Raw genomic sequence first — 288,358 nt, forward strand, 5'->3', positions numbered from 1 at the left:
CCTTTGGGATCACCTTTTGCTGCCGCACAGCCCACCACCCCGGCAGCTGTAGCTTTTATTTTTCCTTTCCTGGCTCATTAGGGCTAACCGAGCACCATCCCATCAACCTCAATCTTTCCTCAGCCTTCTTACTTCTTACCGTACTTCTTACAACCACTCCAGGGGATGACACTGCCTGTCAGCTTCCTCCTCCTCCTCCTCAGTCTCTTGATTTCCCTTGCAGAACTCAACAGGCAGCTGAATTATATATGCGTTGGGAAAACATGTGCGAAGTAGTCCTGGGCATCTAAGGCCCATTTTATTTTGCTGCTTTTGCTAGAGGGGCTTCGTGGATTTCCCACTTTTAGAGTGCAAGTTAAAGAAACTTCATCCAATGTGATAGCGTCTGTTTTCCAGGCAGAGCTGAACTCAGGTATGAGGACCACCCTCACTCCCATTTTCACCTTAGCGGTTCTCCATGAAACAAAGAAATATGTGGCATTTGACCCCGGTAGTCACGATCACCTGCCGGATTTGTGCGCCCCTCCGGGCAAGGAACGGCTCGCTTCGCAACGCGCGTAGGCGCCGAAGAGCACGTGGGCACAAGCCCCTCCTCTGGAGAGGGGGAGACGGAGTCAGATTGAGAAAACCCGCACCGGGAGAAGTGGTGGATCCGGCTGGGGCAGGTGTGATCTCAGCAGCTCCTTCTCTTTTCTTGCCCAGGGCAACTTCTCCGCTCGCCACAGGTTGGGGCGAGGCCATCCCGGTCGACTTCGAGTCGCTGCCGAAGGGAGAAGAGCCAAGAGCGCGCAGAGGCCGTCCCCATAATTGGTTAGTCTTTAAGGTGCTCTTGCCAAACGAGACTCCTTGGAGTTTTCGCTGCAACAGGCTGGCAGGACTGCGCTACCCCTCTTGGAACAGGGAGCGAGCGAAGATCGGCGGCGGCGCGGACGAAACGATCCCACCCCACAGCCTCCCCTCTCCGGCAGCCGCGTCCTCTTCGAGTCGCTTCTCCCGGGGATGCGCTGATCTCTGCTGAGCCTCGGCAGGAAGGAGCACATGGAGCGACCGGAGCCGCTCTGGGTGAACAGTAGCTGCGCCAACGGTGAGTGAGAGCGCTCGCTTGGCCGCCCCATGCGGGTTATGAGGGGGGGAGAGGGATGGAGAAGAGGCTGCTTGGCTGCTCTCCTCCTCCTCCTCCTCTTCTTCTTTACCTGCTTCCATTTCCCAGGGTTAGGGAGACCTTTCCATGTCCATCAGGCGAGTTCCTGGCTCCCGGTCCAAAAAACTGATCAGGAAGCCTCAGTCCTTCCCACGCTGGCAGACAAGCCCATTACTAAAATAATCGCTTTGCCCCCTTTTTCTGGAATACATTTATATAATTTCAAGAGGGAGATCAGAAGATTTATAAGGTCTTCAGAACCTCTTGCCCCACGTCGCCTTTGAGGTCTGTGTAGTGGCCTGCTTTGCGTAACCGTGGGGTTTGGGGAAGGTGGCGTTTTCTTCTCCTTCGGTTCTCCAGGCGATTGCAGCAGCTACCTATGTTTCCTTCCCTCCGGGTGCCTGTAGGTCGCCAAGCAAGCCAAGCGATTTCACCTGCCTGAAGAGACAGGTGCAGAGATAAAAAATAAAGGAGAAGCTCGTTTGGCAAGGGGGCTGGTTCTCACGATCAGCCCGGCCAGTCTCCTCCTTTGCAGATGAAACTCACACCTAAAGAGCAGGATTTCCCGAGAGTGATTTACTTAAACTGGTGAGGTGGTCGTGAGATCGAGTTAGAAGTAATTGTCTATTTCCTTATTCTACCGTTTATGGAACAGGCAGCTCTTGTGAGCGCTCATGGGAACATGGAAAGCTGCATTATATCAGGTCAGACCCTTGGCCAGTGAGTCTAGTCCAGTATTATTTACACTGACTCCCAGTGGCTCTCCAGAGTTTCAGGCAGGGAATTTTCCCCAGCTCAACTTGGAGATGCCAGGGGTTGAATTTGGGACCTGCATGCAAAGCAGACTTTCTATGACTGAGCTGTCAGTTCACCCCTAGAGGAAATAAACAAGAACTCTGGTGGCAGATGGGCTACAGTGCCCTGATGTATCAATGAGGTTGGACTCCTATCAGCCCCAACCAGTATAGCCAATGGGAGATGTAGCCTGACAACCTCTGGAGGGTCAAATGTTCCTTCATCCCACAGGTAAAAGGGCAAAGGAAAGATTAAAGCATGGGAGGTTGGGAACATTAAGGCCCTCAGGGCAGTTACTCCAGTATTATCATGTACACAAGTTCATAAAGGTAAAGGGACCCCTGACCATTAGGTCCAGTCGTGACCGACTCTGGGGTTGCGCGCTCATCTCGCATTATTGGCCGAGGGAGCCGGCGTATAGCTTCCAGGTCATGTGGCCAGCATGACAAAGCCGCTTCTGGTGAACCAGAGCAGCACATGGAAACACTGTTTACCTTCCCGCTGTAGCGGTTCCTATTTATCTACTTGCATTTTGACGTGCTTTCGAACTGCTAGGTTGGCAGGAGCTGGGACCAAGCAATGGGAGCTCACCCCGTCACAGGGATTCGAACCGCCGACCTTCTGATCAGCAAAGCCCTAGGCTCAGTGGTTTAACCCACAGCGCCACCTGGGTCCCACAAGTTCATAAGAAAGTGGAAAAAGCCCTGGAGACTTCCCTCATGCTCAACCATAATACCTGCCTTGTCTTAAACTGTCCTGGCTTGATTGGGAATTATGGCTGGGTCCCTGCTCCTGCCAACCTAGCAGTTCGAAAGCATGTCAAAGTGCAAGTAGATAAATAGGTATCGCTCTGGCGGGAAGGTAAATGGCGTTTCCATGCGCTGCTCTGGTTCGCCAGAAAGTGGCTTAGTCATGCTGACCACATGCCCCGGAAGCTGACCTCGGCCAGTAAAGCGAGATGAGCGCCGCAACCCCAGAGTCGTCCACAACTGAACCAAACAGTAAGGGGTACCTTTACCTTTATTCCAGGATAGGGTTATGGGAGCAGTGGAAGGGTTAGGGTGCTAATTGGGTGGTGGAAATGGTGAAAAGCAGTGTTGACTTGTGAATCCTACAGAACAATGTGGTGCTACTCAGATTAGGGTTCCCTGTTCACGTTCCAAAAGGGTATAATGAGGTAGGCCCTACCCATCCATTCACAAGCAAAAGTAATAGAGATGGCTTCTTTTTCTGCCTTTCCGCTACTGCTTAATCTGCTAAGTATATTTTGAAACAGGATCAAAAGCCACACCTGCTTTCATGAGTCTGTTTTGTCATAGGCTTCTTGTGAAATAGGCTGTAAAAGATAATAGAAGCATATGACCCATAAGCCTTCAAGATTGCCTTCTGTTACCGTAGCTTCTACTGATGAGCATGGCTGCTCCCCTGATTAATGTGGCTTGTGACTCTTTTAATACTTATATTTTATTCAGGTTACAATAGTGAGTTAAAGTAAAGAAGTTTGCACTGCAGATTAGGCCAGAATGGATGGCATACTTTTTCTAAGCTTTTGTTTTATTTGTATTCAGGAAAAAAACAGAGCAAAGGAAGAAAGATGTAAGGCAGATTTTGATGAGTTTACAACTCTTTCATTCTCTCCTTTAACAGATAATCCTGAATACTTTCATGGCAGTTGGTTTACCTGCTTGTGATTTTATGAATATCTGGCTTGGTGGGGGTGGCAGGCTATGGAGTGGGCATCATAATTAAAGGCTTTGACCTTTGTTGAAATTCCATCAATCTATAGCGCAAATACATCACTTTCTCCTTGAAGATTAGAAACTATGTTTTCAAGACCAGAATTCACTAAAAACATACTTGACTGGGAATTGCTCCAGATGTCTGCTGCTGTGTGTGACACTGCCATTGAAGTATAGAGATGCCGCATGGCAAAGGTGTAAAGAGACAAGTGATTTGAGTATGAATTGCTCACTGGGCAACATATTGCATTCTGTAGCCTGAGAAGGTCAGTTGCCTGTGGTCTCATCCTTTGGGTGCCTTTTTTCTTTTGGCTGAAATGCTTCCAATAAAAAACAGCCAATATCTGCAAACAAACTTTTTTTTTTTTAAAGCTACTGCAGCAAGGAGAAAAATGGTATCTCAGCCCATTTTCTTCTGTGCTGGTTTTCTGACTGTACTGGTCTCCCCCCCAAAAAAGTTGATTTCCTCCTCCCCACAGTCTGAAATTGTACAGTCCATTCTGCTCCCTCAGGAGTCTTCCACCTTATCATCATCACCTTGGCTAGACAGAAGACATGTCCCAGATCCCATTTCGTTTCTATTGCAAAGGGTTGAAATTTGGTGCTGCTCTTTGAATTTCCCCTCGCAGAATGAAGCAGAATCTGAGCAAATAAATTGGTGTAACTGGCCTCAATCCTCCCCCTTCTCCTTTCTTTTTTGCTTGGGCTTTTGAGGATGTTTGTATTCTTGCCAATCCCCCAGGAAGGAAAATGCTACATGACATTAGGGCATTGTGAGTATGTTGGAGATAAGAATTCACTGTTTGTTTTCAGGCTCACAAAGACTGGTCTGTATCAGGCAAATTGCCAGTGTCAAAACACCACGCCACATTTGCATTACTGTATTTGTAGCATAGCTACAATCCTGCCCTGTTTTATCAGACCATAGGTATATATGATCTCTCCCTCTCATTTAAAGAGCTCTTGTAAATGGGTACGCACCATTTCCTTCAACCTTTCCTTTAAGGGTCTGGGTTGCCAACAATTTTTTTTGTCAGATTGCCTGTGCTTTTAAAAAATGTTGTATATATTTATTTAACACATATACAGCTCCGCAGCAAAGTGGATATGTACAAAACAAACAGCAATAGCAAGGAACAAAACACAAAGCATCTCAGGGTTCTTATAAAAAAACTGATTAAATAACCAATTTAGTTCAAAAATATTTTTATCGCCTATATCCTGAAAACCAATGGGCGGCGTACCGAGTAAACATCCCATGTTCACTAGTTTCACATATCCTCCAGCATTTCTCTGATGAAAATAGGGATGTCCCATTCTGTAATGATACTTTTACTATTTGTACCCCACACATCTTACTGCCCCAGCCACTCTGGACAGCCTCCAACATATACAGGGTGAGTCCTTTAAAAGAGGCCCCGTGGATACAGAGTACACATATTCCACAGAGCATCTTTTAAAAGACTTACCCTGTATAAAAACATTAAAAAACATTTTTTAAAAAACCTTCCCTATACAGGATTGCCTTCAGATGCCTCAGGGGCCAGATAGCTTCATACCCTCCAACATTTCTCCAATGAAAATAAGGACAGCCTAAGGAATTGCCACCTCATGAGAAGAGAAGACTCCCTGGAAAAAACCCTGATGTTGGGAAAGATGGAGGGCACAAGGAGAAGGGGACAACAGAGGACGAGATGTTGGACAGTGTTCTCAAAGCTATGAACACGAGTCTGAGCAAACTTTGGGAGGGAGTGGAAGACAGGAGTGCCTGGCGTGCTCTGGTCCATGGGGTCATGAAGAGTCAGACACAACTAAATTACTAAACAACAACAACAAAGGAATTGCAGGACATTCCAGGATCAAACCAGAAACCGGGATGGCTTCTCTGAATCAGGGATGTCCCTGGAAAATAGGGACACTTGGAGGGTCTGGTTTCATAGCAGAGGTGCAACAAGCATGAGGCTTTTTCTGTATTGTAGCCACCCACTTTTTCAGATGGGGGCAGCCATTAGCAGGTTATAGTGTTTATCTCAGAGCCATTAAAAGGGTCATCTGCTGATATCTGCTATCATACTGTTGTTAAAGGCACAAGCCCAGGGGAAACATCATTTTTTAATCAGTTGGTAACATTATAGAATGTTCCACCTCCCTCTTTGCTTCTGATAGTTCAAATATCAGACTGCCCTAACCCAGGTCCTCCACAAAGCATTGGAGTCCTTAGGTGTCACTCACTTTGCATAGTTCAACCAAAAGGTCTGGACAAGTTTTGACAGCGCCTGCTTCTTCTCCTTTCTCTCCTGCTCCGGAGGGCAAAGTAGAACCTACACATGGAGATCAGGTGCTGTCAAGTCCTTTGGCCACAGTTTACCTTTAGAAATCTTCGCCCAAGCTATCCTTATTTGAGTTGTAAGGTTTGTACTCTGCACCTCAACCATCCATAATCCGTTTAGTCACGGAAAAGGTGGATATTTATAGTAATGAGTGGCTTTGTAGAGATGGAAGAGGTGTAATCGTTTCCACCTGTCTTGTATTATGGTGTAAATGAATTGGTGCCTTGGGTGTGTCTTGAGTCTGGGAATCACAGAGGCTCATAAATCCCCACCCACACCAGCTGACACACCTTAGATTTGGTTGCTGATAAACATTTTAACTGATGAAACTTGATTTGTATCTCTGTTTGTTCCTATTAAAACTACGTTGCATGCTTTATTTGCGGAGCAGTCTATGCGTATGCACGTGCTGAGAGAAAGTGCGTGTTTCAATTCAATGCCCCAAAATGTCTCCTTTCTCCCTTTCCCTTTCCCCCCTGGTTTTATACCCAGCCTGGGGAACCTTCTTCAGCCCAAGGCTCAAATTCTTCATGGAGCCACATGTCCGTGGTACTGGGTGGGACCAGAGGCAACTATGGGTGGAGAAGGTTTCTACGTATGTACCCATCCACTTCTGTCTGTCATCCAGCCAGCCAGTAGGCTGGGAATAAGGGATGCAGCATGGGAAGGATCCCAAAGCCAGACAGAGAGGCCTGAAAGTCTACGTTCAGCTTCTAGGCCTGAAGTTCTTCACCACTGATCTAGCATGCTGACTGCATTGGGAATATTTTATTCTCTCCTATGTGAAGATGATAGTGTTACCAGTACCAAGTCCAAAACGCTGTCCCACCCAGGCCAAGAAAGAGACAGTGGGTGGAAAGGTAAAAGTTTATTCTCAGTTGCTGCACAGAGACTCGGCAGGATATCTCCAGACGTCCCCAAAATCGAGCACACGGAATACAAAGCATTTATGCCACTGTAGCAAGCACACAAGCACATGATTTCTTGCATCACTATTGGCTTGGATCACCTGTGAACAAAACATGTCTAATAGGGTGATGACTTTTTCATTTCCCCCCCCCTCAAAAATTATTTCCTGTAGCACAAATGGATGGACTTTTGCCTATTAATGACTAAAATGAGGTATATTCCATTGAAATATTTAAAAAGGTTACGCACAAACCGTTTTTAATGTTTTTGTATGCCATTTTACCATTTCATAAAATTGTATTAACAATTCTATATATATTTCCTATCAAATTTGGACACAACACCACATTCCACAATGGGGAGTATTCTTAGCAACATAGGGTATACAAATGTCACACCTGTGCAAGGTAAAAGCCCCTTTTTGGGACCTCAAAACTCAGACAGCAGACCCTGCCGGACATGCTGGGAAAAGAACCTATAGGAGAGGTAGCAAAACATCGTCCTCTAGCGTCGTCTATACTGTTACTGCTGCTAAAAAAAGCTTCCTTGTGTGTTTGATGACCCTATATAATGTTGTATATATATATGACTCTAAAGCTTGGGTTCAATTTTATATCTGCTTACGGTGACTTCAAAAATGGTCAGAACACCGATAAATAAAAAATTTAAAATCATTTTGTGCGTGAGGATTTTTTTAAATCAAATCTCTTTGAAAGTAAGATTTTATCTAATCTTTAATGAAAGCTCATCAAATTATGATACAGGGAAATGAGGCTGTAAAAAAGTCACCGCCCTATTGCCTAAGTCAGGTGTTCTATTTGGCTACAGAACAGTTACTCACTGATCCTTCTTCATCTCGAGCTCAGGCCATGCCAGGCGTGACTGGCCTTGTAGTTGCAACTGGGGTAACATCTTGCAGTTGCGACTGTGTTTATGCAGACTCAACAGGCTGTGGTTAACTAGCTATGTCAGACATCCCCAGACTACGGCCCGAAGGCCTCTTTTATCCAGCCCGCGATGACCCCCGCCACCCGCTGCCGCCATGCACCCTTAGCAGCGCGGCGCGGCTGCCCACTTCCGGGTCGGAGGAGGCCCGTGCGCATGCGCACATGCTATTTCCGGTGCTCCTCTGACCCAGAAGTGTGCCGGAAGTAGCGTGTACGCATGCATATGGGCGCATACTCCCGTGTGCTCCCCCGCCCTCCAGCCTGCTGCGTGATCTATGTGACATGCAAACTTCAGAGTTATGACACCCAGGTATCAGTAGTGTTTAGTTTGACTTTGACTTTTATTTACTGTAGTTAACTTATTTCAGTTTTTGCCGAGGTAGCATGTGTGTGTGTGTGTGTGTGTATGTGTGTTTATTTAATTTTCAGAGGTTTTGGGCCTTTCTCAGTGTTGTTGCTTTAACAAGGATAGCTCATTCGTTGGCACAATTTGAACAATCCTGTCTTGGCTTAGTAAGCTGATATTTCAACAATCCTTCCTCCTGTCCATGCATCCCTTTCACTCCTTCCTTTGTGGCAGGAGCAATCAAACCAGGAAGCCTCTAATTAGCCCCACTTCCCCGTTTAGTCTGAACGAAGGAACTATGATTGCTAGCTTTGGAACAAGATGGGATATTAAAGTTCAGTTTGAAGTTAGTTTAATAACCTGGCTTGTTCCAAAGCCAGTAACTTGGTTGAGATGGAACAGGAAACTATGGTTCATTATAAACTCCATGAAGGGGGGAGTGAAGGGGCTGCCAGGGTGGACAAAAGGTATGTTCATATCTCAGTTTATTAAGATGAGATTTGATTGTCTGAATGCAACCAGTTATATAGCCCCATATAAATCTGTAAATCATGATTTATTTGTATTTGCAAAAAAGGGGGGGTTCTTATCCTCAGTCGCAGCTCAGTCAAGTTTTTCCGGTTTTATATTTTTTGATAAATGATTTGTTAGTGATGAAATTTTACTGATTCAGCACAAGTGTATGAAAGAGATTTTGAGAAATGCTCTCTTTATGTGATGCAATACATTGTAAGACAGACTGCAAGACATACAGCATTATGTCAGCTGTACAGATCGTTCTTTTGACAACATCTATGGCTCTTCATAGGAGGGAATTCTGATGAACAGGTAACATTCCCTTACTTCCATCATCCATACAGTAACTACCTCTATTAGTTCATGGATCTGTTAGAAATCTAATAAGTGCAAAAGTTAATCGTGTTCTAGTGCATGTTCTAGAACAATTCTGTTCTGGTGATCTAGTAGGACATTTCTTATCTTCTTTGAAAGAAGCAAAGGACCTAAATAATGGCATGTTTTGAGCATGGCACGTAAAATAAAGGCAGCAAATGTATTACTTTGCTTAAAGTCTTAATTTCTGCCCTCTCCCCCATTTTCTTGTCTTCGCAGGTTCATTATTAGCTCTGACATGCCTTTCTGGGCAGACATTCTGTCAGATTGTTGGGAATGTCAGCTCAACAGGCTTACCCCAGAATAATATCACCTTAAACACAAACTGGATGGTACAGATAGAAGACAAATATGGCTTCTACATTGGCTTGGCCTTGGCCATCTTCTCCAGCTTCTTGATTGGCAGCAGCGTCATCCTTAAGAAAAAAGGACTGCGTCGGCTTGTGGAGACAGGAGGCACCAGGGCAGGTATGATTTCAATGGCTCAGGAGGTGGGTGAGGAATTGTTTTCTGAATGAGCTCTGATTATATCTGAGACACGGCTGGCCAATATGATGCCCTTCAGATGTTTTGGACCACAACTCCCATCAGTCCTGACCACTGGCTGACAGGAGTCACCATCCACATCTTGAGGGTATCATGTTGGCTATTGCTGAGAGATCTGACTTTGAGCCTCAAAATGTTTTGGATTCTGGGGGCCTTTGCCTACACATTACACAGAGGCAAATCCTTGCCTGAACAGGCAACTACAGCCAATCACAGTTCATTAGGGAGTGTGCCTGTATGACACGGTTCTCCATCTAACCCAGGCATCCCCAAACTTCGGCCCTCCAGATGGTTTGGACTACAATCCCCATCATCCCTGACCACTGGTCCTATTAGCTAGGGATCATGGGAGTTGTAGGCCAAAACATCTGGAGGGCCGCAGTTTGGGGGTGCCTGATCCAACCCATTGAACTTCAATTGGTAGATGAAGTTCACCAGAGGTAGGCAGGGGTAGTTGGTCAAAAACTTGCCTCAACCCTGACCTTTGGTCATGCTGGGTGGGGGCTGATGAGAGTTACTGTCCAACATCCAGAGAGCACCACATTGGTAACCTATCTCTGCACTACTTTGTTACAGCTTGACCTAAGGTGAGTCTCAACAGCAACACCAACACCATGCAGATATGATAAAAATAAAGAATCAGGTCCCCAAGTGCATTTAACTAAATCTATTTGTTGGTTGGTTGGTTGGTTCATTCATGATCTATTTTATATCTCAACTCAATAACGTTCCTAGGGTGGTTTACCAAAATAATTTTAAAAATGGAGAAAGTAGAATAATGCGAAATCCACAAAATTATAAAAGCCGCAAAAAAAGTCACCAAGATTAAAATGGCATCTAATAAATTTGGGAACAGTTTCTGACACTGAAGGGACAATAAAGTAATCACCAGCCAAACCTCTTCAGCATTCCACCCCTGGGATGCCAACCCTGAGAAGACACTCTTTCTAGAAGTAACTCGTCTCACCTCACCTTAGATCAGGCATCCCCAAACTGCGACCCTCCAGATGTTTTGGCCTACAACTCTCATGATCCCTAGCTAACAGGACCAGTGGCCGGGGAAGATGGGAACTGTAGTCCAAAACATTTGGAGGGCCGAAGTTTGGGGTGCCTGCCTTAGATGGTGGTGGTAGTGGGAGGCCCTTGCAAGGGAGGCCCTTAAAGGTGTCTTCCTGTTTTGCAAAGCTTGAAGGCAACAGACTAGCTCTTTCTCTTAGAAAAAATATCAGCAGTCCCTGCTAAAAGGAAATAAACTCGAAGAGCACACATACCGTGTTTCTCCTAAAATAAGACACGCCTATAAAATAAGCCATGGCAGGGTTTTCATGCCTTGAAAAAATATAAGACATCCCCCGAAAATAAGCCGTAGTGCAGTTCCAAAGGGCACCAAGGAAGAGGAAGAGGCCTGTCGGGTTGGGGCCCGGAACTGCTCCAGCCCTGCCAAAACATCCAGCAGCGCGCGCCGCGTGGAGCCCGAGCCAGCGGGACCCAGCAACGTCGCGCTGCTCTGGGGCCGGCGGCGCTCCCTCACTGGACTTCGCTTCGTGCAGGCGCAGCTGCCGGACTGCTGGGCTGGCTCCCCCGCCTGGGTTCCTTGGCGAGCCCCTTGCCCGATCTCCGTTTCGCGCTCTCCGTCGCTCCCTCCCGGGAACCGGCAGAACCTTTGAATTGCGCTCTTCTTTCTCGGTGGGAAGCTCCCTGACAGCTAGACGCACGCGGTCAGGGGGCTTGTGCTGTGTCTGCGGGGCTGACAACTTCCCGGCACCCGGGAGGGAGCGACGGAGAGCGCGAAACGGAGATCGGACTGCCGGGCTGGCTCCCCCGCCTGGGTTCCTTGGCGAGCCCCTTGACCGATCTCCGTTTCGCGCTCTCCGTCGCTCCCTCCCGGGCGCCGGCAGAACCTTTGAATCGCGCTCTTCTTTCTCGGTGGGAAGCTCCCTGACAGCTAGACGCACGCAGTCAGGGGGCCTGTGCTGTGTCTGCGGGGCTGACAACTTCCCGGCACCTTCCGGGTCACTTGGCCAGCCCAGTACGGAGCTCTGCAGCAACTGAGGCTCCCCTCCCACATCGTGCTCTTGCAGTGGAGCTGGCTTGGGGCTCCATGCGGTGCGTGCTGCGGGCCCCGCTGAAGCGCCGACAAAGCGCCTAGCAGCGCCATGCGGAGCGCCCCGAGCCGCAGGAGGAGGAGGAGGATTCAAAGCGGTGCGTGCTGCGGGCCCCGCTGAAGCGCCGACAAAGTGCCCAGCAGCGCCATGCGGAGCGCCCCGAGCCAGTGGGACCCAGCAGTGCTCTGTAGCACTTTGAATCCCTCTCCTGCTGCTGCGGCTCGGGGCGCTCTGTGCGGCGATGCTGGGCGCTTTGTCGGCGCTTCAGCGGGTCCCGCTGGCTCGGGGCTTCACTCGGCGCACGCTGCTGGGCTCTTTGTCGGCGCTTCAGCAGCAGTAGCAACTTACAGGTAATTAAAATAAAATAAAATAAGACACCCCCCGAAAATAAGCCACCGTGGGGGTTTTTGAGAGAGAAAAAAATATAAGACGTGTCTTATTTTAGGAGAAACACGGTAGGTTCTATAGCACTTACAGGACCATGGATTTTCTAGACTTGGCTGTTCTATTCTCTTCCCCTGTATCTGCCCATCTAATCTTATGCCCATCTAGGCATTCAGGCCATATTTGTTTTCATGGTATCTAGGTACTTCCCTCTTTCTTGCATTTTAACATTCCTGAAAGTCTGACAGCTATTGATAGCTGGTGCTTCCTGTTTTGCTAGTACATATTTTCAGTCTTCAGATGGTTTGGTTTCCAATAAAATACTGTAATCAGGATTCTTGTGTGTAGCAGCTGATAATCTCACTCTGTTTCTCCAACAAAGGCCCCTCCCCGTTTTCCAGTGTCGTGTCTTGTTCTAGAACTAGGATATCATTATTATGAATAGCAATAAGCCAATGTTCAGTTAGCTATGGTAGGAGTCACTATACTGATATGCATTGACAAATAGCTATAGATCAGGGCCTCAAATTTGCAGGGAGCTTCCACAGGTAGAGCTGGTTCTCAACTGCAGGCACTTAGCTGCAAAGCATGTAGGGCAAGGGGGCAGGATCCTAATGGAGGTACCAGGATCTTTTAAGTGCATCCTTGATGTCATCCCCTCCCCCAGTCTCATGCAGTGGAAAACATGTGAGGGGAAATACTTGATTAGGGTAGCATCACAATCACATATTTAAAAATATACGAAGAGTCTTGCTGGATCAGACCAATGGCCCATCTTACACTGACCAGGCTTTCTGGAAGCCTGAAAACAGGATTTGTCAATATAGATTTGGGGAAATAATGATCTGACCTGCCAGCCAGAGTAGATTCTCCACCCCAGAGTAGATTGTCCATCGTTTAGTGTTGAGTGCAAAAAGCCCTGGGCCAAAAGCATTACAATATGCCAAATCACCATCGTATTCTTTTAGACACCTGGGGAAAATTTTCTGTTTTGGTGGGCCTATTCAGACACATGATTTGTTACAAGTTTTGTTGTGTTTCATTGTTTGAAATGTTTTTAACAATTTTGAAATGTTAGCTATGTTTTGTTTTATTTTTGATTGCATATTTATTATCTATGTGTTTGCCACTCTGGGCTTCTTTGGGAGAAAGGGCAGGGTATAAGATGGATGGGTGGATGGCTAAAATTCATATGTGACAAAAATGTGCTCTATAATTATCTTAAACATGAAATGCTTTCTTTTCATTTCGGGAAGGAAGTTAAAAATGCACCCAGAACCCACTCAGCCCTGAGGCTGTTACTGCTTAAAGAGAGTTATTGTGGTTTTTTTTGTTTGTTTTGGTTTACTTGTTCACATGTGTTTTACCTTGTATTTTATTCTGTGAATCACCCTGAGATCTTTAGAAGAAGGGCAGTATATAAAATTTAAAACTAAATAAACTGAAACTATTATTTCCCCCAAACCAGGCTTTCACTGAGGGAGGGTTTTTTGTTTTGCTTCATATTTCTAATCTTGCTTCATCTGGACAAACAGTCCAGTTACCTACTATCTCTTTTTGTTTCTATTTAATTTTACCTAGTAGTGTATGTGGTTCTTATTTCCTTTTGAAGTCTCTAAGCATGCGTGCCTTTTGCTTTCCCAGGGGATGGAGGCCATGGCTACCTTAGGGACTGGCTGTGGTGGGCTGGCTTGCTCACCAGTAAGTATGGTTATTCTCACTAGCCTGGATTTGTTCCTATCAAATGTTTAATGATTTGTTCCTATCAAACCTTTATCAGTTTCCCTCTTTTTCATTCGCTACCACTACCATGTGGAGGCCATTTCCATATGGTAGTGCCCCACATGCTAGCAGTGATATTTGAGAGCCTTTCCCCACAATGGCATGGGAAGTGTCTAGGTGATCAAACTGAACTATATGGAGATGGCCTTTCAGTCTTTACCACCACTGCGTGAAGCATGCACCCAGCTTTCTTCAGCTTCCCTGTGGGGACTGGAATGTATAGAGCTCGTCGCCAAGGCTGGGATACAGGGAATGATCATCAGCAGGGCCAGCCCAAAACGTTTTGGTACGTGAGGCAAACCACAAAATGGTGCCCTCCCCCTGGAAGATGGGTTAAGATCTACATAGGGGAATCAAATCAACCTTACCTGATGGCTCAAGTGGGAATCAAAGACTGTCATTGGGACTAAAGGGTCCCACTCTGAATTCTGTCCAGGAGACCCAATAGGGCAGCCCCCACCATTTCCTACCTAGGGGTGGGAGACCAGCAGTGCATGCTATTCACCAAGAGGCTGCTGTAGAGGTGGCAGATCCAGCCTCCAAGGAGTGTGACACAGCTGTTGCTGCCACCACAGCAGTAGCAGTGGGGCGATACGTTCCTTGGAAGCCAGATCTGCTGCCCCTGCGGATCCTGCCACCTGAGGTGATCGCCTCACCTTGTCTCATGGGTGGGCCGGCCCTGCTCATCACAGTATAAATGATTCACTCCTCAGTAGAGATGTTTGCTGGCCAAAAACAACAAATAGCCTCAAGGTACCTTAAAGGCTAACACTTGTATTATGGAATAAGCCAGCAGTAAGCAACCTGGTGCCTTTCATACGTTCTGAATTGCAACTCACATCCGCCCCAGTTGGGCCACAGGTCAGGGGTGGTGGGAGATGTAGGAGGCTGCCTTGTTTCTGCCCCTGGCATCAGCTTTCATGGGCTAGAGTCCACTTCAGAAGGACTTTGAAGCAGATTCTAGTCCATGAAAGCTTATGACACTCTTAAAGGTGCTCCAAGACTCTAGAAGCTACTGACCCAAGGCGTTGATCAGTCATTTTAGCATTGTCTGGTTTGCTAGGATTGGGTCCATTTTCTAAAATTGGCTGGGCACATCTGCCACCATATTGGATTCTGATCCATTCCTCAGGAGATATTTGGTCAATACTTTTCGCACGGAGTTCCTTGAATCTACAACATGACTCTTAAGATGCCGTTGCTTGTTTAAAAAACGAAAACACTACAGTGATTGCTGTAAAACCATATTTCTCCTGGTTTTTAACTCCAGTGCTCTTTTTCATTGGGCCAAACTATGCACTGAATGCAAACAAGATTAGCACAAACACTTGAGCAGGAATAGCACTCATTGTAATTTACCTGTTCTCTGTTTATCCTTTGGCTGTTTGCTCAGTGGGTGGAGGAGAAGCTGCCAACTTTGCCGCCTATGCCTTTGCTCCTGCAACAATTGTTACTCCGCTCGGAGCCCTGAGCGTGCTCATAAGGTGATTTCCTCTCATTTCTATTCTGTCCTCCCATATTTATTCAAGGTCTGTAAATGTCAGTGGTAGTAACATGACTGGCCATGCAAACAGAAAAATAGCCTGATAACTTTCTCCCAGTACACAGAGGCCAAACATTTGCTTCAGCCTGGCTGCTTCCCACCCCCCCACCCCCACCCCCGCCAAAGCAGATCTTGCATGTTACTTTTTGACACAGGGGTGACTTTAATGTAACACTCATTTAAAACAGCAGTCAGCAACCTGATGCCCTCCAGATGTTTTGGACTGAAATTCCAGTCATTCTCAACCATTGGCCATTCTAACTGGAGCTGATGGGAGTTGTGGAGACACCAAAGTAGTGATCCCAAAGGATGCACTCCCTTTGGGGGCAAAGTGGTGGTGGCAGCCTGCCGCATTGCAGCAGCATCCCTTAAATATTAATCTCAGGGCTGGAAGTCAGTCAATAAGTCACAGTGAGTGTTTTCCTCTTCCCAGCTCTGATAAGACTTATGAACCTCAAGGGCGTTAGGGCTGCTAGGAAGGGATGCGTGGGTGGAGTCGCTCCCCTCTTCCATCTCTGTGCATCAACTGATACACAAAGCAGCTAGCATATGATTGGAGGAGCAAACCGGTTGCATGAGAGTGCCCAGAGCTCATCAATATATCAGCTTATTAAGCTAAGATATGAGCATCTGAACATGCCCATTGTCAGTTAGGTGATTGATTCTGATTTGAAGTGTCCAAATATCACACATGCCTCTGTTTGTCACTGAAAGAAGTTTCTAAAGTTCCGTAAAAGGCTGTTATTAATGGGACTGCCATGTATTCTGACTTCTTGTTAGTTTTCTGCATGTTGATTACCCCAAAGCAATTTTATTGATTTTCCCTCCCTATTACCTAGTGCCATTTTGTCATCCTACCTGCTTGGAGAACGGCTCAATCTCCTGGGCAAACTCGGTTGCATGCTGAGCATTGTGGGTAGTACAGTTCTTGTGATTCATGCTCCAGAAGAAGAGGAGGTCACCACTCTGGACGAAATGGCCTATAAACTGAAAGAGCCAGGTAACCACAAGGCAGGGCAGCAGAAGGTTAAAGGTATCACCAACCGGCTATAAATGTAACTTGTTATCTGAATCCCTAGTTCAAGTGGAATGGCAGTGGCATGGCCCTTCAGCTTTGAATCCCCAGTGTGGCTGCCATCCTATTTGGGAGCATTCAGTGCCACCCCCTGAAATGACTTTGGACTGCTACTGCTGTTTCCTGGAGACATTGCCCCCTTCACAGATCTCTCATGCCCCATTGCCAAATTGGACACGCAAGGGTGAAATGTGGAGAGCATAAAGTGTATCTTCTCAAGTTTGCAGAGGCTTCTAAGCAAAGTCAAGTGAATACGCTTTGAAACCCTCTTCAGACTCTTTGCACTAAAACACACAATGGTCTAAAGAGGAGCCTGTGTGCCCAGTGATGTTGGGGGCCTGATGCCCTTCCATGATTTTAGGTTGAGGGTGGTTAACCTGTGGCCCTCTAGGTGTTGTTGGACTCATGGCTCCCACCTGCCTCATCCAGCAGTGGCAGTGGTCAGGGATGGTGGGAGCCACATCTGGAGGGCCGCATTAAGGGTGAGCCACCTCCATTCTAAGACCTTGTTCAGGAAGATGTCCAAATTGGCCTTCTGAGTACATATGCAGCTGCATGCATTAGAGCTTGCGCACATATCTTTTCCTGGATCCAGCCCTTATGTGTGCTTATTTTCTGCATTTTGTGCCAGTCCTTCTGGCAGACTCACCTCACCTAGTACCATTTGTTTAGATGGAATGGTGCTCATTTCTTACAGCTAGGATTCTAGTGGTTGATCAATTGAACTCCTTACACCTGTTAGTGGTGCATTACTGCCTCGCCACAACCAACAATACTAACAAACAGCACACCTGCGGAGTGCACTCTGCTCTTCATAAAACTGCCGCAACCTGATGATGAATCCCCCCCTTTTCTTCTTCCAGGTTTCCTTGCTTATGCCAGCATTCTCTTGGCTGTCTGCCTGGTTCTGATTTTCTTCCTCGCCCCACGTTACGGCCAGACCAACATTCTCGTCTACCTCACCATCTGTTCTGTGATTGGGGCATTCTCAGTATCTTCAGTCAAAGGACTAGGCATCGCCATTAAGGGCTTTTTTGCTCACTGGCCTGTTCTTAAGGACCCACTCACCTGGATTCTTGTCCTCACTTTGGTGGCCTCTATCACCACCCAAATCAACTACCTCAACAAAGCTCTAGATATTTTCAACACCTCTATGGTTTTCCCCATCTACTACGTGCTGTTTACAACCATTGTCATCACCACTTCAGTCATCCTCTTTAAGGAGTGGGTCACCATGTCTGTGGTGGACATCATTGGGACGGTCTGTGGGTTCCTCACCATTATTTTAGGGGTCTTTTTACTCCACGCCTTCAAAGATATGGACATCAGTTTGAGGAACCTGCCACAAACCCTTCACAATGCTAATGAGGCCCCAGCCGTCAAGGACGACAAGAACATCCTGATAGAGCTGGGTAATCCAGAAATCAAGGCTGACAACAAACCCAAAGTATTCATGATCTACAGCTGAAACCTATTCATGATCTACAGCTGAAACTTGGATCGAACTGTATGAAGGTAATACAGGCACGTGCTATATTTTGCATTAACGGGTACACATATTCTGAGAAATAGCAACCAGGTTGAATACCATGAACTAGCTCTCTCACGTTTTGTCTCAGTAACCCTTTCCCCCCATCCTTTGGAATATCACTGCACATCCCACACTCTGGAATTGCCTTGACTGCTTTGTGCCTCCCTCAGACAAGCAGGTTTTCACTAATCATTTTGGGGTGGGGGGAATTGGTTCCATCTGTGGTTGAAGTTGCTTCTTGGCCCCTTTTCATGACGTTGTCTCTTCCAAGGTGATCTTCCCCTGAGAGGCTATACTGAGGTGCTGTGAGGCCACGACGAGCATTCAGATTTGAAGTCTATGACCTGCGAAACTTCAGGGAAAGTTCTTGTGGCCTTTTTCAACCCTGAGTACTCAGTCCTCTACTGAAAGCGTTAACAGAAAATAACTTAGTCATTCTTCTGATGAGCCAGTTAGATCAGATATCAAGCTCTGCTAGGACTCTTTTCCCAGACACACTAGCTTTCTGTTGTTGCCTGATGAAGGGATGGTTGCGCCATCGTGCGATTGCCTCATCTGTACGCTAAAGAGGGAAAAATTTCACTGGGACGATATCACGTGTCTTTCTGCCTATGCAAACTACCCTTTAGTGCCTTTTTGGTCTTCCACTGTTATTAAGTTGTTCTGCTTCAAAGTGGATGGAGTTAACCCATTAACCTATTACCCTGATAGTGCGCCAACTATCTTACAGCGCCAATGTGTATCAAGAGGACAAAATTCTGATAGTGGTCCCATTTCTTGTACTATAGTGCCTATGTAATAATGTATTATGGAAAGGCATAACAGCCAATGCAAAATTGTGAAATACGCTTCATCCCTAGTAAACTTCTGGTGAGACAAAATGCTATTTGTATTTCTGTTAGCTTCTGCCATTATACCAAAGGGTCAGCCATCTAACCAAGGGTGTTTGAGAACCTTTTACTTTACTGTGTACATACAACCATAAGGAGAATTAGTCAACTGCAGTATTCATTCCTGTGGTGGTAAGAATCTTGCCCATGTGCCCAGTTTTTGGTTGCAGGAAGATGATGCAGTTCTCACCACCACAAGCAGCATACTTCTCATGCAACATGCTTGGTTGCACATTGTGTGCACTTGGGCTCAGTACCCATGTTACTCTGGTGCCTTGACAGCTGCCAGGGAAACATGAAATGCCCTGGCCCACACCAATGTTAAAAAGCTTGGGCTTTTAACATGATAGATACATGAGACTGGTGTTGTGAGTAAAGTGATGTAAATATTATTGGCCAATAGCCCTCCATGTTCAAAAGTGCTTTAAGTACCAGAATGATGGTGGTATCTCATGAGTTCTGTTTGGGGTACTGTGTTACGCCATCATTAAAGGAAGGGCAGCATGCTAGTTATGTTCTTAATAAGATTTGTAAGTGGCTATAACCATTAGTGTTTATTTTCAATGTTAAGTTCTGTAAGTATGTAGTAGACCCCCCCCCAAAAAATAAACTTTTCTGTACAGCTCAAATCCCCAGTTGTGATCATGCCAGGATAAACTGGGGTCAAGTCTGCAGGATTTATGAGGTGATGAAAGTTGACGGTGGTTTGGGTCCCGTGACTGTCACTATTTCCCCAAATGCTTGTAAGATTTCCTTTGGTCAATGAAAGTCTTTTTGCTTAGCCTTGATGACCAAGAAATTGTAAAATGTACTGTAACCGGCACATGCCCTTTTTTGTGGAAAACCAAGTGAGAGAGAAATTAGGCAGGATTAGGGGACAGACAACAAAATCCTGAGAATGATGAATCAAACAAGAGATATATAGTTTCAATTTTATATCTTCTCCCCCTATCACTATTCCTCTGATATATCTTCATCTTCTCTAATGCTCTTCAATAAAATTTCCAGTCCAATTATATAGAGCAATGGCAACAGGGGACATCCCTGTCTTGTTCCCCTTGTTATATTTATTTTCCCCCGAAAATTTACTATTTATTATTAATTTTGTGTTCTGATTAGCATAGATAACCCCGATCACCCTTTTGAATTTTTCTCCTAAATTTAATTTTTTAAATACCTTTGTCATGAATGCCCAGGACACACTATCAAAAGCATTTTCGGCATCTATGGACATTACTGCCGCCTTTTTCCCTCTCTCGTATTCTAAACACTCGAAGATATTTATTGTATTCCTTATGTTATCTTTTGCCTCTCTTCCTAAGGAAGAGAGAAATTAGGCATGGTTAGGGGACAGACATAAAAATCATGAGAATGATGAATCAAACATGAGGTGTATGGTTTCTTCTAATTTTTTTGTTTTTGTTTTAACATTTTCTAGTTCCTAAGCTTTTAAGAAAGAGAAGTTGAGCCTATTTTTCAAGCTCCCAACTCTGCCCCACTCAAATTTCTCTAAATCAACTCTCCCAAACTAGTGCCTTCCATAAGCTTTTTGCAACAGCTCCCACCAACCCTGTGTCCATGACTGGCTATGTGTATAGCAGGCCAAAACATTTAGAGAGTGCAAGGCTGGAGAAGGCTGCTCTAAATGAAGGGGGCTCAGGGGCAAATGATGAGCATTGGATGCCATAAAATTCACATCCTGATCCTGTGTTCTGCTCCTGTGAAACAGCAAATCATAGTGCCTAGTACACTTCATGGAGAAATGTATTTGCTTGCTATGGGGAGGGACAACTTCTCAGTCTCCACAGCAGCAGCAAGAGCTGTGCATTTTTTTTAAAAGCAGCATCCTAAGATTTATACGGATAGCACAGGCATTAACCCAGAGCTGGCAAAAACAGTAAAGGAAATTTTAGGATGCAAAAACTTGACTTTTGCATGCCAGTAATACTTCAGTTGTTGAAGTACAAACAGAAGCTCTGCCTATATTTATATAGTTTCCTTTTTTGTCATTTATTTTAAATCATTGGTTCTTCATTCCAGAAGGAAGAACTCCAGTAACATTGTTACTCTTCTAAGGTTCACTTTCATTCTGCTCTGCTTCATTTTCCAGTACAAAATGACAAACTGGAGATTACTGGCATCTAATAGACATGGTGGCATGTATGTTTGATGCTAGGTATAAAAAGTTGACGAGCTTCTAGTTTCTTTTAAATTTGAGGTCCTTTGTTCACTTCTGGAATGGAAAAAATGAGATGTTTGAAGCCTCCAGGATGTTGAGCTCTAATGGCATAATGAAATCTTACAAAAAGATTTGATGGGGAGGTTGGAGGGTGGAGCTCCATTGAGACTGAAGTGCATCCAAGTTCATCTCACCATCACAGTACAGAGTTCCAATATCAACCAGAAATTTTGGCTTTGGCACTGATGCTGACAAATAACATTCATCCGGAAAAGGGAGGAGATGGATCAGAGATCAATGAAAAGTCACCAACTCAGTTGAAAGGTCATATTCCAAAACTCTGTAGTAGCCCACAACTGTGGACTAAAAGTCTGTGTTCCTTGTTGTCTACAAAGGTCTTTTAAAACTCCTGGGATCTTCGTTCCTAACGAATGTATTTTGCAGTTAAATAAGATCAATGTAACTTTGTGAATAGTTATGATGGACAACTTGGATTTGCCCCTCCCTCCACTACCAATTTTGAACATATGGCATTTCAATTTGTACTTGGAGAGGGGGAGAATAAAGATCTTTTTGTACAAACTCTTAAAAGGTGGAAATCTCAATTGTTTTAAGTTTTGTTTGCTTCCTTGTATTGCTTCCTGCAAGGTTTGCTCTGTGACTAACCAGGAAGGCAAGAGCTGCTAATTAGATACTGGGACTGCAGCGCCCTCTGCTGGTAATAGGAAATAATTTTTGATTTATTCTACTTCAGACGTTCTGGGAAATACATTTGCAATACTGTACAGCCATTATACAGTTCTCCACATGCGAAGGCCATCTGGCTAACCCAGTAGCACAGGCAACATCTGGAAGAGGTGCAAGCCCTCCCCTCCCTGACTTCTCAAGCCAGCCCTTGGTTCAATTATTTGGTAACTGTTCGGTACATATCGACCACAAAATTTATTAAATATAACTAGGCAAAAGGCACAACAAACTGCATTATTCAAGTATTTGCATAGATGCACAGAGATCATATTGTAAACCTGCGAGACATAAAATGGTGACACATGATGCAGAGGCTCTACCATAATAATAATAATAATAATAATAATAATAATAATAATAATAATAATAAACACTGAGTGCAGCCCTGTGTGTGTTTACTTGGAAGTAGGTCCCACTGAATTCACAAGGCCTTATTCCTTGGTAAGTAAGCATAGGACTGCAGCCACAATGTTCTTCTCCCAATTTATCCTTTCAACATATACGCGAAAGTACAAAACTATTTCTGATGCACTCATCAACCTTGTTTGAAGCAGGGGTGCCAGTTCCCAAAGCTGAACAGTGTCTATTTAAAAACTCCTTGTAAGGAAGAAGTTCAGCAAAACTGGGCTATTTCCATGGGGTAGCCTCTGCATACCATCATCTCTCTACCCTGCCATCTCTTGTAGTACCCAAGGAAACTTTACCTTCACACTACAGCAGGTGAGGCTGGAGGGCCTACAGCCACATTTCGGCAGCATTAGGGAGGGGAAAGCAGAGTGCTGATCTCTTTTCCTGTGGAGCTTTTAAAAGTAAGCCCTGATTGACATTTGGCAATGCCTTGACGAAGATAACCTTCCAGCTCTGAATAATTTCCCCCCCTTGAAATGATAGCGAGTTGTTCTTCGAAGTATTCTGAGATAGCATAAGCCAAGACCTAGCAAAGCCAATGGCATTGCTCGGTGTTGACTTCAGGAGGTACTAAGTTAGCAGAACAAATCTGTTTCGTCTTCAACTGTGACAGTTCTGAATGGAAGATTACTGATCCCATTATGCTAAGAGTGCCTGAGACTTAACCTGAAAAGACAGAGAACGGGATGGATGCTGTTACGTTTTCTGAGATGCTCACCTTCTGGCTTGAAATAAATGGCTGCCGGCATGTGTTTAAAACACACTCGTGCGTATACAACCATTCATTTGGGGTATTTGAAACTAGGCTAAAAATGTTTTGGAGCGTTAATCGTATTTCCAGTGACAGTTCTTTGTGGCACCAGTTCTGTGCTAGAACTGGAAGAACGTAATGAGCACAACCTGAGGATTTGGGGAAGAATGCAGTGCTCAAAACCACTTGTGCATTGTTATTGATAACGCAGCAGACAGCATAAACCGCTTATTCTGTAACATGAGAGCAATGTAGGTACATGCATAGTTAAGATACCACTCGATTCACTGGTGCACAACTTGGGGAAATTTCTAGGAAACCTTGTTTTGCGTACTCAAGCTGAGTTTTGGGGCTATAATTGTTATGGCTCATCTAGAAAGATGACAAACAAGCCTAAAGGGCCTTTAAAAAAAGAGAAAGAAACAAAACCAAAAACACCAGTTTGTACTGCAGCCAAACACCCAGAAACTCTCTGCATAAACAGCACCTAGATCCATTTCTAAGACTGGCTATGGCAGTTTTGATTCAAGTTTCCTATCCATTCATAGTAATAGACAAAACAGTTCCTCGTTTTTAGCACCAGCATATTTGCAAAGCAAATTGAAAAATATCACCGGGCAACAAAAGCACCAAAAACACCTAAAACCTGAGAAAACATTCATAAAGCTTCAGACTGGTAACAATGTTGCAGCTGCATATTTGGAAGTTGAGGTTATTTATGCACTATAGTGTCCAGTTACAGTATTAAAATAGGTGGGGTTTAATCAGTTGCCCAATGGTAAAAGCACCATGAGTTAATTTTTTCTATTTAGCCAGCTGAACTGTGTTAAGACACCCAAATAGGTGCCTACAGGTGAATTGGAATACAGAGGATAGAAAGAAGGCACACAGCCTATGATTTTTTGTTGAATCAAGTGAGATGCAGCAAACCACTGTAGTAATAGGAAAACAGTATTAGGATTATGGCACCTGTAGTACCTTGTCCGAGGGCTTGATCACATTGTAAATTTGCCATAGTTAATCCATTTTACACCAGCCCCAAATGGGAATTCCAATTACACCGAGATTTAACCAAGGGTTATTTCCAAATTACTCAATGTTGGTTTCGATCAGCCTTCTCAAACCTGGTGCACCCAGGATGTTTTGGACCTTAACTCCCAAACAACCCTAGTTAGGGGTTGATAGGAGTTGTAGTCCGAAACATCAGGGGGGCCCAGGTTGGGGAAGGCTGGCTTGTATTAATTTAGGACTATGGTACTCAACCCTGCCCACCAGCTATAGGCCAAAGCCTTAGCTTGATAGTGTTGAGTGTAAGCTCTCAATCAAGATAATCACATCAGGATAGGATAACTATCCTCAGGTAAATTAGTGGTGCCTATTTCCTGAGTGAGCAAGCCCAATCCAAATGAAACATAAATAGACAAAAACTAAGCGGAGTGTACTTGATTATATCAACAAGATATAGCATGCAAAAACAGATAACTAACTGCAATTAATTGTAGGAAACCCTTAAAATGCCTTGCTAATATTTGGTTGATTGGTAGAGTACATTTCTTTTAGGTTGTCATGGGAACAGTGTGCCGCCACACAAAACCCGCCTTGCATTCTGTGCTGCTGGGCAGAACCTATAATTAAGATGCCACATGCAAACAGGATGGAGTAGACTTTAAAGGTTGATGGCGGTTGATTCAAACCTTGAACCTATTGACCAGAAAAACTTTGGGCTAAGAAGGTGACAGTGTAAGAGGGCAAAGGTAAAGCACTGAACCCTGGGAGATTCCTTAAACGAGGGAATAAATATAGTCAGTATGTGGCAAAATTCCACAAGATCAGACTACGTCTCCATACAGTACTTTGGAGGAGATGAGGTCATAACAGGGGCATCCCAACATTCTCTTCCCCAAAGGATTGTCTGTGGTTGTAACAAAGCTGGAAACGCTGAGAAGGATGCAGTGGCTCGGTGTTGACTAAAATACATTTGTCTTCTACAGAGGCTTCTCCCACTTCCGTTCCAGCACATTGCATATTGCACTATAACACACCAGTGCTATTTTAAACAAGTAACTCCTGTAATGAACAACTATCCAAAAGGCAAAGCAGGTCACATTAACCTTGGCATGCATGGATAGAATCCCCACTGACGTCCAAGGGTGTGGCATCGACCTGTGCCAAGGTTGCTAAAACCAGAGCTGAAATTGGTCTCGGCTAGTCATATGAGGCTGGTGGGTGGGGAGGAAGTTGAGATTTGCACATGCCCAGCATGTCGTCTTCCCCACAGAAACAAAGCCCGTGGGAATCCCAGGTCAAAGCAGGAGGAACCGGTGTGGAGTTCAGAGTTGCAAGATGACCTTCAATGTCTAAATTTCAGGGTATTCACAGCTTCAGGATTTTTCATGAATGAATTCTAGGAAAGGGGAAATGATTGTATTTGTTCAATGGATGTTAATTTAGGTAAGAGATGCAAGAGAGTTTAAGTGGGCACAATACCTCTTAAATGGAAATAGTTCAGTATCTTTTAACTGTTCTCTCTTCACAGTTATAGACCGACCCTGTAAGGCCCACTGAATGACTTGCTCCTAACTATAGGATCTCAGCTTTAATTATATATAGTTTTATGAGTTCTGTGTTACAAGCTGGGGGCTGTAGAAGGAGAGGATGGAGGATGTCTACTCACATTGGATTCTTCTTTTTTAGCACCCACCCAGGGCCGTCTCGAGCAGGTTGGTCGCCCTGGCGCTGATGCGCGGAGATCGCGTCGGCACCCCCGCCCTCACAGCGCGCAGCGCGGCTTTGTCGCGCAGCGCCCCCGCCTGCCGGCCCGGCACACTGGCGCCCCGTGCCACCGGGAGTGCACCTAGAGCTGGGCCTGCACCCACCCAAAAAACCTGTTTGTAAATGCCTTCGTATATGACAGAAGCAGTCAAATGTAGCTGCTCCCTGCCCCTCAAAGAAAAATGGAGCTGGCCCAGATAGATAACCCCCAACATCTGGAACTAAAAACACCATGGCTGTGAAGGTGGATTTTAGTCAGCTGACAACGAGGTGGAGTTCTGGTTTGAAGTACCATATTTTCCCGGGTATAAGACCAGGGTTTTTTCAAAAAAATAATGTCAAAAATTAGAGGGTGTCTTAAACCTGAGTCCCCCCAAAAAGGGGGCGTCTTATACATGGTTGCGTCTTATAGACGGAAAATACAGTATATTGCTACATAGCCCATGGGCAATAATAGCATCTGCTATCCTTTATATGCCTCACCTCCTGGTGTACTCCTGTATTCCTTACAGCACTGTAGGCGGGTGGTACTGCTGCATTCATCCTGGGCAACCCAGCTCTGTTGCTGGCAGGAACTGGATTAGCAGGAAGAGCTTTCTGAGGTGGTCGTGGTCTGGAAGAATCCTGGGACAAGAAAGTAAGATCTAGAAGGGTTCTTCTTTTAAAAAACAACAACCTTCCAACTATCCAGTTGCCTGGGTGGGCAAAACTCTAAGTTATCTCTATTCCCTGCTTTATGATCTACAGAAATGTTAGGCACCAAGAAAATAGAGCAGTGCATTTCTATTCTTCAAAAATGCATGTAATAAGGCAAAAGTCTGGATTTCCTTTTCAGAAAAGAAAAATATGTCCTTAATTCATTTGCATGTGAAAACACATGCAAAAGTTTGGGGCTGAGCTCATATGAAGCACAGCCGACTGGCAATAGGATGTATGCCAATATAGCTATACTTGGGGTTTTCCAGTGTTGATATACACAGTTGGTGGGGAGGGGCAATACCTTTCCTGCTTCTACCAAATGCATTTTTCCACGGTGAAGCAGAATTAACTATACTAAAGTTTTATTAGTTCACATTTACTAATATGTACCAATAGTAATGCCAAAATCAGCTCTTAGGCACCATTAACTCACATATTCACTCTATTTTTAGCAAGCGGTGGGAACAAGTTATTACCACGGATGTAAAGATATCAATCCATATAAAAATACTCACCTGAGAAACAATGACTTTTGGTGCTGGTGGTGCTGGCCTGCTTGGAGGAGTTCGCTTGGGGAAATTATTTGCCTCACTCTGATACCCAAGAAAGGGAAGTTTCTTTGTGTTAGCTGGGAGAGCAGGAGGAGGAGGAGGTGGTGGTGGTGGTTGCGCATGAATTTTGAGCTCTGGAGGTGGTTCACAGTAGAGCACTTCAGGCTTTGCAGGGATATTCTGTATGCCAATAGCCTGCATGCAATCACAGAAAGAGCAGGTGATCTTTCTAAAACCGCTCCTGCATTTACATTGTTTAGGTTTACTCCTGCTGAGACACTTCAAATGACCCAATATGAGTAGATTTATTAGCCAACCACCAAATCTCAGTGCTGCTTACAAACACCATGCATTTAAAGCATCCCCCAAGAATCCTCAAAACTATAGTATGTTAAGGGTGCTGGGAATTGTAGCCCTGTGACATGGGTAAACTGCAGTGCCCAGGAATCTTTAGTGTGCATATGTGTTCTTTAAAAGTACACAAAGTCCTGGTCCCATATACATTTTGTTCCCTGAGCACTCCTTGTGCTTATTTATGAATTTTTGCAATTTCTCTCCCACTGCTTGGCTCCATTAAAGCCCTTAGGGTGAGCTACATCTAATATAAACAATACAAATTAATTCTTTAAAACATTGACATTCATGCTGGATCAAATGCTTGCAGGAAATCATTTACTGTGAGAAAAGGTGCTCGCAAGAGCCCAAAGAGCTTCCCTAAACAATCACTTTCATCTTGTGTCTCTAGGATGTAGCAAGAGAAGCAGCTTTGCTGTTCCAGCACATTGATTGATTGGCTCATGTGTTTTATAATGCTAGCGAATTATCAGCATGGATCAGTACTGGGTTAGCAATACAGTGGTACCTTGGTTCTCGAACTTTATCCGTTCTGGGAGTCTGTTTGATCCCAAAACTGTTCAAAAACCAAGGTGCGGCTTCCGATTGGCTGTAGGAGCTTCCTGCACTCAAGCATAAGCCACGTTTGGCTTCCGAAAAACGTTTGCAAACCGGAACACTTACTTCCGGGTTTGTGGCGTTCGGGAGCCAATTTGTTTGTCAACTAAGCTGTTCGAGAACCAAGGTTCTACTGTATAGAGAAGATCAGGTGTTATTCAACATGGCAGGTGTCAGCTTTCAGGTACCTTTCTCTGTTCCTGGGGGGTTTTCAGCTTGAAGGCTGGGTTGGCATGCCCAGTCACACCACTCTGAATGGGAGGAGAGGTACTGCTTGGGGGGGAAAACAGGAAACAAGTATTACAAGGAAGCTGCCTCTCATGGTATATATTTAACCATTTCATGTCAGAATCGTGTTTCAAAAACAACAAACCCAAATAATCTAATTTAGGATAGAATGGGAGCCAGACTGAGATGTCTGGCTCCCATTCTATCCTAATTTAGATTATTGGAACAATGTTTTTTGCAAGAGGCCAATATATATTGTAAGTTGATTTGAGTTTATTTTTTTGTAAGTTAAAAAAGGAGACTAATAAGTGCATATAATTATAAATAATAATTATAATAATCTGGCCAACTCAACTGCAATAATCCAGGCTCATTTAAGGGCAGTGAGTACTGTTGATAAATCTAAACTAAATTTTGCAGCAGAAAGTCTCTGCATGACGAACACTCAAAAGGCTAAATGTCTGACGGGGGAAGTAATTGGAATTTCATAAAATAATAAAGGAACTAGTTTAAGCATCTTCCCTTTTCAGTATCTATATATTTGTTGTTGCATATGCAAAAAATAGATTTGTTTATCAATATATCTTTCTCCAAGGTGCATGGTGCGCAAGGCAACTTGCACATGCAATCCCAGACTTCTTTATCCCAGCATCAGAAATGGAAGCACATTTGTTACTGTCATACTATAAATATTCACCTGAACTGCTGCATTTTCTTTGGAGGAATGAAAGCCTGCTTTAGTGGCACAAGCCTGGCTCTCCATTTATAGCAGCAAAAAGCAACTCCAATTGCCATCAAAAGCAAGATGGAAAGGACTCCTATTATAATTGGGAAAGGACCTGACAGGGGAAAAAAATAGACATATCAATATTGTTATAAGTCCTCCTTTCACATCGTTCCCCCCACCCCCCAATACCATGGTGACCAATGAGTGGAAGAGGGAATTTCAGTAAGTTCTACTTATCTCATAATGTTGCCCAGGAACTTGCCATGCCCAGATGCCAGATGCCACAAGTCAAGGTAGGTTAGGAGTTACAGGACCACAGACAACTCCAAGGTTGAGCGCAGACCAGCAAGGTTGAGCGCAGACCCAGGATTAAAACCTCTACTCCAGGCATCCCCAAACTGTGGCCCTCCAGATGTTTTGGCCTACAACTCCCATGATCCCTAGCTAACAGGACCAGTGGTCAGGGGTGATGGGAATTGTAGTCCAAAACATCTGGAGGGCCGAAGTTTGGGGATGCCTGCTCTACTCCCATACCACCCCTTCCAGGCTCTACCCCCTTGTGGGTTATTAAAGGGCCAACCCTTTGGCCTGAAGGTGAGCACTCCTCCCCATTCCATAGCCTCATGTCAGGTGTGTGCTCCCTGCACTGCTGGATGGGTAAGGTACTGTAGGATGCATTTGGTTCCTACAGATTCAGGGAAAGGTGCCTGTGAGGGTCTTAGCTCTGGCCCTACAAGCCCTGGTGACTTGAGAGCTTGTTCTATTGGCTCCTGTCTGTCAGCCTTAGACTCAACAGTGTCCCAATCTCCAGCACCTGGTCAAGCTCCTTAGTGGGAGTCCCTGGGCCATAGCTGAGGGGTACAGCACATGCCTTGCAAACAGAAGGTTCCAGGTTCAATCCCTGGCATCTCCAGGTAGATCTGGGACAGACTTCTTCCTCACATCCTGGATAGCTGCTGCTGGTCTGTGTAGCGGACCAGCAGCAACTATCCAGGATGTGAGGCCCTAGATGCTGTTGGACTACAATTCCCATCATCCATAGCTAGCAAGGATGATGGTAATTGTAGTTCAAGAACATATGGGGACCCAAGGTTGAGAAAGGCTGGTGTAGACAATACTGTGCTAGATGAACCAATGTTCTGACTCATTATAAGGCAGTTTTCTATTGCTGCTGGAATCTGGAGTTATGACAAAAACCCTACCTGCCAAATTCCATCGCCCATTCAGCTATATAGGTACAGGTTCCCTTGCCCTCTATTGTATCTAGTTTTCTTACTTACTTCCCTCCCACCCCCTTCAGATTTCCTTAATTTCCCCAAATAACATGAGTCACACCCACTTTTTTGAGGCATGGGCCCACTGTCCAGGCTTCCTCCATTCCCAGGTTTATTGCAAAACGGAGGTGCCCATCCACTGAAACAATGGCAGTTCTGGTTGTTGTTGCAAATCTGTAGAGAGAACAATGAGGAAATTCGACATTAACCTTTCCTTGTTAGCAGGAACATCAAACACTATGGTCATTCCAATCCAAAAGCACAGCAGGGTGGATTTCTAAGGAGTGCTTGAACCTTCTGTTGACAACTGTTAGGGCTAAACAACACTACATCTATATGAAGAATATCTCGTCTCCCCCATCCCCACCCCCCAAAGTCATGTCTAATACCACCCAGCCTTCCTAAGAATTGCAGTGGAAATTCCTATCATTTCTACCAACCAAATTCCAATGGATAGGTTTTCACCCTTCCAAAGTATGCACATTCCCAAAATGGGACCAAACTGACTTTCCACTATTTTTAACCTCCCAGCAAATGTTTCCTGTAACACTGTCTGGCCATGATGGGTGTGGATAGCTTCTTCTCAAAAACTGCAACACGGCTTAAGAACAGCTAGCACATCCAACACATGGTATCCAAGGTCTACATAACGCTCAACAATCCTATGCCAAACAAATCCATGAAGACCTCAGTTTGACATCTATGTTTGAAAGCCCATCCATAAATGTGTGCAGTTGTATAGGAAGCCATTCTAGCAGGCCACAGGGCAGGGTAGCTAACATAGTGCCCTCCAGATGTTCTGGAATAACACTAGCTATGGAGGAGGAATCAGTTTTCAGTGGATTTATAAACAAATTTTAATTTTAATGAGGCGGGCCGGGGTCTGAACCAGTTGAGCTTTGCTCACAACAGTTTGTCTATTTTTGCAGGGATTATGTTCCGAGGCACTGCATGCATCACTGAAATCACATATATTTCCTCCTACAGATAAAAATAAAAATCACTAGTTGAATTGGCAAGTAGCACAAAGTGTCGCATCAAGAAGGCAGAAACCAAGATACCTACTCCATGGCCATTGCACTTCTTCCCACAGTCTCCAGTGTCAAAGAAGGAGGTGTTTCTACAGCGCCCCTCAAAGCAAATCTGTAGGAGGAAGACAGGCATTCAGGATAAAACTGTAGCAGTACTATGAAATGTATTCCTAGGCTGGGAGATAATCAAAGCTACATGCCACTCCTTAGACTATGGCTGAGAAGCCCCAGCATCCATTGCTTCACCCCACAGATAATACTGCTGCTCTTGGTAGCTGCTGGAGTGGTGGAACAAACAGAAGTCAAAAGGTGGTGGAAGAATGGCAAAGGCCAATTATTATTGTTCTGTGTTCCCCTACACAGCTTGCTTATCTGCTGGCACAGGGTTGAACAAGAATTATTTTGCTTTCACAGATCTGTGGTGCTCCACCCAACATTTGATGTGGTGGAGCTGGTGAAACGCAACCAGCCTCAAGCCTCACAGCATTTCCTTGTATTGAGTACAGTTCTCAGAAGGATACAAGGGATCAAATTTGGGGGTTGGGAACATTCCCTCCCACATGCAGCTGCTCTCCAACAAGCACATGGCAATGAGCACACTCATTGTCATGGACTGGTTGGATGGCAGGAGGCACAAGCTGGGGAACCCCCAAGGGAAGAAGACTCAGAGCCGGGAGGGGGCGGACGACAATGGGTGGTCCGAGGGAGAAGGAGGAGTAGATTGGGAGGAGGAAGTGTCAGAAGCTGAAGAGGCAACAGGATTTAGTGAGCAGGACGAGCATGGGGCAGAGAGCAGTCCAGAATCTGAGGAAGAAGAGGAATTGGGGGGGGGAGCATGGGACAGAGATTAAGTAGGCTGCTGAAGAAGCCAGAGAGTCCCCCACTCCTACTAGGACCAGCTCCCTGTCCTTCCTGGTCTCCCAGAACATGCAGAGAAATTAAGAGGACAGAGCAATGAGAGACAAGACAACAGAGCCTTAGGCTGCTGGGGGAAAGAAGTGGAAAAGGAACCTTACAGAGTGGTGGGAAGGTGGAGACCTTCAGTCCTCACAACTGCCTCACTGGGGTAAGACATACTGGGAAGAGTTGCTGTGATCACTAGGCCTGTGCTGTTTTGGTTTCTTTGGTGTTTTTTTATTGCTGACCTACTCCTGGCTCTGGTTCCCGACACTCATTTCTGAAGAGAGTTCCGCTTGTTTTTTTCTTTTCTTTTTCAAAGCTGTATCAAACCTCTGAAAAAGTGGCACCACTCAGGTGCTTTGAAAACAAAACAAACTGAGCTCTCTTCCTAGCGCATGGTTGGAAAAGGTGCCAGAGCATTGTAGGCAACCTGCACTTACATGACTGTCACCACACTTTGTTCCTGCCATCACAAGGCCCGGGTCTAACATGTCACCTTCATCTTCATTTCGGTATACATGAGTCCCACGACAGAATATGTTCCTTCCATCTAATGTGATAGTCGTGTCAATTGCAACAGCATTGGACTCCAAAGGCTTGGAAGCTGAACTTTGGCACTGTATCTTGCCACACTTAGCATCTCTGGAAAGTGAAAATAGTGCATGAGAACCTGAGCATTCTGGCTAAATTGTCAGCTTTTCTTCACATTCAAGAAACTATCATTTCCATCCTACAAAATGAGCAAATTTGAGACTCATAACTGACATTCCTTAGCCACAACTAATGGTGTGTTTGCATCAACTTTTCCCTGGATATATCTTGGGATCGCCCTCAAAGGAGTAAATGCTTAGAGTTAGGCTTGGTTGTGAGAAATAATGTTTCTCATTAGAGTTTCTCATGAGGGATCGCCCAAGCCTCCTCCTTAAAAGATTGGTGGCAACCCATCAATAAGCAGTACCTCAGATAGCGGATTTGTTCACAAATGAGCACCTCATACAGTTCATTTCACACAGGAGGTGGGGGGCTTACTCACAAGTCATGCTGCTTTTCTTTTCAGATGCAAACCACACACTCAGAAAAGCCAGCAGAAGGATATTTTGAAAAAGTGTGACCCGAAAGAACGGTTTAAGTTCACATGGCATGAGCATTCACTAAAATATTCAATATAATCAACTGAATATTGCTAACAAAATTCGTAAGAAACCAGAAGTCATCTTCAGCCAGTTACAATAGAAAACTGATTGTTTTTAAGCTTTTAAACTGTAAGGACACCAATCCCACCCAGAATAGTTGAATCTGCTTTCTACCTTAAGTTGCACTTCCTGTATCGGCCATTGGTATCCTTCCCACAGTTCCCATAGGAATCGCCAGCAGCATTAACCCTCTCAAAGCAGATGTCAGGTGCTGGCCTTGCTCCTGCATGGAAGAGATTCATGAAACTGATTTCTGCTGAAGATAGTAGCTTACCCAAATCTGCCAACCACCGACTTTCTACCATGGCAATAGATGTGAGCTCTCTACTATTGTTTTCAGGTGAAAAGAGAAAAACAAACAAACAACAGCAACACTAAGAGACCAAGGCATATGAGATAACAATATCACTCCCCCTGTGGCATAGGCTAGCATAGCATTTCTCAAACTTGGGTCTCCAGCTGTTGTGGAACTACAACTCCCATCATCCCTGACCACTGGTCCTGCTAGCTAGGGATGATAGGAGTTATAGTCCAACAACAGCTGAGGACCCAAGTTTGAGAAACACTGGTGTGACAGCGGATTGCTACAAACAGTGGAAATGTAAGATATGTGTAATGTGCCCCACATGTAGCTTACAAAGCAACATCTCTTGGTATGTGGAATCATGAGAAGTCCATACTCCTTTTAAAGAAAGGTTGTTGTTTTTATTCCGCATGGTTGTGAAGAAAGTTCAAAAAGTTATTTCCCACCATTCAAAATATCATAGGCAAGAAATAGGAAAGTGGGGACCCAGATTATATTGTTTGCTAAAACCATATTTATTTAAAAGGCAATGTCTTCCATAATTTTCAGAGACCAGGAGATTCAATATTTGACAATCTGGATAGAAAATTACTGGTAGAGTAAAAGGAATGGTTTTCCTCATTCCATTTGGTTGGACTGCTACCAGCCACAATAAAGGCATGGACCCAATAGGTTGATCATATTCAACCGGGGACAGGGCTGTGTAGCAGAAGGGATTTTAGCATATGCAATTTCCCTTGAACCTACTGCACTGTGATAGGAGAAGCTGCTCCTGCTAAAATTCATTCTACTCAACTATTAGGAGCACACAAGTCACAGTTGCATCTGGTCACAGTATCTGGTAGCAGACTCAATGGATGTAAAGTCCATTCCTCAATCTATCATTTCCCCTGCTCCCCTGTCCTAATACAGCTCCATCCCTCAAGCTCAGGATATCCACAGGGGAACAATTTGCTCCTTCCCTTCCCTGGACCCCATGCTGCTTGAAAAGCCCCCACCCCACCCCATTTAGTCACATGCCCTTCCTTACCATATCCCCAGAGCTGCAAGCACTGCTGTTCATATGTGAGGCACATTCCGCTGTAGCAATACGCCCTGCCACTCGCACAAGGAGTGCCATCCAGTTGGTAGAAGTTTGCAGGGCAGAACGGGGATTTGCCTGTGCAGTATTCTGGCAGGTCACAAGGTCTGGCTTGTTCCCGGCAAGGAGTCCCCGGTGACATCAACTAAAGAAAGAGGAAAGAATTAAGAGAGTTGCTCCAGGGTAAAACTCAGGTAAGCACACCTGGTGACTTAAGTGAACAGGTTCATCTTTCGGCCTGTTGGTTTCTCACATCTTCTAAAATAAAAAAAATTATTCCTTCAGTAGCACCTTAAAGACCAACTAAGTTTTTATTTTGGTATGAGCTTTCGTGTGCATGCACACTTCTTCAGATACCTTCTAAAATGTTCATGGTTTTATAGAATACCAGTTGGAACAGGTGTGCATTGGTGTACCTATTCCATCAATCCAGCAGTCCCTCAACCTTGTTGGCACACTGTATTGGTCAGCAGCAGCAGTGGCAGGAGGGTGGCTTCTGGGCATTGCCCCACCGTGCTCAGATTCTACACCCTTGTTTGTCCTTAATGACATAGGTTTGATCCCCAACATCTCCATTTTTTAAAAGATCTCACTCAGACAGTAGTGCTGGTAAAGACCACTGAGGAACTTCTGTTACTAGCCAGAGTAGACAGCACCAGGTTAGATGCGAAGGGCAGAGAGCAGCCTATGTCTGTATTCTACACAGTGCCTGGAATATACTGCTGGCACAACATAAAGTTTAAACGCAATGACAGGGTGGAAGAGAAGTATCTGTGCTCACACAAAACACAATGAATTTTGTGTGCAGAACTCTGAAGGACTAACAGCTGCTCCTCACCATCACCAGCGCCACGGCGACAGCTTTAAAGTGCCGTGATTGTCAGCCTTGTTCCGGCTGTAGGCAGCTGACACCATGTAGAGCAGGTGTAGGGAACCTTTGGCATTCCAGATGCTGCTGGATTCCAACTCCCATCATCCTGGCCATTGGCCAATGCTGGCTGTGGCTGATGGGAGTTGTAGTTCAGCAACACCCGGAAGACAAAAGATTCCCTGAAACTGATGGGGAGGATTAAAATGTTGCAGTTGTCTGCAAAAAGATGGAACTTGCTTGGAGAATGACTGGACCTGATAAATTGGCCACAAACAGAGCCAACATGTGCAGTGGTGATGATGATGATGATGATGATGATGAGCCGCCCATCTGACTGGGTTGCACCAGGCACCTGATTCTAATGAAAGTCAGCATTTGGAGAGGAGCATGGAAGCAGTTAACATACCAAGACTATTTTAACTACACTTGCCTAGGAAAGCTGAGACGTAAATTGAGACACAGGCATCTGCACCCCACCCGACCCTACCGCTACAGTTTTATCAGTCAGTTGGCTGGCAAAGGAATTCAGCTTTGGGTAGCGTAAAGCAGAACAGAAAGCTATTAAGCGAGATACAAAGCAGTTTAATCCCCCTGGAAAACAGCCTCTGTGTGCCTAAGTACATGTTTTGTCTCCCTAGCATTGAGGCGCCCACGGCACAGAAAAAGAAATATCAATAACTGGTAATAGAATCGAGCAGGGAGGCCCCACACCAGCCAGTTGCCTCCTTTGAAAGACAAGCCATCCACTAGCAGTTGCTAACTCCCATAATCACAAGGCGGCACCAGTATAAGCCAAAACAGCTGGCGGGCTGGGGGCTGGGGCTGAGGAGTAGGGTTTCCCACAAGACGAGAAAATAGGTGGCTCTTTCACAGTCTCGCCTAGGCACACAAACACCTGTAGATTTCTGTCCAGCAGTAACAGAAGGCATTTCAATAAAAATCCAGCCCGACGCTAGCAAAATACACATGAGGCATTCTCAAAAGTGAGCTGTTTGTGCATGTTTAAATGACCAGGTCTCCCTGCAGTGACTGCAGAAGGTGGGGCTTGATCACTTGATTTGCCGTTTCTGTGTTTACTATAAGGAAAGCCACATTCTTCAACCCCTGTGCCCAGTTCACTGTTGAAAGTGCTATGGGTGTGTTCTGCCACTTAAAGTGGAGTACTTTTTATACCTGGGTTTCCTAAAAGAACTGTGAATCTAACATGCAAACCAGCCCCAGACAGAACAAGGTCACAGTCTCCCTCCCTCTCCTTCTCAGTTATTGTCCTTTAAACAGAAAAGCAAACCTTTATTTGTTGTGCTGTACAGAGAGGAAACCAGTAACCCCACCTTGCAGAGGTGACAGCAAGCTCCATGGGCACACTCAGCACCAGGCTTCAGAGAGCAATTAGAGGCATTGCAACAAGGATTATTACATTCCTGAGGGAGAAGGGGAAGAAACAAGACACATGCTGTGTTTACAGGGCAGACAAAAAACCACCAGGGAGCATTGAGCTGCTTTCCAGGGCAGGTTGTAAGGTTGTAACTGCATGTGCAAATGGTCTTTAAACCACACACATAACAAATAATCTGGCGCGAGCTCCAAGCACATTTTCTAACTGTATCACTACCTCCATGATGTGCTTGGGAGCTGCCAGAATTATCGAACTGCAGCAATTCTCACATAAATTTGGATCAAAATGCTATCCTTATTCTCATTGTCATTCATTTATTTCATTGCCGAATCGCTTCCCATGAGATTGTGCATCTAGTCTAGTTTTGTGCTTTTGTCACAAGAAAAATTGTCTTCCAGATGCCACAAGACTCTTGGTTCTTTAGCTGCAAAGGGGATTTGGAATTACAAACAGCGCAGTAATCATTCTATAAGGGTGGGAGGGGGAGAGACGCAGAACTATTCCAGGTTTACAGAGAGGACACAAGGCATAATGTGTTTGTGTTGCTGATATGTCACTGTAACATAATTCAATTTTCTCTACTTATGTTGCAGCCTATGTTTCACTTTTTTAAAGTTGTTGTAACATGGATAAGAGAAAGTCGTGCCAGTGACCCCTTTGATCATGAAATAAGTCCAACGAGAGTTACCTCTTCTTCTCCACAATCACACTCTTCCCCTTCCTCCAGGTAGCCATTTCCGCATCTCTGTCCTCCGTATAAGGTCTTGGTATCTGGCATATTGTAAAGACACATCCCTCCACCAGACTGCAGGTACCTGTCCAGCTCCTTCATATTGCATCTGTTGAATACCCTGGGGAATGGGTGCCTGCAAGCAAGGAGGGCACATTGTTTTGAATGGATTGTGAAGTAATGCATTACAGTGACAGAAGAAAAAAAAATTGTTACTAGAAACCACCAGAGAACAATGCTTCCTTTCCCTATTGGTATATCATTACTGTGTCAAGAGAAAGGCAGGCACAACAGAATTGCCCTTTTTGCATTTAAGCAGGAATTTGATACAGGAATCCTGTACCAAATACTTGGTGGGGGTGGGGGAGTGCTGTTTCGTATTATCACTGCACTTTAAGTGCTAGAACTTTCCTGACCTTTGAGAGAGTGAAAAACATGGTGGGTATATTGATATTTGAGCTCGTCCACTGTTCCACCTGTCTTGTTGCTTTCCCCCAGAAAAACTGGCTCTTTACCGCTGAATCAGAGCAAACGCCAAACAGGTTTTCCGTGGATTGATGTTTGTTCTGATTGAGCGGGAAAGTGGTCAGTCGGTCGTAAATATACTGTAGTTAATGCAACCCAGCTCGTAGCATGTTTTTTAGCAAACAATGAAGAGAGCCACCTCACCCTGTCGCAGCAGCCATGATGCAACCTCCATCTCTAGCGCTGGCCGTACAGCAGCCAGCCGAATCGTGGCTCATGCCAAAGTTATGCCCCATCTCATGGGCCATGGTGGCAGCAACTCCTATGGCATTTTCAGAGTGATCCTGCCCAGGCAAGGAATCAAAGGTGAGAGTCAGTATACCATGCAGCACGTGAACAGAAATATGTATTATCTGGCTCAGGAGATGGGCCTGTCCATCAGAACGCCCAATGGGTGCAAGATGCTCTCCTCTTCCTCAGCTGCGCAACATTCCCGGGAAGAACTACCCTCAGACTCAAGCCAGGGATCAGGAACCTGTGCACCTCCAGTTGCTGTTGGGACTCCCAACTCCCATCACCTCAGCATATCCTAGACAGGGATGACAGGAGTTGGCAGGGCAACATCCTTGGGAAGGGGGCAAACTGGCGTGACCACCCCAGGCTCCACACTCTGATAGGTATTAGGTACCCACAACCCTGCTGCCTCCCAGCCACCCAGCGAGACTCTTCGCCGCCTTCATTCCTATAGCCAGGCAGGGTGGGAGCAGAGGGCCTCGGTGGCACTAAAGTGGCAGAAAAAGCAGGGGAATGTAAGCCCAGGGGACAGAGGGGCAGCAGCTGCTGCAGCAGAAGAAGAAGACAAAACAAGAAGTGAGGTGGGGAAAGGGGTGCTGCTGCAATCACAATTAAGAGGATGGGCAGCAGAAGTAGGGAGAAGATGAAGGAATTGTGGGTGGGGGTAGGGTGCAGACAATGTCATTTGCCACAAGCCCTCTTAGGGATGCCCTGAGAACTGGAGTCCAACAGCACATGGAAGATAAAATGTTCCCCATTTAAGCTAAGATCCCATGCATTTCTACTCAGAAATAAATTTCACCATGCTCAAAGGTACTCCCAGGTAAGTGTACATAAAACTGCAATTCTAGTTTATTGGGACAACGATCACAGGAATCTGGGATAGGGTCGCATGTCATCTCAAGGAGTGCTCTTGGGGCAAGGGGAAGTCTCCTGAATTACCACCAAGCAATGTTGACTTGTGACCTTGCATTCTCTGGGTGGTGGTTTCATCAGGCACAAAACAATACGGGAGGTATCCAGTGGAAGCATGGGATGCTGTGCTGCAACCCAGTTTGCCGGATCTTGTGCACAGCAACTACCTGGAGGGTTATGCTCTTTGACAAGTTTATGAAGCTTACCATATTCACTCCTCCAGACTGGTAGACAGAACACATGGCCATCAAGGGGGCCAAGCCAATTGTAGTACCGTGGAAGGACATCCCACTGAAACAGATTTGGAGAGACGTTGCAGAGAAGAGCTGCTTGTCAAATTGCCCAGCATTCCATAGCAGTCTGTGCTGCCCTCTCTCCACCGCCATCACTGCAAACAAACCTGGACAGGGCTGGGTGGCAGCGAGGTTGGGGTTGTGCAGTGCTCTGGTACGGTCACCACACAGGTGTTCCCACTCTGCCCTGATCTCACTACCACCCTGCTATACCCCAGCACTGTTCCACAAAACATCAATGATCCCAGTGATTCATTAAACACTGCAAACATCAAAGGATTCACACAAACCACAGCCTTTTGAATTGGTTTATGCATGCAGTTACATTTTAGAGGCTAATCTGGAAATTAAGCCTAAATTTGCAGCTTGCATTGCTTTCTCCAAAAGTTACAAGTCAATACGAACCTACGCAAATCTTCTACAGAAGTGGTTGGGCAAGACATGAAAGTTGTTGCAGGTATTTTTGAAACAGGATTTGCATTTGGTCCTTTATACCAGGGAGGGGGGCACACATCCAAGGTGTGACTGGTATCAACACATTTACATAGAACAGTACAACTTCACATTTAGTAACTAGAGAACTTGGAGCAGGGGTCATATTATTCGTATAAAAACAACTTACGTGATTAGCTGGGCATTGTCGTGCTTTTTGTACATAAGCAGCTTACGCCTCCAAGCAAGAAAGGACCACAGGGTCGAATGTGGGTTCTCAGAGATGTCACACTTATTGTGGTCATTCCAAACCTCAAGCCCAACCAGAGCAACCCGTATGTTCAGAGATTTGTAAAACTAAGAGGTTGGAGAAAAGAAGAGCTGGAGTTAATCACATGCCTCTGTTTCTACCACATTATAGCTCCATTATATTATAGCTCTTATAGATGAACTACATCTTCCTAGAACACACCACCTTCTTCCTTACCTAGCTCTCCTTGGGAAATAAATGTACATAAAACATGCAGCAAAAGTTGGAACTGAATTATCTGTGGTTCTTAGAGCTGTACAAACATTATGTGCAAATGCTCAGAATTTGCCACTGAATGCTTAAATATTTGAAAAAGCAGCTGGGAGGGGAGGGGATGTAAAGAAAAAAACAGCATAGGGTTAGGTTCTTAATCTTTTTACATGCCAATCCTTTTTCTCCTTCAAATGTCCCCTGCAGTGGCTTTCCCCCATACAACAAATTTGTCCTCTGAAATGCACATTTGTTTATTATTATTATTAATTATTATTATTATTATTTATTATTTATTATTCATACACCAAAAAAGGAAAAAACAAAATAAGAACACAAACAAAACAGTAATAAAGACAATATTGATTACAAATCAATAAGCAAAAAGTGGTCCTTAGACTATAGTCCCGACCTCCCATCCATTCCTTTTTTCATTTATATATTATTTGTTGCCAATATACACGTTTATTTTAAATTAACTAAATATTGATTTATCTTAAGTTTCATATCTTTCTTAAAGCTACTACTAAAATTATTCAAATATACATTTGGAACTTCACAGGAGAACAGCAACCTTGGGATGAAAGTTGGAATCATGGGAGGTATGAAAGTTAAGCACTTCCCCCTGCCATTTTTTTTTTACAACAAATTAAACTCCCCAAACTCCTTCCTCATTTTTTAAAAAGTGAATATTCACATATAAGCATATAGTTAAGTCCTTAGCATTTGGCATCTTTCTTTTTTTAAAAAAGCATTTTTCTCATAAAACATAGCTATTTGGTCTCACCTTATCTACATAATTGGCAGCCTCCAGTAACTTATTTTTGGTTGCTTGAAGATCATAATTATGCTTCTGAAACTAGGGAGGGAAAAGCATTTCAGAATTATTCCATAAAATATTGCTGCCATTTCTAACTCCATGAAATTTATTCCTTTGAGATTCTGGCCTGACTCCCTTGGGAGCTGCCTCTTTTTACTGCCCAACTACCGGGGATTTGAAACTTGTATTTTATTTTATCCCATGAACATTTACAAGCTTTAATAATTTCCTCGTACTCTGCGCTTCCAAAAACCACTTAAATAATTTTTTTGAATTCTTTAGATAAAAAGTTCAGCATAGTCTTTATACGGTCAAGTTTCTGGAGCACATTTCAGGCACCTTTGTGCATTTCAGACACCTCTGTAATAATCTCTAATTTTAGAAATAGAAAGGTTGAACAGCCCTTATGATGTGGCTTACACAGCAACATCAGAATGGCACTGAAATCAAAACCAGCTCTTAGCACAGCAGAGTCTAGAAACCCTTCTAGTCACCCTGCCTGTCCTAGCAGAATTAGTGTCACCACTCACCCCTGACAAATTAGTGGGGCTCATGAAAGTACAGTCCAGATGGCATAGATGCTAATGGTTTCTTGCTGCAGCTGACTGCCCACTAACCAGTGCTGATTATTCCTCTGTATCAGGCTATCTGTAATTATTAAAAGTGCACAATCTCTCTGTCCTACATGACCGAACACAGTTGTAACATTATCCTGAAATGCCGCCTCGAAGTTTTTGGCAGGATTAGTTGTATTCGCCTCATATGCACAGCATGCTATCTAGTAATCAGTGTTCTAATCCCTGTCCCTCAGGCTCTGCTGGTTGCATCACCCACACTAGCCTCAGGGCAACTTTATCCCATCCAGATGTTTGCATAGCAACCTCCATAAATTGCCGTGCTGGTTTTTGCAGACACTGCAGAGCAGATGTAGCTTCTGCTCTGCGGTGTCTGCAAAAAAAACTACCAAAAAAATGGGTGTTATGTGCGTGTCCCTAAAAATATTGTCAGTTAACTGAACATAGGTTGCTTGATCCAAGCAACTACTATTTGTGGGTCTGTTTTGTGAAGTGGATTTTCCCCCTTTTAGGGCGTGATTGGGGAAAATGTTGCCTATTTCTCTTTCTGATGTCTCCTTATGTATTTCTGTATTCACTTTGTCTAGAAAAAGGATGGTGAGCAAACAACTAGAAAACCCAGAATGCTATTTTTCTCACACCACCTGCTCAGCTTCTCAGTGGCTACCTGTCAATCACCTGACATTACAATATCACCAGGTGAAATGTTCTCCGTTGTCTGCACAATTTGAAATCAAATAGCATAGGCAGGGAGTTTTGCAGTTGCCAATGGCCAGCTGATTAATAGTGCCTCTACCGGTAGACCAGGCATAGGCAACCTTGGCTCTCCAGATGTTTTGGAACTACAACTCCCATGATCCCTAGCTAACAGGGCCAGTGGTCAGCGACGATGGGAGTTGTAGTTCCAAAACATCTGGAGAGCCAGGGTTGCTTATGCCTGCTCTAGACCAGAGTTTCTCGAACTTAGGTCACCAGCTGTGGATGGACTACAACTCCCATCATCCTTGACCACTGGTCCTGCTAGCTAGGGATGATGTGATTTGTAGTCCAACCACAGCTGAGGACTCAAGCCTCTAAACCCTGCTTTTGACAGGTAGCCACATCCTTTCCTGCCTCACACTTGGCACCATATATGTAGGGCAGGGGGCCATGACTTGAGCAAGTGAACAGGTCTACAAGTTAGATCAGTGGGCCAGAGGTACCCCACCACTGTCTGAGGGTGAGAAGAATGCAATGGTTTGTCTACTCTACTTGGAACAATTTGCAGCCAGTGGCCCTAGTGGGATTGCAGTTTTGGTTGTAAAATCCAAATGGCACTAGTTGTGATTAACTAAACACAATTGTTATGCATGATATTTATGCACAGAGAATTCAGAGACACAAACTGTAGCATAATGGAAGCCTTGTGTGTATGTGCATGTGTGCAGACACACACATATGTCACAACAGTGGGAATGTGTCCTTTACACCAATTGTAAAATTACAAGTGGGAAAACAACAGTTATGAAGAGATCCAGTTATGCAGAGAGGATCAAGTTACCCCGACATAAATTATATGAGCAGCGATCAAATCTTAGGAGAAGAGTGTGCCAGGAAAAAAAGCCATTAAAATAAAAGATGTGTGAATGACCTAATGCTCTTGGGGATGGTTAACAAGACAAAGACCCAACTAGCTCCAGGTCACTGATTAGAAACAGATTCCAGGCACATGCAGACAGGATGTTTTTACATTTCTGTCAGTTGCTAACATACACAGTATGAAATATATGAGTGCTCTCAATACAGTTTGATCCTTTGCTACATGTTTCAGCAGAAGGGTCTGTAGCTAAAAGAACAGGAGCAGAGAAGTACAGTGGTACCTCGGTTTAAGTACACAATTGGTTCCGGAAGTCTGTACTTAACCTGAAGCGTACTTAACCTGAAGCGAACTTTCCCATGGAAAGTAATGGAAAGTGGATTAATCCGTTCCAGATGGTCCACAGAGTACTTAAACTGAAAGTACTCAAACCAAAGCGTACTTAAACCGAGGTATGACTGTATACAGATCTGGGATAAGGAGCATTGTTAAATCAGCACATAAATTATACTCATTTTATTTCTATACCGCTTTGTATTTCTAAGAAAAAATATCAAAGTATTTTAAAACGCATTAAAACATCAAATAAAACAACCCAAGACAAAACATTCCTCTTTTGCTATTTTTCGTAGCTCACCAGGGCCATTTAACATATCACACAGGATATTTTGATTTTGTGTCATAATTTTCTTTATTTTTACTTTAAAGCAGCCTTGAAAGTTACTATTAGCACCGAAGGGGTGGGGATATGAATGCAGGACCCCCCCCCCCTACAGCTCCTTTTAAGTAAAAAACAAATCACCAGAAGGTCCAATCATTGATCTCACGTGTAATAAGTAGTTTGGCCCTGAACTGTCTATCCTGGGTTTGATTCTGGATCTGGTATAAATCCATGTCCCTCTTACCTCTGCATAATCAGCCACTAGAAGGAGCTCCACATATTTCATAGACTGTTGATCGTCCCTCTTTACCTATGGTGACAAAAGTACACGTCCCGAACAGTTTCATAAAGCTCTTTAAAATTCAAAATGCACTTTTATTAAAATGTACTTGTTTTGTCAGGTTCAAAAATGTCACATATACTGAAATAATTAGAAACTGTAGTCCTCATAATTTCAAGAGAAATCCCCACCTCTCCAGCACAGATTTGATGGCAGTATAGATGGCATGTGGGCAAAGAAGAGGGTAAAGAAGTTATGGATTCTCAGATCAGACTTCATTTTCCTGGGGGGAGGGGACTTAAGGCAAATCACTGTTTTTTAGCCTCAGTCCTTCATCTGTAATCTAGGAATAATGATGCAGCCTTTTTTATACTGCTGTTCTCACGATTATTGAGATAATACAGGTGAAGTACTTTAAACACTTAAGCGTGAATCATCGTTTTCCTTAAAGCTTTCAAAACAGATGTCTTCTAGGATGCAACGGAATAATTCAGAAGTACTAACCCTGCGATAACTGTACCCGGCTGGGCTTGTCAACTCTCCAAGCCAATCCATAGCCTTTGATCCTGAATGCTGGTTTCCACAGGTACCCCTGGCAACCTTGAGATGTTCAGACCTGTAGATCAAGTGTTGCTCTTGGCTATGAGGCAGTGGTTCCAAGATATAACTAAGGTTGTTGCTCAGTACTATAAGGCCACTGGAAGACAAAATCAATAAAGCAGAAGTTGTGGAAGGCAAGTATTTACACTTCCATTATTCCTCTGGGATTGCTCAGTTGCTGGAGCATCTTAATCTTAATCTCAGGGTCATGGGTTCGAGCCTCACGTTGGGCAAAAGATTCATGCATTTGCAGGAAGTTGTACTAGGTGTCCTTCATGGTCTCTTCCAACTCAATGATTCTATGAATACAAACCAATAATCAGCTAGCTTGGTGTATATTGTGCAGAATAAATCTTTACTGAATTTGTATAAAAGAAAGTTTCAGCACATTTTGCTAAGGCCTAAGATCACGGAAGGGTAAGAGAACACATGGTGCCATATTCTGCGCTAGCAGAAGCCAGCACTAGGATACCTTATTATTAATACTCCGGGTGCTTATTTTCAGTAAAGGGGCTTTAGTTGCAATCACTCCAACTACAAATTACAGAAAGGCCTGTTTTAATCTAATCTAGTATTGTTTCATGAGAATTAGCCTATATAAAATTGGGTGTTTTTTGCTCTCCCAGTTATTATTTATGCAGAATGACTGGGAACAATTTCTCAAATGAGATTGTTTTGAGTGCATTGTACCAAGGAAGAAGTATTTGGCCTTAGAGAAAGTCACACCCTTCCCCACCTGCTCACTTCCCCCCTTGAGAAGTACAAACATGTGCAAGTGTTTAGCTTCTGTATTCCTCCAGTAATTCTGAAAGGACTTAGAACAACATGAAGGATACTGGCCAGCACATGGACCAACTCTACTGCAAATGAAAAATGAGATTTTGGATGGTCATTTTGCAGCCAGGGATAAAGTACCGGAAAATGTGGTGGTGGTGGTGGTGGGAGAAAGTAGGCCAGCATGCACCTGTGATGCTTCCTATTTTGTGTGGGCTCTGTGTATTATGTCAGCCATAAATGGCCAGGATTTGCTTTGTTTATACTACTGGACAGTTTGTTTATATTAAAGTGACTTGAGGTCATTGAGGGATTTGGAGGGGGGAAATAAAAATTGGCCAAAACTGTTTCCTGGCTGGATGGCAGCCCAGCTTTCAAATGGCTTTGAATAAAGGTGACCAAAAGGAAACCACGTCCTGTTTATAAAAACAATCTCTTTAACTTGTCGTTTCAGGAGGTCAAATCATCTCAGGTGGAATAAATATGTGCGTATCTGTACAACAGACTTGTGGCTAACCTGGAATGTTATAGAATTCTGTTCTTGCGAGGGGTAAATAGAAGAGAACAGCTTTTCAGAAGAAACATGTGTGTCAAGATTGCTATAAAATGCTGACACTGAAAGGAAGAAATTCAGAATAATCTGTTGAGATAAAGAGATAAGATTCTAAGAAGGCAGGAAAGCAAGAATGCGGTGGAAACTGAAGATACTGAAATGATTATGAGATTTTATGTAAGATAGAATTCAGAGGAATAGATTCTTGAGTACCTAATGAATATTTCTTCCTATGGTGCTTGGAGATGAAAATCTTAATGCAGATAACCTCCTTTTGAATGTACATATCTGGGGATCCCTCAATGATGTCAATTGTCATTTCAGTATAGTTCAGTTGGGAAAACATGAGACTCTTAAATATCAGGGTCGTAGGTTTGAGCCCCATGTTGAGCAGAAGATTCCTGCATTGCAGGGGGTTAGACTAGATGACTCATGTGGTCCCTTCCAACCCTACAATTATGTGATTCTGATTCTAAGTCTGAGCTGGGGCAACATAAGAACTGTTCTTGTGGCTTAGATCAGGGCATGGTCTTGCTGAAGCTATACAGGTCTGGTCAGTGTCTGGATGGGAGACCACTTCGGAACCACATGTCTGCTGTACAGGGTTCCATTGTAGAAAAAAAGGCAGAATATAAGTGCAATAAATAAACAAATCAAATCTACCACTCTATTACCAACAATGTAGCTCAGTAGTCCAAGTCCAGTTCAAGTCGTTTCATTGGTCATGTTGTTCAGATGCCTGATTATCGTCTTCCAAAGCAACTACTCTATTCTGAACTTATAATTGGAAGCGTAATGCTGGTGGTCGGCAAAAGAGCTTGAAAGACTCTCTCAAGGCAAATCTTAAAAAAATGTAGTATAAACACCGACAACTGGGAAACACTGGCCTGAGAGCACTCCAGTTGGAGAACAGCATTTACCAAAGCTGTCATGGGCTTCGAAGAAACATGAACTCATGATGAAAGGGAGAAATATGTTAAGAGGAAGGCACACTTGGCAAAGCCTCACCGTGATCAACTCCTGCCCGGAAACCTATGTCACCACTGTGGGAGGACACATGGATCCAGAATTGGCCTCCACAGTCACTTACAGACTCACTGTTAAGACTGTGTTCATGGAAGACAATCCTACTCAGCTACGGGCAATCGCCAAAGAAGAGCTCAGTGGTAGAGCATTTGTTTTGCAAGCAGAAGGTCTTAGGTTCAATCACTGGCCTCTGCAGGTAGGGCTGGAAGAGAATTCTGTCTAATATTCTGGAGAGCCACTGCCTGTCAGTGTAAACAATACTGAGCTAGATGGAACAAGGGTCAGACTTAGTACAGGGCAGCTTTCTGTGAACCTGGGTTCCAGAAGGATGCTTCTGGAACTTCACAAGCTGGAACAGGAAGGTGATGGGTAACAGCTGCCATAGTTAATACCCATTAACATCTGTCACTATTCCTCCATGTATGGCTTAAAAATAACTAATGAATGGCTTAAAAACATGTCATTGTCATATCATCTGTTAGGGAATTACAAGACAATAAGAATGTCCCCGTGATCCCAGAGAACTAATCTAACTTGAGATTCTGTATGGATGAACTTGACCTTACCGTAGACCATTGCATATGCTGAGTGCCACACTTGAGTCTTCTACCTCTCTCACAGTACCATGATAAAAGCAATGATCCTGGAAGGACAGAACAGAGACTGTCAAGGCATTATTCTGTAAATTTAGTCTTCCTCCTCAACTCCCCTTGATGGTTGATGTGAGAAGAGGATAGCAAAATGTATGGATTCCTCTCTACCCGCCCCCCCAAATATTTTGCATATGAGAAGTCAATGGTCATAGTCCATAGTTCATATGCTTTTTTCCTTTATTGTCAATGAAACCTAAGGTGCTTTGAAACCCCAAGAAGGGTAGATGTGGCTAAAGCACATGGCTTGAGTATAAACACCTTGTCATTTCCATGTACTATTTTGGGGGGAAACAATTATACATTCAAGTCTCCTTTTCTTTAGGTATATTCCACCACTGATAAGCAGCTTGTCTGGTGTAACAGTTAAAATGCTGGGACTAGGACTCAGAAGGCCCAATTTCAAATCTCTGCACTGAGTGACCTTGGGCTTGTCACTATCTCTACGGTTTGCTGTGAGGAAAGAATGGAGGCAAGTACCTTGTATGTTGCCTTTAGCCTCTTCCGAAGAAAGGTGGAATATAAATGTAACAGATAAATGAAATGTTCCTATTCTATAATCTCAGAGAGAAAAATTCAGGTGTGAATAAAGTACAGATCAGTTACTCATAACCTCTCATTTTGGCATAATACTATTGAGTCTTGCAGTATTATTGAACGTAATTCCTTTGAAAGCCTGCTTAAAGGCCAGATCCAAAGCACACTGAAATCAATATGAACTTTACCACACACTCCAAATGGTTCCCGGAACATTGTTACTTTTCAGATCTTTAAAACACCCACATGGCATGAAGTGATAAAGCCCTATTGTAGCAAGTCCCTGTCATTACAAATGGCAAGCAAAATGTGCTTTACAACCCAATTGCCAATAAAATTCCACCACAGTAATCTTTCTTATGAAACTTTAAGCCTAGAGGAAGGGAAGAGGATGCAGCATCGAGAAGGATGAGATCATAGACATTAGCTTTTTCATTTTTAAATCATCTAATTAGCAACATGAATTTTTGCACTGTTTCGGTGAAGTGCCAGCCAGTCAAAGCATTTCCACTCAGTTAATTCATGAAGAAGGTCCTGCTGGATATGAGCCAGCTGGCAAGGGCTAGCTTTGCAGTGAACTGAGAATATAATCAACGTTCAGATCCCTCTTAGCAGAGGACAAGAGTAGAGTGGCCAGCTCATGGATCTCCAGATTTAGATTCAATAGGGCTTCTTGAGAAGAACTGTGACCTGCCATGGTGGAACAAGAGCCAACAAGAGCCAATCCAGTTTGTATTATATGGCCCAGTTAACACATAATAACAAACCATAGTTAATTGCTTGCCGTGAATGCACTGATCTGGGCTGCCTTGGTTCTTCCACCTATTGCACAGGAGAAACCAACTACAACCTACAGTTGTCGTCTCCATTCATTATTCCCTCTAGTCAGCTAGGCTCCCTGGGGCGGGGACTCTGCGGCTGGACACACAATACTTACCGTGTTGTTCAAAGTCACAGTGCGGGGAGTTCCGCTCTTAGTATAATGCGTTTCAGTATAGCCTGGTGCAAAGAGGTGCCTGCCAGCAACAAAGGAGAGACAGAACAGAGGGGGAAAGAATTATATTTTGCATGTCATTACCTAAACTGTCCACCTCTGTGAAATCTTATTATCATACAACATTAAAGGCTTACACCAGTATCTTACAAAAGCTTTTTTTATAAATAAAAAACACACAACAACAACATGTGGCATTTGGGCCTGCCAAAATTGTATGTAGAAAATAGAAATTTTTATAATAAATAAAAATATCTTCTTTTTAAGAAGATCAAACCTATCCATTCTTAAGGAAATCAGCCCTGAGTGCTCACTGGAAGGACAGATCCTGAAGCTGAGGCTCCAATGTTTTGGCCACCTCATGAGAAGAGAAGACTTGCTGGAAAAGACCCTGAGGTTGGGAAAGATGGAGGGCACAAGGAGAAGGCAACGACAGAGGACAAACAAGATGGTTGGACAGTGTTCTCGAAGCTACTAACATGAGGCAGTGGAAGTCAGGAGTGCCTGACGTGCTCTGGTTCATGGGGTCACGAAGCGTCGGACACGGCTGTAAGGACTAAAAAACAACAAATCTTCTTTTGGGTCTGCGCACTATATTTTTGGAGATGCAACTGTCGTGGAGTGGAGGTGGCATTGCTCACCTTGCTTCCCAGTGTGGAGGTTGCTGCTGGTAACCAAGAGGGAGAGGTGAGGCGGTGTAGAGGTTGGTGCTGTGCAAGCACAGCAGCAGAGCCAATCCAGCGCATTTGCAGTGCACTGACCTCCCCACTGACTCGCCCTTTTCTTTCTTGGTTATTGGTAGTGAGCTCTGTGCTGGGAAGCCAAGTGGGCAGTGCTGTCCTGTTCCGCTGGAGACCACAGCGTTGCTAAAATAACCTGCAATATGTACCATCAAGCTGAGTAAAATACACAAATGCAATTAGGGGAAAGATAGGCTTTTTGAGGCTATGCAGGAAGTCTGGTATTCACTGACAAATGGCCCCTGGCACTTCACCATGTTCCGTGAATCATCAGGAGAGATAAAGGAAAATGCATCTCTTTTCTTCACCCCCTTCATAAGGGTCATCATTTAAACCCCTGCATCATTTAAGTTAACTTCAAAAGTTGTATTGCTCACTGTCTGGCCTAGGGTAAGCTGTTAGCTCTTAGTTGCATGCCTTTCACAGAAGGTTACGATATTAAAAGTACCTCTGTATACTGAATGTGCTCTAGAGATAAATAAAGCCAACTAATGCCAATATGGCAACATTTTATCGTTACTGTACTCCAGCAAAATTAATTTTGCTTCCCTGGCCTTCTTTGCTGATACAGAACACTAAGCCTTGTGACTGCAGACTACAGATAACCACAATAAAACAAAAACCCTAAACAAAAAATACTGCAAAGTAAGCTCCCTATTATCTCCTATGTTGTCATGGTCTGGGAAAACAAGAAACAATTATTTTCCCACCCAAACTGTATTAGCTTCCAGGAAACTGACATAAATGGGCTCAGAGCAAGCAATGGCCTTAGGAGAGGCTGTGCCAAACTTGCTTCAGGTGTGGTAAACCCAGATGAGATTTAATAGTAGTAGTAGTAGTAGTAGTAGTAGTAGTAGTAGTAGTGACTCCTGGAAGCACTTCACAGATTTGCAAAGGGTTTGACCAGTGTAAGCTCTTCCAAGTTGACAGTTCAATTGCACACGTGAAACTATAACTAAAAACATCCAAGTCACATGGAATTTTAGAATTTGGAGTAGTATTTTTTTGTTTGCTAATCAGTTTCATCACAGGACCTATCATTCTTATATTATGAGAGGAGACAGAATCCCATTTACCCACTTTCCCCATGCTATTTATAAATTTTGTGAACATTTTTCATATCCCATTTAGTCTCTCTCTCTCTCTCTCTCTCTCTCTCTCTCTCTCTCTCTCTCTCTCTCTCACACACACACACACACACACACACACACACACACACACACGTATATACCCTGGTTCTTAAGTCTGGGCTGAGACCAAGAAATTGAAAGTATATTTGAGAAATATATCTGTAATACAGACTGAAACAAAATGATCATTCCCTCTGACAGGGGAACCTGGTAATTGTAGTTCTGTGAGGATGAGGGTGGGGGAGAGGGATCTCTAAACAGAATTTTCAGCCTTACCAAACAACAATATCCAAGATAACAAACTGGTATAAAACACAAATGTTTGTAATGTAAAGTATATCCAAAGTCGAAGATAAGAGCATGTGATAACTGACACACCAAGGCCAGCTGACATCAGCTGAGAGCTTGAGTATGACATTTTGTCCTAATAAGCAATGAATTGTCAGGGGAGCTATAAAATCATTGCTTTTTCATGAACTAGCATATGCAGATCACCATTCATCCAAATCACAACTACCAGCGCCTCCAAGTTACCTAAGTCACCCATACATATAACACTGTACCCCTATGCCTGTTCATTGGGACTTCATTTTACTTGAAAATCTTTCATCTCCTCCCATCTTTGGACATCTGATTAAAAGAGGATAGATTCAAAGCCACTGAGTTATGACTTGCACCTTGGCATATGTACGACGGCACTAAGGGCACTATAAGCTCAATGGATATTGTTTATACATTCCCTGAATTGTGTGTCTCTCACTCCATTTCCCCTTATTGTTTCCCAACCTATGATGCCATTCTTTAGACTACAAAAGAAACAGGAAATTTTGGGGTTATTTACACCGAGCAAACAAAACCCAACAACCTGAGTTTTGCCCTACTAACGCAAACTTAATATTATTGTGGACAAGGCTAACTCTGGAGGGTGGGTATTTTTACCAGGGCCCCAAGATCAACTGAGATCCCATCACTCTAAAAATGCTGCCATTTCCACTTTGCACGGCATATTCCAAGAAGATCAGGTGCATCTTAATAGAACTGTTATGTCCCACCGGGGGATTGGGGTGCAGCCACAGTGGTGGAGGAGCAGGACATGTTGAGCACCTGGCAGCGGCGAGTGCTGGGAAGTGAGTGCCCAGCCACAGGAAGTGGCAGGTGCCCAGTGGCAAGGTGGGGGCCGGGCGCAGGGAAGGCAGTGGTTTTGCCTCAAGCAGCAAAACAACCCAGCCTGGCCCTGAATGTGAATCTTATTCTAGAGAAGTCAAAATACAAGCAATCCTGTGGTATTTTTATTTTTTAAAAGTCAGGATAAAAATATTCAAAATGAAAATTTTCAGTTACAGTAACTTGCTGGCTTCCATTTTTTTTGTCAGCCTACCACACAAATGTCAGTAAACGCTAAATGTGTCATGCTGTGGTTAACGAGTGTGGGCAAGATGTGAAGGACCTACGGTAAGTAAGAATGTGGCCAGCATGTGACAAATTGTCCTGAAACAAGGCAAGTCACAGATTCTAATTTTTCCTATGGCTAGAGGCTATGGGCCATCCAACACGACAAGTCTTATATCAGGAAATTAAGAGGAGGTAAAGCACATGGTGTAGTCCCCACCTCAAGAGGCCATCCTACTGTCTGGAACATATGTTGTTTTGAGATCATTTGCAATCCCTATATTTTTAAACAAAAACAAAAACAGACTTCTCTAATTCTTATGTTCTTATTGCCAAACCCATGGACCCAAAATAAGCAGGGTTAAGCTAACGTAATGGTTATGAGCCACACCATTTCATGCTTATGAATAAAAAAATAAAACATCCTTAATTGGACACTAAACAAATGCCTGACAGGGATTTACAGTTAAATCCAACATAAAATAAAACCAAACATTTAAATTACAATCTAACACATGAGCAGCAATATAATTCTGAGGTCATTTGGCCAACTTTCTGCATGTGTATTTATTTGAAAGCAGAAGGTCTGGTTTCTGCAATGCTGACCAATGTGTTCATATCCCAAACAGCTGCGGTAAACATTTTTCTTTGTGCGCTACAAGTTACACACACACAAGATTGTGACATGGTTCAGACGTTGGCACTAAGCCAAATCATGGCTTAGCCTGAATGAGCACCAGTAAAAATTGCAGGCACATTAGTGCTGTTCTCGTGAGACCCAACACTATTCCATAGGTTTGCATTGCATTACATGTGAACCTGGGTTCATGGTTTATCTCACTCCGAACTATTAGTTCTAACTTTTGCTGGTTGAATAGTTGTTGGTTTATTATTTCTCAGATGTTACTGTTTCGGTCTTTAAACAAATATATAGTTGAGATTTGGACTGACTTTTATGTACAACAGGTCTCTCAGGTCCATGTTTTTGGATGAAGGTGCAGTTCTGAAAATGTCTAAATAAATAAATAAATGTCTATCTGTCACCCCTAGTAAAACAGGAGTGGGAAACTGCCAACCCCTGGACTGGATGCATGTCCCAGTGCCTTTCTGCCATGACCTCTCCTCTTTAGTCCTGCTCCATCCTCTTCCTTACCATCCCCTTGCCCAGTGATGACTTCCCATCCTGCTGGGTTTTCATGCTGGTCAGGAAGAAGGAGAAGCTTCTTTTCTTTCCACCCACCAAAGAACCAAAGCAAGAGGAGAGCACAGAGAACAAAAGAGAGAAAAAGAGATGGGGAGGGAGAGGTGGGTGCCTCTGCCCACTTTTGGCTTTGGTCCCACCTGCCACCAGGTGGCTACACCACCAATATGAATCCCCCAAGAAATCACTCCCAAGCAACTCACAACATACAAAAAGCTTCCTCACTACCTCTGCTATTAAAACTCACACACATGCATTTACTGCAGAGCTTAGGCACTTCTAGTATAGTGTACACAAATGGCTCTAGGTTTCTCTTGCGATGAAGTAATATGAGCCACCTGGTTCAGATTCTCCCCCCCCCCCAAAAAAAAATACTTTTTGTTTCTTTTCTGCCAAGGGGATGAAAATCACTAAGTGGTTCTGCTGACTGATATGGCGCTTACTATTTTTCCAGCAATGGCCCTAAAGAAGAATACAAGTTAACTATGACAGTGAATGTCGTGAAAAATCAGCCAAATCCAGACTACCGTAGCAGGAAAGCAGTGTCAGCACCATAGATCAGGTTCTATTCTCAAACAAAGACTGATCAGCCAGTGATTTCAAAAAGCAGTTTGTGCATCAGCCCAACCCTGTTGTAAGGGGCTGATAGCATTTTGCCAGCTGTTGGTTTCAATCTCATATTCTATCTGCAGTGCTTCAGAAAGGAAGCTGCTTCTGCTGATAAGATTAACAACAAAACTAGAACTGTTTTTCAAAGCTGATGTGATTTCAGAAATGGCTGGAGCATACACATGTGAGGATCCCACCTCCTCACTGCTTTAACATCAGAGGCTCTCCCTGTGCTTCTCTACAAACAGGAGAAGAAAACCTCGAGTGTCCAAATTGGACTTGTCTCCAGAGTACCTCAGGCGCTGCGTTCGAAACCTATGGCCACCAGTGGGGTGTCCCTCCCATCATAGCTGCCAAGTTTTCCCTTTTCTCGCGAGGAAGCCTATTCAGCATAAGGGGAAATCCCTTTAAAAAAGGGATAACTTGGCAGCTATGCCTCCCATGGACCCCTACTGCTACAGTGTGCCTCTCCCTTAGGCAACTATGTGGCTCCTTCAGCTTCACTAACCAGCCCTTTGTATGACAGGAGAAAAAGCAAACAGTTTCCTCTTCCCCAGGAAAGCTTTGTTCTCCCCTCTTTGTCACACCTCTGAAGGTACTGAGACACTGCCGAGTCAGTGACCGTTCAAGCACATTTAACTTTATTATTTAACTTATAAACATGAATTTCTTTGGTTCTTAAAAGCACATATCTTCCTTTTATTTAACACAGACTTGTTACTACAGCTCCTGCATCCCTCTCTGACACTCTACTCTCCAACTCCCAACTGCCAACTGCCAACCACCTAACTGACCAAACCGCTCCTCTCTCCTTTTAAACTGGGAACCGTCCCGCCCCCATCAGAATGCTATGTCAGTCAGGCTGGAGGTGGATTAACTCTTTTCCAGCCAGGTAGGAATAAATATTTCAAAACTGTGTCAATCCGTTACAACACACACAACCCGTTTTATATTGATGGATAGGGTTGCCAGCCTCAATAGAGGACAAGACTTCTGTGCCTTTAATTGCCCTGCTCTCTTTTGAGTCTGGAAACCTTAAAGAGAAACCAGTAGACCCTTTGTTTAATTTCCAAGCAAAGGGTCTGCTGGTTTCTCTTTAAGGTTTTCAGACTCAAAAGAGAGCAGGGCAATGAAAGGCACAGAAGTCCTGTCCTCTATTGAGTCTGGCAACCCTATTGATGGAGGGTTGCAGCCTTAACCCAGAAGAAGAAAATAACTCTGGCCTAGATCTAGGCAAGTGAAAGCTGACCTTGATACACCCACATAGCATGCACTCGGTGTTTGCTTTGAAAGAATAACTTCTGTGGGTGCAGGCTGCTTGCTGCTGCCTGCAGTTTTGAATGTCCTCCTGCTGTAGCATAGATGAGGCTGTATGTGGACAGCTGTCGCCAGTTTTCATTGAGCTGCAAACCTCAGGAGCCGGGTCAGATCCAAGGAGTGAGCAAGGGCCTGGCCCACAGCCACAATGTACAGATGTCTTAAAGACTCGTTTCCAGCCCCATTCAGAGCCCTCTTGGCTCCACTCCGCTCTGTCAATGATACCATTGTTCCAAACAAAGCCTCCATCTTAACACCATGGGGCAGATCAGCGAAAGTGCCTGCAGTGAAGAGGCTTCTATTTTGTGGTATAGGGTGGGGAGTGTCAAATATTTTATGGATGAGGCAGATGGAAATTAGGTTAGAAAAGAGCATTGTGTCATCCGAATGGCAACAAGGGAACAGAGGCACACACATCGCAGCTCCCTTGTCGCGTGGCTCTTCTGGAGATTTCATCAGCCCCCTACACGACTGAAGCCTCCACCAGAATGGAGAGATGAATCCATACTTTCCAACATGCCTCCATGGCATCATGGAACCATAGTTGGAAGGGACCATGAAGATCATCTGGTCCAATCCCCTCCAGTGCAGGAGTCTTCCACCCAAGGTGGAGCTCAAACCCACAGCCCTGAGATTAAGAGTCCTATGCTCCACCGACTGAGCTATCCCTCATGGTCAGAGGGATGCAAGGACTGAGGAAGGGAAATGCACATTCCCTCAGCACCATCCCAGAATGTTTTTATGCCTAAAGAACAACTCAAATGGTGTCCCCTCTGCATGGGCTTCCTTGGTATCTGCACCATTCATACACCAATCCTTGACTTCATCATTTTGCTCTCATTGTAGAAAGTTGTTTCACCCCGCCAAAAGAGCTATCCTACCTCTGGTTCTAAGAGACGAACAAAAAGTACATAATAACATAACCATAGTTCAGAGGTAGAGCATCCTTTGTGCTCTACCACCCCAGAGAGAGCCAAATTCAATCCCCAGGATCTCCAGGCAGGACTGGGAATGTTCTTGGCCTGAAACCTTGGAGAGCTGTTACCAATCAGTTTGGATAATATTAAGCTAGATGGACCAAAGATCTGGCTTGGTATAAGGTAAGCTCCTATTTTCCTATGTGTTCAAAGTCCAAAGAGAGAAATAAAAGATAAAATTCCAATGAACGGAAACTAGTAGATACAAAATACTGCATGTCTTGCTTTCATTCGCACTAGATGATGTCAGTCAGCACAGGCTAGGTCTTCAACCTAAGACAGAAGCATAGCTATAATTTAAAGAAATCCAACAATACAGATTAATGACTAAATGGGGACAATTTCAAATCAGGAAAGAGAGAATACAGCTCAAGAGAGAAAAACTGATAAGAAGTCACAACATCAACCTCACTGAAAAACTATGAGCAGCTTCCAGGGAGGGGACGAGAAAGTAGAAGGAAGCAGGTGAGAACTGAAATATACAAAAGCACAAACAAACATATAAATAAATGGTTTTGAGTTTTCAGAATTCAAGGGTCTGGATTAATTTGAGAAATTTAGCATTACCTTCAATCTAATGTAAAACCCACAAAAATACTTTTGAAACAATAGGGGCTGTTGCTGCAAACAATGCTGTATATTCATAGTTTCCACAGCAACAGAAATAAAGGATTATAAGAGTATGTGAAAGGGTAATTGATGACTTGGCTTGTTAGCCCAGTGGATAAATGGAATAAGCAAGTGAATGGAACAGATCAGGAGCTTCCTCCACTTCAGTAATTCCTGACAACGGATATTTATTATTATGACATCATCAAACTGGGAATGTGTCCATGTCCTTTGCGCTTACAAACGTCTATATATGTATATTGGGAGAGCACCTGGGAACCCTATATATGTAGTGTTGAGTCCCATGATGAAAGAAAGATGGATTGCCCCTTTCTGATTAGTGGTTGCAGAAAAAGTTATGGAGCATAAGAGACAACACAGAGGGGTCAAATCTAAGACATCATTCTCTATTATTTGGTTTCCATTTGTCAAATTTGTTTTGCAGGGAGGGTGCATTGCAGTAATCCAGCCTTGAGGTTACCAATGCATGGTCTACAGTGGTCAGGCTATCTGTATTATGTGTAAGATTTCAGTGATGATAGAATTTTGTACCAGTGGATCAGCATCCTTCTGGATAAAGGGATAAAATGTAAATAAAAAATCCTGACAACAAACTGCGTGAAAAGGACAATAGTGACTTTGAAAAGAATGGGAACCCTTTACAATATGTTTGCAGAAACAACAGAAAGAAATGGTCTCGCTGGCATTTCTTGTAAACTTGTAAATAAACATTTACAAGTTTATTTACAGAGAACAAGAAGTACAACAATGTGATAACACAGTATTGTAAATAAACAGCAGAATGTATCATCTGATGTAATAAACCAGAAATGGTAGTTGAAGGAAGTCAACAGGGAGGGTGGAAATTGGAAAAAATCCAATGATATTGGATATTTGTATTGAGAAAAGAAAATTAATTTAAATTTTTTAAAAAAAATGTAACTAAAAAATCCTGGACTCTTCAGTTTAGCGATCTGAACAAGTTGGAGCAGCATTTTTTAAAAAAATTATGTATTTGTCTTAAGTTGACCATATCAATAGACAGCTGCCATTTAAAATAAAATAAATAAATAAATAATACAAGTATGACAGTCAAAATCCAATATCAATTCACTGATTTTGACAGGGGGGTGTCAAAATGAGGTCAAAATCACATGTGCCAAGGCCCACGGACAGAAAATTTCCCAATATGAAACAATAAACCTGCCCAAATGGCTTGCCAAGAACACTTGGAAGTAGAGGAAGGATTTATTTCTCGGTGATGCTTTATATACTGTTGGATTAGGACCCAAATCCCAGTTCCTACACTGCTGTGATTCCTCTTGGCTGCAGTACAAATGCCTTCAAGTGAGTGATAATTTGACTTTGCTCTGCCGCATTACTCCAATAACATGAAAACACCATTTGTTATGAAAAACAAAACCATCCCACCCATGCAGTATATGCCAGTAATGAAGTGCTTTTTAAATTCCACAATCACATAGGATTGGAAATGTTCGAATTCTGTAACATAATTAAAGCTTGAGATTTTCAGTTGGCTTATGAACTTTGGGAGTTATATATCACACTTTCTTCATACGTTCTCTTGGGACTCAAGTCAGGAATCTGATGCAAGCCAGCAGCCCTTGGATGAATTGTTCAGGATTTTCTTGTTAGTGTCATTTGCAAGCACTTATGTCTTTCCTCGGGTCAACCATGTTTCAACCAAGCTGTCTCTAAGTGTCAGAACTGCTGGGCAGAGTTAACGCTGATGGGCAATGAGATGTGCCCCAAAGCATGCAAAGCACAAAAGTCAAAGGGGAGCAAACAGAAGGGGCAATTTGTTCTTCTCACAAGCTTTTGTTTGTGGCATGTATAGATCTACAAGTTTTTAAAATAAGAAGGCATTTTCAAGTGGGGCTTAATGGGGTTCATGGTCCTGCTGATGCCAAAGGTTTGGGTTCTGCTTATATCTTCTCTTTGGGAAAGTATTTCCTTCCTGGAGCGTCTGGTGCAGAGCTAAGCAGGTCTCCCCTCTTATAACCCCAAAGATCAAAGAACTGTAAAGCTGCAGAGTCAAACTGCCTGTACATCTTCCTATAAGATAAGCAAAATGAGGACAGGAGAGAAGGAAGCTTTCTTCCTGCCTGGGAAATTGTGCAATGTTTAGAGTCAATGAAGAGATAACCTAGCTTCCTTGCCTAGCCCTCTGACAATGAAATCATCTTTCCAGGAGGAAGATGAGCCGGAATCCCTCCCAGAGCAAGACCTGGCTTTCCGACCATTCAGAAACTCTTCGTGAGGCCTGCAGAAGAGGTCAAAGCCTTCTGTCATTTGTTCCCATTCATATCCTACGTGTGTAGGAAGTTACCAGCAAATCACAGTGTGTGTAGCGCCTATGCAGAATCCCACAGCAATCCTTCCTACGTAAAGCTGAATTAGGCAACAGCCACTTTTGTTTCCAGTTTTCTGTTTCCTTAAACAAGCACTGGAAAGGAAACCAGATAAGGCAGTAAATTATATTGGAAGTGATCCATGTATCCAGCAGCTCAGAATCTCAGGCGGTGGTGGTGGGGGTGGAGTCTTGTTAGCCCTGACACATGGAAACAGTACAGTGGATTTGTCAGTTTTGTTTTCCAAGGTACAGTAATTCTAGAATTAGATCTCTGAGCTGGGCTGAGAGCCAGAGCATTTTCTGTGTCAACTAGCCAATGACTGCATGTCTTGGCTACCATCACAAGGAATTCTTCCCAGCCTGAATTATAAATGCCCTTTCTAAAGAAACCTTTGCCAAGGCTCATTGCCTCCATTAAATGCCATGTCTTCCGTGTCGAGCAAAATGGAGCAAACCACACAGGTAACACAAGAAAGTCTTTAGATTACCAGTAACAAACTTCCATTCTAAAACAAGACCCTCACCAGCGGTAGAATATTTTCTTCTTCTTCAGTACAGCTTCTCTTCTAAAAATTACCCTCTTCATCCAAAGGGACAAGTTCTTAGGCATAGTCTTTTGTCATTCATTACTTATATGTTCGTCACATTTTCAACTTTGCTATCTTCAGGCAAAGAGGAATTCTGTCTTTCTTTCAAAAATGCACACGAAGTTTAAAACAAATCTGTTTACATGTGAGGTTCTTCCTGAACCATGGTCAATGTTATTCTTAGAACCTCTCTCCATCTATTTTGTGATCCATCTGCCTTGGATTTTCTGCTTTGCAGCTGCAGAGCTTAAGCATCTCAACAGATCACTTAATAATCAATTGCGCTGCACCAGGTGTCTGGGAACCTATTCAGAGATAATAGCTAATAGAGTAACTTCCTGTAGAATTAAATAGAGCTTGAACCTCCTCAATCCCAGCAATAACCACCACCCAAACATAAATTGTTAGTTTCTAGCATACTCAAAGTATCCTCAGATGTACTGAAACTAAGCTCAAGTATGTGCTGAACTTACTTCAAAACACTAACAGTGCAATACTACACAAACCTACTTGGAAATAAGCCCCATAATAAAATTAAGAACAACAACAAACCAATAACCCCCCTCCCACAACACATTTAAAAGGGCATTGATTAAAAACAAATAACCAGAACAGAAAAGAAAAATATACTAGTATAAAAATACTGGCAAAGAACTAGCATTCTGTGTTTGGAGCACTTGATGAAAGTCCGTACCAGTACCCAAGCGAGGAGTTGTACTTATTACACATCACAGACAACTATGAGCCCTGTACATTTTCTCCTGCAGCCCCTTGCAAAGTTGAATGGCTGTGCGGGTGTGTGTTTAGAGGAATGAGGGGCCCAACTCAGGAAGTAAACACAATATATGTGTTCCGTTTTGCTAGCCTGTTGAGAGCAAGCCTCAGATGAAAATAGCACAGCATGGTTCCCAGGAGACACCTGGAAGTTATGTCATCATGCTCAGAGTTAATCTACTGCTAATGTTTTGCTCAAGAGACTCTGCTTCTGCCAATTCTCTTCCACCACTCATAGCTTTCCCTTCACAATTCCGCACAATCCCAAAACAACAGAAATATAAAAGCAACTGGACAAAAGTCCTGTTTATGTTAGGCTGCAGACCCAAACCAATTCTTCGGAGCAGACAACAGACTTTTCTCAATAAAAGGGCATGCTGTGCAGCTACAACCTGACTTCATAATAGGGCGGTAACATTTAACGGTACTCTAATCATTTCCCAAAAGCCAATGCAAGCATGCGGTTTCATGGTTTGTATTAGAAGCTGTGCTGAACAGAAATCTAGCATGTGTTTAGCAACGTAAGATGTGTCAATTTCTCTTCCCCTATCTCGCCCTTAGCTGTTGGAACATGTTTAGCAGGTAGCATTTCAGGGCAGGCTGACTGCTCTCAGAAGGTTCCAGTCTGGCCTATTAAGACAATATATTTTCTGGAGGGGTTGGGAAGGTCTGCAAACTTTTTAACAAAGGCCTGCGTCTGACTATTTGTAGGACTCAAGCGCTGCCTTCTTCACAGGACCAACATAACTGCAAAGGATTGAGAGCATTTTAGACCATTTCCTTGTGATTCTGTGTATCCATCAGCCTTGTGAACCCGGAAGTGCTGTAACTGATTAAAGTCACTCAATCAAATAAAAGTAGCAATAGTCTTTCTTTCCAAGGAATGGAATTAGATAAATTTAGCAATAGTCTTTCTTTCCAAGGAATGGAATTAGATAAAATTAGATAAAACAGAAACAGAAAAACAGTTTCTCCAATAGTGGCATAAGCCACTATGGCCTACATTGGCATACCCTCCAACATTTATCCAATGAAAATAGAGACATCCTACTCCATAATGATCATTTTACTATTTATCTATTTACTATTTGCAAATTTGATGAGCATCCCCTATATTACAGTTACTTATAAATAAAACTATTTCTAATGTCTTTCATTCTAGAGAGTACCAAAGCAGTTTACAACAATAAATCATAAAACATACCCCCTCCCTAAAAAAAACCCTATAAAATATTAATGTTAGTTACCGTAATCAGGGTGCTAAAAACTGGGATAGAAACAGTCTAGAAACGTCCGAGCAAATAGCTAAGTTGTTGGGGGTTTTGCCAATTTTTAAAATAATGGATGTTTGTTAAGTACACTGGAAGCACCCAACAGTTGGTGCCTGGGCTCATCTCCAAGGGGAAGTCATCCCATAGAGTACGTGGCCCCACAGAGAAAGTTATATTCCATACAATCATAACATCTGCAGCTAATGCAATTAACATGGCTTTATCTATAAATGATCTAGAACTATAGTTCCCAACAAGTGGTCCATGGAGCTAAGGGAGTCCACAAAACCCACCCCGGGGGGTCCATGGCACCATTCACCTAACGAAAACAACCACAGAGATATTCAAATTTTCAAAAGTAGGTGGTCCATGGCTTGGCTTTTGAAAAATAGGGGGTCCGCCATACTTAGCTAATTGGGATCCACTGGCCTAGAATGCAAATGATAACAAAAACTTGTAAATGTCTTATACTTAAGTCTCTCGGTAGTTGCCAACACCACTAGAGCCCTCTGTTTTATTTGGCTGGGTGGCAGCAACTAGGCCTCTCTTGCATAGGGCAGAGTCTTCTCTTTTGCAGAGTGCCTTTCTCCTGATCTATGGATGTATGTCACGGGTGGTGAACCTTTCTCAGCCGGAGGGTGGCATTCCTTTGTGAATAAGCTTCCGGCGGGGGGTGGGGGTGGGCACATATCAATGGTGGACACAGCTCGAGACAAAAGTGGGCAAAGCAATAATGTGACCCTTACCTTCATAGCATTAGCTACATTCGAACTATGCAAAAGCTAGAAGTTTCTGCACCCACGCTTCTTCATCTTGCATCTAGTCAAGCAAGTGGCCTTTTAAAATGTAGGGATTTGGGGGGGGGTACTTATTGGGTTGTTGTTTTTATTTTGACTCTGTATTTTGTGGTTTTATATTTTGATTTTATTCTGTGAACCGCCCTGAGACTTCCAGATATAGGGCAGTATATAAATTGAAATCAATCAATCAATAAAATAATTACAGTTCAAGGACACATAACCAGCCAGACAAAAGCAGTTGAGGAAGGCTCCGAGGATGGCTAAGGGCATGGCATGGCATAGGGAGAGTCCCACAGACCAGATAGAGATATCTGTAAGGACTTAACCCCTGGGCCTGATGTTACCTCTGAGTTACGTAATCCCATTTCTAGTGTAGGAACAGGAACAAGCTAGAGTTTCTGTGGTTTGTTTGTGTACGAGTTTCACAAGGCTATTTTGCAGGGTTGCTCAACATCTTCTTCCTTTGCATTTTGACAGCTATACAACACCATAGGAGAAGATGTTCCACTAACAGAACTTTTATTAAAGGAACAGGAGTGCCCTGTTTGGAGTTCAAAATGGCAGAAAACCTCTGCTTTGTTCACACAATAGATTAACAGGAGTGTATATTTAAATGTACCCTGCCTTTTCATACAAGGTTACTTACTCATTCTTCTCAACATCCAAGATGAAGTTTCTTCCTTCAGCTGTTATTTCTACTTCCGCTCTGGGTGGGTGCTGTGTACAACACAGAAATAAAAGGTTTACACACACTCTGCATTTCTGGCTTACGACAGAATCAAGATATTAAGCAAAAGCTGAAAAAAGAATAGCAAATAGTTTATTTCACCGATTCTAAAACAGCAGACTGCAAATCACTTACAACCCAATTGTTATGACTGTTTACTTAGAAGTAAATCCAGTGGAGTTCAATAGGACCAACTCCCAGGTTGCATCTGGATTGCAGGCATATTGGTCCACAGTGGTATACCAGACCATAACACAAAGAGAGAAGAACACTGGCAAACCATTTCTGGAGCAAACCATGATGAACGCCGAATTAAAATTCCCTTCCGGGGCTCCAGTGCAGCTGTACTGAATGGACTGGCTTGAATGTAAAGGAAAAGCAGGGCTAGGGGGTGGATAAGAAGAACATCAGAAGCATCTACTGGATCAGGCCAATGGCCTGTCTAGTCCAGCATCCTGTTCTCACAGTGGCCAACCTAAGAGAAGTCCCAAAGCAGGACGTGAGCGCAACAGCACTCTCCCCACTTGTGATTCCCACCAATGGGCACATGTGTACTGCCTGCTGCAGCTGTGGAGACAGAACACAGCCATTGTGCGGTAGACAGGAACTTGTAGATGCATGGTGCATGCCAGTGCGATGTTGGTTGGTCAAGACATTGCTATTCAAGACTGATTCAAAGAACAAGCAAAACACAATACAAGGAAGTTTAGGAAATCATTGGCTGATTGGGAATGATGCAAACCCTAACAATGCCTATATAACACCCACCCACCCTCCTTCACGCAACTTTGGGTGTCCCTCTGTCAGGGGTTCTTTAGCAGCAATTCCTGCATTGTAGGGGGTTGGATGAGATGCCGCTTGGGTTCCCTTCCAACCCTACTATGGATATTACAGTATGTTCTCTCAGAAGCGGAACTTGGCTAATGATTCTTTGTGGTGGCTTACGAGGGCTGCAAGGTAGAAATTGGCAAATATTAGCTGATGTGTCAAAGGCAGAGCAGACGGACAAGGCAGGAAGTCGCTATCACCTTCCCTCATGCACCCTCATAAAAAAAAACACAACTGCCTGTTAATAAGAAGGAAAGTGAGTAATGTTGGTTGTTCCAAGTAATCAAAATTGCACCATTGTTAAACATGTTCCCATCCTAAGTGTGGTCTATGAAGGAACTGAGCAGGAAATTGTTCAACCAAAATAGCCTCCAGCTTCTGCATTTCTAGTGCTTCCACACACACCCCAGTGGTTGCTACAACTTCCATGGAGAACACCATCCTCTTTTCCTATTCATATATCGACATGGTCCTTGACTATTCATAGTGGCAACAGATGCCCCTCCCTTCTCATGCCTAATTTTTAATGATTTTTCCAATTTCATTTTAGAGCATTCAGGAACATTTTTGAGAGCTTGCATGAGCAGGAGGAGGGAGAGAGTGCTTTGTGGCTAACGTGCAGGGTAGAGACTCAGGAGATGTGGGATCAGTTCCCAGCTTGAGAGTTGCCTGTGCAATCTCTTTGTTGAGCAACTTGTTCTGAACAAGAGAGAAGGACAAAAAAGAAATAACAATGCCCTCTTGCCCTTATTGACACATGAGGCCTACCACATCCTTCTTCCTCAACTCTGCAAGGGATCTGATAGCAAACGGGCCACAGAGCTGGCCCTTCCCTTTGATCAGAAGCACATTTGCATGGCCACACACATAGCAGTAGAGGAAAACTGATGCTTGCTTTGATTAAAGCTCTGCTTCACATCTGTCTGGTGCTTCCACACAGCCAAAACAGAGACGGCCAACAACAACTAGCTGAACTCCTCAGATAATTCTGCTGCACATCTGTGACATTTTTGTAGGAGTTAAGTGGGGAAGGGCTGTTGCTCAATGGCAGAGCATCTGCTTTGCACACAGAAGGTCCCCGCTTCAATCTCCTGCATCTCCAAGCAGGACCGGAAGTGTTCCTTGCCTAAAACCCTGGACAGCCACTGCCTGTCAGTGTGGACAGTCTTGAGTGAGAGGGACCCATGGTCTGTCTCGGTACAAGACAGCTTCCTATGATCTTAACTGGATTGCAGTTGGAGAAACTCCCAATGTTGGCTTGGAGCAGGTGGAAGACGAACCGCACTATTGACTATATCCAATGCCAAGCATACAGAATCAGATTCCTGTACATAGAACAAGGAACCACATGGTACCACAACCAAGGGGGGAAAGGGGAAGCAGTGAGAATTAGGCTGTACACAGAAAAAGTTGGCAGGCATTTTTGCAGCCACAGCTTCAGCTTTTCCAGCTGCTGCAGTCTCGAGAACTGTTGCCTCCTTGTGTAGGCTAGTTCACAGCATGGTATCCTTATGTGACTAGAGGGGCTACAGATGCTCTAGTGTGTGGGGGGCTTATGAGCTGCTTCCAAGCCTTTTGAGAACCAGACAGATCTACCCAGTGGTTTGAAATTGTCTTCCGCAAATCACACAGTCTATGTCTTGCTTGCTCATCTTTACAAGATGAGTGGCCTATTTAGCAGGATGGGTGAACAGAACTGATGCACTATTAACTAATATAAACACTGATAAGGCTATCACACACTTTTCCCCAGGCCACATACCAAAAAGCCCTTTATCACCAGTGGTGATAAAGGATCTAAGGGTAGCAGCGAGAGGCACTAAGAAAACATAGTCACAAAAAGGCACGTGCAATACATAAAAGGCCACTCATTCTAATAATAATAATAATAATTCTTCATTAGCATGAATAGTACTTAAGGCCAGGTGCACCTCTGCCAGAACCATATTGTTGTTGTTTAGTCGTTTAGTCGTGTCCGACTCTTCGTGACCCCATGGACCAAAGCACGCCAGGCACTCCTGTCTTGCACTGCCTCCCACAGTTTGGTCAAACTCATGTTCGTAGCTTCGAGAACACTGTCCAACCATCTCGTCCTCTGCCGTCCCCTTCTCCTAGTGCCCTCCATCTTTCCCAACATCAGGGTCTTTTCCAAGGATTCTTCTCTTCTCATGAGGTGGCCAAAGAACCATATTAAAAAGCATTTTGCTGGTACTACCAGCAGATACAATTCCCTCTGCAACATACCCTAGTAAAATGTAATAATAAATTCTATAATTTCTAAATTCTGAGGGTGGTATTCAAGGAAATTTGACTCAGAGTAGATGAATTTTAATTAAAGAACATGACTAAGTTAGGTTTGTTAATTCCAATAGTCATTTAGCTCTTGCCAGATGATTCAAAAGGGCACAGAACATCTTCACACATACACCCACATAGCTGCCAAGTTCTCCCTTTTTTTAAGGGAAATTCCCTTATGCTGAATAGGCTTCCTCGTGAGAAAAGGGAAAACTTGGCAGCTATGTACACCCATATGTGAGGGGGAAGGGTCAAAGTTCAGTGGCAGAGCATCTGCTTTGCCTGCAGAAGGTTCCAGATTCAATCCCTGGCACCTCCAGGTAGGGCTGGCAAAGACCACCGAAATCTGCAATCCTAGAGAGCCACTGCCAGTCAGCATAGACAATATTGACTGAGCTAGATAGACCAAAGGTATGACTTAGTATAAGACAGCTTCCTTCATTCCTCTAATGGGTATATGAGTTTATATGACCATCACTCTACCCAGCTTAGGCAAATTTTACAATGCACTTCACAGGCAGACTGTCACTGCTATATAATTCCCACCAATGATCATATCAGGAGGATAATGGTTATTTGAAAGGGATGAGAAAGCACAGCTTGTTTCCTGTTGTTGTGGCGAAGCAACCTACCTTATCATTGCCAGAGCTTCCATCTGATCGCCACTGAGGTATTATGATTTCATGGTGCACCTGGGAGTGGACTGCATTCCATGTCCCTGAGGAAACAAAAATAACTGTTCAAAGCCCCAGTATGAACTCTGAAAGATCAGAGGAGAAAAGCAGCACATGGGGTGGGGAAGGAGGAAACCCCACTAAATTCCTACCTATCCAAATAGCCATCAGTGTCTTTTACAGACCCAGACATGTCTTTTGGCCAGTCAAAATCAGCCTTTGTTCTTGAGAGCAGATTCATCAACCACTTTTCTCACCAATTCCATTCTCTGTTTCACAAGTATAACCATAATGAAAACCCTTGTCAGTGAGGGAGCGTTCAGCTATCATTTGCCACAATAAACAAGCACATCTAAATGACAAGTATGAGATAGTGTGTGTGTGTGTGTGTGTGTGTGTGTGTGTGTGTATACACCTCAGAGAAAAATGAAGACTGATTTGTAGTAAGAAGTAGGGAGGAACCAAGGAACAGCGTATCGGTTATCCACAGACCAGATTGTAATTCAAATAATCAAAAGACTAAGGTCTTATTTAGGTTCAGTTAAGCTGACAATTGCCAGCTTCTTGGCATGGGGAGACTAGATTTAGAAAGATTTTTGTGGATAACACACACACACACACAAACACACACACACACCAAAAGCATTTGAGGCATCATTTCACGTGGATTCATTGCTCTCATTGTAGCTGATTTGGCACATTTGTGGTTTTTTTAATGGTTTCTTCTTTCCCTGGCTATATGGTCAAGCCAATTAGGGGTCATAGAGCTAGTACAAGTGCATCAAAGCATCACACAGCCAATCAGATTAATTTTTCCTTGAACCACATTCCCTCCTCCAACATTAACTCACAGAGAGCTTTATAGCTGTGTTAAGGCAAATTTTGCTGAGGGCAGATAGTAGCTGGCCACAGGGGTAAGGTAAAAGGTAAAGGACCCTTGGATGGTTAAATCCAGTCAAAGGTGACTATGGGGTGTGGCACTCATCTCGCTTCAGGCCAGCTCAGCGTTTGCCCACAGACAGCTTTCCAGGTCATGTGTCCAGCATGACCAAACCGCTTCTGGCGCAACGGAACACTATGACAGAAGCCAGAGCGCATGGAAATGCCATTTTCCTTCCTGCCATAGTGGTCCCTATTAATCTCCTTGCACGGGCATGCTTTCAAACTGCTAGGTTGGCAGAAGCTGGAATACAGTAACAGGAGCTCATCCCGTTGCGCAGATTCACACTGCCGACCTTCCCATGAGTAAGCCCAAAAGGTTCAGTGGTCTAGACCACAGCACGACCCACTCCCATATCGGTGTGTGTGTGTGTGTGTGTGTGTGTGTGTAAGAAGGTGTTTTACCACAAGGTTATTCGGGCTGACATTTACATCCTTCTATAAAGATACCGTACTGCATTATATTGACTAAATTTGCCTCTAGACTGTCACTATTTTGTGGGAAGGATTCAACTGGATATTGGAAATTTAAGATTACGCAATTCATAGGATTAAAGGGCTCAACAAATCCATTTCCCCCACCCACCCCTTAAAAAAAAAAAACTTCTTGCAGTTAGGAAAATGTACTAAAAAGTGTGGGGTAACATGTGATTGACAGGAAGATGTATAACCTCCCTGCAAACAAATCTGGATGAATGCTCAATAAAGAGTAAACTTTGTACAGTGGTACCTTGGGTTATGAACTTAATTCGTTCTGGAGGTCTGTTCTTAACCTGAAACTGTTCTTAACCTGAGGTACCACTTTAGCTAATGGGGCCTCCTGCTGTCACCGTGCTGCTGGAGCACAATTTCTGTTCTCATCCTGAAGCAAAGTTCTTAACCCGAGATACTATTTCTGGGTTAGTGGAGTCTGTAACATGAAGCGTCTGTAACTTGAAGCGTCTGTAACCCGAGGTACCACTGTACAGTATAACCTCCATGCAAACTTTGCTCAATAAATGCATCATCTGGAGGAACCTTGGGCCATATTCAACTACCGTAGCTGGTCCTGCTAAGTGGAAGCCAGAACCAGGATGTATAGAGTTGCATCCCTCCCCCAGAATCCAATTGCCTTTTCCTGTTCATTCTTCCCCACATGCTTCCAGACGGATGTCCACTCTCCCTTCCCCCTATCCTGGATAAATAATTGGTTCAGCCAATTAATGTTGCGCACCCCTCTGGTCTGAAGAGGGGATGGTCAGAGCATAATATTATCACAAGGACTGACCAATCAATGATCTCCAAATCCAAAAGAACAGATTCAACCTAATCCACTCTGGATGAGAAAGCAATATGCAGAAACTAGGCAGATTTGAGGGATTAGAAATCTGAGGGATTAGAAATTTGGGTGTCTGTACATTTATCTGCCAGTTTTTGCCTTGCATTTTGGTCCCGCATCTCCTACATTTCGAAGAGCAGATGCATTTTTCATTATTGAGTATTCATGAAAGTTCACTGTAGTTCAAAACATTCATTTAATTGCACAAAGCAATAACTTGGCAAATATGATTAATGTCACAAGCTCTTAATTAATCTGCCACTGTTCTGTAAGCAATATAGACATTCCCGAAGGTTAAAAAGGTTTCAAATTATTTCCTTCTGAATTTTAAAGGAACAATTAACAAAAGGTTCATATAGCAGAAAACCTCTGACACATGAAATTAGTTTTCCCCCACTCCTTTCAACTCAGATTGTATGGCCTCCTAGATCAAATGGTGTTTGTTTGTGTGTGTGTGTGTGTGTGTGTGTTGCAATCCTTAAGCAATTCAAGGAATTAAATAAGCGAGCGTTTCAGGGTTAGAAGGATTCATCAAACATATTAGAAACTTGCTGTGTAACACACTACCATCAGGATTCCATGCTGCTTTGTTATCATGAGGACTAGAAACTTACTTTACAGCTGAAATGTTAATGAAGCCTATGCATTGCAAGTAAGCAGCTCTCTTATGCATTATGACTGACAGAATGTTTTTGACCCCTGTGACAAGTCTACAATTAAAGACTTCTGCATTTAGTTCAACTGTGGGGCTACACAGCTGCCATTCAATAACCCTTCTGGTCCTTCTAAACTAAGACTGTGGTAAGAGGAAATGGAAAATCTGCAGCTCTATTTCTATAACCACTCCCATGGGCATACCTGTTGAACATCCTTTCTTAAATGAATTTGTTGCTTCTGAAGTAGAGCTTCTTGGCTTGAAGGGAGGAGGCAACACCTTCTACACCTATGGTTTATGTTCACAGCAATCTCGTGCATTTAGCATTTTCTTATCAAAAGTGCCGAAACCTTCTTTCCTGTTCAGGTGTGCTCCCAGCTGAGCCTCCATCCTTTCACGCGAGTATTGCATATATACCAAGAGGTAAATACCCTGTTTAAAATGAAGGTTCGCAAGATTTCCACTCATATCTGGGTTACTGTCGTTATTGGTGGATTACGCATTACAGCACAATCTCATGTATACTCAGAAGTAAGTACTATTAAATTCAGTGGAATTTACTCCTAGGTAAGTGGGGTGAAGATTGCAGCCTGAATCAGAGCGTTGTCTCTCCCCCCCCCCGGTAAAACTGTTCCCACTTTTTATCCTGCCCTCCTCCACAGTGACCCAAACCCTTACCTGCCCAGTCTGACTCCTCAGCCGGCAACTGCCTCAGCCAAAGAAAGATGATGGAAATAGAATAAATCAAGTCTCCTTTTGCAGCACCGCACATGATCCCTCCCATGGTCTGCAGAGAAGGCACGTTTCATAGAGATGGAGATGTCATAGCTGTTGGTGGTCTTGATGCTGCTGCATTTGGCTTGGTACAGAAGCCTCCGCTTTTGCAATGCCTTCACATGAATTTAGTGGCTTTTAAAAAAAGACCAGCTTTCAAATCCCGCCCATCACGGAAGCCATCATTCCTACCCTTCCAAGACAGATGTTGGCCGGTGACGTAGCAGCAGCAGCAAAACGCAGGATCCGTCCAACCATTATTATCTGACGAGGAGCCTTTAAGAAAGTATAGCGGGAGGTGGTGAGAAAGGCAATCTGTCTTTCCTTGCAGCCCGCCTTTAAACATAGCGAGAGCTCGTTCCTGTTACTCCTTTGTCTGCGAACCTACCGGCGGTGTGTGCAGTAAATTTCAGCGCTAGTTGTATTTATTTCAGGAGCTCCTTCGGATTCTGAAATGTATGGCTTAAAAGCTTGAGGGGTCGTTTATCAATCAGTTATAAGCTCACAGGCATTAATTTGATAAGCAGTAAAGAGATCGGGGTGCACGCACCGCCAGCCTTGGAAGAAAGCGCACCCTGTGCGCATCTCCAGACGCAAAACAGGGTCGGGGTATTTCTAAACGAACAGTTACCTTCCTTCCCACGAGGCATCTGTATTAAAGATGCATCTCGATTTAGATCTGTTCATCCGCCCTCTAGTGGCAAAATCAAGAGCTGGAGCAGCCCAAACGGACGCGGTTGTGTGGCTTCAGAGTCCACACAGATTCAAATCTTACACTCTCCATTCATTCCTTGTGTCAGCTCTGGTGCCTGCTGTATTTAAGCCAGGTGCATTTAAGCAACCAAATACATTTAAAACGGTTTCTCCAGTATGGAAACTGGACCAGTATGCAGTGAAGACGAAGGGAATATAGTCTGCCTTCTTTGCTTGTTTGCAGGGGGGCAGGGGTTTGCTCTCCTTTCCCCTCTCAAGGCAGTTGTTATCCATAAAACAACACAGAAAAGTTATATTTAAAAGGCAACAATGCATTCAGACTGCAGCCCTATGTGCTCTTACCTTGGAGTACCTCTACTTGAACTCAGTAGGACTTACTTGTTTAGGGAAGTTTTTAATGACTGATGTTTTAATGTATTTTGAATCTTTTGTTGGAAGCCACCCAGAGTAGCTGGGGAAACCCATCCAGATGGGCGGGGTATAAATAATTTGTTAGTAGTAGTAGTAGTAGTATTACTTCTGAGTAAGTAGACACTGAAAAACCTCACTTTGCAGTATCACACCCACACCCACAGAAAGGTTGTACTGATTTATCCCAGCAACACCATTCTGTGATATTATAAGGGATGGAAAGTGTCCATACAACAAGCCTATGCAGTTTACAGAGAAGTAAGTCCCACTATGTTCATGGAGTCCCAAGTAAGTGTACCTCCTTTGAACATCAGTAACTATGGACAAAGTGACAGTAATCCAAACAGCAGAAAGAGGAAGGATAGGCAAGAGTTACTAAGTCACTCTCCATAGTGACCAGTAAGGGAAAAGGCACATGAGGTCACCCACCTTGCTGAAACTAAGCAACTCTGGGTCTGGTCAGTGCCTTCCTTGGAGGTTTTTAAGCAGAGGTTGGATGGCCATCTGTCTTGGATACTTTAGTTGAGATTCCTGCATTGCAGCAGGTTGGAGTGGATGACCCTTGTGGTCCGTTCCAACTCTATGATTCTGCGTACAGTTGCTCCATGATGGAAGGAAGGTGAGATATAAATACAAGGAAATAAATAAATCCCAGTCCATTTGGGACTCGAAACCATTAGTTGAAAGGGGGCGACATGAAAGGAAGAAGACCACAATCCTAAGCATGGAATTTGTTGGGACATTCCATTCCACCTTAAGGCTCAGACGTGTGAGATTGTTACATGTCACATGTCTGTTTAGGTTCCAGCACAGTCTGCTGGGAACTTCTGTTGTGTACAGCTTTTGAGACTCTCTCTGATGAGATGAAGGAGAGACGACATGTTTTCTTTGTCCTGATTTATGCTTAATAAATCTGCTTGTAATTATGCTTTCACAAGCCTCTCCATGCCGCTTCTGTTCGTGCAGCACGCTGCTAATTTAGTGTGCTCAGACTTCTGAAGTCTGAGTCGCTGGCTACGTTGCTTCAGAGATTGGGGGATCATCCAGAATGTTGGCTGGAAGGGCGTGATCTGGGGGCTAACCAGCTGACTTCTCAATCCCCTCTGGATGGTGACAGAATTAAGCTCCACTGAAATAAATGGGGTTTACTTTCATGTATTTTTTTTAAAAAGAAAAAGATCAGAGGAGGAAGGATCTATTTAGCTGATTGCTTTATCAATGCTTTTATAGAAATCTCAAGAGATGGGTGGGGGAGGAACCCTCCTAATTTGCTGCTCAGCCTCTTAAGAATAGTATTGATCTTTCCTTCTATAAAGACTTCTGCATTTGTATATGTGTAGTTAAAGTGGCACTGTATATATATGAAAGCAATGAGGTACAAGATTCAAAGAGCAGCAGTTTGCAGGTGGTATCTATTGATCTTTTGACCATATACCAATAAATCAGCCAGGTGGGAAAATAAGGAATTTATTTAAAAGAAAAATACACTGTCTGGAAATAATGATTTTCTGCTTTGTTCTAAGCTTCAGATTCTCTCAGTGTTTTGAGATTGTTATTCAGGCCCTACCATTAGTAGGGTGGCCTCCTTTTAAGGCAGATGGATGCTGAGGGACCAGGAAGAAGTGGCAAAGCGCTGGGGGACAGAGCTTAGTGTATGCCATGTGGTCTGTTCAACACCCCTAAGCTAACCAGTACTCTTAGGTATGGTAAATGATGCTGCTTTGCTGCTAGTGCTGAAGTAAGATTCAGCTGCAAGTCCATTAGATTTTTCTACATGGAGTGGGGGTTGGAGGTAGGCACTATTTTGTCTTTCATCTCAGGTAACAAATTTACTTTTGTTTCAAATGAACACTGTGTTTATCTTGTACACTGTGTACATAGTTTGTTGTACACATGTATGCTTTTCAGGGATCACCTACCTTTTGGGGTCTGTCAGCACATTTCCAAATGTGTAACATGAGCACACACACACACACACACACACACACACACACACACACTGCAGCCTATTCCATTGGCTGCAATAGAAAGTGTCTTTCAGTAGAGGAAAGAAACCCTACAGGTGCCTGACAAGGTCTCTAGATTAGATAGATAGATAGATACGGTAGGTAGATAGATAGATAGATAGATAGATAGATAGATAGATAGATAGATAGATAGATAGATAGAGATCAGGCATCCCCAAACTCGGCCCTCCAGATGTTTTGGGACTACAACTCCCATCATCCCTAACTAACAGGACCAGTGGTCAGGGATGATGGGAATTGTAGTCCCAAAACATCTGGAGGGCCGAGTTTGGGGATGCCTGATATAGATGATAGATAGATAGCCTATGAAGCTGAAAAAGTGGGTTCTGGTCTGGTGCTCGGTAACTTTTGCCATAGGAAATGTGTTAGTTTTTTGGTGCCACAAGACTATTGTTATGGGGGGAAATAATATTCTTCTGGCAGCTTATGAAGTTGCTGCTTTTTTTAAAAAAAAATGGAAATAATCATCTGGAGAGTAGTGGTTTAGCTTTTGCGTCTCCAGTCGTATTGTTGTAAATACCCTGTTTCTCATATTTTAAGACATACCCATAAAATAAGCCATAGCAGGATTTTTAAGCATTCAAGGAATATAAGCCATACCCCGAAAATAAGACATAGTGATAGGCGCAGCAGCAATGCCGGCCGCGGCAGGAGGAGGAGGAAAAAAATAAGACATCCCTTGAAAATAAGCCATAGTGTGTTTTTTTGAGGAAAAAATAAATATAAGACATGTCTTATAATATGAGAAACACGGTACATTCCATGATTATGGAGCTTTTCTCACTCTCTAGGCTTTTGCCTAGGCTGGAACTCCACGCTGGCCAAGGTGGTCCTGATTATTTGTGTTTGATGACCAGCAGCAAGCCAAGCCACTAGAATGTGCCACATCTGTCATTGGGATGGCTGAGAGAAACAATTTTGCAGTCAGACTGAATGTGGAAAGGAGAGAGAAAGAAAAAAAATCGGTGCTAGTTTTGAACTTGTTGGGAAAGTTTCCTAATTTGCTGCTGAGCAGAAACTGCTGCATAGGATACTACATGGTAGACTGTTTCCGTTTTAAAGCTATTATTACCTGGGTACATGCTTGCTTCCTGTCTGCTCAACCTCTAAATTTATACACAACCAACTTTCAGTAGTGTTGTCTTGTAATGAAACTTGTAATATAAGAATAGTCCTGGAACCTGCTACATACTGTATCAGAGAAGTGTGTGGCACTGCAGCATATAACACAATTATTTCTCAGAAGTTGCAAGAAGAGTGTAAACCAAGTCAGTTCATTCACTGTTACCGTACCACAAAAATGTGACACAGTTCAAATAATGACATTGAAGATGCATCTGATTAAAATGGTGGATTCTAGTTAATGAATGCTTGTGTCATAACCATTTTTTAGCATTCAAGGTGCTGCAAAATTATTTTAAAGTCAAAGCAGACTGCAATAATCACCTGTGGCTGATTTGAATTCAAGGCTTTTGTCAGACACATCTTCACCATGATATTCCTTATAACCCACTCATTCTTAAATTGCTGAAAAGGGAGGCTCTCGTGATATGTGCCGAGTGTCAGGCTTGAAATTAGGCTTGAAAATGAGATTGTTGAATTTGGTGTGTATACACTCATATCTCTCACTTCTGGTTAATTGGCTGTGCAAGGCTCTGTATTGCTTCAAAACCCTATTTCACCAGAAGCGCAAGCTTCCTGGGAGATCTTCAAGACAAAAAGGTAAGATAGAAATTCCTAAATAAGTTTTTTAAAAAAAATTGAGAGAGATAAAACAAAAATGTCTGTACACAATTGGAACTAAAGCCTCTTCCAAGCCTCTCTCAGCTCTCTTGAAATGGCTGTTTCCAGCCTTAAAGAACTTTCTCCTTGATAAACATGAAGCATATGACACACCAAAATCCAGCGCATCATGACTGAGGATACGGTTGCTGGAGACTGTGGTCTGTGTTAACAAAGGAAAGCCTGTTCTACCCAGGATTTTTTTCCACGTAATTCTATGCTGTGCAAGTACTGTAGGAGGGGGCTTTCCCAGAGTGACAACATATTTAGAAATGCACACTATTATGCATCATCTATGCAGAATTCTATGCAGAATTCATATGGGCTGGAAATCAGCCCAGAGTGCTCACTGGAAGGACAGATCGTGAAGCTGAGGCTCCAATACTTTGGCCACCTCATGAGAAGAGAAGACTCCCTGGAAAAGACCCTGATGTTGGGAAAGATTGAGGGCACAAGGAGAAGGGGACGACAGAGGACGAGATGGTTGGACAGTGTTCTCAAAGCTATGAACATGAGTCTGACCAAACTGCGGGAGGCAGTGGAAGACAGGAGTGCCTGGCGTGCTCTGGTCCATGGGGTCACGAGGAGTTGGACACGACTAAACGACTAAACAACAATGCAGAATTAGAACCCGATAGATGATAGACCTACTTTTCTAGTTGCCCACATAGAATTATGTTTACAATATATGAAACAGGAATTGGTGATGAGGCTGTGTTGGTGCACTGACTACAGAATAGTATTTCTTCCTCTTGTTCTTCAGTTATACAAGATACTGGGCACATAACAGTCACCCTGCCTTTCAAATAAAGTTTCAATCATGTAAAAAGAAAAGAAGTAACCTGGGTATTTAGCTAGTTTTGCTTGATTTACTTTTTGGACAGTTGCAAGAAAAACAATGGGCAAGGCTGTACCCCCTCTTCCCTTAGACATTTTAACAGCTGTGTATCTTTAGTGTATAGTCAGACTTTGTTCTGAGGTCTATCCTGAAATAGGAAAAAAAAAACTCTTGGGATCCACCCTAGAGACTTTTATTTCCCTGTGGCTGCCGCACCCATGCTACAGATATTTTTTGTTTCAAGAGTTACCAATCCTGCTCTTCAATTGCCAAGATTTTTCATTTTACCAGATCATCACATTCAAAGATGCATAGAACTTAAAAACAACAAAAACCCTGTTAAGTTGTACAAATAGAAAGCATGTTGTAATGACACATGCCATATGGTAGTATTTTTATCACTGGCTTGTGGTCACTTGAGCTTTGCTTTCTCTCTCTCTCCTTCTGTCTGTCTCTCTCCCTCTTCCCACCCTGCCTATGTTCCAGGAAACCCCCTGCACACAAATATGAGCGGTTCACTGTCCAGTTGTGCATAGATTATTCTATATATAAAATATCCTTTGAAGGGTTCAGACAATTTCACAGAGAGAGGCCAAGAAGATCTTAGCTCAGTGAGGTTCTGAATAGACTATGCTGTGAATGTCATTCATTCTACATCAAGCAGAAATATTCCACTAGCGGCCTTTTTCACTTTATAAATACCATTGATATTTCTGATTCAGGCAACCCTTAGCTAAGCTATCTGAAAGGAACCAGTCATGAAGCAGAGTGAAGAAGCTGGAGCAGTGATGATGGCAGGAACTGAGGCGTCATCAGTATTCTATAACTATGTGAAAGTCTTGGCCTCATGTCTCACAATGGATGGGGATCTCATTTTAAGTGGGGATCTGATCTATTAGGCTTGGGATGTCAAAGATGGTGGAATGTGGTTTGTTATTATGTATTTATTACGGTACACTTGTATCCCACCTTTCTTCCAAGGAATTCAAAGTGACTTACATTAGTCTTGCCCCACCTCTGCCCATAGTGTCTTCACAACAACTCTCAGAGGAAGTGACTGAGCTCAAGGTTACTGAGCTTCAAAGAGGTGGATTGAGTTAAACCTGGGTTTCACTTTTCCTACTGCTGCACTCTACCCACTAAGCCACATTTACCGGTACTTTATGGTTACCCTTCCAAAGTTTGTGTATTTATTGTGCCATCTTTGTGCACAAAGAACAGATATGGCAGGTCTGTACGCCAAGGGTTTCTGGAAGAAGGGAAATAGGAATAGTGAAAGGAGGGTGGGACTCAGTTTCTACCACCGTCCCTCAGTTGCCATACACACATACGTAAACATCTGCATGCTGTTTTCTGCTCTTCAGCAGAATCCTGGACAAAGAGGTATTTTTCTCCATCAGGTTTCCAGTTCAGAGGTCATTCCACTGAGGCAGCCATCACTTCATCCCTTGGAGTGATAGCCGAGTGATAGTGTAACTGCTCTGCATGGAGAACGCCCTGGGTTCAATCCCTGGTGTCTCCATGGAGAGCTGTTGCCAGTCAGTGTCAACAGTACAGAGTGAGATGAACCAATTGTTTGACTTGGTATAAAGGCAGTGAAATATACTCGGAGTCGAGAGTGAATTTCATGCTCTTTATTCAGCTCGTAGTCATCAAGGAGAAGAAGAGAAGAAGAATGCCCTTTCCCCAAAACCATCTGCTTATATAAATTATTTACACAATGGGCTTTGCGTGATTGGCTACTTCAGGGCTACACCTGTGGGCCAATCAGTTTGTGGATTGACTTCTGTCAGCAGCCTGATTGGCTGCTCCTGCAGGCCAATCAGGTTGCGGATTCACTTCCACCTGGAGTTGGATTGGGTGGCTCCTGCGGACCAATCAGACTGCTGATTCTGGGTCCTATTGTTCTATGATTCAGCTCAGTACATAACAGGCAGCTTCCTATGTTCCTTTATCTGCTGTAATCTCAATGGACCAAGTGACATTGGTTTTCTTGACCGTTTCTGGTTTCTCCCTTTGCCTGTATGTTCTGTCCTTGCATCTCCACCTTTGTTGAGCCCTGGGCTGGGCAGTGGCAACAACCCAGCTGGGTTAGACAGGCACAGCTGCACAGTATAAATGTCTTTTTCTGGCACTGTGAAGCTTCTGGCTTGCTGTGCTAATGCAACGCATTGTGTGAGGCCTAAGTACTGTTGTATCCTGCTCATGTGGCACTCAGCAGAGGACGAGACTGCGCAGAAGCATTGCATTCTTAGCTAACACAGACAGGGGGTTTGTATTTGCAAACTTTATTTGAGAATAGCAAAAAAAAAAGGAAAGCTACATCCATTGTGGTTTAATAAAAAGACAGGCTGAAAACCAAGAAGGATGGCTGCTAAAGTAATAAAGTGGTTCAGAGAACAGCTTGGATGAATATCATACTAAATCTCCAGGATTCATTTGAGGAAAGATGGTTGAACAAATCATCGTTTTAAAAAAAAACCTAATACACACTGGAAAACAGATAGATATAAAAGATAATGCTTGCCTGTGTTATTCTCTGTGCCTGGAAAGAGCACAAAAGGTAGTCATCGTCCCCTGTAATTGGTGTGTGGAGAGGGATGGTTTTTGCTAAGATCACAGCTGTGGAGGGAAGGCTTATACCTCACCTCCCTGTACACTGACTACAGTGCTGATAATGAGTATTGTGTGTACCTGCCCTATGACCATGACCACCACCAATATGCCTGGTATTTTCTTTTTAAAAACTCATGGTGGGGTTGCTAATCACATTGTTAACATGGTATGCAGCTGAGGGGAAAAGTAAAAAGGCAGTGAAAGAAAGAGCATGGAAAGGAGAACCAGGGGCAGTGAATCTTGGCCAGGCCTCAACAAGCACAACCCAGATGGTGTGGAATTGTTTTTAAATGTGTGCATGTATGTGTGTTTGAATTGTTTTCAATAGTTTTATATATGGAACGTCTTATACTTTCTTGTTTTACAGATGTAACTTTTCTGTTTGCTTTACCATGGTATATTTTATTGTTGTAACCCCAATTTTATTAGGGAGTAACTCCACTAAATACAGTGGGACTTACTTCTGGGAAAACATGTATAGGGTTACATTGTTAATTGTGAATAAGAGGCTTGCAGACTTCAATTTGAGTGTATAAATACGAACGATAAGCACTAATGGTAACAAATTGTAGTTTATTTTTTTCCTAATTGCTCAGGTTTGGGGAATCTGTGGTCTTTCAAATGTTTCTGGGCTAGAACTCCCATAATCCCTTACAACTGACTGGAGGGGTGATGATATTGTGGAGTCCAACAATATCTGGAGGGCCAATGGCTCCTCATTCCTCTGCTGCACAGTTAAGACACTTTTTATAACATTTCATTTTCTTCTTCATTTTTCAGATCTCCATAGTGAAATCATATGCTCTGTGCTTCTAGTCTTTCTAAAATACACCACACATACTAGGGTTGCCATGTTTCAAAAAGTAAATAATTTTTTTAGGAAACCCCCAAAATGGTTGAACTTTTTTTTCTTTTTACTTGCCTAAGATCCAGGACAAAGCACCACATGTCCAGGAAAATCCAGATATATGGCAGCCCTACATTAGGCCTGAGCCATGACGCTAAAAATAGGTTCTATTACTAACTTGTGGTGGTCCCTGGCCCAATTTAAACTCTGAAATAATTAGCTCCTTTGTTTTTGAGAGTTTGGATTTAAGGTCACAACTGTGAACAACCAGGAACAATTTTTTTCGGAGGGGGGGGGCATTTTCAAAGCTTTGTTGCTTAAATCTTTTGCCAATGGGTGTGTTTGCATTCCCCTAAAAAGTGATGGATTCAGGAACTTGTGAAGTGATATTCATAAATTTGAATGGGCAAATTAATTCCAAATTTGAGTAACTGGAGTTCATCTTTGTCTGGAACATATGTTAATGCCCTCCCACATGGAAGGTTAAAGAAAACAGTTGATGTTTCTCAGTGAAAAAACAGTGACATCTGCACATGTTTAAATGTACTTTTTCCTTTGTAAGGACTGTAAGGGAAGGGACTTAAAAATTGCCGCTGCACAAACCCAAAAGTCAACAGCTGCCCCTGATTTAAACATTTTTGCTGGCCCTGTTCCTCTGCCTGCAGCTGCAATCTGACACACACAAATCTAGCAGGTAAACATTTCCCCACCGCTTCAAGCCAGGAAATAGTCGTCTGTGAACTAAAGCAATTGTTTATCAGGCATCTGCTAAAAGCATAGGTGCAGGAGCAGTCAAAACCATCCTACCTATAATGTTAAAACTCTCTACTGCTGATTTTAAAAAGTAGTTTAGAGTTACATGGATGCCCCTAATCTCTAAAAACTTCCTTAGGCTGAGAGGAGTTGTTGTTTAGCAACATCTGAAGGGCCAAAGATTCCCTACAACTGTTTTAGGATGGTCAGGATTGGGGATGTCACTTGCCCATTCTTATTACAGTGCCACACAAATTATTTTTTGGGTTATACCTTCCATTTAGAGGTGGCAAATACATTTGCTAGACTACTCTGGAGATGACAGATTCTAGAGGCATATTGTGGCATCAGTTTTCATAGCCACGCCAGGTGAAGCTGTTGTTCTGCAATTGATAATGTTGACTCTGAGTCTCTGGCCTACAGAAGCTTATGCCATGCAATTTGTTAGTCTTGAAGATACCAAAATACTCCTACCTGAGGTAATAAGCAAAAGGTTCAACTCCTGGACCAATATAAACTGTGTATTGGGGGGGGGGGGGAATCTGTAAAAGTTTAGCCATTCTTTCAAATGAAATTTGCATATGTAAGGTAAAAGGTAAAGGATCCCTGGACAGTTAAGTCCAGTCAAAGACGACTATGGGGTGCAGCGCTCATCTCACTTTCAGGCCAAGGGAGCTGGCATTTATCCACAGACAGCTTTCTGGTCATGTGGCCAACATGACTAAATCACTTCTGGCACAACGGACACTGTGATGGAAGCTGGAGCACACAGAAACACCGTTTACCTTCCTGCCACAGCGGTACCTATTTATCTACTCGCACTGGTAAGCTTTCAAACTGCTAAGTTGGCAGGAGTTGGGACACAACAATGGGAGCTCACCCTGTCTACGGATTCGAACCACTGACCTTCTGATCAGCAAGCCCAAGAGGCTCAGTGGGTTAGACCACGGTGCCACGCACTTCCTGGATTTGCATATGAATACTACAATGAGTAAAAGTATTGACCTCCCCCCAAACCAGACCTTGGCTTTAAAAATGCATGGCAGAGCTTTTGTGTGATCGAGCTTCACTGTTTGTCATAATGGAGAAGGCTGCTCAATACAGTACATGCATTAATATGGTTGCTAAGGGGTTTGTTGTTGTTTTACTGGTTGTGTGCCTTAAAAGTCAATGGACACAGATATTTAGCTGGTAAAACTTTCCCCATCACTTTGGCTGAAGACAGATGATAGTAATTTCAGAGCTGAAAGTGGGTGGGGAAAAGCACTATTGGTTTTCTTAACCATGGTGTGTCCATTCCTAACATTGCTGTCTGTGGTAAACAGATTTGGCTGGGTTTTGTAGTGCTCGGGGAACCTGCAAAACCCATTAGACCAGGAGCAATATAAGGCAAAAGAAGCAAATGTTTGCACCTCACCTTACACAGAGGAGACCGGACTATTGGGGAAAATGGGGCACTTCCCCACCAACCCCAGTTCACCCTCAGCCAACCCCCAAACTACAAACCAGTCCTGTGGGTGGGACAGGCTGTCAACTCCCTCCTTCCAGTAGCACCTTAGAGACCAACTAAGTTTGTCATTGGTATGAGCTTCCGTGTGCATGCACACTCATACCAATAACAAACTTAGTTGGTCTCTAAGGTGCTACTGGAAGGATTTTTTTTTGCTTCGACTACGGCAGACCAACATCTACCTACAACTCTCTCCTTCTTAGTCTATGTTACCTTGTACAATTCAGCAGGGGCGGGGCAGCAAAACTAGTAGTTGGCTCTGCCTGCCACTGGTTCTAGCTCCACCTACTGCTGGCCTCCCTACCTTCGGCCCCATGAGTTCCAATGGGCACCAGCCACCACTGCCTACATGCATGTGTCATACTGCTTTCATGCAAAATATTCCAGGCTCCATCCTTGGCAAGCCCAGATTCAGCTAGGAACGATTGCTGCATTAAACTCTTAAAAACTAACAGGAGCAAGGAAATATTTCATGGAAATGAGATCTGAATCCTTAAAAGAGTCAAATGTGATCTCAAAATGCTGTAAAAACAAGGAAAGGGCAGTGACTTTTTCACAGTTCAGAGTTTCTTTCCTCCATCTCCCTTCCCTGTATGTGATTTCCTCCTATCTTTCTTGGTTTGAGTCAAAGCATAGTCCTACCAGCACACTTATGGTTTGCACTTGCTCCAAAGTGGAAAGCAGGGTGGATTGTGGCTTCCAGTCTTGGTCTGCATAGCAGAAACCATGCTTTGCTAGCTCAAGTGAAATGGCAAGCTACAGTTTGCCTCAAACCAGGAAATATGGGAAGGAATGGAAACATGCAAAGGGAGGAGGGGGGTCGTGTGAGCCCAACGGTCCAGCCAGGCTTGTTCACATAGCACCTAAGCATAGTTTGGCACTATGTCTGAAACATCAGTCTGGATTTAATAAAACTGCAGTCAACCAATATATGGTTCCAGCTAGCCAATTCTGCAATTTGTTTTAAAAAGAAAAAAAGATTGGGGCAGGACAGATGGAAAAAAGCAGATGGAGTGAACAATCCGGCAGCTGTTTTATACTTTGGAGCCATAGTTATGTGGGAAATAGCACATTTGCCCACAAGAATTCTTGAAGGTCATCTTTCACCCAGTAGTCTGTTTCGGAGCTAGGGCATGCTTTTGGCTATTAATAAGACTTTCCCTTAAAAGCACCAGACATAGCATGCACAATGGAAGCTAAAGGGTCTGGTTGCAGCATTCATGATTGATAAGCCTGGTCCTGAACTACCTTAACTGTATTCTGCACAATTGGAACAATGTACTGGAAATGCTAGGTCCAAAGTATAGAGAAAATCATAAACCATAAAGATATTGAAAGGACAAACTGTACACAATTTTGATGAGACACTGCCAACGATCGTCAGTGAAAATTACCAGTGAAGTATATAAACTTCTTTGTTCCTTTTAGTTTTTTCTGTTTCAGTTATGACTGCTACCTTGAAATATATTATCATAAGGTTGTGTACTGTCCGCACTGCTAGCATTCTAAAAATGAATTTTTAAAATTTATAATAAAATCACCCATACAGGTATAGACTGTATAAACTTTTGAAGCAGCCCATCTTTTCTTTTATAACAAATATCCCTGAAGAGGCATTAAAGTAGCTACTGTGTTTTCACTTATTATTACATGGACACAATAGGATCATGACATTCTTAATTCATAGTTCATCACAATATATAGAGCTAACAACATACAGTTCATGTGATTTTATTTTAATGTAACAAAAATGGAACAAATGTACTATCAACCCCACCCCCAAAACAAAGAAAAATATCAAAATAGAATTAAATGTAGTTTTCTAACATGAACATTTAGCAACATTACCTTCGGTTACATCTATTTTTCAAAAGATACATTTAAAATGTATGCCTGAGATATTACTGTTAATTATACTTTGGTATAGAATCATAGCCCACTTGTATACAACACACAGCTAGATTCACCATTTGTTCTTGGAAACATTCAGCAGTCCCATTTATGTGGGCTTTAAATATGAAATCCTCTTATGGAGGAGGAAGTTAAAGCCATAAGAGGGGCTGTAGAATTCCAGATTACTATGTAACAATTTTCAGCATATATATATCTATATATGGATTAAATCTGAAACAAGTGCTTTAAAAAGATAGCAATTTTAAAATCCTGAAAATAAACAGAATTTCACTTGCTCCATAAATTTGTAGATTAGAATGAAAATCCCACTATGTCATCTAGGAACAAAAATAACAAAAGTTTTGAGTTAGGAAAGGAAAGTCTGCCCCTCATAAGCGAGTGATCCCATTACCATGTAGGATTAGACGGGCAAGTCTAGAAAAGCCTGGTGAATGTATCTGCTGCTTCTGGCATTGCATCGACATAAAACAGATGGCATTATGTCCTGACTCCATGAATGAGTCACACCTCTTCTTTGCATGCATGTAAAACTGAATGCATGGTGCAGGCAGATAACTGCTGGGTCAGTGCAGTATCAATAAAGTGCATCAGTCAGGTTCTGGAAGTGCTACCCACTGTTTGACAGAAAGGTGGTGCACAAACATATAATACAAACAGCTCAGTCTTAAGACCTGCCCTGACAAGGTAAAGCATATGAAATCAGGTGTATTAAGGTACAACTCCTGCGATAGTACAGTGCCCTGAAAAACCTCCAATGTATCATAACAATTTTAAAACTTGGATCAATTATGTCTTCTTGACCACACTCACTAAAATAGTGTTATATGACCAACATGTTTTATTTCATGTTTTAAAAAATTATGCTGGATACTATCATTTGGGTTTTTAAAATTACAAATCTCTTAACACCTTTCCTTCTTCCTCATCATCACTATCAGTCACATTGACTTGCTGTACACTAGAGGGTGTGGATGGGGTTGCAGTAAAAACATTCTCAAGGGCCCCAATGTCCAGCTGTGGCATAGGGTTTAAGTATTCTTCTTCAGTCTGACTGTGGCTGCTGTAATAGGATGTCCCTTCCAAGCTCTCGCAGCTACGGGAGTCTTCGCTATGCGTATGCTCATCAGGATACTCTCTAAAAGGATAGTCTCTGTTCAGAGCAGAAAACATTGCCTCGTGTTTTTGATACTGGTCTTCATAAAAGCCAAGACATTCAGGCATGGAGCTGGGGAAGTTTCCGTAGCCAAACGGTGGGCGACTGTATGGACATGTGCTGCAGCAAGACAAAGATGAGTTACGTCAAGGCTTTTACCATAAAACTGAATGATATATTATAGCTTGTTTGTATTCAAATCTGGAAACCAGTTACCCTAATAAAGGGATTCCCTCAGTCATGGGACACAATTGCAAATAGAATACAATAATGTGGCCATGTTTCATAAAGCCAAGATGTCTGCCCATGGTACATTATACAGAATAACTGATTTAGAAGAGACAACGAGAACAGGGTGGGGAACTTGTACCCCTCTAGCTATTTTTGGACTCCAATTCCCATCAGTCTGAACCAACATGGCCAGTGGTTACACATGATGGGAGTTGGAGCCCAACAGAACCTGGAAGACCATATGTTCCCCTTTTCTGGTCCAGAAGGTCATCTGGTCCAGTTCACCAACCAGGGGCAGGACCATGTAGCCACATACATCCCATAACTCTTAATGCATACCTGTTTGGTTGTTTGGTTGTTGTTTTTTGTAAGGAATGATTCCAACTTTTGACCTATACCACACTCCATAACATAAAATAGCAAACAAACCATTGGTATAAAAGTGAAGTAAAACTGAAGACTACATTGAAATAAACATCTCTGCAAAATACTCAGTTTAACTAGAAGCATTTTGAAACAAACAAACAAACAAACAAACAAACAAACAAACAAGAGATATACTAGCAAGCAGCAGGATTGATAAACCACCTCAATAAGACCATTACAAAATAAAAAAATTCCTTCAGTAGCACCTTAAAGACCAACTAAGTTTATATTTTGGTATGAGCTTTCGTGTGCATGCACACTTCTTCAGATACGAAGAAGTGTGCATGCACACGAAAGCTCATACCAAAATATAAACTTAGTTGGTCTTTAAGGTGCTACTGAAGGATTTTTTTTATTTTGCTTCGACTCAGACCAACACGGCTACCTACCTGTAACTAAGACCATTACAGATATCCATGCCACCACTAAAAAAGCCCCCTTCTTCATAACAATCAGCTTAGCTTTTAGACTGTGGCTCATTGAGCAAGGTCTTCTAAGCTGATAAAAACATGGGTGAATACCAACTGTTGCAGAACATGATGGCCTTTTGTGATAAGGAAAGTGACGTGAAAAGGGACTGGAGCTTCTGCGATAACACTTGTTTGATGCAACATTGTCTAATTTCCCCACAAACATATCAGGCTGAATGCTCTTTAAACAGGTCATCTGGAGATGACGAGTCAAGAGAACCAGAATGAGAGGTTCTCCTTTCAAAGGAGGAAAGTGACTGGGGAGAAAAGTTTAAACCACCATGTCAAGGTCACAGATCAAATTTAAAAAGCAAGAACGAAAAAGAAATCCTTATCAAGAAGCCCTTTGGTCACTGCAAAGTATGATGAGAAATGTTTCAGTGGAATGAAATGAATAGGATAAATGTGTGAAGAAAGAGGGAAAGGGTGGACAGAAAGGAAGATTATACAGTCATATCTTGGAAATCGGCTTAGTTCTCGAACTTTTTGGCTCCTGAACGTCGCAAACCCGGAAGTGACTGTTCCAGTTTGCAAACTACTTTGGGAAGCTGAACGTCCGATGGGGCTTCCCTGGCTTCCTGCAGCCAATCAGAAGCTCCTGCAGCCAATCAGAAGCCGCACTTTGGTTTCTGAACATTTTGGAAGTTGAATGGACTTCTGGAATGGATTCTGTTTGACTTCCAAGGTATGACTGTACATGGAAATTCACACAGGCTCTTGTCAATCTTTTCCTTGTAGAAGACTGCAAATCCTTCCGTGATTGTCTGACTACATATGCATCTTTACTTCAGAACACAAATAAATAGCTGCATTACCTTGATGGGAAATAATGGGGCCCAGGTAAAAAGTAAGGATGATGAAATGAAAATCGAGGAGGAGCTCCGAACAGGGTGGCTGGATGACCGATGGGAGGAGGTTGATAAACGTGTGGATGGGGGATGGGAGGAGCTTGAGGAATGGGTCCATTTCTAGAACAAGAAGAAACACCTGAGTACTCCTTAGGGGGTTGACTATTTGAGACACTGTATCTGGAATGTGTGGTGCTTGTATTATTTGGGTTCCTGCTTGCACTTTCGATAGAAATCTGGGTTGGTCTCTTTATAGAGCAATTTGTTCCTGATGATACACGGTGAGCTTCTGTTGGTGAAGGTGCAGCAAAACGCTGAGATTGAAGCACTGGACGAATCGGCAGATTTGCCGATGAGGCAGCCAGTGGCGCTGTGCTTCCTACATTTGGCTGGAACAGCGTAATAGGGCCTGGATGCTGAGCAGAAGGACCTGGCAGCTGGATAGTAGAAGGGGCTTCACCTTTGGAGAAGAGAAAGTATCAGCCGTAAGTGAGAAGGTCCCATTAACACTATGTTATAAATATTGTACTATGTGATTGTAGAATGATCCATGTAATACCGTAGCACTGGATCATCCCTCATCTTTTTTTAAACTTTTCTTTAATATAGCATAACGTAGGGTTGCCATATGTCCGAATCTTCACTTTTTTAAATATGGCAACTCTAGCATAACCTACTGCAGTTTCATACCCAAAGACATCTAAGGATGCAATTTCATGAATCAGCAACATTAAAAAAGACATTCAATATTTAGATTGTTAATCTTTTTTAAATGTCTTTTCTTTATAAATCTCCTACAAGTTTCCCTCACGATGATGCCCAGTATGCAGTGTGCTATCATTCAACATGTAAGGCAAAGACTTTCCAGGCACTTTTTGGCAAGTCTCTCAATTCCCTATCAGCATAAAACCAAATATTTTATATAAAATCAAGTCCCCAACATTTTCTCCCCTAACAGTGTCTCATGGGACCGAGGAAAAGACCTCCAAACAGGGCTGTGCAGACAGGGATTAGCTTGGTTTTTAATAGTTCCCGTGGAGTTCTAAAAAACAACAACAAAAGAAACAGTTGCAATATGTGATACAGCTGAAAGGGAGAAAAATCTGGTTCTCATTCCAGACACTGGCATAACTGAGCATAGGGAATGGGATTCATGTTCTTTTGCAGGTTAACCTTTTCTCTACAGGTTCACTGGCGCTACTACGTCAAGGCCGCTGTTGAAGGGTTGGAAAGGAATTTTCCTGCATTGGCAGGTTTCGCCTTTCCCGTAGCAATACATCACAACTTTGGCGGTGTCAGACCTTGGGCGGAATTCTTTGGCGATTTTCCTAGAAGGAGGGGCGTGAGGCGGAGACCTCACCCCCTTTGCCGCAACAAGAGTGGGGTATTGTGGGGGAGCCTTGACCATGCCAGTAGGCGTCATCACTTCCCCCTTCCAGCGGCGGTGAACAGGGAGCGGGCTCTCTCTGCTTGAACATATGTTCTCCAGAGCCAGTCCAAAGCCTCCCAGAGCCCCGGCTGGGGACTGGGAAGGATAACGCCCAATGCCTGAGCCATCTGAATCTTAATAAAGTTGTGACCAATTTGAATCCCGTAGCACGTTGTTATGCGACTTTATTCCGCTCAGCGGGTCGCCGGGGGGGTTGGGGGACTCCGCCTGTCCACGCAATGGGATAGAATCCTTCTTCTTTCCCTCCTGAAGTCAACTTCAGAGTGTTGGGGAGGGGCAATATATTTCTAAGGCAGCCTTTGAAAACTAGGACGTGGGCTCAGGAGGGAAGGAGAAACAGAACCTGAAAGCCCTTCAGTGTGATAGTGGTGATGAAGGTTCCTTATCCCTTCCTCGAGACTTTCAAGCCAGGTTCATTTTGGGGGAACCTGGGACAGGACTAGATTTAGAAAAGTGAGCCTGTCTTACTCTTCATTAAGTCAATGATATATGAGACGGTGGAGAGTAGTGAGGCAGAAGAGAACTGAAATGCTTTTGCTTCTCTCATCAGACGTAACATACGTTTTGCTAGTAAGAATAACGACCCAACTTTGCTTTGAGAATGATAAAAACAAATAAACAAACAAACATATAAACAAAACATTCTGTACTTCACTAATCTAATTTGGAAATGAATGAATAAGGCTACAACATCTTATCATCAAATATTCCTACATAATCCTTCATAATCATACTCTCAACAAGAATACAGACATTGGATTTTTGTAGTTCCTATCATATAATGAACTCACATAAACTATTGGAATGAACTCACAGACTGGGTGTCCAATGCTGTTCTGTACGCTGGGTATGACCACAGAGTAGGTGGGAGATCGGAAAGGGTAAATGGTAGTTGGATTTGTAGTAATAATATTCTGAGATGTCCCAGTAAAGACAGTGGAGGCTGTCATTGGGCTGGTAGCAATGATATTCTGAGTAGTGCCAGAGAATACTGTGGAGACTGTCAAGGGGAACCGCTTCCTTTTGCCAGGTCGTGGTTGGTAAACCCAACCTGTGGGAATATAAAAGAGTAGGCTCACTGAAATATAATGGGTTATTTTATTTCAAAACTGATTAATATAATTAAGGAAGCAATGGTGAAAGCTATTTTGGTACTGTATATTCCTGCGTATAAGACTACTTTTTAACCAAGGAAAATCTTCTCAAAAGTCGGGGGTTGTCTTATACGCCAGGTCGTCTTATTAATACGGCAAGTATATCCCAAACTCTATATTTTAACTGGAAAAGTTGGGGGTCGTCTTATACGCCCAGTCGTCTTATACGCTGGAATATACAGATTTGGAAAGCTAGGATAAAGGTGTATAAATATGAAGACTCTGTCACAATATAAAAAGTCTCTAAGAAAAGAGGGTGTTTAGGATGGCTTGTAGGCCCTCAGAAAACATAAGACATGTAGCACCCTTCTTTTTTCTCCATGGATACTAGCCCCATCAGTGTCCCAGCCCCTATTCCTCCTTCCCACTCTTCTTGCATAAATTTTCATTCAGGAAAAGTAGCCAACTGTGCTGTGTCTAAGAAGTTATTACTACCCTGATACTGAAAAATATTGGTGCCTAATTAAATTCTCATTTTATTACATCAAATAATTTCTGCATTATTGAAGCTGCAATCCAATACTCACTGACATGGATGAAGCACCAATGAACACACTGAGATTTACTTTGGAGTATACCTGTATACTCTTCTTTGGGTCCAAGTTACATACTATATTTTGCCTTTGCTTTTTTATTTGTATCTTTTCATTTATGTAAAATTAGATCTTTGGGCATTGTGTATATTTTATTTTCCCCATACTTACTCTGTTAATGAATTTCAGAGAACATCAGATGGGCAAAATGCCCACATTCAAGACTTATTGCTGCAATCCTGAATATATCCTACCTGCCATCATAAAAAAGCCTTTTACTACTCAATGCTAGTGGCATATGGTGCACCAATATATATGACCATGTTATGATTGAAATGTCTTTGGATGTCACATATAAGTAAGCTATCCTTTGTCCCAGCCAGTTTTATGCTATGCAACCCTGCTGTATCACATGATGGTGTTGACTAGAGTACTGTTGATGTTTCATTCTGGCCTATCAATATTAGATATCAATCCTTAGATATTAACTCTTATGCCAGTATTCATTTTGCAGAATTTTCTCTGGTGAAGCTAGATGCTCAAAACGTGCTGGGTCTTAATTTTTATTTTATTATATTCATTTCCCAAGATTTATATAGGACTTGACTATAATAAAACATCAAAGTGGTTTACAACAAAGAATAAAAAAAATCTGTTAAAAGCCGTTTAAAACATTCATACAAAACATCCAAAAATTATTAAAATCAATAATAAGTTAATAATCAGATTGAAACATGTCAACATTCTACATGCCTGGATAGGCTTACCTAACAAAAATGTTTTCAAAGGGCACCAAAAAGAGTACAGTGAAAGCACCTGCCTGGTGTTAATAAGCAGAGAGTTCCAGTGTCTCGATCAAAAGATCAATTTCTTATAACTGCAGAACAAGTATTATGTGGCACCTGTAACAGTGCCAGTTCCGCTGATGGAAGCTGTCAATTGAGCATATGTGATCTTGCAGGTAAACTGGTCCCATGCTGTTAAGGGCTTTATATACTAATGGCAACACCTTGAACTTGGCCCAGTAGCATTTGCTATAATAAATCTGCTATTGTGCTCACTTTTAAATACTTAAATAATGTCAATGGCAGATGCTGTAAAAATGCACATGTGCAGCATCCATGCATCCATGAACTTATAGAGTACAACTCCTTTAAGCAGCTCCCTCTTCTGAACTGGTTTTTAAACTGTCAGAGCCTGAAAAGAAATCACTGGACTATGGGAATAGAAGGGGTGGTGGTGACAAAAGCTTTAAAGAAGACTGCCTTGTGGTTCCTGCGTGGTGGTTTTTTAATCTGTATTTCCTTCCAACTATCGTCCTTGAACCCTACCTTTCCCCAGTCGTACCTATTTCTGGATAACACAAAGCACTGCATCAAGACCATCAGATGTTGAGAAACATGTAAAGAAAACAAAACTGTTCTATACCAGGGAATTCTTCTCTGTGCTTTTCCTTAATCTTCTGAGCTTCATCATAATAAGGTTTCTTTTGCTCTTCTGTGAGTTTGTTCCACTCCAATCCAAGCTGAACGCTTATCTCCGCATTATTTGCAGCGGGGTTAGCTTTGGCTAAGGCTGGCCGGTGAATTCTTGCCCACACCATAAATGCATTCATAGGACGCTTGACATGGCCATCTCTGTCTTTGCTAAATGGAGTGTCTGGTATCCCTACAGGAAAGAAACATGGATGGATAGGCAGTATAAGTACCATACAAAGTTTGTAGTTAAAAATAATGAGTTTGCTAATGATTCTGGGCTCATTACTTTAGTGCAGACTATAGAAATAAAGGCCAAGCTCCAAATAACCATGAAACCATTGTCCTAAGCTCATATGAGCTTTTGGCTTATTTTCCTTAAATTTTTATAAGACACCTTTCTGGATCATGTCCTCTCAAGGGGACCAACAGAAATATACCAAAAGAAATACAATAATAGAGAATGGCAGTGCATATGCTATATTTTGAATGTGATACTGTAATATAATGGAACTTTTTTTAAGCCTCCATAAAAATAGAATTCAACTGCTATAAACACATTTCCAAAATCACAGCAGTAAAGGAGTAACAGCAACTCTCTCAAACCACATGACAAACTGTGCTTGAAAGTGAGGGGAGCTTCACAAGTGATTTGTGATATGGCACCAAGACAGCAGTTCAAAAAAATATGTTAAGAACTCCACTAGGCTAGCATGACCTTCTTTGAGCCTAACTATAAAAGGTCCTGGAGATCCTTGATCTGAGCTCCAGACTATTTAAACTGGAGTGGGCAACTTTCTTCAGACAGAGCCACATTCCCTTCCAAGGGCCATGTGAGTGGTAAAAGGTAAAGGTAAAGGTACCCCTGACCATTAGGTCCAGTCGCGGACGACTCTGGGATTGCACACTCATCTCGCTCTATAGGCCGAGGAAGCCAGCGTTTGTCCGAAGACAGCTTCCGGGTCATGTGGCCAGCATGACCAAGCCGCTTCTGGCAAACCAGAGCAGTGCACAGAAATGCTGTTTACTTTCCCGCCGGAGCGGTCCCTATTTATCTACTTGCACTTTGACGTGCTTTCGAACTGCTACGTGGGCAGGAGCTGGGACCGAACAACAGGAGCTCACCCCGTCACAGGGATTTGAACAGCCAACTTTCTGATTGGCAAGCCCTAGGCTCTGTGGCTTAGACCACAGCGCCACCTGCGTCCGATGTGTCAGTGGTAGGTAGCGCCAAAGACAAAAGTGGGTGGAACAATGAATGTAAATTTTATCTTTGTCCGCTAGGCTAGTTTTACACACTCTCACTCACCCCTTCCATCAACTAGACAAACTAGAGGCATTATCAGATTTCAAGGACACATTTCAGCCAGTTCAAGAAAAGTGTAAAGTAGAGCTGGAGAAAATTAGGCTTGGAGAAGAGTCCTCAGGACCAGGCAGGGCTATGATTTTATTTGCTTACTTTAAAAACAAATATTTATTGATTTATTAACAAAATCCCCTTCATTTTTGAGTGTAGGAAGGTATTGCATACTGTCAAGAACACTAACACTAGAAATAGTGTCTTTGTGCTCCATACATATATATATATATATATATATATATATATATATATATATATATATATATATATAATCTGCCGAAACAGCCACTGCATTTGTTGTGATTTTGCAGAGAGGGAGCAGTAGACTGTATGTCTGAGTCCCTCCAAATTCCTGGATCCAACAAGCCAGACACGTTTCTTGATAATGGCCCCGCAAGTATGGGTCATTAAGGTAACAAAGGAAGTGGCTCTGTGCCAGGACAGAAATGAGTGGGCCTCCCTCCCTCCCTCAGCTGTCTGGTAGTTAGAAAGACAAAATCAAGGGAGGTGTGTAAGTGCTAGGCTGAGACACACACAGCCATGTCTGATTTGTGCTGGAATCCAAGGTTTTGGCTATGGGAGAAGATGCTGTGAGCACCTCCATCGCAGGCTCAGGTTGTATATATGTGAATAAACCATATATCCTAAAGACACCATGGTCTCCACTTGTCCCTCATTCTGAGGAAAACAAACCCTGGGTAAGTGCCTGGAACCCCTCAATCTCACACCACTCAGAGATTGGGGTGGTGTTCAGTGGTATATAAAACATGCTTAGGGAAGAGTGGGGGGAACACAGGGGAACAGGAAAAACCTCATTGTCTGTGGCAATACCCAGCAATCAGAGACTGCCATCTGACACACAGGGAGTCAATGAATGGGACATCCATCTAGCAGACACCCCCACCACCACCACACACAAGATGACACTACAGTGCCCCCAGTCCATCAACCCCAGTGGCACAGTCAGTAATGACCTTGCTACTGCCTGTCCACAAGCATTCTTCTAGGAAGTAGTTCAAATCCCTTTATGCTCACACCACTCATTTATGAGCACATCACACGTTGAGTAGGGGGTGGGGTTATTGGGTTGTTGTTTTTGATTTTTTTAAAAAAAAATATGCCACCTTTATGCTACATAAATAAATAATAAAATAAATAGGAAGGAGAAGACATACAAGACGGCACCCACACAATTTCATCAGCAGAATACCTGCAAAGAGCACATGCACATACACACAGACCCATACTGGGACAGGGATTCAACAACCAGGGGGGAGAGACTAGGGCACATACTATCAGCAGCAGCAGCAGCAGCAGCAACAACAACAATGTCTCACTCTGTAGGGCAGACTTTGCCAATATGGTGTGTTCCATATATTTTGGACTACCAGTTCCCATCATCTCTTCCATTAGCCAGGTGCATGGGCATAGCCAAGTGGGGGGGGCAGCTGCCCCCCAATCAAGTAAAACAATATAAATACTCAACTAACTGATGAATCACGTTGGTTCTTGCCCCCTCCCCCCAAATCTTGACTATGTGTTGTAGTCCAAAATGTCTGAAAGGCATCAAGTTGGGAAAGGGTGCTGTAAAGCATGGAGTTGGGAAGCAGGAGAAAAAGTTTTGAGCATCACCAGGCAGAAGGGGGCAAAATGTCCTGGCTCAACCCTATACTGAGCAGTTCCCTAATAGTTCTGCTGCCACTGCAGCAGACATCAATCAGACACATTGTGTGGAATTTGTTTTCTCCCTGCTCCAGTCTCAATACAGGCATTGACACCAGCAGCACAGAGCTGGAAGGAAAAGCCCTAGCTAGATTAAACAGTTTATGATTACATGCTTGAAGTGTTTGATTTGAATCTAGGGTACATCCCACTAGGAAAGGGGTGTGTGTGTCCATCCAGGCATACATCAACCATTCAGGAGGAGCACCACTTCAACCAATAGCTGTTCCTGAGTCATTTTATCTGTGCTTAAACAGATATGTACTAAAAGCAGAATATTTTTCTTAGGCACTAAGGTACTAAACTTTACTCATACATCTGACTCTAAGCTTCCTGAATTATTTCAAAGTACAAATATTAAGGATTGGAATGCATATCAATAACTTCTATTAATCTATGAAAAAATTACATATCCACTACATATGTTTCTGTGGTCAGAACTCAAGGGATACAGCTTAGAAATGGTGAGACCTAAATTAAAGTTGTCTGGTGCTGCAATCCTATGCACCCTTATACTTGGGGGAGTAAATCTCACCCAAACGTAATGCAGACATGCACAAGATCACACAGCAAGCTTTTTTGTGAGATCTAAACTTGGCAAGCCTGAAATTGCTCAACCTTTGTGTCTGTTTGGAAAGTCACTCAAGTGCTTATTCTGAACCCTAGTATTTCAAAAGTATTCCCATTACCTATAATTTCACTAAGGTTGGTAATTTCACCAGACTGGAATATTGTCATGCATTCTATGTGGGGCAGCCCTTGAGGCTGATGAGAAAACTTTATTCTTGAAGGGCAGTATTGAAATTTATTAAATAAAAATTTACTTTGAGCATGTTTGCCTCCTACTCACTGGCACTAAGCAGAAACAAACAATGAAATCTGGCTTAGAGTAACACCCAAGCCAGCTATCAAGGTTTGTTTTGCTACAATTCATAATTGGTAATCTTGGCTACAAATCACAGTTTTTTAGGAGCAATGCCTCCAAGTTCTACATTGCTCACTGTCCCTTCATTGAGTTGGCACAAGGCTTGTTACTTCCATCCTCCTTGAAAAGAACATAGAGCTGAAGGAAGAAGTTTAAAGGATGGCACTCTTTCCCACTTCTTCTTTCTTCTCTGTCTGAATTTCAGGGCTCTGAAAAATGAAAGAAGTAAGGAAGGCATTGCTCTTTCAGCTTGATGTGCTTTTCAAGACTCAGATCAGCTCCTGAACTGCTAACAGAATGTGAAGGGAAGAAAGTAAATAGCATAGGAGGGAAAGTGGAGTTATCTGGGAGACTGAAGAAAATGGATCAACCAGGGGAAACAGGTGCCATGGTAATCAGGAGAGAGTTGCACACATGTGCCTGTACACCTTGCGAGCCAGTAAATCAGATCCCCTTGGAATTGCAGAATTTTTCACAGGTGTTTCCCAGAACCAGTATCCCATCATATATCACGTCAATTGACTGAACCATGGATCTGGTACTTTCCAGAGCTGCCATGACACAAAGACACTGATCTTAGGCACAGATCATAATAAATAAAACCATAATAAAATCATAGTCACCTGTGTCTGCAGACATATTCTGTAATTTATTGGGGGTGTTTTTTTAGTCTGTGTAAAGATCAAGAGTAGCCATGCCTTTGATCAATGTTTTTGATACCTGAAAGCATCAGATCTGTTTTTCTTTTTTGTACTGTGTTGTGTAGCACGATAAGGTGGGGTTGTTGTTTTTGGTGGTTTTTTTGTGTGGAACCCCACATAAAATCATGCAAATTCAAGTGGATCCATTTTAATTCAACTGGATTTGACTTTTACCAAACCTTTTGAAAAACCAAACAATCTGTGTGTGCTTTCTTTCTGACTACGGGGAGGAGGGGAGGAAGCAACTACTGTAGAGGTGTTGGTGCCCAGAATACTCCTTAAAAATACCTAATGTGCCCAAAGGCTCAATAATGCTTTATGGGTAAGTTTCACCCAAGCCTACTTCAGTATTGTAGTGAAGATAAAGGTGGATGTTTATACAGTGCCCTGGGCTCCTTGGAAGAGGGTCAGAACAAGGTCTAACAGATTTATTGTGGCATAAACTGGCGATGAAGTGGATACTGGTCTATGAATGCTGATGGCACAAAAAATGTTACATCTTTAATGTGCTACACATGAAAGCAGCACTTTGTTGTTTCCTCTGAGGGTCACAGTTACTCTCTGTGCCCTGGTTACAATGTATTAAAGAGAGCAGTAGTACACTTCTGCAATAGAAAGCTCCTGCAAATATTAAAAAGTTGTAGATGGGACTTTGCATAATTGACCATCCTCATAATCTTTGGTGGTTGCGACAGCCAGTAAAGTATACAGGGAGCTGTTAACTGCATGAACTTGAGGGAAGCCCTATCTTCTTTCTGGCCCTTTATATTTTTAAAAAAAGTTTGGAATAATAGTGGTGCAGATTAATGTGTATGAACAGTTCTATCCCAGTGTTTACTTGTACATAAATAGCAACTAAAGGGCAACTTGGCAAATTCTATTATACCTATCTACTACCTGCATCTGAGGGTAGCACTGTGAGAGGCACATCTTTTGTTTCTATTTTCACTGAAGGCTCCAGCAAGGACTGCATTTTAAGGGGTACTTGTGCCACTGGCACTTTAGTCACTCTTATGAGCTCAGATGAAGGTGGCCCCTGAAACTGGATTCTAGCCCCAGGAGGGACAGTATGGAGCGTGACAGGAATCTTCAGTTCTTGAGGATGCTGAGTCCCCAGAGGCTGAGACAAGTCAGCATCTTTGTTGACATGGGCTGGGCCGTTGGAGGAGGGGCGAGGCTTGGATGCCACCTCTTCCCTCCCCTTGCAAGCTTCCTCGCGAGGCTCCACCAGTTCCGTTTTGATGGCCCCTTCTTTTCCAGACTCCAAGGCTTTGGCATCACAATTCTCTTCCACCTTCACCTCTTTCTTGATCTCCTCCGGCTCTTCTCCTTTCCCCACTTTGACTTCCCCCCCTCCTTTCGCGCCGCAGCTTCCCTCCTCCTTCCCTCCTCGACGGCTGGCAGCCGCCCTGTGCTCCCCTCTCTTTTTCTTGTTGCTGCCGCCAGTCGGAAGCAGTTGGTTCTCTTGCTCCCGCTCTTCCGCTTTCACTTGCAGCACCTTCTGCTGACCATTTCCCTCCGCCACCGCCTCTTCCAGCTTCTCGCAAACCCCAGGTTCCAACCCAAGGCCAGGCTGGGATAGCTGCCTGGGAAGGCAAGGCTGGTCTTCCAACAGGTGCTGCTGCTGCTGCTCTTTATAGGCAAGCCCTTCCCCAGGCAGTGGAGGTCTCTGCTCCCTGCGCAAGGCATTTAGCTTGGAGGGCGGCAGGGGGTGCAGCAGGGGGTGCTGCGAAACCTGTTTGGGGGAGAAGAGCAGGAGGTGCGGGTCCCTGGCCCCCTGCCCCGAAAGAGGGTGCAGGAGAAGGTGGTCCATCCGGGGAGCGCCCTGCCAAGGCGCGGGGTGCAGGAGGCGGTGCTGCTCTCGGGGGGTTTCCCCCTGCGCCCCTTCTTCCATGCCGCAGCCCGCCCCGGGGAGAGGGATTGTTGCGGGATTGTGAGCTCAGCCTCCGCCCTCTGTGACCGCCCGTTTGTTTCCTGCGGTTGGTTCGCAAACGTTCTCGGCTCCCCCTCCCGCGAGGGGCACGCGCGCCGCGCTCGGACCCCGCCCTCCGGCTCGCAGGAGCCTCGCGCCGCCTCGGGCCAGCGGCGGAAAATGGCAACAGCCACGGGGCTGGCTCCACGTGCCTCCCACACTTTCCCCTCCCTGGTGTCGCCAGGGCGACCCTGGGGGCCGCGTAACAATGAGGTCGCCATGGAGACCCCGGGACGAACGCACGCGCCTTTCCCGCTTTTTTGAAAGGGCTTCGTTTGGCGGAGGCGGCGCCGCGCGCGCCCTTCGCCGGCTCCCTCGCCCCCAACGTTCCCTTTCGCCAACAGCTGCCGCGCGAGGCACGCTTCCCTCAGCCCGTGCACTCTCAGCGCGTCGCCTCCTTCCTTTACAAGCACCAGCTCATTTCCCCCCTACAGGCTTCCTTCTTTTCAAACCCAGCGTCGGGGTTGGGACGGGAGGATGGAGACGACCACGGCTAGGATAAAACTTAAAAGAAGTGCGACGCCTGTTGCACCTGACGTGGGAAGGGAGGATGTGCGTTCAACCGGCACTGCGCAGAGGGAACTGGATTAATAGAGACCCGAAACAACACTGTCAAAATCGCCGCCCACCTTTCTTCAACCCGGCGTCGCGGGACTGCAACTCCTATCAGCCCCGGCAGGCTTGGCCAGTGGCCAGGGATGATGGGAATTGTAGTCCCGCGACACCGGGTTGAGAAAAGGCAGGCGCGCGTGCGCACATAACACACACGGCGCGAGGGCCTCTTTTCCTCCCCCGCCCCCATTAAATGACCTACAGCAGCCTACGCACATCCAGGATGGGCGGCATCGAGACTGGAGGGCGTGGCTTTCAGCCTCGGTTCGCTCTGCATTTATCCCGTCGCCTCTGCTGCGAGGCTTTTTGCGCCCGACACTGAGAGGCGACTAATGCGGTTAGGGAGCTGCAATCCCGAAAGACCTTGCGGCGTCATAGAGACTGGCAGCTAGAGCGGAGGCCGGGGGAATGTTTGTGTGTGCGCGCGCCAGTCTTCCGGGATCGCGCAACGCAGCTTCCGCTGATGCTGGCGCTAGCGCTGCCTAGGTTTGGTGGCGTTCTTCCTGCTGCTGCCGCCGCCTCCGTCGGTCTGCGCGCGCGGCTGAGCTGCGGCCGCGTCAGCATGGCGAAGAGCAAGTTCGAATACGTGCGGGGTTTTGAAGAGGAGGCCACGTGCTTGCCCAACTGCTGGGTCGTGGTCCGGTTGGACGGCCGCGGCTTCCACCGGTAAGACCCGCTTCAGCTATTGGCGGCAGCTTGGTTGCCGCTGGCGACGGCTCAGCCAATGGTGGCGGGAGGAGGGAGGGGTGGAGAGGTTATGACCATAGTTCAAGGATAGGGAACCTGTGGTCGGGATTTCAGGGTAGCAGCTGCCCATGGGTATGGGGAGGGCTCCACCCAGAGGCGGATTGCGGGCGGGGCAGCATCCTTGGGACACGGCTCCCTAGTCAAGACGGCCACGCCATTATCTGAAGACCACCGTGGGAAGCTTTTGTTTGGGAGGATTTCTCCGTTGGGAGTGTGCGCATCTATTTATTTCATAAAAATTCTGGATCCACACGTCCTTCCACAGGGAGGACGTAAGTTTCCCTGCGGGAGTTGATCACGTTGAGGGTTTGCCAAACATGCCTTCCTCTTAAGCACGTTTTTTTACTCTCTACAATCAAGTGGTGGATAAATTTTTTGAAGTATACACCACTTGATTGTAGGGGAAAACCATCAGAGCACTTTACAAAAAAAGCACTAAAAGGAAGCACTAAAAAGTTTACAACCATAATTTAAAACACTAATAATAATAATTATTATTATTTATACCCCACCCATATTGGTGAGGAAGTTAAAACTGCATTAGAATAGGCTAAGACAAAATTCATGCAATCTTCCTAAACATCTAGGTAGGCTCCTCTGAAAAAGAATGTGTTCAGCAGGTGCTGGAAAGAATACAATATGCAGGGAGTTCCATAGGCCACCCCTCCCTTACTGCATCCACCTGTCTGTTTCACATCCTGTAACTCACAAAACTCTCACTTAACATATTGAGCCATTATGATTACTTCCAGCGTCCTCATATGCCTCGATGCCGGAATTGGAGGCTTCCATTATTCTAAGCCCAATACGCAATCAAGAGTCACAGCATTTGTCAAATTCTGACCCGCTAGCAGTATTGACGCAAGATACAGCTGTTGACCTGTTACCTTTGCAATCTATACGGGTCATTCCAGCCATCCCCTATTGGTAGACCAGATAACAATCAGTATTGTCATAATATTTGAAAAGCTGTAATTGTCCTGCTCCTTCTGAATAAAGAAAGGAGGAATGGGAGGTTTTCATCCTGCTTAAAAAGACACTGAGCTATATGAGTTACAGCTAGGAATCTTAGTAGTGCCTCTGTGGAAGTAGTTTTACCTTGCATTTGGCACAAATGTGAAGAAGTTACAAAAATCTGCTGTTTTTAATAAATTATAAATTAGTATTGCAACACTAAAACACAATAACATGCATATGGGATCCAGTCCAAAAATAAAAAATAAAAACATACTGATAACCACTTTAATAACTTTGACAAATTTAGTTTCTTTGTATTTTTCCCTTTCTGAAGTTTTGCCGAGCAACATGGTTTTAAGAAGCCTAATGATGATCGCGCTCTTCACTTGATGAACAAGTCTGCACAGACAGTAATGCAAGAATTAGAGGATATTGTCATTGCCTATGGACAAAGTGATGAATATAGCTTTGTTTTCAAAAAGAAAAGCAACTGGTTTAAGAGAAGAGCAAGGTAACTGGTTTTAGAACTTCTTTCTCCTCCCATCCCAACCCAATATTTGCATATCTATTCTTCATATAACATGTTTTAAATATAACCAGTTTGTTTACATTTTATCATATAGTTAGAATATTATATTGATTAAAGTATTAGTAACTTTGCTCTTTTAAGCCCTACTATGCTCAGTTCTTGTGTCTGGCTATGCAGACAATAACTCATAACAATTCTGATTTGGTAGAATTTGGCAGCTTTTTAATGGGTGCTGTGTAAAGGCAAGGGGTGTACTATTTCTTTTGCTTAAAATTCATTTTCGTCTGAAATAATATAAAAAATTGACAACTGTTGTATGCATGCAACATGTGTTGCTTTTCATAGATTTGGTAATGGCCTCCTTTCATGTTCATGTAGTAATAATTGCAGAAAACAAAGAAATGCAACCAAATTGGGAGGTGGAAGGGGTTTTGGTGGGGAATTCAGTTCACAAGGTAGGAAAGCAAGTAACAAGGAATGTATACAGATAAGCTTCAATTTGCACATTTTCATTGGTATAGTATTTCCATTTGGCTGAGTAGGTGGTCATTAGCTGCTGTTATTAGCATATGAAATGCTTTAAGAATGACAGTATACTGCGGCTTTCATTGTATGTAGCTGCGTAGCTAGCCGCCTGGCCACCCGGGGCGGCAAACCCAAAGGCACCCGCCGGGGGGGGGGGGGGTGTCCGTCGCGTGTCATGACACATGCGTCATGATGCACAACACACGCATCACGGCGCATGTGCGCACAGGAGGCATGCGACGCGGCAAACCCGGTGAACAAGCCCACTTGCATTGGGGCTTCTCCTCGATGGCGGCGATGCAAGTGAGACTGCCTCACTCCGCGGCTTGCTCGCTGGATTTGCCACGGCGCCACGCCGTATGCCTCCTGTCCAGCCCGCTGTCCCCCGCCCAGCCTGCTGCCCAGGGCGGCACGCCCCCACCCTCCCATTACCATAGCTGCCAAGTTTTCCCTTTTCTCGCGAGGAAGCCTATTCAGCATAAGGGAAAATCCCTGTAAAAAAGGGATAACTTGGCAGCTATGCATTACTACGCCACTGATTGTATGTAGTGATCTCATTGACGCAATCAGCCATCCAGTCCTGAGAGTTGACTGAACTATATGAGCACTATTTTGTATGATAGTTCAGCCTGCAAATGACCAAATTCATAGAATCTTCATTTTCTGTTAGCCAGTTTTCATATGCATGTGATGCTCTCAACCTCCTGGACTTGGAAATGTAGGAGTGAATCATACAGATCTGGGAAACTGAAACATTCAGCCATTAATGGTTTACTGTAAATGTGCCTTTTTAGTCTGTTTCACTCTTCCTGCTAGTGCTGGGAGGAATCAAACCACGATTTCTGTGTTTTAGGTTTTGTATCTGAACCAGGGATAAAGATTTCTTTTATTCCCAAGCAAACTGAAGTACAGTATAGCCAAGATTTATTCTTGGCTTACCGGTTATGGTTTGTCAGAAGAGAAGAAGCCGTGATCCATGGGTTGGGTGTAATGCTTAGCCAAGGATTGTGATTTGTTTCCTTTGTGCACAAGCAGGGAAGAAAGAAGGTGCCCTCTTGGGCATGATCATGGAAAGGTATTGGCCATGGCTTTTGATGATGCATGAACAGGGCCATTGAGTCAGATGCATTTTTGCATTACAGAGTACTCAAGTGTCTATTTGTCAGTGTTGTAGTACTGCTGTTATTAACTTTCACTTCCTTTTTATTTTCTGTTTACAAGTAAGTTCATGACTCATGTGGTCTCCCAGTTTGCCTCCAGCTACGTTTTCTATTGGAAAGATTACTTTAAGGACCAGCCTCTTTTGTATCCACCAGGATTTGATGGCCGTGTTGTGTTGTATCCTAGTGACCAGAATTTAAAGGACTATCTTAGTTGGCGACAAGCTGATTGTAAGCATCTCTTACACACATGAGAAACCTCAACCACCAGGTTTTTGTGTTTGTTTGTTTGCATGGGCTTATGATTGTTGGTCAGTATTGCCTGTAGTTACAGAGAGTTATCCTTCAGCTGGGATATTCCAAGACTTTAGTTCTTACACATATGGAAAAAGTTAAAACCTTGCAGAGGATCCAATTTTAGGCCATGATGGGAGAGGCATTGCTTTCATGCCTTTCCCCCCTGCATCCCAACTACGACACCATGAGAAATGCAAACCGTATTATATTCAATTGTGTAGTAAGACGTGAACCCTGCTGCTACCTTCAGTAGTCTAGTCAATGAATGTAAAAGGTACAACAAATAAGATGGACAATCACAGCAACCCATATTGTTGTTGTTCTCCCTTCACTGAACAAAGCAATTTACTTGCATGTTTTCTTCCACCCCGCCTACCCCCACCAATTATCTGGCTACCTGACTGAGTAGTGTTTCCATGAAATGGATAGCACTAGTTTTAGATTGGCTGGATGCTCTACAGAAACCCTCATGTTTGATGTGACAAAAAAAACCTGCATAGCAGGAAAGTTTATCTATTTTAAAAACATGTCACAGAAACTGTTGGTAGGATAATGATATATAAAACACTGATAAATACTGAACCAAAATACTGGACTTAGATAAAAAGACATACAGTACTGCTATTTTTACTGTACCATATTCATATAATAGTATACAAGTCCTTCAGTAACTACTGCTGTGGAGGTAAGCGTGTTCAATGTGCTTCCCAATGTAGTCTGATGTTTGTTATTTCATTCCTGCAGGCCACATAAATAATCTCTACAATACAGTATTTTGGACTCTTGTGCAGAGAGGTGGCTTGACACCTGTACAAGCCCAAAAGCGACTACTGGTATGAAAGTCTTCTTTCAAGATTATGCTAAGTTGTATGTTCACTCATGCTTGAGGTTTTAATGAGAATTGGATGCCAACTGGGGTTTGTAAGTGACACAGTTATCATAGTGCAAGGGTGTGTGTGTGTGTGTGTGTGTGTGTGGGTGGGTGGGAGAGAGAGAGAGAGAGAGAGAGAGAGAGAATAAGTTAGATTTTTAAAAACTATATCCAATAGCTTTATCTTATCTCCATATTAGTATGAATATAACACTTGTCAAAGTTTTAAAGCCAGGTAGAACAAATAAGGATTAACTGTTTGTCTAAATGCAAGCAGAAAAGGGGACTGGTGGGTTGTGTGTACTCCATCCTGTCTCCAAATACAGTACTCAGATCTAGATGGAGAGGAGACCCCATTGCTGCATGTGAAATGTGAAATTGTCAGTGTTTTCTTTTGCCTGTGTGGTGGTGTTTTTATAAGAAAAAATATTTTCTCTTTAACCTTAGGGAACAGTTGCAAGTGACAAGAATGAGATTTTATTTTCTCAATTCAGCATTAACTACAATAATGAATCATTGTTGTATAGAAAAGGAACTGTTCTACTGTGGCAAAAGGTAATATATTTTGACACTTACCTATTTGTGTGTAATGCATTTTACAAACTATTATACAAAATAATTAACGGGAGGTAAGTGGTTTTTGACAGTCATTGTGTGCTGTTTTTCCAGGTGTGTCTGCTTTTATAACATTACCACTGTTTAAGACTTAAGCCTAGAAATGTTCTGGTCTTTCAGTGAAAAGGATAATTCCTCTGGTAACTTCACTCCTCAAATTTTAAGTAGTGGAGGTTCAGTGGGAGCACATCTGCCACTGAAAGACCAGAACTTTACTAGTGATGATTCTAATTTGGGAGTTGTCTCATATTATAGTTAAAAGAGAAATGAAACTGGAATTATCTTCTAGCCTACTTCAATTCTGAGATTCTACATTAATCTGTCACCTGTTTTTATAGGTAAATCAAGCCATTAAAAAGAAAATTAAAATTCCAGAGGAAACGGAAGAGAAGGAAGTTGAAGTGACCCGGCCAAGGACTACAGTAGTTGCTTTGCACTGTGATATCATTGGGGATCAGTTTTGGGACCAGTATCCTGAAATCCTAGCTGATGATAGCTGACCTTTGCCATCTGGATGTTGGTGTGAAATACTCTGTACAGTTTACTCCTGCAAGGACCGTGGGAGACGGATAGGTGACTGGCCCAGAATGGATATTTCAGTAAACTTGTGTGGTGCACTTAAGAAGCCATGAAATGCTTGTATTCATTTTCATAGCTTCATAGATGTGTATGTTTTCCCATCAAAATTATGAGGTGCCTTACAATAATATCATTGTCAGGTTGACAAACTTTTTATTTGAAAAGGAATGCCTTTAATTTAGGCTATTGCCCTCAAAGGCACTCTACTGGTACAAGTCCCATGAGATTTTGAGCTGCCCATTTAAAACTGAAAACATTTAAACTCCTGCTTCAAATTAAGTTCTATCATCAGGGAGCCAAGTTACAAATTATCCTAGTTGCTAATGTCTCTGGATTATATGAGTGATAAATAAAATACCCTAGCAAATGGCTGAAACTAATTAGGAAGTCTTCTCTCAAGTGTAAACTAGTTATGGCTTTTTTGAAAGCTATGGAAACATAATTTCCCTCCGTAATCATACATTTATTGTTTGGACTCTCTGCTTGCTGCTTTACTGATTATTAGAGAAGGTCTCGGGTGACCAAACTAGAATAATAAACTTATTGAATAGGGGGGGGGGGCATCACAACAGGATATGTTTGTAGGTCATGCTCTCAATTTTCTTCTGCCTGGGAAACTATCCAATTCCTGCTGTTGAGGATTGTGGCAATCAACTTACTGAAAGTTCTTTACTCTTCAAAAAAGTTTGTGTTGTGCTTCTGCATTCTTTGTGCCGGACCAGTGAAGTAATAAGACCTGTTCCAGGGTGGGGCGATGGGGTGTATGTGATACTTTCTCTGACTATGCAGAGACTGGAATGATACATGCTGGGAAATAATGACAAAAGGGTTCTATGTGGAATATTTTGTTAATGTCATTCCATTCCTCACTCTCTGCCTTTCCTGCACTATCTTTCTTTTAAAGAAGACAAGGTCCCTTAAAGCCTCTTTGAAAAAGAAATAACAATAACCAACCAATTTATCTAAAATGGTGGACATCTTCATTGCTATAGTTAGGTTAAACATTAAGAAAAACAACCTTCCAAGCAATATGTGTTTAAATTATTGCTGTAATGTTCATAATAAATTTTTGCATTGATTTATGGAATAACTAGTGGAATTCAGCCCGTTTAAAAACGGGCGCTAGAACGCTGCTCTGTGCAGTGCCGGCATGGGACGGAGCTTCGGAGGTCTCCGAAGCCCCGTCTCATGCCGGCGCTGCGTGCCGAGGCGGCGGGGGGGAGGAGCGCTTCTCCCTCCCTGCCGCCTCGCCGCGCACCTCCCGCATGAGATGGGGCTTCAGAGAAGGTCTCCGAAGCCCTGTCCCATGTCGGCGCTGCGTGCCGAGGCGGCGGGGGGGAGGAGCGCTTCTCCCCCCGCCGCCGCCTTGCCGCGCACCTCCCGCATGAGACGGGGCTTCGGAGAAGGTCTCCGAAGCCCCGTCCCATGTCGGCGCTGCGTGCCGAGGCGGCGGGGGGGAGGAGCGCTTCTCCCCCCCCCGCCGCCTCGCCTCGCCGCGCACGCCAAGCCAGTCCCCGAGCCGAAGTGCGGCGCGGCGGGTGCTTTTCGCCGTTTAAGGCAAACAGCGAAAAGCCCCCGCCGCGCCGCACTTCGGCTCGGGGACTGGCTTAGTGGCGGCGGGAAAAAGGGGAGGAATTCCTCCCCTTCTTCCCGCCGCCGCCAAGCCAAAGCCGGCTTCCCTTGGCGCCCGCTGCCGCTTAGGCTTCCTCGGGGAAGGCAAGCAGGCGGGCTGTCTGCCTGCTTGTGTTCGCCGAGGAAGTGCAGTCCCATGCCGGCGGTGCACGGCAAGGCTGCTGGGGGGAGCACTTCTTTCCCCCGCCGCCTCACCGCGCACCTCCAGCATGAGACTGGGCTTCGGAGCGGCGGTTGGCGGAGCGGCGGTTGGCGGAGCGGCGGTTGGCGGAGCGGCGGTTGGCCTTTGTCCCTCCGTCCAATCCCTGTGTCTCTGGGGGACATGCACAATGACCCAGGGACACACGGGACAGCTTGGACGCAGGGACAACTTGGACTTTATTATATAGGATTCTCTTGTATAGTTCAGGAATCAAGTAAGTCAATTCTCTATCACTGGTGCACTCTGCTACCTAGCATACATACATATTTCCTCGCAAACATGCAAATAGATCTTTGACTTCAAGGCCACCATGTTCTACTTTCTCTCAATCATGGGTGGGCAGAGTACTAGCAGAATTCTGGGTGGTTTGATCAAGGAAGTTCAACTCCCAATTAATGTATACAACAAAATAGCCTTCCCCTAATTAGCAAATGTAGAAAGTTGAAATGGAGAGAGCTTGAGGTACTCGGGAACAGATTTGTGTGAAGGAGCTGAAGCTCAGCTGAGTTCTGATACTCCTACCCTACTCAGTAGCTATGCAGAGGCAACCTGTCCTTTAATTCTAATGTATATATTTTGTACTGTACTCCATTTGGTTGATTGTAGGGTACTAGTAAAACACAAAGTAGCTTCCACAATCCTGTAGTATGCTCTCCTCTGCTCCAAATCAATCAACAGATGTCTGGCTGTCACAAAGCACACCCGTCAGTAAATCACAGTTCAACACTGGAATTAACTCTCTACTAGATAAATAAGATCTTCATTTACCTGGCTGGGTTTCAGGCCTAATGAGCACAGCAGCTCATGCCCTGAATCAGTTGCTGAGACAAAATCCTCATCTTTCCACAGCCGTCTGTTGTCTCCTCCTTGGGGCTTCTTGCAAGCAATCAGAGACTGTGTCCCTCCTGCTGCAGCAAGCTCCACCCACCCTTAATACCACAACCAGGAGAGGGATAAAATGGGTGGAGCAAAGATAGTCTGTACGCAGACACAGTCTCTGATTGCTTGCAAGAAGCCCCAGAGAAGAGGAGACAGACGGCTGTGAAGAGATGGGGATTTTGTCTCAGCAACTGATTCAGGGCATGAGCTGCTGTGCTCATTAGGCCTGAAACCCGGCCAGGTATATGAAGATCTTATTTATCTAGTAAAGAGTTAATTCCAGTGTTGAACTGTGATTTACTGACGGGTGTGCTTTGTGACAGCCAGTGAAGACACCTGTGACTCTTCACTAGCCTGACTCACCTCTGCCTCTTGACCTTCCTCCTCCCACTTGCCAGGTTCAGCTTCTGCCTCTGATTCTCGACTTCTCTCTGCCACAGACTCTCCCAGCTCACTGAGCTCTGTTACCCCATCAGCTTCTGACTCATCTTCCTAGACTCTCCTCCTCAGTGACTACTTACCATCCCACCACCACTGCCTAGGTTCTGACCCTTCCTCCCTTGGTGGTTATCCAGCTGGTTCCTCCCTCCATTCAACTTGTGTCCAACCAATCATCATCATCATTTTATTTGAATGCTGCATTTCCAGTTAAAACAATGCTCAAGGCAGCTTACAATATGGAAAGATTTACCGGTACATAATTACAAATGTTCCATTCTGAAGGAAATCAGCCAAGAGTGCTCACTGGAAGGACAGATCGTGAAGCTGAGGCTCCAATACTTTGGCCACCTCATGAGAAGAGAAGACTCCCTGGAAAAGACCCTGATGTTGGGAAAGATTGAGGGCACTAGGAGAAGGCGACGACAGGACGAGATGGCTGGACAGTGTTCTCGAAGCTACGAACATGAGTTTGACCAAACTGCGGGAGGCAGTGCAAGACAGGAGTGCCTGGCGTGCTCTGGTCCATGGGGTCACGAAGAGTCGGACACGACTAAACAACAACAATTACAAATGTAGCAAAGTTGTTATAAAAGTAAATGAAATACTGGCTGAGGTTTCAGTGTGGTATTGGGGCTCATGACCTGCTGTTCAACTGGATCCATCACCAGTGCAAGTATTTAATTTCATTTTCTTAGTTTTATATGCCACCTTTCTTACATCACAGAACTCAGGGTGGTGTACATTTGATTCCCTGAGGGTCTGCTTAGCTTCAACAAGGTGGTGCCCCCCCCCCTGTGCCTCCTTCAATATATGAATCGACCCTTTTTTATTTAAAAAATGAAATGAAATAATGATTTAAAAATAGAAAACGTAGGTGTTAAATACCCGCTATTCTTAACATACCATATACACTTTTAAATGCCAGACGTGGGTGTGCCAGATGGCTCCCTGGATTTTGTCAATCTCTTGACTAAATTATATAAAATAGGTCTCATTGTTTTCCACCTCTGCATTTAGAATGGTTGCTATAAGCGACAAAAGAATATGCTGTAGCACCTCGTATTTATGATTATTTCATATGAATTTGGTTAGGCGCCACCCTGAAATCCCGCTACTCTTGGGCTGCAACGCCGCGTTCGAAGTGCGACTTCCCGCTTCTGGGCACTTCATATTGGCTCACTGCGGATTCTAAGAAAAGTTAGCGCAATTTTCTTTCGCACGACGTAAGCCTTTCTTGCCACATATTGCATAGGCATTAAACTCTGCTGAGCAAAATCTGCAGAGAGAACCGTACAAATCCAGCCAGCAAATCCATGGGAATCATGGACACGGCAGGAGGTATTAAACGCGCGATGGGGTGTCGGGCGTTATTTCTCATTAACTAACGCCGAGTAAGGAGGGAGAAGCGAGGGAATAATGTTTCCTGTGTCGGCCAGCGCGGTGGGGGACAAGCGGCAACCGGCTGCAGCTACGACTTCCTAGGGCAGCCGATGGGTGAAAAGCCAAAAGACGGTCGCCGGGAGGAGGACCAGCCCCAGCGCAGGTGGTGGGAACCTCGCTCCAGGCCGTCTTCCGAGAGCGCCAAGCAGCGCTAAGAAAGGCTGGAAGACGCCTGCGGTGCTGGGGCGGCCCTTAGCGGCGAGAGCGAGGAGCTGCGGGCAGATACTTTCCCAGCAGGGCCAGGGAGCCATGGAGGAGGCAGAGGAGGCCGGCGCAGGGCCCAGGCGCCGCCGCCGCCGCTCGGGCGGCCGCAGCAGCTCGGAGCGCTCGCCGAGCCCCGGGCGCCTGGACGTGAGTTCGCCGCGCTTCGACCCTCTGCTGGCGCTCTACTCGGAGCGCACGACGCTGCCTTACCCGACCGCGCCGCACTTCAACAACCTGGCCGAGTACGAGAGCTTCCAGCGCGGCCTGCTCCGCGCTCCGGGACGCCAGCGAGGGGCTGTCGGCCGCGGCAGCCGCCCTGCGGGGACCCGCGCCCGGAGTCGAGGCGGACGGGCCCCCGCCGACCCCGAGCGCATCCAGCGTCTCCGCAGCCTCATGGTGGCCAAGGAGCCCGAGCAAGAAGAGGCCGAGAGGGCCAGGCAGCAGCGGGGCAGGAGGGCGCCTCGCAACGTGCTCACTAGGATGCCCGGTAAGGGAAGCTGAGCTGGCTTGTTTCTGAAGAGGAGTATATGCTGTGAACTTCTATAAGTCGGCAAGGGAGGGAAATGCACTCTGCGTATGCTCAGAGGCAGCCCTTTGTTATGACTGCAAAAGGCATTCTGGGGATGGATTCCTCAGTGGAGCCTCCACGTTGAAAATGGGCCACTCGCTGGTAGCATTTCACAGTTTTATGGATGTGACAAGTACACACGCCTGTGGCCCATGTGCACTGTGATGCACCATGGCCCCCATGTGTTGGCTTGGCTTAGACCCATGTGTGTACGTGTCGCATGGTCTTGGCACACGGCACTGTGTACATACAGGCAAAACCGCAGAAATAAAAATCTGCATAGCACGCTGATTTCTTTATGTGTTAGTTGGCACTAGCCTGTGCTGCTATTGCAGTGTTTAAAAAGACACCATTTGGTGTTATGAAACATACGTTTTAAAACACATGTGCATTCTGGAGTTCTGGCTGGGTATTTGTTGTTATTGTGATTATTTTCTTATTAAATTCATTGGTTGCTTTTTTAGGCAGAGTAACTCAAAACGACCTGCAATATATGAAAGAATGCCTGCATTGAAACTGGCAAAAAAGGGGGGGGGAGTCTAAAAGATATTGCTATTTTCAAAAGACACGATTAAAACTCCATCTGTGTGAGACCATAGATAATTAAGAGCGAAAAGCATGCCCCCTCCCAAAGGTTTGTAGCTTCATTTTGGGAAGAATGTGTTTTCTTGATTTGGGTGTGTGTAGGCTGTAGAGAGAGGGGCTGAAGTGTTTGGAGTGACAAAAATATGTATATTTTGAGGCAAGAGATCATGGGTGTGGGCAAGAGGGAGAACTGAATAAAGAGGGAATAAATTGGTATGTAGTTCTGGAGAAGCTCTGCAGTGTGTGGGAAGGTAGGTGCTTTGATAAGAGATTAAGGTGTAAAAACACGGTAAGATTATTGGTGTAAGGAAATATGTATGACCTCTTGGTCTGATGTGGAATTTACTTGCTCATTTACTACATTTATATCCTGCCTTTCCTCTGAGGATGACAAGATGGTGCATGTGGCTGTATTCCCTATTTTATTCTTGAAACAACCCTGAGAGATAGTGACTAACTGGGCCAAGGTCATGCAGGGAGCCTCATGGCTGAAGGGGAATATGAACCTGGATCCCCTGAAACAGTGTAACCACCACACCATGCTGGCTTAAATTGACATTCGGCTGATTGAAAATGGGTCATAACATTGTTCATAACTGGACATTTAGTTCAATATATTCCCTCATGGTTGAGTAACAACGTGGAAGGAACATGTCTGCATAACCACATTGTTGAGTAACAAGAGTGATAGAACTTTCCATGGCCTTGGGGAACACTCTGGCAAGAACAATTGCTAAGGGCATTGCGATGCATGAAATGTTGAGGTGTATTGCCTTAGGGATGTTGTCCATGGTGGATATTAGGTCTGGTACTGGTCAGAGCAGGGATGGAAAGCTCAGGTCCAGGGGCCTATACAGCCCTCTCCTTTCTGCCTGGCCCTCTGGGCTTTCCCCAGATACACCCCTCAATAGCTTTGTTTCACATCCTCCTTGGATGTTTTTCATTGGTTTGGCTGTGTCGTTGAACTTGTATAATGCCTTCTGTTTCCCTGCCTTCTGTTTCCCTGGGTGTAGCACAAAGGTAATATTTTGATTCCTTGCTCCACCCACTTTTGGTTCTGGCCCCACCTACTGCTGGCATGTGGCCCCCAGAAGCTTGCCTACTGAACAGCTTGATTTAGACATCAAAGGTCAGGTACTCTGTTAAGTTGCAAAGCAAGAGTGACTGCATCCAAAGGGCCTCAGCTCAGAGACAGCATGAAGTGTAGACACAAGTCTCCTGCCGGGAGATGTAACCAGTCAGGTACTTTCTGCAGCTTGCTTTGCCCCCCCCCCCATCAAACACATGTTTTTTTCTGCACTCTGTGGCTTGACATGTATAATACAAAGCAGGAGCCCTGCATTTGGTGGCAGACAGGGGGTCTGTTGAGGTCACTTTTATCCCTCACTCCTCTTGCTTATTTTCTACTTACAGTATCGATTCAAGGAGAGGCTAGCCTTTGAGAAAAGGCTGTTTTGCTTCTGAAAAATGCCACTGTCCTAGATAAAACAACAATATGTCCCGCTAGTTATAACAACGGTATGTCCTGTACATTGTTATAATCTAAGTTCTTAACTATCCATCCTAGGGTTATAAATATAGTGCAGTGACTTGTGATAACATGATGATAGGCAAGTGAATCACAGCTTGAAGTAAGTGTGATGATGATTATTCTGAGATTATGCACGAAATCCTTTTGCAAAACTCCCACTTATTTCAGTGGGATCGTGATTTCCATTATGGTTTGGAATACCTGTACTGAGAGCCAGAAGACTGTCAGAAATAAAGTTTACATGCACCTTAATACAGTAATTAGATCTCAAGTCTTAATTGAACACGTACAGTGTTGTTTGTTATTCATGTGATGAGTTTCCATTTTTCAGGCTAAAGAGTTGAAAAGGCTGGCTAGTAAATTTCACTTACCAGTAACTAGCGAATAGATGGTGATTCCTAACCAAATGTAAAGTGATAACTATGTTCACAGCTTTGAGAAACTTAGGGCCAAAAAGCAGTATATAGGGTTGTATGCAGTTGTGTTCCTCCACACACAGAAGGCTTGTTGTTCCAGCAGAGAGACTTTGTAAACAAAAAGAGGAGAGAGGAGTTTTTTTTTCCAAGTTCTTATTTTATCTTGTCTCAGGCATACAACCTACCCCCCCCCAAAAAAGACACTTTACAACAGTCTAATGTAGTTTGGCCTTAAATTACAAATTGCCATTGTCTTTAAGGTTCTCTTACATGCTGACTTGGTATATGGCCCAGATGTTGTTTTACCATAAAACCTCTAATCTTCTTTCCTAACTGACTTTGGATTGCTAGCCACTTGCTTTTAAAGTAGATGGTTTTAGGAACAAATATGTGTTTTGTTTCCATATAAATAATAAACTGAGCATATATAACAATGGGCAGCAGCATTGACCACATGCTGTCTACATTGGCGTTATCCTGACAAAATATTGACCTTCTATAGCCATTTTAGTGGAGCATTTGCCCAAGCTTTTCAACGTACAAGATAGGTTTACCTGTAGTGTTCAAGCCAGTTTATGTTACAGCAATCTACTCCTGGGTCACTGAATTGCTATCCATGCAGAGCTTATTTTATGCAGACTTAACTCATTGATGCCCATGGATCTAGCCATGCTATTTAAAGGACGTGTTACTTCATTCTTTTGCTCTTGTTTTCTCCAGTATGATTGGCGATAGATACATATAGGTTGCTTGGTACAGGCAATCCTTCCTAGCCAGAAAATACATGTGCCCCTTTCCTGAAAATCATATTTAATTTGGTTGATTACTGATAAAAAAAGTAATCAGTTGATTACTAATAAAAACCAAGAAAGTACCAAGATAAGTTGTATCTTCTTAAACTCGAACTATAGAATATCACAGAGTTCTTTCTGATTCTTTGTTAAGCTGCAGAAAGTCTGATTTGGATTCATTGATTCTGTAGCTGGAAGCATTACAGAGTTAATAAACCTTAATAAAACTCTAAAACTTCACAGGCTCCAAGACTGATAAAGCTGCATAATCTGCATGGGAAGAGATCTTAAATTCCTTTCTTGTTTTTAAGCCTTGAATAACAATTATTTTCTCTGCTTTTGTGAAAGACCAAAGAATGATTGAAGTACCCAGATAATAGTGTGGTCTCTCTCATGCATAAAAATCTAGCTGTTTAGCTATTAAGATAGAGAAGAGATTATGTTGATTCTTCAGCTCCCCAAAAGCCTTTACAGCACATGGATAGAGCTGGAGAACCAGAAAGTGATAGTGCCAGAAAGGGTCTTCCTATGGTGAGATTCTTCCCTGGCACATAATGTTTAGAAGCCATTGTTGCTTGGGGCTCAGTCGTCATGCTCTGCGTAGTGGGTCTCTACACTGGAGATATAGCTCCATGCTGTAAACTGATCCTAACGTTAGAGCCTGGATGGGGATTGCTGGAGCAGGGAAACTGATGCTGCTTATATCCCAAAAGGACTGTAATATTTGTAAAGATCCTAAATCCAGGAGTAGCCAACATGGTTCCCGCCAGATGTTTAAGGCTACAGCTCCCATTAGCTCCAGCCTTGTTCAGTTGTCAGGAATGATGGAAATTGTAGCCCAAAGCATATGGAGAGAGCACCCTGTTGGCTACCCCTGCCTCAAATCTGGCCGTCTTTCAGGGTCACTCTCTTGATCAATTTCACTTACTAATGGAAACATTAGTTTTGAGTTGATATCTAGTCTGAATGCCAGTTTGCAACATGCTATAATCAGAGGTGTCAGCGTCATCATTTTTTTTATAGGTCAGGGTTTTTTGCCTTGCTTATGAGCATAAATAAGGCATTAGTACTGTCTTACTCTGTTGGATGTCTGGCATTGATAACGTTTACATACTGTAGTTTGCTTATCCAGAAGATTTGGTGTGCAAGACGAAGAATGCTAGATAAGCTACATTGCTACTACACTGGCTTGGATCCAGAGTGCAGAAAGCTTGTTCCACTCATGGGAGGGCTGTTCTTGACAAAGCAGAAGAGTGTTGCACAATAAAAAATATCCACAGGGCCGTCTTAAGCATGCCCGGCGCCCTGGCGCTGTGGTGTGACGGATCCCTCCGGCGCCCCGCCCCATTTCCCAGTGCGACGGGCGAGCGCAGCTGCACTGCGCCACCCAGCCTGCGCGCAGCAGAGGTGGCCCCAGGCCCGCACGCCTCCGGAGAGTGGCCTGAAGCCGCTGAACAGCGGAGGCGCGCCTCTCAGGGGGCGGGCCTAGAGCCAGCCCTCATTATCCACAATCTAGAAGAGCTATTGTGTTTGTGTGAACTCTTACAACTTTTATATGGCTTTTTGGTGTTTATATATTACAGCCTGTGTCCTCCCTATGTTTCTTGAGCTGTAATTTAACACCCTCATCCATGTAGGTGCCACAGTGTGTGCAAACTCCTGTTGTTTGCGCAAGAGTTCATGGAATACATTCGTACCTTGGTTCTCGAATGGAATCTGTCTGGAAGTCCATTCAACTTCTGAAAATGTTCAAAAACCAAGGCGTGGCTTCCTGCATTCAATCAGAAGCCACGGAAGCCCCGTCAGACTTTCGGCTTCCAAAAATAGTTCACAGTCCGGAACAGTCACTTCCGAGTTTGTGGTGTTCAAGAGCCAAAATGTTCGAGAACTAAGCAGTTCAAAAACCAAGGTACGACTCTAGTACTAACATGTTTTTTTGCTTTCTACTTAGGATTATTTGAATCCAAGTGTGAGTGTTTACCTAGAAGGCCTTTTTCATACCTTACTGCCACTTACAAAAACTTCTGTTTCAGTGTATCTGAAGAAGTGTGCATGCACACGAAAGCTCATACCAACGACAAACTTAGACAAACTCTAAAGTGCTACTGGAAGGATTTTTTTTATTTTGTTTAGGCATTTAAAAGAGTCTCAGGCATTGTTAAAACAGTGGAAAGCAGGATGAACTTGACCTGATGCTTTTGTAGTCTTTACTTACTATAAGTAAGCATATTGATCTAGCGGGGGTGACCAAAATTTGTGTATTACCACTGAAAAGACCTTTCCTCTTGTAGCCAGTCACTTATCCTCCAAAAGCAGATGTCCATGGAGAAGGGCCTTTGAGACTGATATTGTTGTTGTTTAGTCGTTTAGTCGTGTCCGACTCTTTGTGACCCCATGGACCATAGCACGCCAGGCACTCCTGTCTTGCACTGCCTCCTGCAGTTTGGTCTGATATTAAAGAAAATTATTCAGATAGCCAGGTCTCAGGCTGCCAGACTGTTTAGGGCTTTAAAGTTAAAAGTCAACATTTTAAACAGAATCCAGAAATAGACCAGTAGCCAATGCAGCTCTTGTAAACATGTTATGATTCGTTTTTGTTGTCACTCTTGTAGTCCCATTCAGGCAAGTGACTATGTGTGCTTATAAATTAAGCACAGGAACCATGCTGATGATTGGCACTTTGTTACAGAGGCAGTGATTATCTACTAAAAATATTTATGTTGTATGGTGACAACCCCCAGTAGCCTTTTAATTATCCATTAGAATTGGGGTATTAAACACATGCTTTACATTTGGGGGGGAAATCCATTTTGAACTATTGGGGATGTAATTATGGCCTCCTAGGCTGCACAAATGATTGACAATGCATCTGCATTGCTTTTAAGTCACAGAAAAATAATAGCTACATGCAGAGCATAATAGTTTTTGATGTTCAGAGAATGGTTATGTGCTGCAGAGACGAATCTAACACAGGGTGTTTCCTCCTCTGGAGAAATCACCATCAGAGTGTAGAAGCATCTCTTTGGTGTTTGATAGGGTTAGGGAACTGTGCCAGCTGGATATGATTGATAAGAGGGTGAATAGGCCATTCAGTGCCATTAGGACGGGATCAGAGTGCTTTATTAGCAAAATATTCCACAGATAAGCATTCCTGAAAACACAAAGGACTAAAGAACAAACTGATATGTGGAAGAGTTGTGAAGCCTTGATAATTTTCTGCAAGTCTTCCGCTTTGAGCCCATGGAGCTCAGTGTTCAGAGTAAGACAAGACTTGACCTTACAGACACTGGTTCTGATTTAAATAAGCCCGAGTTCCACTTTATATTACTTACTGGGGTTTTGTGGGATGTAAATCTTAATAGCTAGATGAGGATGACCAATTTTGCTTATACAGTATGTTGTTACTATGACAATTGCTACATACATAAGAAAACTGAAGTCTTCAGTAGTGTTATAAAGTGTAGCTAAATTTGTAATTCCTTAACTGCATTGGGGCATGACACTTTAAAGATTAACTTGTTTTATCATAGCAAAAGTGAAAAGAAGTTAAAAAGCAAGTTGTAGAGCATGTAGAGATCCAGGGGCCGGATCTGGCCCAATTGCCTTCTAAATCCGGCCTGCGGATGGTCTGAGAATCAGCATGTTTTTACATGTGTAGAATGTGTCCTTTTATTTAAAATGCATCTCTGGGTTATTTGGGGGGCCTGCCTGGTGTTTTTTACATGAGTAGAATGTGTGCTTTTATTCAAAACGCATCTGTGGGTTATTTGTGGGACATAGGAATTTGTTCAAACCCCCCCCCCCAAAAAATATATAGTCCGGCACCCCACAAGGTCTGAGGGACAGTGGACCAGCCCCCTGCTGAAAAAGTTTGCTGACCCCTGTTGTAGAGTAAGGATGGGGAACCTATGACCCTTCAGATGTAGTTGGACTCTCCAATTCCATCAGACTCAGCCAAGATGGCTAATGGCGGAGGATAATGGGAGGGCTAAAGCTTTCCTATTCCTGCTGTACAGGAATCTAGTTAAGAGCTCTGAGTATGAGTGTATAAATTTGTCACATTTTCCCTAAGCAGAGTTCATTGCAATGCTTTGAGTTAAAACAGTGAATGGTATTGTTTTATTCTCCGTGGCATTTGTTTCAGTAAAAAGTAATGGCAGTTTACATTTCTTCTAGTTCACGAAGGCAGTCCGCTTGGGGAGCTTCACCGATGCGTCCGTGATGGTGTAAAAGTCAACGTGCACGTCCGAACTTTCAAAGGACTTCGTGGAGTCTGCAGTGGGTTCTTGGTTGCATTTGACAAGTTCTGGAATATGGTAAGGATTGTCACCGCCTTTCTATGATTTTACAGCTAATTACCAATTGGCAAAGGGTTACTTCAGCCAGATGGCTTGTTCAGCAAAGGGGTAAGGACAATCCTCTAGTTTTCAGGTAGAAGTGAGTTTTGGCTCTTATCTGGTCAGTTCAAGGCAAGGCTTCATCAGTGGAACAGTCTTGCACTCTGTGGACCAGAGAGTGTTTCTTCAGAGTCTTGTCTTCGGTTAACACAAGCTGAGCTAATTGTGTTAGATTGTTCTCACTTACCATCCTCTTTCTCTTGTTTTATGCCCCCCCATTTGCCCCCCTGCAAGATCTTTCCCATCGCCTTTGCCTTTTTGTTACATGTTATGGTTGCTAAATGAAAGGCACGCATAAAAATGTCCTTGAAAATGTATGGGTGAAAGCAGAAATCTCCCTGAAATAGGCAATAAAAGCCCTAGTGGTCATCTGTTTTACTGGAACTCCCAAGTCATCTGGCATTAAGGGTCTCCCCTGCCATTCTCTTGGCCTCTCTCCCACATACACAGCACTTTGTTGTCTTTTTTATTTTTTTAAAAGTAATCTTTATTTTGATATCACAGAATAAAACATTATTTCATACAATAAATTGATTTAAGAATAAACTATACAAAAAAAAAGAAAAAAGGAAAAGGAAAAAAAGATCAAAAGTAACAATGTTACCGCATAGCTATACCAAAACGAAGAAACAAAAAACAACAATAAAAGATTCTTTATATGCTTCCACCAGGTTCTACACAGAAGTATTGTGTTTCATTATTCCGCTGGTCTGTCTTTTGATAATAAATTGTCATTTTTCCTTTATATACAATAATTTTTCGCCTTACATTTTTCCTCCTATTCTCATATCCTGCTGGGTTAGTCTAAACATAACCACGTGTTATTTCCCATACCTGATTTTCTTAAATACTCATTTAAACATTCCCACTGCATCCTAGTCTTATCTTTCGAATTTCGTCTTAATCAAATCTGTTAGTTTGGCTAATTGCAGATATTCACATAATTTGTCTATCCATTCCCCTTTCATTGGTACGGTGGATTCTTTCCAGACTTTAGCAATTACTACTCGAGCTGCTGTTGATGCATACAAGTAAATATTTATTTTGTCCTGTGGAATATCACTATCTAATATTCCTAATAGGTAGGACTCCGCGTTCTTTGAAAAGGGTGTTTTTTATTAGTTTTTGAATTTCTTCATGGATCATTTCCCAAAACCTTTTAATTTTTGGGCAGGTCCACCACACTTTGTTGTCTTTTTGTTAAGTTTCCTTCCATGTTATGCTAACTCTGCAAGGGCTTTTCAGTTTAGTTCAAACTGGATGCTGACGAGTCAGAATTAAGACATGAGCTGAATGTGCCACCCGTCTAGAGTGTTAGCTGCAAGCTAACCTTCAGAAGAATAGGGAAGGGCAATAGGCAAGTGGCTGTGCCCTCTAACACAGCCCCCCCCCCTCAAACCTGTCATGTTTGGCAGAAGTTCAAAAGGAGAAGCCCCAATGCACAGGGCTTTCATTCATATGGAGAGGTCTATGTGCACAGACTCCCCTTGTACTGAACCCGGGAACTTGGAAGCGTGGAGCCCCTGGGGATGTTAGGGGTGAGGCAGGCAGGCAGGCATGCAAAGCACTTCTGAAAAAGGCTAAGGAGAAGATGAAAAGAAATGCGCAAACATTTTGTAATTTTAATTTTGCAGGTATCCTGTTTAAATTTGTGCTTTCTTCTGATTTTCTTTTAAAAATAAATAATTGTAAGCAGTGTTTTTATAAAAAAAAAACCCGGAAAGGATTAAATTATTGGTGTAATTAATGTGTAAGCTGGATAATGCTAATTCCTAATTCTCTGCACCCAGGCCCCAAAAGTTACATTACAAAAATGCCATGTACGTCCACAGCCTGCCTTGAGATTTTCTTTCTGCTTCCCTTGCCCTAGGCCCTGACAGACGTAGATGAGACATATCGAAAACCTGTGCTGGGTCAAGCTTTCTATGTAGAGCCACAGTTGACTCTCACCAGAGTAAGTAGCCGTTCTCCCGCTTGTCTGTTGTTCTGGGCCAGCCCTGCCATTAGGCAGAGTGACAGCAAAGATCCCCTGTGTTGCAAACAGAAAAATCTGGCAACCTAAAAGCAACATGACAGGCTAATAATTTGATTACAACACTTCATATAGCCACAAAATTGTATCTTCATTCAGAGTCACTAATTAGTAGTGAAAGCTGAACCATTGTAACCTATGTACCCTCTCGGACCTCTTATTTGCTGAGGAAGAAAGTTTGAAACAGTCGGTTATCCAGGAAGGACTATCCTGCTACTGCCTCAGGAGCACCAACTTCTTTCAGCATGTTCACTGCTAAATAAGGTGAAACTCTGAAAATTAGAATATCGTCGAAAAGTGCATTTATTTCAGTAATGCAACTTATTATTTTAAATTTTTCTTTTAATTTTTACAAATGCTTTCTTTTGGAAATTCCACAGTAATAAAACAAATTGTTACAATAATACAAAAATAAACATCGCTATTACATTTAATTAATTACATTCCATTTATAATTGACCCGCCTAACGACAAATAATTACAACAAATAAAGGCTTGACCTATCTTGCTTTGCATGTCATGCATCTATCTCATATATTGGTTTTGCCTTTTAAGTTGCATTACTGAAATAAATGCACTTTTCGACAATATTCTAATTTCCCGAGTTTCACCTATGAGTTGTGGATATAACCAGGCGCATCCATGCTGTGGTGGGGACTTTATACTTATTTTGGAAGGCATGTTGCCTCAAGCTTGAATCGTTCTCTGATACATCATTGAAAAAATCCCCTACTTCGGGAAATTCTCTGAAGTCACATTAGTTGGTGTTACCTTGTATGTATTGTATGCCACTTGACTCTGAATGAAGATACAATTTCGTAGCTATATAAAGTGTTGTAATCAAATTATTGGCCTGTCGTGTTGCTTTTAGGTTGTCAGAGTAGGCAGAGTGAGGCAGCAGATATGGAGAAGAGAACGGTGGCAAGGTGTTGGAAGGGAGAGCTGTATGTGCCACACCATGGCCTACCCAAGCTAGCCTGCTAATTTCCATTCCAGCTGGATTCGGTACATGCAATGGGGGTGGGGGCACCATCTTGTTCTTTGCCTCAGACAGCAAAATGTCTTGGGCCAGCCTTGTAGTTGGCTGGTGCAAGTGCACTAAATTTAAGCCTATAAGCTCAATTTCCCACGTACTAAGGGTGTATTTTATTTCAAAACAGACTTAAGGTTAAGGCTGTAGCGCTAGCTCATTTCTTAATGTTAGGTAAATGGATAGAGCAGCAAAAGTGGGCCCTGTTCCCACTTTCCAGTCCTTACCTTGTAAAGAGCTTATAAAGTTGCTGTCCAAAGGTAGAGATTTCTTTTTCCAAAACCTTTATCTTTTGGCGCACTTGGCAACATTAATCCACTCTTTCGTAAAATGTTAACAAGATGGCTTACAACATATGGAACGCAATAAAAGCAAACTATAAATATCTACAAAACATAATTAAAAACATTTGATACTGGATGTGTTTTTACTTGCAACTGGTATACACATGCTTGATAGCTTGCAACCTGCTTCCTTGGGAAACACTGTTAAAGAGAGAGGAAACTTCTGTCTGTGGTTATGCCCTTGATAGGCTTTTCACATGGGCATCTTCCTAAAATGATGAGCATGCATGTGTGAGTTCTCCATTAGCCATTGCTCTTCATGTCCAGTGGTCAGCAGATTTATCCAGCAAAATGTATCCACTCGTACCACTTACTCTTTAACATTTATTCAATGCCATCAATGAACTAGGCTCTATTCACACAACAGACTGAAATGATGCAGTCCTTGTCCCAGAGGGGTTACAGCTCAAATCAGATTGATCTATTGCTTTAGCCCCAGGATTTAACATAGCAGTACAAAGTCATGGCAGTGGCATTTGTCACAAAGCCAAATCTGCTATGTGTACATGCGTGAGGTGCGTTAGTCATGCACACAGAAAACGTGGAAGTTGGATAACTCCATAACTGCCAAATAAGTAATCTCCTTTGCATTAGAGTGCTTACGATTTGTTTTATCCTGCCAACAGCAAGTACATGAAAAGCATTGCTATGTATTTTTCCTCTTGCAAAAAACACCCACTCTCTAGCTTGGCCCTCCGTGGTGGGCCATATGCTTTCAGATTACAGAATGAGATGACAGCTTTCTTAACATATTTGTTTCCTCCCACCCCCTGTAGCTGTTCGACAGACTCAAGCTGCAAGAGTCCCTGGTTACAAAAGACGTTTCAAAGATGGCTGCAGATCTGCCAGCTCTTCCTTGTGATCCTAGGACACTTAGGTGGAAGTCCGAGTCAGGTCGGAGGAGGTCAGAAGAACGAGGGGTGAAGAAGCGCTCAAGCAAAGAGAGGACACGGAGCTCTAGCCTGCCTCGAACTTATGGGAAAGAGATTGAACTGTCTGGCAGAATCTCCCAAACGGAGGGGACGAGTGCAGGTGGCACAAGAGGTCGATCACGGAAAAAGCGGAGGCCCAAAGTGGATTACCAGCAAGTTTTCACACGGCACATAAACCAGATTTTTATTCGGGGGGAGAATGTCTTGCTTGTTCATCTAGCCCATTGATCTGATTGCCATTACTCAGCCAGCGGCATGAACAGTGGCGGCGACTGCATGCTACTTTGTGAATTGTTTTGTAACTGCTTCTCTTCCTCTGACTAAAAGGGAGGAAGGCAAGAGAATCTTGGATCTCAGAGGCAAGAGCATCTTGAGCCAACTACCAGCTTGTTTGGACTAGAATTTGGCCAAGGAAGCTGCTGCCTTTACAAAGAGACAGGTCTCCTAAGTCCTTCATAAACTGCGGAACTTCCAGAATATGTGATGCTGTGGGCAAGTATCGCTGTATATTTAAAACCCATGTGGGTCTGAAACAAGTAGCTCTGTTTTTGCAGAAGAAGCAGAGTATGCCATTGACCTTGGTACTTCATTGTGGAATGCTTGTAATTTGAAATCATGGGAAAGCATGTTTATAAAAAATGGCGATGGAATTCAGAGCTTGTGAAAAGGAGGAATGGCTTTAGGTATGGACTTGTTTGGATCTCATCTCTCCTAATAGCATGCATGGGCGGGGAGGTATTCCAGAGTTGAACCATAGTGCCCTCTGGTGTCCAAGCTTGTGTCATGAACAAAAAGGGAATGGAAACCGAATCAAGTGGTTATTTGCTGATGGGATGCCTTTTCTCTCCAACTCATTTGTGATCAAAGGCAGTATTTAGCCTTTTCTTCATTATTTACACAGCCTATGCTCTTAAAACCATCTTCCCCTGCTTCCCCCCACCCCACCCCTTGCCACCAGCAAACAGTGAATGTAGCTAACTATGTAGCTTCTCTACCTGGAGCTTGTCTAAATGTATGTATTGTAAAATGGGTTGGAACAACCTAGAAATTTCAATCCAGGTTTTTTTTAATTGTTCATGTCATCCATTTGTGTGTTGCAGCGGTAAAGACTTAAGGCAATGTACATAAGTCGCTTAAAATAGAGAAGATGGTGTTTTATCCTTACGCACAGTTATACATTATAGAAGTGGCTTTTGAGATGCTGATTTCCCCGATAATGATTAAAGAGAATAATTTGCTTGCGATATCTGCAAGCGTAGTCCTGATTGCTTCTAGGTTCTGAATGACATGCTTCTAATGCTAGTTTGATTGTTCCTGAGAAGCATGTTTTAAGACTACTGAAAAGTATGCATGGTGATTATTTAGAAAATCAGTATTATTAACTGTTTCCCCCTTATCATTCAGTAATCATCAGAAGAAGCTGTGCAACATGTTGTAACAATAGATATATATAAATATATAAAGTGTCTGCCAAGAGAGATTTTATGGTGCTGTATAATAGTGCCCTCTGTTTACAGTGAATATGTGTAAGTAGCACTCCAATAGCTGGACTTTGCTGCCATGGAATGCAATGACTTTTGTATTGGGAGGCATTTTAAAAGTCTCTGTAGAATTATTAAGCTCAAAAACACAGATTTCTAACTCAAAACATATAGGTTACATTTTGTAAATCACTTCTGATTTTCTAGAATAACCTGGCAATATTCTAATGATTGGAGTGTTCCACCATCAATAGTAACCCTTAGACAATTGCATGTAGTTTGTGATTATTATTTTTTCAGGCTTTAAAAAAATATTCATGGGTGGAGCTCAGTTTCTTTCCTCTTATTTCTCCAGCCGAGTTGCGGACTGCAAAATGGGCTGGGTAAGCTCTCCTAATTTTCAAGGTGGGGAGGGCAGATGATTGTTCCAACTTTTGTGTTTGGAGGCAACCATTTTTTCTCTATTCAGCGCATTGAAACTTTGCAGAGTCATGGCATCATGTGGGATTCACAGGAGCTTTTTGTAAAAAATAAAAAATAAAAATAAATAAGCTTCTGCTGCTAATAATGAGCCCTCTCCCCAATCCTCTGGAAAATTATTCCCCTTCAGAAAATATTTGGTGAAATGGCCCCAATTTGGAGGAGGTCTGAATGTCATGCTCACCCCCGAAAACTGAGACTACAGTTTGAAAAGGAAGGCCAATGTGGAGAAGAGGGGCTTCTTAACCCTTTTTGTTCATGTTGTTTTCCTGGGGAGTCCCAAAGCTTTCCTCAGTGGAGAGTAAAGCAATCTTCAGTGGAGAAGACAGCATGAGGAGAAAGGGTTGTGCCCCCCCATCCCGCCTGCTTCAAATTATGTGAAAAAGAAGCATGGAATGATCCACTGTGTGAAATTCTGCCCTGAGTACTATTTGTGAGGTTCAAGGAATTAGCCATTTTATTGTCAACCTAGTACAACTCAAGACGACAGACTGAAAGGGGACAGGACAAGAGCTAGGAAAGGAAAAGGAGCAGAACTTGGAGTTCATGTTTAGCATAACCTCTTGACCTGATGTGTAGCTTCCCCATTGAGTGGGAATGGGATATGCAAAGTGTATTGGATGGTGTTATTTTTTTCCTCGGGTTATTCTTTGCCATGCTGCAAATTAAAATGCATGTCACAAATGTGTTTTTCACTCTTTCGCCCTCCTTGCTTCAAAAAGAAACATAGAGACATGAAATATTAGTTTCTGAATTCCCTTAGCAGCCTGCCTTTTGCCCTTTCCAGTTTGACTTTTCCCAGTCACCGTTTGCTGCAAAGGCTATCACAAAAATGATCCTAAGAGATTCTGTGGATGGATTTAACGAGTTTTGTATCTGTTCTTGATTCTTCCTCTGTGGCTCTTTTCTCCTCAAAGTACAGTTTCTTGACTCTGTGCTCCAGAGAGTTTTCTTTCAACTTAAAAAGTTCACCTATACATCTCTCCCTTTAAATATATATATATATATCCCACATTTTCTATTTTGGGGGTGGGTAGGCCTCATGTGTCTGTTCTTGAGATGCCTGCCCTTTCACATTCTACTTCGCTAAGGCTATGCCCCCAAATATAAATTTAAGTGGACCATCAAATTTCGTTTTTTTGTTTTTCCTGAATGATTTTTTCCCTTCACTGGTCTTTATCCATATTCTTTGGAAGGCCAAATGCTTTCATAAGCCTGCCTCTGTAAGTTTACTACCTTATGCTTCAGTGTTTAAATTGCTACTGCTTTTGTCGTCCAGAATCATTTTCATTATCGAGCCTGGTAAACAACTTTGTCTGTGGTCCCATATCCACTGTCAACATCACAAGACTCTATTTTGAATTCTTAAAAATATCTTCTGAATCTTACTGACTTGCATGTCTTCTATTGTTACTTGAAGCCTCTAGATCAAAGGTGCTAAACTTAATTTTCAAGCTGTTGTTTTGGTATTGCAATTAGCATTGTATAAGTAGTACTTATGGAAGCATACCTGCCTGTCTTACTATTCTTCCCACACTTCACAAATTAACTCAGGACTTTTTTTTTACTTTTTTCTTTGGCAAGAAATTTAGTTTCTCACTAGAATTCCTATCCTGTCTTGCCACTTGGTTTCTAAAGCTGCAAAGTGTAGGTGTCAAACATAAAGTGCCCCCTCCCTCCAAAGATAGTAACTTCATAAATTTTAGACAGAAGCCACTATATAGACCTGATGAGTAAGGCACGAATGTCTGGAAAGGGGGGCGTTTTCATATTCTTCATCAGCTTTCCTCTTCCAGATTTTTCTGTTAGTTGATTGATATGAAACACACAACTCTCCAATTCAATCCAACAATTAAAAAGAAGAAAACAGCTAGTTATGGAGAATCAATACCAAAAAGGTCTGTGTGGCCACATTTTACTTAGCAAGTATGGCATTTGAAAACTCTGTACCCATGTGTGAGTCACCCAGGTGTTTGTAGCATTTCCATACCAGTGATGTGACAAATGTTCACCTGTAGAACACTACCACAAATATGCAAAGTGGTGGGTTTTTTTAGACCTCCATATAGAGGTTTCGGTATTTAAACTCTCGGTTACTGTGCGGCAGGTGGTGTTTGTTCCATCACTGCGGCAAGAGAATGACACATACTGAGCCTTTCCCTTGCTTTAGTTTACAACTTTTGTGAAGAGTTGGCAACCCTGCAAATGCAGTTATGTGTGACTCTGAAGGTGGCAACTGTGTTATTGGCAGGCTGAATGGAGGTCTTGAAGCCGAACTTTTTCCTGCTGCAGACTTGCTGCCATTGGGGGAATATTTTTGTGTAAAGAGAGAAAATACCCAGAGAGAGAAAATAATCCCTATATTGCTTTGACAATTTTGTCTCAATATGAGTTCAATAGTGCCTATTTACACTTCCATCAGTAAGAATCTGCTATGTGTCAAAACTCATTACTCATTCCACGCAGCTCAAAGCGTACTCTGGGAGTGGTTGAAACATATTTTAATTCTGTTTTCCCAGTTTGCAACAGAATTCCTGTTGGGGATGAAGATGCAGAGAATTACATTTCTATTCAGCACTAGGAATACACCAGTGCCTTGTTGAAGCTCTTCCTCAAAATGGATGTCAGAGGCCTACTTTAGTGGAGGAGTAACGTGAATAACTTGTCTCTTGATGTATACAAGCCCTTTTTAGATGTCTCTGAAAAGAGCTATTGCTCTTGGCTGTCAGAGGTGAAAGCCTGTCATGAAAGAGAAAAAGGCTTATGTTGTTCCTGGATACCTGCTTTATTAGCTTCACAACTAGGAATAGGATTAGCACACCTGAGACTCTGTCAGACTTGTATTCGTTTAGAGTGAAAAGTAGTTTGATCAGGTTGTGTACAAACATAGCTAGTCTGTTTCTTCCCTTTTCTCTCAGAAGATTGAAGCTTTCCCTCAGGAGAAAGGGGGGGGGGACCCTGAAAGCTGCTCCAGGCTCCTTTAGCAATTATGTTTGATTTTCACTACTTCAGAGCAAAGTGCAGCTGTATCCTAGTATCATCTCCTTGATAAGATCAGTTTTATAGGCTGAGAAACAAACAACCAGGAATACTTGTCCAACCTCTATTGGCACTGTTAGGAATTTCTTCAGCTGACTGCTGTACTGATACATTCCCGGTTTAATGATAAAGGTTGGGCTTCAGCGGTTAAAACAGGGGTCAGCACCTTTTTTCAGTCGTGGGCCGGTCCACCATCCCTCAGACCATGTGGTGGGCCGGACTACATTTTTTTTGTGGGGGGGGGGGGGGTGAACGAATTCCTATGCCCCACAAATAACCCAGAGATGTGTTTTAAATAAAAGGACACATTCTACTCATGTAAAAACACGCTGATTCCCAGACCGTCTACGGGCCGGTTTGAGAAGGCAATTGAGCCGCATCCAGCCCCCGGGCCTTAGGTTGCCTACTCCTGGTTTAAAGGTTAGATAAGGGAACCTGAACTACATTACAAATTCTCCCCACTGAACCTTGGGAACTGTAGTTTGGTGACTTCGTAGTTCAAAGTGAACTTCAGTTCACAAGGTTCCTTTGCTTTAAAACCATAGCAGGCTCAAAATTGATTTAAAATTGTCGTGCAGGTATACTTTTAGCCTCAATCACTGGGTTTGATTCTTCTATGCCTTTGCTTTTTGTGTCTATTTTCCCTCAGACTGTTCCCATTTGTAAATAAAGGGGTAACGTTTGCATATTTTGTATAATGTAAAATGTAAACAATAATACAGTAAAAATATCTATTACACACCCTTTTTGTCGGGCATTAGCTCTCTAGCTTTCCAACTCAACAGATCAGAACGGATAGATATATGACATATAATACACACACAAATACTCTGAACTAAACCCTGGTTTAGTTGCAAGTGTATGCTCTACCCGCCAGAGTACTTGGGACTGGAAAGAACATGCAAGCTGTTTAATCTGTCTTCCTGTTTTATTTCTGAGAAGAAATTGCTGCTACGAACCTAAAAAATGAATGTACAGTTTATTTATTTTTGCTTGATGGATTTAGATTTCTGTATACAAAAGAGTTCAACCTCTAAGGCAATAAATATATTGATGTAACATAAGACTGCTTCAGAGTTATTTCTTGCAGACTAACTATTAGGACAATTTATATATGGGACAATTTATATACTGACAATTTTGATGCCAGGAATATTTACACACTTGGTTTATTACGTTGTAGGTTATTGCAGAAAAACAATCCAAAATAAGCTGCTGAGAAGCTGATAAGAACAGCAGTTGCCTTAAAACCATCCACCATCTCCCCACAGCACGAGAATACAATCACCTTGAGGCCAAAGGCCGGACTTTTTCTTATTTCTATTTTTTTTAAGGGGAGGAGGAATCTTAGCAGAATAGACTCCACAGCTGTTAGCTATTCGTTTATGGTTGCGAGTTGTTTAATCATCTGCAGAATTGGGAAGGGTGTGCTTCAGAGGTGCATATTTGTGAGATCCTCTTCTGATCTGAGGTGAAAGTTTTCATTTTTTGGGGGGGGTGTATAAATGGATTTATTCATAGTTTAATGTAGAAGATTAACTGTGAACTGTCATGAGTTTATGCTGGGAGATGCCATGTACTGTATCTGCAGGGAGGCTGAGCAACAGTTATTGCAATGTGTCCAACCGGGGGATATGTCCCACATACTTGAGCCAAGGCATCAGAATCTGATCAATTTCAGTTGGTTGACTATAGGCCAATAAGGCTGCAGAATTCCACCCAAATTGAAATTATTGGCTGGGGAATAGGGGGCCTTCTGAGAGAATAAAAGGCTGGGATCTGGTCAAGAAGGGACTGGGGAAAGTGTGTGTGGTGGTTGTTCATGTGCTGGCAGTTGAGTCACACAGTGGACACCTGGGGACTTAAGGAGAGTCTCGGAGTGGCTTATGAAGCCTGAGAGCTGAAATCACTGGCTAGAGCTGTGGGAGAAGAATGGCGGGGAAGAGAGGCAGCATTCAGGAGAGTTCTGCCCCCAAGAATCAGCAGCATTATGGAGAAACTGTGAGGTATCAACAGTTTCTGGGCGGGGGGGCGGGAGGGAGGCTGCAGAAGTCCTGAAAGAAGCTTGAGAGACTCAACAGGGAAGTGTTCATGGACTTGACAGAAGATTGTAAGTGTGCTCAGTTGATGAGCGTTAACTGAGGAAGACTGCCATAGGGGAAATTAGCTTTGGGTTTGAATACAGGTAGGACCAAGCTCACACAATTACTGAAAGGAATCCTGTGTTGTGTTTGCTATTTCATTTAACGTGACAGCAACCATACAGTGTAAACATTCTTATTTAAAGCAATTCTAATGGTTAAGAAACCAGGCATACATGCAAATATTATATTTTACTAATACAATTGACTTGTTGTTTTTTAACCTCATTGTTGGATCTCTGTGCTGTTTTGTCCTACTCCTAACCATGGCCACTGGTTTTTAAACTCAGTTAGAAAATAGATGGCATTCAGATACATGGTGGCAGCAGTCATAAAGGGTTAGGAAATGAAGGAATGTGACGTAGCTAAGGGGAAAAGCTAATGTGTGAGAGACACACACACCCCATAATAATAAAAGGGACAGTGAAAGGATGCTCATAGCTTGTGAGGAACTAGAATATCTCTGCATCCTGCTGAAGTTACGTAGCTGCGATAGGAGATGGTGGAAAGTGGCGTCAGACCCAGTCATGTTCCAAGCAATGCAGCAGGAGGAGGTGGGCTGCCTTTTCTGCTTGGGACTTTTGTGCTTGTGTATAGAAAACCTATAAATAAAGTAACCCAAGTTAGATTTGGAATAGTTCCTTCCTTTGTCACCTCACTTTGTCAAGTCCAAAAGACCAAGCAGGCGGAAACAAACACCTTTGCTTTTTTCCCTTGAAGCCTTGTTTTTAAAGCCGTTATCTCTTTTCCTAAGCTTAAATCCCTTTATCTTCTGTGTTTTTCACAAGAGCACTTTTATGTTCTTTGCTGGACCCTCTGAAATATTTTTCCTGTTGCCCATTAGCAAGCAGCACAATCTATTAACAATGTGGTTTTTGTTTGTTTTTAACATTTTACTTTATCAGTAAACTTATGCTGATTTGGGGGATTTTTAAAAAAATATCTGCGTACTCTTGTATATAAAAGTGTCTGAGAAATATGTATACAAATATTATGGGTTGTATTCAAGGTAGCACTAAGGAGAACATTCCATCAGCACAAAGATTTCTCCTTACTTAATGACATGTTACGGCAAAAGGGTTCTATTCTAGCCCTACCTAGTTTTCTATGTACAGGAATGAATTGGGTTTTTTTGTTTTATGCGTAAGGGAGATGCAAGTGGCATAGCCACACAAATAGTATAGCCCTGTCGCAACTTTACCATTTCAGTGGGATTGAGGTGTTTGTAACTCAGTGGATGGGACTGTGCCTGACTGCATTTCCTAGAAGAAGCAGGTTGTTCAGTTCTGTCTCATTATATTACTTGAAACAAATGTCTTTGATTATTCTGTTAAGCAAAAGGTGGGGAGCACCAAACCTCAGGAAAAGCAAAAGAAGAAAAAGAGCCTCAGGATGATGCTAAAAGTCCATCTTTATCAAATACAATTCTTGTAAAATATCTGGAAGCCCAGCGTATTTTGATCGAAAATGACTATCTTCATACCCGGTAGATACTTACTGGAAACAAGCTTCTCCTATCCAAAATAAGGATTTTCTATGGTTGACTTGATAAATGCCTCTTCTTTTGCTTCCCTTGATCGCGCCAACCAGATTTGTAACATCAGACTCAATATAATGTGTCCTATGCCGAAGACAGTGTAGTAATCCTGCTAGCCTGTTTGTTCTCAGTCTTTGTTAGTAGGATAAAGCCTTACTGTTGGATAAAAGGAATCACAATATAAAATGCTGGCATTGTCAGCTCTTATTTTATATACATCAGAACCCAAAACCCATCTCTGCAAACATTCTTTAAGGAACAGAAAAGGCTTTAACTTTTTTTGCTAGTCCATCCAAAATTATTCCTGATGTACTCATTACTACTGTCCACTAGATGGCAATAGTTTAAAGAGAAATGACATTAGCCTCTTTCACTACAGTCTATAGAAGGTTGGCAAAGCACAGGGAAGAGCATTAGATGCATATGTTTGTTTCAGCCAAGAGCCCAATTTAAAGTAGAAAGAGAATCTTGGAGGAGTTTTGGATGAAAGAGCTGCTTTTGCTGCTTGATTTGATACAGGTAATTTTAAAATAAAGTAATATAGTTTAATTAGCTTTGAACACACACACACCAATGACATCCTTTAGTTTTATATCTTAAGAAGCAAATGTTTCCATCAGAGGCTCTTTGAACAGAGCCCAGGCGGGTGCATATCAGCTCTAAGTCATTATGCAAATTGCTAAGTAGAATAGCCTTTTGCAAACATTTCAGCCAAAACCTTGGATTTTTCAAGTTAAGGGGGGCAGTTTGGATACCCTATTCCATTCCCACTCATTGCATCAGATTTATTTATTTATTTATTTATTTATTTATTTATTTATTTATTTATTTATTTTATATACCTTGAGGGGCACATGAGCAGTTCCTTGAAATGTTTCACCAGAATCATGCAGAACCGGCCTCCGTCTTGCTTCTGTGGTGCAATGTATTTTATGGCATATATGTATGGCGCACATCTGCCACAAATAGGAATGTCACTCTGATGCACCTTGCAGTACTACCTACAGAACTATCTGTGCCTTGGAATGGTTTGTTGAGGGCAAAACCAGATGCAATGTGAGGGACATGTGATCAGATATCCTGACATGTTTTAATTTGCTTAGACGTCGCTTTGCAGGTACAGAGGCAGCTGGTTTGGATGGGGTCCATTACACTTTGGGGAAAGGGGGTAACGCTTTCCTTCCACACACAAAAATATCCCCCTTCCTCAAGCTGCAGAGGGTTAGAAGCTGAGAACAATATAGGATATTTGGATAGGACCTGTATGTGTGGTTGCAACACAGAATTGTGTGTATTCCTTTCCCTAATTTTCCTGTGGTTTTCTATCCTCTCCACTGCAGCCCAAATGCAACATGATGTGTTAGATGCATATTTCTCTCGCAACATATTTTTATTCAATGCGGCTGCAAAATTGGGGGTATGTTCTCCTGATACCACCACAAATTCCAATCCAATGAGGACCAGTTAGACATCACAGAAACTTCCCCTTTGGCTGTCAGTAAAATGCAGCGTGCACACATAGTTGCCTTGAAACCAGCTGGTGCTACTGCAAGCCCATCTCTTGGAAATGAATTTCCCTAGTTTTGAAAAAGACAGAGGCTGTGAATACTGTCCAGGCAATCCAATACAGTCATACCTCGGTTTAAGTACGCTTCGGTTTGAGTACTTTCAGTTTAAGCACTCCGCGGACCCATCTGGAACGGATTAATCCACTTTCCATTACTTTCAATGGGAAAGTTCGCTTCATTTTAAGTACGCTTCAGGTTAAGTACAGACTTCCGGAACCAATTGTGTACTTAAACCGAGGTACCACTGTAGTGTTATGGAAGTGGCAGTGAGTTCAATGGGACTTACTCCAAGGTAAGTGAATATAGGATTGCTGCCTGAGTTATATGGAAACTGACAGCTTTGAATACTAATTTTGCCTGATATTATGAGCTCTTAGTCAATTCATGTGTGTGGATTTTTGTCTGAACTTCTTACCCAATGACTTCCTTGTGCAATGAAACTGTGGGAATTAATTTGTTTCAAAAACTGCATAGAGCTTGTCAGCCTTCATTGGAGTGAAGATGCTCAGAGTTTGCCTCTTCCATTAGACCGCTATTTAATTAAAATTTCAACTCCTTAAAACAGGTCTTCAAGTGCCTCATTGCATTGAATTGTAGTGGGTAGCAGAGTGTGAATCATTCTCTATGAACCAGTTTAACTCTCAGCTCTGCCTTTATCACCCACCATCAGCGAACAAACAAAGCTCCAGTTTTTGTTACAAAAGCTGGTGTATGGGTTTTCAGTCAGCAGTTTCTCAAAGAGAGAGAGAATTCAACAGGTTGCCGCTCTTGGCCTCAATAAAGACTTCAAAAGAACGTGCATCTATTGAGAAAACGAAACAAAACCAACATCCCATAGTGGGTTGATAATATAATTGCATGCAAATGTCAATAAAATATTAAGGCAATCTTCTGCTGAGTTGGGGGAAATGGCATCTTTGTTTCGCACAGAGCTCTGCTGGATGATACCGAGATTGGTTCTTCAATCAGTATAATTTATTTTATTTATTATTGAACAAAATGATTATAATAAAACCTCTAAGCAGCTTACAAGAAATATTAAAATCATTGGTGAAAACATTTTAAAATAATTCAAAACGTTTTTAAAATAATTAATTTTAACAGTAAAAACTCATCAACATCTATGTGTCTGGATAGGCTTGCCTATCATACTGGCTAACAAAAACAACTTTACTGCTAAAGTATAGAAGAGGCGTTTATACATCTCAATGAGACAACCTAGAGTTGCGCTGCTTCACTCTGACATTACAGAGAAATGTATTAAGCCTCCTCAGGTATTTTGGACAACAGCACCCATCAGCCCTGACCATTGACTATTTTGTTAGCTGACATTAACTCATTAAGGAAAGGAACAACAACAACAACAACAACAACAACAACAACAACAACATCCCACCCATCTTTCCTCAGCCACTAGGCGTCTTCCAACACATATAAAAACATAAAACATTACACATTAAAAACTTTCCCATATAAGGTTGCCTGCCTTCAGATGTCTTCTAAAAGTTGTATAGTTGTTTATTTCCTTCACATCTGATGGAAGGGCATTCCACACGGTGGGTGCCACTACTGAGAAGGCCCTCTGGCTGGTTCCCTGTAATTTCACTTCTTGCAGTGAGGGAACCGCCACAAGGCCCTTAGAACTAGATCTAATTTCCTAAATGCTTTAGTAAATACAGTAAATAAGTCATGGTTACTGGTGGAGCCGACATGCTAACTTTGCGTAGATTGCTGTTTTCCATTGTCTTCTTTGTAAATAAAAGTTAAGGTTGATATTCCAATTTAAGTGAAAAGCGGGTAGTATAATATTCTGGAGTATGTATCTTGTGATGTAGAAGGAGCTGGCAGGAAACAATGGCCGCTGGAAGTCAGCCTCTTAACTCGGGGATTTCGTAAGCTGTAATTGTGTTAAGGGCAATAAGAGCTCCAGCTGAATACAGTGACATGAAAAGAAGTAGCCAGCAAACAGCACTGATTGCACTTCACCCACTGTAAGCTTTAGAATGTCGTCTCGGGAAATCCAACCACACATCCTAAGCGAAGAAAGTTAAGTCAGGTTTCAACTGGCCCTGCTCAAAGCAGAAATGGAACCCCCCCTCCCCCTTGCTATTAGCTGTGGTGGTGAAGAATATCACTGTCAAGACTGCTCAGAGAACAATAGGCAATCCTGCAGTAGCTAGAGCTGTTTCATTCAGGCACAGAAAAGAAGCTAAAGTTCATTTGCCCCTGAAAAGCTCCCCCCATCTCAGGCTATGTGTTGAAACCAGAAATTAGTATACACCCAGACACACGAGGTTTTTGGTAACCCACCCTGCCATCACCAACATTTTGTAGAAAAGACTAATTGCCAAGTACCATATGCATGTGGGACCATTAGTAATTCTGTAGCTATGCAAATTAAAACAGTGATGTATGATTTATAGCTTTAATAATGTTCTGAAGGCTCTTAAATTTTAATCACTTGCAACATCCTTTTTAATATTCAATTACTTTATTAACTAATTAGGTCACTTGCTGAAAAAGCACATAAGGTTGGTGCTATTTTAATATCAGCTGAGCCTCACAAAATACCTTTGAAATGGCGTCAATGGTTTATTTATTTTAAACAGATCATTAAGATGCTATCATTAATAAACCATTTATAGGCAGGAAAGCCCCCCAAAAAACCACAACCCCAAATTGCAACTGCTGTGTCCAGAGGCTTCACCACTGGATAAGAATAGTCACTCAGGTGCGAGACTCGGAGGCTCCTGGATGAAGAGGAAGATTGGCTCAAGTCATAAGAGTAATCTAGGGTTCCTGGTAAATGGAACCGTAGGGCTAGTGATCAGTTTGCAAATATTCTTGGAAAGCACACACAGTGCTAGTGACCAGAAGCGCTGCCATCTCTGCCTTCCTTCCTCTTGGGAGAACATGGACTTGGGAACTGTCATTCATGCCATGGTGACCTCTAGGATTGATTACTGCAATGTGCTGCATGTGGGATTGCTCAAGATGGTTGGGAGGCTATATGATGTGAAATGCCTGGGTGGTAGGTAGGCCACCAGGACCATACATGAATCTGTGGTTGGTTTGTTTTTTACAAGAACTATTTGAGCCACGCTGCCTTTGCTGCTGTTTTATCTTTGACTACTTTGCTGATTCTAGCATTTTACTGGGTTTTACCATTTTGAATATTGTCATTAGTTGCTGTTGCTTATTCATTTTACTGCTGCTTATTTCTGGTTTTTAAATGTATTGTGTTGTGATGTTAGGGGAAGCTGCCTTGGAAGGATTCTAACCCTAAAATATTGGCTTGTAAATATTTAAAACAGAAAGCCAATGGGAGCCAGGTGCAAGAAAGATTCGATTAGCATGAAAGAGCAGGGTACCACTGGGCATATTCTGAGACTAGGAGTTGGTTTTCCCATACCAGAAGTGAACTGAGCTCACCGTCCCTTTTAAGCACAAGTCTTTCTTCATTTCATCAGCCTAATTTTGGCAGGAAAAGTCATTTTGTTGCTACTGTTGGTGAATTATTGAGAGTGAGAAGCCCTTTATAATCTATTGCAAAATAGCCAGAGGTCTGCCAGTAGTTTCTAATATCCCCTCATGCCTTATTGGTTCAAATGAAAGTTTTGTCTAGCTCGGCATCCTGCTTCCAACAGCAGCCAGCCAGCAGTCAAAGAAGAGCCTATGAGCAGACATGAGAACAACTATAATTTCAGTTCAGAGATATACTTCCTCTAAACATGGAGGTTCCATTTGGCTACCATGGCTAAAAGCTGCAGTTTCCCTGTAACCAGCTGTGTGGCTTGGGGACATCAATTCTTAAAGGGCACCTTTCTCCATAATAATTTCTTTTCATCTATGGAAACTGATTTGCTCAGGGTTCCACCTGTCTATGAAGTACTGAAATTTGCTAGGGTATGTAGAGTGAGGTTGCCTGACACATCAGACACCCCCCCCCCCTTAAAAAAAAAACACCCTCAAATCTTTTTATTCTTCTTCTGAAGGCAACAAAGTCTACACAGAGAATTTCATTGCAGCAGACTCCACCCTCTGTCCTCAAATGAACTAATTGTTGGTTCTCATCCAGATAATCCTTGATCAGAGTTAGAAAAATCACAGTTTATTCATTACTTCTCCAACATGTATGGCTTCCTTATGCTAGAAAGAAAGTTTTAACCACAAGTAGTTTCAAATGCTGCATATACCAATAACGTCTTAGGAAAGGGGATTCATTTTCCTAAGTATTACTTAATCTTCAACATTTCCTGGTAAGCCGACCTTAATAAACTAAGCGTAGAACACAATCTTAAACTTATGCAGAACACATTGGGACCATACCTTTTTCCAACACTTAATCTTCCTTTTTAGAAAATGTACATATTTTCAAACTAAAGTAAGCACTATTATTTTCTGTGCATATAATAGGTTTTCTGCTGCATAATTTTGTTTTTCTCTCACTTTTCTTCAACGCGTCTGATGCTGGAATCTTAGACATGGCCTTTGAACAAAGCTACTTTGGGGAAATACGAGACTTTTTAAAAACACAGAAATGAAGCCAGTGTCTTGTTCTCTGTGTTATTCATGTATGGTAGCATTCCGTTAGGGCTGACATACGTCCGGATTTTCCGGGACACTACTGGGATTTCAAAGGCAGAATTGATGTCCAAGAAGAATTCCCAAAAGGCGACACTTTGTCCTGGATCTTAGGCAATTCAGACCTCAGGTCTGAATGCCATCTGTCCCATAATACATTCATTACATGGCCTTGGGGGGCACCTTGCTCAATTCCCCCATCACCACCAAGAGGAAATGGACTTCAACAGACCAATATTCAGATGCCATTACATCTGAACCAGCAAACCATGGTTTACAATTCCGATTAGGAGGACGAAAGCAAACCACAGGTTGCCCATTTGAATGTAACAGCAGATAGTGTGTTGTGAGGGAGCTGGGATGGCAGTGAACAGAAACTCTTTATCCAAGCCTCAACTGCCCTACTTTCATCCATATGAGGATAATACAGTGGTACCTCGGGTTACAGACGCTTCAGGTTACAGACACTTCAGGTTGCAGACTCCGCTTACCCAGAAATAGTACCTCGGGTTAAGAACTTTGCTTCAGGATGAGAACAGAAATAGTGCTCTGGCGGCGCAGTGGCAGCAGGAGGCCCCATTAGCTAAAGTGGCACCTCAGTTTAAGAACAGTTTCAGGTTAAGAACGGACCTCTGAAACGAATTAAGTTCTTAACCTGAGGTACCACTGTATTGGGTTGTATCTAATGGTGTCACTCAGCTGATGGTAAGACTTCCATCAGCAGAACAAGATGTAAGCCATTTTTAGCAATCTTCCCATCACCCAAATCTGCTCTGGAGGGTTCCTCAACTGAAAGAAACCTGACCACCAGCTGAACGACAGCATTGGACACAGCCCACTGTTACAGCTTGCCTGACGGTTGCAAGGATTGCAACATCATGTGAAGCACTTTGAGCATTTCACAGCATTGTATATAAATTATATAACACTTGTTTTTTATCCTTCTTTAATTGTGTACTACAGTTCCATCTAACTTCAGCTGATTGATTAAATGGGATCTGAACTTATAATCAGAATGTTGCCCTCGTCCATTTCTGATGACATTGGGTTGTATTCAATGTTAGTGATACTCATAATAAATCTACTGAAATTACTGGCATGACTAACTTAAGTCTCTAAACTCCAAGGAGTCTATTTTGACTAGGACTAACATACAAACAACCCATTGGTTTGCCAATTACAGAGACTAAAGGTTGTTATGTTTGCTGTGTCCAAAAGTTAATTCAAATAAGATGAATTCTGTGGCAACTGCAAATACAGCATATTGCTATTGTGGGGTTTCAAAGATTTTAGTCCATTTGTTTGGAAAAACCGGGCAAATTCTTTTCAAGTTATAATAAGCAATTCAAATTGGGGGGGGGTTAAAGCTTAACAAATTTCAAGAAACACTGCCAAAAGCACAGCTTTTCTTTGATTAAACATAACATATTTACTTATGTATGATAATAGCTTTGCGACCCTGTGCGGATTTCAGCAAAAATCAGAAACAAGCAGGAACACATGCAGCCTCAGGGCTTGTACAAGTCCTACATAATACCTGCAGTTTTGAAACCAGGGGGCATTGTACCCCCCAGAGTTAGGCTGACTTAGAGGCATCCATCCTTTTCACATCACTAGTACATTATTTCAATTCCTTGTCCAATTCTTTCACCTAAGGCTTGGGGCACATTAAAATATCATATTGGTTTACTACTTGTCAAATGGGATTTCTTAACCACATTTCAGGACATAAACCTCCCAAGACAATTCACAAGCATTTTTCATTAAAAAATAATAATCAGGTGCTATTATTTGTATTAAATACAAATTGCTGAAGTTCAATACAATTCCCTAGACATCATACAACAAACCTCATATAATGAAAAATACAATCTGTGGCACAAAGGGCCAGTGTGTCTGGTTGTTAACCAGAAGGCTGGTGGTTCGAGCCCACTCAGGGACGGCTGTGGGCAGGATTCCTGCATCACAAAGGGTTGGACTAGATGACCATTGAAGTCACTTCAAAATCTGCGATCCTATGATTCTAATAATTAAAAAGATTAATAAAAGCAACATAAAATGTCCCCTAAGAAGCAGAACAAAACGAAGTACAACTTAGCCTATACTACAAGAGCATAAGGTTTATTTAGAACCACAATAAAACAATGAGATCCTAGGCTTTGTTTTATAGCACAATTTTTAAAGGTGTGGGTGCACAAAATGGTCTTCATCTGCACTGAAAAGACCTTTCCCTCTTCCCTCCCTGACCATTTTTCCTTGTGTGCCATATTTCTTTAGATTGTAAGCCTACAGGCAGGGGACTGTCTTAATTAATTGTATGTAAGTCACTCTGGAGCCTTTTTGTCTGAAGGGAGGGATACAAATGCCCTAAACCAGGCACCCCCAAACTTCAGCCCTCCAGATGTTTTGGACTACACTTCCCATCATCCCTGACCACTGCTCCTGTTATCTAGGGATCATGGGAGTTGCAGGCCAAAACATCTGGAGGGCCGCAGTTTGGGGATGCCTGCCCTAAACAAACAAATAAAGTGGCAGGAAACTGTTCGGCAACTACTGGGGTGCTACCACAGAGAAAGCCCTTTTTTCTAGTAGCCACCTGCCTCGCTTCACCTCGCCTCACCTCATTTGGTGGTGGCTCATAGAGTGAAGCCTTTGAAGAGGATCTTAAGGTTTGGGTAAGTATATGCAAGGAGGCAATTTTTCAGTAAAATTACAGCAAGCTCCTGATTTATAGGCAGCAAGAAGAAAAGTTCAAAGAACAGCACTATGCGGATTGAAATAGGAAAGTTTTCAAGGATCTCTTAAAAGCCATTAAAGATGGGCCCATGCATATCTCCTTGGGAACATTACAAGAGGCAAACAGCAAAAATTTGGCAACTAAGCTAAACCAAGCTTTTTAAAGAAGCAGAAGCGGCTTTGTATCACTTGGGCCTGGTGCAAATTTGTATCCGGCCAAATATATTTATTCACCTCTTTTATTACAACCTTCTCTAAGTCCAATGAAGCAACAGGAGAGTTTCTCCAGCCAACCAACCCATCTCCATAACCCTCCCCCTACATTGCCCCCCCCCCCGGCATAATTCCAAATCTGTGTTTATAATGGAAGGGAATAAAAAAGGGCTAAGGAAGGGGCTAATGTTCTGAAACAGGGATGGGGAAGCACATCATAGAATCATTGAATTTTAGAGTTTGAAGAGACCCTGAGGGTCATCTACTCCAAGTCTCCATGGCAGACGGACATCCAACCTCTGCTTAAAAATATCCAAGGCAAAGGACTGTACTACCTATCTCCATGGAAAACTATCTGGGGCTGCATTCCACAGTCGGTGACACACAATCACCAAACACTTGACACAGACACAAAGCTATTTCCCCATTAAAACACATGCACACATTTAATTCTTAGTAACTCCTGTCAAGTTTCACCTACTATTTCCCCAAAATGCTTTGGGAGGGGAATGTAAAGAAAGATATGAACACTTTTGATCTGTTCTGTATTTGCAAAAAAGTTTTTTAAAAAATCATTAAAAATTATGGAAAACAGATGCAAATAACATCAGGTCGCAGCTGAACTGCAAGCCTTGCCTTACCTAGACCCTTAGACCATCTTTGTGAGACCTCAAGATCCCCTCTTTGAGGGACGCTGGTGTCAAGGGTGAGAGCCTTTTTCATTGTGGCTTCCCATCTGGGGAATGTTCTCCCACCTAGCATCTTCTTTAGCACATTCACACAAAAAAACCTGATTCTCCACTGCTCATTGTCTTCAGTTCAGCATCCAAAGCAAGATGGGGGTGGGGGTGGGTGGGTGTTGCTGTCGCTAAACAATTTGTTAAACCATTCTAAATATGAAAGCCCAGCCAATCTACTGCTAACCACCAGCAGATCCTAGTTTTATCTTTTGACCACCCCAATACATAGCACTGCTTTTTGAAAACAGTAGTGCAGTCTCCCCTAGCCTGGTGGCCCTCCAGATATTGTTGGGACTACAACTCCCATAATTCCTGACTAGTGGTAATGCTGAATGGCTCTGATGGGAGCTATAGTCCAAGAACATATGCAGGGACACAGATGGAGAAAGCTGTAGTACTGGATAACAGGTTCCATCTGAACTCTTACTGGCTTGGAACCTGGAAAGGAAGCAGAAATATATGTATTGCATCCAGCACACTCTTATCATAGTAGATTAATATGCCTTATGCTGGCATCAGAAATCAGACTTTGCTGTGCAACTATTGAATCGAATTGTTTTATACCACAATAGGAATTAAATGTATTTCTTTGCCCCTGTGAACATTTCCAGGAAGGGCTTTAAATGATAAATCTGTTCTCTTTCACATCAGCATGTTTTATTGCAACCACTATCTGCCTACCCATTTATTTGTGTGGTGGAACACTAGGCTCTTTTTAGTTAATTTGCATTGTTAAAATAAGCCGGTTTTGTAGAATGTAGAGAGCACTGTTTTAGTGGTGTAAAGGAACAGGGAGATGCCAACTTGAAAGGATACTGGCGCCCAGCATGCAGCTGGGCACCAGAAAACGAAAAGGGAACAAAACGAAACAAATACTCTTGCCAGCGCTGCCCATGCTTCACAATGGAAGGAAAATCGGAGTTCTGTTTGCAGAGACAAAGGCACGGGTACCAAACAGTTGACTGTTAACCTCACCAGCCCAATTCAATGTGACAGTGACACTTCACAGCACATTGCATCCAATCTCTTTTGAAGCTGACGAAGATTGTTTCTGTTTTATATCTATTGGTTTATTAATGGACCACAGCCTCTTAAACAGATGCATATTCATTAGGTAGCCAGCTGTTCGGAGGTTCCCAGATGTCGAATGTAGCTTTGTCTTAGAATGTGTGTGTGCTTTTCTTTCTTTTCTTTTTTTAAAAGCCCCTTATCATGAAACAAAGTAATTCAGGCCTATTAAAACAGCTAGTTAATTACTAAACTGGTACCTTATGGCACCCAGTCATTCTTTTGCCCCTTTTTATGATTTGAGTCATAAAAACCCTGGGGACTTATTTAAGAAAGCCATCCAATACTTTAAAATGAAACACTACAGAATTTTAGACTCCTTTGTGTAATTGTATCTACTAGAAAAACTCACCTAAATTGGCAGTTGAGTTATACATTATGGGCCGAGGTCAGAGATAGCACAGATTCTCAAAACTATGGGGTGGAAGCCTTACCCACAATAGCCTAGAGAAACAGAAGTAGGCAATTTGCATTCAATCTCTGCTGTTGCCATTGAATATTGGACTTGAAGATTGGGGGGAAATGCAAAGAGAAATTCTAGCATGCCTATGGGAGGTTATGGTACATGCAGGAGCAATATACATGGTACAGGTCTGTGCCGTAACTGGGCGAGAGGTATTCATGGCTCCTTTGTAATGATTTGTTTCATACAGTGAATTTCCCACACATTTGAGCAGTGCTAAGTCCCTTTTCAACATCAACCGAACCCTTCAACTTGAATGGGGAAGTAGAAATCCAAGAACTTTACAGATATAATACCGTAGCTGCCATTAGAGGAATTGCTTCCTGCAGCTACAGCTCTGCCCTGCCCCATTCATGGTTTTTATTTCCCCCACCCAAGCAGGCAAAAAAACCACTGGTTTGGAGCAGAGATGGCTCAGTAGGATACAAGAGCTCTAAAGGATAGAAGAGCCCTAATACCTAGTGGCTATAAAATCATGGGACTACAATGCATGAACATTGTTACGTAGCTGGATTCTGTTGCATAAGTAAAACCTTATCACACAGATATGCAACCAATCATGAGAGTCTCTTTTTAAGAATTTCTTGTAATCATAATTTCTTACCTTATGTGACTGTTTTGCTCCAGCTTTACACAAACACTGGCTAAGGGCAGCTTTAATTGGGAATTTTCATTTTTCAGAGCCATTTTTTCTGCATTGGTGTTTCAAGACATAGCACTCCATTCCATGCATTATCGTCACATACAGCCTTGTCAGAACTTGTCAGAAAGTGACACAGAAAATGACCATGTTTGATAGACACCAGTGTTTGCCCAGTACAGGACAGGCTGATCTTCCTTTGTTGGTTTTCTTGCTGGAATAGCAGTTCATGGCTCTTGTTCCTTTGGCCAATGGGTGGGGTCAGAAGGATTGCAAAATTGGTTGTGAATGGGAGTAATGAGGGAGGAGTTTCTTCCTGGCAGCTGCCCTCCTCTTCCGTGGAAGGTCCCTCCCACCCACTGGATAAAAAAATAATAATATTCCTGATGCTCATCGATCAGAGTTTAGTTAGTGAAAAAGTAAAGGAAACATATTTGAACGCTTTTTGCATTTGCCCTTCTTTTCCTAAGTGTCAAGAGTATCATATTCTTACCAATTTGACAGCTGAAAATTTATAGCCCAGTTGAATGCCAATTGAGCCCTAAGTCAGTCATCTAAGTGGGTTTAGTGGAACTTATTCCCAGGCAAACAGGCACAAGATTGCAACCATAATAACTATTGGAATACAAATTAAATTGAGAGAATAAAAATTGCCTTCCAAAGTAATTTGTAACTAAAAAGCGGCAATTTGAGCACATTTCAAATCAAAGCTTTTATTACATTTCATGTTCTACCTACACACACACACACACACCTCAATCTGTCTCAATCAATCTCAAAGTAGCTGTCTTACTACAAAAGAATTTCAGAAATAGACTGGAAAGAGAAGTTGCTGAATTACAACTTATCACCAAGCTCAAAACCATGGAGGGACCTGGTTTGAACAGAGATATCGGATTCTTATCTCATTATACATGATAAGCGATCTTCAGCCATCTCAACCCTTGCTTTTTCATGCAAAACCATTTGCAGTCATTTTCGGTCATCAACAGCTATCAGTCAGTCAATCACCCACTTCCACCACCCTTCTGAGTGATCCCCCCTCCCCTCCCCATCCCCACCCCTTCTCTACATAAGTGCTTGGGGACTTCTATTTCACTGTATCTGAAGAAGTGTGCATGCACACGAAAGCTCATACCAAAATAAAAACTTAGTTGGTCTTTAAGGTGCTACTGAAGGAATTTTTTTATTTTACTATTTTCCTTGCACCTTCCTCTGGTCCCTATTCAAGCAGTCAGCATTTTGTGCCAAATGAACAGGTTAAATCCTCATCAAGCAATTTTCTTTGTTCCCCAACCCCCCCTTTTAATTTTTTTTTAAACAAACAAAAAAATCTACTTCTGCAACCATTGAGACTCTTCCGAGCCTGCTCATGTTTGGATGTTGCTGTTTGGGCTACATAAGGATCTAGAATCAGAGTATGATCCACTATAGCAGTGGTTTTCAACCAGTGTGCCGTGACCCCCTGGGATGTCTTGAATGATGGTCAGGGCTGCAGTGGGCAACACTGGCCTCTGTCCCTCTTTTCTTCCCTCCCTCCTCTGATGCCCTCTTGTGTATCTGCCTCCCAAAGGCTTGCACAGCTGTTTATAGCTGCAGCCCTGGCTAGAAGCTCTGCAGTCAAATGGTGCCTCTGGGAGGCACCTCTCTTTGGGTGGGGGCAGCTCAGAGACCAGGGACAGCAGCAGCTACCCAGAGGACTCTCAAGGAGAGGAGAAGAGACTGAGGGAACACTCCAAGGGAGGGTGTTCAAAAAGGGTGAGAGGCTGCCAGCTCTGCAGGCAAGGGGTGACATAACTGGGCTCCTGAGCCCCTCAGCGTGCTTGCAGAAAGAAGGTAGTTGGTCAAAGGAGCCATGGACTCAAAAAGATTGAAAACCTCTGCATTATAGGATGACAGTTGCTGCACTGAATACCTAGGTAAGATAAAGTGTCCTGGAATACACATCTCTGGAAACCCGAGACCTGGGAGAATATAAATGGTTTTAAGCGCTGGTTACATTTATTGTTGATATCACCTTGAGTGCAGGATGCCTGCTTACATTATGCAAAAACTTCATTGATAAATCCCTCCTGCCCTCCTCCTCTCCACCAGAAGTGTCAAGCTCCTCTTTGCTGATGGATCGAGATGAAACAGATGCTGCCATAAATACTCTTGTTTAGTGGTTTCAGATGCAGTTTCTGTTTTGTAGAACACACTGAGTGCTCAGGTTATCAGCAAGCGTGCACCTGTGCCGTTTATGCCTTTGCTAGGTCTTAGTGTTCTGCGATGGCATAGTAAATGCATTCCGAAAGACAGCCTTACAAAAAGACCCAAGCATACTGCTTAAGTTGCATACAACATGATCATCTATTTTGGGTGGAAATTCTATATCTGACACATACCAAGTACCTGATGAATGTGGGCCTTGTTGCCTTCTTTGTACAATCTTTTCTTATTTTTTACCTGCAAGTCCCATGACATCCCAATGTGAGCCTATAAGGCCTTATTATATTGCCAAGCCTCTGAAGGTTGCTTTGCAACTATCTGCTCTTTCTTTTTCCTCTGAGCATTTGTTTATATTTGGGGAATTTGTGAGATCTGCACGCCAAGGTGGATATTCTTGATACCACCATCCATGGTGGTTGGTTGAACTTAACACGATTAAAGTAGAGAAGCAAGCTTCGGGAGTATACACTTTTATGGCTGTCCCTTTTCTTGAAAGTTTGACAATACATTTTTCACAAGCAAACACAAGTTACCGTATGCCCTAGCACCTCGTGGCCAGGTTTAAGAGGCACTGGTTTTCAATGTTTTTTATGCCTGCTTTGAATGTGTCACTGTTACTGTCTGGACCCCTTTGGAAAGCAATAGGATTCAATCCCAACGCAGAACAACTACCAAAATACTTGAAGAGTTTCACAACATTTCCCAAAGAAGTAAATCTAGTCCAGTTTCAACAGTACTTGGTTCCAACTTGCTTTTTGAAGCATTCTTTTAAAGCCTGAAGAGGCACATCCCAGCCTTTCATTGTATTGTATTGAGAATTGTATGGAGAATGCATTATTGGAGTTTGGTGCCTTGACACTGTAACAGTAGAACGAGGTTTTTAAAAACAGGTTGGACAACTCCTCTGTTCCCCCTGAAAACTGGTTTGCTCCCACCTCCTGCAGTTTTGTAGGTTCATTTTTATTTTACTTTTTTTTTTTGCTTTTGCTTCTCAACATCTGTCACAAGACAAAGTTATGAAGACAATTCCCACAAAAAGTTCAAGGGTTTCAAAACTGGAACTGAAGAGAAGGCGATCTGTCCTGCACAGCCAGTAAAGCTTGTCTTGATTACTTTGATGTAACAACACTTGAAAGCTCCTATTCTTTGAAACTAATTTAAACACATTGAATTGTTGAAAGATTAAAAACCGCAGTCAGCTAATTACACTCACTCTCATCTCTTATTCAGCAAATGAATCACTTTTCATTACCACTTAGCTGAAGTACATGAATTTCTGCCTAATTAGAAATGTTGTAGATGGAGCATTAGCAAGGCTGGAGTGGGTCAAGATATCTGCGCTGCTTCATTTTTAATTCCTAACAGTAGAGTCAGATAGGGAAGGCGGGAGATAAAAAGTCATTAAACAATTTTAAATTATTTATAAAAATTACTTTGCCCAAATTATAATTATTTCTCCCCCCCCCAACTGCTCTCATGAAATGTCAAATGGAATGAAAGGAGAAGCAGCCCCAACACTGTTTTTAATGAACACTTTAATGTTATGTATAACAGAACATTATGAATACAATGGAAATAAAGTTTTATCAATTTAATAATAATAAAAAATATCCAACATAAGAAAGGGGAGCCAATAAAGTTTTATACCTAGAATATAGTACTCATTCTTAGTAGCAGCCCTGGCTCTGTGAATATAAACTGAACCTCTGCATCCCAGACTAAAAATCATGATCTGTGTTTGAACCTAAATACAGAATGATAGCAGGAAAAGAAAAAGCCTTTTATTCATTCATTCATTTCCTTTATTTTCATCAACTCATAAAATCTGACTGCTACAGGTTTCCTTTAATAATAATAATAATCTATATATTTATTTATTCATTTATATATATTTATTTAATCCCTTTCTATTGAATTCCGCAATTGCTAAGGCCATATTTACATAAAACAAATGAAGTCACCAAATGTATAAAATTTAGAATCCAATGCTGTTGGATTAACAAAAAGTTTAGAGGTGTTCTTTATTAATTTAAAGATGCTGTTTCTCTTGTTTGTGTTGCAAGAAAAAAATTCTTGCATTTTGACTGTCAAGTGATGTAAACAGTGACCCCAGAGACCCCAAGGGAGGCTGCCACTTTTCACTGGAGTATGGCTGCAGAAAAACCACCCCAACCAAAACCCAACCATATATATATATATTCTCTAGAGTTCTCTGAAAGGAAACCATACAGCAGTCTGAATGAAGTTTCTACCAGTTCTGCATTGCGTATTAAAGCAGAAAGAGGTAGGAAAACCCCACCGCTCCCACCTTATTCATCAGCAAATCGCTTAAAGAGGTCTATAATAAAAATTTGGATAGCATAGCAGTGTTGCTGGAAGAGTAGCAAAAGTATATATACATTCCAGGTCCCTTTGAATTAGCCATAATCACATATGTAAGCCATTTTTTTGGACAAAAATATATATATATATATATATTCTTATAAAAAATTGATCAGCATACTTTGACTTCAAATTTGACTCAGTGGTAGGAAAAGGAACGGATCCAATTATGATAAATAGATTCCAGGAGGGGAAAAAAGAAATCAAGTATAAAATTAGATTCACACAGATATACCCAGCCCCCAAATTCCAGAGTTTCCACAAGTTTCAAAGTTAAAACTGGTTCTGCCATCTAAGAAAGGCTTTTAATTCTCTTGTTAAAAAAAGTGATTGCAATGTCAACCATATCACTTGATGGAGGACGTCACCAAAACTTGAACAAAAGTAGGTTGGGAGTTTACAAAATGACCTTTGGGTTCTTTATGTGGGCTCCTTTAAAGTAAGCAATAAAAGAAAAAGAGAAAGCATTTGATCAGCATTTTCAACCCTTACCCCAGCTTTATTTGTGCAGCTAAAATCCTTCATTCAATCTGATTGGTTTACAATCTTTATTTGCTAAAATTTGCAAAATTTGCAAAGGCATCTTGCTTAGGTTGCACAGTTCCGGGACTCATGGAGGATGCCACAGCTATATTAGTAATGCCCATGCCTGACAAACCCATTCCAGAAGTTGGCATTGCCATGTTCACATTCATTCCCAACATGCCCTGATTCATCATAGGTGTGCCTCCCATGGAAGCCATCCCGATCGTGCCAGTCATCACAGTGGGCATTCCCACAGGAACAGGCCCGCCCATCAATGGGTTTGCAGGAGGTCGAGCAGGCATCATGCTGGGTGGTGAGTTGAGGCTCATGGTTGCAAAATTCTGAGACATCACATTCATCGGTTGTTGCATATCTATGGGGTGGAAAAGAAGTTTTAAATGTTAAGGTGATTTTTAAATGATATTTCTATCATTCAAAGAAAATGCAAGTATATTCCCACCCAACATATTGGCTGCATATTTTTTAAAAAAGCTTATAGTAATTCTAAGCTGATCCTTAAAGGCACCATCTAACATATTTCTATATGCCTGACAACTGAAGTCCAGCACAAATCCTAGTTGTCATAGTTCCCCTTCCTCTCAATTCTCTTCTTCTTTCTCCACAGCCTAACCATGCTTTGTCTAGATACCCACTTATTTATTATGCTCAGGGATCCACAAATACAGTGTATTCCTTCTACATTAGATCTTTTTAAGTACAACTTTACTAGCACCTGGTTTAGAAACTGAGGGAAAGGCAGAGGGAAATGAAAATTCTGTAGAACAAGAATCCTCTTTCACTGCTTGGGGGCTGACAGTTCAAGAATTTGGGAGGAGTCACCACAAAAAGTTTTTAAAGGCTGCACCATATCATTAGATCAGGGTGAGGAAAATTCAAAGCACAAGCAGGCTGATATAGTTTGTGATCCATCAAGCTGAATCCAATGAATGGCTGGTCAATCAAAAGTTGTGCACACTCAAGCAAGAGAGTTTTTAAATAGTAGAAGGCTACAAAGCTGCATATAATATACTCTGGTCATGAAAAAGAGACAATTTATAGGTGCTGAGGAAGTCTAGTGTTTTGGGTGTTTTTTTAAAACACCCACCCACACTTTGATCAAGAATATATTGTGAAGAGTGAACTCATTGAAATACATGCACCGCAAGAATTGTATTACTTACTTTGTTGCTGAATCATTGTGTTGAGTGATGGTTGCTGGGGCTTGGAAGGCTGCATACCAGGAACTAAATTGTCCAAACTGATATTTACACTAGGGTCTGACCAAGTGGATGGCAGGGTTTTGCCTACATTTTTGGGGACCATCTCTGTGCCCATATCATAAAGTGGATTAGGCTTCTGTATCATTGGGTTAACACCGTGCAAAGGCTAAAAGCATTAAAGAAAGAAAGAAATAGATCTTTAGAGTTATGCTACGAATTGCCAAGAGTATTTTACAGCTATAATTTATCAGAGAGAGGAGTTCATCCAGTCTTCATAAAGAGAAACAGATGGACATTTATGTTCTCCTAAGAGAACTGAAGAAAGTTGAAGTTCATGCTCATAAAATTCTCAAGAGCATCTCTTTAAGTACTTTACCTATCATCTGGTAGTCTTCTGGAACTGTGCCAAGAGTGGTAATTCAGAAGTGCCTTGCTCCCCCCTTACCTAAAAATACTTTCTCTGAACCATCCTTCTATTTTAGATGCTTTGGAAAATTAGTTTTCTTCTTCTTACATTTACAGTATATCCCTCCTTTCTTCCACCATGGAACCCACACAAGTAATTCCCATGAGGTCTTCTTGCACTGACCAGACCCTGACTTGATTAATTTCAGTAGGTTAGTGGCCTCATGCGACTTCAGACCATACCTGATCAACTAGTTGCTAAGTTTTCCTAGTCAAAAGACTTGTTTTCAACATCCAACTACTCTTAAACTGGGTAAAACTATATGTGAGCCAGTTTGCCAGAAACAGGTGGCACTGCCCACGCTCACCCCCCTTGCTAAAATCAAAGTGCCACAAGTTTGAAGTCTACCTTATGTTCTACAACTCTTAGATTACTTTAGGTGCTTCCTCTCACAATTTACTTGAATCTTGAAGAAAAAAGAGGGGCCAGTGAAGCAAAAAGGCAAGAAAACACTTTCAGAGCTACACAAAAGATGCTTTAAGTTAAGCGTGTGTCAAAACTATCCGTTGAGTAAACAGTAGTCAAGGGACAGCAGAACAGCACTATACCTGTGACCTTGACATAGGCAGATTAATGCTGACAGTGCTGGAACCCATCATAGATAAATTCATGCTTTGGGAAGAGGTCATGGTGGCTTGGGATGTACCCATCAAATCAAAGAGGTCAGAAGGATTTGAAGCAGCTGGAGGCTGGCCAAGGCTCTGCTGAGCAGAGCCACCAAAGAGCTCAACAGCTGGCTGAGCAGAGCCACCAAAGAGCTCTCCAGCTGAAGCAGCAGGGCTTGGAGAGGTTTGGTTGAAGGCACTCCAGTCGCCAAACTCTCCATTCCCACTTGCAGTTGTACCTGGGGAGGGAAAAGAAAGGTAAGAGTCTTTATGAAAAGCACAGAGCAAATGCCACATTCCATGAAGTGAAACAAATGAGAGCCGATGTATGTCCATCCAGATTAACATCTGCAGGTAGGATCTCCATCTGGACATTACTCTCCCTCATGAATATTCCAACAATTTTAACAGGATAGCAAATGGGGGGGGGCACACACATGAGAATGAAACAGCCACACCAGTGCTAAAAAGTATGGCTGGTTATGTGCCACCTGTGGAGTCCACATGAGTGGGACATAAATTTCCTAACAGGAAAATCTGCAGGATCCACTTTCAACACATAAGAATGTGGCAGGCACAAGAGACACCTGAAGCACAGCAGAAGTTCAGTATCTAAATTGCCAGTAGCTCAAAATTGGGAGCCTTAAGCAAAGCTATGAACATTAACTCATTGATGTTTTGAATCAATCACTGTGAACAAGGCTGGTCTCACAGTCGTAAGAAGTCATAAAAACAGCAATTTGTTCAAACTCATCTGATTACATATACATTACTTGCTGTATAGAGTTATTAAACCGGTACAGCTAAGTGGGATACCAATAAAATAATGGGTTTTCAAATTCAGTTGCCTCAGGGTGTTTATCTCACCTCTGTTGTGCTTGTTAACAGCATTGTGTCGTATTTATTTAGCGCTCTATGGGAGCTTTGATAAATATGCATTCAAAGCTCACACATGCTCTCAAATCTTTGTACAGCATGTGCTTAGAGAACTGCAAGACATTTAGTTCTTTTAATAAAAGTCTGCCTGTCTTTACATATTTTAAAAATACACATTTTACTTGAATAAACTTGTGAGTGAAGCTCCAAGGTGTAAAGATAATGAGAAAATAGATGTCTGGTTTTTAAAGTGAATGAGCTTTTGGTATGATCATCAATTGCTAGCCACTGGTGAAGTGCAACAGTTTTGTAGATCTTACTATTGTAGCCTGATGCACAGACAAAGGCACGTAGGGGCATACATGCCAGCACTGGTTTTCACACAGTTGAACAACTTGCAATTTACATTTAACTGTTAGGCCTCATCAGTGCAGACGGAAAAGAAAGCATTCAAAATTTTAAATCAATGTTCACCTGACAGGTTTAGGTCTGAGAGATAAGAGACCCTGCTGATTTCAGAATAATCTGGCCTGTACAGCCAGCTAGGAATTAGTGAACTACAAACCTGCCTATTACTTAGAATCTAACTCACCTAATCTTAAAAAGGTTGCAATAATTTACATTTCATGTCAATACTTCGTAATAGTACCTGTTCGCCTGGGTATAAAACCCTTGTTTTAATTAATTTCTCCTCCACAGGTGGATTAAAATTTAAGTAAGGAAGGGCAGGGAGGGAAAAGTACATCCATCGCTTATCTGTGCACTACAATCCACTTTAACGCAAGTACTGGGCTAGAATTCATTAGCTTGGGGCCACAGTGAAACATTTTGCTTTGATCTCCCTTACAAAAGGGCCTTTATTGGGAATATTTCAATTAGTACTGCCTATTAAAAATTTAAGCACACTTAAAGTATTCCTGATGGATAAGTAAATGCTGATTCTCCAGTTACGGGATGCTCATATCCAAACACAAATAAAGGAAAGGGGGAGAGGACAGAGGCATTTGATGCCACTCTTCGGGGAACTTTACCAAAGATGATTAATCAGCAAAAGATTTCGGGGGGGGGGGGGCTTTATTGTTCAAGAATGATTAATCATTGCTGGCTGCTTGCATAAAGGTGATTGGTGGAGATTAATCATATTAACACTGATGAAGGAGTATTATCAAGCTTAGACTGCATTATTAGCATAATAGGATTTGAGCACCACAAACCTAAATTTTCAATAACCTGTAAAATCAAGGCAGAACATTATTAAAGCTTCAAGTATTTAAGGGCACAGTTCTCAAGTCAAATCCTATCCCTCAATACAATGCATTTTATTACTGATGGCTGCAAGAAACACCACACTTTCTTCTATGCAATATGCTTTGTGGTAGAACAATTGTTTCAGCTACTGCTAGGTTCAAAACTCTTTGAACAATCCCAGCTCTGTTGACCAGCTATCCTTCCTCAGTAGAAAAACATTCATTCATTGTCTTTTAAAAAGTAATTTGGGTAACAGCAATTATTATAGCAGTGTGGCAAGAATACAACGAAAGAGTAATTTAGGGCCAATCATAACATTTGTATAAGTTTCCTCACCCCTACAAGGAGCTCTTGCTGTGAAGTTTTTTGGTTTTTTCTCCCCAGTGGACAATTTTTAGTTTGTGTGGAACTTAAATAAATCAGTACATACAAATTAACAGGCCCCCGTCCCCACCCTCTTCCTAGACATGTAACAATCCTGCCTTATGCACAGCATCTATTGTCAAATTCTAAATGTTTCCTGGGTGAATTCTAGCCTTCTTCCAAGAGAGTACTTTAATATAAAATGTGGACTTGTAACATACAATTCTTAAGAGGCTTATTGCAGATTACATAAAATGTTACCATTACAGGTGAAATGGGATGGAGTACACAACATACTTATACTATAGCAATATCTACAACTCAGCATTAATTGGAATTCATTGTTGGTACCTGTGAAAATCATTCCAGCCCAGTGTTTCAGTTAGCTTCAATTAATGTTAAAGGTGTTTGTGAGGGGAGACAAAGTAATGATCATTACTGCTGCATTAATTCATTTAAATTCATTTTGGTGCTTGTAAAAATCATCCCAGAGCAATTATTTCGTGTGTGTGTCCTCTTTGCTGGGTGTGTGCATATGTATGCTGCTCGTCCCCATCCTTCACCTGGGTGGATTTTGCAAGTGTGTGTGTCCAAGTGCACACAATACTGTATATGCAATCCTCAAAGGTGTAGAAAACGCTTGAGGTGGCCCTTGAGCTGGAAAAGGTAAGCCACCCCCGGGCGAAGGGGCAAAGGAAAAGCTCATTCCTCAAGTTACAGGTAGGTAGCCGTGTTGGTCTGATGCAGTCAAAACAATTTTTTTTTTAAAAAAACCCTTCCAGTAGCACCTTTGTTGTTGTTTAGTCGTTTAGTCGTGTCCGACTCTTCGTGACCCCATGGACCATAGCACGCCAGGCACTCCTGTCTTCCACTGCCTCCCGCAGTTTGGTCAGACTCATGTTCGTAGCTTCGAGAACACTGTCCAACCAGTAGCACCTTAGAGACCAACTAAGTTTGTCATAGGTATGAGCTTTCTTTTTTTGGTATCTGAAGAAGTGTGCATGCACACGAAAGCTCATACCTATGACAAACTTAGTTGGTCTCTAAGGTGCTACTGGAATGATTGTTTTATCTCATTCCCCAAATAATTAACCCCTCTACCCCGAAAACGGAGCTGATTTTATAATGAAACTGCATCACAATACAAAGCAGCAGAATCTAGCACCTTTAAAATGAGAACTCGACATAGAATTTAATCTATTTTGGAAGAGAAGACACTTTCAAGTAGCAAGAGACCAAAATTTGAGAGGTCGTTTTTCTGTTCCACTCCCTTGGCACTGTACCTTGTGATGGAGGGCAGCCAGTGGAGGCAGAGGCGGCGGCAGCAGAGCTAAAGTCCGCAAACCCTCCGAAGGGGTCAGTGGCTCCACCTACAACCAATCAAAGGACTTGTTGTAAATTAGTGAACACAGCCCCACTCCAGTAGCAGTTCACATCAAATATTAAATTTTATATTTAAATATCTTGTACGTGGTGTCAAGATATACAGTTCTGGGAAACGGTGCAATCCATCAAGCGTATTGAAACTCAGTTCTCAGGGCACAGTTCTCAAGTCAGATTATATCCCTCAATATACGATATTTTATCACTGATGGCTGCTGTACAAGGATGGTTGTCATGGTACAAAAACTGAAATATGTGGAAATCCTGCAAACTGGGCTGCAGGAACAAAACCTGGGTGTGCATGCAATTGTACTCTTGTGCTTTCCTTTAACTAGTTTGTGGGGAGTTTCCACCCTCAACTTTTTCACTATTCTGGCATGCACAAGCATGGAAGTGAGCACCATAAACGATCATGCATTAAATGAAGATTGATTCAGAAGGGTGATAGTCCAATCAAAACAAAATGTCACAAGGCATATACATGGCTGAAGTCTTTCTTTCTTTATTTTTTGTACACAAACAAACCTGTCAAATCGAATTATGCCTGCTTTTATGGTTCAGTTATATCCCACCACTTGTACATCAATGAAAGTGGTCTATATTCAACTTCGTAATTTAAGTAATAATTTACCAAGGTTGCATGGAACGCAAAACTGGTGAAGAACCAGTGTAGGCTTGGAAGAAATATCACACAGTAAAGATTAATGCAATTCTAATTCAGGTACTAGATATAAGAAACAGAATAAGTTTTTTATTGGAGAAATGCCTTTATTTGCTTATTATGTTGCATAGAATGAAAAATTTAAAAAGGCCTCCTTACATGTTAAATCTTGTGAGACTGAAAGCAGGAATGAATTGCACAGGATTTCAGATTCAAGGTTTTAATGCATAAAACTTGCACTGGTATTCATTTTTTAATAAGTTTGCTTCCTTTTCAGAATAAGAACATTAAAAGTCCCAGTTGTAGATACTAATGATTTATTTACTAAAAAATACAGTATCTTTACTATTCTTTCCTACACAATTTTTATCAAAATAGTAAAGATTCACAGCCTCTGCACTGGTCATTGTTCTGTACATCTCCGTGCGTCAAGTTTAAGGAGCAAGCAAATAGGATGATTGTCGCAGGTGGGGATGTCTGAGCAGGAATGGGAATGCTATACACAAGGAGCGCTTCATTTAATCAGAAATGCTACAGTTCCAACAAAAACCACCCCTCCCAAGCTATTAGCCCTAAAAGGGAAGCCCCCATTCAATTTTTTAAAATAATTGTGGACATTAATTGGCCCTCTGAGAGAAATACATACAAAAAATAGGCACTTTCTGTACATATTTTTTTTCTGTGAAGGAAAATGTCTGGGTGAAGCAACTCTCCACCACCATCTCTTTAATAAAGGGCTTTAGGCTTCTATTTGGCAGTTTTCCCCTCTGAAAGTACCAAAAAAGTGATGCAGTTTGTCCTTAAAAGATTTCACCTCTGAACAGTCACACCCTTCCAAGGAGTACCAGCCGCTCAATTATTCTGCTTTTAGTGTTTGCGTACATTATATGGGTTACATCACAGCTGCTTAGCCTGCAGTGCTTAGAAACTAGCCAGGTGGGACTGTAACATCTGTGTTGCACTCAAACACCACCAGGGACAGCTTCCAACATCTGGTGCCATTTCTGAATTGTCTTATCGCTGCAAGACATTCTGCTCCATCTGCTGCTCTCAACTCGGTTAATTAAACTAGAACCATCGCCTTTTTAATAAATGGCTGGCAGTAATAAAAGGAACAATTCCCTTTCTAATACATGTGTACTTGTATTTCTTTTTAATGCCATTTTACTTTAGTCAATTATTAGGAAGTCATACTTCATTTTCAGACAGGAACGTCTCCCTTCAGAATGTACACGGATATGTTATCGAATAGGAGATATTAACAACTGCGGTAACAAGACCCTCTTAAAGTCTTATAATAGGTGAATTATGTTGTAGAGCATATCCAAAAGACAGACAGATTGGGCATTTACCAGTATAGATCTTAAATCATTATGGGAAGCTGTGATGGAGTTTTATGCAAAGATAAGCATCATTTTTATCTAAGCACTTGAGGATGCTTCTGGATTTGCGCTATCCAGAAGATAGAAACAAACAGTATTTACATAGCATTGCATGGCATATGCAACCACGTGCACATGTCATGTCCGTAAACACTAGCATACTTAAATGATTACAAATTTCAAGGTGATGGTTACTTGAACAAGCAGTGCTAGTTTAGACAATATAGGTAAATGATACCAAATAATCAATTTAAAAGTAACAATAGTATGACAAATGCTTAAGCCAGTTAAAAATCGGGTGAAGTCATTTGGGATTAATCTGCTTCTGCACATATTTTGGGGGGCCCATGCTCCATCTAGTTGCTTCCTCAGAAAACACAGAACTTTTCTTCAGAGCTAACAGCAAGTCTATGAAGATGGGTTTCTTAGGATGCAGTGCCAGCACAGTCACCTGGTGCTGTTAGTCGTGCAACAGGGTGAGCTAACAGCTACCATTTCCATATGAGGCACTGCACAAAGCTGTTTCATTTTCTTTTTCTATCCTCTATTAAATGATGGAGATTTGTATTAGGCATTTATCCCCCTTCTTGGGGAAGAAATGCTTCCCACTGTCTTGGTGTGGACTAGTTGCTTGGCAAGCACCTCCACAAAAACATGAGATTTCCATGCCACTGTCTTTACAAAAGAGACCAATGCCTATTGTGGCCTCTTTGCTATTTTGTGTGTGGCACAAGCTAATGGAGCCAAGCTCTTTACAGCAAGTAACACACTGGTTGGGGAAAGTGACCTCCTTAGGAAGGACAGTGCTAATCTTCACAACATCATTAGCTAGCCTCAAAGACTCCCAAGTGAGAGCTGTCGTTATAAATTAACTCCTTCCATCTGTCTCCTTAGGGCAGTAGAAGATGCTATTTGTGGTGGCCAGCTGGTAATGTGTCTCATCTCTAGGACATCTTCTAAATGCTGATGTGGAAAGAGCGGGTAAGCTTAACTTCCACTAAAGAAGTGAAAGCAGAATAATTGGCATTAGTCAAATGGCAAATCCAGAAAAGATTTCTCAAAAGAAAGATGAGCATGCTCTGTTCTCACAGCAACAGTCTATGTGATCAGGGTTTTTCCAGATCGGGATTTAAATTAATAGTTGAGCACTCCTTCAAATTATGGGATACCAGCTGTGGCTGAGATCCAAAGAGCTTCATACACAACTGGAAAACTGCTTTGCGGTTGGGGGCATATTCAAGTCAAATCCTATCCCATAAATCCTCTGACTTTCAGGAGATACTTTTTAGGAAGTTGTAAGGGAGTGCAATAAAAACAGGAGCTTGAAAACTCGAACCTATTTGCCTCTTGGGATTCTCAATCTGTTTAAGTTGTTGCATCAATTTTAGATTTGTGGAGAACAAGGGGAATATCAACATTATTTATAATAGATGATCTACCTGTAGATAACTGGAATGAAAATAGAACATTTTATTATATCCAGACATGTTTCAAGTGTTGTAAGAAATGCTCCTCTCTCTGTATTTATTTGTAAGACCAAATATATATGCACATATGCTATTGTCAATATTATAAGGAGGATTGAGCAATCTGCCCATTAACACCCCATTTACATATGAGGCAGTGGGAAAGGCAGGTAATACAGCATCAATGCAAGGAAGATCAAATACAAGGCTAACCTATTTGAACAAAGGTGCCCTTTAGATGAACTTGTAGCCACCTAAGTGTCATTTCAATGCAGCCTGAGCTGCATAGGAGCCACTCAGAGTAAAGTGTTTCCCACACAGCTGCAGATGTGTCTAGAACTCTAACCCTAACCCATCGTGTGTGGTCTAGAACCCTAACCCTAATCCATCCTTTTCTTTATCCACAGGGATGGCTCCATAGCTGCCAAGTTCTCCCTTTTTTTACGGGAAATTCCCTTATGCTGAATAGGCTTCCTCGCGAGAAAAGGGAAAACTTGGCAGCTATGGATGGCTCTCTGCCTATAAGATTATCAGGACTTTAGTGAGTGCTTCAAATCAGTGGGAGCCCAGTTTTCTCAAACAAAGTCCATGGTAGTAGAGAGGTATGGGTCATGTATGCAATGGCTCTCGCTACAAAGCTTAACAGAAACACACAGTTTCAGTGAACCATACATGAAAAATATTGTATTCCAAATATTCTATCACTGTAGAATACTCCATATGCCAAAAATGAAGCAATGTCTGTCTACAATGTGTTATGATCAGGTTTTAAAGGGAACTATGAAACCAGATGGTAGAGAAAAACACAATTAAACCTAAAAGTACAGTAGAATGTTTCTAAGAAGACTGAGATGAAGAACTTAAAGATGTTGAATTCCTGCATTAAAACACAACTTTAGGAAAGTGGAAGGGTTGAGCACTGTTCATGTATGTTAAAAACCCAGTAAAAAAATTACGGTAGACAAACTGAAGAGATATTTGCTGGGGAAAGAATCTCAATGCCCAGTAACAAAGACTCCGCAAAGAGACTCCTTAAGTGTCTATACAATCACAACAAACTTTTATTGCCCTAGCCTAAGACCATGGCCTCATCCAAAAAACAGTCTAGATATACGTATTTCTTAATATCGACAGCTTCCAGTCACATTTGCTGCCATACACCTACAAGAATTCAGAATCCAAAAGCATACTAAGTACAAGGATATAATGCCGACTCTCATTCTCTAGTATACTCAGAGGAGGAGAATTCTTGTGCCTCTGCAAAGTTTTCAAAGCTGCTGCTTGCATTTTCTAAGGAACCCTTCAAAAGCAGGGACTGGCAGGGGGCAAAAGGATAAAGCTTAACAGCTGTGGCCTAAAGTCCTGCTTATGAGGAGATAATTTCATGTTGTTATCACTATGTAATTGGTATACACAGGGAAAAATAATAATAAAATAACAGTAATCCCGGGGGGCAAAAAAATGGTTGTAACTGTTTGAAATGTTGCTTGGGTTTAATACATAGAAGTTCTAGATTTAGCCAATCATTAGCCAATCATGTATATACTTGCTGCACCCAGAGAAGAATTCACACTAAGATGTTTGTGCAAGGCTTACCAAATGTCCCCGAAATGCCAGCTGTTTATGGGTCATGGGACCTGTTTGCACAAGGTGCTTCAATTTCATTTAATCCCCCCTTTATTATCCCACACTGTTCCAGAGCATCCCCTGCCCCACTGGAGCATCTTTTTAGCTGCTGTTGGAAGAAGATGGCAGGAAAGTCTCCTTGCGGGAGCACTTCTATGGAACCAGCCCCATGTTGAAAATTTGTACAAGAGTAACAAATTCTGGCAGAATCATGACAGTTCACATAGCCCAAAAGTTACAACCAAACCACACCTTTTCAGAAGCTGATTGTATTATAAATGGGGTGTGTGTGTGAAAAGGAGCGGAAAATAATCTCTCCACTAACAACGTTAATGCTGTGTGCTGAATCTGTTGAGAAATTCTTCCTTCAAGAGAAAGCACTGTTTCAGTTACACAGCTCTTAATCCTCTTCTTAGCTCACAGGTAATGTGGATTATAAAACTGCAGCAGCTATCAACATTCAGCCACCTAATATAAGATTGATGATTCTACGATCATGCCAGCAGAGCAGTGAAGATATGTAAATAGATCCATCTTAATATTTCATGCCAGCCACAGACAATCTTCCTTACTTTGTCCTCATATGGCTATTCATTGTTTTTTTAAAAATATACCAAACATGCACTCCATTATAGAAAGTAACATTTACTTTACTGAAGCCTCAGTTTCACTAGTTGCCTACAATGGAGTGAATGAATTGAACAGTTTTGAAGGGACCAAGAAACATAGTTATTTCTGAGGTCACCCAGGAGTCAATGGACAGGAAACAAAAATAAGAAGTAATAAGGTCACTTTTGTTGTACACATTAGATGTGACTTGTAAGTCAGCTACTCTCACCACTGCCTCTCTCTCCATATGTAACACGAGAAGTGTTGAAATCTGACTGGATTACATGCTTTTAAAATTAATTATGAATAACATTGCATTTCAGCCACCAGAGTTCCTGACAAACTGACTTAGCCGTGAATCTTTCTAAGGTGCTATGGTTATTATTAATCTATACAATATGGTAATTTGCATGTGGTTCTATGAATAAATACACAGCTCTACATTTAACTGACTGGTACCATTTTCCTTCGTTCCTAATGCACATTTTTTTTATTTCAGAAGTAATAAAATGTACTAGGCTCAAAGCTACAGCTACTGCTCAAACAGAACACAGAAATACATTTTACCTGTTGAGACTGATTGATCAGTGCCATCAAACAAAAGATCGACCAGGTCACCGGATGACTTGCTGCCGGGAACCTAAGGACAAGCACAAATGAACTGTTTTAAGAAATATGGTTATGAATATGCAAAGGTGTGTGTGTGTTTAAATTTTTTAAAATTGATTTTATAATAAGACAGCATAACAAATCAAAACATAATACAACAAAATAAACACTAACAATAAACAATACAACAATGACAATACTTAAATTTCTTAATTATCCATCTCTTTTCTTAACATTGTAGGGTGACTTCCTCAGATCCCCCCTTTCTGCGCTTCACTCTAAAACATCTTTAGCAATTTCTAAATCATAATTTTTACTCCATTGTGTATCTTATTTTTACATCATTTCTTACTTCATCTATTTAATTCATTTATATAACTTTTTCTTATTCACTAACCACTACTCTACCCCTACAGCCTATGGTGTGTGTGTGTTTTAGGCGGGCATCTGAATGAGGACTGTTTGTGGCAAGGAATTGGAAAACTGGAGAGAAATACAGATGTATAGCATTTATGGTAGCCTGCATCAAACATTGGTTGTTACTGGAAATCAACTTATATTAAGAGTATTACAAAACTGAAGAATATAAAGGAAGTTTTATTATTGTGCAGTTTGATAACAAGGATTCTTAGCTGTTACCTCCCATCAGACAATGTGTGTGGAAAGGTGCAAAAACATTTTTTAGAAAACACACCCATTCCACATAACTATTAAACATAGCAGAGGCTGAACCATTTCTTAAAATATTCCCCACCTTTATAGTTTTGCTAACATGCAAAAAAATTCATTTTGAGACATTCAAAATACTAGAAACATCATTTGGTCAATTGTAAGCTGCCTAGAGTTTTAAAGCTTGATATCTTTCTGCTTATAACTAAATTTGTATAGCCTTTTTTGTGCTTTACAATAGTTTTTAATCCTCTGGTTATTACTGCCTTACCTCTGGGATTATTCCAATTAAAATGAAAGGCTGATATTAGGAGTGTGATGTCTAAAGGCACCAAAGAAATTCAAAGTTGACTTTGAGATTTGAACTCAGCATCCCAAGCATGAATATATTTAATTGGAAGTAACTTCTTCATTTCCTGAAGTAATTACTTCTAAGCAACTATGGTTAAAACTGCATCCCACCCCAAGTAGGCCCTTCTTCTTTTCTTGGGAAATTGGAATAAAGTGACTGTTATACCAAAGGTGGAAGGGATATTTTAGGTTCTGCTTCTTTGATAAAATTAGCAAAATGCTAGATTCCCGAATACTAAAAGCATAATTTAAGAAATTTCTGTCACAAAGTAGAGGTAGTATGATTTCTTCTTCTGCTACAAGGAAGGAAATGTATTTACCAACACAATCCATGCATTAAAAATCACAATATTATCTTGTTGCATGGGTGCACTTTATCATTGATGACTAAATCCTAGATTTTTGTACACGTTCATAAAGGACGGCAATGGATGAAAAGTTGCTTTTCCTGGAGCACCATGCCATTTTAATAGACCATAAACCTTGGCACAAAGACAAGTACATCTATGGTAAACTCTATGCACCTGGGGGGTTTCTAGAAAACTTGCTCATTACAACATTAGCGATTATGCAGACACAGGGCTCACTTTAATTTTCTTTTTAAGAAGTTCCCTCCAGTACACTTGTTGAAGACTCTGACTCTTGGGTGGATGGGGAAAATACTTGGAAGCAAAAAAATTTTTCCAGGATAACAAGAGGGGAAGGATGCAATATCAAACTTAAGGTTGCAATCCAATACACACCTGCCTAGGAGTGAACCATTGAAAATAGCAAGACTTCCTCCTCAGCCAACATGTAATGGACTGTACTGTAAGTGCACCTGTGGATTTAATGAAGTTTGGGAGCTCACTGGAGAACAAAATTTGTCCCATCTAAGCAGCAAGCATGTGCAGTAGATTCTGAACTTGGGGCGCAACTTGGAGAAGTAGAACTTACCTATGCCGCAGTGCACCAACATCTCTTTGATCCTGGGCCCCCAGCCACTACACATGCAATAACTCACACAGGCACAATGTCTGCCCAGGGTAAAGACATGAGGCATAGAAACAGTGCACAAACAGGGAAACCTTTCCAGTTTAAAGCACAACCTCTAGACATGTGCAAACCCACATGGTTAAGTTCTTCTTCCTTGCCCTATGCCAAATATACTAAATTGGTAGCAAAGTACATGTCTGGGTATGGCCTTAAAGGACAGGGCAGACCCAGAATTAATCATTTCAGGATATAGTAATACAGTGGCCCTGCCATGTATGCAAGGGTTCAGTTCTGGAGGTCCTCCCACAAAGGCAAAATCGCATAAAGTTAGGAACCCCCAGAGCCCCAACCCCCGCAATCACTCCCACCTCTCCAAAACAGACCTTGCTTACTGGGCTCTGACAAGGTCATTAAAGGGCCCCGACATGCTCCTCATGCCTCCTTTCCAAAGTCTGATAAGCAAAGCAGAGGGCTTAAAAAACTTATTAATTAAAAGAAATTGTACCCCCACAGTTGCTTCCAACAGAACAAAATACAAATAAAAAAAAATCAACTACACAAATTAATTAGAACTTTCATTTCTAGATCACATATTTTCATGCCTTTTTGTTTGAATCAGAGTTTAAGCTTTCTCTCTTCTTAAAGTGACATTCTTATACAAAGATCCTTGCCTTTTCTGAGGGCATCTTCAAAATAAGTTATTGAACAAAGAACACTAGATGCACACGTTAACTGCAGACAATTTAGATGTAAAGGATCTGCTTGCTGGTGGATCAGTGCACTACCATATGGTCTTTAATTTAGGGAATACTTAAAATTTGTGTACCATCTGATTATAACCTCACTAAGTTTAACCATCAGAGCCGTCAAACTGCTGTTTCTACAACTGGGCTAATTCAAATAGTCAAATAGTTACAGTGGAAAGGGAACACTATAGCTTTTCTTCATTGTTTCCTGACTTCCTTCCTAAGTAGCATCACTTTCAGAGACTCAGCAGTGCCAGAAAAGTAATATGCATCCTCTTTCCCTCCATCTATGTGGGCAAGGAAAAAAAAACCCCACTGCATTACGGCAGAAGTAAAACATGCTTTCACATTATGGTCTTAGTGTACTTACCTATGTAATATAGATACAATCTCTAGTATTCTAGCTTCCCTGAGGCTGACATGGGAGTTTTTAAAACTGCCCATCTGTTCACTTCATGTCTTCAATCTCCCTGCAATTATGAGCTTGACAGATTCCATCAAACAATGACTTCTGATTCCCCTGGTCTTCAGACATTAAGTGATCCTTCCACTTCTGGAGAATGCTTGCAAAGGTGTGGCAACAGATTTTATCTCTTTTCTCTACTTTATAACAAATACTGTAAAAACTTCCAACTGAACTGAAGAGGTGGAATGCTCAACCTGGATTACATTCAACATACATTATACTTATGTTGTGTTTGATAACAACCTGGATTACAATACAAAATGGAAGTAACCCTAACATAGGCGTCCACAATTTTAGCCTGGCTAGGTTCCAGCCCCAGGCAAGCTTGGTAATACTTGGTGGAGGTTTTGAGAGTGCCTTAGTCCAGCAGCAGCCAAGGAAGCCTCCACTTCTCTTTCCTGCTATGCAGGAGGAAAGGATGAGAGCAGGAAAGGATGACAAGAGGCTAAGCTACTCTTCCGCAAAGTTGGGAAGAAGGATGCTCACAGTACATAAAGCAAGCGAAAAATGCCAAATCCTGGACTGGTAGGTAATCACAGTGCTCCATAGTAGGTGGGTCCTTCCTGTGACAGATGATTCAGTAGTTTCCCTGTCTGCTGAAGTTAGAAACCTAATGGAACGCCTAGGTCCCTCCGCCTTTACTCCTTGATAAGTAAGTGCCAGAAGCAAGGTGATTCTTCTGCTTCTGGAGAGGAGACATCTAGTCATGCTGATCATGCTTTTGCAACTTCCAGGATCAACTACAGGCAGCAACTATTTTAGGCACATCTGATATGTGTGTGTGACCACATGCACATCGCACTGAACCCAGAAGTGAACCAAAAACATCCCCAAAGGGGGCGGGGCAGAGGGGCCATCTGCAGGCTTTTTCAATGGCGTTTCAAATATATTTGATTTCAATTAAACGTGTGGTGCCTTGGAATGTAACCCCAACATAAATTGGGAGTTGCCTGTACAGGTAAACAAGTTCTACATGGAGCTTCCCTTGAGACTAAGAAGTTCCAACTAGTGCTGAATGCTTATGTCTCTGTGTTGAGAGGCCAAACATACTTAAACCTATTCTACAGCAACCTGCCCTAGTTACCAGATAGTTTCTTACCTTTGAAGCCCTTCACAGCTTGGGATTCAAACACCCTGGAGACTGTCAAAACCTGTATCAACCTAGGTGCTGCGTCATTCTTTGGTCTGAGCTTGTTCTATATGCCTAAATCATATGAGATGAGGAGCGACTGCTTAACCCAAATGCAGTCCCAGTGCTTTCAGTGAATTACTCCCTGTGGCACACTTGAAGACTCCAGATTTATTACCTTTAATGAAAACAGTACTTGATTAGGGAAAATGCAAATTCAAATGTACAGTTGTGCCTCCTACCTTTGCTGTCGATTGCTGAGTGTAAGCATTCTGGTCTGGACTTCCTTTGTCCCCTGTGTAATGTGCAGCTGCTCCCAGGTCAATGGTTTTGGAAGGATTTGCTGTGCGCTTGTGTCTGGTGGTGGTGGTCTCTGTGGCTTGTGTAATATGGATGTGTTTTGTGGTCACTGTCTCCTCCTCATCTTTGAATTCTCCTTTAGGCGATTTACCTTTTCTAGATCTCTTTTCCTCATCGCTATCACTGTGAAGGGAAAAAACAACAAAAACCACATTATAGACCAAAAGGCGAACAAAAGAACTTGAAAAGGTAGATAGCAAAGGTATCTTGTCATCAACATCTTTTTGATGACATCTATTTACAATATTCATAAAGTTTGTGCAGACCTCACAGTGTCTGCCTCCATATATCTAGTTACAGGTAGGATAGCTGTGTTGGTCTGCCGTAGTCGGAACAAAATAAAAAAAAATCCTTCCAGTAGCATCTTAAAGACCAACTAAGTTTGTTATTGGTATGAGCTTTCTTGTGCATGCACACTTCTTCAGATACATTGAAACAGAAGTCACTAGACCCTTATATATAGTGAGAGGGTGGGGAGGGGTATTACTCAGAAGGGTGGTGGGAATGGGTGATTGGCTGATAGGTTGACGACTGTTAACGACTGCAATTGGTCTTACAGGAAAAAGCAAGGGGTGAGATGGCTAAAAATAGCTTTATCAAGTGTAATGAGATAATAATCCAATGTCTCTATTCAGACCAGGTCTCTCCATCATTTTAAGTTTGGTAATAAGTTGCAATTCAGCAACTTCTCTTTCCAGTCTATTTCTGAAATTCTTTTGTAATATGACAGCTACTTTGAGATCTTGTATATAATGTCCTGGGAGATTGAAGTGTTCTCCTACTGGTTTCTCTGTCTTGTGATTCCTGATGTCAGATTTATGTCCGTTTATCCTTTGGCATAGGGTTTGGCCTGTTTGTCCAATATAGAGAGCTGAAGAGCACTGTTGGCATTTGATGACATACACAATGTTAGAAGATGAGCAAACAAATAGTCCTGAGATGGTGTGTTTGATGTTGTTGGGGCCAGTAATGGTGTTGTCCGGGTGTATGTGGCAGCAAAGTTGGCATCTGGGTTTATTGTAGGCTCTGGTACCAGTGTCCATGTTAAGTCTGGTGGTTGTATTATTGTGGGTGAGGAGTTGTTTAAGATTGGGTGGCCTTCTGTAGGCAATGAAAGGTCTTCCTTCCAGAGCTTGAGAAAGAACTGTCATTGTTTAGGAGAGGTTGTAGATCTCTGATGAGGCGTTGAACTGTTTTAACTTGGGAACTGTATGCAATTACTAGTGGTGTTCTGTTATTTTCTTTTTTGGGTCTGTCTTGCAGCAAGTTCTCTCTGGGTATCAGTCTGGCTCTGTTGATCTGTTGTTTAACTTCATTGGGTGGATATTTTAGTTCTAAAAAGGTTTGCTGTAGATCTCTTAGATGAGAGTCTCTGTCTGTAGAGTTGGAACAGATGTGGCTGTAACGTAGGGCCTGGCTATATACAATGGATTGTTTGGTATTCTTGGGATGGTAGCTAGACACATGTAGATATGTTTGTCAGTTGGTTTACGGTATAAGGTGGTGTCTATATGCCCATCCTGTCTTTTTATAGCTACCATCTTCTAGCTACCATCCCAAACATACAGTTGACGCAAATAGCAGCTTCTTGCAAAACCATGGCCTGCAAACTGAAGAACAGGCTTTATCTTCTACCTTCCAGTGCAATTCCTTTCCTTTCTGTCATCAGCCTTAATCATGATTTAGCAATACATTTATACCAACAGTAACTAGTTTTAAGGCTAATGCCAGCTTAAGCAGTGTTTGCAAATGCACTTGAAACCATGATTAGGATAGGAAGGAACCCAGGCTGGTACAGTGGTACCTCGGGTTACCAACAGTTCTGCTTACAAACACTTTGGGTTACGAACTCCACAAACCCATTAGCAGGTGCCCAGGATACAAACGAAATCTGCTTCCGGGGCCACGGGAGGCCTATGTAGGGAATGTGCATCTCGGGTCAAGAATGCTTCAGGTTAAGAATGGACTTCCGGAACGAATTCAGTTCGTAACCCGAGGTACCACTGTATTGGCACAGATACTATGCTATACTATTGCTGAGGCCAACAAAGAAATGGAATTTGGAAATTCATACCGGAGGCAGATTTCTGATTTGGATATCATAGTTTGCAACTTTATAAATTGTTTTGAAGAGTCATTACTTGACCAGTGTTTTCGGCGAGGGGCAGGTTAAGTCTCCAGCAAAATTATGTTAGCCAGAGCTGTACTTTTATTTGGAAGGTAATCAATTTTTACATTGTATGTTGTTTTTCATTATTAAGGTATGCAATTGGTACAGGGCAAGATGCACTGAATAACACATGCAAATGTAACTTGAAATATAACTTTGAAAGGTTTCTCTGTTTCAATAAGCAATAGAGCACTGAGTCACCTAATTTCAGAAAGGCTGTCTTGTTGTCAGCATGGAGGTAACACAAACTGCAGTATGCTCTGTGGGGTAGCCTTTGTTCTCCACTAACAATGGTTCAGGCTTTGCCTATTATTATTATTACTTAGTTATGCCTCCCACTGCATCTCAGCATATTATCTGCTTGCCAGCAAAGGTCATTTAATTCATTAAGATCAGTGAACATAAATACCCAGCATTTCATTTTCTATTCCAACAGAGATTACAGATGCAAAGTAATAAGGGGGCCTAACAGCCCCAACCAAGTGTAGAGGGAATAAATTTGCCAAGCACTGTTGCAGAGCACACTCTCTTCCTTTCAAGAGGGTTTGCGCACAAACGCAAACCCCAATGCGGTGAAGAAATAACGGAGCAAGTGTTTCTGGGTTTGCTGCCCCCACACAAAGTAAGGCTCTGCCAGATTCCATGTAATGATTTTACTTATTCATTCCTGTCCCATCTGTAAATTCAGAAATCTCATGACATAATCAAATCATTACGAAATATAACAAATACAATGCTGATACAAAAAGAGAAGAAAATTAAAAGCAGATAGCCCCCAAACCCCTAAAATTGGCATTCATTAAAATATCATGCTAATAAAAGTATTGACCTTCACCTATATCAACAGTGAGCAACTGAGGATATTTCAGTGTTAGGATGCCATCACTGAAAAGGCCCTGCCTCTAGTCATCAATACCCCAACTTCCAAAGGCAGAGCTGGGACCACTGAGAGATGGGTTACAAGGGGTACTGATGTACCAGTCCCAGAGCCAGCTCTGAGTTGTCATTAAAAAAAGAAAATCTCTGGAAATAAAATTGTGAAGGGAAATGTACAAGGATGCTTCTAAGTTATTTCTGTGAGAAGAGCCAGCATGGCTGCTCCCACCTTTCAATGTTTTTAGCCAATGAATGAAGTCAGAGCTATGACTGATGAGTTGTTTGAACACCAAGCAGTAATAATCCTTGGAATTTTGAAGAGCTGCTGTTGTTCCCTCCTCTTTAGTGCACTTCTACAGCTTCTGTCTCATTTTCCAGTCCTTAGAATCTCTCTAGTTTGCCTTCTGTTTTTTCCTAGCAAACTGAGTGGTAGGTTGTTAGCCTAAGATTAGGTACTCCCTAGAAGTTCTTTCCTACAAATACTGCTAAAGAGTAAGTTTATACACTCATATTTTTCTTCATCCTTAAATTCTTTAGAAAGACGTATTTTGTGCTCTTTCAACACTTGATTTTTTAAAAATAATTTCTGTTCTTTTTTTAAAAAAAAGAAGCATAATGTTACAAAACATTGTTAGTTTTTTCTCAGATTATGTTGAATAAATGTTCAAATGAAGTTCAATTTTTCTGTGGGTGGGGAGGGGGGGAGTGAAGACAAGAGTTATTTTCACTCCTGCACTTTGTACTATACCCTGCTATAGTAAGCAAAAGCTAAAAAATATCCATCATGTGAGAGTATATTCCTCAAATTTCCATGTAAAATGAAAATATGCTGTCTTATATTTTGTTAGAGAAACAAAAATATAGCCATGGAAACAGGAAAAAGGGCCCAAATAATTGTGTGTGTTGCCATTTAAAAATCTCCACACATCATATAAAGATTCAGAACGGAGTGGGATATATTGTAGATTTAGTCTGATTTGATACATCTGGTTTAACATTTAATACACTGCTAAATTCCCCTCTCAAGATCAATTCACCTTTCAAAAGAAAAAGAAAAAACCCACTGGAAAGAAGTACAACTTTAGCACCTTAATGAATTTTTTTCCAACATGCTGTTGTGAAAAATATTAAATATATGAGAGCTCCTACTGCTTTAATCTCATCCAGATGAGATTTGTGTAAAGGCTTCCACAGCAATATCAGAAACTATTAAGTATCAGTTTGATCTACTGACGATAAAGTTCAATCCACTTGTTGAACAGATCAACTATTGGAGTTTGCACAGCAGGCAAAACCTCCAAAATGTTTTCCTTTTAATGTAGAGTGCATTTAATGATCTCATAAACAAGTGTCCACTGTACTTTATGAAAAGGTTAGCTGAAAAGTAAGCAGCCATTTCTTTAAGCTAAGAGAAAGTAGCAAAATGTTCTATCTTTCTACTTTTATGACTTGGACACATTCAAAACAAAAAAGGTAAGCTCTTTTCCTCCGTACACTCTTAATAATCTAAAAAACCCAAGATACCCCTTCACTCCATTTTCCTGCTAAAGAAAAAATTAGGCCCCTACTACAGCAGTTCGAAAGCACGTCAAAGTGCAAGTAGATAAATAGGTACCGCTACAGCGGGAAGGTTAACGGTGTTTCCATGTGTTGCTCTGGTTTGCCAGAAGCGGCTTTGTCATGCTGGCCACATGACCTGGAAGCTGTACGCCAGCTCCCTCAGCCAATAACGCGAGATGAGTGCCGCAACGCAGAGTCGTCACAACTGGACCTAATGGTCAGGGTTCCCTTTACCTTTTACAGTTGAGACAAATGAAAGCTTTTTTCTGGGTTAGAACATACAGCTTCTCTACGGAAAACTTCCCCAGAGTTTTTGCCATTTTTTAAAATGCAACAATCTGAAAGTGATTTCTTTATTTTTAAATGAAAGCCAAGATGATTGGAATTTTAATAAGCTATTCAACAGGGTCCTGATTAGCCTTACAAGTGTAGGCTAGCAAACTCCAGAAGGCAATTAAAATTGTTGTGGGCTACATAGATTTGGGATGTCTCATGTAATGTGTTGTCCACTTCAAGTTGTTCTATATTGCCTGCTTTGTGTTGTGCCCGCCTGCAAGGAATGGTCACACCCCTTATTACTGAAATAACGGTGCCAACTGTAGAGGTATGCACATGTAAAAGAGGTAGAAGAACAACAGAATCCAAACTAAATCCTATCTCTTGTGATTTATAGGGTCTCTTGGACATCTTAAAAACTTGGATTACCAGGGAGGCTGCAGATCTTCTAGCTGACTCAGATGAGAGCCAGATTTTCATTGAGTTCATTGCAATTTCTTCTTGGTACTTTGGCCACTGAAAGACTAGATTTTCCAACAAATTACCTACAAGAAGGAAATCTTAAATTCTGTGCTACAAAATCTACAAGGCTATGACCAGAAAAATTCACAAAAAAAATACAACCATGTGCTTAACTATTATTCTCATTGGCTAAAAGAAGTGTCCTAGGACACAAAGGGGTGGGATCTAAAAAAATCCATATGCAGAATTGTATTCATGGAATGCTCACACTGACGGAAGGAGGGAAGATTATTTTTGCTGATTTCCCTCTTACTCCTCCTAATGCATAGCAGGTGGTTGGGGGACTACATGGGAGGAGGTGCAGGGACTTGTAGGGATAAACAGGCAAATCTTTTATTGCTGAATTCCCTTGTAAGTCTCCACTAGGTCAAAGGCTCTTCCGTGGGCAGAAGGAACCCTTTCGTTTAGATAACGGTCTACAAATTTCCAAGCTATGAGTGTGCTTAAATTTAATTTATAAAACAGCATGGGGCCCTGAAGAAGAGATGGCACAATGCTAAGTGAAGAAATCACAATGGTACCCATTCCTTTTTTTAGATGCTTAAACCACATGGGGAAGCCAGCCCATATGTTTTCAGCTTATTCTTCCATAGCTATAAGGACTCTAATGCTTAAAAGATGAAAACCAACATTTTCAGGATTTCATACTTATCCCACAATTACAGGAAAGAAACTGGGAAAAGCTAAAAAGAGGTTATGAAAAGGACAATCAGTGCAGCAACAATGTAAAAATAAGTAAGTACCTGCATCTTTCTGGAGAATCCTCTCTGTCTTTCCTCCGGAACTTGCTGATGGTGTCATCAATTGTGCTCCCAATTTTATCACTCAGCTCACCTAACTTATCACTGAATGGAAATCCGCCTTTGTTTTTATCCCATTCTTCATCCCACTTGGACTTTGGCTCAGTATCGTATCTTTCATCTAAATAATATAGGTAGATAGTAAATATTAAAGGGGGGGGAGATTTAACCAAAAATGCCGCTAATTCTTGTCAACAGACCTTTAACAGTTTTCAAAGCAAACAGAAACTTTCATGATGCTGCAGCAATATTATTACCAAGAGAAAGCATGTTATGCCAACAGTTAATTGGCCCAAAATGTATTCAAAAAATGTTGATGAATTGTAAGGCAAGGTATTGAAGTTCAGAATAAGACCAGACATTGTAGGAGCAGGCTAAAAGGCTTCCCTCGCCGAAAGAAATGAACCCTGGCTTTATGAGCAACTTGTGAGAAATGAACCTGATTTGTTTTCTAGCCAGGCTGCCGTAGAAAACTGGAAACCTTTCAGAGATATGTTTCAAAACCTCATGAATACAGAAGGTTGTACCAAACCCTGCAAGACAAGTGTGAAAACAGCTGGCAATATGTCTAGCCTCAATTGCCAATTTTAAAGGCTCTTTAAATCTATTAAGGAAAATGCAGCATCTTATCCCCTTATGGGTTACTAGGGACACATTGATTTCTCAACATTGTATCGACACCAAAAATTTGCCACCTAAACGAAATTTGCTTCACAATGCCGAGAACAGAGTACTCCCAACTAGCTGCTAAGTAAGAGTATGAGACGGCAGCATTGCTCAATTGTCTTTTAAACAGTGTCTCAATTGGTGCAGCAATAAAACTGCTAGCACATTTGCAAAGCTTAGCAGGATTCCTGCACCAGAGAGAGCTGGACTAGATGACCCTTGGGATCCCTTCCAACTCTAAAATTCTATGATTCAATGAATCCCATAAGGAATTTTAATCATCAATTTATCTTCTGTGTGCACTTCTTATTAAAAAGTACCTTAAGAGCTAATATATTGAAGCTTTAAAACTATTTCATTACAAATCCTCCTGCATTAATCAAATTCCTAAATAAAACAAAGGCTTAGCTTACCAAATATTCTAAAGAAATATTACAGATGTGTAAATACAGATGGGGCATCTTGGTGAGATAGCTCAGTTGGTAGAGCATGAGACTCAACCTGAGGGCTGTGTGTTCGAACCCCACACTGAACAAAAAGATTCCTGCATTGCAGGGGGTTGGGCTAGATGACTCGTCCTTTCCAACGCCATGATTCTATGTTTCGCCTTCTGTGTTAATGCTCCCATTATCTGAGCCATGGTGATTCATGACATCCACCTACCTAACTTCTCAGAGGGACTATCCTGCACACAGTGACCCACTCAAATCAGGAGTATCCTACTCCTAACCGTGATGGTGCATATAGTGAGTTCACCCTGATAACACATATGCAAACCCCACTCTAGTTTATACATAAGCAACCCAGCTGATTCAAAGCACATTAGGAATCCCAGGTGCAAGGCTACACCATTCACATAAGTGGGAAACCTCTTTATGGATGGTAGAATATAAGAAGTTCCTGGAGCAGGCCATTGGCCCATCTAGTCTGTCATCCTCTTCTCACAGTGGCCAACAAGATGCCCAAGGAAAGCCCAACAGCAGGACATCCCCAAGCTATGCTCCCTTTATAGAAGGAGGATATTATGCAGGTTGCTTCTGGGGTGGCACGTCAAGTCTCAGTTCCCCTCTGAGGAAGGTACGCCTGACATTGTATTCTTTATAGTTCCAGTTTAAGACGTTTATTTGCCCAGCTATGTGAAATTATTGTATTTTCAACTAGCTGATCAGCCTTACTCCGCTAAATTTTATCGTTTTGGGTTTCCTGTGTTTTTTTAAAAACATTCCATTGTAGATTTTAAATTTCTATGCATTTTCAAAATTTCTATGCATTTACATTTCTATGCATTTTCTATTAATAACACCCCCACTGTACCATGGCATCAGAGTCCTATAGAGAAATGGGTTGCAATGAGGGTTGTATAACCCAGAATATGTATAAGCAAGCTTCTATGGTTCAGCTACCTTGAAAGGACCGAGTTTTTCTGTAAGAGATGGAGTTCACTGCAGGGAGTAGATCCCCACAACTTATGGCTAGCAGACAGACACCTGTAACTCAAATACTCTACAACACATTGGGCAACCCCCCCCCCTTCTGACCTCCTATTCAAATATCCTATATTGGGGTTTTACAAGATAAGGAAGGATTCCAATGGGTTCTTCTTCCCACAGCCAAAGGCCAAAGACTTTCAACATAATCTGTCACTCTTGTTCATTGTGGTTGGAACACGAGCTTTTTGGGGATGGGACTGGCCCACACAGAAGCAGCTCCCATGATGCAATGGTAAATATAAGAATCAGGCCTCAGGGGAAACTAGTTCAAAAGTGTTGCCTTATAATGTTAGACAAACATTATCTGCAGTTTCGAGATCAATATTGTTCCACACACAACGCTGAATAATTCCAGACATTTTTACACTCCCCCCACACACTTAGCCCTGAAAAAAGTATTCCCCCTGGTGCAACCCCATGTGCTACAAAGTATGTGTATGTGCATATGTGTCACAACAACAAATAGGAATGATCCACATGGCCAGCTTGCCTACGTAATTGTCTTATTCACAGAGACATCTGAGCCACATAGGAGAGCATAATGGAGAAGTGGTCCCTTGAGTAGTGTGGGGTGGGAGAAGACAGCTTTGTTTGCAGTCCAAAGCACTCGACAGCAGTAGCAACTGTTAGGAGAGTCCGAAGCTAATCACTGTTTGGATACAAACAATCTGCGTTGCCAAAGAATCCAATAAGCTTATCCTTATCTAGCTAACTGTAGGGATTTTGAAAGGAATCTTAATACAAACCTCTTCCACTATATACTGTATTTTTCTGTGTATAAGACAATTCTTTTCTTCCATTTTTTGACTCAAAAATGGGGGGGTCGTCTCATATACGGTTTTTGGCAGGGCGATCAACAACTTTGAGTGCTATTGCCCCCCAAAAGCTGAACAACTTTGGCAACCTAAAAATATTGATTTAATTCTGGGTTCAAAAAAATTGGGGTTGTCTTATACAAAGGGGCGTCTTATACATGGAAAAATAGGTACTTACTGTCTCCTCTATGCTATGAGCTAAGGTTACTTCTCTCTGTGTCTAACTTTTTTACTTCCCTCCTCAATGAAAAAGCTTTCAGATCAATAAAAGCAAGACAGCCCCTGCCCTTGGGATTATAATCCAAAAAGACACAACACAAAAAGAATCAGATTGGGAGAGAGAAGGAAAAACATAAACTCAGGCACTGCTTCTTAACGTTACGAAGTTCCAATAAGGACCCGTTTTGGTGGAAACAGTTCACAGAGAGGAGCTGAAAGGAGCTAGTCTCTCAGCAAATCCTGCTTCCCCTTTTCTCCATCTTCTGCAATCTGAAGGAAAGGCTGTAAATTTAATCTGCTAATCCCCCCTCACTGTTCAGTCATATGAAGGTCTACTTCCTTCAGATAATGACACCTATGTAGATTGGTGATGGCACTCATATATTTTTTAAGAACATGTATTTATTATAGCATATCCACAAAACCAAGCTAACAGTGCAATATGCCAACTACTGATTACAGTGGTGTACTCACTGTATCTGAATCCTCCAGCATTGTCTGAAGAAACCCCAATGTATTTATCTTTGTTTTTCTTTGCCTTTTTCCTCTCTTCACGAAGTCTATCATCGTCCTGGGCAAATTCTACCATTTCTTTCACCTTCTGACGTATATTTATACCTTGGTCCTTGCCATTCTCATCTGTGTGAGCGTATATAAAAAAGAAGCAATTTAGTAGAAGCAGTTAACCTCAGGCATTAAGTACCCTGGAAAAAATTAGATATAAAAAGAACACAAAATATTTTAAGGTTATGGTATTCCAAAGCAATTCTCTGTAATGAGTGAACAGCACAATTTTTTTTATAACCAACATTTCATCTTAATCTAAGGGGTAGCATTTGAAAACAATGTCAACTGAGGAAGCTTCTTAAAAGCTGATGATCCTACTAAAAATATTTAAAAAGATTCAAAAACAGAAACACATTTTCTGTCAATTTTAACCCATTTAAAGCAACCTCCTCTCTCAACCTTTATGGGCAGGAAGTTTTTATTGAAAATACTAATTGCTATATTTCTGTCTTGCTTCAAAACTGTATTTTAAAAATGCTGTCAGCCCGAGTGCACTACAAACTAAAATTTGCTTCACTTCTCTAAGCCTCTTTCTTATTCAGAACACACACTGGCCTTGCTGCCTTTCCACTGTAAATATTATTTGGTGGGAGGGGGAAAAACCCCAGCTTCAAACAGATGTGTATGTTTTGGAGCTCTAACCTTTTCTTCCCATATGATTAAAGCTATTCCTTTACACACACCACAGGGGACCAGTCTCTAGTGCATATTTTAATATAAACCCGAACACTCATGTTGTGTTGGTTCTGTTGTTATTAGCCAGTCTTTTCTGCAAGTTCTTGTCTTCACTAATTAATACTCTAGGGTCCCACGTCTTGAATTCTGCACTCTTCACACAACCGGCAACAGTCACATTCTAATTAGAGCGGGGAAGCTTCTAAGCTGGTTCAGGTGACTGACAACTCCAACTACTGTTTTAATTTGCTTATAAGATTTTTCTATCGCTCACCTACAAAGTGGTAATTTTCCAGGGATCGCAAATCATAAATGTGTTCTCTGGCACTTGTAACAACACGCTCTGATCCGTTCCTTATGAGGTAAGATAGGAGCAGCAGAGACTATAAAAATACAAAGCACCTTATTATTGCATGAACAAAAGCCATCAGTATTTTTAACTGCAATAAAAAGAGAAGCCTAAATGCACAAAAATTAGTAAACAAAAGCAGGATTTGTTCCCATTTAAATAAGCCACCTTGAAGATTGTTGCTCCTTGAAGCAAGAACCACTCATAATACAGTGGACAAATTTAAAACTGCATTTACTCACTAAGACAAAAAATGTAGAACATTAAATCATAAGTTATTTGCCTGAAGAATGTTCTCCAGGAGGGGGAAATTATGGTTAAGGCAATTTAAGACGAAGGAGGAGGAAAGAAAAAAACACCCTGAACTCTACAGAATGAAACAATTTTCTTTTGTGTCTCTCTCTCTTTTTTTGCAATTGCCTTATTCCCAAGTGTTTTCCATTTAAAAGCATTTTTATGGCAATTTATCTATGTAGCTTTCTGCAGGAAATGTGTTGATGTATGAAACTCACTATTTTCAGGTAAATTTAAACAAACTTCAAAACAAAAATAAAGTTGAAAAGTATTTTAAGTTTGTGAACTTCCTCCAATTTCCAGGCTTTCCCTTGATTTCGAAATCATACATAAATAAGTCATTTGGATGCCAATAGATGCATGTTTATAAATGGCAACGATCTGAAACCAGTAGATAAATTTCAAGTATCCTTAAGAATGTTAAATCCTATGTATGATAGCATTAAAAATTAATTTATATTATGCTGCAGGGAAAACAATTACTATAAGGTAAAACCTACCGGGGCGGGGGGATAACCTTGCCTGAGAATTAAATACATTCAGTGTACAATATTTTAAGTCTTAAGGCCCTTTTCAATGCTATAGGAAACGGGGGGGGGGGGATGTATCATTATGCATATGCTGAATTTAATTGAAAATGCAGCTGAAAGAACACAAGGGAACAAATACTTTATGGTGAACAAGTAACTGGCTTTCTCTTCAGTTAGTTACAAGATAAAATGTAATTAGCAAAGTTGTGCATTGAGGGGAGTCCAGTACAATGTGTGAAATGTATTGGTGGTAAGTGTATGTGTTCATTTCCAGATTGCTTCAATGGTAAATTGAGTTGCAAAAGAGACATTCAGAACAAATATCAAAATGAGGGTCTCACTAGTAGGCCAGTAAAAGGGTTATTCCCCAGTTTTAAAAGATCAAATTACAGACAAACCTCTATTCGGTATTTAAAGCAGTAATAAAAATAAAAATTGCTGGAAGGCATTCATTAAAGAGTCTTTGTAGAGAAAAACCAAGAAAATCACTGTTTTTCAACAGAGACTTCTTATCTAAAAACATAACACTGGAAAAATCAACTTGGTTAAAATCAAGCTTGTACTAACTGCACACAAAGGATCCAGAAACCTGTGAAATTTAGCATGGATATTATGTTAATGATAGCACAAAACTGAATTAATTACAATAGGGCACTGTTGTAAAATTAAAGCATTCAGTAAGTGCCATATTTAGAACAAAATTAAACCTTGAAGAAGCTCATAAAAAGTAATTTTATATACATACTTTATAAACTCTCCGCCAGTTCTTTTTGTTGTCTTTCAGCATTCGTGTCCAAAGCATGTTCATAAGTTCCGGAAACTGTTCATACATAAAGGTAGCCCTAAAAACAAAAGAAAGGCAAAAGGAGGAATTAGCTGTTTTCAGGAAAAGTCTGCTAGGCCTGCATTTGACAGCAGGTGGCAGACTTGCTCTAAATTAGAGTTTCATTCCCAAATACAGAGCTACCTACTGACATTTGTACAAAAGCATTTCATATATAGAATTACTCACTAGATTAGCAATGCCGATAAGGTCTCTCCCCCCCCCCAAACAACGGAAATAATGAAGAACTAGAAGTTCCTTGTTATCTTAGCCCATCATGCCATTCATTTGCCCTTCTTGAGAAAGCATTTATGAAGGAGCACCAACTTCCTAATTTTGTATTTCTAAAAAATGCTTTGCTAGACCCCTACCCGAAGGAAATCTTATCTCCTACAAGTTACAATGCTTCGTGAAAATAGGTTTTAATAAACAGTTGCTTGTGGCCATCATTCCGAGTACCATTAATACTGATCTCTCCATCTCATTTATTCTTCAGAAGTGGTGAAGCAGGAACAATTTTTACATGTATTTCTGCATAAAGATGTACCTTCCTTCACTGCTGAGTCAAATTATCACTTACTTGGCAATCTCTCCCATGAGTTGCCCTGAAGGTCCCCACGGATCATCGTTGGTTGCTTCTCGAACCTTAGACTCGATTTCTGAATAATTCATGACCACATTGGTGCTGCAAAAACAGAATTAAACACATGCATAAAGATTAGCATCAAAACTGAGAAACACATGAAAACTTAATAATGACACTAGTGGGTACCTTAATGAGATACCTCTACAGGGTGGGAAAGAACACATCTTTAGTGGAGAAGCTACCCCGAGGACACCGCAACACATTTAACTATCTTTAAGAAGGTTTTACTATTCCATTAGCCTTCCAGAATATAGCTTAGAGACTAAGGATTGCATTAGACTTGGAACCATTCCAATAAAAAATATGGCTTATGGACAAATTAAAAGTAAAACTGAACCACTGAAGACTGACCATTGTTACTTTGCTTGTACATATAAACACATGGATGCTACAGCTATTTTACCACACATCTTGAACTGAATCAAATGAAACACCCCTATGATGAAAACTAAACAATAGGTCTTATTGTAGCAGCTGCCAACAAAATTAAAAGAACTCAAGTAGAGGCACCAAGTATCACAGCCTGAAAATGGTGGGACAACATGGGCAAAATCCATACAAACTCCTGTCTTCACCTAAAGATGGTTTTAAATATCATCTACAAGGATTAATAAGGGACCCAGGTGGTGCTGTGGGATAAACCACAGTCTAGGGCTTGCTGATCAGAAGGTCGGCGGTTCGAATCCCTGCAACGGGGTGAGCTCCCATTGCTCAGTCCCAGCTCCTGCCCACCTAGCAGTTCGAAAGCACATCAAAGTGCAGGAAGGTAAACGGCGCTTCAGTGCGCTGCTCTGGTTCGCCAGAAGCAGCTTTGTCATGCTGGCCACATGACCCGGAGGCTGTCTGCGGACAAACGCCGGCTCCCTCGGCCTATAGAGGAGATGAGCGCCGCAACCCCAGAGTCGGACACGACTGGACCTGATGGTCAGGAGCCCCTTTACCTTTTTACAAGGATTAATAAATGAATGCAGGAACCAAAAATGAAAGGTTTAGTATCAACTACATTTAGTACCTTATGGCCAATACTAGGCCTTTTATTTTTCTTGTATTTCCACATAAACCCTTTTAAAGAGAAGACTTGGCTAATTAGTATGCCTTTAAAATTTGCAAACACACATTCGTCCCCATAGAATATTATGCTCCACAGAGTAGGCAACTAGGAGAATGAAAGGGAGAGATTTGCCACATGAGGATTTCAAAATGAGGGTCACTTTGGAGCCGCTGAGTCTGAAATAAGAGACATCACCCAACTCGGGAAGGAAGAAAACGAGCACATTTATTTCTCTATGCTAAAAACTGCCAAACTGGCAAGAAACTGAGATGTACTTTCAGATACAGCCTTGCTACTGGGAAAGTGGCAATATTTTTTCCATTTACATTGCACACAGGAATGCATGTACTGTTGTATATAATATGCTTTCCCTAGTCCTCTTTAAGCTTCTTCATATATAATGTGCCCTTTACAGACACGTGTGATGGACAAGGGGAAAGAGACTCTGCAGAGTATACAGCTATTTATACTATGATATGAAAAAATATGCTGAAGAGAGCTCTCATGGATTCTCCTATCCAGAGGCACAGGCTTCAATGAAGCACCACCAGTGTCCAAAGAAATTGCTACGCTATATTTAAGAACCTTTTGCTACTGATCTTGAAATTTCAGATGATGCAGGGTATATCTAGAAGACCTTAGCAATTACTGGCCAGTCTCCAAGTTTTCAGTCCTGCAAAGTTTTCCATTCTTCAACTTATGATTTAGCAGGAAGTTGTGGCTCACTCCTTCAGACCCTCCTCCATCTATTTTAATAAAGCTTCAGGCTACTTTTGGGCCTGGATGGTATTTCTGGATTTTTCGGCAACTTTTGATACTAATGCTCCATTTTTATTTTGGGATCTGGTAGGCAGGCATCTCGCTGTGGTTTTAAATGAAGTCTTAAAACTATTTTCAGTGGACAAAATTTAAAATGAAATCCAAAATGGGAAAAGAACGCAAGGTGTGCATTAGAAGTGGCTTGGGCCAGTTTGTAGCAAGGGGTGCTCATGGAACTATCGCTGCTCCTGGATGCCTGGCATTATGGGGATGATATCAATTGCATTTGACACACCAGATGCCAACATGGAGAGTGAATCCAAACAGGATGGTGGGACAACTCCAGTGGCTCTGGGAAGAGATTATGAATATGTTAACGTTAGCTATGTTTGCTGGCAGAAAATGCTCCTAAGTTCACTTTTATGATCCTCGTGAACCACTTGATGCTGGCTGTGGGCCAGTAATAAGTTTTATTCAGGAACATCCAGTATCTAGTCAAGTCTCTTTCAGAAGAACAAGGTCCTTTTTACAGATATCCATGTCTTTATAGCTGGGGGTAAACTATTGCACTGTACTTCACATGGGATTGCCCTTGAATTTTTTTGTCTTCAAATTGTACCAAATGCTGTCCAATTCCTGGCAGTTGTAGGAAAATGCAATAATTAAACCGCAGCAGCAGCAGCAGCAGCAGCAGCAGCAGCAGCAGTTTCTATTCTATTGCAGGTAAGTTTCTATTCCTGCATCAAAGTACATTTTTAAACCTAGGAAGGGCTTCACAGCTTCTCAGCCCTGCACTGATTAGCGAATGTATGTTGCTCTGCCAGTACTTCACATATCCCATGTTAAAACAAGCTAGGAATGTAATGGTTAGAGGAGGAGGAGGAGGAGGAGGAGAGTTTGGATTTGATATCCCACTTTATCACTACCTGAAGGAGTCTCAAAGCGGCTAACATTCTCCTTTCCCTTCCTCCCCCACAACAAACACTCTGTGAGGTGAGTGGGGCTGAGAGACTTCAGAGAAGTGTGACTAGCCCAAGGTCACCCAGCAGCTGCATATGGAGGAGCGGAGAAGCGAACCCGGTTCCCCAGTCTACCGCTCTTAACAAAATAGTTGCAGGACAGTATAGACAATTCACTTTGGTGATGGCATCAAGTTTACAGAAAACATTCCAAAGTGAAACCTGCCAACACGCCGTCGCCCCCAAACACACAGACACTAGGAAAAAATATGAGATATTTTTACTGCAGTGGTCTCTGTTGTTGTTGTTATTCTAGGACTGTTTTATTAGGATTGGTCTACTGATGTTTAAGACTTACTAATTTCCTGACACTATCATTTGGCTTAATTTTATTTTATTGGTATTTTAATATGCTTTGTAATTCTGGATTGCAATGATAAGCAGCAAAAGAACTTGATTTTTTAGAGAACTTAATAATTTTAACAGCCATAAATCCTTGAAGCCAAAAGCTAAAATTCAATTTTATCTATTCCATGCCTGAAGAACAGGTAACCTGCATGTTTGAATTAAGTCAGTCAACAAATGAAAACCATTATTTGCACCAGAATGTGTGTCAAAACAGATCTGTATGGCTGCAATTAGAACTATTTATTCTCTTTACTATCATCCCACCAAAGCACACAGTTCAAGGCTATGGTTCTGCATTCCCCTTTTAGTAGAGACGCATATTAACCTAATGCTATTTTTAATTCCCATTCATATGGAACTGGTTTTCAAGACAGGCATCTGAGGTTTTATAGCTTTCAGTGCACTAGTTTCTTTGTCCAATGTAAGGAATACCTGTGGATCAAATGGGAAAGGTTCTGTTTTTACAACCTTCCCCAAGCTCTTGTTTGAAGGGCTGGAGGAAAAGACTAAGATGAAGTGTTTCCTACATTTTTCTAGGTTAAATGCTCAAGATTTTCTAGGTTAAATGCTCAAGATATGCAGGAAAGAAAAGCCACAAACATCCATTAACATGCACCCATATCAGTTCAGTTAGGAGTGATTAAAAAGTTCAGGAGTAAAGCAATCTGTGAGGAAGTTAAAAGAGCAGATTGGGGAAATTTAGAACAACACACAACCTAACTACTAGTTATAAACAGCACTAAGTAAGGCAGCACACTCTATCTCTGAATCCATCCTGCTATAAAAATATTATTCCCAGCAAAACAGGGAAAAGTACTAATAACCCCTCAAAAGAGATGTAGCATTCCAGAACAAAATCTTCAGCCGCATTTCATTCAGCACCAAACGTAAACCGAGGGGCGGGGGGGGGGGGAGGTTGTGTAGTTTGGCTATGTTCCAGGTCATTTAAAAATAACTATTTCAAAAAAGGTGGAAATCTAGTTTTATTCTTCCTTTCCCATGTTTTCTATGGCCCTCAATCCATGCCCTACCCATGATGCCTGTGACCTTTAGAGCAGCTTTTTTTTTTAACTTCCAGATGTGAGGGGGGAAAGTGACTGGTTTGATTGCCAAGACTTCCTGTGATTGATATAAATTTGATATCTGAGGACACTTTCAGACACCAGGGGGGAGGGCCTCTCTGGTTAGTTTATCCTGGGCCTCTTCCAAGGAATCTTGCTGGACTTCATAGAGAGAATTCTTTGCAATGGGCTACACAATAGCTGGATTGACAAATGGACTGAGCACGTTATGCTTAAAGCCTGCTATAATCCAAGGCACTGTCTGGCAGGGACCAGCCTGTTATTTTAAAACCTGAGCAATTAGAATATTTGTCACGAACCATTAAAAAAAAGTCCACATTAATAAAACTAGATGAAACTCACTTCTAACCCCATTACTGTTTCGGCAAAATCAATATGGTATGTAGCTATAAAAGAAAGCAGAAGTTTAAGATAGGTTTAATCCTTATTTTCAGCTTCTTCTTTTGTGAGACCTACATGAAATGGGTTCTGTAAAACCAGGAGCAGCTGGCGAATTAGTTACCCAGAATGTGTATGCTACTCTTGAATCTCCTTTGCCTGCTTCTGTGTAATATATGAAAAAGCTGACAAGACCACAAAGATAATTTGTGCCAAGTTTATGAATAGAACACTGGTAAACAAGAGCGCCCTGCTGTTTAGTTGAAAACCTGCAAAGCAGAGTAGCTAATTTGGAGTAACCAACCTACCGGTAATTCAAACATCAGTATTTAAAGTAAGAGTATTTTATTTATTTATTTACTGGATTTATATCCCAGTCTTCCTCTCGAAGAAGCCCCAGGCAGCCCAGTATCCCAGAGTCACATATAAATTTTCCATCAAAGCCCCTTGATTCATGTGCTATGAATGTCTAGTTCTTGCCAGCTTGGGTGGCTATCTAATATTTCATAGAATCACAGTTGGAAGGGACCCTGAGGGTCATCTCTTCCAACTCTCTGCAATGCAGGAATCTCAACTAGATAATACATGACAGGTGGCCATCCAATGTCTGCATAGATGCCTCCAAAGGAGGAGAGTCCACCACCTCTCATGGGAGTTGGTTCCACTGTGGAACAGCTCATACGGTCAAAGTTCTTTCTGATGTTTAGTCAGAATCTCCTTCCTTGTAACTAGAATCCACTGGTTCAGTGTCCTACTCTCCGGAGCAGGAGAAAACAGACCTGCCGCATCCTCCATGCAACAGCTCTTTAGGTCAGTGTTTCCCAACCTTGTGCCTCCAGATGTTTTTGGATTACAATTCCCATAATTCCTGACCACTGGTCTTGCTAGCTAGGGATGGTGGGAGTTGTAGTCCAAAAACATCTGGAGGTACAAGGTTGGGAAACACTGCTTTAGGTATGTGAATATGACTATCATATCCCCTCTCAAGTCTACTCTTAGTCTGAAGATCATTTATATCATATAAACATCTTCCCATTAAGTGTTCTCTTCCTTTCAGAAAAATAGGATTATATTCAACATGACTAAGGTAGGTTGGTTAATTTCAATGGGTCCACTGAGTAAAAGTTGATTACTACCTATAGCAGTAATAGCGAACCTTTTAGAGCCAGAGTGCCCAAATTGCAACCCAAAACCCACTTATTTATCGCAAAGTGCCAACAAGGCAATTTAACCTGTATATCTCATTTTTTCTGTTTGTTTCACGTTTCTTCTTTATGACTGCTGCTGTAATAAATAATCCTTCATAAAAGTGATTGCACTACATTCTTCATTAAATTATCTTTCCAATGATATCTAATTTTATTGTTTAACTCAGTGCTTTTTGCCTTAAAAAAGTTTAGGGGTACTCTCATTTTGACTCAAGAAAATCACCACCGGGGGGGGGGGGGAATAAATACAGTCATACCTCATGTTACGTCTGCTGCGGGTTTTGTCTTTTCAGGTTACGGACGCGCCAAACCCAGAAGTCCTGGAACGGGTTATGTCTGGGTTCAGCGCACGTGCAGAAGCGCTAAATCGCATCATGCATGTGTGCAGATGCGGCACTTCAGGATGCGGCCTTTTCATGTTGCAAACGGGCCTCCGGAACGGATCCCGTTCGCAACCAGAGGTACCACTGTACAGTGGTACCTCAGTTTTCGAACAGCTTAGTTCTCGAACTACTTGGAACCTGAACACTTCAAACCCAGAAAACAGTGTTCCGGTTTTGGAACTTTTTTTGGAAGCTGAACGTGCACTGTTCTGAGTATAACTTCCGTTTTGAGCGCCGTTTTGAGCGCCGTTTTCCTAGTGAGGGAAGGCTGGCTGGGCGGCAAATGAGCAGGCAAGGGATGCCGCCGCCACCCCCCACCTGCTCCTGCTTGCAGGCAAGTAGGAGTGGGATCAGGCTGCTCCACTAGGCAGTGTTGCTGCTTGCATGGGAATAGGAGCTAGATCAGGGCTGCTCAGCTGGGGAGGTGCAGGCTCCGTCAAACTTTCCAGTGAGGGGTTCGTGGCTGCACTCCCCTCAAGGAACCCCCCCATTTCCGCATCAGATCCTCTGCAACCCCGTGAAGGCAGCCAGGCTGAATAGTTGCTGGGGTTGGGGAAGGTGGAGGCAGCCCGGAAGCTGCATCAGAGCCCCTGCACCACCTAAGGCAGCCAGGCGCTCCTCAGCTGAGCTGCCTGCTCCTGCTCCTAATTGCGTGCAAGCAGGAATGGTGGCGGGGATCTCTCAGTCCGGAGCCTCCACTCCACTTCTGAGAGATCCCCACCTCCACTGCTGCTTGTACACGAGCCCTCCTCTCCTCCCCCCCCCCAGCACAGAAGCTGCAGCCCTGCTGGGGTGACAGTGTGTGTGCCCACAGAAAGGGCTCTGAGTGCCCTCTCTGGCACGTGTGCCACAGGTTTGTCACCACTGACCTAAGAGTTGCCATACATTTGTCTGTCTGTCTGTCTCTCTCTCTCTCTGTGTGTGTGTGTGTAGAGTGTGTGTGTGTGTATACTCCATACATATACATATACACATATGCACACATACCTTCCTAATCTTCATGATTTCTGACCTGATCATAGCAGCCTCATGACTGAGGGACATGTATTATTATAAATGCAAAATATGCACAGTCCTCAAAGCTCCCAGTGGGTCAATCATGTGGTTTGCTAAAGGTACCTCTAGGCTTCTCTGAGGCAGCTTGACAGAACTTCTACAACACTCTCAAAACAAACACCCAAGTGGAATGGAGCCCATAGCTGAAAACAATTACATTAATGCAGGGGAAATGATATCAGGTTTTTTTTTTTTAGTTTCCAGCAAAAACAACAACTCTGGGCAGAAAGTTTCAAACACTGTGAGGTAAAAGTTTGACAATGAAGCCTGAGCGTATACAATGTTCTGGGTAATAGGGCTTCCCCTGAAGACTCATGTAAGTGTATGGAGTTTCTCTTCAAGTGTGTGCATACTCCACATTTAGGATTTGGATAGGGAAGGCTCTTTTAAAGAATGATCTCAACTGTCGAAGTGCACTTGAGGCAAGCCTCTCTCAACACGCATGTGAATACAAATACTGTATAATCCAATCACTTTAAAGGACAATGTCCTTAAGACGGTTTTTTAAAAAAATTCCATATAAACAAACAAACAAAGCTCATTTATCCAGAGTTGCCCTCCTATTAATGGAAGGGCTCTCTTTATTTGTGCTAGGACTCTGCTCCAGCAGAGGTCAAACCCAACCTACTGTTCCAGAGAATCCCCATTCTCTCTGGGGAAGCTCTGGAGAGCACACAGATTAAGAATGTGCTGGGTGAAAATCCTTTCCCTCCAGCAGAGTATCGTGTAAATTTGTCAGAATCCAATCCACTGTCTCTTTAAAAATAACCTCTGAAGCAGTCAGGGAAACAAGCAGCGGAAGTGGGAAGCATGGTTACAGTTAAGTTTTTTATTGTACCATGTATACAAAAAAGCAATTGTGGTATTGTGCATGCATGAAAAATATAGACAACAAGTATATGAAATCTGCAATGAAATATTATTGATTCTGAAGTGTCTGATATTTGCTCAAATCTTGTTCATCCATGTGCAAAATAAATATATAGTTTAACCCTCATTGCATCCAAGCAGCATCCAAACTTGTACAATGTTCCCCAAATCTTGTTCTGTCAGCTCAGAGTGACTGTCATAAATCTAGTGGAAATCTTGAAACTGAGGCTGTAATCCTAAACACGTGTCTCTAGTTCAGAAGCAAGTCTCATTGAACACAGTGACTACAGCACAGTCATTTTTTGTTAGTCTTCATTCTTTTTATAAAAAGGCTGCATGAAGAATTGACAGCTTCTGGAATATATTTTGCATATCTTTTGCTACCTTGGATTGTAGGCAACATTTATAGTTGAAGTGTGTGCTTATATTTCAGGATTTTCGGGTTTGTTGTACTATGAGTTGCAAATGCTGAACACTATAAAGAGAAAATTGTAGTTGCTATTTCACTCATCTATTGTATGAATTAGTACATGAGTCAACCAAAATAGCAGGGAGGAGAAAACATGCATGTTTTGCAATATTAAGATAACATTTGCAATGAAAGGCTGAGTGCCTCATGTTTCCCCGAGAACCACTTTCCACCCTTTAATACTTTGGTTATTAAAACTCTTCAAACACAGAAGTTGCATTTTTAACAGGTAGAGTACATAAAACATGCTACAGAATTTTCTGTTTTAAATCAAAATCAGGTGGGTGTTTTTGTTTTGTTTTTTGCACTTAGTTTTCATCCATTCAGTTTGATACAGTAACATAGTAGAAGGTTGATGTTATACACAGATGATAATATCATGACAACTATATTCAAAGCACATCAAACTCTATCACAAAGGCAATTTCTGTGGCAATGTTATTTTAAAAATGCACTCTATGCAGAGGTGGGCAAAAGGCAGATCAGGATCTAGGATCTCCTAACAAACCTCAGGGTGATTAGAAGCAGACCAAGGATTTCCATTTCCCAAATATTTTAACAAGGGTAAACGACTCTCACTGCCCCCATTATACAGTGGTGCCTCGCTAGACGAATTCAATTCGTTCCACGGGTCAATTCGTATAACGAAAAATTCGTCTAGCGAATCCCATAGGAACACATTAATTGAATTTCAATGCATTCCTATGGGAAACAGCGATTCGCTAGACAAATTTTTCATAAAACAAATTCATCTAGCGAGGCAACCTCCGCTAGAAAAATCTCTTCCTTAAGCGAAAAATTGTCTTACAGGGCATTCATCTATCGAGGCACCACTGTACTTCTAACATGAAGAGAGAGAGAGACTGTGTGTGTTTGAAAGAGAGAGATTTTGTGTGGAAGACTGAGCTCAGTTCAAATTTGGTACTCAAAATACAAATTCATAGACTCAGAATTTTTTAATTCTAAGTAATGTTGTCTAACTGGCCCAGTTGGTGGATCTCTCTGTTCTATTAAAAAACAAAGTGGATGCAGCAAGCCTGAAATAAGCCTGAAATCTACCCTCCTTTGCTCTATGTATACACATACATTTTTATTTTTGGTTGTGTAATGTATAGCTGCATGGGGTGAAAAAGGGTATATCCCTACAGTATTTTAAAAACATTTAATGGCTTAAAGTTTATCCTTCTTACAGGGATAAGAAAACCTGATTTTAGATGGTCTATCCCAGCCATGGACTAGTTTACATGCATGGATGGTGTTGCTATCCTCCCACCCAAGTTCTTCTGAATTAGCTGTGTCTGTCAATAAGAGTCTTATTATAAGCAGTTTTCCAGAAATATTTTTTTATTTGCTATAAAAATAACTTATGTAATGCTTCTCCAGCTGAGCCTGAAATGTCTTCAACAGAGCATTTAATCAGTAACACGAGAAACTTGGGCTCAAGAACCCCAGCACTGTTCATAAGCCACTAGAGGCCAGCAAACCATGTGAGAAACATTAACATTGACAAAGAAGGAAAGTTGTGTAGTTTAGCTGTATTCCATCTCCTATGAACTGATTGCCATGGCACCACTTCTGCCAGAGAGTAAGAACAAATTCGCCAGTCTCTCAAAAATTTAAGATGTTCACATTGCACTTTCCAGGGAAGCTCACACCCAAAAGATTACACATACAAATTAAGGCTGCAAACCAATAAATAAGATCATTAAAGGTGTCAGGAACCATTTCTAACAAAATATATTCACAAAACAGCAGATACACAAACAGGTACAGATACATTTCTGCTTCATTTCTTTTAAAATAATGAAGGAGTGTGTTTGCATGCATGTTAAGACTAACAAAACCAGAAAAAAAACACCATGGCCCAGAAGCATTTTCACTGGATGGTAAAATCTATGTCTTCCATCTGCATTCATATTTTTTATTTAACTTTGAGACACAATGACATCATGGGGGCATCATCAATGTGTCTGCTGCATTCACGTGTAAAGCATGCACGTGTTTAATCAGAGAGAGGCATAAGCCCTCTCATATCTTATCTTCCTGCACCTGGTTGCTCCAGGAACTTCTCTCTCTTTCTGGCATCACTAGTGAAGTGAGCTGATCTGATCTGGGGACTGTGACAAGCAGCTAGAGAGCAGCGGTCTTCAATGCCATATGCTATGACGACTGTTCAACTGGCCTTTGGAAAGGAAACCTAGCACTACTGCAAGGAAGATCATCACCCTTCTTCTTCAGGTTCAAGCTGCTGTTTCTAAGGGACTTAGTAGTCCAGCTGCAACAAGAAACCCTTACTACCATCCCGGCTCTAAGTATGGAACTTGTCAGCAGTTCCTCACACACGTAGTGGGGCTGCCAATGTCCTCCAAATAACTCTGAAGCAAAACACAACTATAGCAAAGATCCACAGGCCTCTCCCCTATTCCAAATTTGATGTCTCATGAGAAGGAACATGATTAGAAAAAAAAGATAAAGGGCAGAGCCTGACCAAAAAAGGGAGGCAGAGAATGATCTCGTATGCACTTAACGCTTAGCCATGATTTGTTTAGCTTAACTACGGTTTATGGAACTATGGAATGTGCAAAACCAGTCCAGCAAAGCCATGTTTTGTTGTTAGCTTACAAATCATGGTTTGTTATTGCTGTGGTTTGGTGTTATGTCTAAAACCAGCAGTCTTGTTTAACTATTATTGTTCATTTGGCAACTGCATCCCAGATACTACAAAGACATAAGGCAAGAGCAACCGGAAAACCACCCAAACTCTGGAAAAACAAGACACAGTGGTGTTTCCATGGTTAAAACAAAGCATAGTTTTATTTTTATGTTTACACTGCAGCCACTGAGTTTCTTCTTGTGTTTCTGCTGTGTAGGAATTGTATAGAGGAATAAAAACCAAATAAAGTGCATAAGTGTGAACTCGCCCTTCAGCAACACCGAGAAGCCTGCAACTTGATTTTTAACGTTATTCCTAAATCTTCAAAATTGCTTCCTAGTAAGCGTGCTGTGAAACATTTCTCCATCTGCTTGCTACCAAGCCAAGAAATACCAGACCATTCTACAAGTACCAAAACACCAACAATTATCTCTTCTAACCAACAATGCCAATTTCACCCCAGCACTGTAAGAATCAGGTTTTTTTTATTTCCATCTTTGGAAGTGAAGGTTCAATAATTTATGTGGCAGATGTGCAAGACAAACTGAAATGAAATAGATAAGCCAAGAAAAACATCCTGATGTCTACAACTGAGTTATGGCTTGGGGGAGGAAGGAACTATAAAAGCTATTTCCTGCTCCTCACAACTTTTTGTGATTTAAAAAAAAGTACCAAGAAAACAAGAAAGCCCATTATTCAGAACCCCTCTTTCTAAGCTTTCAGAACAGCTGAAAACTGAGATCATAGGTTTCATTCTGGTCTCAGCCCACAGCGCTAGAAACTCTTCGTTGTTAATGAAGAGCTTCCCTTTCAAGCTGAGTGTTCAGGTTATGAAACCAGTCTCTCAGAGCTTCCACATTTATCAGAATGGTTTAGAGAAGTTTGAAAGATTAAATATGAAGGTGAGGTCTTTTAGATAGCCCTTTGATTAAAGCTATTATTTTTTTGGCAGAGCTCTTTAAAGGCCACAAAGGGCTTGCTTCCTGTATTGTAAGGGAGGAAGTTGCCTCCTGCTGGTAAGGTTTTAAAAGTTATTTGGCAGAGGGGAAAAATCCCATCAGATTGATCTTTCCTATCCATTGTAGGTCATTTTTACCAATGAATAGAGAATGAACATAGGACAAGAATGTGAACTTTGTCCTTTTAGCACTTTAGCTCCTTTAATTCTTTGCCTTTCAAGCCTGTATCTTCTCATTCACTGTTTTTGTCACTTTAACCTTAAGTACACCATGAATTATGTTTCAAGGTGTATTCTTGTGGAGCATTCTGCATCAGGTGAACTAACAATTTTTTTAAAAAAGCAAGAGATCCTGTGGCACCTCAGAGACTAAGTGATTCATTGCAGCAGAACCTTTTCATAGCCAAGGGCCCACACCGAGTCTGTAGTAACTTGCAAGAAAGTGGGGCACTGGGTTTTAAAGCATACACTTCACATTGCTGGCCTAGTGAAGGGGTTCTGATCAGGTAGGCTGTACCCTGTCTATGTGTCCTTTGCAATGTGTACTCAGCAATTTAAGAGAGGGAGGGAAGACCCCAAAGTAAGCCTATGCACTGAGGAAAGCTGAATTCTGCAACTGAATTAAATTACAGAAATTCAGCCTTTTAAAAAATCCAGCCATGAGAATGCCAAGGAGCCACAAATAACACTGAAGCTCCACCCGCTGAGCTTGTGTTATGTCTTTCTGTGTGGCCCAAAGACTATAGAAGATAACAATCATATCTTCTATTTTGGATTTGTACAGACAACATTATCACAGTAACATTTGTTTCTTCATTGTACAATAAATGCAAGACTAAAGCTAGCAACAGAATGGGAAACCATGCTTTCCTTCTATGCGAAGAAGCCAGGACGAACCATCCTTCAGGGGAAGATCAAGTGTCTACTCTCAAACTTAAATTAAAGCACAATTCTTCATTATGTCAAAATTCAGGAAAATTGGGGCCTTCTAAAACTATGTTTAGCAAAAACAAGCAAACATAAAACAATACAGTGATACCTCGACATCTGAACGACTCGACTTCCGAAGTCAACAAACCCGGAAGTATTTTTGCTGTGCGTGCGTTCTGCGCCTGCGCAGAAGCGGGGCGCACAGTTGGCGCAGGCGCAGAACGGGTGCTTCAACAACCGAACACTTTGACTTACGAAGAGCGCCGTGGAACGGTACCACTGTAGTATGATCTAGCTGGAACTCTGAACAGTAGTGTGCCTGTTATAGGATGAGGATATAATGCAACTCCCCCCCCCCCCGTCTCACTTCTAGTAATGCTAACAAAGCGCTATACATTAAGTGTCTTGAACTCCATACCCTAACTGCATTATATTTACAGAAAGGTAGGAGACCCAGAAACATGTGTTTGACAAAAAAGAATCTGGCATGAACACTTTTACAAAGTTTGCTACTCCACCCAAAAACGTACAGTAAGGTGTACCTCATCTTCATACAATGTTGTTCAATGGACAATCTTAAATGATGGCCTTTTGATGCCTGGTAATGAGCTCCCTTGGTAGGGTTCCATTAGAGATTACACCAAGCTTTGCTAAGGAGATCAAGACCATGTGATTAAGTCCTACTGCCGGATTACTAGTAACAGAGCATGCCAAAGAAAGTTATGAAAGTAAAAATATTGGGGAGGGATAATATTAGCTGAATGATTAAAATACAGGAGACATCGCTTTACAACACCAGCAGTTCCAGCCTTTGGAGGTAGAGAGCGAGAGAGTAAAAAACAATTCCAAAACCTTGAGCATCACAGGAATTGACTTTTAAAGTTAACTCAATCTGTTGAGCTAGTGGGTGGGGAATTTAGAGCTGAATTTCACAACACTGTTAAAGTTCATTGTAAATTTGCAACACTTCAATGCTTATGAAATCAACTATACATTAATCCTTCTTACCTAAAGCACTGGTACGGCTCCTAACCAGATTAAATTTGAGCAAGGCATTAGCATCAGACATTTTTCAATACCATTATGTTCCCACTTCTGACCAGAACAGAAATTTCAAAGGGTGGCTTTTATGTGTGAATGTTCTTATTCACCAAAGACTGCCCCTTCAGACAGGACTTCATTTTATTTAGCACCCATGTTAGTTTCCAGGCAGTTGTTCGAAACTCCCATTGTTCTAGAGCATTCTGCGAGAGGGAATTTCATTAATGTGAGAGCAGTTTCTGAGCTCTATGCCCATAACCTAGGTTTAAGGTGCCATTTAGTTCCTGGCATTCATATCTGTTTCTAACACTGTTTCCAGGGTAGTTATCCTAGTATTTGGAAGCTGCATAATCCTCACATAACTTCCTGAACAGTGAAATTTTTAAATCAAGTACAGTACTATTAAAAACTCAAGTGCAGCTAGTTCTCTTCCATAGTCTGTATGTCTGCTCTGGAAATTCTCCAACATCCTGCCATGTGAATATCAACCCCCCCCCCCAAAAAAAAACACCAATAGCATAGGGATCACCACACATAAACCATAAGAACCAAAATAAAGATACAGAAAAGAATAAAAGCAACAACCCCCCTAAGTAATACCCCAACCCAAGGAGAGTAGTTCCACCGTTTGGGGTTTCTATAGCCCTCTATAGCCCTCTCCTGGGCCACCAATTCCACAGTGGCAGAACTACCAAGAAAGCCTCTTCTTGCTGATCTTAATACCAGAGAAGGTTGGTAGGAATGGAGATGCTCTTCCATTGGCAGGGGTTGTAATCCAGTCCCCCTTCTTTTTAAGTCTCGAAGTATACAGAACAGGCATCCATTTGGTTTCAAAAATAACTACTCAAACTAGCCTTAGAAATTTTTTAAAAAGTGTCACTGAGAATTACTACCCAAGAGCAATCATCAACTAAATATACAGCTCTTTATTTCCTTTTTTTTACTTCTAAAAATTGGTAACACAATTCTAGACAAGGGATGTATGTTGTAAACTGCATACTAATATCTTGGCATAAAACTGTACACCAACATCATATTTTTCATGATCAACATTAAAATTTTATCTACAAGAGCCATCAGATTCTTCTGGCTCTGCCTATTATGGAAACAGGTACATAGAGTTGGAAGAGAACACAAGGGCCATCCGGTCCAACCCCCTGCCAAGCAAGAAACACCATCAAAGCATTCCTGACAGATATCTGTCAAGCCTCCACTTAAAGACCTCCAAAAAAGGAGACTCTACCACACTCCTTGGTAGCAAATTCCACTGCCGAACAGCTCTTACTGTCAGGAAGCTCTTCCTAATGTTTAGGTGGAATCTTCTTTCTTGTAGCTTGAATCCATTGCTCCGTGTCCACTTCTCTGGAGCAGCAGAAAACAACCTTTCTCTCTCCTCTATATGACATCCTTTTATATATTTGAACATGGCTATCATATCACCCCTTAACCTTCTAAGTTCCAGGCTAAGCATACCCAGCTCCCTAAGCCGTTCCTCTTAAGGCATCGTTTCCAGGCCTTTGACCATTTTGGTTGCCCTCTTCTGGACACGTTCCAGCTTGTCAGTATCCTTCTTGAACTGTGGTGCCCAGAACTGGACACAGTACTCCAGGTGAGGTCTGACCAGAGCAGAATACAGTGGTACTATTATTACTATAGCCTGGCGTGCTATGGTCCATGGGGTCACAAAGGGTCGGACACGACTAAACAACAACAACAACATTACTTCCCTTGATCTAGATGCTATACTCCTATCATTCAAACGTAGGAGAACTCCTGAAATTCTTGCCAAATGACACTTAATAACTAGAGCTTCTTACGCTATTATGATGACCGTAATTTAGCTTTTCCACTCTCCAATCTAATTAAGGATAAAGAGACTGTTAACGTAAGAGAGAGACATGGCAAACCGCTTGAAATACTTGCTTTAAATATGAAAAGCCGAATTATAATTGGCAAGTGTAAGCTCTTTTTTGTAGGGCCCAAGGTTAAAATTAAAGTCTTCTAGCTTTTATTAAAGGTAACACGTTATTTGCTTCCCAGAGTAGAATCTATGAAATGGATCCTAAGTTCCTGCGAATGGGATACTACTTCTGGTTGTGAGCTGGGAGAGTGACTAGGATTTCACCTACAGTCATACCTCATGTTGCATCCACTTCAGGTTACGTCTTTTCAAGTTGCGTCCCATGGGAAACCGAAAGTACTGGAACGGGTACTTCCGGGTTTCGCCGCTTGCGCATGCGCAGAAGCACTAAATTGTGTCGCGCATGTGCATAGATGTGGCGCTTCTGGATGCGGACGCTTTGAGTTGCAGACGTGCCTTTGGGACGGATTACGTCTGCAACTCGAGGTTCCACTGCATTCCCCTTTTCACCATCAGCTCCCTGTGCCCTCCAAAAATCAGATTTGGGGGGTTGGGAACCACCCAGAACAACAAAGCAAATGACAGTGGGGGCTGCAAAAGAAGAAGGGGGAAATCACTGTACATTACCTTCCACCCCCTTCTGCAGTGGGGACCTTCACTCGACTGTGTTTCCAAAAAGGGAAACACAACAAAGGGAAATGCTTCTGCTATCAACTACTACCAGCAACTGCAGGTGATACAGCACATCCTTAATCAGAACGATCCAGGGTGCTGACTCGTCCTAAATTTATTCATTCTTCAGTAACCATTTTGGCTCTGGTGTGTAAAAGCAGCCTATAGTAGCTAGGTAAAGGTAAAGGGACCCCTGACCATTACGTCCAGTCGCAGACGACTCTGGTTGTGTTCATCTCGCTTTACTGGCTGAGGGAGCCGGCATCCAGCTTCCGGGTCATGTGGCCAGCATGACAAAGCCGCTTCTGGTGAACCAGAGCAGCGCACGGAAACGCCGCTTACCTACCCGCCGGAATGGTACCTATTTATCTACTTGCACTTTGATGTGCTTTCGAACTACTAGGTTGGCAGGAGCAGGGACTGAACAATGGGAGCTCACTCCGTCATGGGGATTCAAACCTCCAACCTTCTGATCGGCAAGCCCTAGTCTTTGTGGTTTAGACCACAGCACCACCCACACCCCTATAGTAGCTAAGGACCCATCTTTTAACAGGATGCAGAGTTTTGGGCAATTCTCCAAGCCAGGGATGGGAACCTCCGGTCCATGGCACTAATAATGTCCACCAGGCCTCTTAATTTGGGCTGCAAGACATTTTTGTGCAAACTACAGCCACCTTTCAATCACCTGATGTTATACAATGTCAAGGACAGAGATCTATTACTGATGTAAGAACTAAGTGCTAAAATCAGAGCTAAGGGATCTCTTATCTCCAATCTTAGTGCTAAGTGCCACAGTGCTAAGGCAGGAGATAAACCTCTGTCTGTTCTCAGCATTTCTCTTCTCTCTGACCACAGCACTAAGATGAGAGGTGCTTGGTAAAAGGCAGAAGCAGAGGTTTATCTCCAGTCAAAGCACTGTCAAGAGTGCAGCACTAAGATAAAAAATGAGCCTGTGCCTGCTCCCATGTTGAAATTTGAATCATCTGACATCACAGAACATCAGGTGATGGAGAGTGGGCCAGTTTTAGATGCTACCCAATGGCCATTCTCTACCAGACTCCCTGCCTTTATATTCATTGAAGACATGTCCTCAGGCACAGCAAGGGGCAGGCCTGCTATTCTTAGCCGGATTCAGCCCTTCCTCCAAACATGGAAACTAGGGGTACAGAAATGCAAAGCTTTGCCCTGGATTACATTTCTTGGATATGTCTGGAGTACTGGTTTTTAATTTATCAGTTTTGGAAGTATATGCAATATAATCTTCCCTTCCTTCAATCTGTGGTATCTTTTGTGTACAGTCGTACCTTGGAAGTTGAACAGAATCCGTTCTAGAAGTCCATTCAACTTCCAAAGCCTGGCTTCTGATTGGCTGCTGCAAGCTCGTGTAACCAATCAGAAGCCCTGTTGGACATTGTTTCCAAAAGAATATTTCACTTCTGGTTTTCAATCGTTCAGGAGATGGAACGTTCTACTCCCAAGGCGTTCGGGAGCCGAGGTATGACTGTACTATATATTCTGATCTTTGAGATAAACTTTGCCTTCCTTTTTATTGTCCAAAAAAAGGTACTTACCTTGCTGCTATGGTAATAATTTCTATCTTACATCTTATTAATAATGCACTTTTTAATTTGTTAGTAAAAATTCTGTATTATAAAATGCTTACCAGAAAGCAGTGCAATGAGCTGTTCAGAGTAAATACAGGTTCACATTTGCTCTGCAGTAACTATACCAGTGGCTGCATTTTCAGGAAGTCATGAATTTCATTCCAAATCCTTTTATTATTTCAACTAGCTACAAATACAACTACCGGTAAGCCTGCTAAACAAGCCTCCATCAATAGGCATTTGCAAAGTTGTTTTCTTTAGGAGGCTACACCCTGCTTATCATCAGAACAATGTAAGTCTCCTCCTCTTTCAGATAGCATTTGTAAAACTGGTTGCACCAGCTGCTTAAACAACCACAAGAGTCCTAGAATGACAGCTTGTGACAGTTTCATTTGGCATGTTTTTCATTCAACAATCAACCAAGCAAATTCATGATAAAATAACCTACCAGATGGTAGCCTGGTTTTAGTGTAAGCTTGCCTAGCTTCCAAATTCTACATGTATCTAACCTTTTCAGCTAGACCCACTAGCTAGTCAATAAATTTTCAGTGTGATAAGATGAATTCAGTACACCTCTTATAACAGTAAACTTCTATATTGTGAAATCACTCCAACAGTTCTGCACAACAAATCGGAATCATAATAACCATTACTATATAAAAAGTCCTTGCCATTACAGCAACGTAACAGGCAATATATCCACTAGCAACTAGCCTCATTACATCAGCATCCTCCAAAAGGATGAAGAGGCAGGTCCTCTGGAAAGCTCTCCAGAACTATTCCATGCTCAGATATTTGGGGATGTTTTCAGGAAGTGGGGGAGCAGGAAACTCATGGATGCATTTATAGACATTTGCACATGATCACAGTTATCACTTATTTCTGGAAGATACTAGAAGAAGAAATAATTATCAGCATGATATATAATCAATATATACCAGGAAAAAAAAATACCCTGCATAGCATGTCTGGGGAGAATTGCTAGAGTTTCTTCCTTATCCAGCTGTTATTTCAACTTGTGTTGAACTTGAAGGAATGTTTCACTTTTAAATGCTCCTTTCATTCACCAACGTATTCATTAGTCAAATGAAGAAATACACTGACTAGTCAATCTCTCCCTTGCCTACAATGTGAAACATATTTTATGCTGTAAGATGGAACATAAGAACATAGCCATAATGTTGAAACACCCTCTAGGGTACTATGTGGTTTTAGGGCCATTCAGTTTTTTGGAAGTCCCAATGTACAGAGGACTCGTGAAGTAACATGAACAAAGAAATGTTAACCATTTGCCAGTACTGCACACTAATCTGAAAAAAAGGTTGAGGAAAACTTAAGACTCAAGTGATATATTAATAAGCCAGAGTAGCATAGCAAAGGAGGCGGAGGCTCTGAAATTAAAGATGAGTATTAACTTTCAGTAGAGTGGTTTCATGTGAAAATAAAGTCAAACTGTTTATTTCATAGGAACGTGGTATTTTACCAATTTTGAGTCAAAATATAAGATATAAAAAAGACTGGGTTTTAACAGCAAATTTGAAAATTGTTCTGCATGTTAAAGGTGTGTTGCTAAATTCCCTTTACTTCAATGATTACTTCAAGCAGATGGCCTTTAATGTCACCTCACACATACCGCCACAGTGGTTTTATGCTGTCCTGTTAGGCCATTACTATCAGCATCACCACTATTCTTACTCTCACCTGTCAAATTAAATGCGTGAAGTCCAGAGGCCTGGAACAGATGACTGGTTTCTTAAACGGGCCCCAAGCAAAAAGTGGAGGGATTTATTCTCCCCTTGATGTACGTAAGAAATGTTAAGGCAGTACAAAGCAATTCAGAGGCGTTCACTGTTGGTCACATAAAACCATCATCATGTAGTTACCAAAAACTACAGGGAGAAGCAGAGCATGAAAAATTCTACTCTCTCACCTCAATAATGAAGCTTATTCTTCAATAAAGGGCCAGGGAGAATTAATGCTACCCCTTTAACATCTTCACTTAAAGTGAACAAAGAGGCTCATGCTGCCACATACCAATTAATCTAAACTTAACAGTTAGTGCTTTTCACTAACTCCACAACCCATGCTGCCCTTTCATTTCAACTAATAGCCTTCATGAAGAAGTCAAACTATTTAGCTTTAATTTAGACAACTTCAGTGATTGCATAGAAGTTAACTGCTGAAAGGAAAAACAACCTTGATTAGAAATCAGAAAGTATGTTAGAAAGGTATGACTAGCAACGAGTCTGAGGCTAAATGCCTTACTTATGTACACTGCCTTGCTTACAATACACAGCAGAAGACCAGATGACTTGAAGGAATTAACAGTTTCCTGGTTCAGGAAAGTTTAACCATGGCTCTGACGCAACCTTAATGCCATGTGACCACCCAGTGAGTTCAATCTCTCTTTTTGTTGGTTATTCCCAGAACACTTAACAACAGGAATACATAACTTCTGAGTGCCAGATCCTTGACAAATCTGGTTCTGCCACTGGTCAGGGACAGGAGGTCAGCATTTGGCATATCACGATAAATAGTAGGAGGGCAGCATTCAGCTTAGTGGGTCACAAAAATGTCTGACTGATAGAACTAGATGATACGACTTCTTGAATGTATATTGATTAAGTGGTTTGCACAGCATTTTAAAACCAGCCACAAGCATTATGATCCTTCTATCTGATGAAGAAGAAGAAGAGGAGTTTGGATTTGATATCCCGCTTTATCACTACCCGAAGGTGTCTCAAAGCGGCTAACAATCTCCTTTCCCCTCCTCCCCCACAACAGACACCCTGTGAGGTGGGTGGGGCTGAGAGACTTCAAAGAAGTGTGACTAGCCCAAGGTCACCCAGCAGCTGCATGTGGAGGAGCGGAGACGCGAACCCGGTTCCCCAGATTACGAGTCTACCGCTCTTAACCACTACACCACACTGGCTCTCTTGATAACCCCATATCAAGAGTTTCATAAACTAATGATCTTTCCTCAGACATCACCTTTTCCCAGATGATTATGTATTTCACCAGAAGGCATCAAAGGGTAGGTGTTCTAAAACTGACTATGCCCAGTCCCACTTTAAGAACAATTTTCTGCCGAGTTTGCTGCTTTTCTGCTTGCAAGGGAAAACAGCAATTGTCATCAAATGATCAGATTCCTGATGTTTAGTCAGAGTCTCCTTTCTTGTACAGTGGTACCTTGGTTCTCAAATGCCTTGGTACTCAAACAACTTGGAACCCAAACATGGCAACCCGGAAGTAAGTGTTCCGGTTTGTGAACTTTTTTTGGAAGCCGAACATGCTCCATTTTTGAGTGTCACATTTCCATTTTCAGTGTTACGCTGAGGCTGTCTCTTTTTGCTATTTATTTTGTGTTTTTGTAGCTTTTTTTCTGTGACTGTGTGGAACCCAGTTCAGCTACTGATTGATTGATTGTGTGACTGCAGTACATTGTTTATTGCTTTCATTTTATGGATCAATAGTCTTGTTAGATAGTAAAATTCATGTTAAATTGCTGTTTTAGGGGTTGTTTTTAAAGGTCTGGAATTGATTAATCCATTTTGCATTACTTTCTATGGGAAAGCACACCTTGGTTTTGGAACACTTTGGTTTTGGAAGGGACTTCCGGAACGGATTAAGTTTGAGAACCAAGGTACCACTGTAGCTTGAATTTATTGGTTTGGGTCCTCCCCTCCAGAATAGGAGAAAACAAGCTTGTGCCATCTTCCACAATCAGGACCAACAGGATATAGCTGACTAACTATGGCACGCATAAAGTGGTTTTGTGTTATGCCATGCTGCCCACACAGCAGCTATTTTACTATAGGTGCCCACAGCACCCTCTCAAAATTTTAGATGTGTCTACTGGTCCAAAAAGATTGGTAACTCCTGATCTAGTGCCACTGGATTAGCTATGATGGAGACTGCAGCTGAAGTTCGTTTTTGGACTCTGATTATTGGTTCAGGCTAGGAAATTCTAGAAGAAGCAGGTATCTGAGAGATCACCCTAACTGGTATATGCCCAGAATATTACTGCTTTCTGTAGGAGGGTTTCTCCTTAAAGCCCTAAAAAATTCTGAAGCCTGCACCACAGTAGCTCATAGGAATGTTTTCAGTGTGAATGTCCCTGTTTGTGGAACAGTTTCCCTACTGAGACATGACAGGGAACCCCATTTGTACTTTCATGAAACACAATACATTTTTTTGTGAAAGCTGGATGAAAAGGTTGCGGCTTAGGTGTTCAACTTTAATTGCTTTTTGTACTTTTTTAAAAAACAGAATTTACCTGTTTTTATTATATTGTAATAAATTATTATATTTATCATATGTTTGCAAATCACATCAAGACATATATCACATTGAGACGTATGTAAAAGGAAACTCATTCATTAATAAACAATAATATCTGAGTTTAACCCCCCCCAAAAGGACAATGATTTACAAATAAAGCCTGCGTGTGTGTAGCAGAGAAGTGGCACTAAAGCGAACAGGACCTGAACAGGAACTAAAAGGCCACATGGGAAAAGCCATGCATGCAGAAGCCTGGCAGATAGAAGCAAAGAGATGTCTAGGTTGCAAAGAGAATGTAATTAGAGGCATGCTTTAAGAAGCAAAAGAAACACACCCACCTTTTAAAGCCTCTTGTGATAGTGGCAGATTCAAGGTGTATACACTTAATTTTTAGACAGAAGTACTTCCCCAAAGAGGCTGCAGGTGGTGCTGTGGGTTAAACCACAGAGCCTAGGGCTTACTGATCAGAAGGTCGGTGGTTCAAATCCCCGCAACGGGGTGAGCTCCCGTTGCTCGGTCCCTGCTCCTGCCCACCTAGCAGTTCAAAAGCACGTCAAAGTGCAAGTAGATAAATAGGTAACGCTCTGGTGGGAAGGTAAATGGCGTTTCCGTGTGCTGCTCTGGTTCACCAGAAGCGGTTTTGTCATGCTGGCCACATGACCTGGAATCTGTACGCCGGCTCCCTCGGCCAGTAAAGTGAGATGAGCGCCGCAACCCTAGAGTCGGTCACAACTGGACCTAATGGTCAGGGGTCCCTTTACCTTTACTTCCCCAAAGAAGCACTAACTGAACTAGTTTCCAATATGTTATCCAGATCAGTGCTCTCTTTGGTAGTGAATACTTCGCTGAGCTTCCAGATACAAGGGCATTGAGAAAATACTGCCTGTGAAAACAACCTGATAAGACATTCTTATTTTATATGGATGCATTGTCTACCATGTTTTTAAAATCTCTTTATAGAGACCTCACTAAGTTCCTTCTCTTGTTTGCACCACAGGAGAGCTAAGCAGACACAACTAGGCTGGAGAACTATCCACACTTTGCATGTAAATGCACCATTGTTTGTTTGGTGTGTGGTTTGTTGTTGTGTCTTTTTTTCCGGAGAAAGCACCAAAATAGGTCATTGTTCCTCAGCATTATCAGCAGCTGGCGAGGTTAGCTCACACAGCGGAGGGTTAAATGCCGCCTAAATATCATGATCAAGCTGTCCCCTTGCTTTAAGATTGATGTCTTATGCTGACCCAAATAAATCTTGAACACAAAGTAATGTTAGATGACTCTGTAAAAAGGAAGTTTTCAGGTAGGTTAAATAGGAGGAGATAAATATGAGGCTGCAATTTTATCATCAGCTGAATAATGTAATCTGACAGATCACTCATCATAACCTTTATATATGATGTTTCTAGGCCAAGAAGTAGAACCTACTCACTAAATAGCTCATACCATGTAGACAACTCAAAAGACACCCGCTCTCAAAAGAAAATATGAAGAAAATATTTTGAAATATTGCAAACTTACATCCTCTCTCACTATTGGGGTGGCAACCTAACAGTTTGTAATGCAGTGACCTATAACCAAACTGCTATTACCATTGTACTCCCAACTTTACTGTACGCTTGTGAAACATAACCACTTATAAAAGCCATCTCTAACCCCTCAAAAGATTTCATAACGGTGTCTCCGAAAATTTTTACATATCACTTGGGAAGACAGGCAGACTAATGCCAGTGTACTGGAAGAAGCAAAGATCACAAGTGTCAATGCAATGATTTTTCAACATCAACTTTGTTGAATTGGCTATGTTGTTTGAGTGCCTGATTATCATCTTCCAAAGCAACTACTCTATTCCCAACTTAAGAATGGTAGGTGTAATGCCAGAGGACAACAACAGAGGTTTAAAGACGCTCTCAGGGCAAATCTAACAAAAAATGTAGTATAAACACGAACTGGGAAACACTGGCCTGTGAGCGCTCCAGTTGGAGAACAGCCTTTACTAAAGGTGTTGTGGACTTTGAAGATGCTTGAACCCAGGACAAAAGGGAGAAATGTGCTAAGAGGAAGGCACGTTTGACAAACCCTCACCATGATCAACTCCTGCCCGAAAACCTATGTCCCCACTGTGGAAGGACATGTGGGTCCGGAATTGGCCTCCACAGTCACTTTCAGACAAACTGCTAAGACCATATTCATGGAAGACAATCTTACTCAGCTACGAGTGATCGCCAAAGAAGAGACCATTGAAATAAATTTGATTATGGCCCAGAAGTAAATGGAAATGAGGCTAGAGGGGACAAGTAAAACTGGCTTCTCAATGCTCCTGGAAGAAAACTGGGTATCCTCATGGTTGTAGTCATCAACAAGTAATTTATGAGCCACCACCAAACATGAACCAAACAACAATGGTAGTTAGTAATAGGTGACTGAAATAAGAGATACATGATTACAAGAAAAAGTACAAGCACATACAGCCCATAATATGAGGAAATGTAAAGAAAAAGTGAGACTGTTAAGTAAAACCTAAACACAGGACTGATTTAGTGAATAAATCTCAGTGTTCTCAGTATTCATGAATACTATGGTGTCAGATATGTATGAAACTTCACTACTTCACATCCAGAAGTTCTGAATAACCCATTTCCAGGTTTTGTTTAAAAAAGAGACTCTTCCAGGAGTTATTATTATTATTATTTATTTATACCCCGTCCATCTGACTGGGCTTCCCCAGCCACTCTGGGCAGCTTCCAACAGAATATTAAAATACAATAATCTATTAAACATTTAAAGCTTCTCTAAACAGGGCTGCCTTCAGATGTCTCCTAAAAGTCTGGTAGTTGTTTTTCTCTTTGACATCTGGTGGGAGGGCGTTCCACAGGGCGGACGCCACCACCAAGAAGGCCCTCTGCCTGGTTCCTTGTAACTTGGCTTCTCGCAACGAGGGAACCGCCAGAAGGCCCTCAGCACTGGACCTCATATGTACAATACATGCATGTGTGTGTTTGTTTCTTTGTACTTTTTAAGCGCAATATTAATTTTGGCACTCTTACAAAAATTCACGTCTTTGTTTTATTGAAACTTATTACAAACCTGCTGTTCAAGACAGCTCTATCAGCTGCTGCATTCTATGAATTGCATTCAGCTGTGGCACTCAGCTGATGGTAAGGCTTCTGTCAGCAAAACACAGGAGGCAAATATCAACAATTCTACCCCACCTCTGCAGCCCCCATGCCCTCCATAAATCTGGTTTCAAGAGACTTCAAACCTCTGGAGCAGATTTTAAAGCGGGGTGGGCTGCAGTGTGGGGACACTGAAAATTGCTTCCTTCCTCATTCTACTGACCTTACCATCAGCTGAGCAACAACACTGCATACAACTAAACCCACCACTCTTGAATACAGAATAATGCAAGTCTGTACATGCCTACTCAGAAATTAGCCCCTGCAAATTCAATGAAACTTGCTTCCAGGTAGGTCTTCGCAGAATTGCAATCCACACATATCTTCATTTTGCCATTTGGAAACCTTCATTTTGTGTGCCGTAAGTTTGTTATTATAAACTGGGTTTGAAAACAGTATGTACAGCCTGAGGACTGCCAGTGGGGACAGGTAAGTGGTCAATGCCTTCTTACAACAAGTCAGGGTTCCAGAATGCCTAAATGAGGCAGTTGGGTTTTTTAAGCAAGAAAACATAGAAAAGAATGTTGCTATAATGTAATTATGAAGTAGCAATAAATCTGTATAGTCAGTTAAACTTCATTAGATTGTGAGCCAGTAGTACATCATTATCATATACAGCGTGTGTCATGGTAACTGGAGATAAAATTAGCTATCCTCAACTCATATTTATTTATATCCTGACTCATCCAAGTAAATAATATATTCTTGTAAATACTAACATAACTCAAGTTGATTATAATTTATAGAGAAATAAGCATCTGATAGATCCATGACGTCTTATCTTGAAACTTCAAGCTAAGCTTCATGGACTCAGAAAATGGCAGCTTTGAATATTTTTTTCACATGTACATGTATCCCTTGTGTGATTTTATGTTCATGTACACACACAAATATTTTCAAATGCTCATCAATTTTTTCACTTGATGCAGAAGATGGAGAAAGCAAGTGGCATGTAAGGGTTAGATCAGTAATGGGCAACCTTTTGAACTTGGTGTGTCAAAATTCGCCAAAAAACCAAGCATAACTTGGGTGGTGTGTCACTTCAAGAAAAAAACCATAATTTCACTATATTTATAGTTTAAATAACAAAAATGTATAATTGTAATATATAACTGTATTTAACAAACAAAAAACTAATTATTTAACCAAACCAAACCAAAAACCCCTTATTTATCACAAAGTGCCCAGAGTTGTTGAGCTTTTTTGGGGGAGCTGCTGCCCAAAGTTTTGGAGGTTTTTGGGGAGTGCAAAAGTTGCTTTGCTTTGGGGGGGGGATGCCCCAAAGCTGCTGCACTTTTTGGGGGGGAAAGAGAACAGAAATAAATGACGAATAATACTTTCGCTGTAACTAACACACAGCACCAAAGCGCCAAAAACCCAGCACAGAATGGGTTAAAAAACGAACGCTGTTACACCCAATCATAGTCTGCCAAAGCGCCAGAAAAAACAGCACAGAAAGGGTTAAAAAACCAATCTCTGGCTACCAGCAACAACAAGAACAACAAAGGATCTGGGGGTTTAACAGCGGAGACAAGCTGTAGCGGAGACAAGCTGTAAGAGGAGCGGGAGAACAAATGGGGGAAAAACAACAACAACAACGACAACAACAACAACAACAGTGCGAATGGGCCGATGGGGCACGTGCCAGCAGTGAGGGCTCTGCGTGTCACGTCTGACACGCGTGTCATAGGTTCGCCATCACTGGGTTAGATAGAAGCTGTGTTGCACAAAAGGCTTTACAACCATGGTGAAGGAACAATATGCCTGGAAGACTCACAGATTGCCCTTGGAAGCACTTTGCCAACATCAGGGCTTTGTAATCTAATCAAATGCAGCGTATCAAATGACTAACAACTGTTTCCAAACATTGCTTTAAAAGGTAATTTCATTTAGCACCCTTAAAGAAAAGAAATGTATGAATTTTCACCTGTTTCCCCAAAAAGTCAGTGTTTTCCATTTCAGCCATCAGAAGACAAAGGGAAAATAACATTCCTTCCTTAAGTTCCTTGGTTTTTCCCAGGCCTTCACAAATCTGCTTCACAACAATGATCTGGAGATTACACTGTATGTTTGTATTTTGGAAACAAATGATACTGGAGGAAGAACAATCATTTGTTTCCATTGTACCAAGACTCTCCCATTTAAACCATTAAAAACCCAGAGTTGTGGCTAAGGCAATGAACCTTGCTTTATCTGAGCATGCGAGTGCACTCTAGCACAAAGGATACAGAGTTCATTTTCTAAGCACTTTACCTTCTCCACCAAGTGACCAAAAACACTTGCTAACTTTTTCAACGTCTGCAGGTTTTTAAACAATTTTAGTGAAAACCAAGATATGCAGGTTACTTGAACTGGTAGACAGCTTCATGAGAAACTGTAATGCAAAATGCTTTTTAAAAGTCACAATAATGCCCCTTCAGAAACGGCAGCCACACCTTACTTCATGAAGTGCTTTTACATCCCTGTATTTAGCAGCACTGTCAGCAGTGTGCAGTTAAACATGGAAAGGCCAAGGGTGGAGGTGGCATGCAGAGATAGCATTTAAGAGTACCTGGGAAAGACTCTTGAGTTCCTCCTATCCGAGATAAACCACTATTCCATAAGTATGTACAATCTAGATTCCAGGGGTTGTAGTCAACCAAGGTGTTCTATTAGCACAAGGACATATGCCTGCACAATGAGACTTTCTCTCCTCTTCCCACATACCCCAAAATCTGTTCCAGGGAGTTGGGGGGGACACACACCCTCAGAACAGACCTGAGACAGGCATATGAAGTCCTTGCACTAATGGGATGACTTTGTTCAATAGAATCCCCAATTTCCATACGTGTTGTAGAATGATGTCTTAATACAAAGAGGGAAGGCATCAGATCTACCAAGTCCCCACAAATCCATCTAGATCTCTGTTAAGACCAGATATTCTAAGACAGGCATAGGCAAACTTGGCCCTCCAGATGTTTTGGGACTAAATCTCCCATCATCCCTGACCACTGGTCCTGTTAGCTAGGGATGATGGGAGTTGTAGTCCCAAAACATCTGGAGGGCCCAGTTTGCCTGTGCTTGCTCTCTAAGAAGATGCGCGCCCCATATCTGTTATTTTGCGTTAGACATGATCATACCATGAAATGAATGACTGGTTGTTCCATTTGGAACAAGGTCCCTATACCAGCTGAAAATCACTACCTGTGTCATTGCAACAGCTTGGCAAGCAGCTCCAAGTTGTTACCAACAACATAGCAGTTGCCATCTATTAAATATACAAACTCAGGTAGGTGAAATATATTTGAGCAAGAGTTTATCACAGAAAGTGAAGCATCCCCCTGTGGCGGTTCACTCCACCTGCACAGAACCCCCGAACGTTTGATGGTCCGTTGGTACCTGCACCAACCATTGATCAATTACCCGCTGCCACCAACTAGTAAATGCCAGATAATCTCTTCATTCACTCCAATCAGGGATAATGTTGGAACAAACTGTGTTTATTGAAATTCAGTACATAAGCATGTGGTTTCCAAATGAATAGTTCTTATTATCTTTAATAACAAGACTTATACAAGCCTATACCTACAGCTTTTAATCAATCACAGTTCCAGACTATCTCTCCCTTCTTTTTACCTCACTACCTCTCTCTCCCCCTGCCCCTCTCAGAACGCCCCGCCACCCTTCCTCAAACCTCCCAGAACCCCCTCTTCTTCCCAGGGTGGGTTTATATAGTCCTCCTAACTCCGCCCCTACGATTCTAACTGGCTAATCCCTTTAACTCCTTCTATGCTGTCCCTAAATTTGGGGTGATTGTCACACACACACACCCCACTCTAATTTCTGTGAAATGAACCATGGAATCCCATTTTAAAAGATAAGAAGCTTAACAACAGGTGGATTGTTTTCTTCCCAAATCTGTATGCATAATGCTTTAAGTTAAGGGAAGACAGCATGATTCAGTATCTTGCTCAACAAGTCTAAAAAGGAGGAAATTCTAAACACGCACATTACAAAATACTAACTATAACTGTGCAACCAAAGTGTAGAATTGGAGTGCACAGAGGTGGATGAAGAAAAAGACTGTCATTCTTCAACACAGTTAACAGCGAAGTCAGACCAAAAGAATCTACTATGAAATCAGTCAAGTAGTATTCATTATGGAGCTGTCACATGAGTCAACCACCATGCAGTACCCAGATCATTCTTGATCAAGTAGGTTAGAAAGATTTAAGTTATCAACTTGACTAAACTCTGCTTAGCTTAGGATAAATGTTTCTCAGTGTTATTCGTTATTTGCTGCTGTGCAATTTCACCCAGTTAATAAAAACTGCTTCAAGCTCATAAAAATCAAAGGTTATGTTTGTTCAAATGTTACAAGTTTAAAATTAACTTGAAAGACTGTAATTTAGCCCAGAAAAGACAAGTACACTCAGATGAGAGGGCTGCAAGCAGCAATTACATCTTCAGGCAGACAGTACCTCACTCTAAAAATCGACACACTAGAGGAATTCTTGTATAGCTCTTGTGGTATGTGGCACTATTTCCATGATGAATTATTTCTAACTCCGCTGTATGTGAGCTACTCCATTGGAAGCAGAAGGGATAAAATGAAAGATACAAAATCCTCTTGACTATATATAGCAACAGCTACATAAGCTGGTTGGTTGGAGCCCCAAACTACTCCATAGCATCCTGTGGCAAGTACAATCTTTTCTTTCACTAGTTTTTCCCTCCACACTGAGAAGTTCTACTCAACTCTGTAAAATAAAAAAATTCCTTCAGTAGCACCTTAAAGACCAACTAAGTTTTTATTTTGGTATGAGCTTTCGTGTGCATGCACACTTCTTCAGATAACACGAAAGCTCATACCAAAATAAAAACTTAGTTGGTCTTTAAGGTGCTACTGAAGGAATTTTTTTATTTTACTTCGATCCAGACCAACACGGCTACCTACCTGTACTCAACTCTGTATTATTAAAACCAAGCATCACCTTGAGCAACAAGTTTTACAAACCCTGTGTTTAATGGACATAATCACAGGGAAGTATGAACAGCATTGCAGCCTCAAGGAATTAAGATAAATCAACAGTAGCAACTTTTAGTCAGAATTCATAAAGGAATTATGCCAAGCAGAGGGGAATGAGAAGATAAAAGCATTCCCTTAAGCCTAAAAACAGAGGTGGGAAATAAGCAACAAGCATACAAACAGAAGTTTTTGCCCCTTTCTTAAATCATCTTTAGATGAAACATTGCCAACTCTCATGCAAGCTGGCCCATAAAATGAGAAAATTACATTGAGATCCTTCAGCAGGTATCCCATCTTCAGAGTTTAGGTGGGTAGCAAGCAGTGAGGGGTTGTTTTTTCGGTGAAGGCAACTTTCTTCTCAGCATATTTGCCTGGTGGTCAGTTATCTTTTTAGACAACAGACTCAGACTGCCCTGTTCTGCCATGTTTTTTTATATATATATATATTTAAGATCCCTTTATTAGGTTTTTAATGTGCTGTTTGTTGCCTTTACTGGCATTTAATTTTGATAAGGAATTTTATTGTTTTTATGATGATTTGCATAAGCCACTTTAAGATAATTTATGTTGAAAGGAGGGATATATCCTATAAACAAATATAGGGGCTACTGGTGGGAGCAACAATTGACAAACACTTAACTAACTGCCATAACCTGCAAGCTAGTTGGGGTAGGCATTTGTACAGTGCTGAGCACAAGAGTATGTGAACCAACGTCTTGTTAAATAATGCTGACAATGCAGGAGAGCCAAAGCAAATTGGAAACAGCAATCCCAAGTCTCTAACCTATCACACTGGAGGGAGTTTGGCTGAGGTGGATGTATCTAAAGTGGTCCCTGCTCTGCTCACTGAAAGTCCAAGTGAGCAGTATCTACACCAGCAGCAGCCAGCATAAAGCTCTGAAACAGCTTTCAAGGGTGCAAAGGGGGCAGAGCTGGAAAAACCAAGGATCTCTTGAATCCCAAGACAGACAAGCAAGCTGCAAATTGCAGTGCAGGGGAATAATCTGGGTCCATTTGCTGGTGTATGAAAACAACCTGCTTTTTGGCGGCTGGTGCACATGGGGAGGCTGAGGATGACACAGTGACTACACCATCAGTTAAGCCCAGCTGTTGCGAAATAAGTAACACAGTGTCAATTCAGATATCGAACTTTGCAGCAAATCTTAAACACATGGGGGGATTATGGGTATACTGAGATCATTTCTCAATCAATATATTTTCAGCTTCATGGTTTCTGTGAACTTCTGGAAGAATCCAGTAATGTACGTCAGATGCTCTGTGTGGTTTCAAGGTCAGAGTAGGTCTAAAAATAAGCAAGCCTTTTAAAGCCAAGATTGATGTACATGAAAGCACTGTTGTCTTCACTTAGAACTGATGCTATTCTTTGAACAAATGTTACCTACATTCTGCCCTGAAGTTAGCATAGGGTTCTTTTTATACAACAGCAGAGAGCCATTTTGAGCTGTCTTTAACAGTGTTGCAGGCATTGCTTTCTGAAAAGTTACCCAAATCCCAATCACATGTCTTCTGAAAACTTTTTAATGAAGCTTTTAGTGCACTGGCATGCATTATGTCTTGGATTTCAGAGTATTTTTTGGAGGGGCAATTCTTTTGCCCAACTATGATTCAGCATTCCTATTATAGGTAGGATGATGAACTTGTAGCCCTCCAAATGTTGCTGGATTCCAGCTCCCATAAACTCTGATCACTGTCTAGTGACAGAGGCTGATGGGAGTTTGAGTCCAACTACATCTGGACGTGGGTGGCGCTGTGGGTTAAACCACAGAGCCTAGGGCTTGCCAATCAGAAGGTCGCTGGTCCAAATTCCTGCAACGGGGTGAGCTCCCGTTGCTCGGTCCCAGCTCCTGCCAAACTAGCAGTTCAAAAGCACGTTAAAGTGCAAGTAGATAAATAGGTACGGCTACAGCGGGAAAGTAAACGGCGTTTCCGTGTGCTGCTCTGGTTCACCAGAAGCGGCTTTGTCATGCTGGCCACATGACCTGGAAGCTGTACGCCGGCTCCCTCGGCCAATAACATGAGATGAGCGCCACAACCCCAGAGTCGGTCACGACTTTACCTAATGGTCAGGGGTCCCTTTACCTTTACCTACATCTGGACAAGCTATAGGTACTGCAACGCTACTATATGCCAACAGCTGACAACAGCATCTTACCTTCATTTACAACATATTTGCAAACCTGTAAATACAAACTACTACAGGAACAGAAATAAAACCTGTGATATACATTCTCCAATATTAGCTAAGATATGTATGTCAAAGTAAATTACTAAATTTGAAAACACTCACACTATCCCACCATCAATGTAACAGTGTGTACAGAAATGTTAAATGCTCTGTTTCCCACATTCCTCTGCTCAATTACTATGAAACCAAGGCTTCTTTCTCTTGTGATAGATAACACAGCAATTGTCTTGTAATGTTTTCACTGCAGAGAAGCATCTGTAACTCACAATTATTAAAGCACCAACATATTTTGATGGATTAAAACACTGTATATAGTCTCTTTAAATATCAACATTCACAATGAACACTGTAACCACAAAAGTTCACAATGTGTCATTACATATATGGAAATTTATTTAGCAAATGTTCTCTTCACAGGTCTCTAAAAGTAAGCTTTGCTTCTGCCTCTACAGAAGTTTCCACTGGGTAGTGCAAAGTAGTGCAAGGTGCTGATAGCAGGAAGAATTCAAGGCATGCTTCTTTTGCCTTTTCTAACATTGATTAAAAGACAAATCATGAAAGTTAGCGTTCTTGAGAATTACATTACACAAGAGCTGCACTTTTAGGTGGAGCGAGCATGTGTGTTGCTCCCTGCCCACAAGCAAGGGTGGTGCAAAATATTGTGGCTGTGGTGCTTGAAGCAGGTTAATTTAAAGGAATGCCATGATCTCAAAATGGTACCTGGTACATATAGTAACCCCCCCCCCCCCTGGCCAACCCTACCTTAGCTAAAATTTCAGGTTTTTACTTCCTGCATGAAGTTCCTTTTCCTCCACTTCACTAAGACTTGGTGAAGGGGTGGGGGGAGTAGAATAGTTTAGGTAGCCTAGCTATTTCTAAAAATGGGAATATCACTGCCACTCTTCTAAATGCTGACGGAAGTTCAGAGGTTGCTCCAAATCAGCAAGGACAGGCTCCGAAAGTCATGCGCCTCCACGGAAGGTTGGATATGAGTTGCTCACAGATAAGATCTGCAAGTATTGTGGCTTAAGAGGCGTATGGTGCTGGGAAAAGAAGAAAGAGATCCTCCGAAGGAAAAGCAAAAACTGAAAGCATATGGGCCCTAGTAGAGACGTTAAGTTCCATGGGGAGTCAAAGGGCCAAGATCCCCAAGAAGTAGCAAAAATATCACTCTTGTGTATAGAGTCAACTACAAAGAGGCCGAAATCCCACAGGAAGGGAAAGACCAGGTCGTGAGCACGGGCAGGTACATGTATCAGTTACAGTCAAGTGAAACGTAAGAAGTTTCGGCGAGAACGACAAACTGCAAAAGAGGGCGAGGGGGAAGAAAGAGCAGGCGCAGGGGGCAGCACGGGAGGGATCCTGAGTAGGACCGGGGTCGGGGAGGGTAGGAAGGAGGGCCAGCGGGTGAGACCCTAATACGGGGTGGGGGCAAAGGTGGGCGTTACAGAAAACGTGGCTGGGCAGACGGAGGATAATGGGAAGGGAACTGGAGCAACGGAACGCGATCGAGGAGTAAGGGTGTAGTAAGAGTTGAGTAAGAGTTTAGTAAGAGTGGGGGCGCGCGGGCTGAGGGGCAGCCAGACAAGACATACAGATGTTCCCCCGACACCCCATAATACTCACGCCTTGTCCACCAGCTCCCGGACTTTCCACATATTGAGCATCTTGGCCGTCGTCGTCGTCGTCGTCGTGGCGGCGCGGAGAGCTTCCCCTCCCGGCCTAGGCCCCTACTCGCGCGTCCCCGGTCTCCTCCTCCTCCGCCTCCTCCTCCGCCAGGAGTCCGGCTAAGCTGCTTCTCCGCCGCGGCAGCGCCAGGCCCGTCTCGCCTCGCAGCACCTCCTCAGCTTCGCCAACGGCACAGAGACGGCGAGAGAGAGGCGCTCGGTCCTGCCCCCCGGAAACCGGCAGCGCTGGGCCGCAAGGCCTGCTGGGACAAGAAGTCCGGCCGAAAGGCGGCAGGGAACGCCGGGCCTCGTTGAGAGAGGGGGGGGCAGAGGGATTCCGCCGCGCAGCATGCTGGGAATTGTAGTCCGGGGAGAAGCTTCTTAGAGGGCGGTCCCCTTCGCATGGCTTTCTGGGAATTGAAGTTGTTTCTTTTGGGGATCTTGCCCTAGACTTCAGTTGGATTTACTGTACAAGCGGAAAAGAAACAGTGGAGGAGGCGTCGGCAGAGAAGAAGTTGAACTTCTGTAGGCCAACGCTTGTCCTGTACAAACCAGTGCGAGAAGAAAGGAGAATAATCTTTCCTGAATTATATTTCAGTTTCATAGTTGCTGAATAGTTAATTTATCTGAAGCTCTCTGTTGCAACCATGCTAGCTAGAATCTCAATTCTAAAAAACTTATGTATTGTCTCTGTTGAGGCATAAAACTGCAGCAACCACACTGATGACAATCTAGAAAAACCAGGAGTTGTCCAACAAATGTAAGAAGAGCTGGATCAGGCCAGTGGCATATTAAGTCCAGCATTCTGTTCTCAATCAGTGGGCAACCCTATACTTGCGGGAAACTAGCAATAGGATGGGAGCACAAGACCACTCTGTCTTTCACTGCTTTCCAGCGACTGATATTCAGAAGCATTGCTGCCTCCGACTGGAGGCAGAGTATAACCATCATGGATAGTAGCCATGTATAGCCTTATCCTCCATTTCTAATCCTCTTTGCAGCCATCCAAGCTGGTGGCTATCACTGGCTCCTGTGGGAATGAGTTCCATAATTTAGTTATGTCCTGCATGTGTAATAGTTGTGGCGCATGGGGATTATTTCTCTCATCATTACAGTACAGGTGCTCACAAACCATCCATAGCTGGGAAATGGTACCATGTATGCAGTTCATATTTTGCTGATTCTATACAAGCAGAGGTAACCTGAAGTTATATGCTTACAAATTGGCCATGCCAGGTAGGGTGTTCTTTGTGAGTGAGGATGTCTACCAAAGATTGAGCTAGAGAAGGTTCAAAACATCATACGAAATGTAATCATTTCACTAACCCATACTGTATCTTTGGCAATGGAGATGTGAGAGGCACATTTCTGGAGTGGCACTTCAGGGAACATATTTTATAGGAAATTTTCAGCTTTATATATATTTTATTTTAGAAAGCAAAGTATCAGCTTAAAATGTTACATTTATTGTGTTTTCACTATTTCTCTAAGCTATTTCAGTTGGCCTTTCCCTGTTCTTCAACATTTTGCCTGGATTGATACCAAGAAAAAAGAAGAATGTGAATATCTACTTGAGGTAGTCATAACGCTATCAAGGAAAACAGCTGCAATGCATATATTAGAGAGCTGTGTTGGTATTTACAATGGCACTAATACCGCTAGTTTGTAACACTGAAACTATCTTTGTTCCCAAAGGATTCACACTTCTCCAGTTGGATTTCAATACTGCCAGATGAGTCAGGTTTCAGAATGCCCCCAACTACCTTAATCAGTGTTAAACTGAAAATACAAATGTTTCTGGGATTCAGAGCAACTATTTATTCATTTTCAAAGTACATAGGGTTAGCATCTATTATTTCATTTCACACTAGATGTGAACTGGGAGCAATTCAGGGGAAATAGAGGTAGATAAATAAAACCTGATATAAAAGTGTGTGGGGGGGGGTCCTCCTCCATTCCTTCTGTAGTCTCTTTCTGCCAACATTTAAATTGCACTTCCATAACTTTGATGGACTGTGCCTTTATTTTGGAAGTCGTTTAAACATTTCCCCCTGCTCGTGGCTATCAGATGAGAAATGTAATGGTCACAAAGATCACAGCAAATCAGAATCCTGGTCCTTAAAGCTAAAGCATAGCATTGATTGGTCCAAGCAATGCAATAAGGAGGAGGAAGAAGAAAGTGAAATTTATGTTGGTACATGTTAGAGAGGGGTGGAAGGGAGAAGCGAACTGTATGGGTTTGCTGAACTTCAAAAAGCACTAGGCTATTCAAGAAACTGTTTAGAAAATCTAAATAAGTGAGTTCCAGAAGAAAACCAGAGATTAAAACCTGGGCATTGTCAGGATCATGTGCATGCACAACCTCCTTTTCTTCCCATGAAATCGCAAACAAATGGAAGGGAAGGCTATGAGGACTCAGGCATTAAAACTATCTCAAGAGAATATTGGCTCATCCTACTTGACAACAATACATTGCATGATTTGTCTTCAGCTATTACACAGCTATTCAGGAGTACTAAGCAGTTTTTATAACTACTGTACTCTCTTACGGTATAATGAACAGTGTAGAGTTCATACTCATAAATCCTTTCTCTACCTAAGTTTCTCATCCAAACATGACTTCATCTTTTTATACCTCATATTATTCCTCAAACTTTTTCAAAGGAGAACCAGGGAGTCATCATGAAAACCAGGGAGTCATAATGAAAACTGGATCTCTTCGTATATTTCCCAGTTTAATGTATGGGATTTCACCTGCTAGAGTTGCATAAGCATGTGTTCATAGAGTTGATTTTGAGATTTCCCCCTCCCCCTTCATGCTCTGTTTCATTCAAGATAATTGCTGATCATGATGTGCCTTAACTACTTCATCCCACATAACAGCCCTCCTGATACTCATACTGAGCACACTGAAGGCTAAGGAATATCTTGCAACATCACTGAATGTTCAAGTCTTGGCTTGCGTATCTGGTCTCTGAAGCTCTCACCATTCTTTAAAATAATTAAGGATGGGTGTGGTGGGAAAGAAGTTTGGGTAGGTTTTACTAGGTACCTCTGAAGGCAACAACTGGATTAGTAATGATGAAAAACTACATTGTCCCTTATAAAACAGAATAAAAATAAAATCAATTAGAATACAGCTCAAACTGCACATTTCTGCTGATTTAACCCTAATACTGTATTCAAGTCAGCATAAACAGATAGTATCTCAACACTTCCCCCCAAATGTTCAGCCTTTGACTGAAAAGGAACCCCATAACTAGATGGGAGCTGTCCAGATGTGATTTAAGGATAGTGCTTCGAAGAGGGCACCTTTGATCAAATTTAGAGTTTGCAATGAGGCATGGAGGGAGAGGAGGTACAGTATTCTCTAAAAAGTGTGTTGCATCATGTAGATCCTAACCTCATCATTACAGGTGATTAAGGAAATACAGTATAGCAATCCAAACATGCCCTATAGTAACTCAGGCTTGAGTTTATGTAAGTGATACAACTGCATTTCACTTCCTTGTTTGCTTCCTGGTTCAGCCTTGCCTCCACTTCTGTGTCTGGGTTTTTTGGTGTGTATGTATAGCATAGCCGTACAGAACACATACATCACCACAGCAGCAACTATAAAAAACACAGACACAGATCAAGAGAGATATTATTCTGTTGCAGATCTACAAACAACCCTGAACTTAAATCAGATGCAACTAGGAGTAGAAGTATTTGGGGGGTTTGAAGATAGGTAAACTATTGTTTACTTCCCTCCCTGCCCCTTATCCCTTTTGTGTCTTTTTTTGAGGGGGGGGGTAAGCATGTTTGGAGGGGCTGATTTGTTTGGACTGTATAAACCGCTCTGGGAGACCTTTTGTCTGAAGAATGGAGTACAAATGTGCTAAATAAAATAATAAAATAAATGAATACCAAAAACAGAAATAAGCAACAATATTATAAAAAGCCAACTTTAAAAGAACAAGATGCAAAGGACTGGATTTTAGGGGAGAACATTTTTAGAATCTAGCCTTTGGCTCTTGCGTCATGGTAACTAAATTTGAGAGAGCGTTGCATGAGGAAAGGCCCTGGCGGAGGGGAATTGATCAGTGAAAAATTGCAGAGGAGTGTATGGTAGGGACCGGATTAAAAGATTGGAATCTAGGGGACTATTTTTAAATACATTTTTGTAATGGTATCTGTCAGAGGGTCGTTGTGGCTACTCAAGAGTAACTCCGCTTGAGTCCAGTTTGTCTTCAAAGACGTTTATTGTGCTAATTATTTACAGTGTAGAGACAGCTTAAAACATGACCTCTCATCCCGAATAAGAATCCTGCAAGGGCGTACATCTGTTCCTACGCCAGCAAAGTAGTCGGGGCGCCCTAAAACGCCTCCCCCTTGACCTGCGTTGCAGCACTCTCCTTACTTCTTGCGCCGGAAGGAGCAATGCCCTTTCAGTTTCCTCCCTGAGCGGTCGGTGCCCTGGCTCTCCAACATCCCTGAGCCCCTGTCTGCATCTCTCCGCCCCCCCAAGCTTTCCCATTGTTCCTCCCTCTGATTTCTCTTCCCCTCCGAGTTTCTTCCTCCCCCTCTGGCTGCTTCAGAACCACTGGTGCTCTCTGTATTTGACGAGGTGGACGTCAGGATGGTGGGGGCTGGCTCCCTGTAGGGAGTCACCCTTAGAGCATCGGACATATCTTTGGTAACCAATGCAATTACACCATGCTCAGCACTGGTTGTTGACACTCTGCGGTTGATATTGTTTATTTTGTAAATATAAAAGGGTCATCTTCAACATCGCACTCTTCCAGTCATTCCATTGGCACAAGTGTTTCCATTTGCCCAACAAAACGACCCCTCCTCTCCTCATCCTGTGTGCTGTTCTGTGATTAAAATAAATATTAACATACAGAAGGGTGGTGGAAATGATCTCTGTCTGCGGGTCAGAGAAATTTTCCAGAAACTAAGAAAAACGAGCTGAAACTGAAAAGCAGCCACACTCATGGTGTAAGTATATTTTAGACTAGTTACTGTGCATGGGTGCAGTAATGGGACAAAGGAAGGTGAAGATTGTTTGCTGTCAGTCATGCAACGCAGCAAAAAAAAAAGGGGGGGGGAGGCAAGTTCCTTCATGAGACTTAATGCTATGCGATTGATGATCATCCAGGCAGTGTCCTTCTGTCAAGTCTATGTAGTATGCATGAGTATATTTATAATTTCTGCATGATGTAAGAAGCCTTTCAAAGGCATAGCTTATTTGGAACCAATGGAATAAGACTTGACTGGTGTGGAACTGAATTGACATCTTAACTAATAGCAGTGCAAGTTGTGTTGGAATGATGTATCATGAAAAGAAATAATACCTTATTCTAGGAAAAGAGTATAGTTCTTTTTAAATAAGGAAATGTGTATGAATGTGTGGAGGGGAGTTTTACAGCTTATTATGACAGTTCAATGCACTGGTAAAATATCTGCCTATGGAATATATTAAGTGTTGCACTTAAATTGACTTGACCCTATTAACACCAACCGCAAACAAGTTCAAGTCAATATTATTATTTAAAAGCAAAGGAGGGACTGATGAGAAGCATAAGAAAGGTCACTAGTAGTTTCATAGCTAAGGTCAAACTGCGGTTTCATTTAAAAGTGTGAATTAAACCACCAGTTTATTTTCAGACTGCGCAATTTAACCGAGTCACCAGATTTGCAGGCCTGCTTTCTTTCTGCAGTGCTACATTAAAATAATGTGGTTTGTATAGAGCAGTGAAATCATCCTTATGTTTACTAAGAAGTCCCATTGTGTTAAATGTGCATACCACATTATATGTGGTACCTATAGTGGAATTCAACAGGAGAATCACCGTGGTAAGTTGTTTCATGGGGAATGTGCATCTGTTTTGAGCCCCTGTAACATCTTCGCAAATTATGAAGATAATTTTGGCCATTTCCTTTCTTCTTCCACCTTCCTGCTATAGTGCATGATAACACATGTGGTAAAATTCTCTGAGCCACTTGGCAGGACATTGTGGAGACTAGCTTACCAAATTGGGAGGGGTGGCTAATACCCCAGAGGACAGGATCACACTTCTCAATGACCATAACAGATTAGACAACTGGGCCAAAGCAAACAAAATGAAATTTAACAGGGAGAAATGTAAAGTACTACACTTAGGCAAAAAAAATGAAAGGCACAAATACAGGATGGGTGACACCTGGCTTGAGAGCAGTACATGTGAAAAGGATCTGGGAGACTTGGTAGACTACAAACTTGACATGAGTCAGCAGTGTGATGCAGCAGCTAAAAAAGTAAATGCAATTCTGGGCTGCATCAATAGGAGTATAGCATCTAGATCAAGGGAAGTAATAGTACCACTGTATTCCGCTCTGGTCAGACCTCACCTGGAATACTGCGTCCAGTTCTGGGAACCACAGTTCAAGAAGGATACTGACAAGCTGGAACGTATCCAGAGGAGGGCAACCAAAATGGTCAAAGGCCTGGAAACAATGCCTTATGAGGAACGGCTTAGGGAACTGGGTATGTTTAGCCTGGAGAAGAGAAGGTTAAGGGGTGATATGACAGCCATGTTCAAATATATAAAAGGATGTCATATAGAAGAGGGTGAAAGGTTGTTTTCTGCTGCTCCAGAGAAGCGGACATGGAACAATGGATTCAAGCTACAAGAAAGACGATTCCACCTAAACATTAGGAAGAACTTCCTGACAGTAAGAGCTGTTCGACAGTGGAATTTGCTGCCAAGGAGTGTGGTGGAGTCTCCTTCTTTGGAGGTCTTTAAGCGGAGGCTTGACAGCCATCTGTCAGGTATGCTTTGATGGTGTTTCTTGCTTGGCAGGGAGTTGGACTGGATGGCCCTTGTGGTCTCTTCCAACTCTATGATTCTATGATTCTAAGTGGTTACATTACAGTGATACATTACTCATGAGGTAAATGGTCATCTATTCAACCAGACTCACTTTAGGTTTTTCAGTCAGTACTGTACTGACATTTCAAGCAGCATTTATTTATTTAAAAAAATCTATAATTTGGCCTTCACCTGTACTGATACCAGGACAGGAAACAACATAAAAGAAATGTTAACAAACAAAACTAGTTCTTAAAACACATGCAAACAAAGGCAATTAAAAGCAATTAAGCAGCAGAAGGCTAAAACAGTCCCTTGGAATCATAGAATTACAGTCGTACCTCGGTTCCCAAATGCCTTGGGAGTCAAACATTCCGGCTCCCAGACGATCAAAAACTTTGGAAGTCAAACGTTTCGGAAGTCGACTGTATAGTCGACAGTATATGACTGTATAGAATTCAAAGGGACCACAAGGGTCATCTGCTGCAACCCCCTGCAATCAGGCCCGTCTTAACCTTATCGGGCGCCGTGGTGCAGGGATCCCTCAGGCACCCCCCACCATCCAGGGAGCCCTGGCTGCCGCGCCGATGGGAGGCTCGCGGCCGGCTTCCCCGCAACGGCGCCTGCAGCCCGAGAAGAGGCGAGTGAGCAGCACGGCTGTCTGGCAGGCGCAGCATGGCGCCCCGGCGCCCTGGCGCATTGCGCCACTCAGCCTTGCCTTAGGGCCGGCCCTGCCTGCAATACAGGAATCTTTCCCCCAATATGGGGCTTGAACTCATGACCTTGAGATTAAGAATCTCATGTTCTACCACCTGAGCTGTTGTTGAAAATGTGTAAAGCTTGAGTCAATGGGTACATCTTCAGCTGGCAGCAAAATGACAACAGTGTCAGTACCCATCACACATACCTGTAGCAGGAGGATATTCCACAAACAGTGCTCTGGTACAAAGAAGGCTTATTCCATGTTAACACTGAATGAGCCTCCCCTAAAAGTGGATGCGAAGTGGAATGTTAATTATATATTACAGGCATACTGATATAGGGAAAGGAAGATTATCAGATATATTGGTCCCAAGTTGTACCTTGAATTGCACGAAAATGATCTCAATGGGAGTTTACTAGAGCATGGACCACTGTGACAAGGCTATGCCTATCCAGGTATGGTCATAGCTGGCATACCATCTGAAGCTGGAAAACCTTGCTCCTTTTCATTGAGATAATGCTGGATCTAGGAGTAGTCCCAGGCTACATACCCGTTCCTTCAAGTGAAGTGAATCCTACCCAGAGCAGAATGTACACCGAATTCCTGGACAGAGGAACCACCTACCCCGTATGGCCTCCCTCTTGTCAGGATTCAGATTCACCCACCCATTACTAAATCTATAGGGATTCAGAATCTGCACAGCCATACCTGACTAGATTTCCATATTGCTAATACATGGGACTAACACCACATTCTTCCAGTGTGAAATGCCCAACAGAAACACTCGTTCCCTTTTTGTCCAAAACATGTATTAAAGGGCAAGCATGGCATGGCAATGTTAAAGTCATTAATATTGCCAATGTTATGGAGTTCTGATTATCTGAATATTATCTGAATAGCCAGGGCAAGGTGTTTTGAATAGGTATTTAAGGTTCTGGAGTGATGGAGAACTACATAATTTGAGTGAATTACTGCCTGAAGAAAACCGGTGAGAGTGTATGTTTTAATGCAATTGATTTTATGCTGATGGATCTACTTAAAATGCTTTCGTAGTTGGACTCCTGCAGCCTGCTGCCTTCGTTCCAAAGTGTTTTTGTTTTAATGGAGCAAAATGATGCTCAGCCCAGCCTATTCTGTCTAGCATAATTGCAAGGTTTGCCTTGCCAGAAGACATATACAACAAAAAATCATACCAACTGAAGAAATGTCATGTCCTTTCTGCTCATAAGCCAGCAGCAGTCCCGACGATTTTGTAATAGGTTTAATTCCCTGGCCCCCTCAAACAGAATGGGTTTTGTTACTTCTCATGCTGGCATGGAGTTAATGCAAGCCTTCCGACTCCAAGATTCGAGACCTCGAGGGAAAAATGTTAATCTCTTAAACTACTTGGTTTGCCAGAGTTTTCTGATGGGGAACCTATTTGCTGCACATCTCTTTTGGTACACTGGGGCACTGGGAGGGGGAGGGGGAAGTGATGATAAATGGTGCTACCTGGAATAAAAGGTTTTGTTATCGAGAAGAAGGAATAAAATAGGAAGAGGATCAGCAAGGTATGAACTCTAGAGAGGCAGGAGTTGTCAGAAACCTTTCCCCATCAAACAGGCTTCAGAGAGCCACTGCAGACGGGTTTTTAGTAGCAGTCAGTCGTAAGAGTGTAGGAAGTTGACTTCCTGTCCCTCAGAGAGCTGAGGTATTGACAAAAGACATGCAAACTTGAAAAACGTACATTTGTGGAAAAATCCATCGTGACAAGAGACTGCACTTAAGTCACCAAATGGACTTCACCCCTGGGACAGAACTCACTTATGGTTGTATATCCAGTGAAGCCATCCATGGGATTAAGCACACAGCCAATAAAAGGGGAAGCATTTGGCAATCAGATCTTTCAAAAACTATTTGGCTTTTAAACACGGAGGGCTTGCTGTCATTGACATGTACTTCCCCGCAAAACCTCAGTGAATCCATCAGAAGTGCTGAGCCATTTGGAGCTGTGCTGAATCACAAACATATCATTCAAATGTCATTTAAAGGAATCCCTCAAATCTACCTTGTTGTAATCCTGACTAAGCCTTTCAGCCACTGTTTGCATAAAATGCATAGAAAAATCTGAGATTTTGGTTGGTGCTGCTGCTGCTGCATGCTTCTACCAGCTAGTTGATTTTAAGGGACTAATGTTGTGGCCCTTTGCATGTCTACTCAGGAGTAAAGCCCGTTGTGTTCAATGACTTACTTCCATAGAAGTGGGTATTGGATGACAGCCTAAAGCTGAAATTTCAGATTACATGGCTTTCCTGTGATCCTTTCCTCTATTTTCTTTAAAGCATGAATCGGCCAGGGGCTAGCTGCATCTGGGACAGAAGAGGTTTCTTCTGCAGTCATTAAATCACACTCCCCAGGCTGCTTTTTTCATATTTTAGAGGAAGGCAATGGGGAAGATACAGAGAACTCATATCCTTCAGTCACAGAAAATAAAACTAAAAAATGGATTGGGAAGGATTTTGAGTTGAAAAAGAACCAGACACAAAACATTTTAAGTGGCTTCATTCCACACACCCTTCCTCTGCTTCGGGTTTCAGCTTGCCCAGGCTGATTCAGTTTTTTTAAAAAAAAATACACCAGGGGAAAGAATAATGGAATTTTGTATGCTACGTTGTTTGAGCTTGAGTTAAATAGTTTATTTAGGTGCTTGCCAGAGGAGTTCAGAGTCCATCATACCCCTGGGTTGATACTGACTTCTGAATGCAAAGTAGAAAAATATGTCTTTGGTAGAAGTATACTAAAATAATATTGATTTTTGTCAGAATCGTACTAAAATAATATCAAAACATAATGAGGCACCTGGTGAAGAAGGCTTTGGCTTGGAAGAGCTAATGCTACAATATATTAGCAGAAATCCCTCCCTGTGTATGACTGATTGGCTCAGAAAATAAGTGGGATTCTTTCCAGTTCATTGTTGTGAACCAATATAATTTATTTTTATTGATATATTTTATTAATTGTGTTTTGGTACTTATTGGTAAACCTCTTGGTGATTTTATTTTCTTGAAAAGTAGTTTATGAATCCTTGGAAGCCTGAATCATTGTCACTCTGTGACATTTTGTTTGGTGTCCTAATAAAGGTAGTAACATACTGTGGATTGGGGTTAGTGTCTGGAGTACGCGAAGGTATTCGATCCATTATTTGCAATTAACAGTACAGGTGTCATCCCAAAATGCACTTAGAATCATAGAGTTGGAAGAGACCACAAGGGCCATCCAGTCCAATCCCCTGCCAAGCAGGAAACACCATCAAAGCATTCCTGACAGATGGCTGTCAAGCCTCTGCTTAAAGACCTCCAAAGAAGGAGACTCCACCACACTCCTTGGCAGCAAATTCCACTGCCGAACAGCTCTTACTGTCAGGAAGTTCTTCCTAATGTTTAGGTGGAATTTTCTTTCTTGTAGTTTGAATCCGTTGCTCCGTGTCCGCTTCTCTGGAGCAGCAGAAAACAACCTTTCTCCCTCCTCTATATGACATCCTTTTATATATTTGAACATGGCTATCATATCACCCCTTAACCTTCTCTTCTCCAGGCTAAACATACCCAGCTCCCTAAGCCGTTCCTCATAAGGCATTGTTTCCAGGCCTTTGACCATTTTGGTTGCCCTCTTCTGGACACGTTCCAGCTTATCAGTATCCTTCTTGAACTGTGGTGCCCAGAACTGGACACAGTACTCCAGGTGAGGTCTGACCAGAGCAGAATACAGTGGTACTATTACTTCCCTTGATCTAGATGCTATACTCCTATTGATGCAGCCCAGAATTGCATTGGCTTTTTTAGCTGCTGCATCACACTGCTGACTCATGTCAAGTTTGTGGTCTACCAAGACTCCTAGATCCTTTTCACATGTACTGCTCTCAAGCCAGGTGTCTCCCATCCTGTATTTGTGCCTTTCATTTTTTTTGCCCAAGTGTAGTACTTTACATTTCTCCTTGTTAAAATTCATCTTGTTTGCTTTGGCCCAGTTGTCTAATCTGTTAAGGTCATTCTGAAGTGTGATCCTGTCCTCTGGGGTGTTAGCCACCCCTCCCAATTTGGTGTCATCTGCAAACTTGCTCAGGATGCCCTCAAGCCCATCATCCAAGTCATTGATAAAGATGTTGAACAAGACTGGGCCCAAGACAGAACCCTGTGGCACCCCACTAGTCACTACTCTCCAGGATGAGGAGGAGCCATTGATGAGCACCCTTTGGGTTCGGTCAGTAAGCCAGCTACAAATCCACTGAATGGTAGCATTGTCTAGCCCACATTTTACCAGCTTCTTTGCAAGAATATCATGGGGCACCTTGTCAAAGGCCTTGCTGAAATCAAGATAGGCTACATCCACAGCGTTCCCTTCATCTACCAGGCTTGTAATTCTGTCAAAAAATGAGATCAGATTAGTCTGACATGACTTATTTTTCAGGTACCCATGCTGACTTTTAGTGATCACAGAGTTTCTTTCTAGGTGCTCACAGACTGTTTGCTTAATGATCTGCTCTAGAATCTTTCCTGGTATTGATGTCAGGCTGACTGGGCGGTAATTGTTTGGGTCCTCTCTTTTCCCCTTTTTGAAAATAGGGACAACATTTGCCCTCCTCCAGTCTGCTGGAACTTCGCCTGTACTTCATACTGTACAGAACTTCATACTGAGAAAATTGAAACTGCTGCACATTTGTAAGTATGCCCATCTTACTTTGAACATATGGATAACTAAAACTGGGAACGACTTGCAGAGTGATGGCCATTTTAGTCAGTTGTAGCAAAAACAAGAGTGTCTTGTGGCACTGTGAATACCTATTTATTTTAGTTATTTCATAAAATTTATATACCTGCTTGGTTGTTTTTAAGAAAACATCAAAGCAGTTTACAAAAAAGTTGAAACAATAAAATTATCACTAAGAAAAATTAGCAATAATCTGAGACATACGGAAAGTCAAAATAAAAACAGACTAAAAACAAAACTCACAAATACTGGAATGGGTGTGGGGAGATCTATAGTTTTTCCTGGGTCAGAATCCATTGGATGCATTTGATGAAGTAGATGCTGGTCCACAAAAGCTTATGCCGTAAGTTTTGTTTGTCTTAAGGTGTCAACTAAGCCTCATTGGGTTGGATGCAGAGTTAATGGTGCTTACTGTAGACACATTGAAATAAGTATTGATTTCACTGGGTCTTCTTTGAGTATGACTATAATTGGATAAAGGTAAAGGGACCCCTGACCATTAGGTCCAGTCGTGACCGACTCTGGGGTTGGGGCGCTCATCTCGCGTTATTGGCTGAGGGAGCCGGCGTACAGCTTCCAGTTCATGTGGCCAGCATGATAAAGCAGCTTCTGGCAAACCAGAGCAGCACACAGAAACGCTGTTTACCTTCCCGCTGTAGCGGTACCTATTTATCTACTTGCACTTTGACGTGCTTTCAAACTGCTAGGTTGGCAGGAGCTGGGACCAAGCAATGGGAGCTCACCCCATCACGGGGATTCGAACCGCTGACCTTCTGATTGGCAAGCCCTAGGCTCTGTGGTTTAACCCACAGCGCCAATTATACTTATAAGTACAGTAAGTATAATTGGATATCACACCTAAACTCTGAATATATTTTTTTTAAAGAACCATAAGTTGCATGGTTTAAAACTTTGACCTCCAAGTTGGTTGGCTTGTCTTTTTCCACAGGGCTTTGCTCGAAATTTTTACAGCACTATTGGTGAAGCCAAGTCCTGGATGTAAGCAGAAAGCTTTGGCACCATTGGGCAGTCCATGAGTTCTGTGGTGCCTTTTGGATTCCATAGACTTAGTCTTCTGGCAGCTTAACAAAGCATTCTCTCCTTCCTTTCCTTTTTTTTGGGGGGGGGGGACCAGAATAATAATGATAATAAAAGATTGGAACAATAGATGTCTTTAAGTATGGGAACACAAATCCTTTATCAGTCTCCTGGCCATGCACAATAAACAAAGCTGGATATGTATTTCATTTATAGCTCAGCCTTCAGAGACTGTTGCTGCTGTGTGTGATATACCCAAAGAGTTGAATTTGTCTACACATTACAGCACCCAACAGCTGTTTTCTGGCTAATAGCAACAAAGGCCGAGGGTACACAATTGGCTGGAAAGCCCTAATGATGAGTTCTCATGATCTAGTCCACCCACAAGCTCATATGGTAGTGTAGATAGGAGTTTTAATTAAATAAATGAAATAGAATATTTGGAAATGGGGTTGTTGAAATGTCACTATGGTTGGCCCACTGTTTTACACCATGCCCTTGGTTCTAAGTAAGTAACTGAATGTAATTTGTTCAAGAAAAAACAAAGTTTAATGCAACACAATTGTCTTAAGGGGTGAGGGGCAACCTTGCTGTCATTTTAAGCATGTCCACATCTCTTGACTTGAGAAATCTCTACCTTGTCTGGCGAAAGTGTGCAGATGAAAAGCCCAGGAACACAGGGGAAGAAAGCTACAGTTGGAATTGTATTCAGCACTGAAAGCTACAGTTGGAATTGTATTCAGGTACAGTTAGCTTCAACCCCTGCAGGGATTCTGGTTAGAGAATACCTCAGAGTCTGACCTGATATGAAGCAGCTTCCTATGGAAACTATGTAAAAAAAAAAAAAACCAACAGCAGGTATGGAATCAAGCAGGCAACCTGGGCTGGCATTGGTGGTTGTCATGGGACTGGGGTTTCAGCAGGAGTTCTTTTCCAACTGTGACCCTGCTGCCACCAGAGATGTGGCAATGCTGTTGCTTGCTGCTGGCACTGTTGCCACTGCCTCAAGTCACTCGGCTGCACCCATTTTTACTTGGCAGTGGTATTTATTAGGGTTGTCCAGCAGCTTTAGACGAATCCCAGATCCCGAGCCAAAGCAGGGTGCTTCAGAGGCTTTTCTGAGCTTGTCCAAGGCAAAGCACAATCTGCACGAGGTGCCTCAAGTCAAAGCAGAACCTGCCAAAGCACTTGTTTTGCATTTAACAATCTATTATATTTTAATATTTTGTTGGAAGCCACCCAGCCAGATGTGGGGGGTATAAATAAATTGTATTATTATTATTATTATTATTATTATTATTATTATTATTATTATTATTCTGCAAAACAGAAACGCTGCCAACAGGTGCCTGCAAAAAGTGAAACCAAAGTCTCTAAACTTAACATCCTGTACTCTATATGGAAAACAGCAGGGTGGGGACTGAGCAAATTAGTGAGGAGTGGAGATTGCTGTGTTGTGACTAATAATTGCTGTGTTGTGGCTGATAATAAGAGGGAATGGTTTGTCCAGGCTCTCCAGTCCCAGTGCTTTGTGGGGAGGGATGTTTGCAGAAATAAAACATCCTCTTGGTCTTGGTCTTCTTGCTCTGTGAATGTTGTTCTGTTTCTGAGGAGCAGCAGCATTCAAGAGTTGGGGGATTTTGTTTACCACACATATTTCCAACCCAGCCGTATTTATACCCCATTCATTTTCTTCCAAACTGTAACTGCCATGATTACTTTGTTTCTTTGGATTTAATCTTGCTACGGTGTGCATTCCTGTTTGAGTAAGTGTTGCTTGGTTGCTCCTATTGGAATCAGTGGGTGCCCCCTGCACCTTCCATTTAACATAGTTACTGGAAAGTTCAGGGTGCCGTCTTCTTTCATCTGTCTTGAGTGATTTTATTATTTTATTAACTTCTCTTCTCTAATTTGCCTTATTAATTATTATCAAATTATTACCTTTGCCTGTTTCACACAAACACACCGGCTTGCTCTGTGCTGGCAGCAGTGTTAGTACATATTCTGTCTCAGTGATTTTACTGTTTTATTAATTTCTCAGCCATAGCATCAAAATTTGGGTGTGTGTCTGTTTTGCACACATTTCAGTCTGTTACTGAACAAAACTGCTATTGTGTGTGCTCAAGCATTTACTGTTGTGAGAAGCAAAGTGTTACACAATGCACATTTTTGTCATTTATCATCATCATCATCATCATACCCATATTGTTAACAATCCATTATTTTGTCAGATAATGAGAAATGCACATGGTGTTCGCAGCAACAACAGGGGAGATTAAGTTGTTGTTGTTGTTTAGTCGTTTAGTCGTGTCCAACTCTTCATGACCCCATGGACCAGAGCACGCCAGGCACTCCTGTCTTCCACTGCCTCCCGCAGTTTGGTCAAACTCATGTTCGTAGCTTCGAGAACACTGTCCAACCATCTTGTCCTCTGTCGCCCCCTTCTCCTAGTGCCCTCAATCTTTCCCAACATCAGGGTCTTTTCCAGGGAGTCTTCTCTTCTCATGAGGTGGCCAAAGTATTGGAGCCTCAGCTTCACGATCTGTCCTTCCAGTTGAGCACACAGGGCTGATTTCCTTCAGAATGGATAGGTTTGATCTTCTTTCAGTCCATGGGACTCTCAAGAGTCTCCTCCAGCACCATAATTCAAAAGGAGATTAAGTTTCCATTTGCCAATTGCCATGGGACTTTTGGGGTTTGGGTTTGGGATGGGTTTTTGGAAGACGCCTGTGTGTGAATTTGGTTTTTTGTGTGGAGATCAGTGCACGCTGACCAACACACAGTCTTCGCAGTAAGGCTCTATTCCGATGAGTATCACGATGGCTTCACGATGGATTCTTATCTGCTGCAACCTTCATCTGCCTTCATAGCCATTGTAACATACCGCTTGTTATCTTCCACCTGTTCTGCTGTTGAAGACTTCTTGGATCATTCTTTGCTTAGCACTTCGCCCTTGACCTTACCGCCTTGGGTGAGGCTACTGGGAGTATGAGGCTCCTGGCGGTTTCGCTCACAAGGATCATAGGAATGTGCAAGCCCACTCACCAGCACGATAAGGCGATGATCCAGCGAGTGAATGTGAAGAAGCATACAACTATTCTGTCAGCAGAGACTGTATTGAATCTCATCAGTGTGGGTAAATGCCAGGATCTGTCCAGGTCTTCTTAGGCCCCTATGCCTGGGCAGGACGTCTGGAACACCTTCAGCATACACCCGGGAATCATGGACTCATAACTGGGCTTTATGAGCACCAAATCAGCAGTGAACAGCAGAAGCATTTGTAGAGGTTTCAAAACATTCCTCATTTATTTCTATTAACTACTGCATATTTACAGATCTGGCTTTGTGAGTGTTACAGCCTCTCACTTAGCCATCTTGTCTACAGAAGATATTAAACTGCACACAGCACACAGCAGAGAGCAGAGTCAGGAATGAAAAACAACAAAGTAACAATTCCTAACTGTTCCCTCCCAACAGCAGATATCACCAGATTTTCAGAATGGGAGGGGTGAAAATGCTCACAACCTCCCCCTTTTCATTCTGACCATTATGAAAATCTAGCACAAAAGCAATTTCTTTACATATATACCAAGTTGTTCCTTATTAACAGCTTTAGTCAAAGCATCAGCAGGTATTTCTTTCCCTGGCATATATGAGACTTTTACAACTCCTTTCTGAATGCATTCTCTGGCACGGTGCAATTTGATTAGCAAATGTTTTGTTCTTTGCTTGCACCCTTCTGAATGGATTAGTTCTATGCAGGCTTTGTTGTCCTGATAAACTTGAACTGGACAACAAATTTTTACTCTCATATCCTCACATAGTTGCAACAACCACTCTACATTCATGAGGGAAAAATTTAAAGCGTTGAGTTCTGCTTCACATGAACTCATGCTTATTGTTGCCTGTTTCTTACAAGACCAATCAAATAGGCACTGATTGTACAAATAACACACACCTGAGGTGCTCTTGCCATCAGTTGTATCACTACCAAAACTGGCATCGGCATAGATCTCAAGACCTCCAGATTTTTGGCTAGTAAGCTTCAACCTGTAATGCATAGTGCCTTTTAAATACCTAACTATGCGTTTCAGTGCCTTCCAGTCTTGCACTGTAGGTTGATTTACATATCTGCTGAGCAAATTTACGCTAACAGCAATGTCTGGTCTTGTGCACCTTGCTATAAAACTAAGTTTACCCAAAACACTTCTGAACAATGTAGTGTCAGGAAAAACATTAGCATTAGTATCATGTTGGTACCCTGTGACCATGGGGGTGTCTACAGAATTGGCATCTGTCAGATTTAATTTTTCAATCACATCATTGATCTTACGTGATTGATGCAGCAAAACATCACCTTGCTTATTTCTCTCTACTTCCAGTGAGAGATAATTGCTGACTTCCCCTAGGTCTTTCATATCAAAATGCTTTTGCAGTTTTGCAAGAGTGGTTTTGTAAATATTTGCATCCTTCCAGAAAAACAAAATATCATCCACAAAACAAATGCAGTACAATTTGTGCTGGTTAGATTCTTTAACAAAAACACAAGAATCAGCCTTTCCTTGCTGGAAACCTAAGGAAAACAGCACTTCTGTCAGCTTAGTGTGCCAGCATCGAGCACTTTGTTTTAGACCATACAGGGATTTTTTTAATTTACACACCATTCCCTTTTTTATCTGCACTCCGTCTGGCGGTGACATGTAAATACTCTCATTGAGAATTCCGTACAAAAACGCAGTATTTACGTCGTGATGAGATATGGTCATGCCCTCTTCTGCAGCAATTTTCATCAACAGCCTAACTGTCTCAAATTTGACTGTCGGTGAATATGTCTCATGATAGTCCTGATCAGGAACTTGAGAAAAACCACGTGCAACTAATCTGGCTTTATATCTGACCACTTTACCAGTCTGATCAGTCTTGGTTTTGTAAATCCACCTGCTGTCTACAAGTTTCATGCCTGGTTCTACTGGAACCAATTCCCACGTGTCATTTTGCTTTAGGGAATTCAATTCAGCTTTCATGGCATTAAGCCAAGGTTCGGCATCTTTTTCAGGTAAATTTTGAACCTCTTTGTAGTTAGTTGGTTCAAAAACTGAGTTTGGATTGCTAGTGGCAGCCATATCTGAAATAGCAGCTTTAGCAAATTCTTTAGAAAATCGTTTAGGTGCTTGTCCCTTGGTAGTTCTCTCAGATCTACGCAATACTCTGGGATCCTCTGGGTCTGGTTCCTCCTCCTTGGGAGAATGGTGACCTGTATCTGGCAAAGATTCTACCTCTAGATCAGTGTCAGACCCATCTGATTTCTTAAAAGAGGTCTTTTCATTCTGATCATCTGTATCAGTGTCAGAATCTGTGCTACCATCAGCATCAATTACAGGTTTTGCCTCTTTGTTAATTGGTTTCACCACCTCATCATCTGAAATGGGATGACATTGAAAAATGCCAACTTTGTCCCATTTTGGATTACAATCCATGCTTCTGGTCAGCCTAATTGTGTTTGTGTCTGTCATCAGCACACGATAAGAACCTTTTTCATAACCTAGAAAAATGCCATGTTGACCAGATTTGCTCAGTTTGTCACCTTGCAGAGTGTGCACCCAAACTTCAGAACCGAAAATTTTTAAATGTTTTACAAACGGTTTCCTTTTGAACAGCATTTCGTATGGGGTGCAATCAATGGCTGATTGATATCTGCGGTTGTAAATATAGGTGAAACACGATAGAGCTTCAGCCCAAAAGGGGTTGGGTAGGCCTGAATCATGCAACAGAGTTTTAATTCCTTGTTGCAAGGTCTGGTTTACTCTTTCACATAAACCATTCTGCCATGGAGATCTGGGCGTGGCAGTCATGTGCTCTATGCCCTGTTCTGCAGTAAAGTTTTCAAACTGTTCTGAACAAAATTCTCCACCCCTGTCAGTGAAAAGACAACGTACATGCTCATCGTGAACATTCCTGAGCCATGCACAAAATTTTTGAAACTTAGAGAAGGCTTCAGACTTCTTTTGTAACATATAGACCCAAACATATCTAGAATAGGCATCTATCAGAACCAAAAAATAACATGAGTTTCCTCTAGAGAGCGCTAGAGGTCCAACCAAGTCTGCATGCACAATCTCATAAGGTTTCTTAACCTCCCTCCCAGATTTTGTACCTTTGGGAGCTTGCTTAATTTTGTTCTCTGCACATGAGACACATTTCATATGATAAGGACACTTTTGAACTTTCATGCCCTCAACCATATTTTGCATTTTACCTACTGCCTGGAAATGCAAATGACCAAACAAACGATGATAATCATGAATACAATGGTTATGCAATTTCTCATTCTTATCTACTGATATATTACAGCACGCCTTTTCAGTTTCTTTAGTTGCTCCAGCAGCTGTACCTGTAACAAAAGGCAATACATATAAACCATCAACACACTTAGCATAAAGAATGAGTTTGTTGTCTCGAAGAATTTCACACCGAGAGTTTGCAAACACCACTTTAAATCCTTGAGCGTCTAGCTGAGAAACACTCAAGAGATTATCCTGCAAATGAGGAGCATACATAACATTTTTAACTGTTGCATTAAGGCTCTGCAAAGAAACCGTTCCCTGAGCCAAACTTTTAATAGTCGTTCCATCCGCTTGATGAATTGCTCCTCCCTGTTTCTCAAGATGAAGAAAGAGATTTTTATCATTGGCCACGTGCCTTGTGGCTCCTGAGTCGACAACAAAAACAGAACGTGTGAGTTGATTAGAACTGCGTGAAATCAAAGCCTTTGATGCAGCTGGCCCTTGGGGTTTTCGGCCTCCTCCCCCTTTGCCTTTGAAGTTGCCCTTCTTCTTTGAAGAGTTTTTACACTGATTTTTAAAATGGCCGACCTCTCCGCAAGAAAAACAGCGGCGCATTTTAAGAGCTTTTGCAACACTTTCACTTTCCCCTGTTGAAGGCTTGTAGGCATTTCCAACAGCCTTGTCCCTGCTTTCTCTAGCAGTCTGTCTGCGATCCCACTCATTCAAGAGCACGCTAGACACATAATCTTCTGTTAGACGGTCATTGGGCAAAGACGACAATTGAGCAGCTACAGCATCATAAGATTCATCCAAACTGTTTATGATAAGCATTGCAAAAACAGCTTCTGAAATATTTAAGTCTCGCTGGACAAGATCCTGTCTGAGACGTTTTAATTGGGCTAGATGGCTGGGCAAATCACCATCTTTCTGCAATTCCAGCCTACACAGCTTTTTAAAGAAAAGCACACTGGATCCTGCATTTTGTCTTAGATGCATATCTCGAAGTTTATTCCAAACAGCCCGTGCAGTCTGCTGGTTCTCCAAGTTGACCAACAACTGGTCCTGGACACTCAGAATAATTGTCCCCCTGGCTCTCATGTCTGCCTCATGCCACGCTGGCCATCCATCATCATCCTCATTAGGGGGGTCATCTTCTATAATATGGTAAAGCTTTTCCCTTTGTAAAAGTGCTTTCATTTTGACCTGCCATGTAGGATAGGTCTCTGGTGTAAGGAGAGGAAAAGATAGAGACATCTGGCCAGAATGTGCAGAAGCCATGCCTGTGTTTAGTTAACAGCAAGACACTTCCCTTCATGCACCCCAAATACTCTTGACTCTCTCAGCAACTTCTCTCCCCACTCAGCACAATTAACAGGCAAACTGGAAAAGCGTCTCTGCTGTCTTCTTGGCAGCCAGCAACATACCTTTCTGTAAATCAAACAGCAGCTTGAAAAACAGCTTCAGCTCACAGCTCAACTCCGATGTGCAGCATCAGATGGAAATGGATCAGAAACATCCAATTATCCAACCATCAATAGCCATCTGCAACCACCAGTCTGCTACCAGCAACCATCCGCCTGCTACCATATGTGGGTAAATGCCAGGATCTGTCCAGGTCTTCTTAGGCCCCTATGCCTGGGCAGGACGTCTGGAACACCTTCAGCATACACCCGGGAATCATGGACTCATAACTGGGCTTTATGAGCACCAAATCAGCAGTGAACAGCAGAAGCATTTGTAGAGGTTTCAAAACATTCCTCATTTATTTCTATTAACTACTGCATATTTACAGATCTGGCTTTGTGAGTGTTACAGCCTCTCACTTAGCCATCTTGTCTACAGAAGATATTAAACTGCACACAGCACACAGCAGAGAGCAGAGTCAGGAATGAAAAACAACAAAGTAACAATTCCTAACTGTTCCCTCCCAACAGCAGATATCACCAGATTTTCAGAATGGGAGGGGTGAAAATGCTCACAATCAGAACTGAGAAAACCAGGTGAGAATTGGCAGAAAAGGAACAGTTTTACAGGATGCTAAATTCACGTGCGCCTGGTGCTGATCAGTAATGAGTCACCCTTGCCATGGAATGGAGTTGAACTGACCAGAAACTTTAAGGAATATGTACCTTCAGCGATTGAGGAAAGGCACAAAGGCGCAACTAGCTGTAGGCACCAGTAGAGCACTTGCTTTTTCCTACCTAAAGGCTTTTGAGCTTTGCATTCTCCTCAGTAAAAGGGATACCTTGCCAGAGGCAATGGCATTCCACTGCAAGGGGAATATATTATTAGAGAACTGATAAAGAAACAGAACAGCTGTCTGACAGAGGTGAGCCTGTGCGTATGTGTGCCTGTGAGTGATTGAGCTACATACTCATGTACGGTTAGCAAGGCACAGTGGAAATGTGCATAACTTGTCCAGGTTTCTCCTTACTCTATCCAGCTCTGTACCAACTTGTCACTGTTATGGTTTCATATATACCTCTCAGATAATAGCTCTGTTTTAAAATGCTGGTCAGGTGGTTCCTTGCATGCAGAAGCACTCAGTGTTTCAGAGCTAAGAAGCCCAGGTATGGCTTGACAAAGAACTGCAGCAGAGGGGGCAACACCAATTACCTTGCCATCCCAAGTAATGCTAGGAGTGGAGCTTGTTGTTCTATATCACAACAGGCCAGATATCACCCTTTTCTTCCCTGTACCAGCAGCCAGGGAGAAAGTGTTGGGAGAGCCCGACTCAGGTTGATTGTTTCAGCTACCCGCTGAACAGGAAGCAGTGGAACACCAGTCATTTTTCAGCTCCATGACATCCCATGAATTTACAGAGGGGGCAGATACCTTGGGATGCAAGCCCACTGCTACTGTAGCGGAAAGGGAAAGAAAAGGGAAGAAACTTCTTGACATCTCCCACCATTTTGATACACCCAGCCTCAGATAAGGACAGTGTCGTGTGGTTAAACTTTTCATGGGGCAACAGTTAGGGCCAGAGGCGCCAGCTTCCACGGGCAATTTGGTGTGTGTGTGTGTGTGTGTGTGTGTGTGTGTGTGTGTGACATCGTGTGCGTGAGCCAGGCAGAAGCTTCCTGGCCTTTGGGAAGGAGACATCAGAGGAACATTTAGGGGGCTAGCCTAGTTCACCTAGTCTACTGGGTTAGGATTATTCTCCCCACCTCCCCAAACTACCTTATCTGTGTATCCAGGTTTAAAATTTTGAGATGTACAATTGACCTGTTGAATTCTTACAGCCCATTGTTTTAGCTGTTCTCTCTGGCAACATGCCATATTCACCAGCAGGTTCAGAATCTTCAGGATAATATTTTTCTTCTTCTCCTCACCCTCAAATGGAGTACAATTAACATGGGAAGCAACTAGCAAATATGGAAATGAGTCTGCTGCCGAGAAATCTGCACAGACAGGGTTATTGGAACACCCTTAGAAAGTAGATTATTTTTCAGTCCAGTCACATACTGGTTACCTATGTGATTGTGTGTAAAGAAAAGGACGGAGCAGCATCTCTGAGAGTTCTGTCTGTTCCCAGCTCCGCTGTTTGAACTGCACATCACAGTCCAGTGACTGACAACTGCAAAGGCATTAGCTACTAGCCATGGGAGAAAGGACAGGGGGAGAGAAAGAACCCACATTGATTTTGTATGATCAGTGCCCTAAAAAGTTGTTTACCTGTATCTGTGAAAAATAGTTTGTGCAGCTAGTTTTCTTGGAGAAAACCATGCTGGAGAGAAATTCACAGTTTAATATTTTTCCTTGCTTATACTGAGAGCCTTATATCTTGCCTATGAATAGTATGTTATAGAGGATCCATCATCGAATCACCCGAGCTCCTTGGAAGATAGGAAGCTGCTTGTACTGAGTCAGACCATTTTCTAGCAGAATGTTGTCTACACTGATCCAGGCAGGGAATATTTCCAGCCCCACCTAGAGATGGCAGGGACTGACCCATCTGCAAAGCAGATGCTCTAACACAGCCCTTCCATCTCTCCCTTCTCCCTTTATTCATTTCAATGCATCTGTAAGAAAATGAAGGGCCATTTCCCCCCTGCAACTGCAACGGGATGTTTTTCAAGCAGTGGTTTGCTGCCAGGCATCCAGCTCCTAAGACATGTTGCATTAGCAAACTAGCCTTTGTGTTTGTATTTAGTGCACAGAGTGACAGGCTCTGTTTTGTTTTTTTCTTTCCTCTGCCCCCATAACAAAACTTCTTAATTTCAGAATTTTTTGTTTCGGAAAAGGGCAATCAAAATGATCAAAGGGATGAAGGAGCAACTCTACGAGTGAAGGTTGCATTATTTGGCACTTTTTAGTTTAGAGGAAAGCTGAGTAAGACGTGATATGATGGTGTCTGGAAAATATTGGGGCTCAGTACCCAATACCCTGTGGGTTCAGCCTGGATGGCCAATAAAATCCAGTTACCAATTGTCAGTAGAACAGAACATTTAGTTAGGCTTTGCAAGGCTGGTGCGACAGAAACTCAACCAGCTACTGAGGTGGGGCGTGCACACCAAATATAAAAACAGCACAAGCAATTATACATTTACAAGCAGAGGGAAGCAAAGGGACATTTAGGTCCATATATGGTGATCCTTCTACTAGCTTGTACTGGTTTGATCAAGAGGCATAGCGAGTCTCTTATCTTTCTGTCCCTCCTGCTTCCTCAACAGTTACAGCAAGAGCTCTGGCGTATGTGTCGCTCTGCCCTTCTCTTGCAACACAACCTTCACATTCCAGCCTGCACTCATTCACCCTTCTCTGACATATTTCAATTTTTATTCTGTAATTTCTTCAGCGATACAAGTTCATAAAATTATGCGCGGCATGGAGAAAGTGGGTGGGGAAAAGTTTTTCTCCCTCTCCTAACAGCAGAACTCTTGGACATCCAGTCAAGCTGAAGGTTGGAAGGTTCAAAAAGAAAGCGCTTCTTCATTCATGATTCAGCACAAAGTTCCTTCCATCCCTCCCACAGAAGGCAGCAATGGTCACCACCTAGGCTGGCTTTAAAAGGGGATTGGACAAATTTGTGGAGGATAAGGCTATGCTCTCCCTCCATGGTAGGAGGCACTCATGCGTCTGAATACCAGTTGCTGTAAACCACAGGGGGGAGAGTGCTCTTGTATGTGGGTCCTGCTTTTCGGTTTCTTTTATATATATAAAATTTTTATTAAAATTTCTGTTTGACGATTTAAAATACTCATTTAAACATCCTTAACATATCAGTGACTTCCGTTCTTCTCTTTCCATGGTTCATTTTGCATATCATAAATCCCTGCATATTTTACAAAAACTAAACCATTCAGTATTCCATTACAGTACTGCATTCATCAAAACTTATTTACACTGTTGAATTTATCTTAATGCTGCCAATGTTTTCAGGTGTACACAATCCCCCCCCATATATTCAATAAAGGTTTTCCAATCCTCTCTCTAAACGTATGTTCTTCTTGTTCTCTTACTCTATATGTTAAATCTGCAAGCTGAGCATATTCTGTCAGTTTAAATTGCCATTCTTCTTTAGTTGGGACCTAACTTGTTTTCCATTTCTGGGCTAACAAAACACAGGCCGCAGTAGTAGCATACATGAATAACCTTTTTTGACACCCGGGAATTTCCGTCTGAATTATCCCCAACAAAAAGGACTCTGGTTTTCTTTTCTTTTTTTTTTCTTTTTTTTTTGGGGGGGGAGTACTTTTAAACATTTTTTTCAGTTCATTATGGATTATTTCCCAGTAGTTACTCTTTTACCCTTTTACAAGTCTACCACATGCGAAAGAATGTTCCCTCAACCACTTTGCAACTCCAGCACTTATCTGATTCAGTCTTATACATCTTAGCACTGCTTTTGGGTTTCCCACAGGCATCCGGTTCGCCACTGTGAGAACAGGATGCTGGATTAGATAGGCCATTGGCCTAATCCAGCAGGCTATTCCTATATTCTTAATTTCCTCTCATATGCATTTTAAACTTTTTTTTTTTAAAAAAAGTGTTATACTTTTCAACAGCAAAGTCAATTTAAAATGAAACTTGACTGAATTCACACAACTTCTCCCACCTGAGGAGAGATGCATATCTGAATTGATTTGCATATTTATTGCATATGTGTTTCCTAGGACGGCCACACTGAGATGCTGTATCTCATTTGCAGCATCTTCCTGCTGGTTTGGAGGCTTGTTAAAGGAGGGGGAAAATCTGTTTTTTTTTTAAAGGAGAACACATTACATGTGGACTGCAAACATAAAAGTGACTCAAGTAGGAAGCGAAAGAGATAGATTGGCAGCCTGGAGTCATAATAAACCATTAAACCGTTTACAGGAGCCTTACCACAGCTTGCTGAGTTTGTTGTTCAATTACTGTTACTGATGAAGAATGCCAATAATTATGATTTGGAGCTCTGTATGACATTTGTATTTGTAAAAATAAAAATTAATCTGACTAAAAAATCAATTGAACAACTGTGGAGTGGTAGCTACCTCTACATTTCTGGCAGCTAGCTTGGTTTTAGACAAAGAATTATGATTGTATTAAAGAAACATGGAAATGGCAGAGAAGTGCAGCTTGCCAGAATCCTGCATTTTGTGTCGGAAGGTTCACACTGTAGCCCGTGATGCTACCTGTGCAGAAGCTTCTGGCTGGCTATACAATGATTGTCTCTGATATTTGCTATAGCCCACAAAAGAGCCAGCTAAGACTGGGGTAGCATGTAACACCAGAATTTAAAAACGAAAAACCCACACACTGTTTTAGGCTTCGCTTCTGTACCCATTTAAGTGGGATTAAGCCTTGATTTCTAATGGTTGCACCAGTAATGCCTCTCAACCGCCTCCACCCCATTTATCTCTATTTCCTAGGTGAGGATGGCGATCACTGGACCTTCTCACTTATTTTCTAGGTTCTCACAGATGCAGTGCCACCCACTGTGTTCATTAAGGCTTACTCCCAGGTAAATGTGCTTTAGAATTGTAGCCTTAATTAGTTTAAGTTTCTGCTTTCTCTGTGCCTTTGACCTACATTCCACATTAATCCAACCTGCCAACAGGTATTTATATACACACTTGGCATCAATTCATTTGGACACACTTTTTTTATTATAAAGGATGGTGTTAGCATAAGATTTTGGAAGTCATAAATAATATTACATTCTTCTGACTATTGTTCTTCTTTGGCAACACATGAAATAATAAGCTTCCCCCCCCCTGTATATATATAAAAACAACCTCAGGTGAAGACAAATGGGGATTAGGAGAAAAAGACAAATTGGAATAATGAAGGAAAAGTCATTATAAGAGAAAAAAAGAGAGAGATTTGTAGAATCTTCTAAAATTTAACCTAGAAGAGAGAAACATGAGGTGAAAAACTACATCATGTGGAGTGCAATGTGTGTTTACTCAGAAGTAAGTCCCACTAAGCTAAATAGGGTTTCTAGAAAAACTCAGGCCCTATTATTGCTGCCTGCAGGGGTTATTTATATATAAAAAAGGGACCAGAATTTTCTCTTCTGGAAGAAAATGTGCATACAGATTTACACTAAGGTTAGTGAAATATATTTTGTGACCAAAAAACAAAAACAAAAAGATGTCACAAGGGGCCACACAACCCTCATTTCAATGCAGCAGTGTTTCTCAATTATTGGGGTGAGGAATGGTTAGTGCATAGGTGGCGTGAGAAGTAAAATACAGTGTGATTGGAGACAGCACAGCCTTTTAGGAAACATTTCGATGCTACTATAGCACACTTCACACAAAACCCCTCACAAAGTCCATGAAAGTGTGAGGGGTGAGCCAGACCATGGCTGCATGCGCACCATACATTTAAAGCATGTGCATTCCACCACAGAATCCTGGGGACAGGTAATGGTAGCTCTGTGAAGGGTGAACTACAGTTCCCAGGGTTCTTTGGGGGAAAGCCATGTGCTTTAAATGTCAGCTGCTGATATTGACATGCTGCTGTGGCCACAAGTCTCCTGGCATCACTATTCCACTGAATGTGCAAATACGCACACCTTCCATATGTATCCAGAAACCTGCGCATTCAGGATTCCTGTGCATAAAAGCTATGTAAACAGCTGTATGTGGGCTTCAACTGAACTGACACCAGGAGCATGGTTGGCCATTCCCCTGTCATGTGCTCACTGAGCATGTGCCAGACTTTTTTTTGAGTCTGTGCTTATGAGGTTACAGGCAAAGGAAGTAACCTCAGCTACAATGAAACTGGTAAAATAAGGCCACTGCACAGAAATTTATCTTACAAGAAACTCCCCCCCCTCCTTCTCATAGATTTGTTTTACATATATTTCAGTTATCAAATTTTCATTTACACAAGCCGCCCTGGGGATTTATGTTGAAAGGAATTTCTAAAATAAATAACACAGCATATGGCCCCTACACAGAAGAATTTCCCCCTTAATTTCTGAACACTTTCTGGTCTCTCTGAAGGTCTGGATCGGCTGGCACTTCCTGCTTTCCTATTAGTTGATGAGGCCTAAATATAGAAATAGGCCCTCAGCAAACTAGGAATGGCTGAAAAATATGTTATGAGACTGTAATCTAGAAATCTATGGTGAGTGAGGTATACTCACCTCACTTAAAAACCATTCAGCTCTGTGAGGGAGGAAGCTGAGCTTGAAACATTTCACAGAATTACATAGGAAACTGACCTAGACCGAGTCATTATAAGAAAAAATGAGGCCATTGGTCTATCTACTGGTAGCTCAGCACTGTTGATGGTGATTGGCAGTGGTCTCCAGAGGTTAAGATGGGAGATCTCTAGCCCTAACTAGAAATGTTGGGGGTTAAAATGATGATCTTTTGCATGCAAAGCATGCACTTAATTCATTTATTTCATAAAATTTATACCATCAAATGATCAGTAAGAAGAATTAATAACAATTTAAGACTTTGAAAAAGTTAAAGTTGCAACAGACTAAAAACTCACAGCAACTTTTTATACATCTAGGTAGGCTTGTCTGAACAAAAAATGTTTTTAGCAGGCAATGAAAAGAGAATAGCCACACACACACAGGGTAAGGCAATCTTGCAAGTAAACTGATACTAGCAGCAGTACTTTGAACTTGGTCTGGTAATAAATCGGCAACCAGTATGGAACTTAGAGCACAGGTGTTGTATCACAGGGTGATGGCCCTTAACCTAAAACTACAACTCTGTTCCTGTAGAGCAGGCATCCCCAAACTGCGGCCCTCCAGATGTTTTGGCCTACAACTCCCATGATCCCTAGCTAACATGACCAGTGGTCAGGGATGATGGGAAATGTAGTCCAAAACATCTGGAGGGCCGAAGTTTGGGGTTGCCTGCTATAAAGCCAGTCCCATAAGGTCTGCAATGATGCTACTGAGTGCTTGTGCTCCAGCCATCTCTTTCCCAACGCATCCAGCAATGCCTCCTCGAAAAACTGGATGAAAAGCTGATCAGGGGCTGCTAACCTGAACCTCTTGTGAAATTCTGGTGGTTTCCTGAGTCCATGCCATCAAAACATGCACTCCACCCAAGCATGTAAAAGGAAGCGCACTCAAAAAGCAAAAGCCCTTCTTTGCTTTTCAGTCAGGGCACCCAACCCTCTGTATTTATACTGTATATGTTTTACCATTTTGTTGGTTTAAAAAGGGATGGATGGGGTGGGGCGGGGGAGGGAAACCTTAACAAAACATTCCCTATTTTCCCGAGGAGTCTATTGCTGCCTCCTTGCCTCTGATAGCACATTTCCTCCCGCTAAGAGAGTGATCAGTGGCTCCCTTGGGCTTCTGGGAGGAAGAAAAGTAGGGGAAGCTGGGGACAGATTCACACCTGCTAATAGATGAATTGTCAAAGCAGGTCACTAGGGAAAATGGATTCCCTCACGGAAATGCAAAGAGTTAAATAATTCCGGGTGTTTTCTTGCATGAATTATAGCCTGCTGGAAAGCGGGTAGAGAGGTCTCTTGGAAGGGGAGGGGAAAACCCCCTCACATTCCAAAGGAGACTGCTTGGTAATATTAAGAAATATATCTCTACTAGCTCGGCGCTCACTAACGTATGTTAGTGACAGTGCCTTTTCCCAAGTACTGAACAAAAGGATCTTTGGTGTGGGGTATGTGTGTGTGCGTGCGAAATAACAACACAGGAGCTGGGGTTGTGAAGCTTCTTCTTCATTGTACATCACATTCTTGCTGGAAGGGAGGGTCCCCCGAGTGAAAACTACAGCCTGGCCTTGAGTAAAAAGGGCTAATACACACCAATACACTCCCAGTGTCATTTGCGCTGTTTTCAAGTTGACAGCTAACACTAGGACTCTTGCAGTGTCTTTCCTGTGTCTGGAAGAGCTGGGATGTCAGTCATAGGGGAGGAAGGACAGGCTTGGGCACCCAGGCATGAGCAGAAAGAAAGAGGGATGACATGCTCCTAGTAGCTACTCCTGGGTGTCACCCCAGACCTGACCTTTAGAATGCAAAGCATTTTGTCAGATAGCTGGCAAGAAAGCCAGCTCCCTCGACCCCTGGGAATTCAGAAAAGGAATGGGACTATTCTTTCTCCCCCTCCCCCCTTTCTTTCTCACACATGCACACACTTTTCTTCACATTTATCCCCTTACTTCAAATAATAGAATCACAGAATTTTAGAGTTCAAAGGGACCACAAGGGTCATCTAGTCCAACCTCTTGCAATGCAGGAATCTTTTGCCCAACATGGGGCTCAATCTTAATCTCTTAATCTCATGACCCTGAGATTAAGAGTCTCATGCTTGACCTACTGAGCTATCCCAGGTATGCTCTTCCTGAATAGTAGAGGTTTTTTTGTGTGATTTGGTCCATTAATTTATTTGAATTATTAGTCACTTACTACAAAAAGGTCTCTAAGTGGCTTAGATTCAGCGTCTAAGTCTTTCTAAGATTCAGAGCCAAAGGTACAACATAAAAACAGAAACAATACCTTACAATGAACACTATTATAATGAACCATAAACAGACCCAGCAGTAGACAGCAGAACATTTACTGTGATCCATCATATACCTGGGGGGAGAGATAAGCTGAAAGGATGTTAATGATGGTGCCAGGTAGACCTCACTGGGGAAAGCATTCAACAAGTGGGGAGCCACAACAGTAAAGGCCCTCTTCCTTGTTGCTACCCTCCAAACTCCCTCAAATGGGATACCCAGAAGAGGACCTCAGATGAAGATCAAAGGATAGGTCCTACCCTCAATGCCACACTTAACATTTGAGGATGCTGGCCTGAAAGAAGTGCCTAAAGAATAGCTTGTTGGAGAAAACCAAATAATTTTCCTTCTCTTGAGTTCATAAGTAATGCATGTGTAACTTTGAACCACCAGAGGGCATTGTTTGTTTATCAGTCTAGCCAGCACTTGTTTGTAGCTCTCTAAGTTAACTCCACCTCTAAAAGCTGAACCATTTTATTTATTGTTCTCTTCCAACTTGTTGAGACAAGTTGCCTGCTATTTTCTCTCTCTCATCTCCATCTAACCAATAAATGGTTCCTGCATGAATACAGCCTTTGAACTCTGCAAGCTGTAAGTGATTATTCCAATCTAATTCACCCAAGTTGCAAGGTCTGCCAACATAGTTAGCATTTGGTCACCTCACACCAACAACCATTTTAAAGCAGCTGCTCAGCTGTGTGCATGTGTGATGTGTGAAATCCATGTCCACATGCCCTTAAATGACCTGTAAGGTTAAGGTAGGGAATTAGTCATTGTCGATATCTGAGGAGCTTGAAAAATGAAGACTGTGTGTTGAATGAGAGATGCATTCTGGGGCATTTCCAGAGAGTCATGCCATTAGAAGAATGCAAGGTAATAAAATGGCTGCAAGCATAGCCGAGACCTAAATGATTAATGTTGATTGTGAGCTACTAGCAGCGATGTATTGACCGGGAGTTCTTTGGTATCCTAGCAGCCAGTGTGTACTGGAGAATTCAGCAGACACTTAACTCCACTCTCCACGGCAGAGTCAATCAGCCATGCAGATCTCTTGTTCTAGGAACCTTGTCAAGAGAGCACCACTGTCATTTCTCCAGTGACACACAGAAGGCACCCGAGTTATAAATTGGGTTTCAACATAGCCGAAGTCAGAAGAGGGTAAAGGAGAGCAGCAGTCCTGCATGTGTCAGCTCAGCAGCCACAAGAAAGTATGGAGCGAGTTAAGAAGCTGTTAATCAAATCCAGGCCGTGGATCTGTGCTCTGTGGTGACATCTAGCGGAGCAACTGGAACATGGCGCCAAATGCAAAACAATGGCTTGTTTCACTGACCGGGTGCTGCTACATACAAAACGGTTTACTCCACCAATCACTAAAACAACCGTAACAGTTTCCATTGTGCTTAAAAGCTGCAGAAGAAATGACTGTACGAAACAGTAATTTGGCTTGAACAAAGCTAGGTCTGTTAAAGCTCCCGCTTCTCTCAGATCGGCTGGCAGGAGCATAATCTTTTAGCTCTGGCACAGTTAAAAATGTATCAGAGATTTTGAAGGCTACAGATACTGAACAGTCGCACACAGTAAACACATGGTAGAACCCAGCCAAACTTTAGCACTTTAAAGTCAATTCGATTTCTGTGTGCCACTGTGATAAAAGGGTGTGTGCTTCAGTCTCCAGTGAAACCAGCGTTGTCTCAAGAGTGCCTCACTGGATCATGCCCATAGCTCAATCTGGTGTCTTCAAGTTGTTGTTTATTCATTTATGAATCACTTCCCACAAGGCATCTTGAAGTGACTTCGCAACGCAGTGAAGACGCATATAAAATACCGTAATTGCACATATAACAACTGTTAAAACAGTTGCATATATAAAAACAATTAAAACAATTAGATGGTTTTTTTTTTTAAAAAAAAAAACCTATTTCAAATCTCATACAGATACCAGCTATATCAACAGGCTTTGGGGAACCTCAAGGTTTTCAGAAGTATATTCATATTTCTGCTTACTCTTCATCCAATGCTTCATCCAAAAAGTAGTTTTTGAAGCTGCATTCACACATGCACTAGGATCCATAAAGACCCTGTAATTTCTTGACAAATATAGCTGTTTGTTGCATCCCCCCCCCAATCCACCTTCAATCCAATCAGAAATCTAGATGTGGAACATTTGAGGAGGTGGTTGCATATGCACAGATTACTGTGCATGCACAAATAACATTGGGCGGGGTGGGGGTGGCCATGCACATCAGGTGAACACATCTTCGCCCCTTTCTCTGATGTGAACAACCCCTTGCAAATGCGGCTTGAGATGCAGCAGAGGAAAATGACCTCGTTGCGTCTTCACTGTCTGGCCTTCTGAGCTGAGGGCAATAGAGTCTTACAAATGGATTTAGAGCATGTGCACTTGCATCTGCCCATCTCCAGGTGTGGAACCTGGCTGAATAGTGACCTTTTGCATTTTTGTCACAGCACATGTGCTTTTGGCAGAAAGGGACACACATGTGCAAGAGCTTCCCATCTGATCCAAGGGAGGAATTCTGATCCCAGAGAAACTCCTGAGAAACCAAGCAGGGTTATTATACGTGCTGCATATAAAGTAATGAGGTAATTCTCCATCAGCGGGGATGTTCGGAAGCTAATAATATCCTAAACTTCCCTTTTGCCAAATACAGATGAAGGAGGCATTATGTCTATTTTGACTGCTCCGTTTGGCTCCCTGAACACGGCTAAAATAGATACTTTCTCAGCAGGAAAGTCAGGCTCCTGCTGCTAACTTAACCTGATCTTGTGTCATATGGTCTTGTTTGCAGCAGATGCAGCACTCCTCTGGATGAGTCACGTAGACAGCAAGGCTGAGACTCCTTAGTCATGGTTAAGTTTGCCTGGTGCCCCCCCCCCCCATTACAACTATTCACTAAAAGGTAATGCTAGGCTTGTGACCCAAGGTACCCACAACATACGTTTAAAGCACATAGCTTCCAACAAAGAATATTGGGAACTATATTTTACTCTTTGCAATTGCCAGCGTCCTACAATTCCCCCCAAACCCACAGTTCGCAGGATTCTTTGTGGGAAGCTATGTACAGTATGGATGGGCCCCTAGTGACTTTTTATTTGTCAATACATACACACAAACGTACTTAAAAAGCCATAGCATTTGTCCTTCTAAAAAGGTAAAGGGACCCCTGACCATTAGGTCCAGTTGTGACCGACTCTGGGGTTGCGCGCTCATCTCGCATTATTGGCTGAGGGAGCCGGCGTATAACTTCCAGGTCATGTGGCCAGCATGACAAAGCCGCTTCTGGCAAACCAGAGCAACACATGGAAACGCCGTTTACCTTCCCGCTGTAGCGGTTCCTATTTATCTACTTGCATTTTGACGTGCTTTCGAACTGCTAGGTTGGCAGGAGCTGGGACCGAGCAACGGGAGCTCACCCCGTCACAGGGATTCGAACCGCCGACCTTCTGATCAGCAAGCCCTAGGCTCAGTGGTTTAACCACAGCACCACCTGGGTCCCATTTGTCCTTCTAGATGCATATTATCTACTCTGTCCTCCAAGGGCTGGGGTATTGTTCTGCCCCTGGTAATTCCTTATGCCCTAGATAGAAGAAGGGGTGGGAAGATCTCGAGTCAGTAGTGGATGATGTGGTAGGGCGAATAGGCTTACAGAACCTCCCAGCAGGTGAGTTGCTGCTATTTACCCAGAGGGGGAGTGGCAAGGCAACAGGGAGGGTGGGTCAGGGCAAACACACCAGCTGGAGCACCAGATTGGCTCTGCTAGTGTGTTTGCCCTGTGCTTCCCTCCCTGCCACCCTAGCCCCCTCAACTCAGTAACTCACAGCAATGCATATGCCAGGAGGGAACCACCTCCAGCACACCACACTGCTGCTTGCTCCAAATATTTTCTGTGGCCAAGAAGCTCCTGTTGGGGATACAGGGTCATCTTAGTACATCTCCTACACTGAAACAGATCCCTCCCTATTTCTAAACAATACTAATATATAAGTTGTAAGCAGATCCCACATCTAATGATACAAGGGATCAAGATCTAAAACAGTAATAATTAATTTTGTTATTGATGCTGTGCAATGGATGGAATTAAGTTGTGGGTAATTTGTAAAAACCTGGGATCATTTGTTGTAATTTTAGAGCAAATTACCTTCCTGGTGGGATGCGGGTGGCACTGTGGGTTAAACCACAGAGCCTAGGGCTTGCCGATCAGAAGGTTGGTGGTTCGAATCCCCGCAACAGGGTGAGCTCCTGTTGTTTGGTCCAGCTCCTGCCAACCTAGCAGTTCGAAAGCACATCAAAGTGATAGTAGATAAATAGGTACTGCTACAGCAGGAAGGTAAATGGTGTTTCCGTGTGCTGCTCTGGTTCGCCAGAAGCAGCTTAGTCATGCTGGCCACATGACCTGGAAGCTGTACGCCGGCTCCCTCGACCAATAAAGCGAGATGAGTCAGTCACGACTGGACCTAATGGTCAGGGGTCCCTTTACCTTTATCGTCCTGGTACACATTGGTTGCCAAAACTGAACAATAAATAAAACAGAAACATAATTTTTTTTTAGAAGGATTAACAAAATACTTCCAGGAAAAAGAATAGCATTCCCCCCCCCCCGATTTTCTTTAGAAGACTCTTACGTGAGCACACAGATGGTATTTAGCTTGAGTTCCTTTGCGTTATGTTCTTGGATTTCATTTAGATCTGACCCTGCATAGAATTTGCACCAGAGGGCAAGAAGAAAAGATGGCGCACTGCAGGCAGCTTGTTAGTACTAGAGAAGGTAACAAAGCAGAAGGGGAAGTATAGAATTGAGAAAATAAGGCAAGGTTGTTAGAAGTAAATGGACAAGGGGGAATAAGTGCTGTTTCTGCACGTGGAGATCATGAAAAACAACAGGAAGAGGCAGAAGTGGAAGTCACACATGGAAGAGAATGAGGGCTTTCCCACACCTCCATTTGCCCCATTGCTTTTCAGTTGGGTTTTCTGTAGATTGCCATTTGTTCCGATTTATCATTAAAGTGCAGGTTTTCTGGGGGATAGTGGCAGGGCAAAGCCAAGACCGCTCAGACCTGTACTTTCCAGGCATGGGGAAAGCAGAAGTGTGGACAAGCCCTAAATGAGTTGTTATAGCAGAGCAGCATAAAGAATGACGTTTTGGCAGGGCTGAAAAGAGGAAAACGGGCTTCAGGATACAGCAACGTGTGTTTACATGCATGCAATATATGACTGCAACAAAAGGGTTGACAAATGCTTGCATTATATATGGGGAGCTGGGGCAGTTCACTTGCAAGTGCCAGTGCATAATATGTGAAGAGGCCCTGTGATATGGGTTGATGAAGCGAAAAAGAGGCCTTTTATGGAGAAGGATGTAACTAGTGCCAGTCAAAATGAAAACACAATGTAATGCACGTGTAAGAGCATAAGAAGACCCCCTACTAGGTCAGATCTAATGTCCATGTACTCCGATGTTCCATGTCTAACTTGCTTCTCGAAAGTTCATCAGAAGGACATGAAGGCAACAACCTTCCAACACAATTTCCCTCTCAGCTACTGGAAGAGTATCACTTAATATTCTATTAAGCCTGGGATGGGGAAACCTGTGGCCCTCCAGAAGATATGTTGTCATGTTCACAGTTTCAACCAAGATGCTGTCATGTTCATGGTACCAACAAAGATGTTGGGAATCTATTACTTTTGTTATTGATCTGAGAACATTCCAGTCTTTAACCACAAGTTGACTACGTCTCAATGTCTACTTCTAATTCCCATTTCCTTCTTACAGGGAACCACAATCTATTGGGCCCCAACAATCAAGGAACCATCTTATATGAGAGCAGATTGGTTTTAGGCATATCTGGTTCCCTTACAATGGCTTAAATCACCCCTGGCCAATGACTGTGCTTCATTCACCATCAAAGCACCAAGCCATAATAGCTAATAAAAGCACAAGAGGAGAGAGCGTACCAATGAACCATCAACCAACCAACCAACCAACCAACCAATCAATCCTTATTATGCTCAAAGACCAGACAACAGAAATAACAATAATAGCACGTATATCTCTGCATCAGCACTAGTTAACAAGAAGTACGTACATGCTTCTTAATCTGGAATTTTCAGGAGGTATGGTGTACAACAGAGCCTATATTCCACACTTTTGTCATGATTCCTATGCGAATTCCTAGTTCTTCTCTAAAGGTAAAGGGACCCCTGACCATTAGGTCCAGTCGTGACCGACTCTGGGGTTGCGCACTCATCTTGCATTATTAGCCGAGGGAGCCGGCGTATAGCTATGTAATTGCCCCTGTTGTCACCTACCCATGTCTGGTAGATAGTAGGTTTGTGTTGCAAACACACAGTTGTCACTTCTGCAGATAAGTTTATTTAAAATTTGGTCACACTACAGATATCTTAATTTAATTGAGTTTTTTTTTAAAAAAAATAAAAAATAAAACTGCCACTGCATGCTAATTAGGAACAGATTTGATTGTTTTAAAAAATATTGTGAAGTTTGTGTAATTGGCTGCAACGGTACTGAATTAGCATATACTATCTGTTGCTGCTCTTCTAGGATATAATTGGGCTTTTACTGTGCTTAAAATTGAGATTGATGACTTTAAAGAAGAAACCTTCTCTCCTCCATAAGCCACAGCAGCTCTATTTAACAGGAGCAGGTGTGTTTCCACCATGTACCGTGTTTCTCATATTATAAGACATGTCTTATATTTATTTTTTCCTCAAAAAAACACACTATGGCTTATTTTCAAGGGATGTCTTATTTTTTTTCTTCCTCCTCCTGCCGCGGCCGGCATTGCTGCTGCGCCTATTACTATGTCTTATTTTCGGGGTATGGCTTATATTCCTTGAATGCTTAAAAATCCTGCTATGGCTTATTTTATGGGTATGTCTTAAAATATGAGAAACAGGGTACTGAACAAATAATGACCACGCTAGTCTTAATTAGACTCTTTTCCCTATCAGCAATGTCTGGGGCCTTTTAGTTTAAAAATGTGAGGGGGGCAGGATATGATAGAGGTGCTTAAAATTATGCATGGTGAGAAAGAGGATAGGGATGTAATTTTTTTCTCCCACATAACACTAGAACAAGGAAATATTACATACGGTGTAAACCTAAATTATGGAATTCAGTATCACAAAATATAGTGATGACAACTGACTACTAGTCATGACTGCCATCAAGCTACCTCCATGATCAGAGGCAATGTGCCTCTGAATACTAATTGCTTGGGGGGGGGGAGACAAGAAGAGAAGGCTATTGCCCTTCCGTCACCAGTTGCCAAAATTACTTGTCTGGCCTTAGGTACTGTGGACCTTGACTTTTGGGGGTAGTGGCTCCATTTGCTGTTCTGCCCCAGGCAACAAAATACATTTGGCCAGCCCTGTTCTCACTGTGTGTGTGTGTGCGTGTGCGTGTGTGAAATGTGAACTTACAGGACTTTAGCTGGTCCTTGGACTACATCCCAGGCCACACCTTCCCTCATCAGGCCACACCCCTCCCTGGCTCTGCTTTGCACCCCATCCTCCTGGCTAGAATGTGTCCTTGAACTCTGATAATGCCACTTGTTTGCCTAGAGCAGTGGTTCCCAACCTTTTTTGGGCCATGACCCACCTAAAGGTAAAGGGACCCCTGTCCATTAGGTCCAGTCGTGACCGACTCTGGGGTTCCGGCGCTCATCTCGCTTTACAGGCTGAGGGAGCCAGCGTTTGTTCGCAGACAGCTTCCATATCATGTGGCCAGCATGACTAAGCCGCTTCTGGCGAACCAGAGCAGCACATGGAAATGCCGTTTACTTTCCTGCTGTAGCGGTACCTATTTATCTACTTGTACTTTGATGTGCTTTCGAACTACTAGGTTGGCAGGAGTTGGGACCGGACAACGGGAGCTCACCCTGTCGTGGGGATTTGAACCGCCAACCTTCTGATCGGCAAGCCCTAGGCTCTGTGGTTTATCCCACAGCACCACCCGTGTCCCATGCCCCACCTACGCATCTCTAAAATTGTGATTTCGCCCCCCCCTCCATTCAAAACGTGGAGGAAGCCTAAAAGGCCATTAACTGTTAACAACTCATTGTTGAATTGCTCCCCTTAAAAATCAAATTGCCCCCAGTGGGGCATGTGCCCCACGTTGAGAACCATGGACCTAGACGGAAGATGGAGAGGGGTGTGTACAGAGGTAAAAGTCTTATCCATTGTTTGTTTGCTGCCACATACACCCGGACAACACCATTACTGGCCCCAACAACATCCAACATACCATCTCAGGACTATTTAATTGCTCATCTTCTAACATTGTGTATGCCATCAAATGCCAACAGTGCCCTTCAGCTCTCTATATTGGACAAACAGGCCAAACCCTACGCCAAAGGATAAATGGACATAAATCTGACATCAGGAGTCACAAGACAGAGAAACCAGTAGGAGAACACCAGTAGGAGGTGCTACGTATATTTTGGTTTAGATTCATGCTTTTAAAACAAATTAGATCCCCATTAAGCAAATCTTCTATGTTATTCCTGCCTCTGAGTTCCCTGCCTATTTAAAATTCTGTTCCATGAGCTTACCTGGATTGAAGCACAAGGGTACAGTATCTTCACAGGGATAGCATTTAGTGACTCTAAAAGTACAACATGACACATTCAACCTACTTTGTATTTATGATCAGGTACATTTTGGAACTTTCTGGCATGTTTTATAAAATTCTTTTTTCTTATACAGAGCTAGGTTTCAAAGTACAGGTAAGTGTGTTCAAAAGCTGCCCTTGCACTACTGTCATCATGACCAACCACCTAAGCAGCATGACATTTGTCTGTGCATCCTCACATAGGTTCTGCAGCTAAGGAACTTCAGAACTGGCTCGGGTTTTTGTAGGTTCCAAAGCAAAAGCCATCAGTGAGTTTCTGAACGCTGTCATCCCAAAGGGAAAACCCCCCTAAAATTCCTGTTTGTGTTGTGTCAGAGATATATAGCCTAAGCGGGGGCTTTTGCACCTCTGGAGTTTTGTTAGAATCTCAGTTAAACTAATAAAAGTTTCTAAACTCTCATAATAAAAGTTAGAGGAGATGCAGTTATTGTAACGTCTGCTTTGCAAGGAGAATGTGCCAAGTAGTCCTTGGAATACAAAACTTTGCCTTATTATTGTGCCTCTTTCTATAGCTCCTTTCTTTCACTTTCATCTTTCGCTTTCATTTTCTGCTCCTTTCTTCCTGAGCATAGTGGGAAATTTAGTCTCCTTAAGGCTCACACAGGAACACTTTAAGAAGGGGTGGCTGATATTTAGCCTTCCAGATGTCAATGGATACAACTCCCATAATCCCTAACTATCTGGCATGCTGGCTAGGGTTGATGGGACTTGGAGCCTAACAACATCTGAAGGACCAGTCTAGCCACCCCTTGTCAGGAGCGAGCCAGCAGTTCAGGGCAGTTGAGCAGACAAAACATCTCAGCTCCGCTGCCCTTTTATACTCTGCATGCTGATTGCAGAATCTGGGCTGGATGAGGCTTGTGACCCTCACCTTTCCTGACCCCACTCCAGCTGAGGAATCACACACCTCCCAGAGAGCTGAGATGTCTGCTCAACTGCCCATGTTGAATTGGATGTGCCGGGGCTGTGCTTTGGGTTTGACTCTGGACTGCATCCTGACTGCTGGACTTCAGACTTGGCTACTTGGATGACCCTGAACCTTGCTTTGGACTTCACTTGTATGGTTCAACCCTCCTACTGACATGTTGCCAGGTAGGCCAGGGGTTCAGGACAGGTGTGTGTGCTCATGTTGCGAGTTTGGTAACCCATTCATAAAAATGTAATTAGATCAGATACTGCCAGGCTTAAGCTATCTTCTAACCTCCAGCATTTGGGAAAGAATAACTGTGTATTTTGCTGTGATGTTACACACTTCCTCAATAAAGTGGGTCTGTGTACTGTCAGGTATAGGATATACGCTGTTGCTCTGACTCGGTATAAAGGGCTATTCTGTAACAACAATACTGGCAGGAACGAAATTTATCTTGGCTGTGCGGTTTTGTTGTTTGTGTAGTTTAGCTCTGGGGGTCCATTTTCCTATTTTGTGTCAAATGACAGCAACTGCAGATCCCACCATGACAGCGTGCATGAACAGATAATCTTTGTCATTGTTGCTTTGTCTAGGCATGTTACTTTTGAGAGCACTAACTTGTAATGATGTTTCAGGAGTTTTATCACCATATTATTGGGTGGCAGTCAGAAAGCAGCTTAATGGCATTTGAGGGTTTATAGGCTGAATACCTTTCCGCTTAGTTAAATTTCATGATCTAAATTATGGCTGAGATTCAAAGAAGAGCCTGGTGGACTGCCTCAGTCTCCTCCTCCTCCTCCTCCTCCTCCTCCTCCTCCTCCTCCTCCTCCTCCTCCTCCAAAACCACGTTGGAAACTTCCATCAATTCCAAAAGCAGCTTGAAATGGTGTGTGTGTGTGTGTGTGTGTGTGTGTCTGTGTGTGCAATGCTGTTTGAGAAATCGTGTCCTCCCTAAAAGAGGGCACGTGTTGCGGTGAGACCTTGAGACCGACCTCCTGTGTTGTGGGTGGGTAAGATTGGTCAGCCACAACACCCGATCGGTAGGTCCCTCGATGCTGGGTTCAATCTGGTCAATGGGCGCAGTCCAAACGGATCGAGGGACCTATATATACCCATGCACGTGACCCAGAGCTTCCTCTTTCGGTGCATGCATTTGGAACACCCGTCCACCTCTCCCTACTTTTAGGGCTTTGTTGCGCTTGACCGTGCTATGCCATTGTGTGTCGTCTGTCGTTGGGACAGGGGCATGGCAGGAATTTCCCCCACTTGGCTGATTGGCTGTTGCCATTTGGGTTTCGCCTGCTGTAAGATTGCGGATAGGCACTTGTTCAGGTGATAGGGATGGGAGAACGCTCTCGCCATCCCTATGTGAAGGGTATTCCGTTAAAGGAATCCAGGGACTCAAATGGTTTGGTCAACCCCTGTGAAGGGGTTGTTCCCGTGCCTGAGTCCAGGGGGACATCTGGGTGGTGGACATAGCCTGTTCCAGGCTTTCCGCCTATCCAGGTGTTCACCCTTGGCTGACCTATGCTGGTGCCCTGGGTCAGCGCTACCTGCAAGGGTGCAGGGAGCTAGTCAAACCAGAGCCTATGCAACCACTCACTTTCTCTAATCAATAAAGTTGTGGCCTAAATTCTGCCCAAAACCAAACTAAAATTTGAGTCAAGTGTGAATTTGTTTAGGGGGGAGGTTTCTGGGTCTGAACACCCAAAAACAAACTTAGTTTCCTGGGGCTCACAGAACTAGTTTCATGTTGTTTTGGAGCCATATGTGTACCAATGAATGAGTTTTTGGTTTCATATAGCTTCTTGTCTTTGTTTTTAAAGCAAGGTAAGAAGATCCCTGAAGCATCAGACCAGTGACCCATCTAGTCCAGCATTCTGCTCTCACAGTGGCCAGCCAGGTCCCTAGAGGAAGCCCTCTCCTAGCTTCCCTGCATGTCTCCTTTTGGAACCTGCCAGCTTTTGAATTACACTGCTGGGTTCCCTGTCAGAAAAGACTAAGTAGTTTGCACAGTAGAGCCTGCTTAACACATTCCCATGAAAATATTCTGTAAAACTTCCATGGCACAGAACGATGAACTAAGAGCTGGAAACGGCCATGGAGCCATGCCTGGTTTTGAGCTGGGGATCTGGTGGATGATACAGTCAATGAAAGTGCAGGGAATAATTTCCCATCATCCTGTTTTTTAAAAAGTATGTGGTATGCCTTTGTTGATCAGACTGATTTCTACCTTTTCCACTTTCCTTTTCTCCCACGTAATCATGAATGGGTGCATTAAAGGGTTACGAAAGCCCAACTTGGAGCTTGAGGTTATGATTCATAGGGATGGATCTTCTGGCTCTGAGGGCAAACTGCCAGCAAACTGGATGAATCTTAGGCATCAGTGTGAGGGATTTTATTCAATGTCCCTGCTGGGGATTGTGCTAAGCCCCAAGCCATAACCTCCATGTTAAGGGTCTGGTCTCAGCCTGACCTCACCTTCTCTGCCATGCATTACAAACCTTTCTTTGGAGTGTGACATTCATCTTCCTTTCACATGTAAATGTTTCCTGGAACAGTATCCCAGAGTTTGAATTATAAGTAGTTGAGAAAGAAAACTGCACAGGAAATCATAGAACCATAGAGTTGGAGGGACCCAAGGATCAGTCCAACCTCAATACAGAACCTTAATCCCATGATTATCTATATGAGCATGCAAAGCTAAATGCTCTACATTTTGTCTAGTAGTAGCATGGCTTTACATTGATGTTCAAGGCTATTCTTGGTATTCTTGGGCCCCTAGTAGGGCCCACTGCTGTTGCCTTCCCTGCCCCCCCCCAATTTCCCCCTTCCTGTCCCAGCTCCAAGCAATGCCAGTCAACTGAATTGGCTGAATTTTTTTTAATGGTTAAAAAAATTCTAAGGGAAAGCTGGATTTTCATGTTTTAAAATAAAAGCAATAGAATCTGACTGAATTCCTTACTTGCATAAGAGCTCTCAAATCAGAGCTGACGTGAAGTAGGTTACAAGTGGGAGAGACCTTTAACAAATTTCCTTTAGCGGAACTGGATGCGATCTCCTGACCTGAATTTTTACCCTATTAATTTGCTTTGAAGAACACGTGTGAGCCTAACATAGCAGCAAAATCCTCAAAAGAGCTGAACTATAAATGTTAAAAACAAAAGAAACAGCTAAACAGAGCAAGGGAAACCTCATGTATCATTTAAAAAAACTTTTTTTTTTTACCTAAATCAGTAAAGATCAAGCAAGGTAGAGTTAAAAAAAAATAGAGAGGAGAAGAAGTGTTGCTATTCAGTGTTAAAAGAAGCAAACCTGGGAATAAGCCCAATGCTTCTGAAAGGGGCTTTTCATGATACATCCTCATGAAAAACGACAACCCTCCCATAATCCATCAGATATGGTTCTGCAAAGGCATTTAAATGTGGGGTCCTGTCAAGTAAGGCAAAAGCCTAATGATGGATGATCCAAAGGAGTTTATCTTGCTCTGGGAAAAAAAGACTTTGGAACTGACACTTTATGTATTTCCAAGCCAATAACAACATCTTAAAATAACGCCCTCTCCCTCCCTCAAAGACGATCTGACAGCATGAGAGAGGAGGGGGCTGAGAGAGCAGCAATCACAAACGATTCAGTTTCAGGGTCTGAGAACTTTGTTGTGGGCAGCACAGCTCTGAAATGATTTATAATTAACTACAAGATGAAGACTCAAATGCCATGCTTTCATAACAGGGCTATAAAAATAACCGCATTCATGGTGTTTGCAAAATTGGAAACAAATGTCCCAAGGAAAACAAGAGCTCTTTTGCTTTTTTTACCCATGCTTTGGTGAAAGGAAAATACTGGGAGTCCGAACATTAGCACAAAAGATGAGCCAGTATCATCTGTCATGGGAAATTCATCTGGGCAAAAGCAGGATTGCTCCATTACTCCTTTATGACTCTGACAGATGTATAACTACACTGGAATGCCTTACATCAAAGGCTATTATAGGCCCTCCTTCTTTTTCCAAGTTTTGTTCGTTTGCATGTAAAAGGTCTCAGAAAGGAACACAATGCCCTACAGTAAATGTGTATGAAGTATTATCTCCCGTTTTCTAGAAGGCATTGGAAAGTTAGGATAATTCTAAGATCCAAGTTAAAATCCATGGCCAGCCCCAACATATGATGACAGCCCTGGGCAATTCTTTCCATTGGTAATAACTTTATTTCAGAACACCAATGTGCATTTGGGTCACAAAAAGTACCTAATTATTGTGGTAAAGTATGTTTTATCAACTTTACCATCACCACATTTTAATGAATATGAATGAAGAGCTGTTTGACAGTGGAACGGCCAGCCCTAGAAGGTGGGGGACTCTCCTCCCTCGGAGGTTTTTAAAGCAGGGGATGGATGGCCATCTGCCATGGATGCTTTAGTTGAGATTCCTGCATTGTAGGGTGCCAGACTAGATGACCCTCAGAGTCCCTTTCAAATCTACCATTCTGTGATTCTATGATTATAAAATCCCCCCCCCTTTTCCTTTCTGACTTAAGGCCTGAAGCATAGCTGTCAACTTTCGGATTTGAAAATAGGGGATCAGCAGCAGCCTCACCTGTCCCGGGGACAGTCTACTCTACGGTATATCTAACAATCCAGGATAGCAGCGGGAAACGGCGCTGGAATAAGGGAATTTCCAGCAAAAAAAAAAAAAAAAAAAGGGAGGGCTGACAGCTGTGGCTTGGAATCAGGGAGTTTCCCGCAAAAAAAGGGAGGGTTGACAGCTATGGCCTGAAGAAGTGTGGCATAGATCAGGCCTCACCAACCAATGTCCATCAGTTTTCTTTGTGGTTTGTGTGTGTGTGTGTGTGTGTTTGTAATTGTGTGTATAATTTATTTATATAGCACCATCTCATGTAAAATATCAAGGTGGTGTACAACATTATATAAAAATACAATAAAACATGAAGTACCACAAAAGCAATACAAGGTAATTATTGAAATGACTAGTTAATCCTAAGAAAAAACAATTAAGTGAATAGGCCTGTTGGAATAAAACAGTCTTTTAAGAAATATCTGAAAGTCACCAGTGAGGGCACCTGCTGAATCTCCATTGGAATAGTTTTCCATAGCATAAGGAAATACTGAATGCCCAACTTTTCATTGTGGCCAGTCGGGTCTCTGTAACATGGGGAACCCTTAAACGGTAGATTACACCATGCTGCCTCTTTCTGGTAAGTCATCACAGAATCCATAGTACAATGGGACATTTCCCATTTTGATGTGAGAAAGACCCACATTCAAATTCATTTTCCCCCAAACCAGCTTTAATGTGAACTGAGAAGAGGAATGACACAGCTGCATTTTAAGCTTCCTTGCTTTGCCAGACCTTTCTTAGGCATTACAAGTATAGGCCATCATAAAACATCCATATATAAAAATTTAAAATGTATACAAATAAACAGCCATGTAAAATATATAACGACAAGGATTAGCATTTTAAGCTAGTAATGTGTACACAGCCTTTGAGGGGTCAGGTGCCTTCATCAGTTGTTTCATCAGTCAAACCCCTACCTTCAAGGAATTACCAGGTTTTAATGAAAACACAAATCAGGAATGCAGCACTTACTTCAGCAAAGTAAATGGCATACCTAAGACTTTCAGCGGCATTTGTGCTGATTATTTCTGGAGTGGTTGTTCCATATTCTATCACTCCTCTATAAAAATGTTTCTCTTCTGATCTGGACCCCTACTATGCTCACACTGAGATGGGAAGGAGGAGTTTGGCAAGAACAGGACATCACAAGCATGTCAAGTCAAAGCAACTTTTGTTTTCTGTGCCAAAACCTCAGTGGCATTTACAGACTCTACAATTTTTTTTTATTTTAAAAAATGAAAGCTCCTGAAAGTTAGCACATAGCATCCCTTAATGATAAACAGAAGTAAAATTCCAGTATGTATTTATTTAATTTGATATATATTCCTCTACTCAAAAACTGAGGGCAACGTGCAGCATTTTTGAATATTAAAAACACCAGATGCTTGCTCAAATAAAGAACAAATTACCTTTCCTCTGAAATATATTACCATCCTATTTCAGCAGTGTCAGGTCCCTAAAGAGAACCTGCTGTGCTACCATCTTGGCATCCAAACATCCAATATGAAATGCCTCTATGTTGCTGGTTGAGATAAACTCGCTGTTTCGCAGCTCAGTAAAGCATCCATCAAAGTTAGCAATTGCGGATCAATATTGTTTTCTGCATCATAAGAATCTTCAGAATCCCTCTGCAATTAGAATGTTCCTTTATGATGGGAGTAGGACATGGGTGTTCATGGAAGTGGAGACGTCTGAAATATTCACAAGCCATCACACACACGATTTTGGAGCATTGCATGCATGCATGAATGTCTTGTGTGTGTAAAACACCTTTCCCTCAATAGAGTTCTCTGAATTAGGACTTAAGTTCTGGGATTAACTTGAATGAGTTTCTCCGGCAAGAAAAGTAAGCTGGCCCACTGACCAAATAAGAGCACCAGAGAGTGTAGATCTAGGCTCTAAAAAAGAAAATCAGGAGAGAGAAAAGAAGAAAGTTGCTAACTAGGACTAGCCTCTTCATCTGATCATTTCAAACAGTGGATGCAATCCATTAAGTGCAAGTAAATACACTGAGTTTCAGGCCAGTTGTCACGTGGGGTTGATCTCTCATCTCTGACTGTCACAAAAACAGGGCACTCAAGAGAGGCAAAGGAAGAATGAGCAACCAACTGTTTTCTTTCGGAAAGTTATTGAAAAAGTCTCCACACACAGTAAAAAACAAGGTCAACCATGTCTATAGCAGCCAATAGGGCAAAGTCTAACAGGCTCTAGGATCTGGCAGTGTAAAATTTAAATCATTACCAATTTATTATAGGCAAAACATATTTCTAATACTGTATGCAAAGCTTGCTCTCCTTTTTTGCCATTGCCACTGACAGTTCAGGGCATTTCTTCTTCTTCTTCTTCTTCTTCTTCTTCTTCTTCTTCTTCTTCTTCTTCTTCTTCTTCTTCTTCTTCTTCTTCTTCTTCTTCTTCTTCTTCTTCTTCTTCTTCCCCGTCCCCCAGCTAGAACATTTTCAAGGGTAGATTTTTTGTTGTTGTTGTTTCATTCTCACATCAAGGTCCTTCTGATCCCAAGCTTGCTATTATCCATAAATTAATTTCTGGCACTACAATAAATTCTAGCAAACCCAATAAAACTGCAAGCTTACAGTTAATTCTTTGCCATTTTTCTTTTTTAAAACAAGCACTCCATGAGAAAGGAAGAATAAAAACCAGTAAACGTTTGCTGGAGTGCCAGCCGGGATCAACAGAATGAATTTATGTTTCCAATTGTCTTCCTTCCTCGTCAAAGCTCCTTAATTGCACTCGACACCCTTTATTAGCTTTGTTGGATGGGGCCAGTTTTAGAGCACCTCGTGCAATCATTCTCAGGGGCCTGCCTACATACACACTTTCCATTCTCACCCAAATGTGAGCAGATGCTTCAGCCTCAGTTCAGGCAGAGTTTCTGCTGTTTTCAGTTCAAGCATCAACTTGATTATGGGTAAAAATTGTGGATATGGTGCCTGCTGTCATACACAGCCCCTGAGATCAAAGTTTCCAGGGTTAAAAAGGAGAGTGGAATTTGCATAGTCGGGCATTGCCTTTAAGACTGGGGCCGACTAAGCACATGCAATACCCCACAACAAATATTTAACTTCAAGTAAAGTTAAATAAATCAGGTTCAGCACTTGGCTGATTCAGAGACAAGTGGCAGTGGCATCCATGTGGGAAAGGGGCCCATTGTGAATCATGCTGGGTGGGCATAGACCTCACAATTTCCTCCCCAGGACTGAGAGGAGACCAGCAGTGGCTCCTATTCAATGAGAAATTGCTTCAGAGACAGCCTGTAGGGGGTGCTGCTGAGATGGGAGATCAGGCTTCCAAGGAGTCCCCAAGCCACCCTCAAATAAAACACAATTCACACAGAATTTTTGTTTAAGGTTTTTGGCATAATTTTTTGGCCACAACTTTATTGATTACAGAATGTGAGTGGTTGCTTAGGCATTGGTTCGCAACTATCTGTTCCCACCTAGAGGTAGGAACAGAACTGACATCCGCAAGCCTGCGAAAGTCAATAAGGGAAAACATTTTGGGGAGAAAATAGAGCTGGGTGCCAGGCCCTCACCTCTCCCCAAATGCTCCCAGGGGCTCTTGCATGGCCCTAGCCCCTTGACAGGGGTTCGGACAAGAGCATGACAAGCTCCTGGATTCCTTTAGCGGAATACGCTTGCAGCAGCAGCATTGGAGGGGCAGGCACAGCCAACCATACCCCCTCCACCAACCAAATTTAACCAGTGCTAATCGCCAATCGAGCGCCTGAAGCTCGCCGCCAAACCACTCACATCTGCAACCAATCCCTCAACCCCAGTGACACAGCATTCAACCAGGTATCATTACCCACCGAAGAAAGGTGCACCCCGTCATCCCTAAAAAGGGGCAGCAGCTTTGAAAGTAATGTCCAAGTGCAAAAATCAAGGCACCCCTCCCCCCCAAAGGCTAAAACCTTCTTAGCCACAGCACTATTAGTGTGCTTCCTGGCCTGCATGGCATATAACCGCACCTCCCAAGGCAAGGACCTTCTTGGCCACTGCGCTATCCACACGCTTTCTGGGAATAAATAGCCCCTTGGCCATCAACCATAAATTGCAACATCAAATTCTTCCCAACGACCAAGAGGTGCCTAATAAGATTCATGGCCATCCAAACTAACCCGCCCAGCAACAGAGGGATGTCTTGTTTGCCCCCACCCCAACACATGCTCTCCATGAAGGAGAACACGCTTTGCTGCCACTGTGACAGCAGGTGATGTATTCCTTGGAGGTTGGTTCTGCTGCTCCTATGGATCCTGCTGCCTGAGGCGGTCATCTCACCTTGCCTCATGGGCTGCCCAACCCTGCTTATGCCTGTAGATCTCCTGGTCTGCAGCTATTACTGAATCATTGCTTAGAGTGTGACAGTTCTGCAGAATAACAGTTCTGCAGAAAGCCCTTGCCATATTTGCTAGTTATTATTATTTTTAGGTGATCCAGGTTTTATGGAACTTTGGTTTTCTTACGAGTCGTGTTATTACATTGTACCGCTGCTTTGGGATTATTCTAATAAACAGGGGGCTAGATATTTCTTAAATAAATAAATAAACAAATAAGCCCTCATGCAGGCCTCACCATCGACTGTCATGAATTAGCCAATAGGATTTAACACCATTAACAACCAAGGCAAAGCCTGTCGCTTGCAGCTCATTCCTCAAGACAAAGGAAAATGTGTATCTAGTCCATTAGGTAACTGAAATGTGAAAATAGCTTCATTTTTCTTGGCACGATAATACAGATTTAGAGCCTCATTTCCATTAAAATTACTGGGTTGAAATGTCCACTTGGAATTCTTATTATGATTGATATGTATTTACAGGCAAAATATACATTCTGAAATCTCTGGTTAAACAGTCTGTCTCTTTTGGAGGAATCCCAGTTTGGAGATTTGTGTTAGGAGATGCAAGGTCAGGGAGAAGTAAGAGCAACTACCACAGGACACCAGTGGCCACTCACCAGATGACCTTCAAATTAGTGTGAAATTGAGCCTGAGATTCCATTTGTTGACTGATGTTAATGCATGCCAAAACTTTTGGCTATATCAGAATATCAGGAGCGTGATAGTAATAAGCTGTAATAGGCTGAGCAAATCTATCAAGGGCCAGTTTAAGGCTTAAGCCAAACTCTTTCTGTATGGCTTTAAATTTTGGTAACTATCTTCCACCATGATTTTTTATTTGCTGTTATCTCATGGGGAAAATTACAATAACCTTTTGTTAATCATATATAAAAAAACAAAACTGTATGTCCTTAACAACCAAAATTATTCAAAACAGGAAACAATCCACATCAAATCAGCTAAAAAAGTGCAACAGTCTAATGCTATCCTTAAATTCTGGCAGTCCAGAATAACATAAACAGTGTTAATTTCTGTATGAATTTGTTTTTCATTGCAACTCTTTCATGATTTCTTATATAATACATCAGCTGTGGAAGTACAAGGAACTTTTAACACAGTTCATCAAGAGTTATGCATGGCTGGTCTTTTTACAAATCCAGAGTCCATGTGGAACCCATTATGGGGTTACTGCAGATCACCATGTGGTGATCATGTAAACTTAATTTTCTCATGCCCTGACATTCCTTAGGACACAATCCTAAACAGATCTCTTAGGGACAAAACCCTACTGAATAAAGTGGAACTTGCTTCTAAGTAGAAAAGCAAAAATGTTCTCTGAGGTGGCAATCCTACTTTCCAGGGAACAAGCCTTCTTGCACTCAGCAGACCTTTCATCTGAGCAGACCCATACAGGATTACATGTGGTGAATTCTTTTTGTATTACAGTACAGGAAAGTGTATGGTACAGGAGAGCTGGCCTGTCTCACAACCTAATTGGAACAGCAAATTCTTTAAGGGTTATTGAGTGCTAGAACATTACCCTTGCATAGTTAGATGTAGCAATAAATATTGTTTCCTCAAAACCTAAACTGGCAGTCCAGTATAAAGGCCAGAATGAGTCTGATTATTGGCACAATCCTATTCATCATTACTCAGAAGTAAAGTCCCACTGTGTTCAATAGGGCTTTCCCCCAGGTACATAAGATCATAGCCTAAGTGAATCAAAGTGAGCTAGTCACAGTTGTTCAGCAATGAAGACCCAGGAAAGAAATACATTTAAATAATTGTTATTTTGGAACACATACGGTATTCACCTAAGGAAAATATCTGGGTGGCAGTCAATGGGTTCTTTGCCCCCTCCCATGCCTACTGATTCTCCACAGCAAACCCTCACAGGTCTGTTCCACACACACACTCCAGCTCACCTGCAGTTTTGAATCTCAGTTAGCAGTGACCTGGTAGTGGTGGTGGGGGGAACCAATTAAAAAGGTTTTAGGAAAGAAGGGTGGGGGAGAATTAAGAAGGAAGGAAAAGAGAAGTACTCCTCTCCCACCCACTAAATATTCAATGCAAGCCATTGTCTTCCCTGCAACTCAACAGTCACATAAGCATTGCAAGGGAACCATGTGGTTGGTACTAATCTACTGTTTCCCTCTTAACTGTAGCTTTACTCTTGGGGGAAATGAACTAGGAGGAGAGCAAAAGCAGAATGCCAGAATAGAATAAGTACCGATGATGGTCACAAGAGCAGCAGCTAGTGTTTCAGTTGCCAGAGCACCTTTCCTTGGAACACACCTGCCCACAATTCATCTCACCTCCATTTTTGGTTGGTGGATCCATGGATGTCCCTGCCTTGTGGAAGTTACAGAGACAGGGATATAAAGGATGTTTCAGGTCAAGGAGAAAGGACCTGGAAATCACTGTTGTAGCGTAAGTTGCTTCATCCCAGTAACTTGAAAGGCAGCGACAGCATCCCTGGTGATGGGATCCATGCCAGCTAATGTTTCTGAGGAATCCGGACTTCAGGCAGACTTTCCTTAGTGACATGCAGTGCTCGCTCTCTCACTTGAAAGAAGAGCAGTGCTGGCTGAATACCTTGTAATTTTAGATACTGCCTACCCAGTGAGAGCCAGTGTGGTGTAGTGGTTAAGAGCAGTAGACTCGTAATCTGGGGAACCGGGTTCGCGTCTCCGCTCCTCCACATGCAGCTGCTGGTTGACCTTGGGCTAGTCACACTTCTCTGAAGTCTCTCAGCCCCACTCACCTCACAGAGTGTTTGTTGTGGGGGAGGAAGGGAAAGGAGAATGTTAGCCGCTTTGAGACTCCTTAGGGTAGTGATAAAGCGGGATATCAAATCCAAACTCTTCTACCCACTTAGATTTTGGAGATGTAGAATATCAAGAGCTAGTGCCTGAAGCATCTCAGAAAAAAGGGGTTGAGGGTCCACTTTACTTTGCTTCAGTTGGATTGGCTTTGTGTCCATGGAGACTGATCCTCACTTGGGAAGGTTCAGGTACAATATGAGACCATAGAACAGGCAAGGCTCCACACAGAATGAGGAAAAGCCACTGAGGGTCAAGACCAGGTCAGTCCAGTGGGCTAGATAAGAGTAGAATGCACCTAGAAACAACCTCCTAGTTTATAGAAAACTACAACAGGAAACATTTGTTTCCCTCCCTGTCAGCAGTTCATTGGTCTCATTTGCTCCCTCACTGGCCTTCCTTCGCATTATGTTGAGTTCAGGCTAAGGCCATAGATTTCTTTTCACTTCTTTATGTCATAAACAATCAGCTGCTGAGATAATGGACATCTATCTCATAGCCATTGACTTTTGCCCTGCACTTGTAGGAACCATTACTGTATCACAACAAGGTTTTATGGATTTGGTGGTCTGGAGAACAGATGGTGGGATTTAATTAGTTCTCAGATTGGGTTCCTTCTTTTAATTCAGGGGTAGCAAACATGCGAGCTGCAGGCCAGGATTTCCCAGTTCTGAGCTTTTTTAGATCTGGCTTGAAGAGTTGGTATAAAAATAGAACTGAGTTATTTGCAGCAAATATATACGTAAAAGTAGTCATGTAAGCAATCATCCTTGATTCAAATATTTCTTCTTTTCTCTCTGTGTTAAATATGGCAGTGATTTCCAAAATACATCAATCTGCCAAGTGAAGAAAGACTAAATGTTGTAAAGTCTATATTTTTTGTTGATGTTCTTTCTGTATACTCTTCCTGATGGACTTTTCATGAGACATGATGATGGATCCTTTGCAAGAGGCCCCTGAGAACACTCAAAATACCGACACGCCATGTTGTGATGCTAATCTGGAGAAATAGCCTCTTGTAACCTGTACTTTTCTTGGAATGGTTCCTATTTACACTCAAACAAAAATGGCTGTGATGAAATCTAATCCATGATTCCAATGCAAATAATTTGAATGGAGTTTGAATTTCCTCTATGACAACAACAATAATAATTTACAACATTGTGGAAAAAAGTATATAGGAATTGGCCAATGGTCTCATGGCCATTTGTCAAAGTCTACTACCGGGAAAACTGTAATAGGAAAACTGAAAACTGAAATCTTAATGCGAACTGGAAGCCTTATATGAAACTGGTCACTTTTAGAAGTTTGACAAGTGTCATAAGCTGCTGCTTTGTTTTAATCATGTATTTGAATATATCTGAATGTTACTATTTATTAATAAAAACATTTATACACCCCCTGTAGTGTGGGCATATTGAGGTGGTGTGCAACAATATCACAAAATATAAATGCAATCAACATAGTAAAACAATCATTATAATGAGCAAGCACATACACACAGGCTGGGAGCCTCTGGAAGCTTCACCTGGGGCAAAAAATCCTGGCTAGACCCCCTGTAGCTATGGCACTACTCTTCCAACAAATATTGAGGGGACTGAAGAAACTTCGGCCCCCTAAAGTTGGCATGCCTGATAGTTACTATGGACCAAATTGTCTCATGCTTACGACTGGTTTTCTCTTCTATCCTCCACTTGCCCCCATCAAGTAATGAACTAGATAGGGAAGCAGATATGTGGCAGTACAGCAAACTGGTTCATCTTCGTAGTTCTGTAATAATAATAATAATAATAATAATAATAATAATAATAATAATAATAATAATATTTCTAGGCCTGTAACAATGGCTTTTAGTTATGGAGGAGAGCATCTGAAATGAATAATTTGAACAAAGGCAAAAGGACCATCACTTTGTTGTATGCGATATCTTATGGAATGAAAGCCTCTGGTGGGTGGAGCTTACTTTGTGAGTGAAGGTTTTTAAAAACAGACTTAACTCCAATATGCTGCATGTTCAGTTTCCCTCTGTGCTTCTTGGCTTACCAGTCTAAACGATCCAAGACTTGGTGTTTTACTCTAGGACCGACTGTGTATGGTGGACAATCAGCTGTGAAGCAGCAGGAAGCCATTAATTTTTCCAGCTTACTGCACCTGCTTTTTAACCCCCCCCCCATAATAATGTTGTTGTAAATCAATGAACATGGTTTATAATAGGAATGATGCCCTTGAAATCTGTTCATACTGCCATCAGCGAGTGGTTTGCCAGAGCATTTGCTGCCCTTGGCTTCACCTTGGGCTATTAGCTGACAAATCGGTCATTAGCCAATGGTAATGACCAATTTTGTAGGGATGATTGCTTAAATATCGCCCATCTTGAAAAGAGAATTATTGCTCAACTGAGAAACGAACCCTTATTTTCAACTCAGTGGACCTAATGATCTTATCTTATTTCCCATCCTATGGTGCTCTGGGATCATAGACGTGAAGGGCTGCTTCCCTGCCTGCATTCAATGACTTGTCTTCAGAGGGTGGGGGAGGGGAATGTTCTCCATCTTTGTATTAATTCTTGAAGCATCAGTGGGTGAAGACAGATGGTAATGAAACCAATGTAGCTGAAAGTGACTGAAATGATAATAGATTCTTTACGATGTCCAGAAATTCTGGACTCTTAGTCTCATCACACACGCACTTCAGTGCCAAAGCCTGCCATCTTAAGCTTAGTATTCCCTTTGCTGCCTTTGGGCTCACTAGAGCAGCAAAAACTAGCAGAGGTTTGCCCAGATGGCTCTGCCTCTCTTGCCAGGTTGGATGCAACAGTAGCCACTCGCTGGCATTGCTGCTGATATCATGGATCAAGAAGCACAAGGTGGCCAGTGACTTCCCACCAGTCTTAATTTGGTTTCGTATGCACTTTTAATTTTGGCATCTGTATGGATTGTAAGCTCTCTTGAAGGTCAAGGTTGGGGGGGGGACGGTGGGACAGAAATACATAATAATATGTGAAAATTAAAAATGGGATTCCAGAGCTTGACATAAATGTTGGGGTGTATGGGGTGCTAGGGTAGGGGTAGTACCTCTGGTGGGGGACACATCACACTCCTCCTGGGGTAGTTGGTTCACCTTTGGTTCCCACCCTGCGCTCAGCTCTCACCTGCGGCTCCTAGAAGCTGTCAGCATGCAACAGTGGCCACACCCCAGGATCGGCTTCGACTGGCTAAACCAGGTGAGGGTAGCTGATGGGTCTCAAACCCTTAGTGGGTTAGGGACTTGCCCTGCATGTGAAGGGAAGCTCTAGCGGATTGAGTGGATGAGACCAGGAGTTGGTCCAACAGTCAAGAAGGAGGTTTCTGCACATGCTGTAGAGGGAAGTGAGGGGCCTATGGGGTTCATCAACCTGGGAAGGTAGCCCAACTAGGAGAAGGAAAACTCTGATCCTAAACCTCTGATGCCTTGTGGAATATCTTTGGGAGAAGAAAAGGTTAAGGAGTAAACCCTATGCCTCTTGTATGCCTCCTTCTGGCAACTCCTGCTGCTAAGCTGGTGCCCAATGTATTGCTCTGCTTTCTTTTGGACCACATTAGAGAGGCCTAGAGGGGGGGGTGTCTTGTCATCTAGGCAGCCCAGGATCTCCATACACACTGCCCAGACTTGCACCCTGGGGAAGTCACTTCAATGCTGCTAGGGCATTGCTACTAGGGTTGACTTCATTCCTGGAGGGGCACTCCATTGTCTCCTGAGACAGATGGATGCCAACAACATAAATGTCCTAGTAGACACAGGTTGTATATGCGTGTAAATAAAAAGGTAAAGGGACCCCTGACCATTAGGTCCAGTCGTGACCGACTCTGGGGTTGCAGCGCTCATCTCGCATTAATGGCCGAGGGAGCCGGTGTACAGCTTCCGGGTCATGTGGCCAGCATGACAAAGCCGCTTCTGGTGAACCAGAGCAGCACACGGAAACGCCGTTTACCTTCCTGCTGTAGCAGTACCTATTTATCTACTTGCACTTTGATGTGCTTTCGTACTGCTTGGTTGGCAGGAGCTGGGACCGAGCAATGGCAGCTCACCCCGTTGCAGGGATTTGAACCGCCGACCTTCTGATCGACAAGCCCTAGGCTCAGTGGTTTAACCCACAGTGCCACCTGTTTCCCATGCGTGTAAATAAACCATATATAATAAAGACACCACAGTCTCCGCCATGCTTCTTGTTGTAAAAGGAAACCCAGACCCTGATAAGCATGCCTGGAACCCCTGGACTCTCACACCACTCAGAGCTTGGGGTGGCATGTAACAATATGTTCTAAACTGAGACTGGAGTATTTCTCAAAAAGCTGCACGAGACCTATGGATTGTGGCTAATGTCATGTGTATTCAGCTTCAGAAGTCAGTGGTGGGAGCAGAAATTTGTACATAGCTTACCCCCCCTCTCTCTCACACACACAGAGAGAGACACACAGAGAGAGTGCCCCCTCGGGAGATTAATATGGAACTGCTCATCAAATGATCAGCCTGATAACTAGGAAAGGGCAGTTTGGATCTCCCATCAGGGTACTGGGCTGGCTGGAGAGGTTTTAAAAAAACAAAAAACAAATGAAAAACAGATATCTTTATATATCTTCATTTTTGCCACTGCTGCCCAAATTGGTGGGGTCTGCAGAGGGATGAGGAGAGAAAAAAATTGTTTGGTGGCTGGATCTATAGGAAAAAATCCAAATAAATTACATTCTTTTCACACAAGACTGACATACAGCCAGGCTTGTCAGTCCCTGGTCACCACTAGCACTGAGAAATTGCTCCCTAGGTGAGCAGGTGGTGACTCAGAGTTTGTGACTTACAGAACAGTCTCCAGGGTAAGGCATTTTTTAAAAAATCCACTAGATGGATTCAGTTGAGTGCTGATTGAGTTCTAGTCAATTACTGAGCCAGTACTTTCACTAGATCTCTCGTCCTTTGTGCTGTAGAGAAACTCTGCTGTTTGCATCCCTTTAGGCTGCTGAAGACATGTTAATATTGGCTTTAATTATTGCTGGTCATTTTCTTAATTCTGTTGGTGTTTGGGCTATAAACCACACTGGGATAATACTTGATGAAGGACAGTTTAGAAATTAATGAAATACGTATATAGATTAAATAAACAGAAGATTGTCATCTATTGCTCTGTGAATGCAGTCTTAGGCTTTGGAAAGAACTCTTTTATCTTCTTTCATTTGCCTTTTCCTTGCCCCGAGGCAGAGTCACAGGAAAAGGTGTGAGGTAAACTCTAATTAGCAGTTGCATTTGTTGCAGAAGCTGCAGCTGCCCTCATAAGAGAAAATAGCCTGGAAACTGCTTGTGTGCAGAGTTGAGTGTTAGGTTAAGACTGCTTACCCAGTAAATAAAAATGGGTAGTAGACTGTATTATTTTTCCATGTCCTTGGGCAGAACTCCAATTGTGTATCTTGATGTGAAATCTGTACACTGCGACTCTTATGTACTCATGGAGGATAAGGCCATCAATGCTACTAGCCAAAATGGCTATGCTGTACCCAAATGGTTGGAGGCATCGATGCTTCTAAATACAGTGGTACCTTGGGTTACAAACACCTCGGGTTACAAACACTTCAGGTTACAGTCTCTGCTAACCCGGAAGTAGTACCTCGGGTTAAGAACTTTACCTCAGGATGAGAACAGAAATCGCATACCAGCAGTGTGGCGGCAGTGGGAGGCCCCATTAGCTAAAGTGGTACCTCAGGTTAAGGTTTCAGGTTAAGAATGGACCTCCAGAATGAATTAAGTTCTTAACCAGAGGTACCACTGTACCAGTTGCTGGAAACTACAGAAAGGGATCTGATTTTGTGCTCAGATCCCGCTTCAAGGTTTCCCATGGGTACCTGGGTGGCCACAGTGAGAACAGGATGCTAGACTAGATGGGCCATGTTCTTACATTCTTATGATGTGCAGTGATTGGCTGAGGGGTTAGTTGGAAGTCTATTCTCCATTGTGGACAGGGAGGAGATGGGGATGAGATTCATCAGGAGGAATGCCTTCACTTGTTCCACCTCTTGGGGGGAGTATAACATTACACCTCTATTGAGGTGGGATTAACCCCTGACCAAGTTTAGGATTGGCCTACTTCTTCCCCACCACATCCCTAGGATTGGCCTACTTCTTCCCCACCACATCACAGTTCTACCCACTTCCATCCTCACTGGCAGCAGCCTGCTGCTGGCACAAGGCTATCTCCACAGCAGCAAAATTTATTATCTGGTGTAGCTTTGCTCTAATGCCAACACCAGGAGAGTTTAGGAGGAACTCTGTCACGCTCAAGCAGGGAAAATCCAAGTACACCATGGCTCTTTATAATATTTCTTATCTCTGCAGCCAACTAGAAAGCTCCGTACTCAAGTGTGTGATCATAGACTGAATGTGTAAGGCAGCCTAACGAGCTGCCCAGTGCCTTTCATGATTATATCACAAGTGGTTTCCATCAGCCGACACATCAAACACACATAAAGCATGCCACCAGAGCTGAAACAATGTTGTTGGCAACCACCAGATGGTTCAATTAAAAAAAAAATACTTTGAAAGCAAAAGTTTTGAAAAAATATGGACCATTCTTTTAGGCTCTCTTGACTAATCAACAAAGGAAAGCATGGCCTTGTTTTGTTTTTAGAATCAAACAACCACCGCCTCGTCTAATTTCCCCTCCTTAGTGAGAAGAAAGATAAATGTAAAGCTAAGCAGCCTCTGTATGAAAATTAGAAATAGACTTGGAGTTGTTACATCATCACAGTGTTGTTACATTGGAGCAGCTTGTTGTTAATCCATTTAAACTCAACATATTCCATAGTGCTGTATACATATAAAAAAGGATGCAGTCATGTCTGTTTTGATACTGCCATGTCTTGGCGCTACTTGGATAGTCTTACATTACATGGAATTAGTTCCACATTTCTTATTTTGCCATTAGCATATTAATGCACAAAGCTGATAACACTAAAAGCCTAGATATTCAAGCACTTCTAGTTTCTCCATCACAGAGCCGTGCTTCTTAGCTTTATAAGGCTGCATGAAAGGATCAGCACATATTATTTTTATTATGTCCCCTGAACTATAGCTGATATATTTTCTCTGTTTCCTTGTTGATGGTCTTAAATTGGTTGAAGTGGGTTTAACGATGAATCATGGTGTGTTATGGTTTTGATTTCAATCACATCTTGTACCTAATAGTACATCATTTGGGCATAGGTGTGATTCATTTAATTGAAGCTGGGGGAACGAATTATCTCACTGAATTTCTCCAGGGGAAGGAAAAATTCTCCCAACAGATTCTGGGTGGGGAGGGTCACCATCAGCAGTGACAGTAGCACATCTTCTTCCTTTTCCTTGAAGTCTTCGTAGTTTTGCTGCTGCAGCTTACAGGGGCGTCATCTGTGTTGCTAGACTGACCACTATTTTGCATCCTCCACCTAGCACTGTTGCAGAGCATGGCGAGTGGGGAAGATGACAGCCAACACTAAAATTGGTGAAGAACACAATTCACAGCAGCTGAAGAATAGTTGCTCGAGGGGAGAGGGCTCCTGAGCTTGGGTCCTGCTTCCAGGATTCCCATCAGTATCTGGTTTGCGCATTGGCCAACAGGTAGGGGTGTAGCAAAGGGGGGCGATGGGGGCGGTCCGCCCTGGGTGCCATTCTGGAGGGGAGTGAGACTCGGCATGCCTCCCTTGGCCCCCGCGACTACCAAGCCAGCCCCGCCGTGGTGCCGCCTGGTAGAAAGCCTCACTTGCCCTCGGCACGGTGGCAGCTAGCTTGCTTTGCTTCTTTTTCCTTCCGCCCCTCTAGCAACTCGCGGCCGGCTCCCGCATATGCACATGGCACTCCCCGCCCCCTTCGGCAGATATGCTGAAGCTTACTGCTGGGAGGGGCCACGGAGGCCCTGTTCCGCCCAGGAAGCTTCGGCATAAATCTGCCAATGGCGGCGAGCACCGTGTGCGCATGTGTGGGAGGCGGAGCCGGCCGCGAGTTGCTAGAGGGGCGGAAAGCATTGCGAAGACAGGGTGCTTAGCTCTCCTGGCCCTTCCGTTCTGCAGGGCGGGGAAACAGCGAGAGGCCCCCCGCGACAGAAGAGGGCTGGGTGGGAAAGGACCTGGGTGAAGGAGCGAGTGAGTGGATTGCTTCGCCTCTGTGGGTGGATAGCCCCACCCTCAGGTGCATGGCATGTGCTGCCCGAGTGGCTAGCTCCGCTGCTGCCAACAGGATGCTGGACTCGATGGGCCACTGGCTCCATCCAGCAAGGCTGTTCTCCTGTTCTTTTAACTGAGTGGCATTCTGATGCATGTTTACTTGAAATTAATTTCACTGTGTTCAATGGTGGCTTGCTCTCAGGACTCCAGTTTTAAATCATTTGAGCTCCTCTAGTAATGCAGGGTTGCTAGTTTGATGTCTGTACTGTATTATAATATGACAGACCTCAGGCTATTTTCATAAGAACTCATACCCTTCGAAGCTATGCTGGCTAGAGCTGATTGGAGCTGTGCTCCAAAATGTCTGGAGGGCACCAGATTGATAAAGGGAGTGTTATGGCAGGGGTGGAGCCTCCACACCCAGCCCAGAGACTCCCTTCCACAGCCCCACAACAATTACAGGCAATTCTCCACTTGCGCAGGTTTGAGACGCATGCTGCCACACACACATGCCACTTTTGGCTCTGAAAGTGGGTGGGGTGGGGGTGGAATGGGGCAATCCCCACCTGCGCATGTCCCAGTGATGCATGTGGTGGCTGGGAACAGAAACCCTGCATAAGTGGCGATTCCGCTGTAATCTTGAAACCATTCTGCTGTTTTTGAGCCTAAATGCTGACAGTGGGCAGGTATTTTGGTATGGGAGTCTTTTTTTGCAGCAAGGGAGGGAGGAGTTAACCCTGTGCAGCACGACACACACACCCTTCTTCCAAAAATCACCCACCCATACAGCAATCACACTAGAAAACAGCCTACTATTATCGCCAGTTTAAGAGTCCAATTGCTGCATCACAGAGTGTCAATCTTTGTGGAGGTTGCAGCTGGGGAAGGAAGGGCTAACCAGGGCCAGCCCACCCAGGACACCCAGGGAAGCAGTCTCCCCAGCGTGCACATTGGGGGACAGTTGGGAGTGGTGGCAGATCCAGGCCCCAAGGAGCGTGCCACATCACTTGCTGCTGCCTCCGCCTCCTCCTGCTGCTCTGCAGGAGAGGAAGCTTCAGTGGGTGAGGTGGGGAGGTAGCATTTTCTGTTTTGTTTGGCTCATGCAGCAAAACATCCTGGCCTGGCCCTGGAGCTAACCATTCTCTCTCAGTGGCTGTCTCTGTGAAGGTTTTCCTTCTCGGCAGCAATTAAGGCTGGTAAAAAGCTACAGCACATGCTTTTTTTTTCAAGGGAAGTTGGTGCTGGAGTGGAAAGGAAGGCATAAGAGGTGTCATGCACCCAAACATGTGAATTTTGGTTTCATTTATGGGCTGTTGCTACCGGTACTGGACTGAAAAAAAATCACCTGCTCCTTCAGATTCCTTCCAGCCTGACACCTATGCATTTCAGGTAGTATCTCTTGAACAATGTGGACAGACAAAACTCATTCATGCTAGATTCCCATTGTAGAGTTGCTGTTACTTATCATCCCTCACCACGAATAAACTACCAACCCTACAACTATAGGCTCTGAATGAATTGCATCTTCCCTGTGCACCACAATGCACAGGGAAGATGCAATTCATTATTTGATTTATTTTGTTGTGTTGTGTTTTATGATGGGCGTAAAGCCGAATAAACATTCTGAATGGAAATTCTAAAGGATGACCTGGATGTTTAGATGGAAACCAAATTACTGCCTGACATAGTTGACATGTATGTGAGCACATTTTATGGTGCATGCTAATATGCAGGTGTGTTTGCAGTACTTGCAGCGTTGTAATGGTCACATTCTGCGTGACTGCTGAAACTCTTAATCAGTCCCTCCTGATGAAACATTAATGAACTTTGTAAATGCAGGAAGCAGTGGGAAATAAATGAATTTCAGCTGGGGTTTGAAGAGCTGTCAGTTCCTCTTGCTGCAATGTTTCAGAGGAACGTCCTTTCTGATAAAGCCTCTGAGAAACGTGGAGGAGTTTGGAAGAGGGGTTGGAAAAACAGGATGCCGAATGGCAGGCTTTACTAATGTTTAGCATCTGCAAAGAATTCAGCAACAGCACACGGTGCAAGTGAGGGGAGTGCTAGCAAACAAGGGAAAGTTGTTAATCTGAGAGTGATGGGTGAAAGGGGAGAAATTAGTCTCCCCCCCCCACTTTTTTTCTCCAGCTGGAGGCCTGCTAGCATTTTACAGTAGTGCTACAGTGAACAGACTTGATTACAGCAATAATGAACAATGCTACTTTGTGCGCCTGTAGATTCTTTCATCCCAGAACCATAAAGGACTTCACAAACACCATGTAAGTTCTGGACGTTAAGTCAGTAGGGATCTTTCACAATGGGACATTGATACTCTTAGTAGCTGATATTAGTATACAGATTAGTAAACAGAGGTATGGGGGGGGGAATCATAGAAGTATTTAATTGTCTTGATTTGTAAAACAATTCATAAGAATAAAAAAGTAGCACTACATTTAATGGAATCTTGAAAAATTATAACTGCTTGGTGTCAGTGGCAAAGCTGGCATCTAGGTCACTTAACCTATTCAATGAGTCCATGTTCTTCTCTCATTGTGTATCGCCAAGTAATACCTTGTTTAATTTTACCAATCAAACTGCTGGATCCACCAAAATTTTCTGAGAAGTCCAGCTATCTCAAAGGTGTGTTTAGTTATACAGTACACCCTTGCTGGTCCTTTTTGGTTCAAAGACTCTGAAATTCCCACAGTAGTAGGGTCGCCATACGTCTCTAGCAGTGTCCGGCAAAATGTACGGGAAATATCCAGATGTATGGCAGCCCATGTCGGCAGTGCCGTTTTTGACGTTTTCCCACAAAAATAGCTCAAAAATGCCTTTCTTTCTTTCTTTCTTTCTTTCTTTCTTTCTTTCTTTCTTTCTTTCTTTCTTCTTTTTGCAATCTTGCCAAAAAATGCAAGATCTTTGGGCAAAATAAAAAATAAAAAAACTAACCAACTTTGCCCCCCCAAAAGCTCAACAACTGTATAATAGATTAGTTACCACAAGTACATTGTTCACAAGTACCACAGGTACAATGTTCATGTTACCTGACTCAGACATAATTATTTTAATAGAGACAGTAGTTCATATGTTCACTTTGAGTATCTCAGTGACGAGGCATCCAGCAATAAAAGACCAAGTGAAATATGCACATGTGTGAAGCAGGCTAAGTCTCCTTGTCAGTGGCTGCATATCACATATCACACTAAATCAAAGTTTAGTCCAATGTGCATGACCTACAGCATGCCTCCGAATTGTGTGCTTCTGCTCCCCACATCCTCGCATGGCTGGGAAGAGGACTTCATAAGCTTTTACTTTTGGTATTAACTGTAGTTTGTTGGGTTATCTCGTACAACAAACTGTGGTTTAAGACTCAACTGTGGTCAGCTTCAATGAACCATAGTTAGTCTTTGCTACATTATGGCTCTGGATAACATGGCAAGGTTTGGCTAACTAAAAAGCTTCCAAAGTCCTCTTTCTGGCCATGCAGGGAAAGGAAACAGGAAGGGGGAAATGTCTGATTCCTAGACCCTCTGTGTCTTATGTACTCATGCTAAACTGTGGTTTACTGTGATGAACCCAGACTGTGGCTCACTTTTAAGATGCAATCCTATGTGTCCTGGAGTAAGGCCATTTACAAACAATGGTGTTTAATTCTAAGTAAATATGCATAGGCTTGTACTGCACCTCCTAGTGATAAATCTTGCACTTATGGCTGGATTAGAGGGATCTATTTGTCTATCAAGAATTGCAGTAGTAATATAATTGTTCACTGGTCCCTGAAACTCACTTCTGGCAGCCTGTTGCCCTACCCACAATCCCTGCCAAAGCCATTAGTGGGTTGTGCAATGTGATTCCAAGATCATAGCTATTTATTTAGGCCAGATTTCTACTCTTCTCTGCGGTGATCGGAATCTTTGGAATGCCACAAAACTCTTCCTTAGGAAATTTAAACCATTCAGTAATCTGCTCAAACCTTTATTTCCAGGGCATAAAACATGCATCCAAGAAGTTAAACATATTCTCAAAATCTTTGCTGAACTGGGATATAAAACATTGTTGGCTGCAATGGTAGGAATGTGAGAGTAATTTTGGAGTTTATTTATTTTATTTATCTCTCCTTGGATCGTTATGGCTGGATCATTGCAACAGAAAGGCATTCCAAACATCCTGATCTCTATCAAACGATATAACCCGAGCCTATAAAATTCAAGGACTATACAATTAAAGTAAGTAAACAGGCATGAAAAATACAGAATTTTCCAAAGCTAAAAACAAACATGGTCCTGATCCGATGAACAGCTGTACTGATGCAGTATATCGAAGGAAAAGGCAGGAAGCGTTTTATTTGCTCTGTCTGAAGGATTCAAAGTCTCCTGATTTCTTGGGCGGGCACAACCTTATAACATTAGCCAAACTAGACTAGATGATGCAGCGTACAGCTGTGGGTCTTGCAACGATACTTCTCAGAATGAACACAGTGGGTGGGCAGGAGAGGGTTATCTCTTCCTTCCGCAGGACATAGGAAGCTGTCTTATCCTAATCAAACATTGCTCCATCCAGCTTCGTACAGTATTAACTACACCTACTGGCAACAGCTGCTGTCCAAGGTTTCAAGCAACAGTTTCCCCCAGCCCTACCTGAAGATGTTGGGGATTGAACCTGAGACCTTCTGACTTCAAAACAGATGCTCTACCGCTGAGCTACAGCTGTTCCCCAAAGCATGGTTGGAAAAACACACACCTTAAACATGGCTAGGAGACTAGCTGTATAGGGAAGAGGTGTTCCAATCATGCTGAGTAAGGAGAGCCTCCCCTCTTCACTCCCTGTGCTCCCCAACAGGATTTTTGCTTGCAATGCTTGCAATTTAGGAAGAAAAGACAAGGTATAAAGATGCATGTACCTCTAGCTCCCAGTTGCCTCAGTAAAAAATGGGATTGATATTCTCCTCTGTGTACCACTGGCATGTCCTAGGAATATGCTTTAGCTATGACAGTGGGAAAGAAAGCTGCATTTTTGGAAGAGACTGCCAGCGACACCTTGAGCTGAAGTAGACAAGGAAGACAAGTCCCATTGATTTCAATAGAAAATTCCAAGGAAATGTGCTTAGGATAACTGCCTAAAGCTACGTCTAATGGCTTTTAAATTGGTCACCTTCAGTTAAATGCATTATAAGTTGTTACACAGTGCTTCACTGGTGATTGGAGAAGGAAGTGAATTTACACATCTCTATTTTGCTAACCGGAGGGAGTTGTGAAAAAGGCTTGAAGGACAACTCCCCCCTGCCTAAGTGCTTTAAGAATTGGACTCACGGGGTAGAGAGGAAAAATTCAGTAAGAGAACTTGGGTCCCCTTTTGCAGCTTCCATTGGGTATTATGCTCTTCAGTTATTTCAGAAGCTTCCTTAATATTATCTCTTTTCGGATTCAGTAACGGTTCAGTCCTCAGCAGGTGTTCTTGGAATAAATGAATCTTCTTATTCCTATTATTATTTATTAAATTTATATACCACCCTTCATACGTGGATCACAATATCTGAGGTTTACAATATAAAACTACAAAAATACATACCGTAGCAAGTAGGTTTAGGAATGCAGTGTAATTTATTTCATTTTATTTAATCGTTAAATTTATATTCCTCCCTCCCAAAGGTGCCCAAGCACTTATGTGAATAAAATTGCAGTTAGAAACGAACATACTTAGAACTGTTAAAAACCTATAAAAACAATATAACACAATAACACATCTGATGTAAGTTTAAGAACAGGAAACGTAAAGTCAGGGAAGTGTGAAAAAACACACCCTATTTTTTATATGGCAGGGCAAACTGCTAGTATGAATGCATGGAGAATCATGCTGTACAGAATAAATAAAAAGAAGAAGGTAAGAAGAAGATAAAAATTAGGATTTCTCACCCCAAAGGGTTGGAGAGCACAACAAATGAAAAAAAGGGCATTAAGGAATCACATGACTTGATGTGATGAATCTGCTGATCTTTTAAGCTCCTCTTGGGTTGCCTGGGATTTATTTATTTATTTATTTCCCATCCCACCCCCTCACTCTCCTGCCTGCCTCTGGCTTTAATCTTGCTCACAATTAGGCAAGTTATGTCTCATGAATCAGAAGCATATTTAACAGTACACAGGACTCTAAGCATAGCAACTGCAATTTGGGTTACATACACTTTTGACAAATAGAAGTGTGTTTGGCTTTGCAACTAGCACAGAACTCACTATTTTCTCCAGGGTTCCATTTGTGATCCATCACAAATGGAACCAGTATTACCAGAACTGGGAAGGTCTCCATCCACATTTTGAGCTCTTCCAAAACAGAGGTCTTTCAATCTGGCCTTTTAAAAAAATAAATACTCATCACTTTTTCTGAAGCCATACTCTGAAATGGAATATTTGGAAATAGGATGAATGCATGTGCAAATTATGAATTCAGGGTGTCAGTAAGGATATGGTTGGGGATGAGACATCTCCAGCTCCGTGAAGGGAAACAGCTTTATTATAGATTCCCACACTGCAAGTCAGCTCATCAAATGAATGACAGACCTTTTCGTAATAAGCCGAATAATCACATCTGTTTCTCTAACATGAGAAAACTTAGAAAGCTATTAAAATTCTTTAAATTTCCTTTGTTGGCACTGCATACTTATGTTTTTATCAGCCTCCGTGCAAGAAAGATGTTTGCATGTAATGGACCCCACATCTGTAAATATATATGCAATTGCAAACACTATCTGTATTTGTTTAAATGCATCTGTGTGCGGAGGTATATAAAGATAATATGTGACTCATAGAAGCCCTTTCCCAGTATTTAGTATCTACAAGAGTGGGGGCATCCTGTCACCCCCCTCCCTCCTGCAGCAACATGTCCCGATCTTCTTTTTTGCAGCCCTTCATCTGGTTGGCTGCTTTGAAGAGGATGTTAAACTACACGGGCTTTTGGTCTGATCCAGCAGGCTCTTGTAGTCTTATGGAGGGTGAACTCCTGTAATTGCGAAAATTCCCTGGGCAGATTAGACCAGGGATTGTGCAATATTCTAAATCACATGGTGAGTCTCAATGAGCACAGGAGGCTCCCTGCTTCAGAAGGTCACACTCTAGCATAAGCACTGAACACCTGAATAGGTCTGTTTTACCAGCCAAATCCTAATCACATTTATCAGGAAGTAAAGCCCTATTTTATTTTTACTTCCATGTAAAATTGCTTAGGATTGTACCCATCCCGAGTGGTCTTATATAGTAAAACTGCCACTACATTTAGAATGCATATCTGCCTTCATCCTGGGATTGCAAACAGAGGATTCAGGTGAGCGTGCAGCAAAATTCTTTAATTAATGTTGGTGGTACAGTACTAAGGGGATTAACCAGATTATGGGAAAGTGCATTATCTGTCGAAGTGTTTACAGTTCCAAATAGTCCCGTTGCTCTTTCTTTCTTTCTTTCTTTCTTTCTTTCTTTCTTTCTTTCTTTCTTTCTTTCTTTCTTTCTTTCTTTCTTTCTTGTGATAAATAGATTAGGCACCAGAGGGCAGGCTTTCCCGCGCCTGAATCCCGTAGCCTGGATCCACAGCTATTGTTATGTTTATGCAAATAGCCTTTGACATAATAGCTTTGAAACAGTTGAAAATTGGATTGTGCCTTGAGGCCAAACATTCAGACCACCACCTTGGCTATATTCATCTGCCAGAGTAAATTGGGTTCAGTGTAGGCTCCACGTGCTGTATTTCAGAGCGAGATTACAGGGTGGCAATAACTTTTGTCCAGGAAAGACAAACGCAGGTTTCTGGCAGGAACAGTGGAAACACTTAGCCTCCCACCATCTGATGAGATATAGATTGCACAGAGAATTTCTTTAGACTTCCAAGGACAAATTTTCAAAGTGGGATCTCCATTTCTAGCTTTTGCCTGCATCTCAATCAAATTAAGGTTGAAACTCCTGAAATAAATACCTAGTAACGAATTGAAGCTATTCAAAGAGTGAATTTACTACCCAGCACCAATCCATATCTCTTTACCTGATAGTGCCAGTAGGATTGAAGGTGCTATTGAAGGGTTAACTGTTTGCCTTTCTAAAGTCTTGCCTTTTTTTTAAGGCTACAGATCTGTCTGCCACAAGACAAATTATGCAGAATATAAGTGGTAAGAGTAAGCCAATCATTAAATCTCACAGTCCATTCTGCCTGTCATCATGAAAAACTGAATGAAAGGAAAAGGAAGAGAAACAGCATCATCTAGGGCTGGAGTGGCCTGATGTGACTGCAAGGCCTCAAGAGAGATGTTTAATTTTGTTTTCATTCCAACCAGAGCTTTATGGCACTTTTTGTTTTAGTACTCAGGAGTGGTCAATGACATGGCGCCCTCCAAATGTTGCTGGTCTATTGCTCCAATCATCCTTTGCTATTGGTCATGCTGGCTGGGACTGATGAGAGCTGGAATCCAACAATAATTCTTCTTCTTCTTCTTCTTCTTCTTCTTCTTCTTCTTCTTCTTCTTCTTCTTCTTCTTCTTCTTCTTCTTCTTCTTCTTCTTCCTCTTCCTCTTCCTCTTCCTCTTCCTCTTCTTCTTCTTCTTCTTTGCATCTGTCCATCTCAGGGGACAATGGAGGAGTGTGCCTTTGAGCGTGAAGTCAAACTGTTGGAAGGTTGCAACGCCTGCTATGGCTGTAGAAACCAATAGAGGAGAGGCATGTTTTGTTGCAGCTGGGGCAGATGTAGGCATCCGCTTGTGCAGCTGCAGCTGCACCATGGCGTTTCTTCTCTCTCTGCTCCCCCCAGCAATTTCTCCTCTGGTCCCTGCTATGGATACGCAACCTGACTGCATGTCTCCAGGCACTGCAGTCATTTGCAAGGGATTTCCAAACTGCAGGGTTTATTACACTACATTTGCAGACCTCTTTGTAATGCAGAGTTGGTCTGCTAACAAACCTGGTGCCTGAAGTCAACACACAAGCCTGGTAGACCTCCATCTTGGTATTGGATATTAGTGTCATATTCTCCCATACCCTTTTGGAGAACTTCCTGACAGTAAGAGCTGTTTGGCAGTGGAATTTGCTGCCAAGGAGTGTGGTGGAGTCTCCTTCTTTGGAGGTCTTTAAGCAGAGGCTTGACAGCCATATGTCAAGAATGCTTTGATGGTGTTTCCTGCTTGGCAGGGGGTTGGACTGGATGGCCCTTGTGGTCTCTTCCAACTCTATGATTCTATGATTCCATTCTATGATTCTATTCTATGAGGCGAGCCACTGCTGTAGCTGCCTTGCCAATACACTTGTCCAGGTCGGCTTTGATGGACAGGCTGCTGGTTATGGTGGAACCCAGATAGACAAAATTGTCTACCAACTCAAGCGTATGTTCACCAGTGCTGATGTGTGAGGGGCTGGCAATGTCCTGGCCCAGGAGGTTGGCTACCCCTGGGTAAGTTATTTAACTGACTGAAAGGCTGAATATTACAAAGGTGGGCCATCTTGCTTGATAGCGGGTGTGTTTCATACAGAAACACTCCAAAGATTGCAACATACAAAATTTAGGGACCTCTTAAACATGATGCCATGTCTATTTTAGACAGCCGTTGGAGTTAATTTGTAATAGAAGCAGGCCTGATCCAGAAGCCCTTAGCCATCACATAGGTGGGTGTGGGAGAGAGGTTGGTTAATTGTGGTGTGGATAGTTAGCACTAAGGGAGAAGCACTTGGCTTACACTCAGATATACTCTCTATTGTTTTATGCACACCAGGGCTGCTCCTTAAAAACAAATAAATGAAAATGGATTTCCAGTCCTGTGGAAACCTGGTTTGTTTTTGATAGTCCTTTCCTCAGGCGTATACTAGAATTTGATTCTGATTTCACACGCAGTGATGTACTTCATTGATTACTGTTACCACTCCAAGTGACCTGCATTGTTCCTGGGTCAGAAAGACACAATATGGTTGTTCCATCTCATTACATAGGATGTTTTCTCCAGATACTTAAAATCAACCTAAATCACAGTGGGCTGAAACAGGTATCCTGAATATTTATCGCATCTCACAGCTCCTTTGTATGTTACGCACCAGGCCAGCATATCTTATATATTCCATCCCATGTATAGAATACAATCTCCTATATCACATTCTCTATCCTTATATATTGTATCCACACTGCATACAGCAGGCACCCCCAAACTGTGGCCCTCCAGATGTTTTGGCCTACAAAACAGTGGTCAGGGAAGATGGGAATTGTAGTCCAAAACATCTGGAGGGCCGAAGTTTGGGGATGCCTGGCATACAGCTTCCTAAATATGCCACATATACTCTCACAGTCAGTTCCAATTCCCTATATCAGTATGCATATCTATCCATCTGTCTGCCTGTCTGTATAATGATTCCCCAGCAGCTAACACAAAACAAAAACAACACAATAACAACACATAAAAACAACATAAAACAAGAGTAGCAGAAAAGCCAATAGCCAGATTATACATAGAATATTTAAGGCCCAATTCAGGAGTAGCTGATTTGGGGCCCTCCAGAAACTGCTGCACTTCAACTCCTATCAACCTTAGCCAACAGGGTCAATGGTTAAGAATAATGGGAGTTGTAGTCCAGCAACACCATCAGGAGTTGTCGGCTGATCTGATCTGGTCTCCGACAGGTATCAGAGTTGGAGCCAGGAGAGCCTCCCTGGGGTGGCACAATCACAGAGGCTCTATATCAAGTGATCCCTGCCTCAGTGCCTCACATCTGAAAGTGCAGGTGGGATGGGACCTGCAGGCTAGCTTCTGAGGCCAACCTAAGTAGTCAAGTACGATGCTGACAGGACTTAAGTTAACATATATAAAAATGTACATTATCTATAACATGATCCTTATTTTTCCCCTCAGCTCCAGATTCAAATCTGAAGCCTTTGATTGGGATTGTTGGGTTTTGGGGATTGGGTTTTTTTTTTTGGAAGGCTTTGTAAATGAGAACTCTTTTTGCTCTCCCTACCCCTTTCCCTTTCTTCTCCGTTTCTTTTACAATTAATTAGCTAATAATTTTGCTACTGATCTATTCCTCATTTCAAAAAAATAAAAGCCGAATCCCTGCCTTAGATCTGGTCAGAACAAAGGTGGGAGAATTTATGTCTTAATTTTAGTTCATTACGGCAGAGAGATCATCCCCTCCCATCACTCTCGCGCTCCCCCCTCCTTCCTTCCTCCCTGCCATCCTTTGGAGTATCAGTTATCGCCGTGCCCCTAAACTCCTCACACTCGGCAGCGGCACTGGAAGAGCCATCACTGCCCTTTATCTTCCGCTGCCTCATTAAGAGAAATGAACCTGAGTCTGAGAGAAATGACACAAGGGAAATAAAAATGTAATCCCTCGGTGCCACCTATAATGAATTGTTATGAAAACCATGAAAATATCTGTCTGCGGATATTGTTCTTTGATTTGAAGTCGGTGTTGTAAGCAGTAATTTTTGTCATTAAAGCTGTTAATCTGTTCGGTGCTCCTCATAAGTTTTTATGAAGAAAAACAGCCCTGCTGCCTACATGCTCATCGCAGGGAGCTCCTGAGCAACGCACCACGAAGCGGAGTGGATTTGAATAATTAGTTTTAATTATGGCTGAGGTCGCTGTCTGTTTCGCCTGCAAAGTTGCAGCGCTTGTGGCGCGTTGTCCACAACAGCTCCATGTTGGTGCTGATTGACCCACTTAGCTTGTCACAGTGTTACCACCACCACCCACCACCTCTGACAAAATGGCAGCTTTGAGGTGGGTACAGCATGACACACCGAAGAACCAAGGCAATTCTGGCTATTCCACAAAGAGAAGGGGCCATATTTGAGAAGCAGGTCATAAGGTCTGGTGGCTTCCTGACAGGTGCAGAGTTAGGAGGACACTGAAGGACAGGCACCCCCAAACTTCGGCCCTCCAGATATTTTGGACTACAATTCCCATCTTCCCCAACCACTGGTCCTGTTAGCTAGGGATCATGGGAGTTGTAGGCCAAAACATCTGGAGGGCCGCAGTTTGGGGATGCCTGCTGAAGGAAGACCAGCTTTCATGGTCTTGCTGGCTTTAGGACACAAAAAGTATTTCTTCATGAAATAGGGAATCAGTGTGAGGAACGTGTTATGACAGAGAACGAAAACACCATCAAACATGGAGACTGAGGCCTATCAGTCACCATCAACCATGCTAGGCCAATGTGCAAAGATTAGGAATTAACTGTTTTATGGATTAAATAGAAACTGTTTCATGAACCTCACTGAGGCATCTGCTGTGGTAAAGTTAAGTGATTGTAGACTCCGGAGTTAATTTTTTTTTTAAGGGAGGGGCTCTATATATGGTTAATGTCTGTCACTTCACAAATAATACACCTAACTTTAGTTACTTCAGATTGTGGTAAGCCAGCCCTGCTGCATTCTGGGAGCCCTCCACATTTTGCTGAACCCAGGACAGGACTCACCTAATGAACCCCATCAGTGGACTTCTGCTTGCAGAACAGGGCTTTACCCCTTTCTTCTCCTGTGTGCCCCCCCCAACTGACCTGGGAGGGTATCAGGAGAACCCTCTCCTCCATAACACCATGCAGGGGGAAGAGAGGGTAAGTTCCATCTGGCAAAGTGTAGTGTTTGTGCAGATGGAACATTTGTGATAGAATGATACTGAATTCCACCACAGGCGTCTTGGGTCCAAGATCCACACTATCCAACAAAACATGCACAATGTGCCCCATTCTGTTGCTGCAAAAGATGCAAAACACTTTCTGAGGGTTTTTTTTTTGGGGGGGGGTGTCTTCTAGCAAAAAGATTGAATCAAATCTTGAGTAGGGGTACCTTATGTTTTGAATTCAATATAGAAACTCTGAAGGGTTTCATCCAAGGATTACAGGGCCATTTACAATGTAAAATGTGTGATTTTGTCATTCAATTTTATTTATTTCCCTATCTTCCACCTTGCTTCTGTCTTGGAACTCAAGGCAGTATACATGTGGTTCTCATTCAGTTGCACATCCAGATGCTGACCAGATCTAGACCTGCTTAGCTTTGGTAAGGTGGTGGTTTCATGTGCCTTCAGACCAAGACTGTGTACACACTATGCCTTTTAAAGCACATCCGAAGCACGTTCCACTCCTCCTCAAATAATTCTGGGCACTGTAGTTTATCGCTCACAGAAATACATTTCCCAGCAACCCTTAACAAACTACAGTGCCCAGCGTTCTTTGAGGCAGAAAATGTGCTTCCAGTGTGCTTTACAGGTGTGTGTGTACACAATCTGTATCTGGTCTGAAGAATTACTGGAGGAGAGTGGATCCAACCATGGGGAGACTGCAACATATACATTAACCTTGAATACTAAATAAGTAAATAAATTTCCACCCCACTCTACATCCCAAAGGAGCCCAGGGTAGCAAACGACAAAGCAGAAAAACAACACAATTTAAAAATAAATCTCTGAATGAACAGAGATTATTGATATTTTACATGAACAGTG

General features: G+C 42.4%; 6 protein-coding genes across 11 annotated transcripts; 3 read left to right on the top strand and 3 right to left on the bottom strand.

Moving 5' to 3' along the window:
- Positions 1–654: 654 nt before the first annotated feature.
- On the top strand, positions 655–18,941 carry NIPAL4 (NIPA like domain containing 4). Its single transcript, XM_035105757.3, has 6 exons — positions 655–1,084; positions 9,318–9,566; positions 13,778–13,834; positions 15,309–15,399; positions 16,298–16,458; positions 17,397–18,941. The coding sequence occupies exons 1-6, from the start codon at positions 1,039–1,041 to the stop codon at positions 17,999–18,001; spliced, it is 1,209 nt and encodes a 402-aa protein (XP_034961648.2). The 5' UTR covers positions 655–1,038; the 3' UTR covers positions 18,002–18,941.
- A 4,409-nt stretch (positions 18,942–23,350) lies between these two features.
- Positions 23,351–71,839, bottom strand: ADAM19 (ADAM metallopeptidase domain 19). Its single transcript, XM_035105756.3, has 23 exons — positions 71,605–71,839; positions 67,973–68,058; positions 64,137–64,207; positions 49,656–49,734; positions 48,098–48,174; positions 45,083–45,275; positions 44,543–44,608; positions 41,454–41,525; positions 40,337–40,503; positions 39,628–39,712; positions 38,417–38,556; positions 37,706–37,883; positions 36,953–37,042; positions 34,700–34,895; positions 33,480–33,588; positions 32,613–32,814; positions 31,307–31,384; positions 30,307–30,415; positions 28,938–29,079; positions 28,201–28,282; positions 27,026–27,256; positions 26,295–26,435; positions 23,351–25,443 (listed from the first exon to the last, which is right to left on the bottom strand). Exons 1-23 carry the CDS (start codon positions 71,708–71,710, stop codon positions 25,390–25,392), a joined length of 2,754 nt encoding a protein of 917 aa, XP_034961647.3. The 5' UTR covers positions 71,711–71,839; the 3' UTR covers positions 23,351–25,389.
- Positions 71,840–84,752: 12,913 nt separating this feature from the next.
- On the bottom strand, positions 84,753–99,505 carry SOX30 (SRY-box transcription factor 30). Its single transcript, XM_035105758.2, has 5 exons — positions 98,458–99,505; positions 92,806–93,045; positions 90,505–90,741; positions 88,208–88,700; positions 84,753–86,385 (listed from the first exon to the last, which is right to left on the bottom strand). Exons 1-5 carry the CDS (start codon positions 99,452–99,454, stop codon positions 86,004–86,006), a joined length of 2,349 nt encoding a protein of 782 aa, XP_034961649.1. The 5' UTR covers positions 99,455–99,505; the 3' UTR covers positions 84,753–86,003.
- Positions 99,042–107,506, top strand: THG1L (tRNA-histidine guanylyltransferase 1 like). Of its 4 annotated transcripts, none has more exons than XM_035105760.3 (6): positions 99,042–99,175; positions 102,183–102,359; positions 104,124–104,293; positions 105,104–105,192; positions 105,678–105,785; positions 106,184–107,506. In XM_035105760.3, the coding sequence occupies exons 2-6, from the start codon at positions 102,238–102,240 to the stop codon at positions 106,343–106,345; spliced, it is 651 nt and encodes a 216-aa protein (XP_034961651.1). In that variant the 5' UTR covers positions 99,042–99,175; positions 102,183–102,237; the 3' UTR covers positions 106,346–107,506. The 4 variants fall into 4 exon arrangements, with proteins under 4 accessions (XP_034961651.1, XP_088518166.1, XP_034961652.1 ...); XM_088662040.1 differs by having other exon boundaries at positions 99,049–99,175; positions 104,219–104,293; XM_035105761.3 differs by lacking the exon at positions 99,042–99,175 and adding an exon at positions 99,586–100,810 and having other exon boundaries at positions 104,219–104,293.
- Positions 107,507–110,988: 3,482 nt separating this feature from the next.
- On the top strand, positions 110,989–125,900 carry LSM11 (LSM11, U7 small nuclear RNA associated). Of its 2 annotated transcripts, XM_035104963.3 has the most exons (4): positions 110,989–111,709; positions 119,290–119,429; positions 121,381–121,464; positions 123,693–125,900. In XM_035104963.3, the coding sequence occupies exons 1-4, from the start codon at positions 111,268–111,270 to the stop codon at positions 124,074–124,076; spliced, it is 1,050 nt and encodes a 349-aa protein (XP_034960854.2). In that variant the 5' UTR covers positions 110,989–111,267; the 3' UTR covers positions 124,077–125,900. The 2 variants fall into 2 exon arrangements, with proteins under 2 accessions (XP_034960854.2, XP_060127604.1); XM_060271621.2 differs by lacking the exon at positions 121,381–121,464.
- Positions 125,901–148,264: 22,364 nt separating this feature from the next.
- On the bottom strand, positions 148,265–215,015 carry CLINT1 (clathrin interactor 1). Of its 2 annotated transcripts, XM_035105762.3 has the most exons (12): positions 214,778–215,015; positions 180,076–180,180; positions 179,418–179,514; positions 177,774–177,882; positions 176,732–176,896; positions 173,011–173,188; positions 166,746–166,986; positions 162,126–162,198; positions 155,715–155,801; positions 151,888–152,183; positions 150,835–151,039; positions 148,265–150,026 (listed from the first exon to the last, which is right to left on the bottom strand). In XM_035105762.3, the coding sequence occupies exons 1-12, from the start codon at positions 214,816–214,818 to the stop codon at positions 149,677–149,679; spliced, it is 1,947 nt and encodes a 648-aa protein (XP_034961653.2). In that variant the 5' UTR covers positions 214,819–215,015; the 3' UTR covers positions 148,265–149,676. The 2 variants fall into 2 exon arrangements, with proteins under 2 accessions (XP_034961653.2, XP_034961655.2); XM_035105764.3 differs by lacking the exon at positions 155,715–155,801.
- Positions 215,016–288,358: the final 73,343 nt, after the last annotated feature.

The sequence above is a fragment of the Zootoca vivipara genome, chromosome 2, assembly GCF_965207765.1.
Source record: "Zootoca vivipara chromosome 2, rZooViv2.hap1.1, whole genome shotgun sequence".
Lineage (NCBI taxonomy): Eukaryota > Metazoa > Chordata > Lepidosauria > Squamata > Lacertidae > Zootoca > Zootoca vivipara.

Bases quoted from the DNA above. Each gene is read 5' to 3' on its own strand.
- ADAM19 (XM_035105756.3), bottom strand. From the start codon at position 71,710: ATGGGAGGGATCATGTGCGGTGCTGCAAAAGGAGACTTGATTTATTCT. The intron at 32,815-33,479 runs GTAGAAAGCAGA...TTCACTTTCCAG, and splicing joins TACAGGAAGTGCAACTTAAG to AGATGCTAAGTGTGGCAAGA. The intron at 30,416-31,306 runs GTAGGTATCTTG...TTCTCTCTACAG, and splicing joins AGAAGTGCAATGGCCATGGA to ATTTGCAACAACAACCAGAA.
- THG1L (XM_035105759.3), top strand. From the start codon at position 100,608: ATGCTGGCGCTAGCGCTGCCTAGGTTTGGTGGCGTTCTTCCTGCTGCT. The intron at 100,811-102,182 runs GTAAGACCCGCT...CCCTTTCTGAAG, and splicing joins GACGGCCGCGGCTTCCACCG to TTTTGCCGAGCAACATGGTT. The intron at 105,193-105,677 runs GTATGAAAGTCT...CTTTAACCTTAG, and splicing joins AAGCCCAAAAGCGACTACTG to GGAACAGTTGCAAGTGACAA.
- CLINT1 (XM_035105762.3), bottom strand. From the start codon at position 214,818: ATGCTCAATATGTGGAAAGTCCGGGAGCTGGTGGACAAGGC. The intron at 162,199-166,745 runs GTAGGAGGCACA...GCTTGTCCTTAG, and splicing joins CTCAGCAATCGACAGCAAAG to GTTCCCGGCAGCAAGTCATC. The intron at 151,040-151,887 runs GTATAGTGCTGT...TAATGCTTTTAG, and splicing joins TGCCTATGTCAAGGTCACAG to CCTTTGCACGGTGTTAACCC.
- LSM11 (XM_035104963.3), top strand. From the start codon at position 111,268: ATGGAGGAGGCAGAGGAGGCCGGCGCAGGGCCCAGGCGCCGCCGCCGC. The intron at 111,710-119,289 runs GTAAGGGAAGCT...CATTTCTTCTAG, and splicing joins CGTGCTCACTAGGATGCCCG to TTCACGAAGGCAGTCCGCTT. The intron at 119,430-121,380 runs GTAAGGATTGTC...CCCTTGCCCTAG, and splicing joins TTGACAAGTTCTGGAATATG to GCCCTGACAGACGTAGATGA.
- NIPAL4 (XM_035105757.3), top strand. From the start codon at position 1,039: ATGGAGCGACCGGAGCCGCTCTGGGTGAACAGTAGCTGCGCCAACG. The intron at 1,085-9,317 runs GTGAGTGAGAGC...TTGTCTTCGCAG, and splicing joins GAACAGTAGCTGCGCCAACG to GTTCATTATTAGCTCTGACA. The intron at 15,400-16,297 runs GTGATTTCCTCT...CCTATTACCTAG, and splicing joins GCCCTGAGCGTGCTCATAAG to TGCCATTTTGTCATCCTACC.
- SOX30 (XM_035105758.2), bottom strand. From the start codon at position 99,454: ATGGAAGAAGGGGCGCAGGGGGAAACCCCCCGAGAGCAGCACCGCCTC. The intron at 88,701-90,504 runs GTGAGTTCATTC...TCTTCTCCAAAG, and splicing joins CAGCATTGGACACCCAGTCT to GTGAAGCCCCTTCTACTATC. The intron at 86,386-88,207 runs GTAATGCAGCTA...GTCTTGCTGCAG, and splicing joins CCCCATTATTTCCCATCAAG to CACATGTCCATACAGTCGCC.